Source organism: Arvicola amphibius, chromosome 11, assembly GCF_903992535.2.
Source record: "Arvicola amphibius chromosome 11, mArvAmp1.2, whole genome shotgun sequence".
NCBI lineage: Eukaryota > Metazoa > Chordata > Mammalia > Rodentia > Cricetidae > Arvicola > Arvicola amphibius.
In genome coordinates, this window is record NC_052057.2 from 36,206,946 (window position 1) to 36,495,303 (window position 288,358).

Here is a 288,358-nt window from a genome sequence, read left to right on the forward strand (position 1 = left end):
GAGCAGATGGATCCATCATCCTTAAGAATTAGCTTTTATTGACTGAGTGAATGAACGCTAGCTTTGAACCTCTCTTGCTTGCCACTCTTAACATAAAGTACCTCCTTAACAGAATCGAAAATCTCAAAGCTGGCTTTCTGCTTCCTTCACTTAGAAAATACCAAAGAGCATTTTAAAATATTTTTTTGCTGTAAAGTAAGTTTATTATTCGATAAGGGAAAAATAATAACCTACAAAGCAAGTATGGTTCTAAGTGGCATATACCGTCTCACACCACGGCTTGTGGTAATCTGTTCGAGCCACATACAGGCTCATTGTTGCTGGGTTGTGTGTAAAAAGGGCACTTGAAACTCAGCAGTGGGGTAGAATAGGGGATTAGGGGAGGCCGCCTTTATTTTCAAAGACAGTGATGCTGACTTATTTCCATTCTCAAGTAGAAGCCAACACTCTCTCATGCGCATATTCTTGTTCTTTAGAAATGCTGGAGATGGGGGAATGCAGATATTATCTAAATACATTGTGTTCCTATATGAAATAACCAAAGAATAAATAAAATTTTAAAGTGCATTGTTATGAATAGATATATCATAAAATATAAAATGAAAAAAGAAGAAATGATTTCTAGGTACTGGAGCCAGGCCCCCTCAAGAGTTTGCATTAAAATTGTTTTAATCCCAATAAATAAATGAATAAAGTAAAATTGAAAATCGCATGTACGCCAAGCACAGGCTGCAGTGTATGGCTGTGTCTGGGTCTGTGGAACTACCCATCAAGATCTGAGTTAGTATCCTTGGCTCCTGATACCACTGAAGGTCACGTGTCATCAATACCAAATTCCATCAAATACCCAGGGTCTGGGTCCACACCTGAGACCAGGTAGGGATCTGAGGGCCATGCTGGAGACAGGATCATACAGATCTGAGTGGTCTGCCACAAGGTGCCATGGTAACATCCAGCTAAGTTTGCAGCTGAGGGCCATGTCTGGGTCCACGGCTCTACTGCAGCCAGAGTCTGTGTTGATGTTTATGGATGCTGATACAGTCAAAGGCCTTGCCAGTTTCAGGGGTCTGGGCCACCACATGGGGCCATGTTTGTGTCTGAGGGCCACTCTAATTGCTGGAACCATGCTGATATGAGCGACTTACACTGCCACCTGGGGCCAAGGTAATAACTGGTCAGTCCCTTGGGTGAGGATGCTGATGAGAACATATCTGTGATCCTGCCACAGTCAGAGTCTGTGTTGTTGCCTATGATCCATGGTGCCACCAAAGACCACAAGATGCCCAGGGTCTAGACTAGGTCTAGGTCATCTTGTTGCCCAGAGGCCACACCACCTCTGGGGCCACACAGTTCTAAATGACCTATGTTAGAGCCCCTCAGACTCTGAAGACATTTTATCAATCACTGTTTCCTGGGCATTCAGAAGACAGAGAAGAGTCCTTCTTCTGCTCAGGTCACCTGATAACACTACTAAATGCTTGAAGAGATTTTTTTCCAATGGCTGTTATAACAGATATAACTTTAATATTTACAGAGAATGAGGAAGACTTTGAACCCCTAGCTTCCTTGGTACTCATGTGGCATCAGACAAACACACATACACACACACACACACACACACACACACACACACACACACAAGCATGCACCATCCAGATGCATAGCACAGTCCCAGTCAAAGAGCTGTAGAAGTCATCCTGACTGAATCCAAGTGGTTCTATAAATCAAGAGCCGCCTTATGTCAATGAGGAATGGTCTCCTAAAATACAACATCTAGTGTGGTGATGCTATCTCTGGCTTACTGACTGTGTCATGTTCTACTTCTTGATTTGTTTGGGGTATGCTCTTTTTGTGGTATTTGGCAGATAATTTATCAGTTTACTGAGCATGCTTTTAGAAGAAGAATCAAACTCAAGACCTGGCGTCTGAGGCCATCATCACCCCCTGTATCGAATTTTGTTGACTAGAGACAAGGTTGAGTTAATGATGTGTTGAGATGAATCCTTAAATTCATGACATTTTCAGGAGCAATGGGCAGATAAAAGTGGGAAATATGAGAGAAATGATGGAGGACTGAAGATGGACAAAGACATATATATACACCTCTCATCAAGAAGAAGAAGGTAGGATCTGATTCTTTGGGCCAAAAGAGAAAAATAGAAGAGACTTAAGACATGGCTGGCGCACTCTTGTTCTGTTTAGAGGAAGCCTAAGTCTATATGCTGGTGATCACATGGTACCCCCACAGGTACCTGCACACAGCCCACCACACAGTGCTGGGGTGGTAAATGGTAGCCAGATTCAACCGGCAGTCATTGGAGAGGAGCATCCCGCTGTTCATCAGCTACCACTGTGAAGTTGTCCTATAAGGGCCACCCATCTCATCTGTTTCCAATCAAATTCATGCACCGAGAAATGATTATGAATGCTATTTTAGCCATCATGGATGGTAAAAAATATCTACCAATTAATAATTTAAAAGGAGGCATCTTTTTAATTTGAATTAGTTTCTCCAAAATTCTGAGCCAGTTGTTCTAGAATTAGCTGCATGATAATGACCTCCCTTTCCAGACACACTTGAGCCCCTGACATGCCTCTCTTCAACCTAAAGGAAAGAGTGTATTACCTAGCCAAGTGACTCTTGACTCATTCGAGGTTTATTTTCTCTTTAGAATAAAATCAGCATGCTTCTTGTACACATAAATTTTCATTTCTTATGACTGAGTTATATTTTACATCTCTGCTTTAAGTAATACAACAAAAATCTGAAAACATTGAAAGTTGCACCAAATGTCTTGATAACTTATATTTTGCATCATATTGATATGTTGATCATATTGCTAGCAGGGATTTTGAAAACAAGTAAGATCTTAGCACTATCACTTAGAAAAGAACCATGTCTATTTAAGCATCTCTAGAGTACTCCTACTTCCAAGCCAAATAGAAAATGCCAGTACAATTTTCATGGGGGAAAGAGAAAGAAAATCCAGAAGTTAATATAATTTATGTGATATTTGACACAGGTCAGTGTCTACTCATCTGTGAGGGTGAAATGTTTTCACAAGAAAAAACACACACACTAATATGCAGTATTCATTATTCTTTCAACTTGTACAGGTGCCATACCTGTGTGGGGACTCTGCACTACTAGTAAGATAGCTAGAGAGAAGCATTTGTTTTGTGTGTTAGCTCCTGATAATGTTGCCGTAACCAGTTAGGTCTAACATAGCAAAGATCTGTAACTTATATAGCTTAAACAACAGCATTGATTTCTCAGGGGTGTAGAGGCTGGGAAGTCCACAGTCAGGTTGCAGATGGATGTTTTGTGATAGGAAGCCATCTCTTGGCTTTGGATTTCCACTGTGCTGCATAATTTCTAGTTAATCTTAATAATAAAAGCTGGGCATCAGATATTAGGGGGTGAAAGCTGAAAGAGCAAAGACACGGAGCAGCCAGCCACTAGTTCTTAATTCTACAAACTCCTCGGACCGAATGGAATATCCTGTCTCTACAAGTCCTCAGACTGAACGTTTGAGCTCCTGTGTCCTCCACCTTATATTTTCCTCTCTATGCAGCCATATCCCTTCCTGTCTCCACCCTCCTAGTACTGGGATTAAAGGCATGTGACTCCCAAGTACTGGGATTAAAGGTGCGAGTCACCACCACCTGGCTATTTCTCCTTTAGACTGGATCAATCTTGGGTAGCCCAGGGTGGCCTTGAACTCACAGAGATCCACCTGCCTCTGCCTCCCCCCCCACCCGGAATGCTAGGATGAAATGTGTGTGCCACCACCATGTGGCTTCTCATTTCACTCTTAAGTGGTGCGTATTTCTGCTAATTATAGTGAATCTTACGTTTGTTCAAGAACTCTTCCCCAAATCAAAGTTCATTTAAAAAATCCTTGACAAAAGTCAGTTATATGTATAATTATGCCTATTGCATTCACAACTCAATAGAAAATGTCCTTCATAACATGTCCGTAATGAATATGGTAGGCATGGTGCTGCTGCTGGTGACTGTTTAGTTATGGCTTCTCATCTTTCCTTTGCTGTTAGAAATAGGTTTAATAACGATTCTTCCAAAGACAAGCACATTCTGGTCTGGGCTAGACCCCAGTGAGCAGACAGGCTCTGCCCTTTACTTCCCTTCTGGATGCTTAAGATAATGAAGTCTGCACATGAAGAACAGAATGAGTGTTTGGGAGGAAAGAGGTTTGACACGCTAGGAACTCAGGACAGGAAATCAGAGCCCTGGGGCTAGATAATCAATTGGCAGGAAAGAAAGGGCTGTTTCTGTGACCATCTAAAGTGAGATTTGAATAGCTTGGTAATGTGTTCACAGACAGCTTCTCTTTCTCAGTCCTGGTTTCACGGGTAAATCGGAGACAGTGTGTAGAAGCAGCTTGACTTTCCTATCTCATTGCAATAACCTGCAGACCTGTGGAACGGTACCCAGAATCTTACTACACACAAACAGCAGTCACAAACAAACACCAACAAAAGTCCCTAATTTTATTATATAATTTTACATGCTGGCATTATAATTATATTCAAATTGTCAAAGATGCTTTTCTCTGAAATATCTAAGTTGCATTAAAAGTAGCCACTTCATGGACTGAAGTGAGCAATCTACTTCCAAAGGAAACAGTCAAGGTTTCATATTCTCTTCATAAGTAGGTAGGGATCTACCTCATTGGATGCTTTTGTTGAAGAACTGTCAAGTTTTATCAAGCTTTAAAATGCATGTGTTTTTAATTATGTTCTGAGAGATCATGCAGTTGGAAACAGTTGCTCTCACCGTGCGCTGTGAATCGGCAGGCCTTGATTGCTTACCCAGTAGGACGCCTTTGAATTGGTTAAATCAAATAACTGTCATGTTGGACAATCCAGAGGGGACTAATGAAGTAGATGGAAGCTGGAGAGAAGCCAAAGCTGCTCCGAAACGGGAGGGAGATGACCGGGAAAATGACACAGCGTTCCACTCCCAGGCAAACATACATCTGTCCCCATTATGCTGCAAGCATTCATCATTGAAGTGTACATGGCAAAGAAAGACTATCAGACAGATAAGCATGTAGCTTAGCTTCTAATAAACACCAACGATAAGGGATAAACAGTGTAATCTTCTAGAAACCATCTGCACTTGACTACACTGGAAAATTCCGTTTTAAAAGATACACGCATAAGCTGCACGATAATTTGTCATTTTTAATACCTACCAGTGCCACAAATGTTTATTTTATGTGAAATACTAGATACCAGTAATAAATCTCAATTAAATCAAAAGTTATTAAGTATCTGCAACATCACACAATTTTTACAAATATTAATACTAGGTAATATGAATTAATAGAAAATGTAATATTTTAAAGGGGTATCCACTTTTTGGTGAGAGAATAAGACATATGGATTAAATTAGTAAACTTATTAATTTAATTTCTCAAAAATCAAACTACCACTTTGATTATGTTGACTACCCCATATATTGATAGCATGATTTTACTTTTGTCTTTTAGATTCACAGTGAACTTCAGTGAACTTTTTTTTATATGATCCCTAGGTTCTCTGGTGCTGCTATTTCTGGGACCTTATGGCCTTAAATGACACACACACTACTTCCCATACTCCTGTGCCATTAACACACGATTTCTAGAACTTTGACTGCCAAAAGGAAACATTTTTTCTTTCTTCCCTTATCTAAATTTTGTTGGTCTCGGTCATCATTTCTTTCCAGGTAACATTTCAGGGAATGTTTGTGCTTTAAATACTGTTGTCAACCAACTGCCAATACTACTGAACACTAGGGCAGCACTCTTCCTTGCTTATAGTCATGGCATTCCCCTCCCCCAGTGCCTAGAGAAATCATACATTTCTAAGAAATGAACCCCTCAGAAAGATTTACCATCATATCAGGAAGACAGAGCCAACAACTTGTAGTCGTACATTAAAATTCCTTACATTAAACTTGTCCTCTTACATGACTGAATATCTTTTCTATTTCTTTCTTCTCTGAACAAACCCTGTGTTCTTAGGTATTATATGGCCCCACGGTATCTTACACAACCTCTTGATTCTTGCAGCTACATTTTCACTGGAATCCTGAAAAAGCACCTCCATCAACAGTAGAGGCATTTCCAAACACTGTTGTCAAAGCTCCATAATTTTATAGGGTTTTAGTAATATTATCTAATCGTGTATTCATATTACAGCTGTCCTCAGAATTTTTTTACCAGTTAAGGAACGTAATTTATTAAGGATAGATTACAGTTGTAGGGATGGCTCAGTGGGTGAGAACGCAAGCTGCTCTTGCCAAGGCCCTGACTCCAGTTCCCAGCACCCAGGTCCGGCTGATCACAGTAGATTGTAACTTTGATGCTCTCTGTGGACACTGCCCTCACATACACACAACCACACACACAAACACATACATGACTGAAAAAAATCACTATTTAAAAATAAAGAACAGATGTGAGCTAATATAATTAAAGTACGACTTGTAATTTCACAACATCGTCCTAGGCAGCTTACAGATGGGAACGCACTCATTGAGCTCAGCGGTTACAGTCACACGGGGGAGCAAGGCGAGATGAGGGAAATAAAGAATGTGCTGAAATTCACAGAAGCAGAGCACGACATTGGGACCCTAAGCCAGCAATGAACTGCCGGGAAACAGGACCATTCATGCAACTGCAATCCTTCACTGCTAGTGTACATCAAATGCTTTTAAAATAGTAAACTAAAAGATAGCTTCTGTTCCTTTATGCTTAGTAAAATCCCTTTCTTATCTCCTTCCAACAAAACTCCCAGGACTTTTAGCTATTTTCCAAATGTCTGCAAATCTCTTTCTCTCTCTCTGTCTCTCTGTCTATCTCTGTCTCTCTCTCCTCTCTCTCTCCTCTCTCTCTCTCTCTCTCTCTCTCTCTCTCTCTCTCTCTCTCTCTCTCTCTGTGTGTGTGTGTGTGTGTGTGTGTGTGTGTACATTTTCTCCCATTTAAAATTCATATTTCTATTTCCCAAACTAAAAGTAGTACATTTATTTAATAGCAAAGAATATGTTGTGCACTTTCTGATTTATTCTCTGAAGTCAGGCCCATGTTCATTAACTATTAATTATGTTAGCAAATAAATATGCAGAATTTATAATGTGTCACAAGTTACTCTGATGGTGGAAAGGCCACAAAGAGTTGAGTGCAATATATTTAATGTAAGAATAGAAGTTGTTGGTATTTGATGGAATCTAAACTGAATTTAGACGTGAGATAAAGAAAGAAACAAACTAAGCAAATTCACTGTGTCCCAGGCAGAGAGGAAGATACAAAGAAGGAAGTTTCCCTTTCGGTCTTGGTTGCCCGAGAGGACAGCCAAGAATCTGGGCTAATGTTCTGAAGGGTATGAGAGAGAGAGAGAGTCATGTAGATCTCAGAGGATGATTTCAAACAGATAAAGGAGTTACAACCATAAACAGAGGGGAAGGGGGACAAGAGGAGAAGAAGACAAGAGCAGAAGACAGACAAGGGGGAAGGGATGGCTCAGCTTGAGCTCTCGGTGAAAGACCCCCGTGATGATGGATCATAACCACAGAACTGACAGCAACCCGTGTGTCTTCGTAGCTTCTCCCTTTCTTCCTGTCCCAGGCAGAAAAAACCAAGGCAGCAATGAAGAAAGACGAGAGAACTGTACAAATTTGTTAAATTGATGTAAGCAAAAATAATGGAAGGCTCAACTCAGGGGACCTCAGGGAGGTAAACAGAAGACTGTGACAAAACGTAGAACAGTGTAGTGCCCTGATGCTAAGGGGAGCCGTGCAGGAGAAAAGCGGGTCTTCCACGACCGCTGACCTCAACAACTAAAGAGTGGACTTGTCGTTCCCCAAGAGGAGACTGAAGCTTACCGAGGCAATGCAGGAGCTCAGTTTGGGACACGGAAGTAGAACACTGAAATTCTAACAGTGTCCAACTGCGACATCCCACACCTTCCTCCAGGAACCCTCTCGTTCAGGCCAACATCACCTCTCCGTGCATTATTGGAACAATTCCTGGCTAACCTTCCTTCCCTTGCCTCCTACGTGAATTCTCTCCGCTCCCTGCGGTAATCGCTGTGAAAACTATACCGAGTGAGTCAGACCGCCTCGCTCCTACAGTTTAAACCCTCCTAATTTGAAGTAAGCCGGAGGTTATCATGGCCTCTTTCTTGGCAAGCAACACCTCTCCAATCTCAGAATCTCATCCTAAACCAGTGTGTCAGACCCTCCGAGTTGTGCCAACATGTGGTTTTATCATCAGTGGAGGGACTTGGCTCCTTTGGTTTTTTTAAGTCGAGGAATCTGCCAAGTTTTGGGTGGGACTGGCTCGGGTCTGCAGTTAGGCACAGCTCTCCCCAGCAGGGCTGGGAATGCATCTCAATGGCAGCGAACCCACACTACATGTACTAAGCCCGTCTGGCCTCAATTTAGTTCCTCAGAAAGAAAAAAAAATTAAAACAACAAAATAGCAGCGGGAACAATGGAAAATGAAAGGCTTAGAAAATGTAGAGTGAAATATGATACAGAAAATAAAATAAAAGATTCAAACCAAACAAAGATGAGAGAATTAGGGACGGCACGAGCAACAACGGAAAATGAAGGGTGAGGAGAGGCAGAATAAAATGCAAGGAAAGCAGGAAGCAGAAAATTATGACAAAAGGAGAAAAGACAGAAAAATAAAAAAATTCAAAGAAGAGCAGAAGAGGGGAAATTATAAAAAGGAAATTGGAAATTCATGAGGACAAAACTTGAATGCAATCAGTTTAGGGTATATTGGGGGCTTGAGTGTGATTTCTAAAATGACTAAGTTTCTAGAATGTATCTTGCAAGAATGTATCACTCTTGGAGCAGGCCAAAATGACTAAGATAGGGGATAATTCGATCACCCCAAAAGAACAGCCTGATACACTGAACTCAATATTTTACACATTGGGCCTCTGAAGAAATAAAGAGGGTACAACAGTGGGCTAAGGAGAGGGGCAATGTGTCTGCCACACACAAGGCTCGTGGGAACAGAGAACAAGGAGCACTGGACACAAGACAGAGCATCCTGCACAGAGTGAGCAGAACGTCTGGGCAGAGATGGGGGTCCATGGGATGACGGGGAGGTCTGTGCTCTGCCCATGCTGGATGTCATGGCACAGTGGCCCTCCTTCGGACAGTCGCCTTGATCAAGGCCCTCTGAGGGAAGCAGCAACCTTGGCTCTGTAATTGTTTTCTGCACCATTAACCTAGCTCACATAATCATTCAAGATGTCTTAACATCAAAATTATTTATAATGAAGTAAGAAAGGTATTACCAAAGAGATCCTTTACCAGGTGGTGGGGGAGAGCAGCCATGGAGAGTGGATTCTTGAGATTTTCCAAAAGAAGAAATGGGGTCACATAATGACAAGACAGCAGACCCAGAAAGGAAGGAAGGAGACATTAGAGAAAGCGGTGTGTTGTAAATGGGGCCTGCCGGATGAGCAGCCAAGGGGGGAGGTGAGGCCAAGGGAAGAGAGCCTTTGGATTTTACAGGCCATGGGTTGATGGCTACACAATATTTCCTAGAAATATTAAGCTATCCCTATGTGTTGGTAGAACACAGATATATATATATATATATATATATATATATATATATATATATATATATATATATATATATATGCTAATTGTACACAGACAAATTTTGTAAGTCTACACTTCTTTTCCAAATTCCAAAGCAGATGTGCCATACACACTGGGTCCAAGAGAGGCAAAAGAAACATTACCAATCCAGCTTGCAACGCAGGTCTTATCGATAATCAAGTTTCTTTACAGTACAAATGAAAAGAGCCCATAAAAAGAGGAAAGCTGATTCTTCTGGGAAGCAATCGAGTTTAATTAGCTCTTTATAAGTGGTGTGATAATTGGCAGCATTCAAACTGCTGACAGCTATGCTTTCGCCGTTCTTTTTTTTAATTCCCCTTTTCCCCATGCTTCTTTTAAAGGAAGATCAAAGCTTTTATAGCGAGTGAATGCTAATGGCGCATACATTTATGTGAGACACTTTAAAGTCCTTGAAAAGCTGTCCATGAGAACGCTCTTTAGTCCCAAATGTCTGCCTGTTAGTATATTTGACACTATTAGCAGGAATTATCTCTATTCCCCTTCTCCTTTTAAAAAGAAAACAAGTCTACTTTAACATTTTGAAATGTTGTTTAAAATGGGAGTTGAGCGACCTTTTTGCATCTCGCACGGTCTTTACTCTGAGCCGCAAATCACCACGAAGTTAATGAGGCTCTTTGCCCCTGCGCATGCGCCTTTGCCTACATCGGATGTTGGCAAGGAGGACCTGAGCCTGCCACCCAAGCTTGGGAAAGTGATTAGTCGCTCTTGTGGAATATCTGTAGCTCTGACAGGTGGGAGGTGTTGCTCTTGCGGTTTGTCAAGACCCAGTGGAGGATTTTCAGTTGGGCAAAAACATTTCCCAGATTCTTACATGAACAGTTTTCTTGAAATAATAAGATTTACTCAGGGCAGCGTTTGCAGGACTCCGTGTTCTTGCAGAGAGCAGAAATGGATAAAGATGAGGACTGAGGAGCGTGCTTGGGAGGAATTAACTTCCTGCAGTGTTGGCTGGAGCTTCCAGTGTGTGGTCTTCAGGCTCCACTCTTTAGTGCGGATTATAGCATGTTTCTAAGTGTTTATTCTTAGAATAAACCCACATCTCAAGGGTTTGCTGTGTATATTTGACCACTCTGCCAGAGACGTAGACATCACATGGCTATTAGCTGATGCTCTTATTACTTTTGTTGAAGATATATAAGAATAAAGAAAATATAAGTCACAAAATGCTGATGGGGCTTAAATGTGTTAAAGTTTTACTAATTCTCTCCAATAATATCTCACATTCTCCTCTCATAAAAGAAAAAAACAAATATTGCATTCCATTAAACGATACTCGCCAAACTAGGAGAATGTAAACAAAAGTTAGTGCGACCAAACAGAACATTCCAATAGGGGGAAAACCCGACTTACAAATATCTGGCCTTGTCCTGTGTACGAAGAGATACCTCCCACCAGGTCAAGCACAGGCAGGAGTGAAAAGAGAAACACCTCACCTAAGGCTCAGATACCAGAGCCTCAATGATCTACCAATCCTGAGAGGCTCACGAACACAGGCACAGAGAGCACAGAGGGAGTAGGCCACCTGCCTTGTATTCTGGGCTCTGAACCCAGTTCACCTTTGAGACTCCTGGGGGCCAAAAATATTGCCGATTTGGAAAGGAAGCAGACAAACTTACTCTTGACTATGTTCCCGCCTGTCTGCAATACACACAGAAAAGGCGGCGAGAACTGCCTCTAAAGGACTCTGGGCTATTATTTTGCAATGCTGGCTATACTAACATAATAAAAACATGCCATAAATTGAGACTAGTTGAGGATGAAATCGCAGAAGTCTGTTTTGTTCAGAGTAGCCAGAAAAATCTGTTGATTATACCCACCAAGGAAGGCAAGGATTATCTCCGTAGAACATAATATTCAAGGGCAATCCGCAGAGTACAGACAGAAGACATTGCTAAGAATGGCCCACACACCCTACTGATTCAGTACCCTGGTAATTCTGTACTTCAAGGATCAACTTTGGTTTGATGGTGGCATTTGTAGAAGCCATTCTGTGTTCCACCTTCTGCCTACTGTTTGCTCAAACTAGATGTATTTCTGAAACATAAACAGGAGAGCGTTGTCCTCAATTCTCTTCTGGCTGAGCAATGTGATGATTGTTATTCAATATATGAATATCTCCCTGGGTCTCTATGGTAACAAAGACATGTTTTGGCAGCAATTACAGTGGGTCCTGTGATTGAAAGTGTGATAAGAATTATTATTATTATTTTTAAATCCCAGGCCTTTTGCCAGCATTTTAGAAAGCCATCGTTCTTTAAGCCTGTGATTTTATTGAACTAAAAAATGTTTAAAGGAAGAAGTCCTGTAATGAGGAAGACTTTCTATTACAAATTATTCTAGAACATCTTGCATTGTGTTGATAAAGAAGGCGTGTTAAGTGGGGTCCTTTTCAAAGTTAAATTGGGAACTTATTTGTAAAATGTGTAATGACAGCCTGTAGTAATCCACCATGAGGAAATTTCTGAGCTCAGCTGTGGATTAGTTCCTGGTACACAACCCCATTAGAGAAATGAGGGCCCTAGTATGTGGGTTGTTATGGAGACTTCGCAAGGTCACTCAGAATCAGTTTAACCTGACTGGTAAACCAACACTCTCCATCACTTTGCTGTACTATTCAATTTTCAGTTATTCCAATACAGCCTGGCTAGAGCAGCAAGAAATTCTAGCGCCAAGGTTCTTGCTCTGAAATTATATTGTGTTATACGCATTTAGAAATTTTCACAGATCTTATAGCGTTCTATGTACCGAACGTCATTCTTTCTATCAAGAGATAGATCTTAAAGCAGTCTGCATATCTAATGTCTATCAAGAGATGACTCTTCCAGCATTATATGGATCAAATATCATTCTTTCCATCAAGGGACTTGGGATTACTTTTCATCTGTGTGAGCTCGCCCCCAGGGGAGGAGCCACCTCAACGCCTGATGCCTAAACATGGCATTGCTCATTTATAGAAGGAAGGATAGAGCACAAGGACGGCCAACTGTAAGGTTGCACACCATACACTTAAGTGCCCTTTGCTGACTGTTCTTTGCTGATGTATGGTACATACATAGTCTGAGCTCATTTTACTTTTGTCTTGGGAGGGATCTCAACCAAACTTCTGAGGGCATGTGGCACCTATATGGATGTGGCAATCCCAAGATAAACTTGCGGAATCTGATGCTTGGTTTCAGGCACCTCCTCTTTCTCTGAGAGGACAGTAGACAGGTGGATACAGACCCTTTTTGATGGCCAACCCAAAAATATGAGCCCCTGTGCGTCCTTCCAGGCCTATAACTGTCTTTCTGAGCAACTTTGAATGAATGAGAACAAAGTCACCATCCTTGAGGGAAAGAAATGACCTTTAAAGAATGGACTCTGGGAGGGGCACAGGTCAGGTCTGTCACCAGGGTAGGCCCTTGTGCCCCGATGACCTTGAAGAGGCACATGTCACATCCCTGGACCTCTTCAGAGTCCTGTACCTAAAGTAGCTATGGAAACTAGAGACTTGTGCCCTGGGCATGTAACAGTTATAGTTTGACAGAGTGAAGAAAATCCCTGAGCAGAAATGAGACCATGCCTGTTGGAAGTAACAGCAGAGGAAAGGAAGTAAACTCATGAGTTCACTCCTTTCTTCTTCTGTCCTGCTTGAACACAGCAGGGGCTTCTGGTAGGTCACTGTTTTCCTCCAGCTGGAACTTCCTAGAGTGGCCAGTCCTAATCCTTAGGCTCTGTCTCAGGCCAGACAGAGGAGAAACCCTAACAGATAGCCATACTCTACAGTGAGCTATGCTGAGAGTCATGGTGCCCTTTGATCATCCCTGGAGCTGGCACTTGGAATCATGTTAAAGCTGTGCAGTCTTCCAACCTTCTGCCTTAATCTACAGGACTCAAATTATGTGCACTATAAATGGTCCATTTTATTACCTTTAAACTCTTCACTATTGAACATACTTCAAATCAATGATCTCTCCTTGAGCCTGTGGCTGGATCCACATGTTGCTAAACCTATGTTGCTTTTCTCACTGCCATGACAAGAGCCAATGTAAAGCAAGAGGGGCTTACTTTGTTCCACAGTTTGGTGGAGCAGTCCATCACAATGGGGATGGGGACCATGTGGTAGTGGGCGTGGCTCCCAGGTATGTGTTAGAATCACCTTTAGTTGGTCACATCTGAATGGGTCTGGATGCTGAGACAGTTCAGTCAGAAGCTGGAAGGGCTGTCCCCTTCAAGGTCCATATCCCAAGAAGCCACTTCTTAGAGCTAAAATCTGCTCTTCAAAGGCCCACAATTTTCAAAATTAGCATCACCAGCCTACAAAATTAGCATCATTCAGGCCTACAAAGCATGATCCTTATACAGGTTGTTTTACATCCAAACCAGCTAGACAATTAAACAATGAGGTATAGACATTACCAACTCTTTTTCAGAAAGCTCTTACCGAATAACTGCAAACAAACTTTACTCAGGTGCAGAAAAGCTTTTTACAAAAAAAAAAAAAAAAGAAAGAAAGAAAGAAAAGAGAAAAAGAAGAATTCCTGAAGAAATAATTCAGCTTGGGATAGCCCCCTCTTAAAACCTTTTTAGCTACAATAATTGCCAAAAGTAAGTCTTAGCACCAAATCAGCATTTCGTGTTGTGAGTGAGCTTGTTTAATAATTCACAAATGCTCCATCTGCAGAAAATAGAGTGGTGCCAATAACAGCGGCATTGCAGGGGCGCAGTGCTATCTAGTGTACTGGCAAACCACACTTAACAGAACAAATATTTTTGGCTGTAGAGGGGGAGGCTCTCCAAACACAAATTAATCTCCTTAATGCGTTTTCCTTACCTTCATGAGAAATCCATTACAGGCTCTTAAGTCACACTCCGCACATTGTTAGAGCTTTATATGATGTGGGGTTGGCACAGGGCTGGTTTTCCTTTCACACTGTGGGTATAAAAACAATGAGCTGGGTGGTTTGGAGCCAGACTCCTTAACCACTAGGTGAGAACTGGCTATCCAGAGAGGCTGTGTGTTCCTAACACACGAGATCTCAAATTCGGTCGAGAGACTCAAAAGTCAGTCTCTTCACATGTGCAGACTTCTCCCGGTATTCAGAGGACTGTCAGCTTGAAGCACCCTGATCCTGTAAATTGACGAAAAGGAAAAGTGCCCTGACTCGAGGCTGATGGCTTCCATCAGTGCTCAGCTCCTTGTCGTCGGAGTATGCCATGTCGTGGAGAGGCCTTGGGACAGGAGCCATGGCAGCCTGTGGCTGTCAGAGCCACATCATTAATTGTATTACACACGATTACACAGTGTCTAGCCTTCATTGTCCATGCATGTGTTTATAGTGTGCCTAAGCTGATGGTCATTTGTTCAGGGCTGGATGACCTTATCAGCCAGGTCCAAGCATAGTGTACACCACCTCTCATACGCTAGGATGTACAAAGGTCTGGTGTGTCCTGGTGCCGTTTCATGGGACACGAAGTCAATTATAAGAGTGCAAGGAACCTTCATGTGGCAGAGGCACATCTGCATACAGCTTGTATGTATGATCTGCATACAGTTTGGTGACCGAACCCTCTTCATCTTTCTTCAATGGCCTCAGTTCGGGCAATGAAAAACTATTCAGAAACCACCCCAGGTTCTATTTTCTTTAAAATTGAAATCAACTCTCAGCCTTCAGCACAGGCTGGAATAGAAACTCTGTCTGAGCAGTGAGCACATCTTCTGTGAGCTGCCCCCTGGAGGCAGATCACAGGGAAGCCTTGGCACCACTCGGGGACCTTCCTGTTGGAATGGCAGGCTGTATAAGTAAGCATCTTCAGCATACAGTACTCCCTCGAGTCTTCCTATGGCCCAGCAAAAGTGCAGCTGGAATCAAGAGTGTGGAAGCCACTAAAGTCACACACAGACTCCATCACATCCTTCAGCTGGAGGCCAAGTGTTTCCAGACACGTTGCATTGATACATCACAGGGCCTAGACGTTCAGAGTTGCCAACCTACGTCCTCAGCCATGGCCAGTTCACCGTAATAGCAAGTCTTGGAGCTTCAAGTGGGTATTTCCACACTCTGTGACCATTCTGCAAATAAAGTAATCAGAGAGCCATCAATACTAAAATTCAGAGCAGTCAAGAAGTGCTGTAATCATGGCCTCAGAGCCCCTGAATTAGTCATGTCAGGTCACATAATGCTGGAATTGCTTTTTGTCAATTAACTATCTCCAGCAGTCTTTCTGTTAGTCATGTTAGTCCTGAGCTCTAAGCCCAGGAAAAATCTAGTGTGTGCTCTGACTCTGGTTTCCCAAACACAGCAGTTAATGAGTTTTCTAGCCGAGTGGCTAAAAGTCAATGTTCTTTTTACAGTAAACCTAGTAAAAGAAAGTATTTTATCTCTGAAGCATCAGCTTAATCATTGCTTATTTCGTTTAAGGAGCACTTTCTATTCCAACTGAACAGATGAAAATATAGAAAACAAGCAAGTCTTTCTTTGGACTCTATGGCCACTCCAGCTGACACAAATTAGGTCATGTAAATTTCTTGCTTAAATTTAAACCAAACAAACAAAAAAAATTTTTTTTGAGTGTTCCTAGTTGCATTAATGTGATTCTAGCTATTTCTCCCTGTCACCAACAGCTTAAATCACTGGTGTCTGCCACCTTGCTCCTCTCCGTTTGTAGTGTTGTTTATCCTCTCCCCTCACAGTTACCAGGGTTTGAGAGCTCAGGCCTGCTGCTTGCATGGTAAGTACTTTACGCACTGGACCGTCTCGTCCGTCCGCCCATAAGTACGCTACAAGTCAGGAAGCATCGAAAGTGCGATTACGGATCGTGAGATAGGAGACTAGCTTGGATTTTCCAACTGGGGTCAGTGGAAGCATATAGATGGTTACATGGGAGGCAGAAGCTTCAGAGTCCGAGAAAGAAGATGTAGGGATGAAAGCAGAGGTCAGAGAGGAGAGAGATGCTCCTGGCTATAAAGACAGAGTGAAGGGGTACTAGAAAGCTCAGCGGGTAAAAGCATTGGCTGCTCTGCCGAGAGGACCCAAGTCCAGTTCCCAGCACCCACATGGAGGCTCATGACAATCCGCAGGTCGGAGATCCAAGGGCTCCCACTCCTTCTTCTGACCTCCGCAGGAAACAGGAACATGTGTGGTAAAAATGATACACACCCATTCAGTTAAAGCAGCTGAACACAAAAACATAATAAGAATAAATAAACGTTTATAAAGAAGATGAAGTCAGAGGCTATGAGGGAAGAATCACGAGATGCCTCTGGAAACTGAGAAAGACAGTAATGCAGACTCCCCTCCAGCCTCCAGGCTGAAGGTCATCTTAACCCATCCAAATCCATTTATAACTTCTGGCCTCCTGTTTGTAGGGTGATGAACATATCTTGTTTTAAGTCTCTGCTCTGACATCACCCTGCTACAGGACATATCAAGCCAATAACTCCTTCACTTCTCAGCATACACTAGCCCCCCTCCGATGAGGGAGTTTCTCTCTATATTTTGGACATAGGAAAGAAGGCCTTTTCTAAGATTGCATTTCTCTTTGCCCCTAGACTCCTGGACCAGCCAGGAACTTAGTAAACAGTTAATGGACAGATGAGTTAGATTAGAACTGAGGAAGATAAACAGATTCATTTGGAAAAGTGATTTACTAGGACAACCTCCTTATTCCAAAGAAAAGCTAATTAATTTCAAGGCTATGTCTGCCAGGCATTCTAAGTGTGTCATTGCTGTGAGCTTTTTAATCCTTACCCACCCTGTCCTATGATACAGAATTGTCTTCAGAAAGATATAAATAAAGAAGAGCTGGGGGAAAAGATGTGTGAAGCCTCCCCTACCCCATCTCAAAAGTGTTAATAAGTGACCAACCACCACAAACACAAGCAACCTACACATCTGACTGCCCAGAGCCTCCCACCTGTCTGGATTTCAGGATTTGCAAGATCTCCATATCTTAAATGGATAGAAATGCACAGGAGAATCAATACCAGGAATCTTTAGAAAATTGGAATTGACAGAGTTGGGTTTAGACCTGTGAGAATCAGTGATCCTCACTTCATAATAAGAGCCCTGGCCACTAAGAGCAGTGCAAATGAAGTAAACTACTTCAAAACCTTACAAAGTCTGACCCTGGATTAGAGAAAAGGCAAAAATAGCTAGCACCAATTTGGTTTAAAGGACTGATTATTATAGTCCCTCATTTCAATAACCCACCCCTCAATTTTTCATTGGCTGAGTTCTTCAGGAAGGTATAGTCTTCCTGGTGGGAGTTCATTTTTCCCTCCCTGCCTAGATTCTCCATCCTATGGGCTTAGTATGAAAAGCCTCACCTGATATATAGCCTACTCTCCTGAATCCCTCCTTTTCAGAGAATAGGCTTAGGCACACTGTAGATGACCTGTAAGTCTCCAACCCAGGATTAACTAAGTGTGCCTAGCGGAGCAGACACCGAGAGCTGGGGAAGACAGGGGCCTAGTGCCTCCTGCTTCTCTGTATTCTCTGGTGAGCTCTAAATGTACTTCTTACTAGCAACAGGTCATAGTGATTAGGTTCTCGCAGGACTAACTGGCTAACTCCTACCAACAATCTTTTTTTATACCTAGACCCAAATAGCCATCAAACTAATTGCTCTGATTCCATAACAGCCTACAGTCCAGTGAACTCTTTCATTCATGGTTTATTCTGAATCCTTCATCAGACAGTTGCTGACATAGGCCATCTGTCATTAGAGAGAATTTGAACTTGTTTTACAGACTCTGTAAACACATATAATAGCCTGTATAGAACGTTTCTCTTCATGCAATATACTGGGAAGAACTGTGCTTCTGGGGAGTTCCTATCTCTTATCAAATGTCAAGTGTGGGGGTGGGGGGTGGCAGTCATACATGTGTGTGCACATGGGTGTGGGCACCAGTGCAGGATGTCAGGAGATTTCTTCCATACATCTCTACTGCCTTAAAACAGGGTTTCTCAATGAACTGGAAACCAGGCTATCTGGCCAGTGCTTAGGATTGCCTAACCCCCTCACACCCTTTAAAATGCTGGAATGTACTACATTCACAGTCCTGGACCATGAATGTTCTGCCTCTGGGCCACATCACCAGTTACCTCACATGGACATTTTCTCCTATGCTACTGGAGCCTAAAGCCACGGTCTCAGAGCTACTCATTGGGCTGCATAATGCTCTAAATTGGTAGCCCTATCCCCATATATTCATGTCTCCATAAGACCTCTCTCTCTCTCTCTTTCTCTCTCTCTCTCTCTCTCTCTCTCTCTCTCTCTCTCTCTCTCTCTCTCTCTCTCTCTCTCTCTCTCTGTGTCTGTCTGTCTCTCTCTGTCTCTCTCTCACACACATACACACCCTGTAAATCCCGACTTTCTCGACTTTTTCACTTCAAAGAGAACTCTAATGATAAAGTAAGTCAAATGATGTTTCCTTTGAATATTTTAATGAAAGTCCCAGGAACACAGAGCTATTTTACTGCCAGAGCAAAAACACTCATCCCAAGGAGCTCAAAATGGAAAAACTTTGCCTAGCATCCAAGGCTCCTAGCTGCCGTCCCCTGGGATGCAGGGAGCTTAATGGAACTTCAGCTCTGTTCTATAACAGTCTTCTGTGCTGTCAGGATTGTGGAAAACGTCAGGCTTCCCTCAGCTTTCTTTGCCTGGAAAAGCTAGATCTTTGTCAAGTATTTAGAGTCAGAAAGCGTTACATCTTCTTCCAACGGGAGTGGTTTAGCAGCGACTGTTCGAATCCAAAGGCCTCGGCAAAGATGTCAAATCCATAGCACACGTTTCTAGCTACCTGGCCTGCTACCAGACTCCCCTGCTTAGCGGACTGAAATTTCTCAAAAGGACTAAATCGAACAGCTTAAACCGCGACTTTGGAGACCCACGCTGTTATCTATTTATGAAAATATGATAGTCTTTTACCAAAACCACACCTTTCAAAAAATTCTTTGAAATTTTGAAATGTGTGATAGACTGGAAGCTTGGCTCAGCAGTTGGAAGCCCCAGCTGCTCTTGCTGAGGACCCAGGTTCCGTTCCCAGCACCCACCGGGAAACTCACAAAATCTGCAACTCCAGCTACAGGGAATCCAAAGCCCACTTTCTTACACTGCACACATTAGTGTACAGGTATAAATGCAAGCAAAACCCTCATACAAATAAAATGTGAAGTAAATAATAAAATTTTAATTAGTATGCAAAAATTTTTAAGTAATATTTTGAAGGCATTCTTTTGGAGAGTTTGAATTTAGAGCCTTTTAATCTGACTTGCTAATGCCAATGAGTTTTGAAATAACACATGAATTGGCTTACTTAATTTCTGTGATATTAAAAGTGCGGTCTCCACTAGTTGCTGATTGTTCTTTTTTTTTGTGACAGTCACTGGAGAAATCTCCACCTCAGCAAAAGAAATTCTAAGGTTTTGATTCTTTCCTGATAAAAACCAAGCATTATAACAGTCAGGAGAGAACTCAGGAGTCTACATGGGCCCACAAGTCACTCGGTTCTTGTGAATTACTTGCTAAGTTCACAAAACCAGTTTTGTTCCGCACCGACCTGAGCACATTTAATAAATCTGAAGAGGCTTCCAGTGTTATTACTGCATATAAAACATGGATAGCTAATTAGCCTCTGTTGAATATTTAATGTGCTCCTCTGTAATACCATTTTTAATGATACAAAGTAAATCAAGGAGATATTACAGGAAGCACAACCTGGAAGCTGATGCCTCTCAACTGCCGCCAGAGGAAACTAACAACCACCACGGGCTGTAGGAGCCATCAATAATTCAGTCAACAGATGGCACCACGTGCCACCAGAGATGATTCTGCTTTGCACTCATTTGTCTGGAGATGTAAGTGGGATTATGGATTTTTATGTTAATCTATGTATATTGCTTAGACACCGAGACATTTCAGTAAAACTGCCCTGAGTAGTGAGAAAATAGAAAGGGTCAGTCTGTGATTTCAAAGCCTCAGGATGTTTCTATTTGAGTTATACCAAGATCATCTGTAGTTATTAAACTCAAAAGTCAGTTTTACTCAGCTCTTCGTTTCATTCACTTTTGCATTAAGAGTGACCTGTCACTGGATGGCCTGGCTGGCTCCCCTCGGGGGTTTGTTTCTCACACTCTGGTCCTTCCTTTCCATGTCATTTACAGCTTGATTTTGAGTCTTTGTGGTAAAAGAAAATGACAAGTGCCTACAGAGGACCCTTTGAAACACCCTGTTACAAAGTTCCATGCCACACTTCCAGGTATGGTTAGCAGGGCAAAGATTTTTACTTGGCCAATCCTGTTGTCAGTGAACTAAGACACTACACTGTGCTGTAGTTACAGTCTTTGCAGAGACTTGGAAATATATAGCCAGAGCTGTGGGCACAGTGTGTGTGTGTGTGTGTGTGTGTGTGTGTGTAAATATTCATGAGTATGTGATCTTTATGTGCATGCATGCATGTGTCTGTGCATGTGAGCATTATGGGTGTATGCATGTCTGTATGTGCACCTGTGTATGTTTGTGTGCATGAATATGTACATGTCTACGTGTGTGCTTGTGAGACCATGTGAAGTATGTAAAGGCCAGATGACTACCTATGTGCTAGCCCTCGGGTGTCCGCCACCTTGATTTGGAGACAGGGTATTTCTTTTTATTTGTTTATTTATGTTGGTTTCTCTGTACCTTTGGAGCTTGTCCTGGAACTAGCTCTTGTAGACCAGGCTGGCCTCAATCTCGCAGAGATCTGCCTGCCTCTGCCTCCCAAGTGCTAGGATTTAAGGTGTGCACCAGAGACAGGGTATTTCACCCTCCTGGAGCTGACTGGCCAGTGAGCCTAGACTGGCCACCTCTCTCCACATCGCAGCACAGAGAATAAATTTTGGTCCTCATCATTATGAGGCAAGCACTCTGGCAGCTGTGTGTCCCCCAGCCACCTAAAGTCATTCTAAAGTCAACTTATCCAAGTTGCCCTGATTCCAAAACTAAGTTCCTGAATGCTTGCAAGAACATTAAATGGATGTAACATAAAAATGAGGGGATATTGCTGAATTATAATTATAAAAATAACACTGACCCATATTGTCATGTCTCTACAACAGGCTGAAAGCCTCAACAAAATTATACATCAGATACCATAAAAGGCAATGGGAGGGTAGATATTTTATTGGATTATTAGTCAGAGTTATGAGTTTAGCTACATTATGACACAGTAGGAAATAGCTCGTTTTCTATTGTGTTTTTTTTTTAACTTGGGTACACAGATAAACTGATGCTAAAATATTACTGCAATATTATGTACAAATTTTTGAAAGGTAAAATGATAACATTAGTCAATACTGCAAATAAAGGAGCATGAAAACTAAAACCCTTTGTATCAGGCATGTCTTAATTCCAAGCATACACTCCTTGGGAGTCACTGTACTACTTTAAGAACATTGAACTGTTTACCAAATACCATGGCAATGTCAGAGCAGAAAGATATTGCTCCAAGTATGAAGTCATCTGTCAGCCTACAGAGCTATCATCATAAATAAGGAACCAATATCGAAGCCCCAGAAGTGGAGCTGGCACTGGGTTGGCACCAGAACCAGCAGGAGGCACCAGGAGCTCCTCCTGAGGCCTGAGCAAAGCAGTTTCTGGAGCTATGAAATCATGTGACAAAGCACAAAATGTGTGTGTTCATGACTGTAATTTCTCATAGCACAAAACTAACATTCTGAGAGAGCTGGTGTTCTCTGTATCATGCCCCCTCTGAGGGAATTGGCTCTAATCATTGATATTGCTCGGGAAAGCCAGCAAACAAACAAACATAACCCAATAAAGTCATTTTGCTTTAAAACCCTTCTCTGTGTTGGCACAATGACAGGGGAGGATATTAATGGCGATACTGGTTATGCAACTCTGATGCCCCGAGTTCTATTCTAGAGACCTACATGATGCAAGAATAGAACTGGGGATCAAAAACTGTCTTCTAGCCTCCACACACACGTGGTGGCATGGTACATACAATGTACCCCCAAGTGTACATACAATAAGAACTTAAAATTTTAAATGCTTTTTTTTTCTTCTTGTATTTTGTCTCTTGAATGGGGTTTCCTCAAGTATCTCACCATCTATCCTTACACACATGACAAAAAACTCCAAAAGGAAAATATAAAGAATGACATTCAAGGGAATTCCAATTCAATCTCATAAATATTCCCTCTTCATCTAGGACATGTTGTATCCAGGCTTCAAAAAGTTTTAGGATTAAATATCTGTAATGTGATGTTTTAGTCTTTTGGCTTTTGAGGAGCCCACCACCCAGCTCCCTAATAAATCACAAACAGAGGCTTATTTCCAGTTATGAATACCAGCCTTAGCTTAGCTTGGTTCTTGCCAGCTTTTTTTCACTTAAATTATCCCAACTACCTTTTACCTCTGGGCTTTTATCTTTCTCTATTTCTGTATACCTTTCTTTACTTCTTTCTCCATGACTTGCTGTGTAGCTGGGTGACTGGCCTCTGACGTCCTCCTCTCCTTGTTCTCTGTTTGCTCCTCTTGTTCCTCAGTTCTTCTATTTATTCTCTCTGCCTGCCAGCCCCTCCTATCCTTGCTCCTGCCTTGCTATTGGCCATTCATCTCTTTATTGGGACCATCAGGTGTTTTAGAGAAGCACAGTAACACAGCTTCACAGAGCTAAGCAAACGCAGTGTAAACAGAAATCACACACCTGAAAATAATATTCCCAAGCAAATGTCCACACATTAGATGGTTGTACTGAAGCAGAAGCGCCTGGGAGACAGCCCAGCTGTAGCTGTGATCTCCTCTTCTCTCTACATGTGTGCCCACTCAGTCTTTTTAATCCGGTGTCTCCATCTCCTGAGGACTGAAGACACAGCCATTCAGAAAGCCCAAACGGCCTTGATGAGAGAAGTGTAGCTAGTGAGACAGAAGCTCGGGCTGGGCATTTGCTTTATAAAATTAATCCCAAGAGTTTGCAGAAAGCATGGAAAGGCTGAGTGGGCACTGTCATGGCCCAGTGACCCCCTCACCCACTCATAGAGCATCAGGAGCAGATACATGGACATTCTTTGCAAATGTATCCTATGTGTTGTGTTCTGCTCTCAGAGGCCAGGCCAGGCCTTGTCCTTTTCATTTCCTGTTGTTGGTTTTCCTTAGGTGTGGTTCTAACTACCCTGGGATGTTAACTTCCTCAGCTGCTGAGAAGTAAAGGAGAGCAAAGGGGGAAACTCAACAGCTTCACGAATAAACAAAAGACAGAAGGGCAAATTCCAGCAGAGACCCCTCGTCCTTAGGAGTCTTTACAGTGGATAGAGCTGGCTTGTGTTTGGAAACCACTGCATTCCTGATGTTAATATAAGATAACTTTTCAAATGAGTTGACCTGGGGTCCTTGGAGGCCTGAGCTTTGATGGCAATGTAGGTGCTCTAAAGAAACCAGACTCCAGATACCTCCCGTGACTCACAGTAGAAGCTGATGAGCAATAATCATTCCTGTGTTCTCACAGCTGCTCTCATAGGGGCCATGGTTCTCCCAGAGACTGCAAGATGATTTATCAATCTGGCTCTTAAGAATGATAGTGAACTGGCTACCCTAGAGTCCTACGTCACCTTCTTCCCTTCTACGTCTTCCTGGAGGACAACCATTCTGCTTACAAACAACAAAAAAAAAGCAACCTCAGGTCAGCATTAGAGTAACTTTAGCTACAGAATGGACCACCAAGGTTTTCAGCAAAGAGTATTTTTAATAAGAAATAGTTGGATCTGAAACTACAACATGGATTCCAATATGGAAGAAATATGGATACGTATGTATGACTTGAAAGTAGAAAAGTTACTCTAAGAGAGGAAGAAGATGTCTAAAGGGATGGAAGATGTCTAAAGAGAAAAAGAGAGGCTAATGGGCTGGAAATGACTTGAAATCAGAAGGGGGACTACCAATTTCAGGGAAGAAAGAGACCAACAAGAAGGAAACAGGGATAAAGGAAAACAGTTGAGAAGAGAACAAGGAAGATTAAACTCCAGTGGTATATATGCATCAGAATGCCACAGTAGAATTCATTTCTTCACCAAAGAGATTATGAAAAATGTGAGATCTACTCTTGACTGATCAGTATCACAAAGGCAACAGGGGACTCAGATTAGATAAATCAGCCAAAACCTGGGAGATCAAAAGTGGAGAGGAGCCCTTGGGTAGGAGTTTATAGGGAGTGAGCTGGGAATTCCACCCTGTGGCAACATCAGAGGATTAAAAACCACTTCTGTCCTCCTAGAACAGAAAAACAGTATCAAATAACATGGTTGTTTCGGTCTTTGTTCTCAAAGGATCGTGTCCCATCAATCAATGTATAAGACCAGGATATGGATTAACCATTTTCTCATAAGTCTACCAAACCAACCCAAACCAATACACAGGAAAAACAAAACCAACAGAAATCATTTGGGTAAAAGAGCAGTTAACACACTACAAAATTTCAGTCACTGTCCCTCCCTGATTTTAATAAGACCCTTGTCTTAAACAGAGAAATTCTTTGGAACAGAATAAAAATAGAGAGTGCACAAGTTCTGTGTCCAAGATGATTTAACCTTTTAATATATCTGCTAGGAAAGAAGATATGCTCCACAGAACATGATTTCATTTCATCAGAGAAACGTAGAAAATATGGACAGTGTGCACCGCTCAACTGTCAGGAGTCAGAAGGGAGTGTGTGGCTCCTAGCAGCTCAGCCAAGCATCAAATATTGGCTTCACCATGGACTTCAGGAAATGAGAAGAGCTGCAGGGGCAGCCTGGCTTGAAGAAGAAAGCCATCGGTTCCCTGCTTTCAACTACAGATGCTGCAGGACACTGAATGCAAAGGGCGGGGTCACAGGAGAGAGTACCAATGGTACATGACAGCCGAAGACCAATGGCTCCCAGTTGTGCATCCAGCAGGAATCTTACCATAAGTCATAGGATGTCCCTTACCTATTTTGTAGCTACCACGTTAGACCATCTGTTGCAACTGCTGAGAGGTGATTTCTTTCATCTTCGTTGAAAGGCAACCAAGTTACAGAACCAAAATGGGCAATTAAATATAATTTTATGGATATATTTGAATTTCATGCCTCTTAGAGTGTTTGCGACGGGGGCCATGTGTTGGGTGAAGATTTCTTACTTGAGCGGACAGTTTGATGGTGCTGTGGTTTACGCAAATTAAGTGCTTCATGAATATTCAGTGAGTGAGAGACCGAAGGGTACCCACAGAAGGGAGGCTAATGTTTGTTCTTGAGAGTAGATAACCTCACTGCAGGTGTCTTGGGTTTTGGAAGCAAAATGCCAGGAGACCGTCATTAATCCTTATGCATATCTTCTTTTAAAAATTAATGCCTCTGAGCGATTAAAACGTGATTGAGAATTTTCCTAAAGAAAATTCCAGGTGGTTTGTAAAATCCAAGTCAGCACCTTTTAACCCAGCCTGTGAATCTGGGTGCTGTGAGTCCCTTGTCCTCGTTTACAGTGGCTTTCTTGTTTGCACACCTTCTCAGGCTATGGAAAATGCCATTGGTCCCACTGTGATTCTCCATTCTCCTCCCTCCTGGGGCATGAGACTTCTCTCTCTGCTCTGCGCCTGGCAGCTCCTTCCCTTTGAAATCTCTCCTTTAGTATTCAGTCCGCAAAGGCTGAGCCCCCTTGTCAGCTGCCTCCTCCAGCTTCCTCACTCCTGCCAAGTCTCAGCTGCGTCGCTTCAGAACCAAGTGAGCATCAGTGGGCGTGGCTGACTCTGGATCCACTCTCTTTAAATCTTCAAAGAATATTTTCTTGTCTCAGCCTCGTCACATTGTCAAACATGCACAAGCTGCCATTTTAAAAGTGATGCCGTGTTTCTGTTTAGATAGGCGTCTACATAGAACATCACTGTTGCCTTCGCAGGACCTAACTCTGAACTATTTGCTGCTATTTCCCCTTCCTTTATTAGCAATTCTATCAATATGTCGACACTATTCAAAATTTATTCTATTATATTTGTTTATCTTGGCGTATGGTTGTGAGCGTGTGCACACGTACCACAGTGCTGATTTGGAGCTCAAAGAACAACTTACAGGAGCCAGTTCTCTTCTCCCACCGTGCGGATTCCAGGAATCGAACTCAGGTCATCGGGCTTGGCAGCAAGCACCTTCACCCGCTGAGCCATCTCACCAGCCCTGTGTAATGATATTCTCAAAACAAGCTTCATTTTAGAAAAATACTGAAATCGTCTTATCTTGCTAGAACACAAATTTAATTTTTACTTGCCCATGCAATCATCTTCCAAATACTTAATTACTCCTAAACTTGAGATATATTGCCGGAAACTACATCTCTAAGCACATACGATTTTTCCCAGGTCTGATATGACATCCAGCCGACCTGCTTTCTCCTTCTAAACCCGTTCACTATTTCGTGTTGCCTTGGTTTCAGTATTTTTTTTTACAAAATTATGAGCTATTTACCTTGCTACTAGAATTATTTACTTATTAAACAAAATATAACTGAGCTAGTGTACCCCCAAAATCAAGTCAAGTTTTCTAAGAGCATCAAACATGCAACCAAGAATTACTTTTTAAAAAGTCACTTTTCAAATTCAGTCTCTACTTTTCCTGTTGCTAGGATAGAATGCCATGACAAAAGAAATATTAAGGGGAAAGATTCGTTTTAGCTACCAGTTTGAGGTTACAGTTCATCCCAGTGACAAATAGAGGATAGCTGGAGCCTGAAGTGGCTGATCACGTCATATCAAAGGTCAGAGAACAATGGACTCCAGCATGCTACTCTTCAGCTCAGTCTCTCCATTTATATAGTCCAGAATCAAAGAATATCTATGACTGGCTCTTCTAAAACTATCCAAAAAAAGACACTGAAGGAGCATTCCCCAATTCCTTCTATGATGCCAGTATGACTCTAATACCAAAACCAGATAAAGACAAAATAAGAAAACTGCAGAGCAATATCTTGGAATTAAAAAATCTCAATAAAATGCTTGCAAACAATATAGTCATACATCAAAAATGTATCCACCATGGCCAAGTTGGCTTTATCCCTGAAATGCAGGGCCGGCTCAACATATGCAAGTCAATAAGTGTAATAAACCACAAAAATGGACTTAAAGGCAAAAGTATCATCATCTGAATAGATACAGAAAAAGCCTGTGACAAAATCCAACATGCCTTTATGAAGAAAAGTCCTAGAGAATGTATGACCAGATGGGACATACTTCAACATAATAAAAACTGTATGTGAAACCCACAACCAACATAGCCCTAAATGAGAAAAGGCTTGAAGAAATGCCACTTAAGTCAGGATTGAGACAAGGATGTTCACTATACCCATTCACTTTCAATATTTTGCTCAAAATACTAGCTATACCAATAAGGCAACAGAAAGAAATTAAAAGGATACAAACAGGAAAAGCAGTCCAACTATTCCAATTTACTGATGACATAACACAATGTATTAGAGATCCCAAAAATTCTACTTGAAAACTTCTAGAAATGGCAAGCTGTTTCAGCAATTTGCAGGATAGAGAATCAACTTCCAAAAATCAATAAATTTTCCATACAGCAACAGTAAACACACAGAGGAAGGAATCATGGCTGAATTCCCAGTCACAGTAGCTTCAAAGAAGTATAGGTAAACCTGAACAAGGACTGAAGGGCTTGAGCTGGATCTAAACAAAAATTCTCCTCCAGAAGGACAAGCTTTCATAGCTCTTACCAGATGAGGTGATTCCAAAAAAAGAAATCAATAAGTGTCCTTACCATATCTATGACATCTAAGAACCATAGCAATAGCAAGCATGGCACAATGACCTCATGGGTACAGCAGCAGCATGGATACCTTGGTGGTAACCAGCAGCTCTCTAATTGGACTTAATGCCTGCTCAACGAAAGGGAAAACATGCCTGGTACTGGAAACCTAAGCAATACCTGGAGCTAATGAAGTGATGGATCTTAGAGGAGAACCTACAGCTACCACTTTACTAAACCAGCATAATCCCTAGCAACATTCTAAAGATTTATCTGTATATCCACAGACAAGGGAGGTCCTCAGGCACTCAAAGAAAACTCAAAGAAACAGAACACTTCTTTTTGCAACAGATAGAAACCACTACAGAAAACCACAAGCAGTTAATGGAGGATACATTTGCAACGTTAAGTCCTGCACCTAAGGCTCAGGGAACATTGAGGAAAAGAGGGGTGGAAAGATAAAGTCAGAGGGATAGGAAGTTAGGTACTCAGATATTGTGTTTCTTAAGAATGTTAGAAGATAGTATAACCTCGCACAAGCATGCCTACCCAAATGTGAACTGAACAAAGAAACACTAAGGCATGTTATCGTGGACAAGAAAATCCGAGACCTCAACCTTATACAAAGAACACAAACAACTAAGGAATGGTGAGGTAAGAGGACAGTCTTCTTCAAGGATTAGTACACAGATTGGTTATCCAGTAACAATTGACCATCCCTGATAAAATACATACAAGTAACATTATATGGCCAGAGTGAGTTATCTTTATGTATTTAGGAATATACATACATACACACACACACATATATGTATTATATACATACATTTCTTTCAGCAATGAAAGAAAAAGAGGCCATGAATTTGAATAAAAGAGCAAGGGGTACATGAGAAGAGTAGGAGGAGGAAAGGGGAAGGGCAAAAATGATGTGATTATAATCTAAAAAATTAGAATTATTATAACAGAAATAAAAGTAAAACCAAATATTGTTAATATGAAAACTTTAAACAGTGAATAAAAGAATAAAGCCCTTTTAAATGAAAATGCAATTATGTGATGTGGGATTCTCCTCTGCATGCTGTGAATATCATTGGTTAATAAAGGAATTGCTTTGGGCCTATAGCATAGCTATAGGGGGCAGAGATAGGTAGGTAAAACTAAACTGAATGCTGGGAAAAAGGAGGTTGAGTCATGGAGAAGCCATGGAGCAGCCACGGAGCCACCACCAGAGACAGATGTGCTAAAATTCTGCTGGTAGGCCACGACCTCGTGGTGATGCACAGATTAATGGAGATAGGTTATATTACGATATAAGAGTTAGCCAATAAGAAGCTAGAGCTAATGGGCCACATGGTAATTTAAATAATACAGTTTCTGTGTGATTATTTCAGGCCTAAGTGGCTGAAAATTAACTAGTGGCCTGCTACTACAAATTGGCACCAACATGGTGGACTTAATCCATATAAAACCTGAAAGGGCTTAGAAAGGAATTCTAGACACTAAAAAAAAAAAGTTTAGCCTCATTTTTTTTCCAAATGGGTTTTGCTTGCTAGCAGCATGCTGCGGCTGCTTTAAGAGAGTTTTTCCTGACTCAGCGGTAACAAAAAAAAAAAAAAGCCACAGACATTTTGAAAAGCCAGTTTTCTGGGCCGCGCTGCCAGCACAACCTCTGGCTCTTTCAGGAGACCAAGCATTTAAATGAGGTTTGTGAACAACATGCAACATGGACTGGCTGTGTGCCTAGAGAAGGGGCATTGGGCAGTGGCGACCAGCTCCACCATGCTGGACTGGACGGGGCAAGCATGAAATGCTTCATTTCCTCTAGCAAAGGCTCAGCTTAAGCTTTTAAAAAGACCTTGGCATTTTAAGTGCTCCTAGATGGTAAAGAATTACAGACACAATAGAACAGATTCAGACATGAAAGGCCTCTAAATGGGTAACAGTGTTGGCTAAAGGTATGTAGGCTTGGGAGAGAAAAGAAATAGAGAGTCAGAAAAGGAAATAAATGGATTATAAAAAAATAAAACAAAGTCTTTAAAGAGACAGAGTACAGACAGTCATAGATTAAAGAAGTAAAGATAATAAAATAAATATTAAAAAGTAATAGAGTAAAAAAGCCACATAAAGATGGAATATGCAAAGAGAGTCTGGATTATGTATATTATTGTTTTCTTTGAATATTTTGACTGTAAAGGAGCTAAATACAGAGAGATATTTCTTTCTTTGGGCTGCTAAGCTAAATAAGCATATATATTTTAAAGGTATCTTAATTTCAAAATTTGCATCCAAGGATATGTTGCTTTGGAAAAGGGGTTCTTCTTTTGTTTCCACAGAGGATGAGAACCTGTGGATTGTTTCCAGACTAATGTGGTTTGATAGATCAAGACTTTCTGAAAGGTTACCATGAACATCCCCCCAAAATTACTTCACTTAACTACTAAGATGAACCTAGCACACAGGATATACAATGAAAGACCTAATTAATATAGAGCCCCCAATCAGCAGAAGTAGTCTAGAAAACTACGCCCATATTCCCAAATATTGTTTATAAATGTTTGTTTATATTTTAAGGGGGATATGCTATAGAAGTGGATACTTTGCATTGGTATGGATATTGGCTTATTGATACAAATCTAAGGTCAATTCTGCTATATGTATATTTCTGCTCTTGATTAAGGTATTGTGTTTGTGCAGTTCATTTAAAAATGTAATGTATAATTAAGAAATATAGGTTAATAGATAATCATCCATGATAGTCAATCTTGTAGTCATGTTAGTTAGGTTTTCTAGATGTACGGAGATGTATTTCAGATGAATAAGTATTCAAATATTTCAGAGCCCTTTAAAAACATTTTAAGAAGTTAGGACTTTTCATGACAGTGAGATACATCTGCTCCTGGCAGCACCAATAACTTCAAGAGGAATATGAGCATCGAAGAGGTTCTTTATAAAGTTTGTTAGCCATTTGGGCAAGAAGCTTCTCTTGCCTGGACTACTTCATGGTATGCTATAAACACTGGACATACAGGACCTACAGAGAAATGACTGCTGAACTTGCATAAAGAAGGTGAGACCGTCCTTCATGGTTTCTGTTTCATGAAATAGTCCACCAGACATTCTGCAGGACGCAAAAGAAAATGACTGACAGACTGCCAATATAGGCAGAACTGTCTTTCCTACTTCATGGGAAAAAGTCTGTTGGATACTATGGGCCTGTAGGCTGAAGATGAATGCCCTGATAGTACAGAAGAACTTTGGGTGACTGTCCCAGCAGCGAGATGTCTCTGTCAATTCTGGAGTTTTGGAAGTTGTTTACAATTTACTTTTTGTTTACTTAGATAATATTATATATCCTTCTGGAGTCTTTGATGGAGTTGAACAATTTATAGTTATAGTTTTTCTTAGTTATGATAAGAGATAAAGTAGATATAACTGTTGTAACTATAATTCTTCCTTGGTAACTGTTTTGTTATAAGTAATTTTACTATGTTAAAACCTTCCTTTTTATTTAAACAGAAAAGGGGAGGTGATGTGGGATTCTCCTCTTTATGCTGTGAATATCATTAGTTAATAAAGGAACTGGTTTGGGCCTATAGCAGAGCTATAGGGAAACAGAGCTAGGCAGGGAAATCTAAACTGAATGCTGGGAGAAAGGAGGCAGAGTCAGGGAGAAACCATGAAGCCACCACCAGAGACAGACATGCTAAAACTTTGCTGGTAGGCCACGACTTCGTGATGATGCACAGATTAATGGAAATTGGTTAAATTAAAATATAAGAGTTAGCCAATAAGAACTAGAGCTAAAGGACCAAGCAGAAATTTAAATAATATAGTTTCTGTGTGATTATTTTGGGGCTAAACGGCCAGAAAGTAACTATGACCTCCTTACTACAATTATGTCAAATTTGACAGAGGAAATTTACTGCAAAGCAAGGATATATAGGGAGATATTATTCAGCTTCAGCAGAATAATCAGAACAATGTATGACTAGAGAAACACATGTCAGAAAATACTTGAGTCGTGTGGTCACTCATCTTGTCTCTTCATTTTGAATGTCTTCTTTCCACAGACTGTAGCCACAAAGGGTCCTGTGTCAGCTCAAGAAGCCCAGGGAAATTAAAATGGAAAATCAACAGCATTGCGACTGCAAAGCTGGAGGAACTTTGAGACAGGGGGACAGATGTCAGAAGTAATTACTCAGTATTTCAGGACTTTTAACCAATTTAGACAGCAGCCTTGTTTACCACAAACTCAGCAAAACATGATCAGTCTGGGAAAATGGGCATATTTTTTCCCCTGGAGATGACACCCAATCTGTAACAGTATTCGCCTAAAATCAAAGGAACCCTTCAGCATGGCTGCGCAATGACAGCTGCAGCCTTGAGGGTTGGCTCATGGCGATAGCATTTAAATACCAGGATTTTAATGCAGACTTAGCTAATTAAGACAACAGAAGACTACTGAAAACATCATAAACTGGGCTGTTTTTTAAAGCTCACAACACATCTTAATTATCTTTGCAAGTGAATTTGAGGAAGACAGTTAAGAAACAATTGAAACAGCTTGATTGCCCTAGATATTAAATGTGGGGGTGAATTACTGGTTATCAAAGTTGGGAGTCCCCAAGTTGCATTAAGGTACTCATCCTCCCTAAGGATATAAGAAAAGCCTAGTTAATAGTGGAAAGGAGAGAAGGAAATTTATTCTATGTGGCCACATTGTGGGGAGGGACAAAGTAATACAGAGAAACCCCCAAGTCCACCTCTGAGTCCTGAAGTGACATGAAAGTTTAAATAGTGGGCAGGGATGGCCCACCAAAGCAAGCAGTCCTGGTCAAGGTGTGATCCTGCTATTGACCCATCAGTTGACAATGTCAAGACATCCTGCAAGATGGTTGGCAAGTTGTGAGAGCTGTGTGACATCTCTTTCTAGGGTACAGGCTCACCCTCTGGTTAAGGGAAATTTTCTACTCCCAGCATAAGTTTCCTGGGGAAATCTTCATTTCTTTAGGACCCATGTTTTCAACAGTCTGAGAGTGGGATTGAGATATATAAGTGTCTCCTTAGAAAATCATTATTTCTTCCAGGCCTTTACATAAGCATAGTTTTCTTTGGAAATATTTCAATAATTCTAGGGACACAGGGCTTTGAGGGCTTTAAATTTGACCAGATTTGACAAAGAACAGCCTAGTCACACAAAACTACAAGTCCTCTCTTGTCAGAGTCAACTTTTATTTTCATAGTTCTCTATGTTGGCTGGCAGCTAAAGACTCCTGTCAAGAAAGTTAGAGAAAGATCTGTTACCCAGACTCATAGGCAGAGTTATTCTTTCCTTGATAAAACACAAAGACCAGTTCAAAAGTGGCCATTGAATGCAGGATGGCCATGTGTTCTAGTTTCATGTGTTTAGGGAGATAAAATATCCTGATAAAAACAATTTAGGAGAGAAAAAGGTTGTATTGGTTTGAATAGGAGTGGCCCCCATAGATTCCTGTGTTTGAAGGCTTGGCCCATAGTGAGTGGCACTATTAGGAGTATAGCCTGGTTAAGGTAAATGTGTCACTGTGGAGGCAGGTTGTGAGGTCTCATATGCTCAAGCTATGCCCAGTGTGGCACACAGTGTCTCCTTCTGCTGCCTATGAATCAAGATGTAGAACTCTCAGCCCCTTCTCCAGTACCATGTCTGCCTGCTCCATGTCAGCCATGATAATGGACTGAACTTCTAAAACTGTAAATCACCCCGGTTAAATATTTTCCTTTATAAGAGTTGCCATGGTCATGGTGTCTCTTCACAGAAACAGAAACTTTAACTAAGACAGGCTGTTTTTTCACTTTATTTTTTGGGTTACAATCCTTTGTTGTGGGAAGTCAAAACAAGACCTTTAAACAGCTGGCCACATCATATCCACAGCCTGGAGTAGACGGCATTGGTTCAATAGAGGCTTACTAGCTGACTTGCTTGCTTGTCCAATCTCTAAAATAGTTCAGGACCTTCTGCCTAGGGATTGGTGCAGCTCACAGTGGATTGGGTTGTCTCCTGTCAATTAATGAAGATGATCTCGTAAGGGCATACCCACAGGTCAACCCAAAGTAGATAATTGCCCATTGAGAAGCTCTTCTCTGACCATTCCAGTTTGTGAAGAGTGGACAGTTAAAGCTGACCATCACGCCTGAGATAGCCTTGTATTAGTATGGAAGGGGACTTGTCCCTTACAACTGTCTCTGGTGCTTTATGATCTGCTGAGTATTCCACTAACTCAGTTTTTCAAGGTGCATCATGACAGCGCAAGCCTTCCTCCTTCTTAAAGAAGCTCTCAATCCTCTTCTCTCTGAGCTTACGGAATCAAACTGTGTGACTCCAACAATCCCCCCACCCCCGCATCCATGCAGCATTCTGCAGTAGATATTATTCTGAGCCTGGTGCCTAGATTACATGAAGGATTCAAATGGCCTTCTCAAATGATGGCCATGATTGTCAGTTCACATTTCTTTCTTTCTCATTAGTTCTTTGAAAATTTCACACACTGTTCTATATCATATCCACCCCTCTCCCAGCTCCTCTGAGATCTCCTCTTTCCTGACCCATCCAGCTTTCTGTCTCCTCTCCTTTGTTCTTTAAACCATTTACCCTAATGTGTGGCTGCCCATCAACTCAAGGTTCTCCAGCATGGGTCTGCCAAAGCAATGGAGAACAAACTTTTTACCTTCTTTTTAAGCTATTCCTACAGCTTACCAGTGTCTTATGAGAAACCAACCATGTGACCTGACTTTGAACGGCAGTATGCTTTAATTCCTCAGATTAGCAGCTGTAAAATAATTAACACATGTTTGCGATAGACCTAAAGTTTGTATTATACCATTTCTTGAAAGAAACCTTTCCCTGGCACATTTTATTTTTCAAATTCAGTCAAACATCAGCTGCGAGGGCACATTCTAGGCCAGGACTGGCAGACAGGGGACAGGAAGGACGGCTTGGGCACAAAGACTGCTGAGGCGAAATGGAATCTTCTGTTGATCAACATCTGCGCCACATGAAATGTGGTTTCAATTTGAAATTAGGGATCGATGACACTGCCAGGGAACTTGGTCCATAGTTGGTTATTTTCTCTGGGCTAGAACAGCATGCAGATTGCCATCCCAGCTTCTCACCAGAGTACAATCCTGATGTTGCACCTCAGAAGCTGATTTGGGAGCTGAGTAAACAGAGTCGTAAACTAGTAAAATTACATCTGAATGGGTCACCTGAAAGCTCTGCCTTGAAGGAGCATACTTTTGTAAATTCTGTGGCTATTCCCTCAGACAAGGCGACTGTAGGGTAAAGGGGCCAACTAAAGCGGGAAATCAACCAATCCTTGAGCACCCTGACTCTGAACCCAGAACCAGTGAAAGAAACACACCCTAGATCTGAGACCTGAGGCAGGGAAAGAAATGTCTTTATCCCTGAACCCAGAACCAAAGAAACACACCCTGACCCTGAAACCAGTGCCAAAGAAACACTCTTTGTGTCATAGAATCAGAGCCAGTGAAAGAAATATGCCCTGGCCCTAAGATGAGAGTCAACTGGAGATACCTACGCTCATTTCAAATGAAGAAAGATTAGTAAAGATGCTATCTGAGGACTGCATGTGGTGGTAGTAACCTATGATCCCAATACTTTGGAGACTGAGGCAGGAGGATTATGAGTGCGAGGACAGCCTGAGCTACATATCAAGATGGCGTCTGAAAGGGTAAACAATAACAGAGTAAAACCTAACGCTTCTGGTGAAGTTCTTCATCGTCTTGAGCTTGAGCAGAGATGAGCGACTATGACTGATACTTCTTCCGCACCATTCCCTCCAGAAAATGCGTCTACTGTATTCACTTTGGAAAGTATTTTTATTGCCACTGATCATTTCTTGAGCACAATTTCTAAAATGAAATCTTTTCCAAGTTGCTCATCGGGGTGGGGGGGGGGAGGTGTTGTGCATACACACAAGCCTTGGTGACAGCGAAATGGATACCTTTGCCATCAGCTCTCTGAAGATACTTCTCATTAGTTTGATTTTCCTCCAGGCTTGGGATGGTTAAAGGGACAGACTGGAAGAGACACAGTCCCCAGAGGAACTCCCCACAGCTGCAGCTGTCTGGTTTGTCTTCTGAGCCTCAGGTGGACGTAACTGCAGAGGACATGCACAAGAATGGTGTGAAGTCCTTCTGTAACTTTCCTTGCTCAGACCTGTCAGTCACACAGATACCATACCTGTGATGGTAAGGAATGAGCTGCTGGGACTAACTCGTCTGCTCCAGAAGAAGTAGACCGCAATGCCTACATATCACCCAGACAGTATATTTCTGCCACTTTGTGACTTTGGGCAGTTGAGTATTGGTTTAGATTCTGTGTGAGACTTGACTACACAAAGAAAACTGCTGAACTGATACAAACACCTTGCTAAGCCTCTTGGACAAATGGACCCTGCCAATACCTGGCTGCCCAACTGTGTGACTGGTGTGCCCTTGCCATTCCCTGGACACCAGGTAAACACTGGCAGCAGAGCCTTGCTACGAACCGAGAGGCTTGACACCAAAAGGCCCGGTAAGGTGTTAGAGCACACACCATTCCTGAATGCACTTCTCCCACAGCGAAGCCTTTTCAGGTTTGAAAAACTACTTCTTTTAAAATTGGGTTCACAAAATAAAACAGTGAAGGAAACCATGTTCTGTTCAATTGATTCAAAACTGTTAAAAATAAAAACAAAACAAACAAACAAAAACATTCTCACTTCTTGAAGATTTATGTTTGCCATAACATTACACTTGAGTAAAATAAAATGCATGCCTGTGTGTGATGTCAGCGATTTGTTCTTAGATGGAATGTCTGGATGGAATAAAGTTGCTTTGTGATGTATTTTTTTTTCTTATAAATAAAATATTTATGAAGTACACGACTTTCAATAGTGTGAGGACTCTGTTTCCCATTAGCCTTCTTGTTTGGAAGCATTTCCCTAACAACACATAGCTGGGGAACTGCCCTCCAGGCTCTTCTCATTTGCCATTTAAAAAAAATGGTTTTAATTTATCTTAATGAGCTATCGATGAATCAGCTAACTTAGAAAATTCTAGAAACAACCTTGAAAGCCACAGGGATTTTCTCCTGGGGACAGAGACCTGGGAGCTGTTTGCTTTTCCTGTGACTCTGTTCCTGGCTGGTAGTACAAACCTCTCCCCCACTCCCTCATTTTAGCTCTTCCTCCTTCTTATTGTCCCTCCCTTTTCCTGTGCTCCTCCCCCTCTCCTCTGGGCTAGATTAAGGTTCTTCTTGAAAGTAAGTCAAAATAGTTGACTGAGAGACACAGGAGAGCTGAAGGAGCAGATATTTCAGGAAACCCAAAGAGCCTTTCATGGTTTTTATAAAACTCGAAGGCTGTGAGCTGCTTATTTTGTTGGGATTATTACCTTGTCAAATTGCTCATCATACCCCCCCCCAGGCAGTATATTTCTGCCACTTTGTGACTTTGGGCAGTTGAGTATTGATTTAGATTCTGTGTGAGACTTGACTTGACTACACATAGATCTGATTTTCCTTGCAGCAAACACTGCCCTTGCTTCAGAGGAGAAACTCAGAAACTAAGAAAACTAAGAGGAGAAAACACTGAGAATTTTCTTATAGGACTGCCATTTGCCCTAATCCAGGACCAGTAGAGAGGGCAATAAGAATTCAAACTCCAGAGAGTTCTTCACACCCAGCTCTCTGCCCTTAACCCTTATTTGTGATCTTGTTGGTTTACTGTCAGCTCTGTTCTGAATTAGGGACTTTGTGTCCTTGAGGTCGCTTAGATGATTTAGAATTTCCTCAGATGGGAAAGAGTTTTCTGTTCTGAGTTATACAAAAGGCATGAAGATTTCCCCATATTTGGGTGGATAAACTTGAAACACTAAGACTCACAGGGAAATATTAGACAGTATGGTCCATCACAGGTGAACCAAAAAGACAAAATCAGATTAGCATCTGATACTATGGTTTCAATCACATTAAATAACTATCATGATTTAGATTCTAATCCACATTTTACTTCTTATCCTGAAACAAAATTAATAATCACAATCTTTTTAAATGCCAGAAAGCAATTCAGGATACAATTTCATAATTTGGCTGTTTTAATTTAAGATTTCATTTATATTGTAAAATTCTACAGCTGTGGGCTGATGGCTGGTGTTGAAGAATCCTCTCAACAAATCAAAGTTTGCAGAATATAATTAATTCAAAAACAGTCTGGTGGTTGGAGCAAGGTCATTTAAAAATGTTCTGTGGTTCTTTATAAACAATCCTGTCATGTGCCACTCTTTGGAGTCACTTTTCTTCAATTTAAGTTTCTTCAATTTAGAAACTGGAGGTCAGGCTTGACTACGGCGTACTGTGTAGACATGCCACGTGAGAGTGGAGAGTAAGTTAGAGATGGTTCTGTGGAGGAGACCTTCCCTGCTGTTTCTCTTACCTGCCTTGGAGTTAGAAAAAAATATGGAGCTGAACGCTTGAAGAAAGCAGGGGTTGGAGATATTTCACAACTGGCTTTAGGTCATGGCTGCCTCTCTAGCTGGAAGCCCTGTCTTAAGCTGCCTCTCATTGAACAGACTCTGCTGGGAACTTCTAACTAGTAAATGTGCTTAAACAGGGCTCACGATGTTGGTCTCCCTGGACCCAACTAGGCTAGACTCAGCATACCATAAAGAAGTCCCAGGACTCTGTAAGCCAGAATGCGCTGGGTGGCCATAAGATGTCTTTGCTGGCTGTTATCCACAGCTTTGATTTTTGACACTATATATTGATGGAGGAGAGTTATCTGTTATGTTTCTTTCATTGGTTAATTAATAAAGAAAACTGCCTTGGCCCTTTAAGAGACAGAAAATTAGGTAGGCGGAGTAGACAGAACAGAATGGTGGGAACAAGGAAGCAGAGTTGGGGAGACGCTTCAGGCAGTCGCCATAGTGAGTCGCCATGTTTCTCCTCTCCGAGATGGACGCAGGTTAAGATCTCTCCTGGTAAGCCACACCTCGTGGTGCTATATAAATTACTAAATATGGGTTAAAGGAAGATGTGAGAATTAGCCAATAAGAGGCTGAAACTATGGGCCAGGCAGTGTTTTAAAAGAATACAGTTTCCGTGTAATTATTTTGGGTAAAGCTAGCTGGGTGGCGGGACATAGCCCACCGCTTCATTCAACAATATATTGTAGCCCATGGAAGTTCAACTGGCTATTGCTATATGTCTTGTTGACAGAAAGAAAATACTCTCAATCGCCCACATGAAAGCAGAGAAAAGATAGAAACTGATATTCACCCTAGGACACAATATTTTAAATAAATATTTTAATTCTATTGTTGGCATTTACAGGTAGAAAGCATACAGTATGTTACAGATATCAAACTGTGAAAATATGAATGTTACATAAGTAACAAATGTAAAAAAAATGCATTTTCTTACCTTCCCTGAAAGCAAGAAACGTTTCCGGCTTAGGAAAATATCAGTATCAAAAACATAGCTCAGGTGTAAAAAAAAAAAAAAGTTTTACACAGTATTAAAAAATGATCTACAAAACGACAGAAAGTAAGAAACGTTGCAATCTGACTTTATATAAATTATAAAAACGGGTACTTGGGGTAAAGGTTGAATGGCTGAAAAATAAAACCAATTAGGGCCTGCTTAGGTCAATTTGTTACATGTTAAAAGCATAGAACTTTCTTTTATTCAATAAATAACTTTTAAAAAAATGTCTCTTAGAAGTGCGCTGAGAACTTTACTCCAGAAAAGGAAGGTGGCAGTGTTCTGGGGACAGTATGCGGTCATCTTGTTCTTTGTGGAAGCCTGAGGTAAGTCAGGAGACCATGACTGTTCACACAGAGACACACGAGTCAACCCAGTTTCTAAGCAAGCTTTAAAGTGCTGAACAAAATGACTTAATCTTAGTACCCACCGTCATGTAAAACAAGCGCTTGGCATGTCTGAGCAACGTCACATATGAACCTATACGTCTGAAGAGAGCTAATGTGCGGTCCTTCATCGGAGGATGGGACCCGTTTCTTCCTGCACCTTGCGCGGACTGGTTCAACTGAAGCGACCTTGCCATGTAAAACGCAACCATAACACTACTATGGAAACAAGCACCCCCCCACTGTGAAAGCGCAGCTCATGTCTGCAGCTGTAATGGCAGTAACTGTAAAATCCACAAACCAAACACAAAGCAAAACTTCCCAATGAATGTTGCATGCCCCTCGAACTCATCACAAAACACAATGCATGCAGGAGGACCGTTCCACCAAGCACATTTAAATTAAAGAGTCGTTTTGGAGTCTATGTGAGCAGCTTTGTGGTTAATATTAAACGTGTCCTACGGCCACCGGTCCGGTCTATTACTGGCCTGTTTTACAAGGGTGACCCACGCGAGTGGGCAGCCGCAGATTGCTTTGAGTGTTTCTTGCCCACACCTCACACATACTGTTCGGCCTCCCCATCTTTGGGGGATGGTTTAGCTGCCCCACTTTTACCTTCTTCGCCACCAGCTGCTTTTTCCGGGAGAGAGGCCAAATCTTTAAAGACATCCACATAGTGGCCAAAGCCTGGGCCCCAGTTCAAAAGGTTGTCCCAGTTAAAGTTGCCCGCCTGCTGCCCTAGCTTCAGGGTGCTGTCTGCCGCCCCAGATGTTGCTGCAGGGGTGCCCACTGGTCCGCCCTCAGCCCTGCGTCCGTGGTACCTTCTGGGTTTCAGTCTAGCTCCATAATTATCTTCATCATCTGCATCAGATTCGTTGACTTGAGATAACTTGGGCATCCTGGAGGTGTAGACCATGGGCTTCTCCCTATCGTATTCCATTTCTGAGCACGTGAAGGAATCATGGGAGTCACTATCGGAAGAGGATTCTGGGGCAGGGATACCATCTGCTGGGTTCCTGGTTCTGGACAGGGGCCGTCTGCAGTCATCCTCAGAAGAGGATCGCCCATGGTCTGCGCTGCAGATGCTGGGGTTTCTAGGGCGAGGGGTGTTGAGCCTCTCTACCTCCTCGATGGAGAGTCCCACGGGAGGAGAAGATTCTAGAGGGATCTGTGCTATGGGTTGCTTGAGGCGACTTCCAGGTCTTGAGCCATGTGACGCCATGGCCTGGGGGCTTTTACTTCTCCTCCCCAGCCTGGTGGCGTAGTTGAACATGCCAGGTTGGCAGGGGTCCCCATGCATTTCCAGCGTACCCCCATCCCGCAGTGGAAGGTGCAGTTCCCTGGCTGGGCTGTTTCTGTAGAAAGCAGATGGTTTGGAGAAAGGAGCTGGGCTATGCCTGGACAGGGGGTTGGGAGTGGGGCAGGCCGAGTGACTGAGAGAGCTGGTTCTTAACGCCTGGCCGTATGAAGAAGGCTGGTAGGTCAGACTGCTTGCTCCCAGGGGCATGGGGGACTGCCTGGCGAAGCCCAGGGGGCTGTGCCTCTGGATGGAAAACTTCGGGGTGTGGCTTCGGAATTGTTTGTAGTGTTGAATGATGTCTGCGTCTGATGGCGCGATGCTGCTAGCGTTATCGATGTCATAGTGTTCAATCTCCTGCTCCGGCGAAGCCAGCGGGGCACTAGGGATGGTCTCTGAGTTGTGGGGGATGTCGGTCTCATCAAAGATTAGGTAGGGGTTCTCTCTCTCTATGATGTCAGGCTTGGGGTTCCCCTCGGGTTGCTTCCTGACTGCTAGATCATCCCCATAGGGTGGGATGTTGTCGGGGTCGTCAAAGGCTACATTCTCACTGCCCTTTTTCTTCTTCTCTTTTGGCTTTTTCTCCTCTTTGGGGTTCTTCGGCATCTTGCCCCTGCACTGGTTGCATAGAATCAAGCTGAGGACAAGCAAGGCCAGGGCTGTGGCACAGCTTCCCACGATGGCAGGCACAGCCCACAGTGGTAAGGAGATCTCATCTGGGCCCTGAGTCTGGACACACACGTGTCCCCCGGGACTTCCAGCCTTGCACACCTTCCCCTGAGGACAGAGGACACCAAGGCAGGCCACCACCGTCTCACAGGTCCTCCCGGTATGTGACTCCGGGCAGCTGCATGTGTAGCCAGACAGCAGCCCTGGCTCACAGCTGCCTCCGTTCTGGCAGGGGTGGGAGGCACAGTCACCAGGAGGGACACATTTGTAGGCATACCACTGGTTGATACACAGAAGGTCTCCCCAGCAAGGGTTGCTGGCACAGATGTTGGGACCCCGACAGCCAATCTTTACTGAAGGGTCAGTTTTGGAAATAGAGGCCAAGCTGTGCTTCCCACTGAAGGGGAGGCTCTCTCCACCATAGAGCACCGAGGCAATGCAGCCATTGAAACCTGTGGGGGAGATACAGTAAAAGTCGCTTTAGAGAAAAGCAACCATTTCCCTTCTGAATGCATGTCCTCTGACATGAACTCCCAAACCACAGAGTGAGGTAACACATGGGGAGAACTGAAAAGTTTGGAAGGTCTCCGCATCCAGACTGTGCTGATCTCTCTCTCTCTCCCTCTCCCTCTCCCTCTCCCTCTCCCTCTCCCTTCCCCCCCCCTCTCTTCACCTATTTAACAGTTCATCAGTTTGATTTTTACAGGCCATTGACCAAGAGTTACTTAGAGATAAATCTTATTTTATAAACAACAGGAATAGTAAAATGAAGGCCAGTTGCTTCAACCCCAAGACCAGGGACTGTGTAATCACAGACCGTATGCCCATCAAAGATACTGGTACGGGCCCTTGTGGATCAAAAGAAAAACACTGACCACTCCAGGGTTGGAGGGTATCTGGGATGGGAAGAGCTAACTGTGGCACCCACATTATAAATGGTCAGGATGACGTAGACAGAAGAATCCCAAGGGGTTTGTCAGTAGTGACTGGTAATGACGAAAGCAGTTAAGAGATCCTTCCCTGATTTGAACGCGCTGATGTAAGGAAGCACAGACATGAAGGCACGGGAGTTGACTTTGCCTACCAGGCCAGCAGAATCTACACCATCTTGATCTCTTACAAAATCCCAAATAGCGCATTTTCTAAAATAAGGACTTACAACCCAGAATTTTTATGCACTGATCACATCATCTGTGACACATTCTGTGTTTTCCTCTATTTTGACATACCTTCCTACCCAAGTGACATCTGTCAGGGTGACTTATTCTTCCCAGAATTTCCTAGGCTATTGAACCTTGATTCCATAGCCCCTGACTCTGCCTTCCTTTCTTCTTCGTTTTGCCACATCTTATGTTCTTTGGAAGTTCCACACATTTATACCGACTCACTCTTCTTTACACAGCCCTCTCCTTCTGGAGTCACACAAGGCTTCCTACACAATCTCACACCCACCCACGTTCCCCTTACTCGGCACTGACATCTCTAGCCGGGGTCTACCCTGAGTGCAGATCATTCACTCAATGTCCTTTCCGAGGTGCTTCAAACCCATGTGTTCCACAGCAAACTCCATGCTTCCGAGATCTGCCTCACTCTTCCTCGGCGTTCCCTTGATTGGGGGCACTATTGTTTGAGATGAAAGCTCAGAATTCTCCCTCATCTTTGCCAAAAATGACCTCCAGAACAAGCCAGGTTCATCTACTTTGACTTCACTCCTTGGACCATTCCATTAAAATGCCAACTGTATCTTCTACTGCAGTGCCTCCTGGATCCTAGCTGCTAACACCCGGGTCCTGGAACTCTTCCTCCTCTTCATCCTCAGAATCAGCCTGAAATATCTTCAATACTACTGCATGTTTAAAATTAAACTTTTAATTACTCCTTATCTTCTGCAAGTAGAATAAGCACATCCAGACTTTCCAACTGGAACACCCATTTTCTTCCCCAGTTTCATTGTCTGCCTTACCCTAGCTGCCCATGAGCTGTTCCTGGCCTTGGCCTCCTTTGTCAACATTTTCCATCAAATGAACCTTCCAACAGTCTCACCTTCCTCCTAGTCTACAAACACACGAATTTCTCCATTTTCCTTTGTATCACTGATCTAAAATAACATCTACATCCTGTGAGGATCTGACTGACATTTATTACCCCAGTCTCCTCCATTCCTTGGGGAGACCAACTTTGATGCACACAGGACTGAAGAGACAAAGACCTTGAGGACAAGCCAAGCATTGGAGCAACCCATACTTCAACCACATCTCAACAGTACAGACGAAAGCAGTTAATGTCACAATCTCTCTCAAGACAGTAATGTTGATTAGAAGATTCATAATTACCAGTATCAGAAATCCAGCTACTCTTGTAAAAACTACACTGGGATAAAATTACTCTGTGGAAGAAAGTCATATGCAATCAATTGGACTTTAACCACCACTCCCTGTTAGCCACCAAAATCACCTACATCAAGAGGAGCGGATTTTCCTGAGGCATTTACCTGTCTGAGTGTCTCGATGGGCTTGGTTGGGGGGGATTCCTCCCAGAGAGATGGTAAGCACCTCGAGGCCACCGAAGTCCTGCGTGAGGTGGACGATGTCTCTGTTGTATATTTTGTCTACCGACAGCACGGTGGTGCTGCCGTTCTTTGAGATCCGGAAGGTGTGCCAGTGGCCGTCCGCAACGTACGCTTCCGGGATGCTTCTCTCCACTTTCCCAGCAACACCTGCATCTGATGTAAAGTGCACTTTGCCGTTCTTAACCTGTAAGAGGCATTGAAAGCAATGCACATATCAGACGTGATATCCTTGAATAAAAATACTTTGTTTAAAGTATTGAGCAATCTGAAGGAACTGGAACGGATGAGGAGTCTAAAGTAATACAATACATTCACCGATCTCATCCCTGCAAGTTCAGACAGCCTGATTGCTTGTTTGCAAATTCTAGCAGGTTTTCATCTTACATGAAACTACTTGAGGGGCATCTAACTTTTCCGCACAAAACTAAAACTAGGTAGCCTAAATAATTGACACTAATTGTAATTACTTGTATTTCAAGGGCAGAAGGAAGTATGTTAAATAACTAAGTTTAGTCAAAAGGCTAAAATAGTTAAAAGACAAATAACAAAAAAAAAAAAAAGCAAAACCAAAAAGTGAAGGGGAAGCTACAAAGGCAGAGTAGGTGGAAAGACAATGACGGAAGTAGCTTTCCCTTCCTATACCACAACACTGGAGTCTTAGACAAAAAAAAAAAAAAAAAAAAAAAAAATGGGGCTATTCATTTCCAGGACAAAATACCATAAAGTCAAAGGGAGATTTGGCCAAGACTTCACTACAGCTGTCTCTTCAATTTATCTAGAGGAATTTGATTTCTTTCAGCAGAACACTGGGTAACAGGACACTCCAGTTTCCAGCTTGCAAGTTTCCAGTGTGATGGGCTGACCCTTCAGAAAATGAATAATTTGTAAGGCAAGATGAGCCCCTGGGTCAGAGAACACATTCCCATCTCTGTTGCCAGATAGGACTGCTGCCCAGGGCCCAGAGATGAAGTATCCTAGGAGCCACAGAAGGGAAAGCAGGGGTCAGTTGTGTGTGTCACTCAGCTCAGACTCCATGTCTGTATGCAAGAAACACTTCTGGAAGAACTGAAAGTCAGTTCGTGTGTGCTTTGTGGAAAAGTCGCGTAACAAAGTTACATACAGCAATCATATCGGAGTGCTTTAATACGGTATTTCCCAATTAAAAATATTTTTCAAAGGCTGGGTGATGGCTCAGTGCTTCTTCTGTAAGCATTAAGCCCTGAATTCAAAACCCCAACATCAACATCAAAGTTGGGTATAGCATTGTGCCCCTGCAATGCCAGCAATGAAGAGCAGAGATGGAGACCATGGGAGCTTTCTGGCTGGACAGCTTAGCAATATGTGAGTCCAGTCCAGTGAGAGACCTACCCAAGGCAATAGGGCAGTGAACAGCAGAAGACAGAAGATGTGCATATACCACACACTCACACACTGCATACATATGTGATAAATATATGTAAATAAAATGATCAGAGCAAAGTTGTTCTAGGATTCTCCCTTCAATTCTTCTAGCTATCTCCCGATACACTCAAATTACCCATGATCTCCTTCACCCAACAACTTTGCTCATTTTCCCTATCATGGGTGCATGTATATGAGAGGAAGAGAGAAAAGGAGGGCGGGAGAGAGGGTCAGAAGGAGGAGAGAGAAGAGGAGGGAGAGAGGAAAGAAGAGATGGAATAAGGGTGACAGAGAGGGAGGAAGAGAGAAGAGAAGCAGGAGGAGGGAGGGAGGGCATGAGAGGTGGGGGAAGGAGGGGGAAAGAAGGGAGAGAGAGAGAGAGAGAGTGAGTGTTCACCAAATAGAGAGTGAAGGAAAAAATGGTAAGAAGGTGGGCCAAGAGAAACCATGGTTCCTGGACGGTCGGCAGCTGATACTAAGAATATCTTCTGCCCACGTCTTCCTCAACCACACTCCGGCAGACCCAGTCACCTCCTGCCCAGCACAGTTACTTCTTGAGTTCCTTTTGCTCTTTTTGACTGGGTGCTTTTTCCTCTTCTACTCCTTTTATCTGCCAAGGTCTTTGCTTTTGAAAATCTGCTGCTCACAATTTTCTCGCTAAATGCCATGACTATTAATAACTGGTCATTTTGCCTAATTTTCTGTTTAGCTCTGTGGCACCATGTTGAGGCGGTGCCAGCAAGCATCCTGCTGAGCTTCATAGTGAGAACGACAGACCCTATCATTCAGTCACTTCCTAATGGAGGCTTTCACTCTTCATATGTATTAGCATGTTGACCGAACTGCTTGGTTGAAGGAGAAGGCAAACAGCAGTGTGTCCTATGTTATTTAAATGGCATGTGGACTTGGAGACAGCTTAAAAAATAATCTCATGCAAAGACTGAAGTGTGGCCTCTCAGAATGGAGGAACTCTGAGCAGAAGCCACTCAGGTTCCCCTCTCAGGAGGGAATGGTGTTCTGGGCAGATGAATCCACTGTAATTACATCATAGCCTCTCTAATTGCTTGCTTCTAATTTGCTTTTCAGTGGAAATGACCAACAGCATATTTGACTACATTTTAAGTAGTTCTCTGTTTCATGAGTTATATTGACTGGGGAAACAAGATATTTGTCTAAGTAATGAATGTAAAGTGAACACGTGAAGATGTCCCTGTAGGAAACCAGAGCTCTGTCGCAAATGCAGCACTGACTGAGATTTTTGAGCATATGGTTCTCTGTTGGGGGTACTGTATATATTATAGGAAGCTCAGCTCTGGTCTCCAGCAACTACATGGTGGCATCACCCTCATCACTCCAAGAAAAATATCTCCAAACACTGTCAAACGACCGTAGGAAGTAAAAAGCATCTTCATCTAGAAACAAATAAGATAAGGAAGATACAAGCAGACCACCAGGAAAAGGAATGGGATTTTTTGTGTGACTTACTGAAAATAAACACCTAAGATAACAGGGAGAGTCAGTTGCACAAAGAAACCTGGAAAACCAAAACCTACAATTTAGGATTGACCACCCCAATGTTATTTTTAATATCATTTGTGAATTAAATCAAGTAATTGCTAATACTTTTCTATTTGTCTCAAAATATTGATAAGAAAAGTAAGTCATTAATCATGGTTTTGTGTTCTTAAGAATTTACTAAAATGAGTACAAAAATATCAATAGACTGATAAGACACAGAATGAGCTTATGAAACATTGATGAAACTAAACACAAGATCTCCTGGAAAAATTGGGGCTAATGTCTGTCTATGAAAGAAGGCGGTTCTCATTTCATACTCTCAGAAGGTCACAGGAGGTAGGCAAAGAATGACTCATGGGTCATGAGTGATTGACTTGGACTTCTACCTACAGAGGGGGGAAATGAAGTAAAATCCCAGAGACAACTCTGTCCTTCTTATTGACTATAAATTTTTTAAAAAATAAATTTTTGATATTATTTAAAGAGAGCAGGGGGATGGCTCAGTGGGTAGATTGTTAGATGTACAGGTGTGAGGACCTGAGTTTGGATTCCCAACACCCATGTCCATAGCTGCAAAGGAGTCAAGCAAACCCCAGCACCCATGTCAGTGACTGCAAAGGAGTCGAGAAGATCCCAGAAGTACACTGATCAGCCTATGCTTGAAAGCAGATCTGAGAACTCCAGACAAAAAGAGAAACCCTGCTTAAAAGGAATAAGGCAGAGGAAAGCCACCCCATGTCCCCTTCTAATCTCCATAGGATTGAGGATACATTTCTCTCCTTACTCATTAAAATTTACTTGAAGAAATGAAAAGAAATTTTACTTACAATAAATGCCAAAACCATTAAACTTTGTGGATTTGACCTAGGTAATGAATAGAATGCCATTTCAGAATGAAGCCAGATATTTTCTACATAGTCTAATCTTAGAATTTAACCTATATTATAAGTTTTGAAAATAATTCTTGGTGAAAATAATCCTCCATAATCGAGGCACATACTTTTCATGCTTTATTTTGCTTATGATAGAAGGCAAAGCAACACAGATTCTTATCAGGGAAAGCAGACTTGACTACCTTTTCTGTGATGACCTGCCTGACCGTGGTTTTTGCCATAAAAACAACACAGAGGTGTTTAGAAACTGGCCCTCTCAAATCTTTGTTACTCTGGCTCAGGCCCTGGAAACGTTAAGAGTGGATGGTACTGGATCACTGCCAAACTTTGGTCAGAACTCTAAGCCTGGAAAGGAAAGGACAAATGTGGGGGAAGCGACTGCTGCCCCGGAGCAGGCAGGGTCATCAGATAGGTCAGCGCAAGCTCCTCTCACCTTCACAGTGGTATAATTGCTGCTTTCCTGGATGTGGATCAAAATACCATTCTCACTCCGCGTCCTGAATTTTACTTCCAGACTATTGACACCGAAAGGCTCCAACATGGCATCCCGTATGCTCTGGGTCAGCAAATACTCCCGCTTCTCACTCTGACTCATGTGGTAGTCCAGGCGTCCTTTGCCTTCTAGTGATAAGGCAGTGTCTGGGGTGACAGCTGAAAGCCCAGAAGAAAGAGACTTTTTTTTAGAGCATTCTTCAGAGGGGCACAAGGTATTAAAAATGACAAAAGTTCAAGATTCTGAAATTACTCTTCCTGGTCCTACTCTGAGAAAACAATTTCCATTTGTGAATAATTATGTTAGTGTATTGCCAATGGTTGAGTCCTTTTGGATCTGGGAAACATAAAATCCTTGATGGCAATCATTAATCACTTGGGGGACTTGTCATCCAATCTCTGTGCTATGGGACCGAAAAGCCTGGACACGGACGACACAGCCAAGTGCTAAAATGCACAACTCAAAACTTGAACCAATTTCAATGCATTCCTGAAATTATTAAGCAAGTATGTTTTTATAGTTGGAAACCTTTGGCTCTTTAGTCTTTAGTCCCTCTAGTCTCTAATTTTTTTAGAAATATGAACCCAAAAAATTGTCTAGTCAAAGATTGCTGGCTGTAGTTCTACCTGGAGCCATTGCCGTGGCAATGATATTTAAAAACTCCCAGTCCGGAAGGAAGATGTTTGCATCTATACAACCAGAAGCATAGCTCAGGAAGGGAACATGGGGAAATGGAATCAGGGGTAACTCTGTCCTGGGTCATACACTCTAAACAGATAAACAGAATAACACGTGCAGAATTATGTTTCACATGAGAAAAATGAGTCTCCGGGCAGCTCATTAAAGAACTACTACGTGTCAACTCATTTTTTTCTTTTTCTTTGATAGCCAAGCTACTATGATACATCTAGTTTGACCGCCTCTAAGGTCTTTTGGATTATATTGTATTCCAATGTTATCGCTCATTTCTCTTTATTTTCCTATTACAGTAGCAACGAATGTTTCCTTAAAATGTCACCAGGCACTAGTGGCCGAATTAAGTAGTAATCATTCATTTCAAAATAAAGCAGTTCTCATAAAGGTGGGCCCAAGGCACAGGGTAGAACAGAATACACAGCATCCAATGAGAGAGCAAATCTTTACTGATGGCTTGAGTATCACTGATGTTGTGATGATCATAAGGCTGGGGTTTAAGTTAATGAGAAAACTGAAACAATGCTGCTCAAAAACAACTTAAAATAAACTATTAGTTTTATTTTAATACACTGACTACCACACAATATTTGGAGCTGTGTGTAATCCAGTAATACTGTAAATTTTATCTGACAAATATAAAAATCTGACCAGAGAAATACCCCTCAAGAGCAGACACTATTTATCTGCAAACTGAGTATAGTTGCTGACTTTAAATTTCCTAACTACCCAATAAGTGACATAAAATAACCCAGTGGTCCATTTATAAGGTGAAACGGACATTTAGTTAAGATAAAATTCTTTGAGAGAATGCTACTCCTCTTCATGTTATAAAGCCGATTTACAATTGTATCTTCCCCCATTTGGCACACGTAAAATTTGCCATGTTAGAGTCAAAATGCAGTAACTTGCTTATGTGCACCTATTTATACTTTCTGGGGCTGTGACAACATCCCATGAATGTGACAGTGGTGACCTACATTTCTCACAGTACTTTCCAGTGAGGCCCTCCATGCACTGGCACTGCTGCCATGACCAAAAGTCCACACAGGTGCCACCGTGTTGGCAAGGGTTGCGAGCGCACGTGCCTTCTAGTCTAGGACACCTGCAAGAGAGTCACAGAAAAGATGGCTAAAACACCAACCCGGAAGAACAACATTTGACAAGAGGCAGGCATAGACTGGTCAATGTGCTTAATTATAGGTTTACAGTATAGGAAGGGTCTTGCCCCAGCTACCCTGAAGCAATTAATGACACAGAAATCTCATTAACATGGTCTATCTCATGCCAAAAGAGAAAGCTAAATTAAAATATCTTCTACAATGATAACCAGTGATGTCATCTTCTGAAGGACCATAGTGGTCCAGGAATCCCTTATTAGCATGGTCCAGGGCCACATATTTACTCTAGGTCCATGTGCACCCCATAAAGAACTCTTAATGATGGCCCACTTACAAACTGGGTATGACACCAGGCATAGACATAAGGGAATGAATGAATCCATATGGTAAAGAGGCTTTGTTTTCCTGTGTGAATGACAGACAATAAAGGGAAAAGATGAATATGCTGCTTGATAGACAGAGATCCTCTGCACAGACTGAAGAGTGTATGACCTTAGCAGGTTTCTGTATCTCTACATTGAGGGTAAGGGGAGGACATTTGTATTTAGATCCCAAGAAAAGATGATTTCAGGATGAGGAAAAAGTGGTGGGAAGTTCTACTGTGAACTAGGAACCCAGGATGTGGGAAACAACAGGGACAGAGTGACCAGAAAGAGGGTATGGACAAGACACAGCCCAGGCCACATCATGGAAGCTCTGTCAGTCAGATAAGGTAAGGCCTCAATCTGGAGGCTTAGGATGATAAGTAATTGGATTTCCATTTTTTAATGATAAGAAAATCTTGCTCGGTGTGGTGGCACACACCTTTAATCCCAGCACTTGGGAGGTAGAGAGAGGAAGATCTCTGAGAGTTTGAGGCCAGCCTGATCTACAGAGTGAGTTCCTGGACAGCCAGGGCTACACAGAGAAACCCTGTCTTTTAAAACCACCAATAGGTAGGTAGATAGGTAGATAGATAAATGATAGATAGATAGATAGATAGATAGATAGATAGATAGATAGGTAGATAGATAGGTAATAGATAGATATAGACAGACAGACAGACAGACAGACAGAGATAGATAGATAGATAGATAGATAGATAGATAGATAGATAGATAGTTGAGAGAGAGGAAACAAAAAAGAGAGAGAAAGGAAGGAAGGGAGAGAGAGAGAGAGAGAGAGAGAGAGAGAGAGAGAGAGAGAGAGAGAGAGAGAGAGAGAGAGAGAGAGAGAAAGTCTTACTGGTCAAGGATGCCTTGCGCTGCCAGAGCCTGGCTGGGCTCCAGGGGTCGCCCATTGACGGCGAACTCCATTACACACCCCACAAAGTCATGGCTCTCCACCTGCCCCTTCCTCTGAAGGATTGGCTCTAAGGACCTGATTCCTCCAACGGTGACTCGGTTTGGCTGAACATCAAGAGTCCTATGAGAATGCGAAAGGGTAAAAATCTCAAAAACAACACAAGATATTTTGGTCCATTACTTCACTTTCCCAGAACGAGCATCCTGGCCCACACCCAGCCTAAAGCAGGTGTTTTCATGATTGCTTGGGTTTTACATTACAAAGACAATGAAGCTTATGAAATTAAAATTTCAACTATCCACACTGGATGCACACAGCAATGCTGTCAGCAAAAATGAGCAATCTAGAAAAGACCAAATGCACAGATGCCAAGACTGTTAGTTCTACAGGCTGCAAAGTTCTTTAAGAACACAGCAAGCCCTCCAGCATGTCGATAAAGACAGTGGGTAGGGGGTCACTGTACATCTCCACTTCTCATTCCTTACAAAATCCCTTCTGCCTTGGATTGGCCAGCACTGCAATTCAGCTTGAAGCTCTATTAAAAAAAAAAAAAAAAAAAACATGTCTCAATTATCCCACAAACGTGAAGAGAATGTGTCTGAATGAATGGCGGCCATGCTGGACATGCTCACAGAACTCAGGAAGCATGAAAGCCTTTCATGAAGGGAAATCTAAGCAGTCTTGCCTACAGTAGACACTGTTTCCTTTGCTTTTATCCCTGACTCATCACTTTGTGACTTTTCAACCCAGCATTAAAATAATGTTTCACTGGCAGTAGTTACTTTATAGTATGAATATCTCTTTGAGGGCGTATACAACCATTTAGCGTGGAGAATAATTCTTTAAAGTTCTTGTAAATCATCATTTCATTAATGATAAGAATGGAGTTATGATTTTACTTACCAGTCATCAGAAACCGCTGCATTGCTGACAGTGCAGTAGCCTGGCTCCTGATTCTCGGAGCAGGAGTCCACAGTTAGAGATGCTGCCTGAAATAAGTGAGGGGACAGTCAGCAGAGGCCTTCCAGTGACATCAGCCTCCCCAGTAGACACCGCCAGCACTGCTCTCAGGTGGGGATAATTGAAATTATTAGTACTATGATTTTCTTGATTTAATGTATGCATAACATATCCTGTAATTTGCTTCACATTTTAAGTTATGGAAACAGGTCCCCTTGGTATCTTGAATTCTAATTATCTTTACACATCAGAGTGACGAGCCACCTTTGAAATAGTCATCTCTTTGTGCCTCATTAAATAAGAGAGAATTAAGAAGCCAGTAGTCTTCCTGGAAAACCTCAACTCTATAAGATTATAATTTCAATAAAAATATTTTTTTTGGTTTTTCGAGACAGGGTTTCCCTGTAGTTTCTAGAGCCTGTCCTGGAACTAGCTCTTGTAGACCAGGCTGGCCTCAAACTCAGAGATCCACCTGCCTCTGCCTCCTGAGTGCTGGGATTAAAGGCGCCACCACCGCCCGGCTCAATAAAAATATTTATTCTACTATTCAGTATCCTAATCTTTCAAAATTTTTTCAAAAGACTTATTCTATCTTCCATATTTGCAGAATGATTATGAAAGTATGTCATATATATTAAAATACATGGAAATTTATGTTTTAAACATTTTTCTTTTTAATTGAAGAAACTTCCAGTTGAAGAGTGGGAAGAGTGAGAATATGAGCAAAGAGGTCAAGACCTCTTTGTAGGTACACCCTGCTGGACAGGGAAGGAACCAGCATAAGACCAAACAAGACCCTTTGAATGTGGTGACAGTTGTATGACTGGAGCAGACTGCGGGGCTACTAGCAGTAGCACGAGGATTTATCTGTACTGTTTGTACTGGCTATTGTGAACCCATCCTCTTTGGATGGATACCTTGCTCAGACTAGATATAGTAGAGAGGGCTTTGTACTTTCCTCAAAGCAATGACTTACCCTCTCTAAGGAGTGGATGGGGGCTTGGGTGGGAGGAAGGTAGAGGGAATGGGAGGAGGGGAGGGAGTGTGAACTGGGATTGGTAAGTAAAATAAAAAAAAGTTTGTTTTCTTTTTAAGAAAAAATAAAATAAAGAAAAAAGAAAAAAAAACGTATTTCATAATCTATTCTGATTATGGTTTCCCCTCCCTCATCTCCTTGTAGAAATGTACAAACATCAGGTAAGTGTCCTCATCAATGTTAAGACTTATTATTTCAAATAACAGTAGCACACACCTGTGTCAACAGAATGCATTGCTGCATGGTCAAAACTTCTCAAGTATATCAGTCACAATGGACAGCCATTGTCAGACAAGTTGAGGGATCACAGACCTCTAGAGCTTCCTGTGTACTTGGGTATATGAATATACCTCTGATCAATAAAAAAGCCACCTCTGTGTTCACAAGACCCATGAACAGGTAGAAGCCAAGGTCTTCCCTCTGGGCAATGGCCGGGGAGACCACTGTTGGCAGAGACAACACTGAATTTCCACATTATTCTCTTCTCCACAGAGAAGCTGGATGGCCAGCATTGTGAGTGTGAGGTTCAGAATGTGGTGGTGTAGCACTGACCAGATAGCCTCTTTAAGGGAAAGAGAGGCTTTGTTCCTCTCCTGGGACAACGAAAGGAGTCTTCCTAAGCGTGTTCTAATGCCATGACACATGGATCTGAGGGCAGTATAAACATGGCACTGCTTTGTGCTTCCCACACATGACTGTGGGTCATGGGCTAAATTTTAAGAAACACTGGAAACAACACAAGGGCAGAAACAAGCTCAGCAATGCATCTCACTTGCATGTAAACATGGTAGACAAGAGGTTTCCTGCCTTATAGTAAGGCCATATTCATGGTGGAAACAAATGACTTCATTTTGTGAACACTGCTCATGAATTTAGGGGGCTGTCCATAAACACAGCTATTTAAAGATCAGATTTAGAAAAGGTTATCGTAGACTTCTCATATCTCAGAAACTATTAATAGAGTCCATTTATCGCTATTATCCACTGAATAGTAAAATACTAATTTTAAAATAACAGTTTATTTGCTTTTAGTATACCTAGCAGCTACTAGAATCTCCACAAACTCTTGTGAGAGACATGAATATTTTTCTCAATTTCCTCTCAAGTAAACTATAATAAATGTTATCATTTAGGGGTAAATCTACTCTTCTGATCACATGTCTGGTGTAGGAAATCTTTCTGTATATGTGTTACTTTTATTGGTTAATGAATAAAACAGCTTTCGGCCAATGGCTTAACAGAGTATAGCCAGGCAGGAAATCCAAACAAATGTAGAGAGCGAGTAGGCAGAGTCAGGGAGAAGTCATGTAGCTGCCTTGTGGTGATGCACAGATTAATGGAGATGGGTTAATTTAAGATATAAGAGCTTGCTAGAAATACACTTAAGCTATTGGCCAAACAGTATTGCAAATAATATAGTGTCTGTGTGATTATTCCAGGTCTGAGCAGCCGGGTATGAACTAGCACTCTCCAATTACACATGTGAAGCTGTTCGTGCCCCATGTTGTTTCCTCCTTGGCCTGTTATCTTAAAAATGAAGGGACACTGATCTCAAAGGCAACATTGCATTTGAGAGACTCACTTCCTGGATTTCTGTGAATACCCACCTACATAGCCACTATGCAAAATATTAACATTAGAGACCCTAAACCCTTTTACAAAATATACAGTGTTTATGCAGCAGCCAGAGAATGCCTGGTGAGTTCTGGCTAGCACGTGTGTTGGCCATTGTCAAGCTGTAAATATATTTTCCTTTTTTTGTAAAAGCTTGGTAATTTAAAACAAAAATCAAAGAATATCTGAAGGCCTTAGCCACTCTTATGGTATTATCTTTGGAATTCTTTAAAGAATTATTGTAGACACAACTGTATATAATATATATATATATATATATATATATATATATTCTTGCTAGGTGGTGGTGGCACATGCCTTCAGTTCCAGCACTCAGGAGGCAGAGGCAGGTGTATCTCTGTGAGTTTGAGGCCAGCCTGGTCTACAAGAGCTAGTTCCAGGACAGGCTCCAAAGCTACAAAGAAACCCTGTCTCACACATACACATACACACATACACACACACACACACACACACACACACACACACACACACTGAAGTAAGGATACATTTTCCCTCTGTGGCCAAATTAATAATCATAGAAATATTCTTTTCACATTTAGTATTATTCACAACTTAATGACCATGGTTCAGCTCTCAGTGCAGCCATAGGTAGATGGCTTCAACTGGTAACTGTGTTTGTGTCTTATAATGAGGTAGAAGACCAAGAAAGAATTGGTTTACACTGGGTTCTTCAGTTAGGGTAACGAAACTCTAGCTAGAAGAGCAGTAATTTTAAATAAAAGTCTAGATTGTCTTTAAACCCTTGGAGACGTGTGGGCTGCTAATGCTTTCGGCTGTTTGCTTCTTTTTCTTGGGACAACAGCGCAGTTGTCACCCAATAAACACATGCCCTGCCCTTTGATCGTAACGCTCTATCTATGCAGGCTTCCCAGGAGGAATGACTGACGGCTGCAGAGCACCAACAGCAAGCTGAGGGAAGAGGGGGCCTCACCATTCCTGCCCGCCGTGCAATCACTGTGTGGAACTGTCCATCCGACACTTTCTTCATAGTGGTCAGTTTGTACGTCCCACTGCCCAGATTATAGGAGAAGCGGAGTCTTTCTTCGGCTATTTCCAGCGCCAGGAACTCTGCCCGTTCTCCTGTCTGGTTGTCGTAGTTATAAAGCAATAGAGCATGACTTTTGATGGTTGCAAACTTGACATAAATGTAGTTGTTGTTGGGGTCCAGGCTGGGAAACTCCATATATGACAGTTCCTCAAATCCATAACTGTTCAGTTCACAGTGTTTCCCAAAGACACCTGCAGGGGAGAGAGAGACAGACACTGAAGTCTAGCTATGTTTCCTTCAGTTATTCTTAACAAACCATTTTCAGTTATAATAATGAATCGTGCAGGTAAAAATTACATTATCATCACCCCTTCCTCAAGTGTTACCCTAAATTGCCACTCTTGTAACTAAAAGAAGCTCCACGGTCATGCGTGGCATGAAGCAGACCTTGCTCACAGAATTGCAAAAAGAAGACACAGAAAACTATATGGCTTATGAGAGAAATGAGATTCCAATGTTGTTTTCTAAGTTAGGAATTTACCTATGCATTCCACAATTTCAAAAATTAAAGGTAATAGGAAGGAGTATGTTTGAGGAGAGTTCTCTCCCCAAATACTTTGAAAATTAGTTTGGTGATGTTTGCAAAATATACTATGCTATAATAGTCAACTGTAATATATAATTGTATTCTATTTTACTTTATTTTACTCTATTTTATGGATACATGGTTTCAGTATAGCCCAGGCTGGCCTGAATCTCATAGAGATCCTTCTGCCTTTGCCTCCTAAGAGCTGGGATTAAAAGCGTGCACCACTACCAAGGCCACGACACATCATTATAATTCTTAAAAACCATATTAATTCAATTAAGGACAGTAGATTCATTTGTTTTTGACTGAACAAAACATCCAGTCCCCCACTCAGCGGTATTTTCCAAGGCCACAGAATGAGGAAAAGATATGTTGCCTCCAGCACAGAAGTCAGCGTTTTAAGATCTGCTTATTAGTCATGTTCTTTAATTTTATGCAAATGGATCTATGCCTGCCTTTGTGTCTGTGCACGACTTTTACGCCTGGTACCCACCAAGGCCAAACGAGAGCATCGGGTGCCCTGGAACTGGAACTGCAGATGGCTGGGAGCCACCATGTGGGTGCTAGGAATGGAACCTGGATCCTCTGGAAGAGCTGTCAGTGCCCTTAACCACTGAACACTCCCTCCTTGGGATGAATCACAGGGGGCTCCTTTGGAGTCATTTTGCTTAGCGTTTCCATTTGTTTGCACAGCCTGTTCCCATCTTGACTGTGAGTTTTGCTGATGCTGCTGCCCTCAGCCAAGTCCTTCTCCCCACACACTGGTCGATGTGGCTGACGATTGGAAAGTAACCCACAACGGCAGGCAGGGTTTATATCCAGCTTTGAAAAGGTTTCATTCTTTAGTTGGGATTTCATGTCTATAGTAAATGCATTGAGTTAGAGTCTGGGAATGGTTGAGCTCAAAGGAATAAACGCCACTATTTCAGAGTACTTATAACTGAACCTCAGTCATAGAATCATGGGAAATGGAAGAAAACATCAAAGATAAAATAGCCTGGAAGCTTTTGCAAAGTATACATAGATTAACTTGTCATTTTCTGTCCAGGCAGAGATAAAAGTCAATATACTGACTAGAAAATATGTACAGTTTATTACTTTAAATCTTAAACCAAAGTTAAAAAGTAAAAAATTATAAGAATGATACATATGTAATATAATGTCAACGTAGGCTTCGTATGTCATTGCTTTACATCTACATACATTATTTAAATATTATGCATTTATCACTTATCATTTATCTACTTTTATCTATCTATCTGTCTATCTGTCTGTCTGTCTATCTATTATCTATCTATCTACCTACATGCCCATAGGGCCATATTATACAGGCCCATATCTCTACATTGAATGGCGGCCAGACTTCCAGGCCATAGTTTGCACCTGGCCTCATAGAAGACGGTCACCTAGCCTTTACAGACAAAGGGTCAGGATATGCTATTATAGTTCTGCTCCTTCTTTGTAATTTGGGGGACTCCTGGGATAGAGATGTTAATTCGGCCTATGTGACAGAGCTGGCATACAGAGCAGGAAGATAGGAAGACGTGACAAAATGGGAATAGAAAGGTGTAGACATGGTGTGGACATGATTAAAGCCATTCACCTGGTTACCTAGGAAAGAGAATGATAATGAATTTCCCCCTCAGTTTACATTTTGATATAAAAGCTGTTTGGAGAATAAAGGCGGGTAGAATTTTCAGGATGTGAACTCGGGATTTCATGAGGGATCACTGAGAATCTCCCTTCTGATAAAGCCATATGAGTTGTGTCTTTAATCCCATGCCTCCCCTCTGGTCTGGAGAAATAATTTATGGTCTGGGAAGGCACTGGACCCCGACACATGCCTGTCATCTACTTAACTGTCTAAACCTACATACCTATACATCTACGAATATATAAATGAATCAAAATCTAAAGAACAAGCCTTTGGCTGATGTGACTATAAAGGGAACAATTTTTTTCTAACCTCAAAACTCCAAGGAAGGTAGTGTTCGGGGTCTATGTGTCACTACCCTGTGTGTCACCACCCCGAGTCTTTGAGGCATTTCCATCTGCTGCTTCTTGTGTGTGTGTGTGTGTCACCCACATTCAATTTGAGCAGGCAAATTACTTTTCCTTCTAATTCGGGCTATGCAGCTTGGAACGACGTATTGGACGGATGATGAATTCCAAGGCTTTTTATTTTGTTTTTCTTTCTAAATGCTTCCCTGGTCATCTGACAAGGTCCACATTTCGGCAGTGCCTTGGGGTTTTGCCTTTGGAAGGAATTAGCTGGGACCTGGACTGCCAGCCTCATGTCTACTGTAATTTATAGTACGATTCCTCTTCCCGCAGGGATGGCTGCAGGGTGAGAAAAGGTGCATTTGGGTCCCTAGGTATGACCCCTGACCGTCCCCTCATACAGTGGGTTTTATATCAGCACCGTATGGAAAACGACCTTAGTGTTTGGCACTAGTTGTTCTCAATACGCACACTTGCTCGTGAAACGGCAAGGAACGCTAACTCTATAAACACTCTGTCAGTCACTTGAAAATTATTTTCCACTTTCCACTCCAATTTATTTTTTTTTCTTTCCAAAACACAAGTTAAATCATGAAGCCTGACTGTGGGAGCTCAAAGACCTGGCCTTGTAGGAGACCCGAGGAAATGGTTGTTTTCATATGGACAGACTCCCACTGCTTTGTGGGCACTCTGATAAGACCCTAAAAATGTAATATTGGCATGAAACCAGCAACGGGCACCTGTTCTCCAGTCGCAGCCTCATGATGCGATTCCTTGCCAGTTTTCCTGACTTTGAATAAATCGCTTAATTTCTGAGCCTTAGAAACATTGGTAAAAATTGATTTTACCTAACTATATTTTATTATTCTCATTGTTATAATAATTATTAGTGCTTCATTTATGTGATGTGGGGACATCTGAGTCATAGCACGCACGTGGAGATCAGAGGGAAGGCTTACAGACATGTCTCTGGTCACTAGAAACTCCATCTCTCTCTACAGACACTAAAACTGCAGATCCCAGGCCCATCCAGCAGTGGGAACACAGAAGGAAAGGCAAGAGAACCAGCTTTATCCTCCCTAGAGACAGACATGTCCCCAGAGATGTAATCTGCTTCTGATGAGAGGTAAGGAAATCTTAAATAGACGGATTAGTCACAGTTGCTTGCTGACCTATTTCTGGGTAATATTTGCAGGTGCCTTGAAGACATCAGTAGATGCCACAAGAAGGTCTGATAATGTCCATCAAGAGAACACAGTGGTAGAGTTTTTATTAGCTGTTGAGAATTATCCGCAACAACCCCAATGTGCATTTAGTTCCCAGACTCATCTAGTAGAAATGGTTGAATTCATGTAAAAAGGAAACAAACAAGAATACAGAGTTGAAAGTGTTTGGAGCATATTTTAAGTATTAAGTTAACGTTACAAGAAGGCGTCCATAAGGCTATTGTTATTTTGAGTTTTTTTCTGACAAGAGTTAAAGTGATGTACTTGGTAACATTGCCATAATTGACTTTAAAATAGTTAGCATTAAATATTTCATTTTACTTGTGTGCCTTTTGCAAAATGATTAGTAGTCTCTTAATCATACATTGCCATAGTAGACTGCTCACCTATTTACAAATATATATATTATATTCACAAATATATTTTATATTCATATATGTATATATATGATTTATAGGAACAGGGTCTCTTGTAGTACATGCTAGTCTTGAACTCTCTATGCTTCTAAGGATGACTTTGAACATCTGGTCCTCCTGCCTCCTCTCCTGAACACTGGGATTATAAGAGTGCACCACCATGAGGTGATGACTTAAACCTAAGGCTCAAGGCAGGCAAGCCACCTACCAACTGAGCCACATCCCTAGAGCCAGTCTCTAGATCAGTATAACAATGGATACATTCTACTCACCGAATGGACAATGGCAGTAATACGATTCCACACCACTCTGACAGGAGCCACCGTTGAAGCAGGGATTGCATTCACAGTAATTGACAGAAGATTCACACATTTTCCCTAAAATGTATCAAACTTGTTAAGAAGACTTAGCAATAAATATACTAACCACATCAACTATAACTATATGAAAAACTACATCCTTCAGGAACAAATCCCATAGAGACACAGAAGCCAGAAGCCCCTCTGCTCCCCAACAGGACACTGGGATCATCTCTCAGAGTTTCATATGCTATCCAGGTGCGCTGTTATAAAGATCTACACAATTTGTACATTTTGTGTAGCCATTTTGGAGAGAGGCCTGTTTTCAAGGGAATTTCATGGTGAAAACATTCGAATTATTCCCCTGACTTTGATCCTCCTGTTGAGGTTGCGCATTCACATTCAACACTGGGAGTGAAGTTCAAACTTTTACAATTCCATTATAGGAATTTCATTGAGTCAGGCTTCTGAAGGGAAGAATTGGTGTGACTGAGCTTGCCAAGCTACATCTTTACCACTCAAAAATAAATAAATAAATGAAAGAAGGAAAGAAAGACAGGAGAAAAAGAAGTGTCCCCGAACTTATCCCATGCCTTGTGTAAAGAAGAATAGGAAACAAGAAAACCCATCAGTCACATTTTCAAATTCTTTCACTCCTTCTCTAACACAGACGACACACTTATTCTTAGATAACTGTGTATGCTGTAGATTTACAGCATAGAAGTGTTGTTCTTGTGGATCTTGTTAAATCCGATCCATTAATACTGGGCTGGGCAGAGAGTAGATGGAGAAATAGCCATTAAAAAGGCAAGAACTGCCTGAAGACGGCATTTTCTTTGGCACTGGAAAGAAAGCTACTCATGCCACAGAGGAAGCCTTAGAAGTTGGAGGTTAGCACTGTCAGTCTGGCAGCACATTGAGTCACCGAGGAGACAAGCGAGTCACCGAGTCACCGAGTCACCGAGGGGGTTTGCAGATCCTGTCACTGGGGTGGGAATGTGCATCTGAAGTGTGGTGCCCTTCAGTGGACTGGAGCCCAGGGCTAAAGCAGAAGGGGAACGGAGCGCCAGAGTCCATCTCTCTGCCTTGCTGTGGATGCCATGTGACCAGCAGCAGCCTGCTCCTGCTGACATGATGTCCCGAACTACGAGCCAAAGTAAACCCTTCCCTCGCTAAGCTGCTATTTTTGGCCCTTTTGACACAGACACAAGAAAAGTGACTAATATGGAAGCCTGTTTCCTGCAAGAGAGGTGACAGACAATGGCACTGACCGAGCAAGTTCCCTGCTTCTGTGCTCAGCTCGAACTGGGCCGGGAGAGCATTTGCTCTCTTGGCAGCCAAAGTGCACTGTCTAAATCCTGTCTTCTTTTGTTGCTTCCTTCTATGTACACATGAATAACTGTTAAAGTGCTATTTCAATAGATCTATTTGAGAATTACTAGTTTCCTGATTCTAATAGTGAGAGAGTGTACTTTCTAGTTAATTTCCATTTATTGAGATTTAGACTCTTATTGTTATAGTCATCTTCAACAAATCTGTTTCCATGTGTGTGTATGTATGTGTATGGGTGTGTGTGCCCACAATATATTGGTGTGTGTGTGTGTGTGTGTGTGTGTGTGTGTGAGAGAGAGAGAGAGAGAGAGAGAGAGAGAGAGTATGTGTGTACAAGCACATGGAGGCCATGTGTCTATGCCAGGAGTCTTCCTCAGTGGTTATCTACTTTAGTTTTTGGCCTGCTGTTTCACTGAACTCAGAGTTCATTGGCTTAGTGAAGCTGGCTGGCTAGTCAGCTCCAGGAATCCCTCTGTCTCACCTTCTCCAACTTTGGAATTACAGGCACATCATCACACCAAGCTTTTAAAGCAAGCCTTATGGATCTGAACGTGGGCCCCCTCAGAAGTGGCAGCCAGCATTTTTCCATTTGTGCCAATTCCCCAGCCCTCAATTGCTTTCTCAGTACTAGGGCCTGGTCTTAGAGGTGGCTGTAAGCTGGGCAAGCACTCTGCAGAGCTGTCTCTACTGCACTGGTGAGCCCTTTGTGTGTCTTGCAATGCATATGTTTTGTCCCCACAGTTAGAGAAGGCTGACCACAGACAAATGCCTTACATCACAGCAACTTTGCTCTAAACACATCGTAAGCTTTTGTTTAACTCATTTTTGTTTTCGCGGCTTGATTCTGAAAGCCACAGTGGTTTGAGTCTGACTTTATAAATCTGAGTCAGGCAGGCCTCGTGGCACGGCTGAGCCATTTCTGAGCATCCCAGACTCACACGTTCAGTATTTTCCTTTATAAACAGCATCGGCTGCCCCCTGACACGGCAGAACACGGAGCACATTTTCAGAACGCTCCTGGACTCTAAGGGGAAAACAACGGGACAAACCAGTGACACACTTAGACGCACCAAAAATAAGTCTGTAGTGTGGTAGGAGTGAGACATGGGCTAGACTGTGTTATTGCAAGCTTGTGCTGAACTTCACACCGTTGATGATGGCTAGAAACACATCCCCCTCCATCTAGCAACTCATTTTCCTACTGGATAAGGCATACACCTTTTTAGAAGTATGCTTTTTTTCCTTATTAAGATGCCATCATTATCCATTACAGATTTAAAGAAGTCCTACTAACTGAACTCTTATTTTCCTACAAGAAAGTCATACACCACATCCTTCTTTTACTGCAAAAGAATATGTGATTTTCACATAGACTAACAGTGTTAAGTACTGTTGGATTTCTCTACTCTCTTCCTTATCTCATTTTTTTTCTTTTAGAGTCATGCTAAAAGTGACATATATATGTGAGCCTATATATCTTACAGGCAGTGAATGTAAGACATAGATCATGGGACCATATTAGTGGGCTATAAAATGAAAGCTTCATTTCCGAAAGACAAGAGACAGGGATGCAAGGACAGAGAAACCTTGGCTGGATCATCAGGAACATGGTCTCGCATGCTTTGTAAGAAACAGCAGGAGTTTTAAACCCAGGTAGCTAACCTTTTAAACTTCTACTCTGGTGACTGGAGAGATGGCTCAGTAGTCAAGGGAAAATCCCACTTTTCCAAAGGACTGGTGTTGGGTTCCTGGCACCCACCTTAGGTAGCTCATAAGTATCTGTAACTTCAGCTCCAAGGGACTTAGCGCCCTCTTCTGACCTCTATAGGCATTGGACTCTGGTACACATACCACCACACAGACAAACACATACACTGAGTTAAAAATAAAATAAATCATTAAGAAACTAACTCCAATTTGAGTTCAATCCTTTTGTAAATATCATCTTTTAATTTTTCCATTTAATAATAAAATAAATTCAGATATCCTTTTTGTGCACTTTTAATATGAATTTCTTGTCATTCACAAATGATAACTTTCATGTAAACATCTAAGTTTAATTTAAATATTCACTAAAGGTTATTTCAGATAGCTCAAAGAGAAGTGTAAAAACACCCTAGAATAAATATAAGCTTTGATAATGCATTTCAAAATATACAGCAAATAAAGTCATGGCTTCTAGAGAATAGGAAATATTCTGAGAATGATTGTCTTCACAGCTAACAGGTATTTTCAGGAGGAAAAAAGCAAACTATCCTTTTGTTAATTATTTCAATTTAAAGAAGTCTTATTCTCAGAATTTTTTAGAAAATAATAATCAAATATATATAAATAACTTCATGGGGGAGTTAGTTTTGTCAGAATATATGAGTTATTCACCATTTAAAGGCATATTTCTCAGTTCTCCTTTAGTGGATAAAAATTATTTGTATTGAAAGAGTTGGTCGAGCTAGATATTTATATTCAAAGACACACCGTGAAAGAGTAAAAATTTGATTTAAATTTCAGAATCTAAAAGAGCCACCAAATGTCTTCTCAGGTGTTTAAAGTTCAGACTCAAAGTCCCAGATGGGAACCAACAGTCAATCCTGAATTGTTCTGTGTGGGTGGGTGTCCCTGCAAAGCGCTTCTGTTAAGGGTGTAAGGTCAGGTAGAGACGGCAGATTCCAATCACTACAGCATCTCCTGGTCTGATACTCCTTGTGCTGCAGCAGTGTGGAACCCATTTTTGGCTCTTTAACTTAATTAATGTTCTGAGTCGATCAGCAGTCCCTACCAAAGGCTTGTCCCTTGCATGCTCTCTGGAAGAGGCACTGAGCAGATCTGTGCTCTTTTGTGATATTTTGATTGTGTTCTGACAAATAATGCTTGCTTGGAGTCAGGGGGCGGAGACAGCCACTAGCCGACCAAAAATAACCATAGAGGTTTGGAGGATTGTAGACAGAGAGGAGACAGAAAGTAGTAAGTGGGACTGAGAGAGGATCTTAGCCCTTTTGGAGGGAGGAAGAGAAGAGGTAGGAGGTGACAGGTGGCTGCTCCCTGCTTCTCTGATCTTTTGGATTCTCACCATGATATTTGACTCCCATTTTTTTATTATATTAATTTTTAATTATATTAATGCTTCACTACGTGACCATCATGTGAATTGCCACAGGTAGTAAATGCATCTGCACAGAGGACTATACGCATGCATTTACTACCCTCGTGGGTGTTTTAAAGAATGACTTGCTCTTGCTGCTTTGACAGCAGGCCATTAACTGTGCTGATAATCACTACGTATCATAGACAAATGGAGAATTGCTCCGGGTTGTGAAGTTTCTGATCACATGGAAAATGGGAACTTGCGAGGGTGAAAATGCATGTGTAATCTTTACGTGGGGTGTCCACACAACTCCTGGGTGTACAATTTAAGCTTACGTGCAGTGCTTAGTCAAAGATGCATGATCTTCAGCAGAAAAGGGGAGGTAAATTGAACTCAGACTGAAGACGGAAGAACCTGTTCAACAGAGATTGAATACTGTGGCTTTGCTGAACACAGGCTGAAGATGGAAGTGTTTGGTGAATGCAGACTGTCCCTGTTGGGAGCACCTGCAATGCATTTATTAAGGAAAAATATTCAAGGTTTATTTGTTCCACACCATATATTTTTTGATAATTAGAGAGGAACTAAGCTGCCTATTAGCTGTTAAACAGAACCATGCTGTGTAGATAAGGATTTTTTTTTTTTTTTGAGATCCTATAGTTGATGGGACTTTCTGCTTTCCCGGACACAACTATGCTTTGCCACCACAAACACTGTTACATCTCTTGAGTTTATACACAGAGGAGAAACGGAACATAGAAACTATTGCAATACATTTTGTATGCAAATAACTCTATTAAAATATTTTATTGCTAATATTTAGGTATGTGTTATTCATTCTGAGGAGGCATGCTTGGAATACTTTTTAAAATATTTGTTATTTTTTGTGTGGGGGGTGTTTTTCCTGCTTGTTATATCTGTCCACTAAGTGCATGCAGTTTCTGTGGAGGCCAGAAAAGGGTGTCAGAGCCCCTGGAACCAGAGTTACAAAGGTTATGATCTGCCATGTGAATGCTGGGAGCTAAACCCTTGCCCTCTGCAAGAGCAGAAAATGCTCTTAGCTGCTGTCAGCTCTCCAACCCCTCAGAAACTTTTAAAGTTAATTTAGTACCAAGTAGTTATTTCTGCACACTGTGTAAGCTGTTTTCATCCCTTTTTCCAGGAACAGGTACCCCCAAGGAATTTAGTTCATCAAAGTGTTTTCCTCAAAGTATTTCTTCTGTAGAAAGGTGTGCCGTGCCTACTCACAGAGTTTTTTTTGTTTTGTACCACACATCTCTGTCACCACAACTTGTCACGACACTCACATATAACTTGGGATTCTCTTTTCCCTATCTCGTCCTCTGTCCTTTCTGTGAAATCATATGTTTGGCAAACTCCTTAGGTAAAATTGCTATGTACAGCCTGCATATAACTTTTCTCTGTCTGGAAAAAATGTATACTATAAATTGAAACAAAAGTGATGAATGGACAAATTTTAACTCCCCCCAAAAATAACAAGACATGCCTTGAAGCCCAGGGAAACATCACATGGTAACAAGCCCAAGGCATACTTGCTAAAGCCACACTGACTTGTACCCCTATGTGTGGCAAAACCTACAATATATGTTCAGGTGTTCCATAGTGAAATAAACTCACTATTCTCTTCTACTCTACTTAGAAATCTTCTCTGTAATATGAAATTTAAATTGTAGGAAAGTGTACTTAAACAATAAGACTACTCACTTTAATACTGAATGTAAACATGCTGGGATTTAGAGTCGCCTAGGAGACACAGCTCCTGGTGTGTCTGTGGGCGTGTTTCCAGCAAAGTTTAACTGAGGTTCATGAATGTAGGTGGCTCAACCCTTGACCTGGAGTCCTGAGCTGAATAAAATGGTGAAAGTGCCGGGGGCAACAGTGCTCATTTCCCTCTGCTTCCTGACTGGGGCAGGAATGTTCCCACCCACCCTCCATCCCTTCTCCCATGCTTTCTATGTCACGATAGCCCGTACCCTCAAACTGAGCCAAAGTGAATCCTCATCCCCGGAGGTGACTCCGCTGGGCATTTTATCATAGCAATGAGAGAAGGAACAAATACAGAAACATAAAGAGAGTGGGTGGATGTCACAGACTCTCTGTTTGCATTTTCTTTTGTTTTATTTCTGGTAACTAAGGATTTGGAACCTAAGTTATACAAAAAGCCAGGATCAATGTCTTTAAATCATACATTCATACAACACTGTCACAGGTTTATTATGTGTAGAGTTCTATGCTTACTCTGGAAAATAAAATTCAATAAATATAAAACTGGGCGATAAAACAATGATAATGTTGTAATCATCGTATGCCCCCTTCCTGTCTCCATGACATGATTATCATTTTTATGCTTACAGCTTTATTGGGAGTTTTCAGGCACCCAGACACTCCTCACACAAAGCTGCTAGGAGCACATCAGTCACAATCTCTCACTCTTCTAAATGTGAGCAGAGCTTCTCATGCTGAAAAGAAATACAGCAATGCTTCCCCTGCTCCCTCTCCCTCTCTGTGGGTGTTTCTCTGCATGTCTGTCTTTCTGTCTCTGCCTCTCTTCCCCTCTGATCTGTCTATCTGCATGGTTATGATGTATAAGACATGAGGATCACTGAACAGTAATAGTTTGTAATGTTGTAGGCTTTAAAATGTAGATAAAACACAAGAGAAGATCTACAACATTAAATGGCGTCTGAGAAAAATACATGAGGTGAAACAGTTCTGTCGGAATCATATGGATATGAGTTTCTGTGGTTACCCAAGCATGGGTATAACAGGGCACTGCCATAAGTTGACATCTACCAAAGAGGTTTGCACCTGTGGTCCAACCCCACTCTCCCTACCTCTCCTCCCCTGCCTCCTTAGCCTCTGATATTGGCTGCCATAATTTTCTTAATAACCTTGGAAACCATTTATTTCCATAAAATGGTAACACAAACTGAAAACTCGTTTAGAAATCAATATAGTCCTGTGTGAATATTCTTGACAGACTTGAGACAAGTAAACCACAGACATTAGAAAAACATGTCAAGAAATAGCTAAGGTAGGGACCTGTTACAAATGACTCCAGTAGCCTAAGCAACAAAACTAAGAATCCACAAATAAAGTTGCATAATATTAGAAAGCTTGTGCACAGTGAAGGAGAGAATTGAGTAGGGGAAAAAGACAGAATGGGAGAAGATCTTTGCTGACTATTCATCGATGAAGAACTAAATATTTGAACCACATAAAGAATTTGAAACACTAAATACTAAGAGACTAAGTGACCCCACCAATGGAGTGTTCAGTGTAACAACTAGTTCTCAAAGAAGGAGCCACAAATTGTCAGTAAACATGGGAGAATTTTTTTGACATCCTGAGCTAACAGGAAAATGAAAACTAAACCAGCCTTTCTTCCCATCCCAACAAGAATGGTTGGTCACCATTAAGCAAACAGATAATTCAAAATGCTATGAGGATTAAGAGAAGAGCAAGTCCTGTGCCCCGGAGGAATGAGAACTCACCCAGTTCACCAACAAATGACCCAGCTCTATCACAGCCAGACATATGTCCAAAATGCTTCCTATCCAACCATGGAGATGAGTGTCCACTTATGCTGCACTTGTCAAAAGCCAGGGAATGGAAGCAACCCAGGGGTGTATCACCGGATGAGTGGACAAAGAACACAGGAGTGACAGGTGGATGTGAGCCACCATGTGGGAGCTGAGAACTGAACCTGGATCCTCTGCAAGAGCAGCTTGTCCTCTTACCTACTGAGCCATCTCCCCAGCCCCAAGATCCTAGATTTTATATAGATATATAAAATCATATATGTCTCTGTGTGTGAAAACCGTATGTATGCATGTATTCATATATATGTACATATGACAGAAAAGGAGACATGCAACTGTCCTGTGAATGAACGGGATTATAATAACAGGAGAAGAGAACGTAGAGAGGAGGATAATGAATGATCAATATACACAACATGCTTGTAAAATGTGTTTAGGGGCCATCATTGTGCAATGAGTATGAGCCAAGAAAAAGAAAACTATGGATTCTAAAGGAATTAGTGAACACTTATAAAATAAAAAATGCTTTAAGATGTGTATGATCAATTCACATGTGAAGAAAATAAAAGGTACAATGTATGTTTTGATTTAGTTCTGTATGTCCTTCTGTGCCTGACTTTTTCAGGTAACATAATTTCTTCTGGTACTCCATAAGTACACACAATGATTAGGTGTTGCTTATCAGGTGATAGAAAAGCTACATAAAAATAAAGAATCTAAAAGAATAGAATTATAAAATAAAAGGCCATCATATGTAGCTAGTGAAAGCATTGTTGTAAATTCTGCCGTAGAAGCACATGTACACACATGTAGGTATATGGGGTTTGTAGTGTGGCCTGTTAGATTTGACGTAACCCTATCAAACCAGACATGAGGGCGACAGAGACAGCTCAGGGCTTAAGAGTAATTGTTGCTTTGGGAGAGAATCCTGATTCTGTTTCCACTACCCACGTGGTGGCCCACCACCATCTATAATTCTAGTTCCAGGAGACCTGACACCCTCCTCTGATTTCTATGGGCACCAGGCACACCCATGGTACACATGCATACACGCAGGTAAAACATTCACACACATAAAACAAAATAAATCCAAAAATAAAAAAATAGAAATGATTATTAACCCTCCCATATAAGGCTCAGGGAACATGATGGAAGAGGAGGCGGGAAGACCATAAGAGCCAGAGGACCAGGGTGCCTGGCATGAGATACTGTCTCCAAAACACGGCAAGGATGCCATACTCCTGAAATCTCAACAGCATAGTTGCCTAAATGAAACCTGTATAATGATCATGCCAGCTGCTATACCAATGTGGAGGCTGGAAATTCCACAGGGCCCCACCCCAATAAATGTGCATATAAACAATAATAAGTGGACTTGATAGACTATATTTGTATATGTACAGATATGTAACAATAGTAACTATAGAAGAGATAATGAACTTAAGAGGGAATGGGGAGGGACATGGAAAGAGTCAGAGGTGTAAAAAAGAGTGGTGGGAATGGTATAAATATAGTATCCATGTATTAAATTCTCAAATACTTTATACACACACACACACACACACATACACACACACACATATAACGTTCATACTAAGGCTAAAGTCTTCGGGAAAAAAAACAGTGGCAAGCACAGCAAGCAACACGCCATCATACCTGTGTATCCAGTTTTGCACACGCAGTTGAATCCCCCAGGGAAATTCTGACAGACAGCCCCATGCTTGCAGGGGCTGGGCAGGCATTCATTGATATCTCTCTCACAGGCTCTCCCAGTGAAGCCATCTGGGCAGCTGCATGAAAACCCTCCCACTAAGTTGTGGCAGGTTCCCCCGTTGTGGCACGGGGCCGGCAGGCATTCGTCAATATCCACTTCACACCAGCTTCCAGCGTAGCCTGGCACACACTTGCACTGGAAAGGCTGCAGAGGCTCATTGGCCACGATGATGACCGGCAGGCTCTCCTGGATCTTCAGTGCGGAGCCCACGGCAAACCTCCGCAGGCAGCTGCCTCCGTTCTGACACGGGCCGTGAACGCAGGGGTCATGATCCACAGACTCCACCCTTACTCCACTCTGACGAAACAGGATCTCTTTGATGCTTTCAAAGAAGGTGGCTACACCACTGGGATTCACATACTGGTTATGATTTCGCTTCACAGCTGCTAAAAGGAACGTCCTGTTGTTCTCCTCGTAGGCAGCGTACAGCTGCACCGCCGTGCCCAAGCCTGTCAGCTGGGAACTAGCGATGCGCTGGAAATGAAGGTAGTGGTTAGTCAGGAAGTCCTTCACTGTGGGAACGCCAACGCGGAGCAAGATGCTGTTATCTATCGTGGCATTGGAGAATCCCACAAAGAAAACCCGGATATTGTTGGAGACTGCACTGTGGACTCCATCGCTGCTGACGACTGTCAGATCGAAGGTGCCATCTGTGGACCTGGGCTGGGAGGTCAGGTCACAGCTGCCTGCTGGGATACTGAAGAGGCTTGTGACTCCCGAAGTGAGGGAGCAGTGAAAACTGTCTAACACATCCGGATCCTGCGGCTTCACAGAGCCCAGGGTCCCGCCAGGAAATAAGTTACCGTAATAATTAACAAATATCTCCACTGTGCGGGACTGTGAGGGGTTGTCATTTTGATCTAGAACGGTGATGTGCACGGTTCCCGTGGATGACATCTGAGGTGCCCCAGAATCCCTGGTGACCACAGACAGATAGAAGTCTGCGATCTGCTCCCTGTCGATCTCCCGGGTTGTGCTCAGAACTCCGGCGGTGTTGAGACTGAAGTAATTAGTGGCTGGGCCTGTGCTCAGCAGGTAATAGTTGAAGGGGCCTTGATTTGGAGGGAGGTCAGGATCTGTGGACTGCAGGGTCATCACTAGAGTTCCTGGGCGCTTGTTTTCGAGAACTTCCCCTTCGCTGACAGACAACACGGGTCCGTTATCATTAATGTCTTCCAGGGTAACTAACAAGGATGCACTTCCTGTGGCTGAGGGGGTCCCTGAGTCCACAGCCAAGACCGTGAGATTGTAAACAGGCAGGGTTTCCCGGTCCAGCCCTGAGGTGACGGTGATCTGCCCTGTCTGGGGGTTAATGGAAAAGGCACCGTTTTCATTCCCTGATCCAATGAAGTATGAGAACCTGCTCCAGCTCGGGATGGAGTCTGAGTCAAAGGCACTCACAAAAGTCACGTGGGTCCCAATGGGGACTCCTTCACTGATCTGGACCCTGTATGTGTTTAGACTAAACACTGGTGGGTCGTTAGCATCGAGCACAGTGATGTTCACAATGACCTCATCGATGTCCGCCCCCCGAATGCTGCCGAAGTTCTTGGCCAACACCTTCAAAGAAACCCTTTCTTCTTTTTCCCTATCAAGAAGCCCAGACACATAGATCTGCCCCGTGGTCTTGTGGATCTGGAAGCCCTTCTTCCGGCTATTTCCAAAGATCAAATAGTGGACCTCCCCATCAGCCCCCATGTCTCTGTCACTGGCGAACACTTCCCCAACAGCCGTGCCCCTAGGAGCCGCCTCCGAGACCTCAAAGTAGTAGAGCTTAGAAACAAAGCGAGGCACGTACTCATTGGTCCCCTGCAACTGGATGTCCACAGTGGCAAAGCTGCACTTTTCCTCATCCGGGACATTGAAGGCTTTCACAGTGAGGTGGTAGCTCTGCTTGGTTTCAAAATCCAAGAAGCCTTGCGTGGTGATGACGCCTGTGTTGGGGTCAATGACAAACAGGTCACTGTCGGATGATTGCACCGTGTAGGCAATCACAGCATTGACCCCCGAGTCAGCGTCCGTTGCGTTTAGGTGAATGACTGTGGTTCCACTCGGGGCGTTTTCCATGACCGTTGGGAAAAATCTGTCGGGCACAAATACTGGGGAATTGTCATTCACGTCGGCCACATTCACAGTCAGGCTGCAGTAGCCAGTTCTTGCTACCCATCCTCCATCTGTGGCAGTAATGGTCATCTCATGCTTTGAGCACAGCTCGTAGTCCAGGGCTTTGGCGAGCGTTAGCACACCTGTGGAAGAATTGATGGCAAAGATGCCCTCTTCGTTCCCAGAAGAAATGTCATACCTGATCAAACCGTTCATGGCTGTGTCCCGGTCTCTGGCAGAGACTGTCCTGACCACAGCCCCGACACTGTGACTCTCGGGGATGGTGGCGCTTATGTGGCTCTGTGAGAATTCAGGCGTGTGGTAGTTCTCTTCGGTGACCGTGATGTGAACAATTGCTTGGGACGAGAGTGGAGGGTTCCCTTTGTCCTTTGCAGTGACTGTGACCAAGAAGTTCTGATTGAGGTCGGAAACCAAGGGAGCGGCTATTGAAAGCCATCCAGTATGATTGTCCAATTTAAATTTCCCTAAGTGGTTACCATTAGATATGAAATATTCCACCTCAGAGTTTACTCCAAAGTCCTTGTCATCCTTAGCGGCCACTTTGATTAGCTTAGTACCAACTTTAACAGTTTTCGTAACTGGCGTAAAGTATTTACTTTTGAGAAACTGAGGTGGGTTATCGTTGCTGTCCACTGTGTTGATGGTAACCGTGGTCTCGCTGAGTAAAGAAGGGTTGCCTCGGTCGGAAGCTGTCACAATGAAACTGTGCCTATTGATGTTCACATTACTGAAGCCGCTGACGTTTTGGTATCTTAACGCCTGCTTATTGAAAATCTCTCCAGTGGTGGCATTGATTCTGAAATACTCTGACTGAGACTTTATGAAATAAAACACTTGTCCATTTGACCCCTCATCGGGATCTGTGGCTGATACTTGAGTAACTTTGGAGCCAACCTCGGTAAGTTCGGGGCAATCCAAGTAATAAGAGGGTTTGCTAAACCTGGGCGTGTTGTCATTGACGTCTGTCACGAATATGGTGACGTCAGTACTTACAGTCCACCCAGAATCGTGCGCAGATACTCGGATCCTGTATCTGTCTCTATCTTCTCTGTTTAAAGGTCGGCTAATGACAATGTCACCTGTGTTGGGGTTGATCGTAAATGGAAGACTTGTATCCACTATGGAATATCTACTGATTGCGTTTATGCCAATGTCTTCATCAGAAGTCGTGACACGGGTAACCGTATAGCCCAAGGGGGAGTTTTCAGAGACATAGGTGCTGAATATCTGTGAAAACCTGGGCGCATTATCATTTTCATCTAAGATATTGATGATGACCCTGACTGAGGTGCTCTGGGAAGGGGACCCTTTGTCTGAGGATTTCACAGTGAGCTCGTAATGAGATGTCTTTTCTCTGTCTAGTGGCCGAATGCTTCTGATTTCACCCGTAGCGTGATTAATCGTGAAACTGTTCTCCTTGTTGCCGTCCACAATCTCATAACCTAGCTGTCCATTGGGCCCGCTGTCCTTGTCTGTTGCCGAGACTGTAAGGATTTTGCGAGGTGATAGGTTTTCCAGGATCTCTGACACGAATGGGTCCTCTTCAAAAGCTGGAGCATTGTCGTTGATGTCTAACACCGTGATGTCAAGCTTCTCGTAAGAGGAGAAAGGGGGGAAGCCCCCGTCTCTCGCTTCAATCCAAACAACATATTTCTGTATCTGCTCAAAGTCCAAAGGCCGATTGATGGACACCTGTCCTGATAATGGATCGATTTGGAAAGTATTGCCCAGGTTCCCACTTGCAATGTAGTAGGACAGAGTTTCTCCTCTCAAAGAGGACCCCGTGATGGTGGTGACCAGTGTGCCCACTGGCTGGTTTTCCGGGAACATGAATGTTTGTTCTTTGGCTCTGACTTTAGGGAAATCGGCCTTGTTGGCAAACCTGACAGTCACTGTAGTAGAATCTGTCTTTGGAAATGAGCTGCCATCTTTCACGTGGACGGAGAAGGTCACCTCAGAAGCGCCGCCTAGAGGCCCCGTTGCCATGATTGCCCCCCTCAGGGGGTCGATGAGGAATTTTTCAGAGTTTCGACCTGAGAGTGAGTAATGAAGTTCAGAATTGGATCCGATGTCCTCGTCGGTGACCGTGACGGCAAAGACAAAGGAACCTGCAATAGAGGAGGTACTTGGTTAAAACTGCAGGGGATTCTGTGGGTCCTGTGGGTGGTCCCTTGATAAATATGAGGCTGGGCTGCCGCTGGGTTCAACCTTTCCACCACTTCTGGAAAGAACAGCATCAACTTTATTGTCTCTCAAGTCTCGAGGTCAAACCTGACTAATGACTTCAGAAATGAACCTTTAATTTTCTCAGTGAGTCCCACAAAAGGTGCTAGACTTAGTTATTATTTTCTGTTGAGAGAACCATGGCAAGCACTGGCTGATTGTCTGGAATCAGAGCCCCCGGGCACAGATCCTCTCTACCCACAGTCCTCCAAGAGACACTGCAGTCTCAACTGTGCCAGGAGCCACCCTCTGCTCAGTGAAAAGTGCCTAGCACTCACAGCATCTGGATACACTGCTGGGTTGCTCTCCATGAAAGCCTGTCAACAAATTTGCTCCATCCTCAAACCCTGATTTTGGGTCACTACACCCTTTATGTCCTGGCAAAATTCTTTCTTCTCTGAGCTACTACCAAATAGAGATAACGTATGTGTGTACACACATATGTGTAATGAATTTAAATAAGTGTAAGGTCATAAAAATAAGAAATGAATTCATGGACTCAATTTGGATTTCAAGAACCAGTCCCTGGCAAGATGCCCTTGAAACAGACTGGAGTGGAAATATGCAGAGAAGCTTCCAGAGAAATGGCTTCTGAGGATCAGTATCTCATTCAGAAATCTTTCCCCATATCGCCACAGAAGTATCTGTGACAGAAGTGAGAAGCCGGAATTTCATCAAGAGGCAATGAGTTTTGTTAAATATATGAATATGAATATATGAATAAAGGCGATCATGGTCAACACCTCATCGTGCCCAGAGGATCCTCCCCTGTACAGCACACACTGCGTGGGCCAGAATCATCCAGTCAGCATCATGCCAACACTGCATGGACCAGAATCATGCAGTCAGCATCATGCCAGCTGGATTTCTCAAAAGGGATTCATGAATTCCTATTTGCATTTCTTTTTGGTGGAAATCTGGCATGTCCATTTATAGATTTTATTCATTCAACTGGTATCAGACATTCTGGAGTTAGTAGGAGATCAAAGAACATGAAGAGAAATTCTGGATCCACTCATTTATTCTTCTAATAAAATATTTTCAAGGAAAGAAGATGGTATTGCTTCTATTTGTATATTTTACTGCATATAATTTCATCAAAATTATAAATGGCAGCATACCTACTTAGTTTCTGAAAGAATACACCGCTGCTTACTACATGATAAACTATTTCTTTTCAATGCAGGAAGATAAGTTCATGTTGCTACCAAGATGGCAACTCACAATGGGCTCATAAGATTGACAGCAGAAGTAGGAGTGGAGTGGAAAAATGCAATATTTAGAATTACTGATTCATTCAACTTTTTGAAACTATATCTATGAAGAACTGAAGTTGAATATTTATTTTCTTCAACAATGAGGGAATTGGTATGAAGAATAAATACATGCCTCCCCTCTTAGGAACTTACACACAAATGAAATGTCACAACAGCACCATCATTGAGGATGGAGAACTTATCTATTTTGCTCACTTAAAGTGTTGAAGAGACATTTTAAGAATTAAAACCAGGTAGCCACGAGAATTGTGAAGTCCTATACACAGCTAATCTGGATAAAAGAAAATAATCTACAAAGCAAGAATTAGAATTCTTCAGTTTCATCGGACCTAAAATTCACACCCTAAATTTCAGAGAGTTTTCCAAATTAGACTGTATCATATGTCTCTTAGCACTGTTCACAGAATGCGTCGGATCAGCTACACACACCTGGGTGACCTTACTATTGAATTACCTGGAAGAGTAGGAGATGGGATGTGTGTGACATACGGGTGATGTTGGAACCGGGGTGGGTTGTCATTGACATCAGTCACTGTCACAAGCACACTAGTAGAACTGGAGAGAGACTCTGGAGACCCAGCATCACTGGCAACCACGACCAAAGTGTAATTATCTTTGGTTTCTCTGTCCAGCAGTGCACTGGTGATGATCTGTCCCGTGGATGGGTTGATGGTGAACTGTGAGTTTCCGCCGATGAGGCTATAACTGAGGCAAAGAGCAAGGAGAGGTTGGGTCACACTCAGCTATGATGCCATGGCAACCTGCTTTCTATGAATAAGTTAAAAAACAGACAAAAATGTAGAGATTTCACAAAAAAAGTTTAAACACACAGCAATGAGAAATTCCAGACAGAAAATAGTTACTTGGAATTAGTTTACTGTCACGTAAACAATCATTATTCTAAAATGTTCAATGACCACAAGAGCCCTTTAAGGTCCTTAGGAGTCTCTGAACCCTCAGATCAGATCAACGCAAGACCAGAAAATAAGCCTAGAACACAGTTGCCATTCAAACAGATACACTAGGAACTGGCAACCTCTGCCTTGTTGTAATACTGGGGTTGGTGGCCAGAATCACCAGTGGAGATTTTTAAACACCTTTAAAAGCATTTCTATTCTCTATCTGTAGTACTTGGGGAGATTATTCTTTAAAGACAAAACACTAGATGTGTAACGTGTTGGCTACACAGCACAGCAGAGGGCTGTTTTCCCGTAGAGACATTGATGCCTCCATGTTGCCTCGTTCCTCAGATGACCTCACTGCGTCCCTGTCAGGGAAGGATGATATTTTCCTGAACAGTTTGCTGCTCATTCTGGACGGATCAGCTACTTCCCTGGAGTTTTCACTGAGCGCAGCTTCTCCATTTTCTCTGAAGAGGAGACTGGCTCTCTGTGTCTGTTCATGATTTTGTGTCTGACGTGGAGTCCAGAATGACAGTCAGAGAAGCAGTCTGACTTGAAGGTCCCCAGCACAAGGTGAACACATAGGCTACAGATCAGAAGTAGACGTCTTCAAAAGGCTTTCTTCTTTATACAAGATACCCATCTTGGAGTCAGATGTGTGCCTTGGTTTGACCATGTGAGCAACGCAATAGATGATGCCTTACTAGAAACTGCAGAGCAAGAATTGCTCACACCACAACAGCAAGGTGCATAGTCTATAACATGCCCACAGCCGAAAGCAAAGGCCAGCGTTTCTATACTATTTTATGGATATGATGTACTTCAGAGTTCATATTTACAAATATAGAGAGGTGCTATATAAAAATATAGAGGTGCTATACAACAGAATGGGAAATATAATAGAGAGGTGTTTGGTTGAGAAATAACTTAAGGATGAAAAAAGTAATTGATATTGTTCAAGGCTTTCAACATTTTTGGCATACATATATGCCTGAACTAAGCCTAAATCAGAATAAAAATAAATTCTATTTCTTAGGGTTGAAGAACCTAGTAGTAAAGTACAGTGATACCACCCCCTTTATAGTTAACAACTTTTTTCTTTAAGTAAAAATGAGGTTTATAGACAAAATTCTAAGTTATCAAGCCAAGGCTTGTGAAATACTCAAATGAACTTGCCTTTCTGAGATTCTCTGGGGAACTGGATCCTAGAAGCAAGTGATGCCTACTCTGAAAACTATCAGTGGTTATAGACATTTCCAGTAATTAATAGGAAAATAAGTGATTGGTTCTGCTATGAACATTCTTCAACAGTTTGACAGCAATAAGGATCAAGATTCAACCAACTATTTCCTCCCATAAAATCCATTAAAAAGTATGAGCAACAAAAATGAAAGACACTGAATTTTGATGTTTTCTACATGGTGAAGAATAAGAAGCAAAGGTTGAAAGGCAGATAATGTCCCAGCTGCTGCGAGTTTAACTAAAGGATAAAGGAAGCATCTATTTTAAGACATAGGTTACTTATTCCATGCCATCAAACATAGTATTGCCTGTAGAACTGTTTAAAAATAGTTAATATACTCTTAGCTGGGGTCATACTTGTGGATTCCTGAAAATTTTCCTAGTGCCATGCTTCTCTCTTGTTCCTTAATTGCTCCCTCAATCAAGACATCTCTTGACTTTCTCTCCCTTGCCATCCTTCCCCCTTCTAGAGCATCCTGGTCCCTCATGTTCTCCTCCTCCCTCCCCTTCTCCCCTCTCCCTCCCCTTCCACCCTTTGTTCCCTCCGACACACACACAAACTCCCAGTATTCTCAAGAGGTCTTATATGTTTCCCCTTCCCAGTGGGTTCCATGTATATCTCTCTTAGGGATCTCCTTGCTGTCCAGCCTCTCAGGGATCCTGGACTATAAGGCTGGTTGTCCTTTGCTTTATATCTAATAGCCACTTAGGAGTGAGTACATACCATGTTTGTCTATCTGGGTCTGGGCTACCTCACTCAGGATAATTTTTTTCTAGTTCCACCCATTTCATGAATGTAGGGGACAGTTGTGAGACTTGGGCAGTCTGTGGGGATCACTGGCAGTGGGATCAGGATTTATCCCTGGTGTTTGAACTGGCAACTTGATGCACATTTTCTTTGGAGGGATAGCTTTCCCAGCCTAAATATAGGGGGAGGGCCTTGGTCTTGTAAGAAGTGAAGTGTCAGAATTTGTGACTCCCCATGGGAAACCTTACCCTCTCTGAGGATGCAATGGCATGGGTGGGGTGGATGGAAACGTGGAGTGGGAGGAGGGAAGGGAGTGGGAACAGGATAGTTATGTAAAATGAAAAAAGATTGTATGAAAAAATCCTTAATTAAAAATTAAGTAAATAAATAAAAAGTCTCTTCTGTGCTCAGTGAGTTGACCATGTGACTCATCTATCCTTGAGTCTATTTATGTAATTTATAACACTTGATGATTTATGCATGTTGAACTTTCAGTGAATTTGTAAGATAAAACCAACTTGATCATTGTTAAAAAATAGGCAATATGTTTAAATTTTTAATAAAAATTTACGATATTAATATGATTCCTGTTGAGAGCTTTATTAAATTCTGAAATGCATGAAAAGTTTATTTTAAAGATGTAGTATGGTGTAACACCCATTACTTGCTAATTTATGCATCCAAGCTGGGAAGAGGGAGAAGCAGCACCAGCCTGTCTATAAAAAGACTGCCGTGGAAAGCCTGGGCCAGGATTTTCACGCCTCTCTTCTTCGAGGCTCAGTTGGGTTCTCAACACCACACATACTCTTGGGCTTCTGGGCCCCTCAGAGACAGTTGTACATTCATGATGTCATTGAACCGTTTACTGGTGTTCTTTTAATAGCTGAATGTCTATGCTGTTCCTTAAACATTTCCAACATGTTATCAACATCTTACTGTGTTATATGCTTGAAGAAATTTCCATATTTTTTCCTTGAAATGTGAAATAATTCTAAGCATTTAGTTTTAGCCTTAGACTTTTTATAGATGAAGCAACTAAAACTATGGGAAAATCTATGTACAAAGAAGTTCTCGAGCTACAAATAGATGATCTAGATGAGAGCTATGACCTTGGTAGTTTTAACATGCTCTATGCCCATCATATCATGATATTAAGATGGAAAAACTCAAGTGAGGTTATAGAGTGAAAGTTAAGAAATGCCATACCTGGGGCTAGGCAAGGTGGTGCATGCCTTAGATTCAAGTTCTTGGAGGTAGAGCCAGATGGATATATCTGTGAGCTTGAGGAAAGTCTGAAGTATATATCAAGTTTCAGTCTTGCTAGAATTGCCTAGTGAGACCATATCAGAAAGAGAGAAAAAGAGAAGACAAGAAAGAAGAAAGGAGGGGAGGAAGGGAGGGAGGGAGGGAGTGAGGAAGAAAGAGAGGGAGAGAAGAAGGAAGAAAAGAAGGAAAGAAAGGGAAAGGGGGAGAGAGAGGTGGAGGGAGCAGGGAGGGAGGAAGGAAGGAAGGAAGGAAGGAAGGAAGGGAGAGAGAGAGGGAGGAAAGGAGGGAGGGAGGAAAGGAGAGAGAAAAGAAGGAGGCAGGCAGGGAGGGAGGGAGGGAGGAAGGGAGGGAGGGAGGGAGGGAGGGAGGAAGGAAGGAAGGAAGGAAGGAAGGAAGGAAGGAAGGAAGGAAGGAAGGAAGGAAGGACTGTATCTGGTTCCTAAAGCCAAAACAAATTATTGGCCAGGGTTTACCACTGTTGTATTTGGCTCATCATGGATCTAGTTTAATACAGAACAAGAAATCTGGATATCTGTTTTCTGATTTGTGAATAAGAAATCGTGATTTTCAATCATCTACACAACCTGAAACCATTCTCATTTAAAATCTGACCCCAATGGATTCTTCTGGCAGTCCTTGCCTCTCCCTGGGATATACTGGGGTCGTAAGACCCTAAGCTGAGTCTATGTGAACACAATTATTGTTAGAATCTAAAACACAGTTCACTTGGGCAAATTATAACACTAATATCATTTAAAGCTCTTTTGCCTTCTCACATTTTCTCTTCGTCTGTAAGACTAGGTGTGTGGAGGAGACGGAACACTGCTGATGGCAGTGAGGAAGAGCAAGCCTCCTCAAAAAGTTCTATATTGACTGATAACAGAATATTGCTGTCAAAAGGAGAAAGAAAGAGAGAGTGTCAGGCAACCCTTTCCATGAAGATTCTGGCTCCGTTTTTCAATACCGTTGACTACAAGATTTCTGTTGGGACTTGTATAAGACACAACAGAGAGGGTGTTTCCTGATGAGCGTGATTGGGTTCAGAGGTCAGGCTACAAAAGCAATAGTGAGCCAGATTTGGTCTTTGGGCGACAGTGTGCTCAGCTTTGGCATGAGCCACAGTGGGATGGGAGCGTGGCTCTGTGGCTTGGGAAAGTCCTGATCCTCTCCCTTGGGGCAGAAAATGATGTGATCTTTGGGGATTAGCACAATAAACCTGGGAGATGCCGAGGCCATTTACTGGGTGCTTAGAATCTCGAGACTGGGCAATAGCGATAGCAAACAGCAAGCTGAGAGATGGTGGGAAAGGAGTTGTCTTTGATGCAGCTGAGCCAACAGATGCCTAAACTTCATTTCTGGCAACAGTCCATTTCATCTCTGACTGAGCTTCTATCTCCTTGGAATTGCTTCCTACAGTAGAATAGAATTGTCCCAATTGTCGTGAGGCATGCTGTGGCCCTCAAACTTCTCTTGTTTTGTTTTGGTTTATTGATTTTGATTTGTTGCTTTTGTTCTCTTTTGCTTGCTTCTCTAGAAGCAGAAAGTTTTAACTTCTTCTGAAGTTTTCCAAGACCCATTCACAGACCCCCTAATCTTTCTTCCCCAGAAGCCCAATTTTTATCTCCTGCACGGCTTTGGTACTAATCCCTGTCTTTGCCTGGAATGTCTTCCTTCATTTGTGCAGACTAGACTGGTGCATCTATGCGGAGATGGTGAATAATTTGACGTTTTGGTTGACCTCTGGGCTGTAGATCTAGGCTGCCCACCACATCCCACACTGAGCAAGAAGACGTATGGCTAGACTGTCTGCATGCCTTACTGTCGAACAGAGAACTCGTACATAGGCATAGTTCTCAACGCATCATGCATATTATAGTGTAGTATGTATAACAGATCAGAACCAGGAATCAGGGAAGACGATGTTTATTGCAGTAGTCAGGTATGATGTAACTGTAGTCTAAAGTGGAGCTTTAAAGCAGAGTCACAGGAAGCAGTAACATGAGAAAGTACCCACAGATTGGGTAAGGATGAGCAGCGGCCTTAGACTCAGGGTGTGGATGAGTAGAGCAGAGAAACATCACGTGTTTTTTTTTTTTTTTAAATCACAAAGCCAAGAAGCAACACAAGAAAGGTGAGGAACACCTAGAACACTGAGGCCTGAATGGGAACATTAACACAAGGTGGAGCATGCTCATCAGGGAGTCATGGACACAGAGGAGCTGGAGTCACAGAGTCGCACCAACAGTTCAAACATAGCGCAGTATAATCAACACAAACATGGCACCGCCAAAGAAATGAATACTGCATATCTCTCTATAGATAGATAGATAGATATAGATTAGATAGAAAGATGGGTATAGATATGTAGATGGATAGATAGATATAGATTAGAAAGATGGATATAGATATGTAGATAGATATAGATTAGATAGATAGAGACAGATATAGATATACTCTTAGATTACCTTAAATGTTTTGCCCCTCCTCTCCAGCCTCTTCAGTCTGACCCTGGCATGGCGTCCTTCTTAGATGTATCAAGTTCATAGCCCTCTGCCTGATCCTTCTAACATAAGGACACCACCCGACAGAGGCCATCTGCTGAGTTTCTGGTGAGGCCTCTGATGTCCACAAGGACTTGGGGCCATGTTCATTTGCATCTTCTCTCCCCTTCCACGGTGATGCAGCATCATCCCCCTCCACGGGGTGCAGCAGCAGGAGTCATCAGAGCCACCCTCCCCTCCTGACTGCGGCCTGGCTAACATCATGATCCTGTCCTTCCCAGCATTGACCATTGCATGTGCTATACCAAAGCAAGGCCCCCTGCCTTTGAAATAGTTTCTTATAGCTTTAACCCAGTGGTGGTTAATGGTGTGATCTGATTGGACATGGAGACCGGAGGCTGGGAAAGGATACCTCTGGAGGAGTCTGCACGGGGCGTCTTCAGAGATCAAGAAGGCTCTGACTTAAGCATAAGGTGTGAACCGAATGCTGGGGGTTGAAGCTCTAGGCAAGGGGCCTGCTGGGAAGAAGTGAGTCACTAGGGTGTGCATTGGAAGGGTGTCTCTTGGCCCTGGCTTTTTCCCTTTCCTGGCTACCATGGAGTGAGCAGCTGTCTTTATCCCACATTCTCACAGCTGTGTGATCTCCTTCATCCCAGGCCCCGGGATCCCAGGCGACAGTCTCTGCCTCTGTGGCCAGAATCAACCCTTCCTTCTTGTAAAGACCTTCGAGTAGGTATCTGTCATAGTAAAAAACAGGGACTAAGACGGCCACCATTACAGGGTCCAACTCTTAACTTTTAGAGTATACCCATCATATGCCCTAATTGGGTCTTTTTTTGAATTCAGGTGACTTCATATATGAGACAATCTTATTGTGTTGCACTTCACCGACTACCTGGAAAAAGTCACAGTTCAATGAAAGCAGAGGTCTTGCCTTAGCTGACACATGCTCAGACCAGCAACTCAGTGTTTATGAAGTGGAACTGAATCCGGAGCTTCTCACACCTTATCCCTCCAGCAGGAAGAGAACAGTGTCCCAAGAGGCCCTTGTTCATGGGAAATCAGTGATGAAAGTAAATCACTAATGAAGCCATCGCCATATTAATATGTATGTGATCCTTTTATAACAACTGTCAGCCCCCCCCCCCGGATTCTGTCTTCTGACCCACAGTGTTTTTATCCACCTAATCACACAGTCCACACGGAATTACAAAACCTTGTCTTCAAGGGTTAGCTCTGGAAATAGGGAAATTGTGTCCTTATCCATTTAGAGCAGGCTGGGAAAAAGAGAAGAGGGCTATGCTAGCCAAATGCTGCACATCACCACCGCTTTATCTCCTTGAACTTTATCTCCATGCTGCTGTTCTCTATGTCTCCAGGATTTACATAAAGGAACTTTTAAATGAAGAAAATATGAATATTAATGCAAGGGATACTGCTTGGTTATCAATGGCCCAAGGCTTCAAAGTTCATCCCTTCAGGCCTGGGGTATATTCATCCTATTAGTGAAGCTGCTTTGATTATAGAACATTCTGGAAGTGATAAGTGACACTTTTAGGCCTAACCTTAACTACAGTCAGTACATCTCATCTGAAGCTCTTGAAACTCAGAGTCCCTATATCAAAAGTCAGCTACCCTGTTAAGGAGCACGGTGACAAGCCATGGGTCTGTGAGAGGAGAAAGGGAAGAACTGAGCCTAACTGGAACCATTCGCATCAAGCCCCTGCATGTGATGCCACATTCATGCCAGCTTAACATCACTGGGTATCCCCAGGCAGCTGCATTGTGCAGAACCTCCCACCACCACGCTGAACACAGAACATAAGACAGGGAGTCAGCAACAAACAGCAGAAGGAACCTCAGCGGTATCATCGCTGGGTACGGCAAATGATAAACCAGAGATTAATATGCTCAGCTTTAGAGGAAGCAATCACGTTACTGTCTAATTCTCAGTTCCAGGATAGTGGCTTGGCAATAGGCCACAGGAAGAGTATTGGGTATTAATATGGAATTCCTTATGAAATTAGATATCATTTTGTGTTAGTTTGAAGACCAGATCTGGTGCAAAACTACTTGACACAGTTCCAAGCGCATACCTGATGACGGCGTTTGCCGCAGCATCTGCATCCGAGGCATTTACCAGCAGGACATCTGTCCCTGTTGGGGCATCCTCGGGAATCGCAGTGAAGTGCATGTTGCTGGCAAACGTGGGGACATTGTCATTGATATCATCTACGAGAACATTGATTGTCCCTGTTCCCGTCAAGGCTGGGGATCCTGGGAAGAAGCAAAAACAAAGTCTTAGTGTTTGCAGATGGCTGCACCCATAGATTTAACTGCTCCTATCTGTAGACAGACTTGTGGGAGATAAATCATAAAACATAAAAGCGAAATTTCTAAACATGTAAGTAAGACATGTGATTTGACCTCAGGTCTGAACTGTCTCCTCCTGACTCCACAAAAACACACTGGCACGCTTTTGTTCCATTTCAAAAGTACAAGCAAATCAATACAGGGAGCACCCTAGAAGAGACACTGCCCATAACACATCTGAGATTACGTTAAAATAGTGCAAACCAGACTTGAAACAGCCTGCCGTAACAGAAGAGTCAGCCGCTGACTGCGTAGGTCCACAAACTACGTGATGACTCTGACCATCACTACTACTACCCTAACACCCAGTAAGCCTCTTCAAGTATTTAGTACCTTTCCTGTATAATCAATACTTGTTTAAAAGAGGAGAAAAATCTTCAGATTATATTCCAGCATAATCTTTATAATTCATTCTACATATCCTTTCTGTTTAATATAAGCTTGAGATAAGTTCTAATTTTGCTTCAGCTGTTGTCATCATTGAACCCTTAATCAAAGCTCCACGTGGCGAGTCTGTGCTGCTCAGATTCGGCAGACTCATCTTACGGAGAATGTTAGGATGCTGTGGGGTTGCCCTCATAACTGATGAGAAAGCCATCTCCTTTTGTTGCGCTTTCAAAACCATTTTCCAAATAAAAACAAAGGAGATGCCATTCACAGCCAAGGCCAGACTCTCTCCTTTTCTCTTTGTGAGGTTACTTGTTGCTTCTACAGCGTCTTCCTCTATAGAATGCTCATATGGTCTTCATCTTTACCCCGCCGTCGTGTTCTGAGATGAAAGCCACACTTTCGGTTGCTGGTCTAAGCTTTATGGAGTAACTTTGTTGCCACAGAGTAACGCTGAGGTTCACTGCCTTCCTGTGTTATTTTCCTCTAGTCGCCTTGTGATTTGCTGATACTTATTTTTATTTTGACACAATTTAAATGTCTTTCAGATGGAAGTTTGTGGCTGCTCAAGACTCAGGACCAAACAGCTGTACGGTCAGGCGTGTAGGAACCACACTGAGCAGACGACAGAATCACATGATGATCCTGGGGAGCTGATACATGTGTCCTGTACAGGAAGCTAAACTACATGTCACAGGCAGAAAAGGTAGACAGTGGAGAGAAGCAGGGCTCCGCCCACACACTTACCGCACTGAGTTTGGGCTGCTTGTTGAGAACTGATGTGATAAACTGAACATGTGCTTATGTCCTTCTAGATAAAATATTTTATATTACATTGGGCACTTCATGTATACTAACGTGTGTTAAAATTCGTGATCACAGAAACACTACCTGTCAGAGACCAGAGCAGAAAATGAGCCCCATTATATTCTACCTATGATCCGGTGCAATCTTTAAAACTATACCATGTATTATGAATAGTTGCTTAGTGTAAATGGGAGAAGAAAGGTTGTGTTATGCAAGTCCCCCACACAAAAATAGTTGTGAAGGCACCCGAGGAAGCATCTCTCAGTGTAGTAGGAGCGGCGGGCTGCGTCCCGCAAGCATGGCATTAAATTCTCATGAACACACCGACATCTGAAACAGACCACTTCTACTGGGACCTTTGGTGTGTATGCAGGTGTTTACAAAGCTGACATCATAAGCCCGGCGGTGGTGGCGCACGCCTTTAATCCCAGCACTCGGGAGGCAGAGGCAGGCGGATCTCTGTGAGTTCGAGGCCAGCCTGGTCTACAAGAGCTAGTTCCAGGACAGGCTCTAAAAAAGCTGCAGAGAAACCCTATCTCAAAAAACCAAAAAAAAAAAAAAAAGCTGACATCATGATTGTCCCTGATCCTATGAAAAGATACGACTGGCAACTCTTTTTTACATGTGAGCAAAACAGAGGTTGAAAAGCTCAAGAGACTTTTGCAAAGCTAAAGTCTTAGGTCCTAGAGAGGAGCAGAGTCAAGCTGGGAAACACGGGTCTGTGCCCCTGACTGGAAGTCTGCCCAGAACTCAGCCAAAGGTGGAGCCAGCAGCTGGAAGGGCCACAAGGCTTGATAATCTGTGAAAGCTGCCAGTGCTCTCCCCAAGCTCAGGGAACAAACTCAGGAGATGCTAAGGCAGCTCCAGCTCATGAGGCGTGTTGACTCAACAGTGTTGGCTCAGGTGGAAAATTCTCACAAGGAAGGTATTAAAGCTAAAATATTTTTGAGGAGCACTGTCTGTGACCAATGTCTGGACCGCATTTCTTGGCTACTTCATTGTATTCAGTTTAACGACATGGAAGTGGACAGTCCCACTCATGTCCAAGATTCTCTGCTTGACTTCATTAAAAAGTAGTCCACTAGAACGTATCCATGCTTCTGTGTGAACATAAAAACTGATCAGGGTCCCCGCAGCAGCAGACGGGGATATGCAGGAAGGCCCAACTCCTTTTACTACTCCTTTACTCTGTTGGCTAAGTGGAGAATAAAAACAGAACTTACTCTAAAAGGGCAGTAAACAATACAAAGGATTAAATGTATTCCTTGTTACTCATTGTTCTTCTTATCCTTCAGACTTATTTCTTATTTTTATTTTATGCTCATGGGTGTTTGCTCACCTTTATGTATGTGCCCCATGTGTGTGCAGAGAAAAGGTCACGGTGTCTCTGAGAAATGACCTGGAGAATCCACACACGACCGTTACATCTTTAAGCCTATCAAGATCCTGACGGTTCACAGCATGGAAACCTACCACAGTGGTGACTCACAGTCACCACCCAGTGCAAGTGGGGTCTTCCTTTGTCTACAGCTGCTGCTGCTGCTTTCTGAGTTAGTCAAGAACAGAAAGAATGGAAACTCTGCACATTCATTGCCGCTGTCCTCATAACCCAAACTCTCTTCTTTTACCAGACGGTTTTCAAAGAGACATCAAGCAGAGTTGATGATGACAGTCCTGGCTTGAGAAGTGGTCCCACAGATGATTCCAAAGCTATGTGGGGCCCTGTACCAAGCCAAGGGCTCCTCTTAGAGTGATTAAAAAAAACCACTATATAACCAGGTGTGTATTTCCACCCTCTCAACCTTTGTTCACTCAGTAACAGATGAGAGAAAAGCAGGGATTGTTTAAGGTTTTTAATTTGTGTGTGTGTGTGTGTGTGTGTGTGTGTAGTGACTGTCTTATCTAGTATCTCTGTGTGTATATGTGTGATGTTTATGACTATGTGCCTGCATGTTTATGATGTGTGTGTGTAGTGACTTTCTTATGCAGTATATATGTGATGTGTATGACTATGTGCCTGCATGTTTATGATGTGTGTGTGTGTGTATCTATGCGCCGGTATACCTGGGTATTAACTTTGTGGAGTGTGTGTGTGGGTGGGTGTGTGTATGCGTGTGTGCACAGAGGACAGAATGGACATCAGATTCTCCTGAGCCAGAGTTGCAAGCGTTATGAGCCTCCTGACTTGGGTGCTGGGAATGCAAATTAGCCCCCCCCCCCGGAAAAGCAGTACACCACGGAGTCACCCTCCACCCCAATACTACAGTTCCGAATTCTTACCAGCTAACCCAGCTCTCCGGCCCCAATATTATTATTGAAACTGTAATATCAGATCTATGATTATTTAATGTGGGCAAGCCTCATTTAAATGCATATTGCACGAATCAGATGCTGTTTTCAATTTTACTGATTCTCTGAATTGTAGAGAATTAGGCTTTTTTAAAGAACAAAAATTCAGCCTACAGACAACAAAAGGGGGTTATGGATTCGTTCAACTGTCTTTTCCCCCATTCATCAGCCTGAGGTCAAGCCATGGCACCCCACGGCTCGTATTTGCCCTCCACTCTCACCCCCAGCAGCATTCCCACAACGTGGAAGCTGAGTGGGGGCAAAAGAAACTTTTCCTTGTCTTTATAAAAGTCCACAATGACAGCCCATGTTCTGTCTGTTTAATTTCTTTCATTTTACATGGGGAAGTCAACGTTGCAGACTGACCTTGCGGATGGAGGCTCAGTGAGCTGAACTCCTCAGCAGCAATGGTTTGTAAGGTGGGCTATACCCTAAGGTCGAGGTCAGAGAGCAAGGCTGGGGACAAAGGTCAAAGGCTGAGAGATTTCCAACTGCATATGCACAGAAGGCCTAATGGAGTCTGCATCCCAGGAAAAGTGTAGCCTCAACAACCCGATAATGGTGCTGTAACAAAGCCAGATGCTCCCGTCCCATCTGGACTCATTTATCAGAAACAGGCGCAGTCGGGGTGGGGGGAAAGGCGGATAGAGAGACACACCCAGCGGAGTGTGACCTGATGAAAGGGACCCAATATACAAACCAAACAGAAGTCAAGATCTCAGAAGCCAGTAATTATGAGAGCTAGGACACTTGAATTAGAAGTTAGAACACCAATTATAATCCAAAAGTCCAGTTGCAATCAGTAATCAGAAGATAAACGAATTTCAGAGTTCAATTTGTAAAATTATATGTATTATATAAAAATATGCATGTATTTATCTATATATGCATATGCACATAAACTTACACTTGTAGGTAAACTTACAAAAGACTTCCTAGATTTTGACAACATGTAGCCAAAGCTCACCACACCTGGCATCTGATTCACATTTTCTGTTCTTGAATTTGAGAATGTATTAAATTTGTGCCGTCATTATGACTGGAGGCACCGGAGGCTCAGGCACATCGAAATCAAGTTTAAGTGAGTTTAAAGGACGGTTTTCAAAAGACAATGCTTCACACAAGGGTCCATCAAGAAAACATACAGAAGTATAATACATGAGACCGTATCCCTGGCGTCTACACGGCACACAAACTGAACTTTTGAGTAAGCCCCTCGCCGTTACACACCTTCTTCCCCAGTGGGAAAGGCCAGGGCAGAGCAAAATTTTGCTCTGTCCTGTTGCTTCTCAGAGAAGCTGCTCTCGTTCCTGACAGCCATCACGCAATGTGCTGACCTCCGTGAGCTGAGCCCTGAGATGACATGTGTGTCGGATGCCATAAGTCTAGATGTTGCATCTGTCCCTGGAGACTGGCTTATTGGTCTCACAGCTATCGAATCGCCCCGGAAAATGGCCTTAAGTTCATCGCATCATGATGCCTCCAATGGTTTGCAGGTTATAGTTACACTTGGATCCAGAAAGCATAGCAAATGGAATTCGCTTTAAAGATGACCAACAACTTTCCATTATTTTAGTTTTGTAAAACACTGTGTTATGACCAGTTACTCATTCTGTGAGCCTGCATTGGCAAACCAAATATATACAGGTGGCTATTACTTAACATGTGTTCATGTTTTAAAATTGTCAGTGCAAGCTGCATTCTACAGAGACAAAGGGAACAGAAAGAAATAGCAATGTTTTGCAAATGGCTACACGTGCATCAGTAGCCTGTGCAGTCAAAGTAGTCAAAATCTTACCGCATGTGCGTTGTACAAGGAATATAAAAATTTATAAATTTAAACAGCATCAGGTCAAACTGATGTCCACCTGCTCTACGACTCAATGGAAACAAGGTACAGACTCACAGAGTCCATCAGTCAAGCCACTATCTGCTGTGTGTGTTTACCTGTGAGTTTTGTTTGACATTGGCAACAGTCTTTTCTCTTCTCAGACCCTTGTGTCCCCAGCTTCAAAGCTCAGAGAAGAGTGAAATGAAGGATGCTTTGCTACGTTTTAATCTTATGGCATGAAATGGAAATCCTAGGTCTGACTCAGTCCTTTTTTTAAAGTTAAATTTTTGTCAGTTTTAAATCTCCGGAAAATAAAATTCTCTGCAGTAAGAATTTTTAATATTAAAGACTAGGTGATATAAAGAGAAAATTAAATATATTAATTGTTATATTTATGTTACTAATAGACATGATGCAAATCCTCATTAGAAATGAAAGGAAATGAATTTTTAAATAAACATTCCAATGTATTAATTAAAATATCAATTATTAAACTCCTAGCTAAATCCAAACTTGTGTTTTAGAAATAAAAATATTATTTGGACGTAAACAAAGTGACGTCAGACTCAAATGTACAAGGAAGCTTTATGAAATTGATTTCTGATAAGTAAAGGAAACTCTACCAGGGAGAGTTGTGTCAACAAAACACAGCCTTTCTGAAATAGTAAAACCCTCCTCAGATGGGTAAGTTTGTACAAACCACCTAGCCTTGTTACCGAAGAGTCATTTGTGAGCCAATGACCTGCCCTTCCACTAAGCAATGTGGTGAACATTGCTAAATGGAAATGTCACCATGTCTTCACCAGGAAGGTGGCAGAAGGTGTTTGATTCTTTGAGTTGTTCACGTGTTTTGCAAACTCATGTTGTCCTCCATTAAGACACAATCCCCACCGTCTCAGGATGCAGCCCATTCCATCTTTCAGCCAGATGATGAATGTCCTTAATTAGAAACGCTGATAGCTACACTTGTCCCCACAGACCTGTTAATTACCCAAGTCACAGACACTCTGAAGTGGAACTTTCTGGCCAAAGCTACAGTTGAACTATTATGCTGTCTTAGTCTCCCTGTTTGGGGATCAGGGATGAGGCATTTTATTTATGTTCAGATAAACGTCATCTCCTTATTAAATGCAAAGCCACAACCTAACTGTCTACACATATGTGCAAAAAAGCACATCACACATGCCATGTCATGTTAGTAGAATATAAACATACTAGGTACCGTGTGGAAACCTTGAACGTACATTTCCTGATATGATGTGGGTGGTAAATGGGAGACTCTAATTTACAAATAAACTCCCACAGGAGTGCTTTGAATGATGTAGAGCCATAAATACTTTTTAATTCCTAAGGCGGTGTTTTTACTAAATAAAAATGTCAATCCCCAAAGAAGAAACTCATAAATACTCCGTAGAAGGGAATGTGGTGGGCAAAGGTGGAAACAGTTAATCTCGGGGAGGAACTGGTCCTTGATGTCATTAGAAGTGCCCAAAGTGTGCAGCTAGGACAGTCCCCACCCAAGGACTTGGTTCTAATAATCAGCCAGGGGTTTGGGCTTTTGTTTTGAAACCATCAACTTTGAAAATTATACGTACCTAACTAGCTGTGAGCATATAAGATGGTGGAATATGTCTTCTTCTTAGGAGCACCAGGTGTGCACAGAGTCCGCGCCTACACTATCATCATCCCCTAAGGGGTACCCACCAGAATAGCTTCTCTGATAAATAAGTGTCTATCTATATCCAGCATCTACTTGACTTCTTGAACTGGGTTTCTCATTATATCACAAATAAAACATGTCTAAAAGTAATTCTGGGTAATCTGCCCTAAAATATTTGTTTCGTAATTTTTAAAATAATATTTTATTGACTATCTGAGGATTTCGTACAAGGTATTTCAATTATATTTACTCCTCTCCCTCAACTCCTTCCACATCCACCCCACCCCCCTTCCCACTCAACTTTGCCTTTGGTTTTGGTGTTGGCTCAGTGGTTTGTTTGTTTGTTTGTTTGTTTGTTTTATCGATACAGTGCAGTTTATGGCACCCAACCGCTTCTAGGTGTGAGGCTTGCCATGGAGTGTGGCAAACTACCACACGTCAAAGAAACCTAATAACAGCCATCGATGGTCAACAGCTTCTAATGCCTTTCATGCCCAGACCCCACTTCTAGGCTGGGATTTTGCCAGGCTTGAGCTTGCACCGGCCTTGTACAAGCCGTCATGGTTGATGTGCAGCTGCCCTATAAGGTCCAGAGAACATAGCTTCCTTGAGGTCACGCACCATCTCTAACTCTTCTGCTCTTGCCATCTGCTATGAAACCCCCTGAGCCTGGAGAGAAGGGCTGTGATAGAGATGTCCCATTTAGGGTCGAGCACTGCAGTCTCTTATTCTCTGCACACCGATCAGTTAAGGGTATCTGTGCTAATTGCTAAGAAGCTTCTCTGGTGAGGTTTGAGCATCTCACTGATTTGTGGGTCTAGCAAGAAGTCAGAAGTTATTTTAGGACTCTGTCCATCCAGCAGAATTGTAGTAGGTAGGTTCCCTTCTGGGGCTTATGATCTGTCCAGTCACAGACTCTTGGTCAAAGTAACAATGCCAGGTATGGGTTCTGCCTCACAGAACAGGCCCTAAATCCAGTCTGAAGTGATTGGTGACTTTCATAACATTCATGCCACTATTCCCCATGGGTTGTTACTTGTCCATCCGATCATTATTGTAACTCACAAGATTCATAGCTGGGTGACATTGGGATTATTTTTTTCCTCCTTCCCGCTCTACGAAGCTAGCCAGTAGGAATGACACTTCTAAATGTTGACCAGCTTGACTTCCCCATGTTCTATGACCTGCGTATGTGGTGTCTTCAGCAAAAGAATCTTATCTCAAGTCCTGAAGGGAAACCAAGAGCATTATCTGCCCTAAAATCTTTACTCTTCACATTTAACATTTGGTCAGACCAATGGTCTACGTATGAAACATGTTTTGTTTATTTGGTTTCTTAACTTTCTTTACCTCCCCATCCATGTTCACATCCAGAGGATTCTATCTTCAAAATGGATACAATCATTAACTATTTTGCCTGAATGGGATTCAGAATGTACAGTATCTCAGCATATTGAATATTTTTATACAATGAAATTTGGGAGGTGGTGAATCAAAAAAAAAATGGGAATAGCCTACAAAACCTTTGGTGGGAGAGGCATTGACCCTGCCCCTCTATTCAGACTTGGCTCAAGAAGGATTTTAAAGCACTTAAAACAATCTGTTTCCTCTGTGGGTCCTTAGTACCCTGTCATCATCTCGCACAGCACAGCCTGAGCCTTAAGCACTCCCGCTGCATTTCAAGACAGAGATGAGTTTGAATAACTAAGACCAAGCAGACAGCCCTGGAAGCCCAGCCATGGGTTACTAAACTCTGCACTTTTCCTTACAGAAGGCTTTTTCACAAATATGCTACTGATCAAATGTAATGGGACTTTAAATACACGTATGATAAACAAACATGAATGGCAGGATGGCAGATGTGACGTGGTCTGACTGAAGCCTCTGTTACTCCACTGATGGCTGACTGAATGGTGTCCCCGTCTTCCCTTACTGTTCCATGTGCGTCCTTCCAGCATCTTTGCACTCAGTTGACGAGGACACTCTTTTGCAGGAGTGTGAGACCTTTCTTGGGCCAAGGTACACCTGTAGCTGCTTAATCCAGCTAGAATCCCTAAACCAACTCTCACAATAGCAGGCTAATGCGTAATTGATAAGCAATTTTTAGCATTTCCACTCATCTAGTTAGGCACCCATTTGTTTCTGGGGATTCTGTTTGAGCAGACAGAGGAACCCGACTTTCTCTCAGAAGGGTGAAATGGTTGAAGAGGAACACAAGTAAAACACGCAGGTGTGTTACGTCCCATATAAGCATATGATTCTAGACGACAATCAGTATTAGAAAGAAACTGTTCAGTGTAGGAAGAATAAGACCCTGGCTGATGGGGAAGAGAAACGTGAGTGTAGCACCAGGGAGGTCCCATCTGAATAGCTGACATTTTGCCTAAATCTAGTAACAGAATAACCAGGAAATAAATGTTCCCCTAACATCAGTTGTAAGCCTGTGGGTCATGATCTCCGAAGACCATCAGGAAGCATAGATATACACATTAGGATTATAACAGGAGCAAACTGACAGCTTTGAAGTCGCAACAATAAAAGTATATGGCTGCGGGGTCATTGAAAAATGAGGAAGTGTATTAAGGATTGCAGCATTGGAAGGCTGAGAACCACTGCGCCAACACAACAGAAACTAATCAAAAGGAAACTCAGCACAGATGAGCGCCCAATTCAAACAGAGCCCAAGTGCAAAGGCCCAGAGAAGCAGAAAGGCTGTGGGCTCCCTAGCAAGCCTGGCATCAGCAGCGGGCAGTCACCCTAGTATCTGATCCTGAGATGCAAAGAACTCAAATCCTATACAGCAGCCAGGTTCTGTGCTGTGAGTACATGTTGGCTGGCTTCAAACTAGCAAGCTGGGGCTGCGATGCAGCTAAGTGCAAGACAATGACCTGGAATGCACTAAGCCGTGGCTTCAGTCTCCAGCACCTCATAAACTAAGCCTTATGCTGTAAATCTGTAATTCCAGAACTAGGAATCAGAAGGCAAAAGTCACCATGGGAATTTAGCAAGTTCCAGGCCTGTCTAGGCTATATGAGACTCTATCTAAAAACTGAAACTAATAACATTATTGCATAGAATGAAACGGTGGGAGGAAACAGTGGAAGCTGGTGCCCCTGTGCCATGATTACTTGGGGTGAAGGTGACAGAAAGTGTTTGGGAGAGATCACGCAGGCAGAAAGAGCCTGTGAAGTCTGTCATGCTCTAAACCTCCGGAGGAATTTTGGAAACCATTGGAGGATTTTTACGGCAGCAGTGAAGTACAATGATCCAATTTATGATCTCGAAGGCTCATCTGCTGCCTTTAGAATAACACAGCATGCAGGAGAAAGGTAGCCATTGAGGGGGCTGTCTTCCCTGCCTTCACATGGCCTGGGGAGTCACGGTGGAGAGGACAATCATGAGATCCACTTGATAGTTTTAGACCTTGTTGGATCTGAGCCCACTTGTTAATTAACTTAACCCATAGAGGAAGCTGGACAAAGAATGGTAAGAATTTTCCTTCACTACCTGTGTAACAAAGAGGGGTGGGGAGGAGTCACATTTAATGTGTGTCTACTAAGTTTGAGAAACGTCTATCAGGTTTGAGGCCTGATACCAATAGCTAATAACCCAGACTCTTACCTGTTTGTACACTAGAAATCATATGCCAGCATTAATATTGTAAATAAGTTACAGACAATGTGTCCAAAGCATTGGAACTAGAATATGGAAGAAGTCTCTAATCCTAGGCTGAACACTAGGGTCTGTGTATTTAACTCCAAGGCTGGCTTTTCATTTTATAAATTAGCATTCCATACTAAACTTTTAAGTATACTGTGCTGGCTTCTCTGTTCAGGCTGTTTATTATACCTTAGACGTCTTATGTACTGTACTGTGAGAACATGGTTGGCAAACCCTTGCAAGGCAGGTTACTTAGAAACAGGGCATGTAACCCTATGAAGGACATTAGCTGTGTCGACACGCTCTCCTCAGCCGGGAGAGCCAGGATGGCTTTCATTCCTCTATAAGGAGACACCATAGGCTTGGAAGGCCTCTACTCTGCTATACCACATACTCAAGAAGACATCAAAGAAAGCAACACATAGCACAAATGCCAACAGTAAACACATAAAGCAGACAAAATGCCCATATCTGTGGCTGGAGACAAGCCAAATATCCCGTTTAATTCAGGTGAAGCACCGTCAATATTATAATGGTATAAGCTGAGCTGGAATTTTTATTCAGCCTGTTCTGTTGTGGCTTTTCAATGAGGTAGATTCGGTCTCTCCCAAGTTGGAAAGGCCGAGCAGTGCTTCCCAGGAACACGGGACAGAGAGCTTTTCCATGCACCGCCTTGCGGACATTCAGTCAGAAAATGGAGGACAAAGTCGAGGGTTTAGAGTCCTGCCTAGCTATACACTGTGGCGTCAATTCCTAGCATATGGCCACAGCTGGCCGCCCCTAGGCTGTCAACAAGTTAGAGTTTCAGGAGAGAAAAATAGGCAATTTGCAAGATACGGAAAGAAACTGTTGGGCTTTTTCTCTTACGAGCATTCTGACTTTTTTTTCTGATCTTCAAACACACCAAATTTGACAAGATGTCATCTGAGATCTCACTCCTTCGTCTCTTTCTGAATTTTTTTATGTCACCTACTGTTCTGGCTGGTAAATCTTAGCAACAAGCGTGCATTTCAGTCCCTTGTCATAGGTCTCAAGCCTAGAACATAGGAGTGAGCTGTGGTTTATGAGACCTGATACCACCATCTTTTTTTATATTTCCTTGAAAGTGGGGTTGCTCATCCAGTCAAATGTGTTGGGGGTTTTGCTTTCAACCCTGAGGCAATAGGAAAAGCTTGTATTGTTTTGGGTGTCCCTTGGATTTTCCTTACCAACAACTCTACATGAGCATTCCCATGCCTCCCACTGGGGTTTGGTTAGTCTATGACTCTTATTATCATCCTAAGTGGTTTAATTTAATTTCCTTTAATTATTTAAACAAGACCTTTCCACTGCCACCAGTTAATTGTGCAACATGGGTGGGGGATGTCTCACAGGGCGCCTCCCTTAGATGAAGAGCTACAGAAGGTGAATGGCTACTGAGAGAGGGAGACTCAGCCTTCTGCAAGGACCAGTCCCTGATAGCTTATCCAATACAAGAGTGGTCAGCCCTAAACACTTATACATAGGAGCAATGCTAACTGGATTCAGTGGGTTATATTCAAACATCTGTGTGGTGGTGATAATATTGAAAGAAGAGGTTGTGTACTTGAGAATGAGTCGGGGGAACACAGGAGGCATTAGAAGGGGAGAGGTCGGGCTAAATACAATACTCAAGTATAAAATTCTCAAAAGTGTAAAATTAAATTAAGTAAGTAAGTAAGTATATATGGGGTCATCAAGGCTGTAACTGTCATTGGCTTGGAAACATTCTAGTGAACTCTTTACGCTTGCTTTGTGTTGTCCAGATAAACAACATGGCCAGAAGCAACGTGAAGGAGGAGAGGGTTTTGTTCAGCTTCTACTGTCAGATAACAGTCTGTGACTGAGGGGAGTTAGGGCAGAAACTCAGCACAGGAACCTGGAGGCAGGAACTGAAGCAGAGGCCACAAAGGAACGCTGCTTCGTGGCTTGCTCTTCACAGCTGTTCATTCTGTTTTCTTATACCGTCCAGGACCATGTGCCTAGGATTTTCTGTGTACTGCGCCTTGCCTATCACAGATCCCCCCAAAGTGCACTTCTGAACCCGATTTCCCTCCCACACACCAGAATGTCCACCACCTTCCCAGTACAGCAAGTGTCACGGAGACAGATGCCTTGAGGGGAGAGGTTCCTCCGTCCAGTTTCTGCTCCTGCCACTTCCTTTCCACAAACTGTTTGTGTGTGTGCTAGGGAGTGCCTGGGGTTGACCACACGCTTCCGGCTCCAGTGAGTGAAGAGAGCTGAGGCTGGAATAGTTTAGCAATGAATCCTTGGTTCTAAAACCCAACTCCCGACTAGTTTCCACTGAGCTCAGTCTCTCTCCTCGGAGGGCTGATTGGCACAGCCACTTTCCATTGGATTTATGGGAGGATGCTCACACCAAGAGCCTGAGGACTGTGAAGGATGCAGAACATGGATGTCACAAACAGGTCTCAGATTAACTTGGATTAAGTTGCATGTGGCTAACACACTGTTTTCTATCCCCCATTCCCTGGGATTCGAAGCTTTGATATAATGTAACAAGGTAATTCATACACACTAAAAATAGAAGGGATAATATGAGAGAGAGAGAGAGAGAGAGAGAGAGAGAGAGAGAGAGAGAGAGAGAGAGAGAGAGAGAGAGAGAGCGCTAAAGGGAAAGCAGGAGTGGGAAGGGAAGAGTAGCACTCACTTAAAAATGAGTGACATTGTTTTTGGATTATGTCACTAAGTGTAATTCCTAAATCCTCCACTGGTTTTTGAGTGGGTCCATAAAACAGTACACTGACTGCATGGAACTGATTATATTCAACAGGAATTTCGGCATAATATATCAATATAAAAATTTTATAGTAAAAAAAGCCCATTTGAGTCTTTCAATGTTCCATAAAGACACTCTTCAATCTATAGCACATGAAAAGCATATACATATCTTCATATGCTAATATATGCACTTGTGGTTATATACACGTATCATTTCAGTTATTGGAGGTCATAGTAAGTCTGCCTTAAGCATTTCAACAAATATTTTCCTTAAATGCATCAACATAATTAAAACATTGGATACAAGGCAGTCATTCTCAGGGAAGAATTTTATACAAGTCATCCTTGTATAAAATTAATTAATTCACTGTCTTTGGAAAACTCAAACTCTTAGTCATACATTCACTCAACAAATATTTAAGCAACTCTAACTCCACCCGTGAAGGCGTTCAGATTCTCTAGGGATGTTTAGCTGCTTCCGTTTTAGTCTGAAGTGTTCTGTATGTTCACAAACACAGTCTATCTAGCAAAACAAAGCAGTGTAGAGAATAACATTGCTTGTAAAACTCAGGTATTTTGTTGCTACATGACAAACAATTTATGTCACTGCCATTTCCCAAAACTGAAGGCTAGATAGTACTATTTTTATTAGGTTTATTCTATGGAAGTTTATCAGGGCAGAGGCTCCTGGACACTCCGGGACTCAGCAAACACACCGGAGAATGATGATGCTGAGAAACCACAGGTTGAGTGAACTAGAAATCGGGACACTTTTTCATCTCCAGAATCTTCTAGAGCTATCTAGATGCTTTCAAAGCTGAAACACTTCAAATTCCTCCTCACTCAGTGTGTGGGAGTAGAAGGCCACACTCATAGGTGATCAGGTAGCTGACACAGGGAGGAACTTCTCCTGCACAGTATCCGCCCTCACTGGTGATGGGGGGATTCTCCCGCCATTTCACACTGAAATCTCATTAGCTATATTCCATGTATTTAGGAACTATTGCAAGCATTAGGAAATGTCACTGAACAGGATTCGGTTACAAATAAAGCTAAATTCATTTGCTCCCGAGGCTCTGACTCACAACCGTGCAAGCTAGTCAGTACGCACCTGCATCAGTAGCTGTGACAACCAGGACGAAGTGATCCCTTGCTTCCCGGTCCAGACTCTGGGTCACCAGAAGCTCTCCACTGGCCGTGAGGGCAAAAGCATTGTCTTCATTTCCACCAAGCAGAACATAGGAGAGCTGGCTATTCGGTCCTTGATCATCATCTCTTGCCACCACCTACAGGGGAGAGTAGTCACATAGCTCCATGAATCACCTAACATGTGAAACAAATGAACCACTGCAGGATAACTCAGAGGGGTGAGGGTGTGGCGGTGCTGCAAGGCTGTGCTTCCGAAATAGAGGACTGGAGAGCCGGCTCAGTGGTCAGGAGCATTTGTTCCTCTTACATAGGACCCAGGTTCGGTTCCCAGCACCCACACAGCGGCTCACAACTATGAGTAATTCCAATTTTAAGGGATCCAATGCTCTCTTCTGACCTCCTTGAGCACTAAGCATGCATATGACACACATACAACATGCAAATATATGCATGAGTGTTAACCATTCATGCATGTAAAATAAAGTTTAAAGATTTTGTAATTAAAGTTGTAAATTATAACATGTACTATATATATGTGCGTGTATGTATGTATATATATACATATATATATATTCATAAAGTCAATGAGTAGGGTTTGAGGAATGTTTCCCATAAATGTAAAGATTTTTCTTTCTTGCAAAGAAGGAAGATAAAACAATGGTTTTGACTAACTTTTCCAAATTTTGACATCATCTTATGTGTGAATATTGTTCTCATAGTAAAACACAATTTAAAAATGTTCCCCAAATAATCAAATCGGGGTAAAATGAGTATACAAAGGAAATTACAAAATCTCAGGCCCAATGTTCCTAAGCATCGATTTTGAAGATCTTCTGCATCTATCTCCCAAACAGTGAGAGGGTGGAGGAGGTTCTGAACACAGTCTAAGAAGAAACCCTTTTGCTTTGATGTCTAATGACAGTATAAGTTGTGTTTAAACCTACTGACCTGAAGAATGGTTCTGGGCAGGGTCCCTAAATTCTCAGGGACATTCACGGAATACGGAGACAGCTCAAATACAGGGACGAAATCATTCATGTCGAGTAGACTGACGGAGACAGTGCAGGCATCTGTTCTGGGGCTACTGCCCCGATCCGTAGCCTGAACGGTTAAAGTGTAAGCAGGGGTCGTCTCTCTGTCCAAAGACTTAGCCACTGTGATGGCCCCCGTCACTGAGTCGATCCTGAACTCCTGATGTGTGTTTCCAGCCACGATGCTGTAGCGAACCTGCCCGTTGGTGCCTTCGTCACCGTCTGCTGCAGATACCTGGGTTATATCTGTGCCGGTGAGGGTGCTCTCCTTAATCTGCACTCTATACACAGACTGAGCAAAAACTGGGTTGTTATCGTTGATGTCCAGGACCATAACCACAACTTCTGTAGAGGAGGACAGGGGTGGTTGCCCTTTGTCTGTGGCCACCACTGTCAGGCTGTAATTGGAAACTTCCTCTCTGTCCAGTTCTCCAGTGAGACGGAGCTCCCCATCTATGGTCCCAATGCTGAACTTGTTTCCCAAAGGATTCAGGAGAGTGTACTCAATGTAGCTGTTGGGGCCACTGTCTGGGTCTGTCGCTTGAGCCTTGAAGACAACAGTATCAATAGGGGTGTTTTCTGGAACGTATGTCAACTTGGGGGAAAGAAACATGGGTGGGTTGTCATTGACATCCAACAAGATGATGGAGACGTGGGCTGTGCTTGTGAACCTGGAGGCAGGAGGCTGGGGCGAGTCATGGACCTGAATGACCAGGTTGTAGAAGGACTGGCTTTCCCGGTCCAAAGCCTTGAGGGTTTTGAGGACTCCGTGCTTATCCACTGCAAACTGCCCAAGGCTGTCACCTGAAGCGATGCTGTAGGACAGCTGAGAGTTGACACCTAGAAGGGAGAGAGGCAAAGTTAAGCTTATTGAACAGGTGATGGTTGTAGCCTAAGCCACACCAAAGGTTCTGACATGTACTAGAGCATTTCTGACCGCGTTAACCACCATAAATGATTTTCTGAGTGATTCCACATGAACTCAAAGTGAGTGTGAATGATTTACCTATAGCTAAATACACTTCACAAATACCGCTGCATGCATGACTCTTTTCCTTTGAGCTTTTGATCTGAAAGACATTTACAACCTGGCATACAAATGATCGATATGGGGTGTGTTGCTTACAGCAATGTTGAAATGCTAAATTACCAAAGTGAAGAGGAGGAAAAGGTTCCAGAGAGCAGATACCCTTCTAAACATTTCTTTGTTTCTATCACGTAACTCCCTGGGGCCCAGCACTACAAACGCCACTTTCTATATTATTAGCTAAACGTCCGTAACTTTGATAATTTATTGAGGGCAACAGCGGTTTTCAGAGAAGGGTAAATAAAATGTTCTGATGTTGGACATTAGTCATGGATGCTTAAAGTCTCCTTTTACATTTCTTGTCAGAACTAATAAATACTTTTTAATTCCTTCGAAGCATCTGGCCAAGCAACGTCCTTTAAGAAAATAACCCCTCTCAAGGTTTATGTACATTCAAACATTTGAAAGAGTATTCCTTAAAGGAACCGTTAGCAGTAAAGTCACAGATGAAAGACTTTGGGTAGGAGCTTCCTGCTGTCGCTGGCCCATGTTTAGATACCATCATTTTTGTTCTTGATATATATAACACTTGTTCATTTGAAAGCTATATACTCGTTTTTAAAAGTTGCAGAAATGATTGTAGCAAAGGAGGTGAGGAGAGCCTATCAGCCATTATGTTTTAAAAAAGTCATTGAAAGGCAGGCTCTGGATATGCATCAAAAACAGAGAGCGATGGGATTTCTGCCTCAGAAATTGCAGCATTATCCCGACTAGCTCACAATGCCACATGGGCTCTCCCATCTCATCTGAGGGAAATTCCAGCTCTTTAGCACTCTGGGTCCTCCCTACCAGAAACAATGTCTATTCCTTGCCAAGAGCCTCCTAGAGCAGTTGCCTAGCTCTTGTGAACGATTCTCCTCAGTGGTGTGTGAACCCTTGAATAGACATTTGCTTTCACTTCCTTTCGCTCTCTGGTTCCCTTCCAGGCAAATTCCTGAAGTGAAAAAAATTCCTTCTCCTCCAGTGTGGTCCTGTTACTCTGGCCCTGTGACCCAAGGGTCTCTCTTTAGCATCCTTTCCCCCTGTGCCAAACAAGGAGCCACATTAGACGACGAAGTCAGCACTGAGGTACTGATCTAATGTTTCTTGGGTGAACTTTGACGCACAGGGCTCTGGAGACATAGACTGTACTGTGTGGCCATTCATCTGTAAGGTTTACTGCAGACTCTTCCAGATAAATGGAGCAGAGGTGATAAGCTTAGGAGCCGGAACAACAGGCAAAATACGAACAAATAAAACTCAGGGGCCACACATCAACTCACCTGCAGGAAAGGAAGGATGGAAAATCCAGACCAGACAGGTCTGCTGAATGCTTTAGCATGTCTTACATCTGTCCAGGTTTGGAAAGGTTCCACCTGATATCATGTGTGGCTGAATATGTAAAGGGTGCTTTAACATAAAGTATATTTTGTAAGTACATTTTTAGGGTTTCCTAACACAAAGGCCAGAATCAAATGTGGAATCCTTGTTCTTGAGATCACAGTCATGAAAACTCAGGAGTCAAAACAATACCAAAGAACCTCCATGGGAAAGCTTAGTTCTGCATAGACATACAAAATGGCTCCCAGTCAACATCAATGGCAATTAGAAACACTAATGACATTCTACATGACTTCAGTGGAGATCTATGAGAGCCACACAAATCAGCCATTACAGCAAGGATCTGAGAAGCCTTGTTCCCAATGGGTGTTCATTCAAGTAAATGTTAAACTGTGGAGAGGAAACAGAGCGGGCCAGAGGCTCACGGCCTCACAGAGAGCAGAAAGGTCCCATCTATAAAGGAAAGGGTTGACAGGAAGGGTCAGCCAGCAGCCAGGGAGCTAATAAATGTGAACCTTTAACTATCACTGAGAACAAAAACATTTATATTTAATTTATAATCACAAATAAATTAAGGAATGCCACTTAAAATAAGCAGATATTACTATGATCTTTGAAACCAATAGTAACTCTTCTTGCATCAGACAGTGTAAGGTGAGAATGGGTCTTATCTCAGAACTGGAATCAGAACTGAACAGTGTAAAATACCAAGCTGCACTTTAAGAAGGGCTGTTTCCCTCTGAAGGGCCAAATTCATCAAGTAACCTAGGCCTTGAAATCTATGCTAGGAAATGCACATGGCCCCAGAGGATCTCAGAGCCACCTCAACACTGGCCCTGTCAAGAAATTTCAAGATCTCACCATGCCCCCCACTCTTTGCATCAAGTGTCTGACCAGTGAGAAGGCAAATACATACTTTGTCTTAGTTTTGAGTAAAATGATGAGATTTGTATTTAGGGGCTTTGACAATCCAGCCGATAACTACACCGGTCATGGGTTGTTTCTCCAAGCGCTCAAGTTCAGCCTGCTGGCAGTCACGTGATTCCATGAATATTCTTGAGAATTTGGTTGGTGTGAGTGCCGTGCAGCTGCCAAAGGTGTGTAGGTGTGTCTGTGTCACAGGGAGCTATGCATAGGTACAGATGAGCACATGTGCATATTCGATTATGGACATACGATATTGGTATTTGTTGTATATTTTATTCTCAAGAACTGTAGAGTCTTTTTTTTTTTTTTTTTTTTTTTTGGTTTTTCGAGACAGGGTTTCCCTGTAGTTTCTAGAGCCTGTCCTGGAACTAGCTCTTGTAGACCAGGCTGGCCTCGAACTCAGAGATCCACCTGCCTCTGCCTCCTGAGTGCTGGGATTAAAGGCGTGCTCCACCACCGCCTGGTTTAAGCACTGTAGAGTCTTATATAAATACATAAAATATAAGTAACGAAACACATTTTGAAACTATAAACTTAGCTGGATTATGAATGTGTGCACTCAGCCGCAATCTATAAATTTTGTCTTCTATATGTGAGGGGCTAATATTTGCTTGCCTGTGACATGGTAAAGACCCACAGTACGGACAGGGCTACCACACAACTTCACAGAGCACTTTGAACAAGGTCATCAGGGAACTAGACTATGCAGTTGGGCCCTCGTTCAGTCGTGCACCAAAGATAAATGGGCGCAACCATCCCCAAAAAGGTGACATTTGTGTCACTATCTGAACGCCCCCTAATGACCACGATGCCTCAGGTGTGTGGGTCTCCAGAATGGTAAGACAACAGTAATTTGACATACTGTCATAATATTTTAAGCTATAACCTTTGTCCCATATAAAACTTGCCAACTAGATTCATAGACACATTGATATTAATAGAACGGTGGCTTGTGCCTTATTGAAGAGATTACGTAACCGAAAGGGTTAAAGTTTAAATGCTGACTGTGTACACAGGCGACATAAATTGCTGAAGTCCCTCTCCTAGAACATTGATTTCTGTCGAAGATGGCAGTGTTCCCGCTCGGGAACTTTCTGAGCAGAGGCCAAGTGGAACCTGCTCAATTGAGCGCCCCCCCCTCCCCCAAGAGTGCTCACAGACACACAGGAAGCGCTCCCTGTGAGTGTGCCGGGTTCTTACAAACAAAGTCTCCCTTATCGCCAGCCTCTGAATCCAGAAGGAGTAGGAACTCTGTCCTCTATTTTAAGTCAAGGTCCAGGAAATGACTCCGATAAAAGCATTCAGGCTGAACAATGGCTAAAAGGGGCTCGAAACCTTCACAGTTTCAAGCAGCACAATTAAACGGGGAAACACCCTTAAAAAGAGAGATGGGGGGGAGGAATGATTTGTGACTGCACAGGCAGGAGTCATTTTGAAACTTTTTGAAAAATTAAGTACACCAGTATCTTTTCATTGTTTTCACATGTCTTTCTACTTAATGTTTTGAGGGTAAATCAAATTTATTCCATAGGATATACTGGGTCTCTATAGACCATAACCCACATAGGCGCCAGGCAGAAAATTGTTCAGCATGGAAAGCTGACCCCAAGATCGCGGGTATGACTCTGGCAGTAAGCTGCTTGCCTTGCAAGCCTGAAGCTCTGTATTTGATCCCCAGAACTAACATAAGAGTGACTGGCATGGTGGTACACACTTCTGTGTCCCATGCTGGGCACCCAGAGACAGATGCAATCTGGGACTCCACGGCCAGACAGACAAGTCAAGTTTAAAGCCAGCGAGAGATTCTGTTTCGCATAAACAAGGTGCACAGCACCTGCCAGAGGTTAAGCGCTGTCCTCCATGTTCACAAACACGGATAGACCTGCACCCACACGAACACATGCACACATACACATGCACACATACACACATATACCCTGAACATATCCACAAGAAAACTTCTCTCAAGAATGTGTCCATGATGTAGCAAATACTCCATATTCATGTTCTTGTACGGGTAGAATAAATAAAAGTGATGTAATCTTTGCAAATGACTTGACAACAGATTCTAGCTCTCATCTCAGGCAGCCCACAAATTCCTGCGGGATCCAGTGCCTCTGCCGACACTTGCATGCTTGTGCAACACCCACACGTGCAACACTCGCACACTTGTGCAACAACAACACATACACACAAAGTAAAAGAATCTCTTTTAAAATGCTTAACTTCTTTATATACTGTAAGGTAAACAAGCCTTTCCAGTCAATGAAAGCACGGATACTTGCCAAAATATTATTAGGCTTTTAATCTAATAATATGTAATTTAATTATTCACTTGAAAATATTTTTCTTTAAGACTTTTTTTTTTGCTCTTTTTCCTTTGCAATTTTACTTTTTCACGTCTAAGCAACATATGGGCCGGCAAGATGGCTGAACAGGGTAAGCTGTGTAGCACGAATAGTAAAAACCCAGAGACAGGTAATAGGGTTTAAACTGAAGACCAGAAAAAGCAAAGCAGCCAGGTCACCGGAGAAGTCTTACATCTACCAAGGCCAGGCAACTGCAGCCTGAGCCCTGAGCTTCTGTGTCCTTCTGTCCTCCATTCCCCTTGAGTGCTATTTGACAAGTTCAGAACACTGCTTCCTGTGAGGACTGGTGACCCTAGTCCCTCACCCACAGGGGAAGAAGAGACCCATCTTCTGCAAGCTGTCTTCTGACCTCCACACACACGCACACCATGCCACATGCATCCACACATCCAGACCCACACGAAACAAATCAATAACTGTAAAACTTCAATTTAAAAGTTTGAGTAATACATTTGCATGCACACATACACACACATATATCTGTTTATCTGACACAATCTCTGACCACTAAGTTACTGAACTGATATGCTGCTAAAACACTTAGGGCAAAAATCTAAAGATACAATTTATTAACTATATAAACTTATAATCAATCATGTGATAGTTATGAAAAACTATATTACAAATTGCTTGACTTTTTAAAAATCCTCCAGTTAAATCAAAACTCAAATAGCTACCTTTATATGTATATTTATAGATTATCATTGATGAACAAATATGAATAAATAAAACAGTTGATAAGATAATATTAGCATTGAATTCACTCAGATACACCCTGTATTTTAGTGGAATCTGTAAGCACACAACAGAAACGGCATACCGTCATCTGCGTCACTGACGTTAAACACAAGGACAGTGGATCCGAGGGGCAGATTTTCCATTAGGGACGTGCTGTAGGTGCTCATGCTGAAGACAGGGGGATTGTCATTGACATCAAGGATGTTGAAGTAAGCTCTGATGGTGCTGAACTGTCCCCCGCCGTCCTCAGCACGGACCGTCAGGATGTAATACTGCTGCATCTCGTAATCCAGGGCTCGGGTCAAGTTGAAGACACCAGTCACCGGGTTCAGGAAGAACACACCATCCCCATCATCTTCGTCCACCACATACGTGATCTCCCCATTCACGCCAGAGTCGTCATCCGTTGCTAAAATAGCTGCCACCAGAGAACCTGCCGGAATGTCAAAGCATGTCTAAGTTACTGGAACAAGGGGTATTGCATTATTTCGAAAAGTGTGGAACAAGGGGTATTATGTTATTTCCAAAAGTTTAGACTGATCAAGAATGTGTTTTTATAGTCAAGTGTTTTAAATACATGGCTGCTGTAAGACAGGGAGTTTGGTATTCTGCTGATTTCTAGGTTGACACACCCATTCCCTTAAACCACAACTCAGGGACCATGGAAGACACCCCATGAAGCTCAGGCTGTAGCAATAGGGTTATCAGAAAGGTAATCTTACTTCTCACATTGTTTCCACCCAGTGCTACCATGTGATGCGTTTATCCATAAGTCAATGTATAATTATTGGAGCCCATAGATAATGTGGGGGACTGGAATTTCAAACAACATCATGTGTGTGTCCTGGAGCTGGCAGCCTATGGAGCCAGTGATTACTGCTGTAATTAACACAGGAAATAAATGTGCTGAGAAATTCATTAAGGACTGGGTATATCATCTTAGGAAATGAAGGGGGAACTATCAGGGAGAGGGATTACCAGGGGGTCACTTCTATCCAATTTTCTGTGTAGCCCTGGCTGTCCTGAAACTCTCTGTGTAGACCAGGTTAGCCTCACATTCAGAGGTTGCCCCTGCTTCTGCCTCCCTCTGCCTATGCCTCTGTCTCTGCCTTTGTCTTTGTCCCTGCTTCTGAAGTGATGGCATTAAAGGTATGTACCACCATACCTAGCTGAATTTTGATTTTTGAAGACAGCAGCACAATGTAGTCAAGGCTGGCCTCTAATTCCCAACCTTCTCCCTGCCTCACTTCCTGAGTGCTAGGATTGCAGGTGTGAGCCATCACACCCAGCTTCGCGTTTATCTTCTTAATTAGCATTTTGATGATTCTAACAATTATTGTTTCCATTTTACACAGGAAAGGGATGCCAAGAGAAATGAGCTAAGTCTGCTGGTCACACAGCCAGCTAATAACAGCCTTTCTCACACTGTTTTTGGTTGTACCCATTTTTAAAACAGAAAGAGAACGGAGCTGGCTGCTGTGAACGCTGATGAGCTGGGCAAAGGACATTCAGAAACAGAAATGTCTGCTGTTATTAATCACACACTGACCTCGCCTCATTTGCTCTAACTTATTGGGAATTTTCTTGGGACTTACACAAAAGATGTTAGGCAAAAGATCACAAAATGGGATGCATATATTTGGTAACCGGAGGTAAACATGTACTAAACACTACCCACTACTTAAAGCAACCAGAGGAGTTTATCCGTACTGTTAAAGGTGGTTCCTGCAAAACGCCTCTCAGAGCATGTCACCTACCAGGGGTTGTATCTTCCAGGATGTCAAAAGAGTACACCGGCCTGGAGAACTTGGGGGTGTGGTCATTCACATCGCTGATGGTGATATTGATCCTCATGTCGGAGGACTGAAGGCCGTCATCAGCTCGAACCAGCAATGAATACTTGGACCTGTGCTCTCGGTCCAGCCTCTTGGTGGCTATGAGATCTCCAGACTCTGGGTCAATCCGGAAGCTGTCGTCAGCTCCACTGATGAGCGCATACGTGACCAGAGCATTTGCACCCTGGGGGAAAAGACCAGGCACGTGAACTGCTGGACTCAAGAGCATTTGTTTCTCACTGTTCTCAGTGAGCATGACTTTGGCAAAGAAAGACTTTGTGTGTAACACATGACATGGATTTGCATGTCACAGTGTACATACAGTTTTAGAAGGTGGGGAAGATGAACCTAACCAAGAAGGGGAGGACTTGTGCCCTGAAAAGTCGAAATCGTCAATAAAATAAAGACCAAAACTCATTTGAGGTTGTGCATGGAACGCCCAATATTGCTACCAGATTCAGACAGTCCACAATAATTTATGGTGGACACAATCTCTTTCAAAACCCTCAAGATAATTTTCTTATAGAAACAGAAAAGAACACAGAGGACTGGAGAGAAGGCTCATCAGTTAAGAGCGCTGACTGCTCTTGCAGAGAACCCAGGTTCCAGTCCTGTACCCACATGGAGGCACATTCTGGACTGTCCCATTTCACAAGGAATTCTGCCTCACTAGTGGAGCCACAGCCACAGGATAACAGCTACCCTCCATCTGAACCATCCAGATGACACAGACTAGGACGCTAAGAGAACTGGAAGAAACGGGAGCGTTTTGAAATTCCATATTTAGAAAAGCCTGATCTGCAAAATGACTCAGGCTAGTAAACAATGGTACACCCGTCTCCCTGAGGGAAGTGAAGACCACGTCCATACCGCCATCCTTCAAAACCGGCTGGTGCTAGTTCTGCATCAACAACTGAACTGTCTGCTGGTGGGAGCTCTACAAAGTCTGTTTGTTTAACATCCCAGTCCTGTCAAGTGGAGACACACTGTCAAAGCACTGAGCGGCCAGAAGCAGGGCCAACAGGAGGATCCCGGAGTAAATGACAATAGTGTACAATTAATTTTTCCAACCTGAGGCGTTGTTTTCAAAAACCAACTTTAGAATGTCCTGAGCTGTCCTTAGCACACAGAACCGGTAGCTGGAGAATGTGGCCTTCTTACACTGATTGATTTACTCGGTGTCCTATGGGTTCTCTAAGACATGAATATCTCCATACTGTACATAGTATTTTATACTATATATAATATGGATTATATAATATATAGTGTGTGGTATATGATATATGACATGTGCTATATATTATATGCAGTATATAATATATGATATGCATTGTATTATACTTTATATAATAGAGTATAGTATTCTATGTTATATATTATATACTATATGTGATATCATATGATATTATACACTATATGTAATATGATATATGAGATATGTGTGTTATAGTATATGATAACATATTACACATAGAATAATGTGTGATATAACATATTATATATGTTATACATAAATATTCCACAATATATAACAGATATACTAACTAAAGAAAAGTGTATGGATTATAAGACAATAAGCTGATAGAAATTTCCAGTAACATCTACACGCTCAGTGTCTTAAGGATGCCCAATTCTTCTCAGACAGTAGTAGAGCAACTTCTTGTGTCGCCACAGAGTGAAAGAGCCACCTTGCATTCCATCACTGTTGCCACAGAGCAGATGAAGAGAGAAAAGGGCAGCCAGGACTTCAGACGACAGGAAGCATTCTATCTATGGAGCTGTTTCCATTCTAACCAAGAGGGAGCTGAAATACTCAAGTACTGTGGGAAACTCCCCTTATAAAGAAAAGGGTGTTAAAGGAAGAAAGGATCCCAAAGGGCTTCATCTTTTAAGAACAAATAATAGTACTAATGGATGCTTCAGATTCCTGGTAGACCTGCTAATTTAATCTCTCTGACACCAAGCATTTCAACAACCCCACACACAGCCCTTAGAGTCTGTGGCACCCCAGGCTTCTCCCGCAAGGTTTTCCCTCTCCTGCCTTGACCAGCTGACAAGTGCCCCCCTCTATATTCCTGCTTTACCACTTGCACCTCCACCCTGCCTGACTCTGAACAAGTTGCTTCCTTCTACATCTTTATACGTCTATGTAAAGTGAACGGTCTCCATGACCACATCTGCACGCTTACTTAAAATACTAAATCTAAAACAACCTCTCGATAGAGAGAAAGCAAGGTACATGAAAACAAATTTGGGCGTAAAAACCTAAAGACATAAGGAATCTCCCACTTGTCTTCAAATGTCTCTGTGAGTACACTTTCAAGAGGAGCGTGAAGGAGTTGAGAGTGAACCACAGACAGTCTGCAGTCTCAGGCACAGCGAGGGCACAAGCGGAGAATGCCATACGTACAGCATGGGACTCAGGCTGTGCTCTAGAAGGGGAAGTGTCAGTATGATCATCTCAAAACAGCAGTTAGCAATGGTTCTCATAGTCCCAGGGGGGCGGTTCTCAGGAGAGTCGGATGCTGATGAAAGCAAACAAACTTCCACATACAATTTATTCGTAATCCACTATAATTTAGGTAGAGCAATCCCACATCAATCATAATATCCCACAGAGTCAGCCTTCGTACCGCTAAAATATTTATTAAAATTAGCATAGCTCTTGCTTAATTTTTCTGAGGTGGCTGGAACAAAACATTTCAAACAAATGAGCTTTTATTTCTCTTCCCCAATTGCAATTACAGTCAATCAGGACTGATTATCCTACATCAACTACTTGATATTCATATTGATATTATACTCAAATTGGAGTTCATGAAATTTCATAAATGATACAACTGAATATATTGTATCAGTGACGAGCTTTAAGAAAGGGAAAGATTTGCTAACTAATGTCAGATGTTGCATAGAATCAAGAGTACAGGGGTTCAGCTGTCAGGGACCACTGACCCAGGAATCAGTATTAACCTTTCTCTGTGCAGAATGAAATAGCAGACACTAACAGAAACATCAAATGTCTTCTAGATGAAAACTGCAGCTTTCTAAAATTTTGTTTTGTTCTTTTCCCTTTTACTAAATCTTGTGAAATTAATCATGACTAGGCTATTATATTTCTAAATTGATTGTTAGAACTACCTAATACGTTATTTACTTGTTCATTTACCTTTTTCTTTATTTTTGAAACACGGTCTCACTGCATAATCCTGGATTCTCTAGGTAGACCAGGCTGACCTCCAACCCAGAAAGATTTACCTGCCTCTGCCTCCAGGTTAAAGCTGTGCACCATCAAATGCAGTCTTGTTCTACTTACTTATTGACAATGTTAAAGAAAAATCTATAAGCTATTTAATCACAGTTTTTAAAAAAATTCCTAGGGTTGAGGGAGGAAAGCCTGTTCTGGGTGGGGCTGAAGAATGATGGAAAGATGTGTGGTGTTTGGGAAGGCTTTCCACTCAATATCAGAGCAGTTAATTGAACCTTTAGCTCTGAAGAAAGGAGAAAACAAGCAAGGGGTTTTTATGTAGTAAAAGCTAAATTAATTATATAACCTCCCAGGCCATTTGCAGCATGACTATTGTGTGACTGCACAGAAAATATAGAGGATGATAATCTATATTGTGTCTAATTTAACATTTGCCAGGACTAGAGAGATAGTTCAGGGGCTAAGAGCACTGACTGCTCTTCCAGAGGACACAGGTTCAACTCCCAGCACCCACATGGCAGCTCACAACTGTCTATATTCCAGTTCCAAAAAATGTGGCACCCTCACACAGACATGCAGACAAAACACCAATGCAACACAATAAAAATAAGTTTAAAAAAATTAACATTTGCCAGTAGGTATAAAATTTGTTTATTACAATAAATTGAAAAACTATTAGTTTTACTACATGACAAATAGATATTACAAATTTTTAATTTATGTATGCATAAATAAATGCAAAATATATAATAAAAAAGGAAGGTTTTTTTTTGGTTTTTTCGAGACAGGGTTTAAAAAAGGAAGTTTTTAAGGTCACTTTAAATATTGTTAGTTTTAAATTATTTGTGTTTTCCAATCACAAATAAAATAAAAATAGATCCTTGGTGCTTTGAAAGCAAAAAGATATAAAGACCCAATTTCAAAGTCTTTATTTTTTTAAAAAGTGATTTGGACAAGAAATCTAAAATGCTAAGGAAAAACAACTGAGCTGTCAATTGCCGATTAGAAAAGAGTGTGTGTCAGTGTTTCTCGGGGGGGGGGTGCCTAACTTTAAATTTTTAATTCTCTCTCTCTCTCTCTCTCTCTCTCTCTCTCTCTCTCTCACACACACACACACACACACACACACACACTCATTCTCTCTGGTGTGTTGTGTGTGTGTATGTGTGACTGCAGTGTCCATGCTGATCAAATGAGTATGTTAGGGTCCCTCAAGTTGGGTTACAGGTAGCTGTGAGCTGCCCAAGGTGAGTTCTGGGAACTGAATCCACGTCTCCTACAAGATTAGCCAGTGCTCTTGACTGCAGGGCCATCTCTGCAATCCCAAAGTCTCTCATTGAGACCTGTGACCCACGAAATAGTCTAGACGGGCTGGATAGCCTGCCCCAAAGGTGCTCTTGTCTCAGCTTCTCCAGTGCTGAGTTTAGAGCTAGCACCATTGAAACAGCTCTTTTATGAGATTGAACGTGGGTCTTCGTGTGTGTCAAACATAGTTTCCCAACTAAGCACATCCCATTCCTACATCATAGTTAGAACAACAGAAGCTCTCTGGGAAAGAACACAGAATTCGTAACCCTTATCTTTGCACACTAGAGCTCCCAGCATGCACTTGAGTTCCCGTAAGTCACTGTAATTACAGATTCTAAAGACATGAGCTACCTCATCAGCATCCATGGCTGTCAGCTGCATAATCTTAGAGCCATCTCCGATGTTCTCCTCCACGGTGAGATCCAGAGTGTCTGTTGGAAACACTGGAGGGTTGTCATTGATATCTTGAAGTGTTATTTCTACCTACAAAGAAAAAGGAAATAAAACAAGACATGAGGGCTTTACCCCAAATGCAGACTAGGAGTCCACGCAACTATCCTTCCCAAAAGGAATCAAAAACACCCAAAAAGCAAGACTCCTTGAAATAAGGGTATAAAATATTCATCGGAACAAATAAGGACAATCAAATAGCATCTAACTTGTTGATGGTAAATGACTTTAAATGGTCCCGATGAAATCCAGACTGGAAAATGTACCCTGAGCATTGTCACTGACACCCTCCTAAGGTCTTCCGAAACTAGGGACCATCTATCTTGCAACCTTGGTGCCAGTTGACATTGGTGAGGTGCTCAAAACAGCTTTTGCCAGAAATGATTGCACAGTCGCAATCTGTGGCAAGGAAGGATATTCGCCCATTGTTTAAAGAAACACTCGAGATTTCTCCATGTAATGGCAACCCTCTATTCTGGGGACACACAAGCTACACACTGGACCATCTTGACTCCTATTTGCAGTGACCAACCTCCCCTTCAAAAGCCACGTTCCATAGATCACAAGGATGAACTTCCTCTTTGAAACGTCTTAGTCTGAATAAGTTTCCCTGCCTAAGAAACGTTTTCTGAAGTAAGGATCTACAAAGCCTGAACAGCAACTTCAGACCCTGCGTTCCTTAGCTGAGTTGGGGGTGTGAGACTCACAGGCTCTGAGAAGGGGGCAGACAGCTGTGAGGGCAGTGAAGGCTGCCTTGGAGAAGGTCACAAACTATGTCAGGGAGGAAAACTCATCCATCCAACCAGCAAGAACGCACTTCTCAAAGTCGGGATTCTGTGAGAAGCCATTGTTCATAGCTATCCTGCGAAGACCCTTATCAGATCCAGTGACTAAAATGAGGGCTGAGAAGACAAGGATCAAGCCGACAGTACGGTTTTTTCTCAAGAGACACAAGAGAGGGGAAGAGAGCAAAAGGTGGCACAAGGTCACTTTCTGACCCAAAATGTTGGGGAAAATCCAGACAAATTAGACAAATGAGTGGGTGAATAATTGATAAGGCAGAAATATATTTAATTTAATACTTAATAATTGCTATGAGTCTCTCTCCACCTTTAGTGGAAGAGATTTGCTCACCAGGAAGCAGTTCAACCTCACCAGGGCAAAGGCAAGAGAGGCCGGCAGTAAGCTGCATCTTCTCTGTCCACTAGAGAGGGCTCTCTACACCCTCCCTCTGAGCAGCACTCCATGACAGCTTTAGAGGCAACCAGGCATCTGAAGGCTTTCAAATGCCATGGGTTTACAAACAAATGAGACTGCCCCTCACCCGACTGAACCTGAACACTTCGTTTCTCTTGGCTTTCATCCCTCATCTCAGAATCATGTCTATGTAGGAAAGCTCCGAAACACACACACACACACACACACACACACACACACCATGTCCATAAACATTCTCTGGTAGCTGAAATTTTCAGGTGTTGATCCTGACCATGTTTGAGACAGGGTCTCTTGCTGCAGACTCCAGGCTTGCTAGCTCTCCTGGGGGTCCCCCATCTCCACTTCCCATCTAGCTGTGGGGAATCCAGGATGACAGACGTGCTACAGTGTTCCACTTTACTTCTGGAGACTAGGACTTGTGTCCTCACACTGGCACACCAGGTCCTGTACCCACTGACACATCTCCTCAGACCCCGGAACAACTAGTGCACAATTAGCTGCCAGCAAGCAACAGATCCACAGGGGCTCTCCGTTTGTCTTTGAAGGGGAAATACAGAAAGTACTTTCAACACGCACCCTCTTCTTTCTGGAATCCTGATAAACCACTTATAATTATTGTTTCGTCTTTTAAAAAAAAAAAAGATCAGAGTCATAAAGAAAGAGGTCTTCAAAATTTTAAAATTAAAGTGTTAATTGTGCTTTTGGGTATATTTGCAAAACCTTCAATGTTTAATTTCTGTCTTTTATATGATGGTTCAAACAGTGCCGTGCCCTATTTTCTCCTGTGATGTTCATGGCTGACACAGACCCAGCACTCGACAGAATCCCAGATGCTGGATGATACATGTTGGAGTGAGTGAGCATATCACAGGCAAAGCGGTCCAGATTCCAGAAGAGAATAAAATTTGTGCATGTGTGAAAATGTATTTATAGTGTGGATCTATTTTTCAAATAACACTCATTGCATTTGTTGGATACACGCAGGTTTTCATAGTAACACACTGTTCTGCACAACTTGCATTGACAGGCACTGTAGTTCTGGGTCATTACTAAGCCTGGGGCCTTCACAACCTCATACCTGACTCCCGTGAAGGCTGTGCATGCATGTACCCAAGAGCGCATGCACGCATGCAGGTGCACACATGCACACACACACACACACACACACACACAGAGAGCCTAAAACAATGTGTGGCATATGTACTCATTTGCTACAACTACTAAAATACACAAGCCCGTTAGCTAATTTATGCACTTAAAACATCATGAAGCCTGTTTCAAAGTTTTTTTTTTTTTTTTTTTTGCAAAATGTTCTCACTGTGTGTGTTGGGGGCATATTTTGTGCTTCTAGGATGTGTAGAACACTGAAAGCTCAGAAAGCCATTCATCTACAAAATGTACGAATATTTAAGAAATCTGGAGGAGCATCGTGTTCACTTCCTTTATTTTACAGAGGGTGTGAGCCAAGGCATTGAAACGTCAAGTGGTTTATCTAAGGAAAACAAGGAGAGGCCACAAAGCCAGGGTCCATTGAATTTTCCTCAACCAAGTGCAAAGCCTGAAATGCTGAGCTGGCTCAATGGTGTGCCCAAGGCCACTAGCCTCCGCCCTTGGTGTTAAGGCAGAAACCTGTCACACAAAGCACGTCCTTTGTGAAACTATGTTTGGGGAAGTTAAGGTATGAAGAGATACATGAAGAGATAATTTGTTAAGAAAGCAAAAGAGAGAGAAAAAGAGAAAGAAGAGAGAAGGAGGGAGGAGAGCAGGAAAGAAGAGGAGAGGAGAGGAGAGAAGAGGAGGAGAGAGGAGCAGAGAGGAGGAGAGAGGAGGAGAGGGGAGGAGCGGAGAAGTAAGGAGAGGAGAGGATTTTATCCACAGTTTTTCCATCTTTAGGATATTTCATCTGAGACTTGTGGGAAGATATTCAGACAGATTTTCTTTGGGTTGCATCAAGTTCAATTACTCACTCAGAAGAAATTGCAAGGTGGGCATTTTGAATGAAGTTGTAGTATAGATACACGTATAATTGATTGGTTTTAAAAAATCAGAAGCGTATGCTTTCTTCCGAAATGTTGATCTCCTTCTAAACACTTCAGAAATTGCTAACAGCTAAATGGTTGGTGGGTTAGCAAGTACACAAACTATAAAATAGCAAGCCACACTCTGTCAGGGCAGTAAAAGCAGTTACTGAGTGGCAAGCAAAAGATAAAGCATCCCTGCCAATTTATCTTTGTGGAACTGACACGTTAATTAAATCCCACATTTATTAGTAGACACTTGGATTGTGTAAATTATGAAAAGCATTGCATCAAAAATAAAAGCTAGAGTTTACATTTACCAGCTCTATAGATATTGAGGGATTACATCAAGATTATATAAAAGTACATTTTTAAAGTTTTTTAATTGTGTGTGTGTGTGTGCGTGTGTGTGCATACTCATGTGCGTGCACACATACATACAGTACCTGCAGAGCTAGGGATGGAGTTACAGGCAGTTGTGAGTCACTCAGCATGGGTGCTGGTAGCTGAACTCAGGCCCTTCTAAAAGAGGAGTATATGCCCTTAACCTCCGAGCTGACTCAACAGCCCTAAAGGTACAACTTTTAATGAATAGTTTTTGCTCAAATATATCTCAATAATATAAGGTTATATCTCTTAACTCATAACCACACACTCCTAAAGTTGATAGAGACTGAGCAAGGCTTATTCTAAAGGCTTGGGGTCAATGCTTTCCTAGTCGGCAGCTGCTTCTAGATTTGGGGATATCTGTAAGGCAAAATTGACATATTTGGAGCAAGAAACTCAAGTCTAAATGCCACACTCACTTCGTTTCATATGTACCCTCTACACATACACTTTATGACATATTTTCAGTTCGCCTGTGTCTTGACTGCTTCCCAGAGGCAAGTGAGGAATTTTCCATTTGTGGCAACATTTCCATGCTCCAAGCACCGTGTTTTGAAGTATTTTAGACTGTTAGAGTAGAGACACTTAGCCTGTCACTAGGACTCTCCAGTTCCCCAAACCGTTAGTAACACTCCAAATAGTGACTTCTAGATTCTGAGATTTGGAGAGGACAAATCTGTCTTGTTCATATTTACAGCCCAGTCATCCCTAACAGCATCCTTCTTTCAAAGATGCGTGGTTAAAGCGAACCCATTTGTATCTTTCTGCAACAGCGACTTCTTGCTGGAGCCCAAGGGATATATACAGATCAAAGCTGTCTTCTCTATGGTGATGGCTAGAATAGCCCCAGTCCTGCTGCATTCCTAGCTTGTCGGCATCGTTCTGGCCATCAAGTATCTTCTCGATGCCATTAAATACACTGTGACAATGTACTGACACCGTGCTCGTAAGAATGACTAAAACAGTCACATCGCGGTGACTAGTGCAGAAGGGGTCCATTTGCGAGAGCGTGTGGAATCCGAGCGGACCAGCACCACGGCAGAGACTGCCAAGCTAAGTAACACAGGACTCCTCCAGTAAGCATGGCCCATGACACTTCGCCAAACGGTACCTAGGTCGTAGACATGTAGACGGGGTGCGCTCTGAGGAAAAAATTCTAATCTGACTCTGAAAACAGTTTTTATTTCATTGGGGTTAAGTAGGTGCTGGAAATCTCCCACTCCCTCTTCTGTATGATGACCGCACTCCCTGTTTTATATGGAGGTCCTCCCCATCCCCTCTTCTGTGTGGAGGCCCCACCCCCTCTTCTATATGAAGGTCCCACTCCCTCTTCTGTGTAGAGGCCCCACCCCCTCTTCTATATGAAGGTCTCACTCCCTCTTCTATGTAGAGGACCCACCCCCTCTTCTGTGTGGAGGCTCCACCCCCTCTTCTGTGTGGAGGCCCCACCCCTCTTCTGTGTGGAGGCCCCACCCCTCTTCTGTGTGGAGGTCCCACCCCCTCTTCTATTAGGAGGCCCCACCCCCTCTTCTATTAGGAGGCCCCACCCCCTCTTCTATTAGGAGGCCCCACCTCCTCTTCCATATCAAGTTCCCACCCATCTTTCGTCTTCAGGCCCACTTGAAACCCACCCCAGGATCTGTCCAGTCCTCATGTCTGATGGGTCACTTCCTTTGGCCCTGCAGAGGAAAACACCACCTTTCCTGCCTGACCTGAGATGTCATGCGGATTTTACAAAAATGTCTGTGCTCAGCTGTGCAGAAAGCCCAGGACTGCTGGGACAATGGAGCTGACTATCTAACCAGAAAGCTAGAGAGCCGGGTTTATTCCGCAGACAGCAGGGTGACTCGTTAGAACCATTGCTCTGGGTAGATAATTGAATTTAGATTTAAATGTGTTCATATGTAGTCTAACTAGAACGAGATCCTATGTGATTTATTTTGTTCGAAGTGATTGGCTCATTGATTATGCTCTGGGAGTCCCCTGGGAGCAAATCTTTATTTATTAAATTTATATGAAAGTCTACATTTGCTGGAAAACCCCACTCCCACCCCCTAGGTGCTAATTATCAGCCAGAATTCTGCCATTCCTCTTTAGTTGTGTTTTGGTTTTTGATTATAGATGAACTAACCAGATAGCTTCATCAGTAGAACCCACGTCTGACTCCAGTTTAACATAGAGACAAATCTGGTCAGAGTATAACAGAAGTCCATCCCGTTTACACTGCTAACGTGTGGCTTTGGGCTCTGCGTACTTTCGTTTCTTAAAACGAAAAATGATGCAGCTGTGCAGGCTGGTGCCCAGGTCTGCCTGGCTGATTTGATTTTGTTCTTCGGTCCTCTCCCTATATGGGGTGATCACTGGGAATTCTGTTGCCGTGAGCCTGGGTGAAGCCTTCCCTGTGTTCTGAACGGTTCGCCGTGCTGCAGAGTCAACATCCATCCCAGTTGGTGAGTGACTCACATTTTAGTTATGAGGAGGTCTTAACGAGGAACAGCTTACATTTAAATGCCCAAATGTCAGGCCCGTGGTGTTTGGACTGTGGAGGCGCACAGGGTCATGTTCAGCCTATGAGCAATACTTTCAGGTATTTATTTATTTATCGTGTAGAACCGACCTAATTCCACTGTCTGCGGTGATAAGAGTTTGTGTCTCAGTTAGATGACGGACTAGAACCAAGGCACTGGAATTCTGACGGGAGGAATCAGATGCTGGAGGAAAGACTTCTCATCCCGCCACGCAAGAGCCTGGCAGGGGCTGTGTGTGAGCTGTGAGGAAAGCCAAGGGGACCTGAAAAGTATATTCTGCCTTGTGAACCCCACACTTTCGAGATCTGAAACCTGCTACAGGACCTGAAGTTGTCGAAGCCTCACAAGACACCAAAGAGTAAATCTACATATTTAGGCATCTTGTTTCTTAAGACTTATTTAGTTTGCTTTTATTTTTAAGTGTATGAGTGCTACCCGTATGTATGTACGGGCATCTTGTGCATGCAAGGAGGTCAGAAGAGGGTGTTAGATCCCCTGGGACAGGACTTCAAACCAGTTTAAAGCTGCCATGCGGTTGCTGAGAACGAAATCCAGGTTGTCTGTAAGAATAGCCTAACTGCTCGTTCCAGCCCCGAGATAACTTTTCCCATTTTAGAAATAAAAAAGCCAGGTGTGGCTGTTCCGAACCACGATTCCCACATTTGGGAGGCCCAGGCAAGTCGCTGCTCAGAAAGTGGATCAAGCCAGGCTAGAGAGCCAGACCCATCTTAAACCACACCGCTGGAGGAAACGCCTGTAAGATTGTGGAGATGGCTGGGTTGCTGGCATTCTTTTCATAAGCAGAAAGACCTGACATCAATCCAGGGCCTACGTGAAAAACCTGGGCATGGTGGTGGGCAAATGTAACTCTGGGTGTGGGGAGATGGAGACAGCCGGCTCCCTGTGATTACCTGGTTAGCCAGCCTTGACTTTGCACAAAGTCCCAGCCAAGAGTGGCTCACTTCAGAGGCCCAACACCCAAAGTTGTCTGACATGTACACACATGGGCAGGCACACACACATACCTGTTCACACACAAACATACCCACACATGCACACATGTGCACACACACTTTCACACAACACACATATGCATATACAAAATGAAAATGACATAAGGCTTTTCCTAGAAAATGGGTAGTTAGCTGTGCATCTATACACCGCTTTACAGGAAGCACTGTAGTGAGAAGAAATATAATTTAGAAGGTATAATACTTGCTAAAAATTAATTTAGTAGTTAGTTACTGTGGGGATACTGGGCTACAAAGCATTTGGGCGTCTGACCCTTGGTCCAGCATCAGTGAAATTACAGTGGATGCAGGCACTTGCCTGCAATTCCACACAAAGATGCATCGCTCCAGTCTGGCTGTTCCAGAGCATTAGGAAACGAGGAAGCATGTGCATTTTCGATTCTTTAGTTTCAGTTTTAAAAGCAAATTGAGAGTCGCATAAAGAGCTTCAAGACACAGCTTGTTACTCATATACCCAACACGGATGTGAGCATGCCCAATTAAATTTCTCAAACCAAAGCCATTATGCTAATCGCGCGCCACTAAAGCTCTCCCAGCAGTCAGGAGCATATGTTAGTGGAATTTTGATCCATTTCTCATAGGAAAGAAATACTTGTGAGTAACAGGCAGACTTGGAGGGTTGCCAGTGGTGAGGAGGGTGGCCAGGAGTTGCAGGCACAAAGCAATTAAGGCCATTCTGCAGGCAGTGTGCTTTCCATAGCTCACTAAGTGTGTGGTGACATAAGAAGAAGCTGGAGCTGCGGTGCTCTCAGTACCGTTCAAGGCAGAACCATATAAGGAGTTCTAAGGCCACCGTACGTAACCACGTCAGCGTCTCCTGAAATCAAAACTGCATAATTTCTACTTTTGCCCGGCTTCTTACACATGCCATAAAATGCATACAGAGTAAACGGAGGAATTACAAAATGTGTGGTTTTCATGTGGCTCTTAAGTAAAGTTTTATGTTTCTTCAAAACAAGCACCCTACAAAGGCATTCCAGAATGTTCTCAGTAGACATTGACCTGAGTGAGGGTGACACATATCAGAGGAAAACTTTAATAAAAAGTGAACAAATGACAAAGTTCTGTCAAGATTCGTGAACCGCTTTTGCCTTGCTTAGTGGGCATTAGACATTATAAAGCAGAGATGGCGTCTACTCAGACTACTGAAGGGGCTGAAAGACAACTCAGCCTATGAAGGGCTTGCTTTGCAAGCAAGACCCTGGCTTCTGGCCCTAGAAACCTTGCAAAGGAAAGCCAGGTGTCCTGGAGCTTGCTTGTTATGCTAGAGCTTGGGAAGGAAAGACAGAGCCCCTGGGACTTGCTGGCCAGCTAGGCTAACCTGTGTGATGCACTCCAGCCAGAGAGAGACTGACCAAACAAATGGCAAAGGGTGGATGATACATTGGCAAGAAAGAACAGCCAATGTTGATCTCTAGCCTTACACACACCACACACACACACACACACACACACACACACACACACACACACTGCACACAGCTACACATGTGTGTGTACACTACTGAAATCTGGAAATGTCATGCTTGTATTCAAGGCAGAAGTAGTGGTGACTGACTGTGGGTTGACTGGCCTCAGGTCTTCATCATTCTCCATAAATAACTGTGTATCCCTCCCACTAACCTTGTTTCTCCCAATGCCTGCTGACTAGGAGTTCACTTATGACACTCAGTTTGAACAGCAGGGTAGTCACAAATGGAGGAGCTTGAAATGTCCTAGCGCTCTTAGTCTCCTGGTACCAGGAAAAGGATGGGGTATTTTCCATGGAGCTGTCAGAGATGAGAAATCTGTAGCCCATACCAGGGCTCCCTGCCTGAATGATAACCTAGAGCAGCCATACTGACAGCTACACAGAGACACAGGAAGAAGGGCATTCCTGCCACCCCATGAGGTACAGGGGTTCTTCATCTCATGGAACAATGCTGAGGCAAAGGTGAACAGGTACACGGAGGAACAGAAGGGATCTGCTCCCTGAATTGCATCCATAAGTCTAATGTTCTGAGTAATGGTTGAGGAGACACAATGAAGAGAAAAGAGCCGGTGGCTCATGGCCAGAGGCATGCGTGGTACTCAAGATAATCTTGTTGCTCTGAGCGTGTTAATAAACTGTACTGCTGTATGTAGTGTGCCAGTCTGCCCTCCACTGTCTGTGGTGGGGACGAGGGGTGGCAGCAGTGAGCACACAGTGCCCCCTGTGCAAGGCAGCCAGACGAAAGCTCTGAGATCGCTGAGCAAGCATCATGGACATTTACCATGATAACAATTAAAATGTAAGTTTCTACAAAGGACGGGTGACTCAAAGGTGATAAACATGAACTGGAAATGACAGCCTTTCCAATGAGTGGTGGCGGGAAACCTGGACATCCACGTAGAGAGAAATGAAACTAGAATCCCCACCCCCCACCCTAGACAAAAACTAACTCCAAATGGAACAAAGACCCTGATCTTAAATCTAAAACTTTGGGTATCAATCAGGTAATGGATTCCATTCACAACAGCCTCAAAGAAAGAAGATTAAAAATTACAATGAAATAAACTTAACTAAGGAAGTGAAAGACCTGTATACTAAAGGCTATAAAACACTGAACAAAGAAACTGAAGAAAACTGAAAGACCTCTCACGCTCATGGATGGGAGAAGTCAAAATCCCGAAAGTTGCTACTCCCAAAAAACAATCAGCAGATTCCATGCAATTCCCTTCACGTTGTCAGTGACATTCTTCATGGAAATAGGAAAAAAATCTTGAAAATTCTAAGAAAACACAAGAGAGCCCAGATAAGGAATCAATTGTAAGCAGAAGGGACATCATGGGGATGTCACCACACCTGATCACAACTTAGGCTGCAGAGCCATCAGAATAAAAGCAGATGGTGCCGGCACAAAACAGAAGAGAAGGGCAAAGTAGAGAACCTGGATACAAGACCACACAACCATGTCCACCCCATTTTTTAGATACAAGACAAAAATACGCAGTGGAAAAAGACAGCATCTTCAACAAATGCTGCTTGGAATTCTGGGTACCTACTACACCATGAAACTAGATTCTCATTTCTCACCCTGCTTGAGCACAAACCCCAGGTGGATCCCCTCAGCAAAGATCCGAAAACCTGAAACTGCTCGAGGAAGCAGAGGGAGTGCAAGTCACACTACAGGCAAGGTAAGGATGTACTAACAAGGATTCCAACAACTCAGGAGATACGAGCAAGAAGCAACAGGCAGAGCCTCACCAAACTACACAGGGTTTGCACGGAAAACGAAACCATCGATCAAGTGTAGAAACAACCTACAAAATAGGGAAACAACACAATCTCCAAAAACTGGGCCACGGGACTGAGCAGAGATAGCATCGAGTAAACAACTGGCAGTAAAGGGCTGTCCAGGATGTGGGGAAAGGAGACTGCTGATCTAGTGGTGGTAGGAGATAAATTGACGCAGCCACTATGGAAGTGAGTGTAGGGGTCCGCCACAAAACCAGAAATAGAGCTATACGAGTCAGCTCTTCTGCTCTATTCCCTATTCATTGTGGTTCTAGTCTCAATAGTTCAAAAATGCAAACAGCCTAGATGTCCACCAACTGTTGAAACTGAACTCCATACATGCACTGGGATTGTCTTCAGCCGTAAGGAGGTGTGCCTTCCACCAACGCACACTTTGTTAGGCTAGACACTCTTACGGAGGTGCAGAGAGAGAGAGAATGAGGGTCCATCTGAAGCCCCCGGATGTTAGCTGCACATGACTTGAAGCCATAAGGTAACTCAGATCTTACCAGTACTGCGGCGGTTTCATAAGGCTTCGGTACTAGAGAGACAACACCCTATCTGCCACTGAGACTTCAGGGCCGCAGAGAAGCCCCGAGTACTGTATATACTTTAGAAACTAAAGCATGCTGGGAACCTCAGCCTGGAAGAGCCCAGACTGCTTGGGTGTCTGTTCTCTTTCATGGCCACAGTTGCTCATGCTTACTCTTCACTCCATGGCACACTTTCTCATACAGCCAGCTAGGCTAGGCGACATGACCAGGCTCACGGATCGTTCTTGGACTCCAGCACCTGCCAGCACTAAGTGGTGAGTGAGAACAAACCTGTCTGTTGTTCAGGGCTGAACAGATTCTTATACTATTTTGACCTGAAGACCGCTTTGTTGCAATAACCTCCCAAACAAAAACACCACACAATAGATCAAGGCCACCTCTCACTCATGTGCATCCCAGTAAACTCTGTGCAGTTAGAGCAGAACCTCCGAAGCCATAAAGCTTCAATTAGGGTTTTACACTTTCATTGCCAGTTACACTTCTATGCATTCCCTCTCAAATCAGGAACCTGACAAGGATACCCACTCCCCCTGCTCTTACACAGTATAGAGGTTCAAAGTCTCGGGTTACATCAGTTAGACTGGAGAAAGATATAAAAAGAATAGGAAAGGGGGACTCAAACAGTCCCTCTCTACATGAGCCCTGGTTCTATCCATCAAAGCCCTATAGAGTCTACTATATACACAGTCTTATTGCAGAATGCAAATAATTATACATAAAAAAGCCTTCATTTGCACCAACCATGTTTCCTTAGAGCAAGAAATTAAGAAAATAACCCATTAGTAAAAACCTCCAAAAAAATTTCAATACACTTGACCAAAAAAAGAAAAAGTCAGAACAGTAAGGATTTCAGGACACTGGAAAGGGAGTCACAGAAGGAGCTGGATGTTGGGAAGGCCTTCCTGCTTCTGAATGGCAGAATCAATATTGTGAAGATGGCCTTACTACCAGGACAAATGTTCAGATTTAATAGGCAGTTTATTTATGTGACCATTTTGCTTTGCGTTCCCATGGTCTTCTCATATGAATGCAGTAGGAAAAGACATGGAAGCATCTAGAATGCAGTGAGTTAGGGAAGTGTTCGACAGCGAGGAAAGACAATCCATATCACAAAGAACCAACAGCACTGTCATGCTTGTCAATCTAGTATGGTCCTAACACCTCAACCTTGCGTTGTTTGAGGGTCATGGGTCTCAAATCTCAAGGGTCACAACAGCAAAAGAAGACAGGACCCTGAGTGTCCATTCTGGCTTACAATAGGTGTTGTGCATATTATATTAATATAGTACATATCACTCAGCTTTAAAGAGAAGCCAAACTGATGCTTGCTGTGATATGCACCAAACAGAAATTATCCAAGTGACACAATTCAGAGACTAACCTGGTACAACACGACCCTCCTTGGGCCTGTCACCAGATCAGTCAAACTCCCGAAATGCAACTTATCAGTGGAGGTTGTTGCCCAGTGGGTGTGGGGCTTCATGTCAGAAGCCAAAATCACAGAGGCGGCACAGAGCAATGTCTGCTACAGAGCCCTAGGCAGGTCCTGAATGCCACCGAACAATATATTTAAAATTGGTTAGGATGAAAAATGTTAGGCTATGTGTATTTTATCAGAATTTTTTTTAAAAAGTGCTGCAGTACATCCCTATCATTTTTGTTGAAGAATGAAAGAATAAAAGAATGAAGTGTACATGGAGATTGTGGCAGGAAAGTTGGGAACCTTTGTTCCCCGTGAGCCACTGCTGACTGATGTTGCTCTTTCATTTTTAGCCAGCTGTGCTCACACAACTTTGAACAGCAACCATTGTAGTGGTGCTGTCCACCAACCCGAGCCCTTGGAAATGGGAGGCTGAAAGGTTCAAGACTATCCAGAGCTGCATAGCAAGTTTGAGACATGGGTTCATCCAAAAGAAAAGATTTTATAGTTGAATTGGGATTCGGCCACTGCCGGTTTACCTGAAATCTCATCTCACTTGGGCCTTCCAACCATAACACACCTGTATCAAGTGCCTGACATGTGTTCAAGTTTAGTGGGAAAGCAAAAGCATGATCTGAGTTTGTCTAATACAAAGAGATGTACTCATCAAACATAAAGAAATCTAGCTAAAGCTGCAGAAAATACCTCTTTCTTGGAGCGCTCATTTGGAAAGAAATTGGAGGCTGTACAGGGCCAAGCACAACATTTTCCTTCTGTCACCTTGCCAAAGGGAAATCTGACCAGTGAAGTCTAAAGGATGAACAAGTCACAAATAAACGGGGCTCTCAACCCACTCCAGTAATACTTGGGGCCACAAAAGCATGGAGAATATGATTTCCTTAAAAACTAAAGCTTCCAGAAATTCTCCTAAGAATTCCTCAACAGGCATTTGGCTATGACCCAACTCTTCCTTTAGAAAGAAGAAAAGGTTTTGGATATCTTCCTATCTTGACTTTCTGGAGAGATGTGAGGTCTTGCCAAAAGTCAAGAGGGTGTGTGATATATTTGTGATCAAGCTTTAAACATGCTTAATTTGCACTTGGTTTTGAGTTTCAAAATCAAGAAAGTCTCAAATTCACCTTCAGTGGAAAGAGTTAATTTTCATCCAGTGGGGTGTGTGTGTGTGTGTGTGTGTGTGTGTGTGTGTGTGTGTACACTAGGGAAATATCACAGACTCCCTGGCTTCCCTCCAAAGACTCCACCGAGTCTGTCTCGTTGGCTCTGTTCCAATTCTGTTATAAAATATCTTTCCAGTATGTATTTCTTTTGTCTTTTCCATATTTTAACAGTATAGATGGTTTACTAGCAATGTTGTAGGGCCTCCCTCTTAACCACTGACATTTAAATAATTGCAAAATGGAACTGGTGTGAATAGCCTTTAGAATCACATCCTTGGGCCCCTAAAACTTGCATAGTTCCCCCGACACACACACACACACACACACACACACACACACAGAAAGAGAGAGAGAACTCTACTAGACTAATCCTACCTCCCAGACCTGCACCACCCCATCCCACCCTCTTAACCCCCACATGACAAGATCTTCTACGAGATTAAGGCCACCTCAGAATCCTTCCATTCTTTGCCAAAGTGTCTACCTATAAACGCTTAGCACTTTTAACCCTGCCCCCAGAAAGCTAATAAACTGAATGACCTACTAGTAAAGTCCTATGAAACAGTAGCAAACAGAGCACAAGCCTGGCAGGGCTACATCATTCCACACCACCAGGTAAGAAACTGCTTTTCTACCCTTGTCCATAATATCTGTCTACCTAAGATGGATAGATACACACACACACACACACACACACACACAACACATGCACAAATATTATACACACACCTGCAAACCACACATACATACATTCATACCACACATATACATTCTCTGATTTAAAAGGATAAATAAGTTGTTATCAAGACTTTTTAACCGTGTGTGTATGTGTGTGTGTGTGTATGTGTGTGTGTATCGAAATATCCTATCACTAACCCCATATCTCAATAAAGAGAAACATGAAATGTGCTGAATGCTAAATTTCTAGGTAGGAATTTCCATCCCATCCACACTGTGAGGTTAAAGAGGAAGAGAGAAATCAGGAGTGACCCGCACAACTCAGCACCTAGAGGGGAACAAGGAGAGTAACTGCTGAGCTACCTCTTCTCCCTGTCTGCATTTCTCTTTAAGTTACTCAGCAGATGTTGAGCGAGCCTACCAGGTGCTTCCTACATTCCCACAGACAGCATCTTTTCTAACCGCACAATGATCTTCTATTTCTCCAGCCTCACCTGGCTCTGCTTGAAGCAGCAATCTGGCTGGACCGTTCAGGGCTGACCTGCCCATGCCATTCCTCCGAAGAAGGTGCCAACCCATTCCTTTCCTTTCCCTGTGCTTCATTTTTCTTTGGTCCCACAGCCCTGAACAGCTTCGTGTGTAGAACTTCCCTAGAGGCATGGCTAAGGGTGGGCAGAAATCCCAAAGGCTAGAGATAAGTTCACCATGCTTGAACACCTGAAAGACAAGGGCTAACTGAAGTGCCCATGCCCTAGGCGCCATGCAAACAGTCCAGATGCCTAGTGATGAATCCTTCTTGTTCATCTTCCCATACATGATTGGGAGCTCCCGGAGAACAGGTGCTATCTCTTAGGTCCTCGGACACAAGTCTGATTAAATTGCTCCTCAGTTCGTTACTTAGGTGAGAAATGATGACGACGTCAAGGTGTGTTGTACTGAGGAAGAACAGTTAAGAGACAATCTGTACTCCACATTCCTTGATAAGACACTGAGATCCCTACATGGCTTTACGTCTCTCCCATCCATATTTTGAAGTGGAAGTGGAAGCTCAGAAGTAGTTGATTGACATACTGAAGTCATGGAAAGAACGGATTATGGAAGGTAGAAGGTGAACCAGACATGGTGACTCGGGACAGGGGAAGGAGGTAAGAATTCCCCGGGGAAGTGTGAGAGCTGGAGCCAGAGACTGGCAGGAGAGGATTATGACAAAGCGGTGAACACTCTGGACACTTGGGGACCAAGGTAATAACAAGATGAAAGGGAGACAGTGGGACCTCGGCACAGCAGCCCTGAGGTGATGAGAGAAACAGTTCTCGAGTGGAAAGAGAGCAACGCTCCCAGGGGAGCTGATAGAGCACTAGAATGGAAAGCCGGCTCTCCACCCCAGGGAGCATGGTGCTTGAGAAGGAGAGAGAAGGGTCTGATCTTGGAACTACTCCTGGGAGCTCCGGGTTTGAACCCAGAAGCAAAAGAAGATAGGCAGGCTGGGAGCCCCGTAAAGTCTTTGTTGTCGACACATGAGGACCTGATCTTGGTCCCTAGCACCATGTGAAAGCCAGTGCTGGGAGTGTGGAGAGAGGGGGATGCTTGGAGCCCTATGATCAGCAAGACTAGCCTATCGGGGATTTCCGGGTCAGAGAGAGAACCCATCTCACAAAGGAATATAGAGGGAGACTGAGGAGCCACGGGATAACAATCTACGGTTTCCACACACACGCGTTCAAGGAAGATAAATGGTTAAGGAAATGAAACAAGCAGAAACATACAAACAGAGAAACACACAGCGCCCTCTTTCCCTGAATGCTGATGTCACGTTCCATTGTGACTTTCAATGGAGCCTGATTTTCTGCGCCTATCTTCCCATTTTTCCTGTGAAGAATCTTTTTTTGAGGCTGTCTTCATGCCAAAGGAAGTCTCATGATTTTCATTTGTAAGAAAATGTAAAGGACTGAAGATACACACAGTGACAGAATGCTTGCTTGGCAAGAAAAGACTCTGTTTGATTCTCAACTCCACCAAAAAAAAAAAAAGGAGAACAATCAAACATTGATAAAATTAGCTTTACAGTGGGATATGGCAATACTTGATCGCTGTCCAATATTTTAAAGTGTTTTTATGTGTATGAGTGATTGGTCTTGTGTATGTATGTATACTCTGTGCATGCCTGGTATTAGATTCAGAGATCAGAAGAGGGCATCAGATTGTTTGGAGTTACAGACAATAGTGAGTAGTCAGGTGGGTGCTGGGAATTGAACTCAGGTCCTCTGGAAAAATAGTGATTTTAAGTGCTGATCCATCTCTCCCACTCAGTAGTAAGTGAGCTATACTCTTAAGTGTTAGAGAACTTATGTTACCTACCCACCTGTCTGGTAGACTGTTCGCATTTGTAGATTTACATCTAAAGTGTATGTGTATACATGCATGTATGCATGTGTGTGTACATATAAAAGTTCCTTTAGCAGAGATGTTTGCTTACCTGCCTTCTGCATACATGGCCGACTTAGAATTCTGTTAACAGGTAACTCATGTATCAGGAAGGATTGAGGAGAGATCAGTAAGTAACCTGAGTGAGAGTTTTCACACTTGGCCTCAGGAACACTGGGTGAATTTCCTCCACCTGCTTTCACTCACTTCTCTTTAGGGAATGGGGAGAACAGAAGTCCCCTGAGCACAGTGCACACCATGTGAGGAACAGAAAACCTAAGTGCACAAAGCACACTGTGTGAAGAACAGAAATCCTAGGAACACAGAGCACACTGTCTGCAGGATAGAAGTCTCAGGAGCACAGAACACACTGTGTGCAGAAGTCTCAGGAGCGCAGAGCATGCTGTGTGCAGAACAGAAATCCCAGGAGCACAGAGCACACTGTGTGCAGAACAGAAATCCCAGGAGCACGGAACACACTGAGTGCAGAACAAAAGTCCCGGTAGCATGGAGCACACTGTGTGCAGGACAGAAGTCCCATGAGCATGTGAGCCCAACTCTGATAGTAATATTAATAGGAGCCAATCTGCAATAGGGACCCATCTCTGACACTTCTGTTTCCAAATACAACAGGGGTGAGACTTAGTCATCTTCGTCCATTGGACACTTGGTTTTTGATGCTTGGAACATGGCTTTTGGAAAACAGAATCAGCTTTTCCCCCAAGAGTACTTTTTCTTCTCCTTTCCAAAGAATGGGAGTATTGACTCCCAAGCCTGTAACTCACACCCGAAAGAGAAGAGTGTGGGAGTTTACAGAAGCTGACACCTCTCACAACATAAAAGGCAACATGCCTCAGTTATTGATAAGGACCGAGCTCAAACTAAACACAAATTTCCTCTTTATAAGCAGTGAATACAGTCGGCGTGAAGGGCTGTGCCTTTTCTTAGACACACACTGTCATGGCAGGGCTTCCCCTACACCTAGCTCCTTTAACTCATAAGAATGGCTGGTTATATTTACGTAAATGTTCAGTGATGGCAAAAGAAGCTTGAACAGGGGTCAAGGGAATCTTCATGAGTGCTAAGAAAGAGTGAGGCTTTGCCCTCAGAAGTGGCCATTTCATCATTCATCTACAATAAGCGGGGACGATGCAACCTGAGTGGCTCAGCACAGTGACCAGGATCCTCTAAAGTCAGTGACAACCCCTAGGAGGAGGGGCTGAGCCTTTGCACAAAGCCATGCCACAAGGGCTTTAAATCTGAGCTACGGTAAGGAAAGAAATTGCTTTCTCTCCCTTTAGGAAAAGGAGTAAAATTCTTACTGAAGATTGATCCAGATGGCATCTCCAACATCTATGCTGGAGAGAGCAGAACTGTTAGAACAGCTGAGGTAGGGTGCAGGTTTCATTTAGCTAATACTATAAATACATTAGGAAAAAAACCATCATCCAAATGCTGCTCCATTCTCTTGGTTTTGCTATTGGTACTGTTAGGGCCAAATCATCTACGTGTTTTCTGGGTTACGACACATCTTCTCTAGGCTGTGCTGAGTAAATCCTTTGCTCCTATGAATCTTATCGATGTGAGGTAACAAATGACAACTTTGCCTCTGGATCAAGAGGTTGAGTCCCTGCCTAGACTCATCACAAAATGAGAAGAGCTTATTCAGACATTTTCATCCTGTGGAAACAATTTTTGGCACTTTAGTCTATGATCTTGTGGCATATAAGATGATCTTAATGATTACTTTTTGGTTACACATGTCCAGAGACACAGTTATTTGTAGTTGAACATAAGTAAGCTCGATCTTGTTTATTTTTTTTTTTAAAAATGTACATTGGTGTTTATAAACATCATGGGATATATTCAGATCTTATTTATTTTGAAGAGGCATCTATGGTGAATATAAAATAGAAGAAACACACAAGCATAGTAATGGCCACAGAAACTCTAATTCCACAGTCAGATTTGTGAACGTTCACCACAGAACTCCTGTACGAACAAGGTAATGTCGCCATCTATCACGTTATGTTTGTTATCTACTGATTGGTAAATGTCTGCGCTGCTGCTGTCATGGTATCCATCAGGCCATTGGGATGCATTATAGGATTGCTACATTTTTATGGCTCTATGGTGTCAATAGAAGAAATTGATACATGTGTATTCCTGTTTACCCAAATAATATTAATCTAATATGCAATTATTAGATTAGACTATTCCATGAATTATTATTGGAATTACTAGACTATTATTAGAATTTTAGAATTATTAGAATATTCCATGACTCAGTTATATCCTACTTTTCTATAGTATCAATCTAGTCACCTGTGCTACAAAAACATGTGTGTGACTACACATATATATGTCACTACATGCCTGCAGGCACCTGCAGAGGCCAGAAGAGGCAGTATGATCCCCTACAACTGGAGTTACAGGTAGTTGTGAGCCCCTGTGTGGTACTGGGAACTAAGCACAGGTCATCTTCAAGAGCAGTGAGTGCCCTTGATCAGGGAGCCCTCCCTCCCTTGGCCCTCCAAATCACTTTTTCTCTTGACTTGTATAGGATCCATTGAAATGCATGTTTTCTTCACACCCCATGAATGGCAGGGAGAAACAAGCAGACTTAGACCTCTCTCCAAACAGAGCAGCCCCTCTGCTTGAGTGGGGCTCTTCTCTACCTCCGTAGCAAGTCAAACCACACGAAGAAATTTCAGGCTACTTCTGTAAATGCCAATGCTATATATGATTAGTTCAAGTAACTGTGTAAAATAAATATTGGCTCAGACATGTCATAAATCTGCATAGTGCCTATCTAGCCTGCCTTTGAAGACAGAATCCCTAGGGAAATGGGGATGTCATTCCCTCCATTGCAGATCCAGCTTGAAGACACGCTGAGATTTTGAGGCTGTAGGGCTGCTGGGTGACTTTGCTCTCTGAGCAGGGGAATGCAAGCCAGGAGACACTGTAATACGATGAGACCACCCGTGTGGCCCTTGTGAACAAGATCAGCGTTTCTTCTGTGTGCTTTGAAGTTTCATTGCTTTGCTCAGATTTCCACTCAGGGGTGGTTGTGGCCACTGAGGGAAAACACTCTGCTGACAGAAAACAAAACATAGTCCTAGCAGCAGGGTGCTCCTCTGAGATGTAATAATGCCAATCAAGGAGCAAGGCTACCTTAGGGAAAGGCCCTGGTGCTGTCTAGTCTAGGGGAGGCAGAAGCTATCGGGGAAGACCCTGGGGCTGTCTAGTCTAGGGGAGGCAGATGCCATAAAGGAAGGCCCTGGGGCTGTCTAGTCTAAGGGAGGCAGATGCCATAGGGGAAGGTCCTGGGGCTGTCTAGTCTAAGGGAGGCAGATGCCATAGGGGAAGGCCCTGGGGCTGTCTAGTCTAAGGGAGGCAGATGCCATAAAGGAAGGCCCTGGGGCTGTCTAGTCTAAGGGAGGCAGATGCCATAAAGGAAGGCCCTGGGGCTGTCTCGCCTAGGGGAGGCAGATGTTCTGCTTCTGTGGATTGTATCCAAGCTGATCCTGCAGAAGACAATGCTTTGTAAACTCACTGGAAGACACCTTTGCTGCCCTCACTATTGCTGTCATGTGCTTTTCTCTTCCACAAGGCACCCCTGGCTCTTTTCCTGTTGAGTTCATTGATTAGCTGAGAAAGGAGAAAGTCGATTTGAAGCACTGTCTCCACATCATGGAATAGATGAGATAAATGTGAGATATTTTCCCTGTGTCATGAAAGGTGTATGCAACACACTGGCCATGTCAAACCATGAACATGGGAACATGGGTGTTTCCCACATGCAGATAAATTTTTTTTTTGAAAATCACAACAAACAAGAGAATTAAACCAAGTCTGTAAAATCAATCCACCCAATTGGCACAAGCCCACTTGCTTTCCAATGTCTGAACACATTTAGGGTCTCATCTGAAATGTGCTCTATGAAAAAGGGCAAAAAAACCGTGCACTTTAAAAAAAATAGAGAATATTTCTATGCTAAGTGTACCCTCCAAGTCTACTGCTATGGTTGGGCAGTAGTGGTACATTTCTCAGAAAATCTCATTTTTCCTGTAGAGAAGCAAGCAACTTTAAGAGTAATAATTTATAATTTATAAGCTATTTGCTTGGAAATTATTATTTCTTCAAAATTTCTTTAATTTTCCTTCCTAGTATAGATGATATGCCGTAAGCTAGCTAGATAGATGTATTGAATCAATGAGCTCTAGTTTCAAGTGAGTGTCTCCACCTCAATACATAAGGTGAGCAGCAATGACAGGAGACAGTTAAAGCTGACCTCCGGCCTCTGTATGAAGGCAAAAGCACATAAGTGCTCACACATATGCAAACATGTATATACCACATGGCCACACATACATAGATTTGTTGGCCTAGAAGGACCTTTAGGTATTGAGCTATCGGCTGTACTGTCCACTAGGTGAGAAAGAACAGGAATTCTCTCACAGCCTATCATCAAGGAGATAATCTGGCCCAGCTTCAGCCAACCACATTTAAAAAGTCATGAAAATCATGAAGGTTAACTTCTTTTTCAAAGACAGCCTAGAGAACCCTAAATATTCCTTTCTTCAAAAAGAAAACAAAAGTCCTGGAGCCAATAAGTATGAAATCAGTATCCACAAACAAAAATGTCCATTATTCACAAATACCTTAAAACAAAACGCAGTTAATTTTGACCTCAGTTGACGAGAGAAAACTGGTTACATCCCATTTATCACAAATTTTATAAAACCTCTTAGTAATAACATTCTGGGATTTTTTTCTAACCTTTATCTTATAAGCATAGCCTCTTTCGAGGACTTCCTTGTTTATCATATGAATTTTACTCATTTTGGGAAGTTTTAGCAAGATTGCAGATATGCAGATTAAGTGTCAATCAATCCTGGGGAACAATGCTTTATTATGAGATATTTATGAGCCGGTTGGGTAAATAAATGTTGTGGGAGATCCTTTCGCTCCTTCAGCCAATAGCTGCTGAGATACCAGCCCAAGAGGCGTGGTCTCTCATTCTTTAAAAAAGCAGCAACTGCCCTCCCCTCGCTCTCTGGCTTCCGGCTCCGCTTCTAGTGACTAGGCTCCCTTCCTGATTGCTCAGAGGGCTGTTGTCTGGGACGGTGATCTGTAAGTTTTTCCCCTTTAAATAAACAGCCATTCTATTAATCATAATTCCAAACTGGTGTGGGATTGTTTGTGATTTACGCCTTTAAATAAAGTCTATAATGATGACTTTGTAAATTTTCAAACACCAAGGTCCAACCGATGCATAGTCTGTTTCATCCTAATTTTGAATTTTGGGACCATACAGATCACTCTAAATGGTAAAGCAGATGCTTATTTTTAATAGAGTAAAGCTGGATTAAACACGCAATAGAATCAACAGCCTCATTTATGACCATAACAGACCTGAGACTCTGCACAATTCTGAGATCTGAGAGCACTGATCTACTATAAAATGCCAATTTCAGTCTTAAACCTGGTGCCAAGCCATACATGAACCAAGACGGACAAAGGACGGTAAATATATCTGAAAAGGATTTGCTCTGAAGCCTAATTATCTAACTGCTGAGACAATTCCAATCCGGGACACAGTTGTAAGCTGAAGGGGAAATAAAGAAATGTTTTAATGTATAACAACATATTTGTAAACAACATCAAGCCAGGCAGAACAACAGGGGACAGATGTGGGGTGATGCCTACGGGGTAGGGACAGCATCTTCATGTTGAAGCTGAGTTGGTGGCGCTTCTGTAGACGGCTGTCCCGAGACACCACTGGGCTTCATTTCTGAACTGCTGCAAAACTGCTTGAAGAAAAAAAATGTCATTCTGACTGAATGCCAAACTTTCTATGGAACTAGACATTTCTTGAGAAATAGAATCTGGTTTGCTTCATTTGAAATCTTTATTACTCGTTAAGAATTCACCCTTGAGTCCTTCTAAAATCTTAGAAGGATTGGAAAGCATCTTCAAATTAGAGTGGACTCATATTTTAACAACACAGTCCTGAAGACGGTGAACTGGAATTAAAAACACATCTTCAGCTGTATGCAGGGCACTCTGCTGGGCCAGAGCAATGTGGAAAAGCAACTTTCCTCTAATTCAGCTACATCAACCTAAACTTTCATGTTGTCATATTGCCTAGTTCTTGGAGCTGACATTATGGCTTTCTGTGCCACGGTTGAGGGTATAGGAGGCAGGGAACCCCAATTTCATTTCGGAAAATGACTTGTGGTGGTTTGAATGGGAATGACCCCCAAAGGCTGATTTGCTTGAAAACTTTGTCCCTGCTTGGTAGAAACTATTTGGTAAGACTTAGGGATTGGCCTTGTTAGAGGAGGTATGCCACTGGGGGTAGGCGTTGAATTTTCTAAAGACTCACCATTTCCACCATTTTGGTTAACTTTCTCTGCTGCCTGCTTGTGTATGGGATGTGAACGCTCAGATATTGCTCCAGCACCAGGTCTGTCTGCCTGCGCCCATGCTCCTCACCATGATGGTGAGGGACTCTATCCCTCTGGAACTGTAAGCCCCCAAATACATTCTTCATTTATTACAAGGCAGAAGAGTTAGAGTGTAGCAAACCTAAAAGCTGACACACCTGTTGCTTGTGGAAATACCACGGTAAAATGTTACATATGGACTGTCTCCTTTTCTGAATCAGAGAAATTGCGATATTATTTCTGATCCGTAAAGTCCAGATTCCTTAAAACCAAGTTCAACCCAAGTTGGGAAAGGCCAGACTTCTGTAACAAATGGAGAAATTCTGAAGAAGCTAACTTAGAAGAGAGAACATGTAATGACTGAAAAAACATTTCGACTTGTATTAACAAAAATCGCAAAGTCACCACAGAATCCTGCCTTCTTCCCCAATATCCCTTTATCCCCCAAGTTCATGTGCACTCCTGCTGGATAGACCCAGCCGAGGAATCGGTACTACCTGAAAAGCTTGCACCCAGAAAGCTTGCACTCTGAGCAACGCTCTTGAACACCCGCTAAGATCAAATTTATCTTCATAAAGAAAATGGAAAGGTAGATTCCCAGTGTAGCAGATGCACTGGAGCAAACTCCGTGGGGAGGAGACAGGCAAAGAGACGGACAAAGGAAACACACTGTGTCGCTTGTGGTTCCAAGGCATATCGGGCTTTGTCTGCTGCTCCATGAACAATAGAGACTTTTGGAACCAACCGCTGTGTCAGTAAATGTAGCAAAGCACACTGACCAAACCACATCAAAATGAAACTTGTGACCCTCTTCAGAGTGAGCCCTGGTGTACCGTTAAGGGACAGTCGGTTCTTGGATTTAATATGTGCATTCACTCTAAATCAGTGGCATGAAATTTACAATCTTGCAGATTTTGAATCTACACTTCAGACAGTCATAATATCCAGCGCCTTTAAATGTAAGTCCGTTGTATAAAGACGAAATGGGACAGAATTTAGCAAACCAGAGATGAGGTTTTGGGCAACCTAAGCAGCCACACAGTTTAAGTTCTTGAGAGGATCTAGACACTACTGCTTGATGTTCCTCTAGGGACACTGTATTGCCTTTAATTCAGCAGCCATGATAACGTGGGATCCTTTCCTTCTTTAATGTCCACAGGGAATGTAACAGGACAGCAGCCTTGGAGTTTGGGCATTCAGCAAAGGCAATGGGTGATGTGACTGGCAAGGGGCTGAAGGGACCTTTCTACTCAGCGCCCCTCCCTAGTAACACTAAATGGCTCTCTGCAGGGCCAGGGACTTTCAAGGAAAGCAGCGGGAGATCTGTAAGGCTGTTTTCCTGTGGACGGCAGCCAGGACCCAGTCTCCCAGCTTGTGAGGGTCCAAGCCTTCCTGGAGGCCAGCGCTGGACAAAGGTGTTGCTCTAAAGCTCATTAGAGATAGGACCATTCGTCCTGAATGAGAAACACAGTAAACAAAGCGAAAACTCCTGACTGGAAATGCTGGCTGCACAAGGCACACTTCCTTCCTTCGCTTTCACACTCACAAAGCTCAAACTGCATTCTTCCTGCTGGACACAAGAAACCAAGTCAAGAAGACGCGCTCTGGGTAAATCAGTGTTAAAGGACAGGACTTAGAATGGGCGCCAAACAATGGACAATGGAGTGTGGGTTTTTTATATTTGGGAAACAAAGCCAAAACGACATCAGCAAAGTCAGGTCCAACCTTATGACTTTCCCGTATTTTATTAATTGGCCTGGCCCGCTCAGAGATAAAATTCCAAGGTCTCATCATACTGAGGTTAAAGAAAGAAAACACTGACTGACCAAAGAGAAACATATCCAAGGTACACGTGCATTTAATGGGCTGTAAAGTACCAGAAACTGCTAGAATCCAGATTTATGATCCTTTCTGTTTCTGCAAGAAGCTGCTCTCTTCTTCTCCCCCAAAAACCATAAAGAAAATTTTACTCACTATGTGAAATGTACGTTTTTTTTTTTCCTTAAACACCAAGTAACCAAGCTTCACTGGTTAGAAGTCTCTGCATTCACATTTAACTGAAATTAATCAATCTACACACACGCGCATGTGAATCGAATACAGTTTTATCAACATCAGCAAGTTTAAATGTCAGATGTGTGGTCTGTTTCACATTGAGCTCATGTCCTGAACCGTGTGAAGTCAGACTGGAGTTGGTGGTGAACGCACTCAGGCACTTAATAAAACTTAATAAAAGCTGCATTTGGAGAACAACCCTAGGCATCCTTATAATGTTTAAATCCAGCCAATGTGATGTGAATAGCAAACAAAATCATAATCTAAATGTATTCATTGTTGAGTTCCAGAAAGCAGTCACCGATATATGCCCCAGAGGGGACATGCATGCATGCAAGCACACACACACACACACAAATACACATATATGGAACATATGGAGCATGCTATGGATATAATATATAATTCCATTATGCTGTTTGCCCGTGTAAATCGCTGTAATTCTACAGAAGCACGGACTTCAATGCTGGGGCAGAAGAACTGCAGATTTCATAAGGCATTTGCTTCAGTGTTCTCCTTCTAGTGGTGGAAACATGCTATCATTTTAGACGGCTGTCCAAACCGCTCACTGCTAAGTTAAACCTCCCGTAAACTGAGATCTTCAACACATTTCACCTCGAGTGACGGAGACATAAATGTGCTACCACATCCATTGCAAGTGACAAGATGTAGCCATTGCGTACAATTTGCTCATTATTTCAGTAACATAAGGCAATATTTAAAGAACCTTCAGTGTCCATCCTATTTCCAGCTCAAGAATCCAAATTTTGATTTGTCCTATTTTATTTCTATTTATCATTATTGTTAATGTGTTTTTGTTAGTGTGGTCACACACATGCTGTGCCACACACATGCGGAGGTCTTAGGACAACTTTCAGGAGTTGGCTCCCTCCTTTTGCGTAGAAAGACAGAGCTCTAACTTCAATCACCAAGCTCAATGCCGATTGCCTTTTGTTCCCATTGCCTAGAGTCCTTACTGTTATTTGATCTATTTGGTGTCTAATCTTTCTGCTTGGGTTGGATGTTGGGAAAGTAACCATTCCCTTCAGAGAATTGCCTACACTCAACTCCTACACTACTCAAGCCTCCTTGGCATCAGAAAGTAGCCCCTTCAGTTTCCTTTTAGAGGTGAAAAAGTGGGTGTCAGCTTCTCTGAGCTTTACCCAACTCAACCACCACTATTAATATCATCATGGAGATGATTATCCACACAGACAGAATATTATAACACAAGTTGAACTGTTGCCTAGGTTGGCTGTAAATCTTTACACACATACACAACATATACATATACATATATACACACATGTACACATGACACACACACACACACAGAGAAGGCCTTTTAAACTGCAAACTTTATTACAAAAACAATTTTCTCATCCTCCTTCCACTCCACTCTAGGCCAAGGAGGTACTTCATTGTCTTAACAAATCCTTCTAGACCGCTCCATGTATTAGGGATGGGCTCAGCCCCAGGATCATGACAAGTTGCAGGAGAATCCAGAACTCCACTCTATGGAGAACACATTACACATAGAGCCTCATTCCATGGCTGAGGAGTTCTCTAGACTTGGAGATGCTGAGCTAACGTTATTTTACATACCAGAAGCATATCGTCACTTAAATATGAAGTTTATATGGAAATTCCCTGATTGGGTGTTTGGGGTAGTTAACTAATAATAATTAGAAATAGAACTAAATAGAACAAACAGCAGCATCTTTGTTTTATGGATATAGAACTTAAGATTCAAAAATATTTAGCAACTTTCCAAATATCATTGATCCAGTTCAGAGAGTCTGTGATGTGAAGTGTGAACTCAGACCCTCTGAGCCCCAGACCCAGGGTTTTCATCGTTCCTGGGTCTCCCAAATGGTGGATAGATAAGTTACTAAATATCAGTGTGAGTACTGAAAAACCCACAGTGCAGCCGTGAACGAGTGAATGAGTCTGTCCGTGCCCCACATCCAAACGTCAAAATTTTCAATCATATGACCTTGAAGCAAGCTTATGAAGCCCTGGTCTTATTAAAGGTCAAAATTTTAGGAAATGTGTTCTCAGCTCCACAGTGATTTCAGAAGACTGATTCTTATGCCATTCTAGTGAACAATGGCTTTCCTCAACAGGAACTCAACATAATTACAAGTTACAGCGTGCTGTGTTGATATCTGTATCCATGGATTGTACTTAGTCTCGGCATTTATATATAAAATCCAAATTATATATGGCAAATGCATACAAATTACATGTTGTTGTTTCTAAAATGACCATCATTGCTTTAGTATTTACAACTATTGTCTGTAAATGCCAAAAACCTATAGAATTACTGACCTTCCCCCCCCCCGCAAAAAAAAAGCTGTGTAAGACTATCTTTCCACTAGACATTCTTTTGGCATTTGCTTAATTATTTAATTGCAATTTTAATTTATTTTGTAGGAGGTTGGCACTCCTGCGATAGTGTTTATGTAGAGTTTGCAGAAATCAGTTCTCTCCTAACAGGTGGGTCCTGGGGATCAAACTCAGATTGTCAGGCTTAGTAGCCAACTCCTTCACCTGCTCAGCCATCTTGCTGACCCCTTGATATCTGTTTCTAAAGCAACCTCTGGGTGTTACAATTTTATTTTTTCTTTTCTTTTTTTTTGCTTGTCATCATATCATTTTTCAGTAGCATCCATTGTATCTCTATGTCTCTCTATAAATTTTCTTAGATTTGTTTTAATATTGAAGGATATATAGAAATAAAATATATGCAATACTATTGTGGGGGTTTGAATGAAAATGGCCCCATTGGCCCATAGGGAGTGGCACTATTAGTAGGTGTGGCTTTGTTGGAGTAGGTGTGGCCTTGTCACAGGAAGTGCGTCAGTGGGGCTGGGCTCTGAGGTGTTAAGTGCTCAAGCCAGGCCCAGTGGCTCTTCCTGCTGCCTGTTGATATAAATATAGAACTCTCAGTTACCTCCATGCCTTCTTGCCTGCATGCCACCATGTTTCCCGCCATGACGATAATGGACTAAACCTCTGAATTGAAAGCCAGTGCTTCCTGAATGTTGTAATTATAGGTAAAAGTCAATATACTTGCCTTACATTATTAATTTTTAAGATTTATTATTAGGTATAGCTGTATAAAAATTTCATTTTTTCTTTCCACCATTTTAATGATCAACCAATGTTGGTATATATTGTCAACAATATTGCATAAACTCTTTATTATCATAATATATAGTATCTCTTCACAGCAATAAAAACCTGAACTATGACAACTACATATTAAGGAAGCTGAGACAGAAGTATTGCATTGAGTTTGAGTCCATACAAACAAAAAAATATAAATTTAATATTGATTGAAAAAAGTGGTAAAGGTTTAAGGGGCTAGGGTTACCAAGTACCCTGAGTATATCATAAACCAGTAACTCAAATACCAAAATACCCCACTGTGCTTCATGAATCTGTACAAATATTATCTGGTGCAAAAAGCAAAAATTTTAAAAATTCAAAGAAAGCATTTTTATTTAGCTTCTAGAAAGCTATTAATTACAAATACTCATTTCCATCTTTGCCCAATATCTATTATCTATTGAAAATACAGCACAGCTCCCAAGAGTCACTCTCCCCACCATTGCCTCATCGCAATTCACTGACATTCCCTCAAGGAAGCAAAGGCACCAGATCCCCAGTGATTCCACTAAGATTGCTGCCAAGATCCTGCCTATGATAACATTGATTTTATTTCTATTAAATTAATCTATAAAAAATATCCAGAGATTAACAAAGTCCATATAAAGGAACAGAGTTTTCTAAAACTAATGAAGGCAATAACTAAATGTTGACTTGTCCTTTGTGTATGATTAGATGCAGAAATTAACTAAGAGTTAGAAAAAGATAACATGTTCAAGGTCCCCTATTCATATGGTTAGATCTATTATCTTCTGTCTTTGCCCGGCTACGAGCCACCCTCTAGGGCTCACGTGCTGCGATTACATTTGTAGCTCACAGCTTCCAACTTATTTCTTCCTTGTGTAATGTCTGCCTCTACCCTGGCAGGTCACTGGGTTATATCTTAAATATTCCTCTTACTACAGTGTGGCCTTATTTAGAGAAAGCGGGCCACTTGCATGGAACAGCACTGAGGAAAAGTCGGTCAGCTGCAAGACACAGGCTTACTGTTCCTATTCAGGCCTTTGTTTTAAATCTTGCCTTGTTTCTTCTCAACAAACCCTGGCACAATGCTGCCTCCTGCTCCCTCCCAAACTCAATCCAGGTTGCTGGGTCCCTGAATATGCGAGCTGGGCAGAGCCGGGCTTCCCATGAAAATCAAGTCAATGACCTGCCTCGCTGGCTTCTTGGGAACTAAAAAGCAACCATAATTTTTCATCCGTTCCGTTCTCAAGTGTTGTCAATGTTCACTCAGGTTGCAATGCAATACAAAACGCGTCAGTTCCCCCCAAAGCCAGTTCACCATGCATGATTTAATTACAGCCATTGGACAAACTCTCTTTACCTCTTCGACCAAAAATTCATTGACCTGACTCCGAGAAATATTTCCTTCAATAGCATGCATTACCAGGATTATCCAATCGAGGGGAAGAAAATGAGGTGGTGTCAACATTGGTTTGGGAAGAAAACCTCAAGTGTGACCATAAAAGTCTTTATCAGCAGACTGCTGATCCCGAAAGACCCAAATTCAGCCAACTGACAGCAAATTGACAGGCTCTCTAGTTCCCAGCCCACTGCACCCCAACTGCAAAAACAACAAAGGCAGGAGGCACTGCAGCAACATTTATTCAAATCCCTCACACTCTACACTTGGTGTGGAAGTCAGATATACAAAATTATGCATGGTTCTGCAAAATTTGCATGTAAAAGATTGCACACAGGCTTCAATGCAGGTCGCTTTGCTGTGACCATAGAAACATCAGAAAAGTTAGAAAATTCAGTCCACTGAACTTCAAATGACTTTATTAAAGTGTCACTAATCAGAGTTAAAAGACAGAAGGTTTTAGTGTCTGAGCCAACAAAGTGAGTAACTCCCCAAGGCTAATGACCAACTAAGAAAGCATTACTTAAAATATAAGAAAAGGGGGTGAGGGGAGCTCGCTGGAAGCAAATTAAATAAGAAAACCTCCCTTGCCTTCCTCCAAAGGCTGATCTCTTTGAGCAAGGCCAGTCCACTCACTCGTGATAGAGCAGAGGATGCTTGCACCCTGCCCCCCACCCCCAGCTGAGAAAAATCTACCTGGTTAACATCAGAGGTCTATAGAGATTTGCTCAGCACACGCAGGGCAGACTGGAGAGAAAACCACAGAAGCACAGCAAATATGATCAGGTCTACACGCCATCAGAGCTGCATCAGAGGCCGAACAAACTCCAGCATACAAATGTGAAGGCCAGTTCATAAATAATGCAGGGAGGGAGGAGGTGCACAGACAGGAGAAGCTGAGAGGTGCCACCAGGAGTAATGAGAAAAATTGCCTTTGGGGAAGGCTCTGAATCCCAGAAGAAAAGAAAATTAAGAGAAAACAATTTACTGAAAAGAAAAGAATCCACATCACTACCGTGTTTCTCCCTCCTTTCCAGTCATTTGCAAGTCCTCCTTGCATGTTTCTCTCCCGCCTAAAATTGTGGTCAGCTGGGGAAGAAACTTAAAACGGTCAGTCGCAAGCTCAGACAGGGCAAGCTCAGCACCTGACATGCCCGGTATTTTTTCCTCTCTGAAATTTTCACTCTTCGCCGCCTTCCAACGCAGCCAGGCAGAGGATCATCGCTACATCTGATGTTCCCTCCAGGACGTTTTCTCAGCTCGGCAACTGTCAGTGCTTACCGGCCACCTGTAATATGTCAGCCAAGTGCCTGCTACGCCTGGACTACAGCGTGGTGTCTGCCGCCGTGAGCAGTCTGCCCTGTGGCCAAACTGTATGAAAGACTGCACAAGGCTGAATAAAAGGAAGACATGCCTAGCCACACATGTATGAGCCGTAGGTCTCCTACAGGCGACAGAGGGACAGCAAGGCCCGTGCACATGCACACAGTTGACTTCATTGTGTTTGTCTCTTTGCATCTTCTTGGCAGTCAGTTCTGAAGATGTGAAGGACCCAGGGATGGAGAAAGAACACCAGGTCAAAGAGACCACTGTCGGGAAGGAGGGCGGTGGTGGTATAGACAGATAGGTGTAATTCACAACATTTGCGGTGCTAAAAAAAATGATTTGAATTAAGGAGATTTGAATGGAGGGGCAAACTGATTCTAAACCAAGGATCCTTTCCCCCAAAGCAGCACCCTTAATGTACACAAAGAACTAGGGGAAGGAATCTTCCAGATAGGAAAGGTAATGAGATTTGCCATCATGAGCAAGGGAAAAATAAATATTACACATGAGGCATCTGTTTGGGGGTGCTCTGGGATTTTCTAGAGGATGAAAACTTGGGGTCTACTGGCCAGCCTCCCTCAGCGAGCTCACAAGAGAAGGGGTTAGACTGGGGTTAGACGGCAAGAGGCTCCTCTTACTGACCTGTGGGTGTCTGGCTGAGTGATTAATGAAAGTCGTTTGCCTAACAGATTCTCACCTACATTTTCCTCCAAATGGCTCAGAAATCCATTCAGCACAAGAAATAGAAGCAAGATATGTATGTATACCTACAATACAGTGAAATTTGGATAAACGTCCAAAGCAGAATGACCTACTCAAGGTTCATGTGCCACATCTTTGGGGCATGTTCTGCCCAAAGTTATAACACTGCTAGGTAGTCACCAGAAAATTCTGCATTATAGCAGTTGAGCTAGAAGTTTCCAGAACTGTAAAACTTGAGTTGATCAGTTTTGCAAGGAAACCCACCCAAACCCACCCTCTTCTGGCACTCCCAATTCACATAACAAACTAAATCTTTGCCAGTTCTCTCACACGATGTGACAGGAGGACCAACTCTGTTTCTGGTGGCTGGTTTGTTTTTGTTTTTGTTTTGTTTTGTTTTGTTTTGCCTTGTCTGCTTTTGCTTTATTTTGCATTGTTTTTGATTATCTTTAAAGATGCCCCATATTTTTACTTTCTCTCTTTTCATGACTTTGATATTACCACTAGACAAACTTCTCTGTAGGAGACTTTCTAATGAAGATACTTAAGACTTTGTCAAACTTGTTCTTCATATATCCACTAATTGGCCTAGATCACATGTACTACATACATCTTTCTGTACTGTAGCTTCTCACAGGTCCTCTCCACATATGTGACATTCAACTTCTAGCACAGAACACTAAAGTGCCTCTAGCATTCTAGCAGACAACAAACTCAGATTTTAATCCTTCAGGTCAACCCCACCAGGGACGTACCTCAAAAAGGTTCTGCAATCTTGCAAATTCACAGCAACATTAGCTGGTGAAGAACCTTAAGGGACCATTTCAAATTTTGTGTTTACTCAAAAAGTGTGTGTGTGTGTGTGTTCACAAGTTTTTAAACTGAAAGATTTATGTGATGTGTGTCTGTATACATGTACACAATTGCTATCTTCTACACAGCTGCAGGCAAACAATTCTCCTAACAGTCTAGGGCACTGCTCTTGCTGTTGGAGCAGCAGCCTAAGTCCCATGTCTTAGGAAAAGAAATATTTTTGCAAGTATAATGAGGTGTTTTATCATGCTGAACAGAATATGTTGTCTAATAGAGGATGCAGAATATCAAACCAGGTAATGCGGCCTCCTTCCCACCCAGTGAGGACATTTCAAATGCCAACAGAGAAATGACCTGTAGCATCCCAAACTAGGGGGACACTTAGAAGGCACGGGCCCCGACATTTGACTCCAATATGAAGAAAATCACAGAGAAACATTTAATACATTGAGAACAGAGTGCCATGGAGCACTTAAGACCACAGATCTGAGTATCTACAGCACACCTCAGGCCCAATTAGACACATGCCTATCGCAACCACCAGTATATTATAAAGAAAATACATCATGTGCCATGTTCTCAGTTACATAAATACTACTTCCAAACCATGCTTTTACAATTCACTTGTTCCAGTAAGAATGACTAAAAATTATGCATTTTTGGTTACTTCCAAAAATAATTTTTACTGCTCTATCAAATCCATTTGCTTATGATACAACTTAAAGAAAGAGTTTTAAAAGTCTCCTAGTGTTGTTTTTAAATTCTAGATAACAAAACGATTAACTATAAATTCTAATATAGATGAAATTATTGATTCGGATTACTTTAAGGTTGGTCATTGAGAGTAATGAAGGAAAACAATAACAAACAATCATTTGAAAGACCTAACTCGGTGAATTCAGTCACCCTGAAGTGAGTTTTCTGAAGATTAGTGGTCTTTAAATTATTCTTCCCATTTTTTTTTCTGGTGAAGATCTTATCTTATATAGATAGTGCCATAAGAAGCCACATCAATTTAAATATGATGTTTTTAAAAAGAAACAACAAAATCATATTTCTCTAATGGCCACACAAAAATTTAAATAGTAGTAGACCACTGTAGAAGTGCCCAGGTTTCCAGCTTGACTTAAGTAAAACATGTAAATAATACATTTATAATTTCTGCAATAAAACATGCAAATTAAAATAATGCTCAATAATTAAAGTACCAAAGGGTAGTACAATCAGACCTCTAAGTAATCATATTTTATATTATAAAATTTAGTTTAGAATCATTGGAAATGTGATTCAGAATCATTCTAGCCTAAAAAAATTTTTACTCATGAAATATCTTAAATGGATTCATTCACATAATTGTGTCAAACTCTGTCTTAAATTCTTCAATTCCAGGTACCATTATGAAATTGTTGAAGTTCATAGACTAATCATTAGATTTACTGGAAGTTTTGTCTTGAAACACACAAAAAATGAAATTTATCTTATAAACTTAGTATAATACTGATATAATCATAAATCTATTTATTCATTATTTGGCCAACATTCATAATAACCAGGTTTTGGGGTTTGAGGTTTTTTGTTTGTTTTTGTATTTGTGTTTTTTTTCCTAGAGAAAAACTTACATTTTACACCATGTGGTGAATGATGGAGCAAAATACTTTGGAGATTTGCTGTCACTTTGGTTTACATACTCTCAAAGATTTCTTTTTCTTAACTGTATTGAACATTTTATAAAATGAATGAAAGGGCATTTAGAAAGTCATTAATCTTTCATGTATGATGGAAAGCCATGCATCGTCTCAATAAATCAATGTTCTTGAAAGACACAAAAGAACCCAGCTTTAATTCCAAATCCTCTACTTAAAATACCAAATGTCTTTGTATGGCTCTGAGCGCCCAGATGGCTAACTACGTTTCAATTATGCTGAATGCGGCTTCTTCTCAAGGGTTCCTTTCCTAGGTCCGTGCAGACTTTACATTAAAAGCTACTGCTTGTGCATTGACGGTTGCAGGCTACTCTATCCTATTATCTATGTAAGCGTGGATAGTCTTTAGATGGGAGAGAATATAAGGGAATCCCAAAGCACATTGGTACAAACTTTAAAACTCATCTGAGGATATGATCGATTCTGGTAAGTTCTTTTTCATGCTCCACCCCATCACCAACCAACTTCCTTTTGAACGGACCTTACCGTCTTCTCACGGTTTTGCTAGCTGAGGACTGGGAGAGTTTGGGACTCTACAGCAATCTTCATTTCACAGTCACAGACAGTACAGTCCTCCGTGTCCCATGTCCGTTTCAAATTGTAATCTTCGAAAAATTCCAGATAGTGACTTTTTAAGGGCACCTAGTGTGCTTTAAAAACAACTTGTACATCCCACACAGTGAAACCATTTGCATACATTAGCTCATTCCAAAAGGACTTAAAGTGGCATTTTTAATGAGCGCAAGGAAAGCTTTGATTTCAGTCCATTTTACATGCTCTCCTCGGGCGGCTTACAGGGCCTTCCTTGTTTCCTGTACTGGGGACAAGGTACTTTTCTCACCTCCTCCTCTCCCCTTTCCTCAGCTTAGCTCCCCTTATACATCAGAAACAACTATGACAACAGACCCCTGCAATAACTGGTCAACTCAGGCAGAAATCCTGCAGGAGTTTGGGACGGCATTTACATCAGAAAAAGCAGCTCTCCGCTGATATCTTCCTGCTCAAGCTCTTTATGCTCCTGCCTTGGTTAAGCTCCCCGCCTGGCGCCCCGTGAAAGCTTCTGCAGCCACTGCTCCCCTGGCCGCGTGTTTCTGCCTCAGCTTTCCTTCATAATACACGCTAGAGCACCTGCTGGAACTGCGGCTGCTGCTGCTGTATCCATAAAGCCACTACAACTGCTCCTTCTGCAGCAGCTCCAAGCGTCATTACTGCTCCCGCACCACTCTACTTCCTCCCCCACACCGCTGGTGCAGCTGTTATTGCTGCCCCCACACAACGGGTGCAGCTGTTATTGACACCCCCGAACCTGGCTACAGCTTGCTTCCAGTTCGCTGTCACTCCTGTCAGTGCTGATGCTGGTCTTTCAGAGCCAGGCTGGCTGCCCTAAGAGCTACCCTTTGGCATTGGCAAATGCGCTATGCTCTCTGTAAGAGGATCTTTGCTAAGGTGCCCCATGTGCTATTTCCATCTCATCGGCACCTCTTGAGGTCTGATTCACATTTTCTACCCCAAGGATTTTCCTTAACTTTCGAGAATAATTTACATTACAAATGAGTGTCCGCGTAAGGAATTCTCATGAATAGTAACATTTGAGAATGAATCAAATTAAAACATTTGCATAGAAGAGTCAAATATTTTTCTAAACTTTAAATTTTGCTTTATTTATATTGAATATATTAACGAGCATGTAAAATAAAGGCTAAGAGACCTGATTTTTTAAAAAAATGGAAAAAAGTATTTTGTTACGTTCCAGTACTTTTATAAATCAGGATTTTCTTGACTGTTTCCCACATTCCCCTGACTGAAAGCAGACTTCTGCATTTCAATCGTTTTTGTTTATTGCTCATTCTAAAATAACTTAAAGTGATATTTCTAACCTATGTTACAGACACATACAAAGAAAAACAATACCAATGTATGCCAATTACAATAAAAATACCCAGCTAAGCATGTTTCTGACATAGTTATAAGAAACTACAGTCAGAATGTACAGCTGTCTAGAGAGACAGCTCAAACCTAGTCCTGGTCCAGCCCTAGTACCTGTGCAGCTACTTTATCCTTCCTGTGTTCCCGTTCCGCCATCTGTAAGACAGTGCCAACAACAGAACTTCTTTCTAAGCATCATTTTAAGTTTGAATGAAAGAGCATAAGCAGCCATCTGTTCTTATTGAATGCTAGTATATATTGTCTTAGGGATAGTAGCTTATTATTGCTCATTGATCATATTCAATAAGTGCATAGTAATTGCTTAGGACCTGCTAGTATAACTAGAAATGATATAAAAAAATTAGTTTGTAATTGCATTTCCTGAGTGAGCTCCACAAATATGGTATCTAAAGAGTCCAATGACCAAGAACTCTGGAAGAAGGGTTTCTGGAGAGCAGAGATTATAGTAGCACAGGGTGGATCTTGGTTCAAACAGGAAGGAGAGGAAGGGGGCAGCAAATACAACAGCCCAGGGTGGGCCTGGACTCAAGCAAGAAGGGAAGACAGGCATTAGAAGGGACAACAGCCTAGACCTGGGTGTGGGAGAAAGCCTCTTGAATGAAGCCGGTGCCCACTTAATTACATAATGAGGTTTCATATTAAATTATTTTAAACGCAGAACAAAGATATTCATCTTCTAACAGATGCTACATTATAGAGACAAAGAAGTCAATTTCATTTCGCACAGGGCAAATAATTCAGGAAATCCCTATGTAAATCTAACACGGCCCTAGTTTGCTTTCTGCTTCTGTGATTCGGACTAAAAGCAACTTGGGGAGGAAGGGTTTATTTGGTTTAAACATGCAGGAACAGCTCAACCCTGAGGTAGGTCAAAAGTGCCTGAAGCAGACAGCTTGTAGGAAAAATGTTTCTGGCTTGTTCCCTCCTGCTTGTTCAGCTGAATACAGGCCAGGAATGCCTGACAAGGGGGTAGCACTGCCCACAGTGGGCTGGGCCCTTCTACATCAGTTAGCAATTAAGAAAATGAGCCACAGATATGCCCAAGGGCCAGGCAGATGAAGTAATTCCTCAGGAAAGGCCTCACTTGGGTCAAGTTGACAACCAAAATTAACCACCACTAACACTAAAAGCTTATGTGGGATTAACAATAATGAGTCAATGAAATCAACTGGAGACACCACCCAATGTGGCAGTCTTCTAGGTTTTCCGACAATAGACTAGGGTTTTACAATAGACTTCCTGCATGTTGCAGGTGTGGATTTGAAGTGAGGCTGCTTGATGCCATAGCACTCAACAGTATTCTGGAGAATAAAAAGAGGTGAAGTGGAGAACCAGGGGGGTCACAGCCAGCTATTCACAATAAAACTGAGATTAAGGCTCAACTACAACCCCTTTGGTTCTGAAGTCTCTGGTTATTGCTTTCAGACAAGTAGATTCTAACCCAAAGCCAGGGTCAGGAGTATGGCCAGCATCCTCCTGTCTCTGTCTTCCACCTCACTACAAAACTGGAAATCCTAAGTGGTTTTCACTCTCAGCCAAAACAACCCTGGAAAACTCTCTACATTGGTTCTGTCTGAAGGCTGGGATGAGGAAATCTGTTTCAGGTGACACTCCTGGTTATGCTCATCTTGTTCCTCAAACCAGCAATAAACTTCTAAAAGGAGCCAACCACTAAGTTACAGACTGCAGAGAGGCAGCTACACTAACATTTCCTTCTCTCTTTACTCCGCGTCACCTCAGACAGCCTGTATTTCTCCTCTAAATATGCTAGGTCTGTAGTCTACAGTCCAACTCCTGGCCCTTAGCTTGAGGATATGGGAAAGCAGAGGAAAGAATAAGAACTTAGGCCCAGTAGGGGGTCTCAGGTATTGACTGAGTGTCCTAAGAGAATGTGAGAAAGTGGCCCTCCTCTTACCTCTCTGTTCTCTGGTCTTCCTTCTTTTCATTTCCTGGTCACTATGAGGTGAGCGTTCCATGGCACTGAGTGCTTCCTGTGGTTATGTCTACCACACATGCCTAAAAGCTACTAGCCAATCATCCACGGGCTGGAATCTCTACACCTGTGTGTTGGGCTGTACCTGCACAACTTCTGGGTTCATTGCCTTAGGCCTTTTCTGGTGTCACGGATGTGTCTTCTGCCACGTGTCTGCATGATACGAATCCCATTTACAGTTAGACTCCTTATTATCTCCTCCACCACTAATAAGTCTGTGTTCATTAACAGATAGCCTGCTGAAGTTAAACTATCCTTCTCTCACAACCACTGCTAGAAAGCAAAACCCAACTCATCCATGTCTGAGCGTTTAATTAGGAGACACGCTTAGTTATAGCCATGGCAGAATCCCCTTCAAAGTCAGCTTAACATCCAAATTCAATTCGGCTAACTATAAACACTACCCAGAGAAAATACAAAATTTCTGTTTTCTAAGTATGGCCTTCCTCTTCTCTCTTTGTTTTGCGTTTTGGCCACAGTCCCCCTTTGAAGCCCAGGCAAGCCTTGAGCTTGTCATACTCCCTCATTGTGTTGATTTATACGTTATACATCCCTTTACAACTAATTAATGCTTCATTTCATGTGATATAGTCATGCTCTCTGAAAGTGAGCATTATTAACTCCTTCACAGAAATGTTGATTGAACATATTTTCTGATTTAAAAACCAGGGAGTCTTCACTAAACTACAAACAAAACCGGACATGGGCCAGCCCAGTGCTGTCAATCATTGTCTACATATTCCTTGAGGCTTCATCTTTCATGGCATTGTCATGTAATAATTTATGATGATGTGTAGCAATCAAGATCACAGAAGTATATTAGAGAGAACAAAAGTTTTGGAAACAAATGAACTTAAATCGAAGTCTATCCAAAACAATGGGCTCCCGTGGTCGCGGCTGCTCATAACTTCTGTATGAAATGGAATGCATTAGTCCATTTTTTATCGGTGTGATAAAACACAATAAACAAAAGAAACAATGAAAGGGAGGGGTTTATGCAGCTTACATTTCCAGGTACCAGTCCATCACTGAGTGAAGTCAGAGCATGAACTCAAAGAGAAACTATGCAGGAAAGGTACTTACTGCTTTGCTTCCTGGCTCCTGCTCAACTCGCTGGCTTTCTTATACAGTGCAAGACCTTCTGCCTAGGGATGGTGCCACCCACAGTGTGCTGGGCCCTCCCAAATCAGTTATCAACCATAGGCCTGTCTCATAGGTTCTTTAGTAAAGGTGCCCTCTTCCCAGTAACTCTGTGTTGTGTCAAGTTAGCAATGAAGTCTGTTCGGTATAGTAGGTGTCCAGCCTGCCTTCAGGGTCACTGCACATTGGACTTTCTTTTCCTAGGGAAGTTGTTTTGACAACAAAAATAAACAAACAAAGAAGAAGACTCTTGCTTCATTTCTTCCACAACAGCACCAAAGAAAAAGGGCACCAGAGTGAGAAAACTGGAAACAGGGTGAACAATTTTCCACCATAATTTTTCATAGAAACAGAACGTAGAGATTGCAGTGTGCAGCCAACAGATGAAAGTGTTTGAAGATTTACTGTTAGGAAATATTCCTATAAAAGAGCACACTAAAACAAAGGTCTTGAGAGCCTGAACATGGCCTGAAGTTCCTTCATGACACAGTCCCTGAAAATTCAAGGTCCCTTTCAATATTTTATAGCAACCCCTAGATGGAGTGAACCTCAAAAGGGCTTTGGCACCAAACAGGTATCCAGAAAGCCTATAAACTAAAGAATGCTCATCTGGGTTTGCGACATAAAAAGTACAAAACAGATTTTGTTCGTTACCTAAAGTAAATGTCTGCAAAACCCAATCGTTTCAAAACAGGATTCACTTCCATCTCTTAGCTAAAATCCTTTCTGTTTTGAGCTTTGCCCTCTTGCTCACTTGACACTCAGTGTCTTATTTTTAAATGTTATTTTTGTGCTGCATGTCAAGTAATGAAGAAAATTACCATAGGGATGCTTTAATGTGCATCCTTACTAAATCCCTGAAATTTAAATGCTTGGCTTCTCCCCATCCACACGGTGTCCTTGGATGTGTTGCCACCATCCCTGCGTGAACAGTAGCTATTTCCCTGACCAGTGGTTGTTTAGAATTTTGTGAAATCATTGCCTTCTGGACCACACAAGGAGTAAATGGTGAAATACAGGAACCTCAGCGGTGAGCCAAGCAACCTTCAGGAACAAGGCATACTACTGTGCGATACATTGCCTCCCAAGGCTTAGTGAAAGGTTGCATTTTCTTCTCCCTAGGAGACAAAGGCACAAGGCTGGAAGAGGCTAAGGTTCCCACTACAGGTAAGACTTTGACCAAGTTACTCCCCTTTTTAAGTTCTGTTGACCAGGGGCCTGGAGAGATAGCTCGTTAGGAGCACTGGTTGCTCCTCTAGAAGTTACGAGTTCAAATCAAAGAAACCCTGTGGCCACTCAGAGCCATCTATAATGGGATCCAATGCCCTCTTGAGAAATGTAGATGTATGTTAAGACAGAGAACTCATATATATGAGTTTTATATATATATATATATGAGTTTTATATATATATGTATATATATACAGTTATATATGTGAGTTTATATATATATAATACATAGAGAAATAAATCTCAAATTCTGTTGACTGTAAAATTTCAAAAAATGCAGTGTGTCTCCATACATAATATCAAAAACAAAAGAGGTTCTGCCAAAATTGAAATGCATATCAAATATGTTAATGGAGGATGGAAAAAATGACTTTAGGAAATACCATACTTCCAAAGATAAAATTTAAACTGTGGTTTCATTTCCCCAGTTATTCACACTTTGTCTCATGTTCTAGCGACCAATAGAACATGTTTAGGTCACGTTTAAAAAAATTTTTTTATTATGTGTGTATGTGTGTGTGTGTGTGAGAGAGAGAGAGACAGACGAGAGAGAGAGAGAGAGAGAGAGAGAGAGAGAGAGAGAGAGAGAGACCATTCAAATTTAAGAGCCATGGAGGTCAGAGGTCAATGTCAGCTTTGTTTCTCAGGTGCTATCCATATTGGGTTTTGAGACAGACTTTCATACTTAGGCTGGAGTTAGGAGGCTGGGAAGCCTGGCCATTGACTCCCAGGGGTCTGCTTGGGTGTCTCCTTCGAACAGTCTCTAAGACAGGAGGATGAGATGAACTAAAAAGTTAAGAGCATAACATGATGAAGTTAACACTCAGCAAGCGTGCCAAACTTCTGTCCCACACAATCACCCTTCTCCTGTGTTGCTACAGCTCACCCACAGCACCACCTCCCAACCCAGCATCTACCGCCATGTTTAAACTAAGGTGATTCATTTAGTGTATCTGCTCTTGGATGCTGAATGACAAACATTTTTCATAACTATAAAGGCATTGATGAACTCCACAGATACACCAAGAAGAGATTACAGAGGTGGTCACCTCCATCACATCAGCCATCTGGACTTATTCACAGAGAAGAGGATACAGGGATGGCCGCCTCTACTGTATCCATCCATTTGTGCTCCTACACAAAGAAGATACAGGGATGGCCGCCTCTACTGTATCCAACCATCTGCACTTATACACAGAGAAGAGGATACAGGGATGGCCACCTCTACTGTATCCATCCATTTGTGCTCCTACACACAGAAGAGGATACAGGGATGGATACCTATACCTCATTCACTGTCTGCACTTAGACATAGAAAAGAGGATACAGAGAAGGCTGCCTCTACCACATCATCTGTCTGTGCTTATACACAGAGAAGAGGATACAGGGATGGCCGCCTCTATCACACCAGCTGTCTGCACTGGTTCAACCCAAGTTTTAGGAAAGCTAGAATAACCCTCGTGCCCCAAGCCATCTTATCCCATGAAGAAAAACTGCTCTCCCACATCCTTCATTTCTCAATAAGCCAGGGGTCAAGTGGCGCTCTCAGTTTGCCAGGCCCTGGGCTCAGGACACTAAAGATTCATTACTTACTTCCAACTAATTACGACCTCAACGGAAAGATAATTTCTGTATTTTATTATGCAGGGTAATAAAACAGGAAGCTGGCTTTGCAACACAGGCGGCCCTGGCCCACTTGGACACAAACATGAATGGCTATTTTAATGGGTTGAGCGGGTGATTTAATACACTATCTTAAAAAGAAGACAATGAGTCAACTTTTGTAGCACTAGCAGGATTTTGATTGGCTCCCACTGCTCTGCCAGGGGCACAGAAGCAGTTCGGCAACGTCCAGTGGCAATTATGGTTCAAAGCTCCATTATTATACACACATCTCACATAATCACACTTAAAACTATCATTAAAGCGAAGGATAAACTGTGGGCCTCATTTTATACACTACTTCTAGTAAAAATGTCACAAATCGGAAAATTGCTATAAATTTAAAATAAGCAGGACAATATTTAATATACTTCTAAATTTAAAGACATGCAGCTTCTTCAGAACACGAAATGCAGTAAATACCTGAGGATTCTACGGAAAATTCAGAGATGACATGTACAAAGGTTACTTCCATTTTTCTTGAGTGTAAATGATGCCTTGGAAGCAGTTGGGACAGTGACAGTTTCATGGAAGGGGAGAGGAGCGAGAAGTATTGTCTGTGAACCACATTTTCACAGTCAAATTTTTTGCTTCAAGTTCAACTCAGCATTCGTTTGAGAAGGCTTTGTGGGGCTCGTAGGCCTGCTGGAGTCTCAGGCTGTAGCTCGGAGGTTGTCTTGAGCGCAGGCTGGAAGGGGGTCATTCCCACTCTGTGACACCTCTGCCACTCACATCTGTCATATGAGGAGACTGCCAATCATTGCCAACCTGGCTATCATTTCCAACTGAGGCGGCAAAGCCCTCATAGCCCTCGAAGCCTGGGCCTCTCTCCCATCTTCACTCCCTCTCTCCAGCTAGCCTGTCACTCTGCCCCAGTAGGTCAGACATCCTCCAGGGGATGAGTGGATGCAGCAGTCACCCTGAATCATTTGTCACGTTTGAAACCATGTCCCATCTTTGAAACAGCGTCGTGCGCCTTCGGTGGTTCTGCTAGCTTACAGCGTTGGCTTTAGCGGTTTCTACTTCTTAATGAGTAGATACAAGCTGGGCTGCAGATGGCTAGAGACAATATCAAGTATTTTAACCACTGCCTGATGCTTTACAAAAAAAAAAAAAAGTAGAGTGAAAATCCTTAAAACAATGGAAAGGTTTTACACAGTTCAAATCGTGTATCTGCAAGAATGAGAAAGAATATGTAATTCTTAAAGTTGGGGGATGAGCGCCTTTGGGAACAAATTCATAGGCTGCGGTCACTCCACTGCCCTACGCGTTTCTAAGTGGCTCCTGATCTCTCCTTAAACTGGAAACTTCTTTAGTTTTACTCAGTGTGTTTCTTAAATGCATGAAGAAGACCTAGAGCCAGATCTTGACCATATATAAATTATCTACCAATTGGATCCCTGTTTATCATCACGGCTTCATTATCTAATTCTGTCATGGGGGGAGGGAGGGATCCCATGCTTTGTACAATAGGAGCATATGGCTAATAGGTCATTACATATGTATTATCATAGTTATTATTGCAATAATTATTAGTGGGGGGCAGGTGTGCCACAGTGTGTGTGTGTGTGTGTGTGTGTGTGTGTGTGTATGTGTGTATGGAAGTCAGAGACAACCCTGGAGCTGGTTCCCTCTGCCCTCTTTGGGATCTAACTCAAGTAATAGGGTAAGAAGAAGACACTTCAACCTACTGAGTCATTCTTCTATCTCATCTGAGAATATTCGCAGCCCCGCTGCTTCCTTCTACAGGAGATTTATGTAATAATTCTTCCCACGTTCATTTTCTATATTCCACTCTCCTTCCATGGGCCACTCTTACACAGACTACTGAAAGTCTGCCATTATAAAATATCATCATGGGCCATGGTAGTGCACACCTTTAATCCCAGTACTCAGGAGGCAGAGGCAGGCAGATCTCAGTAAGTTTGAGGCCAGTGTGGTCTATAGAGTGAGTTTTAGAACAATCAGAGCTACACAGAGAAACCCTGCCTCGAAACTTCCCCCCACCCCACCCAAAGAAATGGAAATATCATCATATTCTATTTTGGGGCTATTTTGAGGAACATTCAGATCTACATTGGCCCCTACCATTTGCCAGTTATTCCTCTCCTGAAGAAGAAGTCTGCATCTGTCAATCACTAAAATTCTGAAACGCCAGACTGTTCCCACCTCTGCCATTAATACTCATCTCGGGTGCTTTAGTTCTTCGTAATCAGGCCCAGGTCTAGCATGTTGAGACATCTCATCTAACACGAGCCAACTCTAATTCTAAACTGCCTGGAATAAAATCAGTTCTTAACTTACTGTCCAGCACCCAGCATCCCCATCTTCTCTTCGTCATCAATATGGCTTCAGTATGAAAATTAATAGATTATCCAACTGCTAAAGCTCATTCTAGTCTTCACTAAACACAGTCCATGCATGTACATAGGGGTTGGGCTGGTATATAGGTATTTATCTGGATATGTTCACCTGGATGAGGTCAGAGGTCAGCATCAGGGTCGCACCAGTGCTCACGGTAGACCTGGATGCCTGTTTCACCAAAACGCGAAAAGTGTTCTTTAGAATACAGCACAATTATCGGTTGCAGTAAATGAAGATTCCGGCCTCCATGCCGCCTTATGAGTGTTCTCTGTTACACGGGATGACACGGGATGACGTGCACACAGAGGATCAGTGCTCTGCACCCCGCTGAGGACTGACTGAGGTTGTATAAAATAAGGCTGCTGGGAGGCCACTGTCTGGGGAAGCGCATTTCCACTACAAAGAGCCCCCAAGAGAAACTACTCACTCACGGTTAGCACGAACGAAGGGAACCTGACACCTCAAGCAAAATAACTGACAACGTTGGGGTAAATTTTGAGCTAACAAGTAAAATTTTGAATTATGAATAATTTCTAACCATCCCCAGGCGGGTTGGGAGACGATACATGTAACGAGTTTTCTGAAAGCCAAACTGCGTGTGTCACCATAAAAACAGAGGCCCATATCACTGGACGAGGACAGCAAGCGCAGAGGCAAGGTCACACACTGCTGATGGGCTGACCTGCAAAGACAAATGGCTGCAAGAACAGCTCGTGGAGAAGGACAGGGTTGTCCCTGGAGGGTGCTGGGGAAGAGCCTTACTGCTTGCAGTGCGAACCAAGCTAGGCCTTCGCTCCTCATCATGTGGAAATGGACTAAAGATGAAAGACTAAAAATGAAAGGACAGACCTCATTATGAACAACAAAATAAAACACTTTCCCCAGTGTACTGCCTTCCAAAATAGTGATCATGCATCCTTTTATTAAAAGCTCAAAAGTACAGATGATTAAAAAAAAAATAAAATAAATATTCACATACAAACCAAACTAAAAAGCTTCAGGGTGACAGAAACAACCAACACCGTGAGAGATAAATCCCTAGATGGAAAAACAGCCACAAAGGATGAATCTGAGAGGGGTTAGCTGTGGAAATAATTGAGAAACTGAAATGTGTCATCAGTATCAAAATGAAGAACAGAGTTAAATCGTGGGTAGAAGACCCAACAGTTCCAGAAGAAGACAAATGAAGAGATGGCCAACAGGCCTGTAAAGAATGTTCGACGTCAAAGAGCCTCAGGCAAACATGACCCTCCGTGCCACTCTCCACACCAGTGACACCCACCCCCTTTAGAACTATCGCCACCCAAGACAGGCTAGTGTTACAAAGGCTGCAAGAATTTACTCACATGCACCCATGCATGGTGAGTTGATCATCTTCCCATGACTATAACAAAATCCCTCGGATGATCAGTTTTTAAGGATAAAGGGTTTATTGTGGACTACAGTTTTGGAGGCTGTGGTTCATGACCCATTGGCATCCTCGATTGGGCCAGTGGTAAAGCAACAGACAGGGTTAGAAGGGCATGGTGGAGTGAACTGGCTGCATCATGAGGCAGAGAAAAAGGAGGAAGAGGAAGGGATCGCAGGCACTAGCCTCCTTTAAAGATGTCCTGAATATCCTAAATGCCCCCTGCTATGCTGCAGCTCTCCAGGGTTCCACCAGACCTCAGTAGGGACACCAGAGGGACCAAGTCAACGAAATTTAAACTGTAGCAGCGGAATGCAAACTGGTGGCTCCGTCACAGAAAACATTAGAAAGTTTATGAACAAACATTAAAGAGAGAAGTGTCACATACAGTAACCCATCACTGAATGTGTCCAGACAGGAAGAAATGCAGGACTTGGAGAGACAAATGTACATCCATGTTGACTGAGCACTGTATGGCAGCGAGAATATCAAACCAGCCAACCCATGTGAGCATCAGTGGATGGCAAGGTAAAGAACACGTGATGCATGTGCAGTGAAACAGTGAGGCCTGAGATCTGCATGCGTGTGCATGAGACTGGCAGGGGAGGGGCTGAGTGAAATCACCACACACACACTGATGCAACTTGGTCTCTGTGCCGCACTCAGATGCGTAAGAGGAGAATACAGTGGAGTTCATGGAGTCTGGAGTATTTGGAGGGGAAATGGTCAGATATGGGTCACAGCTACACCACTGCCATTAAAAGGAACGTATTTCAAGAGACTTAATACAAAGCAAGGCCATCACAATTGATGATGATACAATGTATTTATGAACATGTAAAGGACGTGTGTGTTAAGGACTATCATCACGAAAATAACTGTGATATGTAATAAACTGACAGAGTAGCAAGGCTTGACTACATCACAATAAACACACAAGCACACATACATGCATACATATGTATGAAGACATACATATATCCATATACACATGCACATACCTGCACACATATATATACATACATCATACTATCACACATATCACACTTAAGCACATACACATACATTCACACACATAAACACACACATGCACACACATAACACGCTCATGCACACATAAATATGTTCTTTAGAACATTCATCTATCCATCCTTTAAAACAAGTATATTTGAAATTCATAAAATAACCTATCATAAAGATCCTTTCTGACAAAGTCTCCATCACTTACATCAGTTTTTTTTTCTGAGTTGCATATAGCTGATAGATACATCTTAAATAGGCAAAGATCCACTTGTAAGGTAGCAGAGAGCATAGACTTTCATGTAACTACACAGGTAAATCTGCTGACTGATTTCCTGATGTCTTGCCAATAAGTCCCAGTGCAATGTCTTTCTGGATGGTAAAATCAATGATTACCTGAACAGGGGACCAAACCAAAATACTTTTCCATTACCCTACGTAAAACCTACCTGTTTGAGAATTGGAATAATGTCAGATATTTTAACTGGAAAACAAACTAACAAACAAAAGAAAACAAAACAAAAAGCTTGAGACTTCTACTGTATTCTGTAAGTCATGGCCAAAGAGAATTTTGAAATGTGAGATATTACTTCAAATTTTCAAGTTTGAACATGTAACATCTTTAAACAAAAAGAACATTATGTTTCATGTAATGTTAATAAATCAGCAACCTTTTTTTGCTTCATTAAAACGAGTGCCTCAGTTACTTTTCTGTGGCTGAGATAGAACACCAGGACTGAAAGAAACTTACAAACAAAAGCATTAACCTTGGCTTATGGTTCTAGAGGGATAAAAGTCCATCATGATGGATAGGCAGGGCAGCAAACCAAGGAGTAGGAAGCTGAGAGATCACATCTCAACCACAAACAGGAAGCTGAGACACAAACTTTTAATAGATCGAGGCCATAAGCTCTCAAAGCCTTTTCCAGTATTCATCTAGCAAAGCTCCACCCCCTAAAAGCTAGAAAATACTGGAGCCCATGGGGGACATTTCTTATTCAAGCCACCACAACTAATAAAGAAAGATGGTTAAGACATACCCTTAACCAGAAGGCCCTTAGGGAGTTTCAGAGGAGCATAAGGGGGTCCAAAGGCCAATGGCCTGGAAAGTGGCCTATGTGGCCCTGGTCAACTGCAGCCCCTCTTCCACTCACACAGTAACCCTATGCCAGACCACCCTTTATTCCCTCTGATCTTTTGAATTTCTGACAATCCTCATTTTGTCTGTAGAACAGAGGTAACTCCTATTCTCTGCCCTTGTTCAACTGACAGGTCAAGTTGACCCACAGCTTTTCATGGACTCACTTCCCAAAGGAGCTGTGTTTTGACCTTGGTTCTTCCCATGGTACTCAGCAGTAACAAGCTTGCAGCACCTACCACATGCTGGGTAATAAATGAGACTCTGAAATAAAAAGGATCAATATAGCAAAGTCCTTGGTCATCATGGCGTCTAGCGGAGACCCAATGCTGCAAGTCTGTAAATAAAACAGTCTTCTAAATTTTAATGAATTCTAATTAAAATTAATTAATTTATTGACTATTACAGTAGACAGCTTTTGGAGGTATTCCTGACTTAGCTAAAACATTCAAGCTTTAGCTTTGACAGGTGGCTTGAGAGAAGGGGTGTGTCCCTTGTCAAGCGTCCAAAGCGAACAATACCAAAGGTTTGTCTCCTGTGCCCACAGACCGCAGGCCAATCTCCCATCTTCTCCCCTGAATGTGTGACACTGGCCTGAGTCCCGAGCAAGCAGCCCAGATCCCTATCAGGTCAGACAAATGCATGTTTTCAAATACATTAAAAAGCAGCTGAGAAGGAACAGTACACAAGTCACCTCTGCCATCCACAGTTTATGGCTTCTCGTTGCAGCATCATAGCTAGCCAACTGAGCAAGTGAAAAAGAAAACCAGCTTACTCTATATGTTGGGGAAACACAATCAAGAATAACATGATATTTTACCTCCAAACTACTGCTTTCAGTGCTCTCTGGGCATAACAAATAAAACATTTGGTTTAAGTTTCAGGAGTGGCTGTAACTTGGGAACTCAATGTTGGTTTATAGTTTCAGCACTTTTAGTGTACCGAGGGTATCCTGATGCATGGGTGCACACGCTTGTGTGTGTGTGTGTGTGTGTGTGCGTGCGTGTGTGTACAAGAGAGAAAGAGAGAAATGAACATTCATACAGTTACACACATGCATGCACACACACGTGTGCGTGTGCACACACACACACACACATACCAGTCCTCAGATCAATTCTCCTTTGGTTTGTCAATGCAGAGGACATGGGAAGTCTGAAAGAGTAATTTTTATACTTATGTCAACTGAGGTTAAAGACGCAGTGGGCATGCTGTCCCCATTCCTAACAAAAGTTATTTGTAATTATTTTTAGTCTTCGTGCCTATTCCAGAGACATCACTATCTGGCACACTTGTGGCAAGTCTGTCTTCCCCTATGGAATGGGTGAGTCACAGGCATGATGGGTGTTCTAGTGGCACCCAGGAGCATTCCTTCCCATGCTCTGCTCTCCTCCAATAAAGCAGTTGAGTGAAATAAACACCTAAGTACGTCATCTGTTTAACGAATGCAGCCATTATCCAGAGAGACTTAATTGCCAGCCTTCAGTAAATATTTTGGTGTTTAAACTAATCGAGGCTGTTCATCTCAGAAGTAACTACAGAGAAGAAAGTGACAGACAGAATACGCACAATTCCAATAATGATTTATGCATAAATCATGACCTGATCCAAACCAAAGACCACTGATGTTAAGATCTTTAGAGAAGTAAGTAGATGGAAGGAGACAATTTGTCCCTGAAGCCTCTCAGGCAAAGGCCGTGCAAGGAAAAATTGAAATTCATTTACAATTACATCACCATTGGGAATTATATTTCTAATGAGCACTAATACCCTCTGATCTCATCAATAGGATGCAAAGAGCTAGTGATCAAACACACACACACATATCACAGGGGATTCCAGAAGATAATAATAAAAACAAGCACTCAAAATGAAAGCATCCTTGGTCTCCCCCAAGGAGAAAGCAAGTAAATAAACACAACAGCCCCAATTTCACCACCATGTTGTGTTTGCATCCCTGCCAGGCATCAGAAACCACATTTGATATTTTGAGTTTTTGCCTGAGGGGCAGATGCTAGGACATCTCTGAGGAGAGTGGGAAGCAGGGGGAGGGGGACTCAGAAAACATCAATCAAGCGTTCTAGAAGGTAGCTGTATCCATTCTTGGCAATTCTCACACAGCCCTGGAACAAAGGAGCTTAACTGAGAAGATGCCGATCAATGATAGTAGGTTGGGTGGAGGTGACAGTTCAGCCTGTGCCTCTGGAGGATGGCCGGGACTGACTCGTACACTGGACAGCCTTCCCCACCTGGAGACAGGACCAGTGCCTGCACCAGCGCATCTAACAGCAGCGCACGTGTATCCCAAGACTCATAGTGGAACTTTGGATCTAACTGTTCACAGCTACCCGAGTTAGCTGAGGAAGAAAAAGCAGCATTTCCTCCGTGCCAGGAGGTCATTTGCAAGCCCCTCGGGCAGAAGAAATCAGGAATCTCCACAAACTTGGCTCACCACATTGAGATTACTCACTGCCTATGATCTGCCAAGCTCGCTGAGGATGGGGAAGTCGGTGCTGTCCTAATGTAAACTGCCACGCAGGCTCCAGAAAAACCCAACTCAGAAACCTAACCCACTCAGAGTTCTAGCAAAACCCTTCACCTTGGAACCGGGATTTAACTCCGAGACTGCCCATCCCCCAGCTGATTTCTTTACTGAGAGAAATCTAGGTTAGTCCATACAAATGGGCTTTCATCACTCCTGCAAATGGCAAATGCTTTGTCCAGTAGCCTTATAATCATGATTGCAGGTAAGGGATATTGAAGTTTTAAAAAGTTCATTATTTATCGTAGCCTTGATGATAGATGCATTTTTCTGAAACTGTTAGTAGGTGACAACATTTTTCAAGTTGTCCCTGTTTATAAAAGCAGCCACAAAAACACAGTTAGATCATAGAGAGTAAACACAATAGCAAAGACATGTATGTGTGTATATATATGTGTGTGTGTATATCTATGTATATCTATGTATATATATATATATGTACACACACACACACACACACACACACACACACACACACACACACATATATATATATATATATATATATATATATATATATATATATCCCACCCAGAGCAAATAATAAAGGAACCCAAGCTCTCACCTCTGCTCTTTGTGTCCTGGGAAAGGCAGATGACTTCTCAATGGCATAAACATCCACCAGGTAGAGACATGCTCCCTGCTCCCGGTCCAAAATGGCTGCAGTTTGAATGATACCAGTCTGCCGTCCAATGGTAAAGAGACGTCCAACAGTCTTTTCTTCACAGTGAACAGAAACAATGTAATACTCCACCGGAGCTTCTGACCCTCTGGGGCTAGCTGCTTCTATGGATATGACATTGGTGCCAATGGGCTCCCCTTCCTTCAAGATGGTTATGTATTTGTTCTGTGTGAACACAGGCCCATCAAGGCCCTGGAGGATGACCGTCAGTTCCGTAGTTGACTTCCTCCTCTCGGGGCCCAGGTCTGTGGCTGATACTATGAGGTTGTAGATGAGCTGCGAAGGCACCAAGGCGGAAGCCACACGAAGGTCTCCGCTGTAGCGGTCCACAGTGAAGGTGTCTGTGTCCCCGTTCACTATCTCATATTCTACCTCGCCATTGGCACCTTCATCGGGGTCTGCAGCCATGATGGTAGTCAAGACAGAACCGATCATGGCTGAGGGGTCTGCAGCCAGGGCATTTTGGGATATAAACATTGGGACATTGTCATTGAGGTCTGTCACCAAAATGGTCACATTTTTCAAAGCGTACCTCCTGGTTTCTATCGGCACTGCCTGGTCGTTGGCTTTCACCGTTAGCTCAAAGAGATTGGCAAACTCGCGGTCGATCTCAGCACTGGTGTAGATGGTGCCTTTGACTTCGTCTATGCTGAAGTGGTTGCCGCGGGGCATCTGTTGAATGATGGCGTAAGACAGCTGCCCATTGATGTCCGCATCTGGGTCGTGTGCTGTCACAGAAATGACAGATGTACCAAGAGGGATGTTCTCCACTATAGACTTAAAAATGTCTCCCGGTGGAAAGCTCGGCGGGTTGTCATTGAAGTCCCTCACGTGGATCACCACCGACATCGTGGATGACCGAGGAGGCCGCCCTTGGTCTTTCGCTGTTATATTCAATTTATATAAAGACTGTGTCTCAAAGTCCAACTTCTTGGCAAGGAAGATACTCCCAGTGTTTGGACTAATGCTGAAAGTTCCATGGTTGTTTGATCCTGTGATAGTGTAGTGTAAGTCTGCATTGGCACCCGAGTCAGAATCCGTGGCGGTAACAGAGGACACAAGTTCACCAATCCTCATGTTTTCCAAGACATCCACAAAGAGTGTTGACTTTGGAAAAGAGGGGGTATTGTCATTTTCATCCAAAATATCAATGCTGAGTGTGCAGGTTGAGTTGAGGGAGATGGCCCCCGAATCCACTGCCTGGATGAGGAGGGAATAGGCCGGGGTCGCTTCATAGTCTAACTTGCCTATGAGAGTCACCTGACCAGAGAACCTGTCTATAGCAAACTGTCTTTCTTCATTTCCTTTGAGGATAGAGTAGTGGATGAGGCCATTACTGCCTTCATCCACGTCTGAGGCAGACACCCGTAAGACCTGGGTCAGATTGGTCGCCGTCTCCGATACTGTAGCTTGGTAAAAGTCTTTTAGAAACTTGGGGGCATTGTCATTGATGTCCTTCATGTAGACATGCACGGTGGCCTGGTCCTTGAGAGGCTGAGGGAGGCCCTGATCTGTGGCTATCACTGTGAAGCTGAACACTGCTGTGCCCCGTCTCCTCATGAGTGACTCCCTGTCGAACTTGTGAGTGCTGGTGATTTCCCCAGTGACGGCATGCAGCTCAAAATCAGGCTGGGCGACCTCGAAAGTGTACCTTACTTCCCCATTCGGCCCGAAGTCTTTGTCCACAGCACTGACTTTGCCTACAAATGACCCGGCTCTCTGCTCCTCTTCAAAGTAAAATGTGTAATTGGTACTATTAAACAAAGGCCTATTGTCATTCACATCTTCTAGAATGACAGTGACATTGACAGTAGCACTTAGGGGCTCCACTGCCCGGTCAGAGGCAATGACCACTAACACATATCTCTCCTGAAGTTCACGGTCCAATTCACTTTTTATGTACAACTGGCCATCTGGAAATATGCCAAAGGCATCGCCAGTGTTCCCATCTGAGATCGTATACGCTATTTCCCCATTTGCCCCAGAATCTTTGTCGGAAGCTTGCACTTTAAAAAACCGAGAATTCACAGGCTCTGACTCAGAAAGGGTGACCTCATAGGAAATCTGGTCAAACACTGGTGGGTTGTCATTTACATCATGGACGTAAACTGTCAAAATGATGCTGGAGGAGAGCTGGGGGACACCCATATCGGAGGCCAAGATTTCTACCTGGTAGGAGCCCGTGTGAACATCCAGGGCGCCCAGCAGACCGATGCTACCGTTCTGCTCATCGATAGCGAATAGGTTCTTGGGGTTCTGCTTCAGACTATAGAGCACCCTGCCGTTGACACCTTCATCGGGGTCCACAGCTTTGGCCTGGAAGATGCTGTGTCCTGCCTGCCAGTTCTCCACTGCGTTTATGCTCTCCACTGCCTGGAGGAAGTGGGGGGCGTTATCATTCAAGTCTTTCACGGTGATGTTAACCACGGTGTCTCCCGCTACTGCGCCCCCACTGGCCACTACTCTCAGCTGATAGAAGGACTGTTCTTCCCTGTCGATCACACTGGCTGTGGTCAGCTGCCCTGTGACGGGATTCACAGCGAACGTACCTCTCTGGTCCCCAGTAGTGATGAGATAACTGATGTTGGCATTGAGGTCCATGGTGGTGGCAGAAACACTGCCCACGTGGTACCCTAGAGCCACGTTCTCAAAGACCACGAAGCTGTAAGCAGCCTGGCTGAACACGGGTGGGTTGTCTTGTGTATCTAGCACCGTGACTGTGACTATGGCTTGGTTCGGGGACTGTAGATTGCCCCCATCAGTAGCCACTATCTGCAGCTGGTAGGCTGTCTTCTCTTCTCTATCTAGGGCCATCCTTGTAGAAATAACCCCACTCTTAGCATTAATCTGAAACCTCGACCTGTCCCCGGCTGAAATACTGTACTGAACAGTCCCATTGGGACCCAGGTCTGGGTCGGTAGCAGACACTGTGGTGACATAGCTCCCTCCAGGCTCATTCTCCTGAATATGAGCAAAGTACTGGACTGGGTAGAACATGGGGCTGTTGTCATTGATATCCAGAAGGCTGACGTTCACCTGAGCTGTGGACGACTGGGGAGGCGAGCCCAGGTCTGTGGCTAGAATCAACAGACAGTAGAAGGCTTGCTCCTCTCTGTCTAGGGAGGAAGTAGTAGTCAGTCTCCCAGATACAGGATCCAGGCGGAAGAGCCTTTGGTCACCGTCGGCCTCTTGCAGGGAGAAGCGCACCGTCCCGTTGTCGCTCAGATCCCCATCGGTTGCCCCTATAACCAACAACTCTGTCCCAGCTGGAGCATTCTCAACCACGGATACCTCATAGCCTCCAGGCTGGCTAAACACCGGCTTTTCATCATTGACGTCCAAGATGGTTACCACAAGCTGGGCATAGGACACCTTGGGGTGTACCCCCTGGTCTCGGGCACTGATATTCAGTACAATCTGGGAGGCAAGTTCACGGTCAAGGCCTCCTGCAGCACTGGTGGTGACCAGACCACTGTGCTCACTAATGTGGAACCAGCCCAACCCATTTCCAGAGACGATGCTGTAACGCAGGTTCGCGTTGAGACCAGAGTCACCGTCAGTGGCGGACACCCCACTCACATAGCTCCCCGGAGGCGCCTCCTCGCTCAGGTTCACCCTGTACACTTGCTGGGCAAAGACCGGAGGGTGATCATTGATGTCATTGACGAAAATGACCAAGCTGGCCACGGAGGAGCGCGCCTGAACCTCGGCGGTAGGGGGCGCCCCAGAGTTATCCGAGACAGAGACTGTGAGGTTGTAGGAAGGGATTCGCTCGCGGTCCAGGGCGCTGGCCACCTTGATGAGACTCAGGTTGGGCACCTTGCTCCTCTGTACCTCAAAGTGGCGTTGCTCGTTGCCCCCGAGAATCTGCACTGAGATGTTTCCGTTGGCTGCCGGGGAGTCCGCGTCCGTCACGGTGAGCAGAGCAACCACGGTACCCACCTGCGCATTCTCATCCACCGAAGCGTAGCGCGAGGTGGCGGGGAAGTAGCGAAACTTCACTACAGGGTCGTTGTCGTTGACATCCAGCAGCTGGATGAGCGCTTCAGCACGCCCGGTGAGCGAGGGCACACCGCGGTCCGTGGCCTGCACTGTCAGCGAATACTGTCTCCGGGCCTCGAAATCTAGCGGCTCTCGGACGGTGATGAGCCCCGTCTCCGGGTCCATCTGGAAGGGGGTTCCCTCGTCCTGAAGTCGGTAACGGATGTCCGCATTAGTGCCCTCGTCTGCGTCCGCCGCCGCCACCTGCAGGACACTCGAGCCCACAGCCGCGTCCTCGGGCACCCCCGCCTGGTAATGGGAACTGCCAAACACCGGGGGATTGTCGTTAATGTCCTGTACAGTCACATTGACCTGAAGGTAACCCCGCCGCTTTGGCTCACCCTTGTCCTCCACCTCCACCAGGAGCTGGTACTGCGGTGTGACCTCGCGGTCCAGCCCACCCTTGGACACCAGGTGCAGGAACGCACCCTCGCCACTGGGGTTCAAGGTAATGTCCAGGCGAAAGCGACCCGCCTCGTTGCCGCGGACGATGCGGTAAGAGCGGTGATCCACGCCGTTGGAGCCGATGTCAGAGTCCGTGGCGGTGTCCAGAATGACCTGACGCCCGCTGCCACTGTCCTCCTTGAAGGTGACCACGATCGAGGGATCCGGGAAGACTGGGGCATTGTCGTTGAGGTCACGCACCAACACCCGCACCTCGGTAGGGTAGGTGGGAGCGCTGGAAAGGACCACCAGGTTGACTACGTCGCTGGGCAGGCTCTCGCGGTCGATGGTGGCGGTGGTGTACAGCGCTCCGGTGCTGCTGTTAATAGCGAACAGGGCGTGGCTTTCGCTGAGCCGGTAGGTGAAGCCCGGGCGCGTTGGGATTGTGCCCACCAGAGTTCCTGGAGGCTGCTCTTCCATCACCTGGAACACCTGACGCTGTTCGGCTGCTTGGACTCGGGCTGGGCCGGGGAGCAGAGACAACAACCCCCAGACTCGCAGTAGCTGGCACAGGGATGGAGAGAGTAGAGGGAGCCGCCTGCGGCCGGGAGCCGGGTCTGCGGCCAAGTTCATGGTCCTGGTTTCCAGGAACCGCGAGAGGAAGAGAAGCAAGGTGAAGGAAACGGGATGGTCCGGAGGGCTTCTGAGTGGCGCCAGTCAAAAGCCAGTTTGGCCGGAGATCTCTGAAGTTCAGAAGAGTGAGCCGGGGCAGACGCTCAAGAGAAGACTCCCGGTGGCCGGTGAGACGCGCAGCGCAGGGGAGGATGAGGCGACAGGCGGCGGGGCATCCCTGGACTCTCCCGAGAAAGTTTCAAGGCCTCCAGACACTTGGATTGGAAATCTGAGTCTGAGCGTCCAGACCGCGGAGAGGAGCTGCGAGATGAGGCCTGGATTTTGGGGGACCTGAGGAGTCACTCACTGCATGCACGTCTCTCCAAAAACTTTAGAACTTACCCGGAGCTTGATGCCAAACAGGACAGAGCTAAGAGGTGCAGAGCCTCTGCACCCGGAGACTGAGCAGGGAAGCCGGACGAACGCGAAACTGGCAGTGCAGACTCCTCTAGGGTTTCACTCCAGGGAGCTGGGAAGGTTGTCTCTGGATCGGGCTCCTTCCCTTTGCAGCGGAGGCACCCCGGACACCGCGTGCCCACCGAGTCTCCAGCAGCCCTCAACTCTGTCCTCTTGCTGGTAACCCGGGATGTCTTTGCGCCCACCGCAGCTCGGAGCCCGAGGTCCAGCCCAGGCTGCCGCAGGCGCCTTTCGGCATCCTTCACCTCCGCGCCGGCATCATTTGTACATCCACAGAGCACGGGTTCCCCTTCCTCTTCGGCGTCGCGGGGGTCGGCCAGCAGAAGCAGCAGCAGCAGCAGCAGCAGCAGCAACAGTGCTGGTTCCCCGAGTCCCCTCCCCTCACCATGCCAGGGGTTCTTCCCCGGGCGTCAGCGGGCACAAGCGCCCTCGAAAGAGCCTCGCCCTTGTCCTGGTATCTCTATTTTTATTGTCCCGGGTCAGTTTCACTTTGTAATCCGCTAGGCTTTGTGTTTGGGGAGGGGTGGGTCCCTTCGTCGCGGTCTCCGCCGAGGATGGGGACGCGGAGGTGCGGTGCAGCTGCACGGGGCACCGGGTGGGCGCGCTCCTTCGCAGCCAGGGCTCGGAGGTGGCACCGCCACGGATCTGGAGCCGGGCGAGTCCCCCGCTGCCTCTCCGGGTCCCTCGTACTCTCCCCGCCCCTTCCCCGCTGCGCGCACACACGCACTCACACACACGCGCACACACGGAGGGGGAGGGCTGTCCGCGATCGCGAGCAAGACTGAGAAACTTTGCTCGCCCCTCGATGCTCCGGGACTCCAGTGGCCGCCACTCCCCTGTTCTGGTCCTGTCACCCGCGGGCCCTGCCCCGCTACAGCCCATTGGCCACAGCCCCGCCCGGAGTCCCCGCCGCCCTCGCCTCCTGCCGCCACTGGCTGGGGCGACGCTCGTCACCGCGGCCTCCGAGGCTGTGGGCGGGCGGTGGGCGAGCCCCGCGGCGGAGGCGCAAAGAAGGGGCGACCACCCCCCAACTCCTTTCTATTTATTTATTTTCCCTTTTGGTCAAATCTTGGCCGGCGTCGGTGCAATCACAGCAAGAGGCAGCCGCGGAATAGATGGGGGTGGGGTCAGGTTTGGAAATAAATAAGTTTAGTGGCCGGAGCTGGGGGTGCCATTAGGCTGTTAGGCTGGTAATAATTCGGTGGAGGGGGTCGAGGGAAATGAAAGAAAGGCTGGGGGCGAGGGTCTGTTAACGCGGGAGGAAGGATTAGGCAAAGCCTGTCTGGGAATGCGCGCCGCTGCTGTGCTTTAACCATTTCATGCCCTCGCCAGGGCAGTGCCGGAGCGAGCTGCTGCCCACGGGACCTCGCAGATCCCCAGCTCTTCCCCACTCGTGAACTTGCGCCGCAAGCCGCTATCCCTCGGGTCCAGAGGACACCGAGGCCTCGTTGCCAGCAGTCCTCCAACTTCTCAAAGGAAGAGAGGGGCACTCGGATACCCGCAGCTTGGTTAGTCTCACAGCTGGAATCCAGTTCACAGACCAGCCCCGGGCGGGCTTCGACTGAGACAATGGCAGTTTCTGCGGGGACAGTTTCCTCTTACAATCCCAGTCTGGAATTTTGACCACCGGTGGGGCTCCCCCCTCCCCGACATTTTCTGGCCAAAGAAAATCTAATAACGTTTGGTTTCGGTTTTGATTTGGGGGCGCGGGAGGGGGGCGGAATAGCTGTAAGAAAATAGAAACAAATAAAATGAAGTTTAAATTTAATTTTTAAGTGTCACACATCACCAACTGCACTCTGATGATTCCCCTGCCTCGGCATATTTGTGTGGTGGCGCGCGAGGTTTCTTTAAAAGAAAAAAAAATAAAAACGTGACTAGGAATCGGGTCAATAATTTTCCCCTTTAAGGGAACCAACTTGCAAAATGTGAATTGAAGCCAAACAATGCAAATATAGGGCATATGTCATACAGTTTTGCCACAGGAATCCCTCCAAACCTCAAACTTTCGGCGCCCCGAGATGGTTCAAGAGCGAGTCAACATTGCCCCCTGCTGGTTATAAGAAGACTTGCAGCTACAGTGGCTGGTTTCGTGCTTTAAATTAAATGCAGACAGGATCTGGCTACAGAGCTAATTCCTCCTTCTTGCCAAGGGATGGGAGCAAAGAAAAGGCTCTGGAAGGTTCTCCTACTGCCTTTCCTTGTGTGAGGTCAGAAAACAATCAAAAGCAATAGAGAAGACAATACAGGATGCAAGCCGCCTGTAATCTAAACGGAGGAGGATGGAGCCTGATTCTAAAACCATCCCGAATTCCTTTGTTTAGTTAGAATATTCGCTCCTGCCCCTTCCCCAGCTATAGCGTGAGGCGGGAACGGGACGCAGACCAGAGAGAGTTAGGCGTCTCTATTGCTGCATTGTTCAGACTACATAACTATCGAATGCCTATCATTAACTTACCCCTCCCCTTAAAAAACAAAAGCAACTACAGGAGGGGGGGGCGCTTTTAAGCCCCGTCAAAAAAAATTTATCGCTGCCAACCACTTACCGTTTAATGCCATTATTTTGCTGTAATTCAGCCAAAAGAGATTTCTAGATTAAAAGTTGGATCTACAAGTTACTACAAGTCGTGGCTGTGAGTGTCCGAAGACTGAAGGAGAATTCCTTTTTGTTTGCTGATCCTGCGCCGTGTAATACTCAGATACATAAGAATGGAGAGAAATAACTCGGATATATTTAGGGAAGATGGTGGGGTTCTTGCTGGTTTGCCTGGCTTCTGTTGGAGAACATGTGAAAAGCCTTCACAGCTCAACAGGATGGAATTAACATCTCTTGCCAGTGAATTTAATTTGGCAAAACAGATAATTTAATTCATTCTGTGAAGTGAAGTGTTTAATCTGCGAAATAAGTGTATAGTCTTCATTTTATCTAAATAAAGCAATACAAAAAATGGGTCATAATCAGTCCAAAAAGTATCTGTTTGAAAAATTCCAAGGGAGGCTTGCCCACAAATTATTTATGGTATGGTGAGTTGAACTACTATTTTTCCATAATGATGTAATCTACTCATTCGTAGATAATTCTAAACAAAACTACAATTTTGTATGCATAGTATGTAATTTTAAAAGAAATCTAGGGTGTTTTATATAAAACATGAGATGAAGCTTTTGTTATATTTTATTTTCATTGTCTCCCTTGGATTTCTAGAGCCGTGTTAGAATTGTACCCTATCATTAATATATATGTATAATTTGTCTTCTCCTGGTGGGGAGATGGCTCACTGTGTAAAGACTTTTACCAGGGACTCTTGACCACCACGATTCTATTCAGAACCAACTTAAAGCCAGAGAGAATAGCACAATTGTCCGTATCCCTGGCGACCCCTGGCGGTAGACAGGAAGCATAGACGGGGAATCCCTGGAAACCAGGTCAAGCCACCTGATGGAGACAGAGTTGAAAAGAAGCAGGCTGGAAGCAGGTGGGAAGAGTGTACAGGCACGCCAGGAAGTTTCTGCATCCATGCACAAACACACACAAGCACATTTCTCTAACATACATACAAAAAATCATTATTATTCTTGTAAAAGTGAAAGACATGAGGTCATTGTATACATAAAATATATTTTAAAGCTACAAAACGCAAGCCGGGCAGTGGTAGCGCACGCCTTTAATCCCAGCACTCGGGAGGCAGAGGCAGGCGGATCTCTGAGTTCGAGGCCAGCCTGGTCTACAAGAGCTAGTTCCAGGACAGGCTCTAGAAACTACAGGGAAACCCTGTCTCGAAAAACCAAAAAAAAAAAAAAAAAAAAAAGCTACGAAACGCACAAATAAGTAGGTGTCATATGTAGAGCAGCAGCGGATGTAAGATATAAAAAAAAAAAACATTTCTAACCTTACGTTTTCTCTCGTCTTCCAGTAAACCAGAACAAAGGTAGTTTTTTCCCTACCCATATCTTCACTCCTTATGAAAATGATTGTTAAAGTCAGAGTAGCAAAAATGGAATTAGTAGCCAATTAGAAACCATGCTGGTTGGTTTTTGTCCATTGGACACAAGGTAGAGTCGTGGAAGAGAGAACTTGATCTGAGGAATTGCCTCCTTTAGATTGGCCTGTGCCCTGCCTTTGGGTCATCTTCTTGATTAATATTTGATGCATGAGTTGAGCCACCCCTGGGCAGGTGGTCCTGGGCTGTAGAAGCAAGCATACTGAGCAAGCCATGGGAGCCAGCCAGGAAGCAGCCTTTCCCATTGATTCCTGTCTTGGCTTCTGTTTGTGCTCCTGTCCTGACTTCATCAGCAATGGACTGTGATGGGAAGGTGTAAACCAAATAAACACTTTCCTCCCCAATTCAGTTTTGGTTGGAATACGTAACTAGAACATATGGTTCTCAGGAACGATAGGGAATAAGGACACACATGTGTGCCCACGCATGAGAGGAGCCAGAGAATACACGTCATTGGAACTTCACATCCGTGTGCCGCAGTTGGCTTTGTGATGCTGTGCACATTCTTGCAATATTTAATTCAATATCCAAAATTTTTTTCTATGCTTTTTGGCCAGAAATGAGAACTATTAACTGAACCACACTCCTAGGTTCCTAGGGCCTCTGCAAGCAGGGGCTGAATCTCTTACTGCCTTCCTGTAATTGTCTTTATCTTCCTCTCAGTTCTTCCTTTCTGAAGCCAGTCTTCAGCAGGTGAAGACTGCTAACTTGACAGGTCCTAGACTCCCAGCTGAGAGAAACCTCTGAGCACATCTGTGAGGGATTTCTGGATTGGTTTAACAGAGGTGGGGAAACCCACCCTGAGCATGTTGATGTGGGAGAGTCTTCTGTTTGTGTTCATTTCATTGGTTAATAAAGAAACTGCCTTGGCCAATTTGATAGGCCAGCCCTTAGGTGGGTGGAGTAGACAGAACAGGATGCTGGGAGTGAGGCAGATGCCTCGGGCAATCACCATGCCTCTCCTCTCTGAGACAGTCGCCATGAAGCCAGCCACCAGGTCAGACATGCTGAATCTTTCCCAGTAAGCCACCACCTTGTGGTGCTACACAGATGACTAAATATGGGTTAAAGCAAGAGAGAGTTAGCCAGTAAGAGGCTAGAGCTAATGGGCCAGGCAGTGTTTAAATGAATACAATTTGTGTGTTGTTATTTCGGGTGTAAAGCTAGCCATGCGGGAGATGGGCGGGACAAAAAGCAGGCCTGCCCGCAGCTCCACACTACAGCGTGTGATCACGGTCCCACAAGTCGGGCTTCTGGACTGAATAGAAAGGAGGAGAACGAGAGCGGAGCACCAGCCCTCACTGTGTGGATGTGGATTTGTCTGTCTGTGTGTGGATGTGGATATGTCTGTGTGTGGATGTGTCTGTGTGTGGATGTGTTTATCTGTGTGTGGATGTGTCTATCTGTGTGGATGTGTCTGTCTGTGTGTGGATGAGGATGTGTGTGTGTGTGGATGTGTCTGTCTGTGTGTGGATGTGTTTGTGTGTGTGTGTGTGTGTGTGTGTGTGTATGGATGTGGTGTGACCTGCTGCCTACTACTCCTATCGCTGTGATGAGCTGGCTCCTCAAACTGGGAGGCAAATTAAACTCTCCCTGGAAATTTTGCCACAGCAACAAGACAAGTGCCCAGCATGAAGCCCCAGACACACACCTCGCCTTGCCATCGTTTCCTCTTTCGTTCTTGTCTGATTTCTGCTCTTCTTGTCTATTCTGTGTAAACGTCTAATGTGCCACACAAGCCCAAGCCTTTGAGCACTTGGTCTTCCCACTGTTTGAGAAAGATGTGGAAATTTAGCAAGTGGGGTCTTGAAGGATGAGCTGGATCACTAGGGGCAACGCAGGCGGCTTTCTAGCTCCCTACACCCCATCCCTCTCTGCCTCCAGCTGCTATCGTCATGCGTTCGCACCTTCACAGAACAATCCCCTTAGGTTGCCCCTTGTCGGGCATTTGGTCATGGCAACACGAAAGATAACCAACCAAAGCCCTGCCCTTCCACTCCCAACCTCCAGGCCCACTGTACCCTCCGTCCCCTTCCCTCCCTACGGGCCGCGCCATTCTCTGCTCACTGGCTCTGCACTACTCCTTAGCACCCTCCAGGCCCCCCACACCACACTCCCCAGAGGCGGCCCTCCCAGTCTGAGGCAGCTCCTGAGTGGGCTTGCAAAGGTGCCCTTGAGCAACCAAGGCACGTGACCGTGTGTTCTGTCTGCTGGGCCACGCCCCCCACGTTTCTATTCACCCTTTCACTGCTGCTCTAACTTTGGCATTTTGCTCTGTCCATACCTACAGTGGCCAGGCCACCGCATCATGAAGCCAGCTTACCTCTAGGTCCCTGGCATCATGGAGAACTCTGCATTCCTTTCGTCTTGGTTTGTTCATTTCCCTTTTGATGTGTGCTGAATGTTTAGTTCAGTTTGTCATTATATTTTTTTTTTTTACATTTTCTCATAGGCGTATTGAAAGCCATTAATTTCCCGCAAGGCGCTGCATTGACCTCCTCTTATAATTAGAAGCGCACTTTAGGCAAATGAGAGAGACCAAAGAAACTAACACAGCTGAAGACAAAACTTATGTCCACCTGCGTAGATACGACTAGGAACCAACTGTTAAAAGAGTTTTAATATCGTCTAAATCAAAGCTGACCTCAATTTCTACTAGGTCCAGATCTATAGAACTTAAATTCCCCAGTTAGAAGTTAGCAAAGTTACCCCTACTTCTGAAAGGGTCTCCCCCCAAAATCTTGTTTCCCACTGGCACAGTTTCTGCCTAGCAAGCCTCTTGCGCAGCTGTGAGGGGCCCCCTCCTATTCTGCAGAGATGGCCCCATCCACTTCCATATCCGGCTTATGTAAACATACAAAGCCCTTTGCTGCTTAAGACTCTCTTGGTCCCAAATGGTGTGCGTGTCCTGGAAATCACACGAAGTCACCACTTTTGGCTCCACCACTGTGGAGGAGCCTTCCTCTGTCTCTCCTCCCGTCCCCGTTTCTGCATGCTGACACTTTAAGAATCTCTTTGGCATGGTGCTATCATTTGGCCTTGTTTAATTTTTCAACTGTTTAAAAATAATACCTTACCTAGAACATTCGGTCAGTTCCTATCTAACATGGTCAGTTATGTTTGTTTTTGATGTGTGTGAGTTTCTCTCTGCTGCTACGATCAAGGCAACCTAAGAAAGAGTTTCTTTGGCCTTGCCGCTTCTGAGAGTCTATAACGTCAGGGAGGCGTGGCATCAGAAGCAGGCAGCCAGCTGGTCACTTTTTTTAACCACACCCAGGAAGCCGAGAACAGGAAGTGGAACCAGTTATAAACTCTCAAAGCCCACCTAACGTGACATACTTCCTCCAGCAAAGCCACACCTCCTAATGACTCCACAACCTCATCAAACTACACCATGAGCTGGGACCAAGTTTTCAAATACATGAGCCTATGAGTATATTTTCCTTCAAACCACCATGCGTCCTACATGGTTCTAGTTCTTCTGTTTTGTTTTATTTTGTTTTAGATGTTTTACATTGGGGTTGACAAAGTGGAAGTGGTAGAGCACTGGCTACCACCCCTCACAACTTGAGTTGGATCCACAAAGGGCTCACATGTTAGAAGATCACCGACTCCTAAGAGTTGTCCTCTGACATGCACACAAGAGCTAGAGCATGTGAGAGTACATACACATACACACACACACCACATATACCACACATACACACACACTGCAACCACACACCACATACACCACACACACACTGCAACCACACACCACATACACCACACACACACTGCAACCAGACACCACATACACCACACACACACCACATATACCACACATACACACACAGTGCTACCACACACCACATACACCACACATACACACACACTGCAACCACATACCACATACACCACACACACACCACATATACCACACATACACACACACTGCAACCACACACCACATACACCACACACACACTGCAACCACACACCACATACACCACACACACACACCACATATACCACACATACACCACAGTGCTACCACACACCACATACACCACACATACACACACACTGCAACCACATACCACATACACCACACACACACCACATATACCACACATACACACACACTGCAACCACACACCACATACACCACACACACACTGTAGCCACACAAACATACAATGGTTTACTTTTAAAAGTCATATGTATCATGATGTTCATGTTTCTATGTCTTGAGGTATTATCTTAATAATTTCAATTTTATTTTTCCTCTGCTTAATTTGGAATACTTTTGATTCATCTTCCAGTTGACAAGGCCTCTCTTCAGCTGTGTCTAACATGTTTCTAACATGTTCATCTGGTTTGGAGCTAAACTGGTAACTGCTGACATGTGAAAACTCTCTGCTCTTTCATGGATGCCAGGGCTCTGACCACACTGGCAGGACTGTTTTCTACTTTTTTGAACAAACTAAACATAGTTTTGATGTTCTGTTAAAGTTGTGTCTGACATTTTCAATATCACAAACATTTACCTTTTTCTGCTTTATCAATACTATTGTACAGCAGGTTATTTGGTTATGTTGTCAGTCTTTCTGGGACAGAGATGTTCATTTTGATTAAAAACCTTTAGTGGCTGATTTTTGAGTCCTAGACTATCCTTGCGTTTGTAAAGAAAATCTGATGATTCTTTGGTCAAAAGTCAATGGTTGTCTTAGCTTTGTTTTCTGTTTTTGTGATTTAAAAAATACCCTGACAAAAGCAAAGGCTTTGTTTTAGCTTGAGTTTCAAGTTATAGCCCATCACCACAGAGTAGTGAAGGTAGCAGGAACCGGAAGCAGCTGGCCACACCACAATCGCAGCCAAGAAGAGACAGAACAACTATAGCAGGAACCGGAAGCAGCTGGCCACACCACAGCCATAGCCAGGAAGAGACAGAACAACTGTGGCAAGAACCAGAAGCAGCTGGCCACACCACAATCGTAGCCAAGAACACAGAACAAAAGTCTGCTTGCCTTCTCCACTCAGACAGTTGAGGATCTGCTGCCTAGGGAACTGTGTCGCCCACAGTAGGTGGGTTTTCCAACCTCAATGAACAACATTCCCACAGGCTACCTGGTCTAGACAATTCCCCCCTGAGACTCTCTTTCCAGGTGATTTTTTTCAGGGTGTATCAAGTTGACAATTAGATATAACCACCCTGCTGCGTTATCATTTTATCTGAAACCAGTTTTTTTTTTTTTTTCGTGGAACTAAGATATTCACCATGATCAAACAGGATTTTATGAAATGCTATATTAATTACACATAAACTACAAACATGCTTATTCTCATGTTGACATTGTGGTGAACCCCCCACCCAACCCCAGCACTTGGAAGTTGAGACAGGATAATCGAGAGTACAAAACCATCCTCAGCCACAAGAGGCCCTGAAAAAAAAAAAAGTACAAGCAGAAATATCAGGAGTTTATAGCCATCGTGGGCTACATAAGACACTGGAGAGCGGACAGGAGCAAAACCTAATTCTCCATTTAAATATTACTTTAAAACCTTTTTACTGTCATTTCAATTGGTGTTATTCTTATTTATTTACAGAAAGAAAACTGTAAACAAGGCAAACTTGGCAAGTTAATTCCATTTTCTTAGCCTAAACCAGCCAGCCGGCTTCCTGCCTTTCCGTACCACAGTGACACTGTTTATCAGACCGCTATTTTCTGTGGTTATTGAGTCAGAAGGGCCACGTGACCTCGAGCAGATACAATATATATCCTGACAGTAAACATTGTTGGCAAGATGAAGTTTTAAAAAAATGAGCCTTTACCATAAAGTGATTTTTACTTAATTTTTTTTAAAAAAAAAAATCAGGAAACATGATCATTTGTGACTTGAAACTGCTTTTATTTCTACCATACCATCCTTGTAATGTGATCTTCAGAGCCATTTGTGGCTTCGCTGCTCACCGCTGGGTTCCCCCAGCCTCCCAGCCTAGTCCTGGCGTGACCATTCTGTTTCCTTCCCGTGGACAAGGAAGGGCGAGTAAGTGGGTGCATCTAGTTAGGGCTGGACTGTGATATAAAGAGGTCTTTCCTTTCCTACGAGGGTGCATTCCTGTGGGGAGTTCTTCACTCTCACACCCAAGGGCACCTTGAAGGGAGGGCCAGGATTGCCAGTTGAACAGAAAGCACCCCTGTAGGGCTGCTTTGGAATTGAACTTACCTCTCTGTGGCCTTATTCCTTCCCGAACTTCACAAGGTAAATCCTGGTATGAAGCCAGCTCTTGAATGTTTTAATTTAAAAAGACTATATGAAGCCATCATTTTCTGTAAATAAATATAAAACTACATGATGGAAACTAGAATCTTATTTTCTAATGTCACACTTATGGGAAAAGCTAAATGAAGGGTTTGCTTCCAAATGCTTCATAGTATCATATGCGTGACTGCGTGAGCAAACCCGCTGGAATGGAAATTGCTTACACTGAATGTGAACCTCCTTCTCTGAGTGTTGTGGCACTCGCCACAAGCTGGTAATTACTGCCCAGAATTTGGAGAAACTTCTTAGTTCAACAACTGTTTGGAACAATCTATCGTTTTGTTGAAACATCAGGAGCTGGTCATATTTTTGTCTTTATTATCTAGAAGCCTTCTACCTAATTTAGTCTGAAGTAATTAATGCATGGGATGGTTAAAGAGCCTTTGTCTCCTAGCAAAAACATTAAGATGAACAGTGTGGTGGGCCTCTTACTGGGCTAGCGGACAAAAGACATATAAGCGTGTAATTAATTCAGTGTGCACGTTTGTGATAACAGGTAAGTGATGAGGGGATCCGTTGAATTTGTGGAAATGTCCGAAATATAGAACAATCTTACTGTAACTTTATCAGTAGGAGAATGGAAAACTGGGAGAATCCAGTAGGAGAGTTCACCTGAGAGGGCGAAGGACCCTTGCCCACCACCGAGAGTCCATCTGAGAGGGCAGACAGCCCTTGCCCACCACCGAGAGTCTACATGAGAGGGCAGAGAGCCCTTGCCCAATGACCACAGCTGACATCCATTTTAAATGAAGATGATGAAATGGGAGCAGCTGTGAGAAGAGCCACTTGGTGTTTTCACTGAACTAAGACTCCTGGCTGTAACAACAGTTCGGCATACTTCCCCACTGAGTGGTATCTAGTTATGTGAAAGGACCAGAAATCATAACTTGTTCCTTTTATGCTCGTTAAAGAAATTTCTAGATTCTCTTGTTGCTGCCAAGGATGCTGAGGCATCCTCATTCATGCTCTCGAGACTGGTGCTCCAATGTCACTACGTGTTTGAAAAAGACAGGACAAGCAGAGAAGAAAAAACAGACTGCTTCTGGGTTTGTTTTGCCAAACTAAAGAAGTTTCTTTTAAAGAATGCATATACTAAAATCATTCAATTATTTAAAAAAGAAAGCAAAAAAGAAAACCTGAAATCACTCAATGATTGAAATAAATTCCAACTTATTACCACTTGCTTAGCTGTTTCGTAAAATAATACATATCCTACCACAGAAACTGAAGTGTGTCAGGCTCCCTCAGAAAGAGAACCAAGTGCACTAGTGGGTAGCTTGTCTTAACTCCTCGGTCATCTGAAGAGACAGAAGAGGTGGCTTCATGGTTATGTTATTTATATTTTATTCTTTTGTGAATTTTTTGTGGTATTCACCAAATGGAAACAATTGGGGGGGTTCCTCAAAGATACATTCTTGGTTATTTTGCTACTGCTGTTAAATCTATGTGTTAAATATACATTTCTTTTAAGTTTGTAATTTAGTTCTCTACCCAGAGGCTGAAGGAGGACACAGAAAATTATAATTATAGGTTGTTGGTTTGTTTTTGTTTGGTTGGTTTTTTTTTTCCTCCTTGTCTTAAATGAGTGTCACTAGTTGGCCCCATACCACAGAAGCCAGGGGAAGAGACAATTCTGTGTTTTTCCATATCTAACATGACACATGGCATTTAGAGGGTACCGAGTAAAAGTCTTCCCCTCCTCTCAGGATGGCTAAAGTTTTACAATGCCTGGCTAGAAAAGATAGCCAAAACCAAGACTTCAGCCCACCAATCCCTGAGCAGTGGTGGCCGCCAGCCTTCTCGAAAGACACTGCTTAGGGATGCTTCCAGAAGATTCCAGTGGGGGCTTCTGGACAGAACTCCCAAGTCAGAAAGTTGGTTTGCAAGTTCAAAGCGCTGTGGTTGGTTACTGTGGCTTGACATTTGCCGTCTGTTCACGTCTTGTGTTTCTAGACATTGTTTGCCGACACTCTCATACCCGTGCCTCTTTGTGAACCGTCCTACTTATGGGCACACACGTGGATTGTCTGAGGACGCCATAAGCCATCTTCCTCTGCCATGCGGCAGAGCTGTGGATGCTGGACCGCCCTGCTCAGGGCCCAGCGTGTGTCTTTGTCAGTGACCCTGGTGCCCGTGCATCACAGCGACTTTCTCGCTCCTGGAAGAACTTCATCCTCATCTGGATGAGTCGTGTTCACAGCACCTGATAAAGGGGAATTTCTGTGTCTGTCCCCTCCTGACATGTTAAGGTTACGAAGAGGACTTTTACAGATACAATTGGCATTTAAGAAGAATTCTGTTTTTATTTCTTTTGGGAGAAGAATACTCTGCCCCATTAGCAGAACCTTCTGTGTTCTCTATAGTACTATATCTTCCTGACTAGAAAGAGGTCTGAGGGTACTGCATAACAAACATAATTAACGATCTTTAGCAAATAATAATATCTTGTATGCATTAAAGTATTTAGTGCATGCAACACACTGAAATTAAAATAAGCCCAGAGCTTGGCATGTTGCAAGACAGGCCATTACTAAGGCTGAACAGTTTCTGATAACTCATGGTGTTCAGACTCTTTGTATATGAAAGAATGCATTATCTGAAGGACTTCTCCAGAACCGTCCAGAGGGCTCTTGTCTTACTAAACCTATCCCATCTTAATTCTTTGTTTATCTGAAATGCTTCTTGGCCCTTACTTCTTTTCATTGCATCCCTAATCACTGAGTCCATGATTAAAAATGGCAAACATGTGTTTTGAGAAGAAAATGAGCTGTGATTTTGGTTGGAAGCAGTAATTGCTCAGTGAAAGTGCATATTAATCCTTTCTTAGGGAAGAAACTTGCAAGAAATTCCAATCCAAGTCTGCTATGTGTCCCACATTGTGGGGCGCCAAGGGCATTGCCTTCTCAGTCATGGCATCAGGGAGCTGCTGTCTGAGGGGAAGACATGGCCATCCCCAACTTGACTGGTGCCGGTGAGAGGCCTCACAGCAGGAACTTTTGTGGATCAGAGTCAAGCACCTCTTCATTCCTGGACAGGAAGGGACACCACAGTGCCTGCTGCTGCCATGCCCCGGAATATACGGAGAAGGGCATTCCACTCTGCAGCTCCTTGACAGGCAGGCTGGATGCTACAGTCCAGGCTCTGCTAGAGGTCTCCTGCACAGTCAGTGCCATTGAGCAGCAAAAGAGAAAACGGATGCTGATCACTTACAGGCTTTCTGCCAGCATCCCCTCCACACATTCCCTGACTGTTAGGCAGGCTGTGAGACCTCAGAAAGGGTTAATATCCAGCAAATGTTTCTCCATGTGCTGCCCACATCACTGACTGCTCAGAGGGCCAGTGCTTCGGCTTTCTACTGCTACTGGGGCCAACAATGCTAGAGGTCTTGGCTTGTTAATGGCAGAGTGAGAACCGCAGTCCTAGAAAAGTTTGCACCAGGCAATTGACACAGCAATTCTTGCTGCAGGCAGTGGATAACACTCAAAAAACAATGGCTGGGTCACGGTGCATACCATACCCAAAGACATTGATTAGATCCTGCAGGGAAACTGCACCATGGTGTCCAATGGGAAACAACACCAACATTACATAGCAAGCCAGCACCCTAAAACCTGTCTTAAAGAAAGAGTTGCTTGTTAGGACGGCCCATCAATGGAAGTGGCAGATATGAGACCCAACAAGTGTGCAAATCTCATGTGGAGACTCTGAAAAGAAAATAGTAACCGGGTGCTCACACACACAGGGACTATAGGATGAGTCCAGAGAAAGTTGAAGCCAATGGGATGCCTGATAGAAAGTCTAAGGAAACTCAAATACCTGTGATGTTCCAAGGGACACATGAGTAACTCAAGGCAGTTCTGAAGACAACTCAAGATATGGATAAAAATTCAGCAGGAGGGGGTGAGAGAGAGAAGAGGAGGAAGAGGAGAGAGAAGAGAGAGAGGAAAGAGAGAAAAGAGGAGAGAGATTGATATTTTGGTAAAGAACCAAATGGAAATCCTAGAAATGAAGATCTCAATGAATCAAACTAAAACAAAAACTGGTGGTTGGCCTCAGCCCATTGAAGAGTAAAAAAGAAGAAAAAGTAGAAAGGAAGGAAGAAAGAAAGGAAGGAAGGAAGGAAGGAAGGAAGGAAGAGAAAAGAAGGAAGGAAGGAAGAGAAAGGAAGAAAGGAAGGAAGGAAGGAAGGAAGGAAGAAGAAAAATAAAGGAGAAAAGAAGTATAATTTAAAAAACTGATCTTGAAGAGACTATCTAAGGGTATAAGGACATAATCCTCAACAAGCATAAGAAATAGTGGAAAGCTTGAAAGGGCAAACGTTGGGAGGAAAGGCCATGTAATGTGTTCAACTTTATAGCAAGGTCTTTCTTTTATTTCTTTGACTTTTTAGATTTTGTAATATTTTATTTTATTTTATAGGCCCATATTTCTACATGGTGTGACAGCCATGGCTGGTATAGGGAACAGTCCTGTGCCCTTCCAAACAGGCCATCGCTACCCTAACAAAAACTCAGGATATGTTGCTCCTTTTCTTTTGTAGTTATGTAGATCGCCTGAGAAGAGGTGTGAATTCCAAGCTAGTGAGGAGCTGCTGACTCCTGCTACCCCTAGAAACAGAATGTTCATGAACTTCCACCTTAGTTTACCCTGGAGATAAAGATGTTTGAATAATAAACATGAGTGATCTTCAGGATAGGAATGAACCCTGAGACTCTCTTCCGATATTGCTGTGTGAACTGTGTCTCAACTATTCCCGCACCTCCATACTGGTCCAGAGAGAGAAAAATGGTTTATGTTGGGGCATTGGACTCCGACATATTTTATTTATTTATTTTGGTTTTTCGAGACAGGGTTTCTCTGTAGCTTTGGAGCCTGTCCTAGAACTAGCTCTTGTAGACCAGGCTGGCCTTAAACTCATAGAGATCCACCTGACTCTGCCTCCCAAGTGCTGGGATTAAAAGCATGTGCCACCATGGCCCGGATTTTATTTTTTCAATAGAAGGAAACTAACTTTTTTCATTTTACATACCAAATCCAGCTCCCACTGCATCCACTCCTCCCTTTCTCTCCTCCTCCCCTCCTCCCTCTATCCACTCCTCAGAGAGGGTAAGGCACATTGCTTTGGGGAAGGCCCAAGGCCCTCCCCACTATATCTAGGCCAAGCAAGGTATCCATCAAAAGAGAATGGGTTCCCAAAAGTCATTACAAGCAGTAGGGATAAACCCTGGTGCCACTGCCAGTGGCCCTTCAGTCTGCCCCAGCCATACAACTGTCACCTACTTTCAGAGGGTCTAATTTGGTCCTATGCTAGAGTTGGTGAGTTCCCATTAGAGCCGGTGTCCCCATCATGGCCTTGACCTTTTTGCTCATAGTCTCACTCCTCCCATCCTTCAACTGGACTTTGGGAGCTCAGTCCACTGCTCCACCGCAGGTCTCTGCCTCTGTTTCCATCAATTGCTGGATGAAGGTTCTATGGTGACAGTTAAGATATTCATCAGTCTGACCACAGGGCAAGGCCAGTTTGGGCACCCTCTCCTCTATTGGTTAGGGTCTTAGCTGGGGTCATCCTTGTGGATTTCTGGGAATTTCTCTAGTATCAGGTGTTTTTCTAGCCCCATAATGACTCTCTCAATCAAAATATCTCTTGCCTTGCTCTTATCTCTGTCCTTCCTCCACCTCAACTATTTCGTTCCCTCAAGTTCTCCATCATCCCTTCTCCCCCACCCCCACTCTCTTAATTTTGTCAGGTGATATTGTCTATTCCTTTTTCAAGGTGGATCTATGTATGTTTTTCTTAGGGTTCACCTTGTTACTTAGCTTCTCTAGGATCATGGACTATAGACCATTATCCTTTACTTTACAGCTAGTATCCACTTATGAGTGAGTACACAACATGTTCATCTTTCTGGACCTGGATTACCTCACTCAGGATCAATTTTTCTAGTTCCAATTATTTGCATGCAAATTTCAAGATGTCATTTTTTTAACCACTGAGTAGTAAGTACTCCATTGTTTAAATATATCACATTTTTTTATCCATTCTTCAGTTGAAGGTCATCTAGGTTGTTTACAGGTTCTGGCTATTACAAATAACGCTGCTATAAACATAACTGAACAAATGTCTTTGTAGTATGATTGAACATCCTTTAGGTATAGGCCCAAGAGTGGTATTGCTGGATCCTGAGGTAGGTTGATTCCCAATTTTCTGAGAAAGCACCACACTGATTTCCAAAGTGGCTGTGCAAGTTTGCACTCCCACCATCAATGGAGGAGTGGTCCCCTTACTCCACATCCTCTCCAGCATAAGCTATTATTGGTGATTTGATCTTAGCCATTCTGACTGCTGTAAGATGGTATCTCAGAGCCATTTCCCTGATGTCTAAGGATGTTGAACATTTCTTTAAGTGTCTTTCGACCATTTGAGATTCTTCTGTTGAGAGTTCTCTGTTTAGTTCTATACCCCATTTTTAAATGGATTACTTGGAATTTTGGTGTTTAATTTCTTAAGTTCTTTATATATTTTGGAAATCTGTCTTCTGTCTGATGTGGGGTTGGTAAAAATCTTTTCCTATTCAGTATGCTGTCTTTTTGTCTTATTGACTGTATCCTTTGCTTTACAGAAGTTTCTCAGTTTCAGGAGGTCCCATTTATTTATTGTTACTCTCAGTGACTGTGCTACTGGTGTTATATTTAGAAAGTGGTCTCCTGTGCCCACACATTGATGGCTACTTCCCACTTTCTCTTCTATCAGGTTCAGTGTGGTTGGATATATATTGAGGTCTTTAATCCACAAGGACTTGAGTTTTGTTCATGGGGATAGATATGGATCTATTTATCAAGGTTTTTTCTAAGTCAGGTAAAGATGATGTCAAGCCATGAACATGCAAAAGAGAACGAATCCTGAGAGCTTTGTGAGAAATTACTAAACTCCATTAAAACAAAACAAAAAAACAAACCCCTTATGAAAAATAAGAACAGAAGGAAATGTAGGCCATTAAACAAGATTGAAAATTAACCTTCATGGGAGTCTATATACAGAAGTTAGAGACGGGGAACCAGTGTAATGAAAGCATGAATTCCACTATGAGGGCATCTACATAGGGAAGACATTGTTGGGGAAAAAAGATAGCTTAGTGTGGTAGCTTGAATGAGAATGGCCTCTATGGGCTCATATATTTGAATGCTTAGTCACCAGAGAGTAAAATTGTTTGGAAAGGATAAAGAGGTGTGGCTTTGTAGGAGGAACTAAGTCACTAGGGGTGGGCATTGAGCTTTCAGAAACCAACACCAGGCCCAAGGCCCAATGTCCCGGTCTCTTATCTCTTTCTCTGCCACGCCCCTCCCCACCTGCTGCCTGCTCATCAGGATGTAAAGCTCCCAGCTATTGTTTCAAAGCCCTGCCTGTCTGCTTCTTGACATGGTGATCATGGGCTAACCCTCTAAACCTGTAAGCAAGCCCCCAATTAATTACTTTCCTTGATAAGAGGTGCCTTGGTAGTGGTGTCTTTCCACATAATAGAACATTAACAAAACATAGTAAGCCATTACATATAAAGGAATACAAAAGAAGAGGAAAAAAAACAAAGAAAAATCAGGAAGAAAATCAATAGATGATAGGAGTAAGCCTTAACCTGTCCATAACAAAATTCGGAATAAATTCAATAAATCCTCCAAGTAAACAGTACAGATTGTATCAGCACTGCCTCCTAATACGCTGAGATTCCCACCTCATCCCTAAAGATGCACACAGCCTGGAAACAAAGGGTGGATATCAGGTTTTGAGTGACAGGAGCCTCAAGGTATTGCTATAATCACAAGGACAAAGGGAAAACAAAACTGCAAGAGAGAGATTTCCTCTAGAAGCCAAGGTGTCAGTTAAACATGAAGATACGAATGGAGCATCTATGGCTCAGCGGTATAGAAATTTTACAGAACAAACACTATTAGGCTAAAGAGAGGAATGGACAAGAACACCATCATTGTGTGCTTTTCATTACCCACTTTCAATACTGGGCAGATCATCCAGCTAAAAAGTAAAGAGGAAACATCACTATCAGACTACCACAGACATACAGGACAATCTGTGCACCAGTTGAGAGACACTTCTCTAGAGTTGTATGTTAGGCCGCAGATCTTAACAAATTTTAAAACTTAAAATCATGCCCTGTATCTTTTCTGACTGCAATAAAATAAAAGGAGACGTCAACAATAAAAGACATTTTATGAGCCACATGAATATCAGGACCAAGATGACGGACACACTGTGAATAAGAAGCGCTCCCAAGAAGTCAGGGGAAATTTAAATGTTCTCAGAACAGCAAGAGGAAAAGGGAAACCAAATTTACCAAAGCTGCGAGTTCAGAAACAGTGGTACTGAGGGACCATCTCCTGTTGTCTACAGAGAAGAAGGAGGAACTCACCAAGTGAGTGTCTTGCCAATTCATTTCAAGGAACTAGAAAACACAAGAACCAAATCCAAAATCAGCAGAAGGGAAGAGATGGGACAGACCAAACAGGACAGATCGAAACAGAGCCTTTCAACGTGTTTGAAAGGAGTAAAGGAATAAAGTCATTTTTTTTTGAAAAGATGAAGAAAATGGATAAGCTTTTAGCTAGACTAACAAAGACTGAATGGAAAATGGGGATGGAGAGCCTGTCTTAGAAACACAAATAATGTGGTTGTCATCACGACATTTACGTGCTAACAAAGGAGGAAAACCAAGCTGAGGAAGATGGGTCGGTGTGAAGACATTGCCACACTGATGTGAGTTTGGGCCTTAGACCTGTCACAGGTGGTGTGTGTGTATAATCAATCCACGTGAGTTCAGTCCTTAGACCTGTCACAGGTGGTGTGTGTTTATAATCCACGTAAGTTCAGGCCTTAGCCCTGTCACAGCTGATGAGCATGTATAATCCACGTGAGTTTAGTCCTTAGACCTGCCCTGGGTGGTGTGCATGTATAATCCACGTGTGTTCGGTCCTTAGACCTGCCCTGGGTGACATGTGTTTGTAATCCAGCTCTGGGTAGGTGGAAACAAGCAGATCCCTGGGGCTCACTGACCGTACAGCCCAGCCCCTTGCTTCAGCCTAGGCCAGTGACATGCTGTGTTCAAAATTAACTATTTCAAAGGTGGATATTATGTAAGGAATGGTACCTAAGTTTCTCTGATTTCTATGCATAAACACATGTGAACACACCGACAAATGTTCATCCACACACGCACACCTGCACGTGTGCGCACACACACAAATTAGTAACTCTGAAAAAACATAATAAATTTTGGGACATGTATGGCCTACCAAAATGATCACCAGGACACAAAGACTTGAACAGATCAGTTACGGGTAAAGAAATTGAACAAATAGTGAAAAGTCTCCCTAGAAAAGACAGCGTCCAGGAGACTCCACAGGTGAAAGACACCAAACTCTTAAAGAGTTAATGATAGTTTTCCTAACGCTAAATCACAGAACTGACAGTAAAGAAAATTCATTACAAACATTCTGTGGTGCCCATATTACCCTGACCAAGTCCCAAGGACACATAGTGTGAAAACCTCCAGGGCCGGGTTCCCAATGGACTCAGATGCAAATGTTCTCCGTGAAAGACTAACAAACAGCAGGCCTAATGGCAACACCTTTAAGCCCAGAGCTTAGGAGGCAGAGCTCTTTAAGTTCAAGGCCAGCCTGAGCTACAAAGAGAGCTCCTGTCCAGCCAGAGCTACCCAGCGAAAGCCTGCCTACAAAACAAAACAACAAACAGAAAACCAAGAGGGTTGGAGAGATAGCTCCATGGTTAACAGTGCTTGTTGCTCTTGCAGGGGAATCAGGCTTCAACTCCCAGTAGCCACATGGAAGCTACAACTAACTCCAGCGCTATGAGAATCAAGGCTCACCCCTGGCTGCTTTGGGCACCGGGCATGCACATGGTGCACACACATACATGTAGGCAAACAGTCAAACAAACATGTGCAATAAAAAAATGAACCTTTAAAACATCAATGAACGAGATCAGACAACAGCAACAATGACAATAAAGTTTAACAAACAGAACCTAGTGTGCTTTTGCTGCTGCTTGCCTGTCCCCATATGCTGCTCCTACTTAGTCTTAGATCTTTGTGTCTCATAGCATTTCAACTGAGCACCTGTGTGCTTCCATCTTCTCTCCTTGCATGTGTTCTGTGTTTTATTCTAGGGTTTACAATATTCACTCTAAATAATGAGAATTTGCTTTCAAATAGCACCATAATGCTTTCTTGGCAGCATAATTCTTTACATAAAAATCTTCCTTGTTCTTTCACTTTCTAATGTCAGCCATTTCCCTTAGCAATTCTAATTCCACACATAGGTGCATATGAATGCATATTTACATAGATAAAAATGTCATTCCTCTTCTTATTGTGCATGAACATGTATCATAGATAAGAATAAAATGACAAGTACTTATCTTACCTCCATGAAATCTACATTTCTGTCCCACGCATGTGTACATGCGTGTAGTGCTGAGGAGGCCAGAGAACATCAGATCCCCCGAGGCTGAGCTCACAGAGGCTGTGAGCCACCATGTGGATGTTTGGGTCCAAACTCCAGTCCTCACCAAGAGCAAGTTGTGCTCTTAAACATGAAGCCGTCTTTATAGTCCAACATCTGCATTTCTGACCTACATCCCTCTTGCTCTCTCTAAAAAAAAATTTAATGAAGGTTAAAATTTTATTCTTGGAACATTTCATGCACACACATAGTATATCTTAATTTCTCCTTTCATAATGAATTCCTTTCATTTCTCCCCTTCAATTCCCAACCCTCTCTCAGAACCAACAAACTGTCTCGTAAATTGCATGTCTTCTTTTTATGCTTGATCTATTAAATTTTATGTTTAATATATTAATAGCCTCTGTGGTAGTTTGAATAAAATGGTCCCCAGAGGCCCATAGGGAGTGGCACTGTTAAGAGGCGTGGCCTTGTTGGAGCAGGCATGATCTTGGTGTAGGAAGTGTGTCACTGGGGGTGGGCTTTGAGGTTTCAGAAACTCAAGCCAGGCCTAGTGACCCACTCTCTTTTTATGTTGTTTGCCAATCCAGATATAGAACTGTAGGCTGAGTTTTCCTGTCCCAATCGCCGGTTCCCAAATACCCAGCAGTCATTTCCCAAATAATTGACTCAAAGGTTTAACGTAATTATAAATGTTTGGCCAATAGCTCAGGCTTGTTACTAGCTAACTCTTGCATTTTAAATTAACCCATTTTTCTTTTCTATCCTCTACCATGTGGCTCACAGCTTTACCTGTCCTACAGCATGTCCTGCTCCCTCTGCAGTTCTTGGTGACCCCTTATGACTTCCCGCTTCCTTCTTTCTGTATCCTCAGTTTGATCACCCCACCTATATGATTTGCCTGGCTATTGGCCAATCAGCTTTTATTAGACAATGAGAGTAATACATATTCATAGTGTACCAAAGGATTGTTCCACGGCATAGACCTCGCCACTCCTTTCCCAGTGAAAGACCCCCGTCTCAGCCTGTCACAATGAGAGACCCCGGCCACAGCCTGTAGCAGGGTTTAAATCAGGTCACCTACGTAAGCTTAGAAAAACAAACTTTAAAGAACTAAGTGGGGCTCAGCTGAACGGGATATCTATGGTTACCTAGCTCTGTAGAGACTGGGCCAACAGGAAGACAGCAAACCACTGCGACAGTCTATCAAAACCCAGAGTGCTGAACTTAGCCTTATCTAGATCTTATGATTTTTCTTATGAACCTGCAGACGGACAAACAGCCCTGTCCTAAGCTCGACCAATAAAATGCTTGTTGCTATGCAGCCTATTATGTAACTCCTGAACCCCCTATAAATCCCTAGCCCGGCATGCTCATTCAGCTAGCTGTTCACCCAGCTGGGCTGTTTTGCAACATCCGCAGGCACCTGTGTATACAATAAACTGCCTCTTGCTTTTGCATCCAGTGGACTGGTCTCAGTTCTTGGGTAGGGGGATCCCCAGAGGTGAGACACCCATCTTTGGGGTCTTTCACCAGTACCATGTCTTCCTGAGATGATGACAATGGATTAAACCTCTGAACTCTAAGCCAGCCCTAATCAAATGCTTTCCTTTGTAAGAGTTGCCACCTATGGTCATGGTGTCTCTTTAGGGCAATGGAAGTCCTAATTAAGACAGCCTGCCAGGATTACTCAGTGATGAGCATATGGGCTTGGGCTTGGGCCATCCATGGTGGGGAGGGGACAAGGAGAACTGGTGGAAAACCGATTCGCCCTCCCTGGGCTGCCATCACCTGCTGAGAACTCCAGAGCTAGGGATGGCTCTCTAAATAATTTAATTATCACTTCTTGCGTGCCAGGTTATTGAACTTTCAGGGTTGGTTTTTGTTGTTGTTCTTTTCATTTGCTTGCTTCAGGTCTGAGAAAGGCCTACCTTTCCATTCGGAAGGACACTCTGGTGGGTGCTTTTGCTCATGTTGCATGCCCGCGGTTCATTCTTCCGCGTTTGTAAGGAGATCTTGGAGAAAATCCTTTTCCTTGCTTTTTCGTATGTGAGGCATTCTTGTTTCATCAGGCTTACTGCTGGATGCTTTTCTTTTATCTTTCAATTTCTAAAATGAGTTTTTTTTTTCTTATGATTTGCCTAGGATTTTTCTTCACTTCTCCAATCGGCACCACGCTCTCAGCTTCCAGGACCCGTGGTTTCACCACCCTCTCGGCTTCCATGAACTGTGGCTTCGCCACCCTCTCTGCTTCCAGGACCTATAGCTTCACCACCCTCTCAGCTTCCAGGACCCGTGGCTTCACCAACCTCTCAGCTTCCAGGACCCGTGGCTTCACCACCCTCTCAGCTTCCAGGACCCGTGGCTTCACCACCCTCTTGGCTTCCTGGACCCGTGCTTTGGTGCCTGAAGTAAGCTGGCTTTATATATCCTTCCATTCCTTTGGGTTCTTTCTTCTCTTGTGATGCTCCTGTTATGTGAACACCGCACACTTTTCGGTTACCCACAGTTCCAGGGTATTCTTCTCCCTTTCATGATGACCACTTCCAGTTCTACTTTGGTGTAGAGTTGTCTATTTTCTCAGCTTCAGTGGCTTTCCTCCTCTCGTCATATCCACCAAGGAGTGCATCAGATGCATTCACGGTTGGAAAAGTGCCTTTGACGTCTAATGCTTCCCTCTGGTTCTTAGGATTTCTATCGCTGTTTACTTCACTCTACATTTACCATTCATCCATGGGCTCTGTCACGGGCCTTAGCATCTGCACCTGCCCCATGTGGTTGATCATTTTTGGACAAACAGACTCTCTCTCTCTCTCTCTCTCTCTCTCTCTCTCTCTCTCTCTCTCTCTCTCTCACACACACACACTCACATACTCACAGATACATGCTCACACACATGATCACACACACTCACATGCTCACACACATACACACACATGCTTACACACACATGCTCTCTCTCACATGCACATCACAGCAAATAGATGGGTGCACAGAACGCTATATATTGTTGTGCTTCCAAGACAAGTCAGTGAGGAAATCAACACCACTGATCACACCTCACTTCCAGGAGACTGCACCACCCCACCGTGGCACCATGTGTGTTCCTTGCTTGGTTGTTTGATGGTTGTCACCACAGAAGACAACACTCCGAGAAGACGTGGCAGCAGAAGCCCACATTAAGTACTGAAGGACCCAAAAGAACACCGTGTCTGACCCGGCTCTTACAAAGGACTCTCTCCTGGCTCTGCTGACACCTGCTGTCTTCCTGTGTCCTCTTGATCTTTGCCTGTACTTGATATTTGCAAACTGAGGGAGGCAAGGAGGAGAGAAGAAAGAAGAGAAGAGAGGGCAAGAGAGAAATGGAGACAGGTAGAAAAAGAAAGACAGAGACAGAGAGGGAGACGAGAGACTGAGAGAAAGAAATATGTGATTCAGTCCAAGGCTGCGACTTCACATGACCCTAATTATCTTCTGAAAGTCACATCTCCAAAGTTTAGGATTCGGCATGTGATCTTCTAGTTAAGTAACTAATTAATTCAGATCCTGGGGATGGGATCTAAACTTTGCCTGTGATAGAATACCCCTTTACCACTGAGCTTCAGCCCATGCCCTCTTCATTGTTACTCTCCATGGAGACCAGGCTGTCCTGGAACTCACAATCCTCCTGTCTCTGTCTTCTATAGGCTAGAGTCCCAGGTGTGCAATTGCTTCTGGTGAGACATGATTTTTTGAGGGATCACAGGTCAGCCTACAAATGCCAGCCAGAGTGCACTACAGTATTATTCCAGTCCATTCACAGGAATTCAACATATCATCACATGCCAGGATTGCTTAGTCTACATATTTCTCATGTTTTAACTCCACGCTACAAAATTTAAACATTATTCTCTAGTGTCTTTGTATATCTGGCACCCACTGGCCACCACTTTTTAATTTGTGGCAGGCATTGAGCTAAATTATCTTATGTAATCCTTTAAAGTTGATGGACTCCAGATGCCCACCTCATTTTCTTGGCAAAGCTGTTCACACTCAGAAAGAGACCTCAAGTCCTGTGTGCTCCCCATAGCTCCAGGGGAGCTATGTACCTCTGCAATGGGTGGATGCCCTTTGTGACTCTCGACTGTGCTCTGGTGACCTCTCCCCAGATAGCAAAGTCAAGGACCATGCTGTGCACTGTTTATCGATAAGAGAGTCAACACATCCCATTGCGGTGAGAATTAGCTGTGGGATGCAGTTCTCCAGATACATGGCTGCTTCCTGAGAGGACGAACGACAGAGACAAAAGAAAGTGAGAACGTTTTTCTTGGCTTTCCGTGGAAAACCCATATAAAGAAGGATGTGTTTTTCTCCTTTTTGAGTATAAATTATAACACATTCTTAACATTCATAAACATATACGTAAATATTCATTAAGGCAAAGACAAACATCTTTTTTTTTGAACCAGACTGTTTGGTTCTCTACTTCTAACTTGGTTAAGGCTTCCAAAATGAATCAACAGAAATACAACGTAATAGCGTAAATGACACAATAACCCTGAAATCTCATGCTGTGGGTCCTCCACTCTGTTGGTCTGGAATACCAAGCAGGCTTTTTTAAGTGTAATTTTCTCCATAGCCACAGGGTGGCAGGCTTGTCACACACCATTTGTTCAAGTCTTTCTTTGCATGACTAATAGAAGCTGGAAGTCACTGGGAATGGCATCTTGCTCTTCCTCTCCGTGCTTGGGTCCCCTGGTGACAATGTTCACTAGTTCCTGGTGACAATGTTCACTAGTTCCTTTCTGAGCAGCAAGTCCTCAGGTGAGGGCCCACGGCTTCCTGTGTGCTGCACCTGATCCTTCAGGAGACAGGGGAAATTTGACCTGCCTCCCTTTCCTGGTAGGAGGGACCAATCTCAGGGCTTCCCGAGGCTTGTGGCTCCCGCCCTGTGACCTTGTTAACTCATGGGCTCTTCGGAACGAAATCTCTATGGATGCTCAAGCCACAGAGATCAGCCTGACATCTGTCTTCTCTCTTCATGCTCCCTATTTGTGCTGATAATCCTTAAATTCCTGACCTTCTACTTACCCGATAGGGGATCAACATTTATCTAACCCTCCCAGGCCAACTTTCTCCCAGGACAGCTGGGAAAGGTCCCATCCCCATCGCTCATAGTCACTGCAGCAAGTACCCATTTGCTACTGGTGGCTACTTTCTTCTTCTTAATACTATCCAGAGACACCTTGAAAATAAACCTCTGGGCTATCCGTGAGAAATCTTCTAGATTAATAGCTTAATTAAATGGAGAAACCCATCCTAAATGTAGGTAGTACCTACCCATGAGCTAGGATCCCTGGCTGAACAAAAGGAGAGGAGATGGAGTGCATGCATTTACGTCTCTCTGCATCCTGCCTGCGGGTGTCATGTGACCAGCTAGCTGTTATGGCTTCACTGCCATGACAGACCATACCCTTTGCACTAGAAGCCGGAATAAATCTGCCCCCTTCATTTGCATTTTGTAAAGTATTTATCACAAATCAAGCAGAACGGTCGTGACTGTGCAGTAGTTGATGTTCTTGACTTCTTAGATAAATGCAACGATGCCCCACAAATGGAGAGCAATCTGTGTCCAAATTCTACCAAGAATTTATATTTGCATGTTAGGAAGCAAAGTCTAGGATCCCCTTGGCTGAATTTATCTGGGCTCGTTTTCTTCTCTAGCGAACACACACAAAGTATCTTAGCACTAGCACGTACAATTTTCTTTAAAATTAATTTAATGTTAGTTGTTGAGTTTCCTACAGTGAACTGGCTTGTACTGACTCCTAGGTCTGAGCAGAGGTCTATGTCATTCTGTGACCTTGGGGTCAGGCTAGGCACTTAAAAATCAGCTGAGACCGTCTTTACACCACAGCAAGGGGCAGGCACACAAGCCTGATGCCATTTGTTGTGTCCCTAGTGACTTCCATTGAGGCAAACTTGGGGGTGACAAGCTTATTACATTAAAAAAAACCTAAGTCTCTGTTTAATGTAGCTTATTATAAGACTATGCAGCTCAGATTGAAACGTATGTCATACTGAGTCTTACATAATTTGGATAATGTTATGAAATTCTGAGTAAAATATATATTAATACTAAATATTAAATTAAGAATTTGATGCAAATTTATTCCATCTGTCTCCTGAGACATTTCTTATTAGATTTTCTTGAAGATTAAACTTAATTAGGTTTATAATGTAAGGCTAGTATGTAACTCCCTCCTTGCTTGTGCCCACTACCTCTTAATACAACTTTTCCAAAAACCTCTGCATGCAGAGCTGAAGGTACAGACTTAAATAAGACAAGATTTAAAAAAAAAAAACAAAAAATAAAAAAAAAAAAACACAATGCAGTGACCGGCATGTTTCCAGTGATCTCTATCTTTGTTTCAGTATTGCAGCTATGACCTCTACACCTGAACACAGGCATGCATGCATTTGTTTCACAAGGAAGTATGTCCTATGCTTCCTTAAAAGCTGTTGAGTTTACTATGCCATGGTGGTTTTTCCAGACTAGTGTATGCCCTAGTTCAGTTTCCTTTTGCTATGGTAAACACTGACCGAAACCAGCTTAGGGAGAGCAGAGTGTATTGGGTTCACAGGTTACAGTGGGTCATCAAAGGAAGCCAGGGCAGGACAATGGAGGCAGAAACCATGGAGGGATGCTGCTAAGGGGCTTACCCCAAAGTTCAAGGTCAGCTAACTTCCTTACATATCCCAGTACCGCAAAACAAACCTAGGGGTGTTGTGTAGCCTGCACCAGGCTCGGTCTTCTTGGATCGATTAGTAATTAAATAAGTGCCTACAGACTGTAATCTGGGGGTAATTCCTCAGTAGTTACTTTCTCTTCCCAGGTATGTCAAATTGACATAAGACTAGCCATCGCAGTATAGAACCTGTCCTAAGTCCCTTTTTTTTTTTTTTTTTTTTTTTGCTAAAAGCCCTTGGGAGTACATGTATTTAAAAATCAAGATTGGGGCAGCGTAGTCCAAAGTGCCATGGCGGATATTATTATAGCATTTCCAACCGAGTCTTGGGGAGCACATGCTGATATAATTGTTTAACATTTCTCTAGGGACCTGAAGGAAGACGCACTAAACAGAAAGTAAAAGATTATGACTGGCCATGTCTGGGATGCTGGCATTATCTGCAAACAAATCTGTGGTAAGTCTCTGGTGGGGTTGGGTGTCGTTATAATTCCTTGCCGTTCTTTGGTGCAAAGCGCTGGGCTGGAAATCAAGGGAAATTGAGCTGAAGGGGCAAGGACTTCTGGGACCTTGGTGGTGTCCAAGGCAGGCAAAGGTCTGTGGAATGGTGGTCTCATACCCTCTGGTGACTGAGTTACAAGCCTGACCTAAAGCTGCATTCGGCTTTGTGATTAAACCCTAACATGGAGGCACCACATCTCAAGCAGCCGTCCTGTACTGCAGGGAGAACCTTACAGACACATTGAAAGATGTACTGTGCCATCTGAAGAAGGCCAGAATGTGAATTCTCTGCCAGACCAGGGGAGAAGCAGAGGGACTATCTGGCAGGGTGTGCTGCAGCGCCCCAGCCTGTAGAAGAAAAGCCTAGAGATACGGACTGCGCATGTGCCTTTCAGGGCTGTGGTGGGACAAGAAGATTCTGCCTCTTAGGATAGATTCCCATTCTCTGAACGACTTTGAAAAATCGGGTGTGATTCATACATACTGGTCACGAGAAGGTAGGGTTTATTTGCAATATCATGCTGTATGCAATGAAATACATTTTATTTTTTTAAATATTATTTATTAATTTATTTTGTATGCATATGCACATACGTTTTTCATGCTTGTAGAAGTCAGAGGACAACTTGCAGAAATCGGTTCACTCCTTTGACTATCTGGGTTCCTAAGGCTCAAACTCAGGTCATCAGACTTGGTGGCAAGCCTCTCTGCTAAGCCATCTAAGACAAGATGTTCTTTTAGAAACAATTTTATCTCATTACTCTCATCAAATATCAGACAGGCAAAGAACACCAAAGGCCACACAGACTGTATCCCAGGACAGGGGCATGGCTTTTGATTTTTGATTCCCTATATACATGGTTACCGGAAAGCAGAGCCTTGAATGTTTCCAATGTGTAGATACAGTTATCTATGTATCTGTTACATAAAGAGACGTCAAATGAACATTCTGGAGGTTTTGGCCCCTCGTCCCTCTTAGCGACTTTGGCTGTTACTGTGATAAAGTACACCCATGAAGGAATAAAGGGCTGCTGTGACTCACGGTTGGAGAGGACAATTGATCACCGTGGAGAAAGCAGGAGTTTCTAGCTTGCAGCAGCTTGCCATGTTACACCCTCAAGTGCTAAGGCAAAGATGATGAACGTCCATGCTAGGAGAGCTTTCCTCCCCAGACAGTCCAGGATCTCAGCCCGGGCAAGTCCTCCACACCTAGGGTGGGCCTTCCTTTCAGTTAACAGAGTCTAGACTACCCCACGGGCCTGCCAGAGGCTTGCCTCACTGGTGAGTCTATGTACTGTCAAGTAGACAACCTGTACAAACATCACATCCCTAAACTAGCTATTGTAATGCATTGGGATGCTCTTACATTTTTATAGTTTATTCAACAACAACAAAACCCTAGGTGCTTTATAAAAACGGGTAAATGACAACATTACTCTAAAACCCATATAAGATGAAATAGAGACTCATTTGAAACCAGAAATTGGAGTTTATTCCAGGTTTTTCCACAGCTGAATCTTAAGCTCATCTTAAAATTGATCCATTTTGGGGACAGTCTCCTGTTCCTCTCAGAACTGCTGGAACTTTTGTTTTATTTTGTGTGGTGTTTCGGGAAATGATTTCCAGAACACTGGGTGACGACTGTGTCGCGTTGATAACATTTCTCCGTTATTTCCGAGTCTTTCAAGTGGTAAGCTTGCGATTCCATAGGGAACACAGGATGGCCCTGCAGCTGTAGGTCTGTACCAGTGATGCCATTTCCACCCTCCTCTTCTGACCCCACCCTTATCTTCAAAGAGTGGTTTCTCAAAGAAAAGGCAAGGGAACCCTGGGAAAGAGAATCCAGGTCATGGCTCTTCTGTACAGAACTGGGGTTTCCTGTCTCACCTTGTAAAAGCCAGTCTTTCACTGGCTGTCAAGTCTCTACCAGACGGGGCTTGCCTCTGTTTCCCCACCCTCCTGTCCCGAAGCTCCCATGGCTCCAGTATCGCTGGCCTCCTCATCCTTGGCCAGGTGACTCAGAGTGTTTCCCATAGCCTCGGCCTGGAAAACCCCTGCACGTATTCACACCCCTGGGTTCTCATACCCTCAAAGGATGTGTTTGGCTGCCACCTTCCTGGTGAAGCTTTCCAGGCATGCCATTAAAGATGTCAAATGACACCCATAACACTCTTTATCCTCCACCTCTATTTCAATTTTGATTTTGCTTATTGCCTGAGTCTGCCTTCTTGTATATAAGCCCGGGGAAGTCAGACATTTTTGGCCAAATCATAGTTTCAGTGCAGATCAGAATGCATGCATTTAGGAGGGGCACCACAGCTCAAGTATTTGTTAAATGAGAACAAGACAGAGAGTAGGATCTAAGTTGAACAAAGTCTGTGCTTGAAAGAAATAAAAAGAGATAAAAAGGAAAAGGAAACATGACTGTTTCAGGTAAGGTGAGGAGCAAGCTTATTGTAGATGTGTGGGAGAGGTAGCCAGAGGCTAGAACATTGGGGAGTGGCAGACATGACCAGACTGAGGTGATGGGGGAGGGAAGAAGAAAGGGGAAGTAGGTGCAGCAATCAGAAAGCCCAAATGAACCCACAGTAACAACCAAAATGGTTGGATTAGGGAAGGGTAGCTAGGGGAAGGGCAGTTTAGCCCCTGGACTGGAGACCGATAGGGTAGGGGACCGGGTATGCCAGCCAGGTAGGGCCTGAGGGATGCAGGGAGAACCAGGTGGCCAGGTCTATTTGGATATGTTAAAAGGTACCTCTGCTGTTTGTCCCAGATTTGTGATCTAGCAATACTGAGCAGCACAAAGGAGTTAGTTGACTTTAAGTGGTGTGGGAAAGACCGGATACCATGTTTGAGAATGCTGTTTGCTGTCTGTGTGGGAAAGATCGGGTACCATGTTTGAGAATGCTGTTTGCTGTCTGTGTGGGAAAGACCGGATACCATGTTTGAGAAAGCTGTTTGCTGTCTGTGTGGCAATACTGAGGAATCTGTCACACTTGCACATTGTAGGGAATCTCGAGGAGATGTTCCTGCGTCGTTGGTTGATTTAGGACTCATTGTTGTATTAAGAAAGGGTGAGATCAGCAAGGGCTAAGAAGAGATTACAAAGATCCCTTGGACTAGACATGGCCCTGTGAACACCATGAGAGGGCTGGGGAGGCACGTTACTAGGTGAAGAAGAGAATTAAACTAACAAATGAGGCTGAAGGAAGTTCACTGGTTACATCCCAGGAGCCAAGAAAGACTTTCACAAAGAATGCAGTGAATGGCCATGCCAACTGCAGGTTAGTGGCCAAGGATTTGGACACATTTTTCTGACATTTATTGGTCATGTATACTCATTTAAGAACAGTCTTTTCAATTAGTTTGTCTTTGGGTGCTTCTTTTCTGGTTTTAAATTGTTTCAACACCTTGTATATTTTTTGTTAAGCTCCTTGGGAAAGGTTCCATTCTACTTCCCGGGTTCTCCTTCTTTGCTGTGCAATCATGTTTGGTAATTTCATGGAATACCATTTATCAGGTCTTGTTGTCTCCCGGATCTGAGAGCCTTCATCTGATGTGTGCATCCTCAAGGGTCTTCCTGTGCTCTGCTGTGGTTGACTCACACCTTTGAGTCTTGCCTTAAGGCTGTTGATCCATTGAGAATTAACCAAGTGATCCATTGTGCAGAGTGAGCTGAGAGGATCTGGGATGGTCCTGTATGTGCAAATAGCCAATTCCCCTTCCCCATTGGATCGGCACTTGCTTAAGAAGCTTCTCTCTCTCTATCTCTCTCTCTCTCTCTCTCTCTCTCTCTCTCTCTCTCTCTCTCTCTCTCTCTCTTTCTCCTCTCTGTCTCTCTTTCTGTTTCTCTCTCTCTCTCACACACACACACACAATATGTCATCTTGGTGTATTATTATTTTCTTTATTAACATTTAGTCAAGATAGAAGTTTATTGTAAATCTATAGTTGCGCAATCAAGAGGGATGGGGAGCAAAAGAGACCAAAGCTCCTGCATGTATGTACCATCCAGCCGCTGGTCTGGGGCTTTGTAGCAGGCCTATGGTAGGAACTGAGGTGAGGTACTAGGAAGTGATGTGTTGGTCAGTACAGTTGGCCCAGCCAGGTTTCCAGGTGTCTCCCATTAGTTTCAGTCACAGGTTATTGCCAGCCTCCACCAAGGGCATTCTGGGATTGCTATGTCAAGGTCCCGCCCTTCCAGAGACATTCATCTCTTCATTTCATCACAGTGGTCTTTCTAACTCCTGTGCCTACTTATAAACTCACTAGCCTTGCTGTGCTCTGGCTCTGGAGTGTTTTCTGTCAGGTGGTTGAAGGTGTATCTTTCCCTTACTGGAGGTTTCCCTCAGGGGACATCTCAGGTGGTGAATTGTTGCCTCCCTTGCTGCTTTAGGTCAGTTAAGAACAGGAACAGTAAACACGTTGACTTCTTTCTCATAGATTCCTTCCGCCATCCTTGTCCTCTCTGGTAATTTCCACACTGTTTTGACAGTTGCGCCCCTCTTTCCTTCCCTGCTTGGCTTCTTCACAGTGCTTCTTCACAGTGCCTGTTTGTAGCTTCTAGACACCTAAGGTCTTTTCCTCCATCCATTTATTTCCAAGATTTCCTCCAGCACCTTTGGGTTTTGGTAGCTGAAGATGGTACCCATTTTTGTGTGTGTTTATCTGGCCTGATCCTTGAGCATCCCATGCCCAAGGTTAGGTTTTTTGCCAGGAACTGGAAAGCTGCAGGCATTGTGATCACAAATACTTCTGATCCTTTCTTTTCCCCTGGCTTTTTACCTACCTGTGTGTGATTCTTCAGTAATGATATGATGCCACAACACTTCTCTTTCCCACTCTTTCTCTGGGGGTGTGTCAGTGGACATACCTTCAGGGTCTCTGATCACGGCACTGCCTGAATCTAGCACGCTAATAAGACTATACCAGAGGTGTTTTATATTCTATGTTGCCCTACAGCCCTCACCCATGAGTCTTAGAGTGTCCGTCATTCCTCTGGTGTCCACTTAGTCTTGAGCTGTTCTTGATTTTCCAGTAGGTCTTCTGTGAGGTCATCAGTTTGACCTTCCCTGCCTCTGTGCTTTTGAGACCATGTGTTGTCGTGAGGAAAAGAGGGAATCAAAGTTTGAACAGAAGCATGGAGAGCTCAGATACATAGTGCGAAGTGCTGCCCTGCAGATGTGTTCAAACTTAGAACAGGCACAGGAAGAAAAATGTTGACAGATGGCCTACAGACAAGAACAATGGCATGTAAACATTCAAAGAGAGAAGTTTAGCTCTGAGTTGTGATGATCAATAAGGAAACCATGCCTCAACTTCAACTTGACACAAGAACTCACTGAGCCTGCCAGCCAGACCCTACAGGGGAAGAGAGAAAGGTTGAGACGAGCAGAACTCCATTTAAGAAGCAAAGTCAGACCGGTGTGTGCTGGCACACGCTTTTGATTCCAGCACTCCAGAAGAGAAGACCTATGGATCTCTGTGAGTTCAAGGCCAGCCTGGTCTATGTATCAAGTTCCAGGTGAGCCAGGGTTACACAGTGAGACCCTGTCTCAAAGTGAAGCAAAGAAAAAGAAAACAAAACAGGAACAGCGTGTGCTTCGGGAATAGGATACAATAGTGCCTTCTGCAGACATTTGGTTTTGAGAGAAATATCTGACATGAGTCCTTCAGACCTTTAAGTAAAAAATATGATAGAACCAGGTGGCTTGTCTATTTCTCACTATCCACCTCCATTACAGGTGGATGTTTAGAGGAACTTCTGAATCTCAGGACAATATTAAAATTTATATGAAAGTCTTGATTTGTTCACAATTAAATTCCATTGAACAGTGATTTACTATTCTTGTGACTATGTGTACATTCACAGTTCTTCGGAAACTATAGAATTACACATGCTAGTTCCTACCTGGGTCAAACACCGTGAGTGTTGGTTTAACTCTGTAAAAATCAGTCTGGAAGGAAGGGGCTCTTTAAACGATGCACAGGTGCCCATCCTCTTCTGACCACTGGGGGTCACTGCTGCGTTGTAAATATATTTCATAAGTCCTGGGTGAAAGTAATCAATTTCACAATTAGCAAGAAGACATTACAATCTATACATCCTGATTACTCAAAAATAAGGAAGTTATTTCCAAGTAATTTTACTCAAAAATTTGAATAAGGAAATGTGAGGAGGGTTTTTTCTTAAAGTATTATGAAATTCATATTTAAATGTAAATATTAGTCTACAAAATGGAATTTTTATTATCTAAGCCTGTACCAGATGGCTCTTAAAGGATAAAGAAAATCAGTAAGAAGTGGAATTGGAAATCAATAAGAAACGGAATATGTTATCGAAACTAGTGGCAAACGCTGTTCTCATGCAGCCAATAGTTTTATAAGCACTCTGACTCCTCCAGCAACGATACTCTCAGAGTCAAGGCAAGGAGAGGCAGCCAGGGGAAGTTAGGTAAACAACACATGCTTAGCATACTCTTACCAGGCAGCTGAAACGTGCCTGCAAGAGTGTGCGTGCACACTACATATGTAGAATTACATGCATGCACACACAGCATGGACCTAACTTTCAGCAGCGACTCCCTGTTCAGAATTTTGTGGAATCTTGGGTTCACCCGATTGGAAAGTTAGAAATTTCCTGTTTCATATCCAACACTGAACACCTGGGGCAGAGGTGAAGGCCTTCCCTGTTTAGGAGAGCTTTAGGCAGGAGGACAGGTGGGGGAGCTCAGCTGTTCAAAGTTTACTTCCCCGGGCTATAGTTGACTGTTTCTGTAACCTAGGGGAAGGGCCTTATGAATCTTCTAGATTTTATTTCCAGGATGTGTGGTGTGAGAAGAGAGTTTCCCCTCTTCTTCTAGAGTGAATATTTCAACTCCAAGTAAATGGCTAGGCTACACCCACATTAGACCATTTGCATGCCTCTTCCCCCCCCCCCCCCCAGCGGTTGTATGTAACACCCTCAGTTTGTGCATGAGGCCCAGCAGGGAAATGCTTCCCATCTTTCTCTGCCTTGCTGCAGCTCACTCCTGTCTCTACTTTCCTGTCACGTGCCTATACTCTGTTACCCAGAAGCCCATACTAGCGCCAGAGTGAAACCTAAGAAACGGGTGTGGAGAAGGCCATGGCAGAGGGGTCCATGGTACTCAGATGGCTGACTTAATCACAAAAGGACAAGGACAGAAAACAGTGAGAAAGGCCGCCTCCTGCCCCAAGAGCTGAGGCCGTGGACGGAACAGAGGAAAAAGCTGTGTGTGTACAGAACAGCCCACAGAGCAGGGTTGGGGTGTTCGATACCCACGCTTGTGCTTTTAACCTTGAAAAAGTTCAATGTTTTAAAGGATAGTGATTGCTTTAAGCACGTTTCCAGACTCACATGGATGTGCCTTTTGTATGACACATGGGGCAGACAGCTGGGCAAAGATGAGTGGATTCCCCGAGTGTCCCTGACACCTCAAAAGCTACTGGCATTCTGGATTCTCAACATTTGTGTGGCTACTACGATTTTCTCATAGAAATTTTAGTTTTTTTGGTACTTGAACAAATTCTCAGAGAGGTATGTAGAAGATGCAATTAAAATACAAAATGTAAAAACTCATTTGCTGACTCACACTCTTGCTTTGTGTTCAGGCCATTGGAGTTGGCCCCAACAAGTCATCTGTCCTTTAAAACACAATCGAGAGAGAGAGAGAGAGAGAGAGAGAGAGGAACAGAAAAAAAGAGATTTGTAGAAATATTGAGGAAAGGAAAGGTGAGGTCTGAGTGTGAACGGAGGGGAAGAGGTGCAGGGCTAAGCCATCCTGGTCAAGGTGCTCCATCCTCACTGTCCTGAAATTTCTTTCCAGTGACAAGCTCCCTTTGACTGGCACGGTGCTTCTACCTTTTCTTTCTCTCATAATAGGAGTCCAAGGGAAATTCCTTTGGAAGATCTCCACGGCAGGACGGCGGCTCTGAGCCCTCTGCGTCCACGCCCAGCACTAGTGAACTTAGTCCAGCATAGTCTTGATTGTGCTCGCATATACACATCACTTTTCTCACCAAGAGGGTGTGTATGGGTTTCGGGGCTGTTGTGGGTCGTTCGTTGTTGGCTTCCAACGAGTCTCTTAATAATAACAAGAAAACAATAACAAAAAGCCCATAAGCTCTGCCGCATCTTCACCCTGATTCCACTAGATGCTATCAAGCAGCATGTACAGACAGCAGTCTGGCGGGCTCCAGGAAACCTTATAGCCCCACTGGGCCCTGCAGCCCTTGGACTTGAATCTTTGTGCCCCTGAGATCCATTCAGTAACTTCTGGGTTTCATAGTGAGATCGCCTCTCCACAGAATCGATGCACAGCAGCTGTGAATATCAGATTTTGCTTGAGCTTCTGAAAACAAAAGAAGCCATTGTAGTCCGGGCTGTTAGAACCCCAGAGTCAGCCAGTGGGCGTTTCCCACCACACTCGGAGCTCTCTTAGGTCACAGCGATAAGGTTTGTTTGCTGAACCAGCAGCTACTAGCATTCCACTCTTAAGAGGACAGGGACTCACAATGGCGCAGCTGTCACCTGGGTGGTGATGCGATGTAAGACACTGGGCTGCTGCAGAGAGGAAGCATGAAGATGCTGGATGCTGGTTGTAATTATAAGTGCTTAAAATTCGTCTGTCAAACCAACTGAATCAAGATGCTTCTTCAGTATTGAAGATGTTGCATCCTTTGCCAATTAACGAAGAAGTCATGTAGCTGGAGAATGGTTCTGGGATATGGGATGTTTGTTCTGTGGTCCAGTAGCCCTCCTGAGGCTGATCAGGGAACTGTAGATCAGACTACAGTTTCCTCAGGTCTCATGACTTACTCTTGGTCCTGCCACTGTGACTCTGACTAGGAGATGGAGCCTTGATCCTCAGCCACTACATCTCTCTCCTCATCCCTTCTCTCCTCACCCTGGCATAAAACCCAATGGCTCCTATAAGAGGCAGAAAGTGGAGCCCCAAGTTAACAGTTCCCAGCTGAAATGAAAACCTGGCATGTATCAAAGAAACAGTGGCTGGGGACTTTAGCCTATCGGGCACAGCCAGCCTGGGGTACACTGCAGCTTCCCGCGAGGACCACCAGTCTCAGTGCAGAGTCCTCGGAAGTGTTTTAGGCACTCGGATGGCAGTCCCACTTCCTGCGAAAATCCTAAGCTCAAGTTTTACCTATTGCAGAATCTTATATTTAAAAAGTCAATTTGATCCCTTAAAAACAATGCAAACTATTTCTCCGTTTAACTGAATTTGAGCTATAGAAGGAGGGAAACTGGCATGCTGCAGGTTGGAGTCACAGGAGACGGAGACATGGACGAAGAAAGGGATTTCTACTGTTCCGCTGGAATTCAAACAGCACAGAATCGTTCTACGGGGGGGGGGGGGGCAGAAATCTTCAGGTGTCTTGTAAGGCTCTGTTCTCACTGCTGTCACAGGAGTAAATTAAAGGAGAAAGAGTTCATTTCGCCTCAGTGTTTGAGGGTGCTGCCTATCATGGCAGGGAAGCCACAGATTGGGGCTCCAGACAGATGGTCATGTGACCATCCACATGGGTCACATTGCCATCCATAGTCAGGAAGCAAGGAGAGGTGAGCGCTGGGGTGATGCCAGCCCATCTGGTCCAGGATCTCAGCCCATGGGATAATGCCTCCCACTGCTGGGGATGGGGTCCTACCACCTCCATAAACGCAATTTAGAAACTCCCTCACAGATACAGGCCGAGAGGCCTGTTTCCATGATGATTCTTAACCCAGTCAAGCTGTCAATGTAGATTAACCACCACAAGGCTCCACGTCTTTTTTAGCCTTCTGTGGTAATTTTAGTTGTATCTCCAACTAAACTGCCCTGTGGATGACCCAGCAGGCTCTGAACTACGTACATGCTTTTTGCCCCACGATGAAGGGAGAAGATAGTTTTGCCAGCTCATCTCTGTTCAGGTTCTTTCATGGCCCTCAGCTTTTCAGGTCTGCTTGAGAGAAGCCAGAAGTACACTTCTGAGGGTTTATGGTAATTCCCGCTGAGCCATCTGCCTGCATGTGATCTTCATCCGTTGTTCTCTGTTGCACAAGCTGCGTGACATGTTTGACATGTCAAGGCACAAGCTGTGTGACATGTCAAGTCATCGCAGTGTCAGATTTCATGTGTGTGTGTCATTCCTGCGTGGACATTTTCCCAAAGAGAAACCCAATAATACTTACACATTCTATATTAATTTCCTATGCAGATATGGTCAAATATCATAGTTAGCGAAGTTCAGAATCCCCAGCTTTAATTTTCTTAAATGTAAATTTGAAGTTTTATCAGTGACGTCAATAAATACCACTCTCTTCTGGGAAATATTTAAACTAAGGTGGGGGGTCATTAAATAGGACATTATATGTGAAAGTCAGTTACAAGGCACAAAGATGGAACCAAAGTTGACAGTTGACTTGGGTTATTGGGTTATAGGCACTGCTATTTGGGCAGTTGGCAGAGCAAATCTGCAGCTTTCCTGACCACCCTAACTCATGTCCCTTTATCTGTCTACTTGTCTGGTCCACCTTCTCTTCCTTCCCTAAACATGGGTTAGCTACAGAAACATGAGAAATACAGGATAGTCCCAATAAGTACCATTAGGTGTTAGGGACTAGATCAGAGGAGAGAAGAGTGAGATTATGTCAATGGGGATAAAGTCAGTGGAGAGGAAAGGAAAGGCTGCTGGGAGAGCTTATTGGGCAGCCTGCACCTTATGTCAGGTTGTGATGGGCAGACTGCAGAGCTATGGGGAACACTCAGGAGTTCTCCTTGAAGCCATTAACATGTGTTGTTAATTGTTTTGCTTGTTCTTCTGATCTCTTTTGTATTATCTTATAGTAATTATTCTACACTGTGGCGTATTTCCCAGACAGCTTATGATCTGCCTTCAATTATCATTTTTTTAAACCACATTCTGAAATGGGAAAGAATTAAAATATAATTTGTCTTCTAGTGTTCTTGCTGTTGCTTTTTTTGGTTTCTCTTTTGTTTTGTTTTCTTTTGTTTTGAGATTGGTGTGGTGTGCAACCCAAGCTCCCTTTGATCCCTTAATCCTCCTGCCTCAGCTTCCCTACCTCTGGGATAATAATTGTTACTCACAGCTCTCAAAATGTTTTTATTTCACACATATCTTTGCTTCCTTAATTTGAGACCATACTCTTTTGTGCTGTGGTGTGTGTGTGTGTGTGTGTGTGTGTGTGTGTGTGTGTGTGGTGAATCACCTGAAAAGAGGGTCACAATTAACGGCCGTCTGGAGGAATATCTACGGAAGCTAGGCTTAACTGAATTAATTCATGTGAGAGGAATCAGCACACTGTGCGTGGTCCAATTCCCCATGCAGGAGATACTGAACTCTGTAATTGGAGAAATGGAGCTGAGCACAAGCAAACTCTGGACTGTGGAGACCAGCTCTCTCAAGCTCTGCCATTGTGACTTCCCAGCAGTGACAAACTACAGCCAGAAATTATGAGATAAACCCCGAAAGTGAACCGTTTACCCCCAAGTTACCTTTTGTTGGTGTGTTTTATCACAACAATAGTAATGAGAATAGAACAGGAGCTTTGTGTTTTGTGTTTTGTTTTTCCTTAACACATTTTAAAACCCCACTGGTCTTCCAGCTTCTCACGTAGGAGCAGACACTGTGGACAGAGATGGGGCGTTTCAGAAGCGAATGAACAATGCACAGGTTGAATTTTAAAGGTTGTTGCCGAATTTTCAGCCTCAGTCCCCTAAGGGATGCCCCAGAACAACAGGCAGGATTTCTTCCTAGAGTCTGGCTGGAGTTAATGTCAGAATGAGAGAAGCCTGTTAGGAAACAATGCTCTATTGTTGCCATTAGTTATTCAGAACTAACAATAGTTCAGGCTCTGCTGCTTCCAAAATAACTCAGATAAGCAAGCATGCCCAAATATTAACGTTAATGAACATAGACAAATCAATCAACCAATAAACAACATGTGTACGCTTGTATGTGCACACATGCGCACACACACATGCACGCATGCACACACAACCACTTCCAGCTGTGGATCCTGGGGCGAATAGTAGCAAACTGCTTCTGCCTATCTCAACCTCAGGCAGAGCTCTGTGTTGCAGTAATAAGTGGAGAAGTGAAGGGGCTGCCTGTACTTTCACAATCCACCCCGGGGTTATCAGGGAAGAAACAGCTCTCCTCTGTTAAAGCCGTGGGGGCGTGGAATCAGAAGCCATTAAGAGTGTCCTTGGCTCTGCTTTATTCTTACTCAGTCATCCTAAAAATGCCCCTTCCCACAGCGTCTGGCTTGGGTTTCCCTTCTCGGCTATTAGGAAGGCTTTGTGTCCACAGCTATTCTTGCAAGAATCTGTCTTTTTGCCGTCTCAATTCTAGGGAAAGCTGCTCTTGCAACAAAAGCAGACAAGATAATGGGGATCCTCACCCATCGTCAGATGCTCTTTTATATATTTGCCATGGGGTGGGGGTGGGGTTGATTCCATGCCTGTGTGTTTGAATGCATGTACAGGCCAGAGAACAACTCCCAGTACCATCCAATAGGCGCCAGTGCTGTCCAGTTTATTGGGTTTTGTTGTTGTTGTTATTGTTGTTGCTACTGTTGGCACTGTTTTTTTTGTTTGTTTGTTTTGTTTTTGACAAGGTCTGTGGCTTAGTTTCTTTACTATTTCTGTGAAGAGACACCATGAGCAAAGCAACTTAAGAAAGAAATAATTTAACTGGGGGCTTTCTTACAGTTTCAGACAGTAAGAGCCCGTGATCATTATGACAGAGAGCATGGCGGCAGGCAGGCAGGCAGGCATGCTGCTGGGGCAGTTAGCTGAGAGCTGACTTGTTAAGGCAACATTCTTGAGGCAGAGAGAACTAACTGGGAATGGTGGGGGCTTTGGACCCTAAAAGCCTACCCCAAGTAACACCCCACCTCCACAAGGCACCACCTCCTAATCCTTCCAAAACAGTTCCACCAACTGGGAACCAAGAGTTCAGATATGGGGCCCATGGGAATCATTCATATTCAAGCCACCATAGTCTCTCATCAGCCTAGAGTTGACCCAGTAGGTTGACAGGCCAGCGAGCCCCAGAGACCTGTCTGTCCCTGCCTCCCAGTTCTTATGACACCTTTAAAATAAAGGGCACAAACTCAGGCCCTCATGCTTGCAAAGCCAGGACTTTATCAACTGAGCCATTTTCCATCCCCAGTCCTCAGATTGCCTTGACTCTATTCAGGGCCCTGTGCAAAGCTGTTATGTGAGCAACCAAAGCCGGTGTCTTCTGCTGGTTAGCATGGCAGGAAGCCTCTTCAGCCCCATTTAACCCTGCTCACCCTGTTGTGTGTGGACATGATTGTTATGATCTTCACAGTTCCCTCAGAATCCATTCTGCTAGGATCAGTCTCACACAAGCTCAGGGAAGGCACCTAAAGAGCTACCACCTGGCATGACCTTTGGTAGCACCTATGATGAGCCCTTCTAGCCATGGGAGGTTTTAATCAGCAAGGTATTCCTTTAGAAATGTTCTATAATTGGGAAGAAAACTCAATGGTTGTGCAAGCAGAGAGACCTAAGGCCCAAGGAATTTTCCCAATTGTACATAAAAACAAACCAGAAGCCTGCAACCTTAGTGCTGGGAATGACGTACTCCTAGAGCACATTAGCCAGTCAGGGATCCAGGTCTCCAGAAACCAAGGTGAATGTCTACTAAGGAATAATATTCCCAGCTGACATCTCTGACCTCTGACCTCTAACCTCTGTCACGCATACACACATATATACGCATACACATACACCTGCACATATATGAATATCCACCCCCCACACACATAGGCAGCATAATATTTTCACAGTAGTGTTGAAGTCCCAGAGTCCCCCAAAGAGATGGGAATCTCTGACCTGGATGCTGGACACAGTCACAGAATCAGGGTCCCTTGCTGCTGTCTGTGTCAGGGTGTACACACACACTATGCATAAGATTTCGATACCACTCCACATCTGGAAACAGTTGTTACTAAAAAATCATCACTAGAAACCGATGTTCAAAGATGGTCCTGAAGTGGTAAATGAAACCACTTGAGTTCTCAGAAAATGCTAGGGGCTCATCATCCCGTGGTTTGGGTTCTGATACCAACACTGTGTGTGAGGAAGCCATGGTCCTCTCAGAATCTAGTACAAATCAATGCTGGACATCAATGGAAACAATAGTACTAACAAGTACCAGTATGATTTTCTCCCCCTTTTTATGAGAGTAAATACTCTGACTTGGGGCTTTTTACTCAGTGGGGAAATTAATTACGGTCTTTTTTGGTTCCTTACAAAGAGACATTTCAATGTTTCCTGAAGCAAACAAAATAACAATCCAGGGGATAAATATGAAATGTTTTATAACAGTTCCCCAAAGCAACCTGCATGTCCCAGAGAAGGGCTTCAGTGTTGGACAGTGGGCAGAAAACAACAGAATATACCTAAGGTCACTTGAGGTACAATTAGTTAGGCATTGTTCTCAGCAGGACAATCCTGTCCGCCTCCGAATTTGAGCATCTCTTTTAACACTACATTTTTGGAAACTTGTTTTGATAGTTAGGTCTTTGATGGTAATATTCTTTGTTCTGAAAGACAAGCTTTAATGGTCACTCCTTCCAAACTCTCTGTGGCACAGGAGAGTTCTGGTGTAGAGTCTAGAAAGACACTAATCTGTGCATCTTGTCCAGAATGTTCTAAAGAAACACTATGTCCTTTCCACCCACTATAAAAGTAGCAGGACAATGGACTTCAAGAAACTAGACTTTTCCTTGGGAACTGGCAAAGGCTGAATAAAGGCTGGAGTCAGCCAGAGGGAGAGAGAGGGAGAGGTTGTCTACTTAGAGAATATCCACACAGATCACATTAGCTCAGGAGACTGAGGCACAGACAGTGATGGCAGACAGGACCACAGCTTGATGGGTTAGCTGTGTACATCTCCTCTTTAAGCCTAAGCCTTGCAACAGGATCCTAGGGAGACACTAGAGAGTTCCTGGACTTTGTTTCCCTTCCCTGTGTGGTCACCTTGAATACCTTTCTTTCTTTCTTTCTTTCTTTCTTTCTTTCTTTCTTTCTTTCTTTCTTTCTTTCTGTCTGTCTGTCTGTCTGTCTGTCTGTCTGTCTGTCTGGCCGGCTGGCTTTCTTTCCTCTCTCTCTCTCTCTCTCTCTCTCTCTCTCTCTCTCTCTCTCTCTCTCTCTCTCTCTCTCTCTCTCTCTCCTTTGCACTCCACTACTGTATAAAGGGTGACTGGGGGACTTATCTGCCCTGTGGGGCTGCCGGGTCCAGACTCACCTGGCCCTGACCTGGCCCTGACCTGGGTAGTACCCTGTCTCCTTTTGTATGTGTCATCACACACCGGCCATTAGTGTCAACTGCCTCTGGAGAATTGGTATATCCTTAAAAAGAAGCCCCAGCCATGAGCAACACACATAGGCTGAGTTTTGTCGTGTGCTTGTTTAGTTTTGCTATAATTATTGAAGTGATAGGGAGAGAGAAAGAAAGGAGGAAGGAAGAGAAAGAGAGGAAGGAAGAAGGGAGGTCTCGATGTTGGAAGAGAGACTGGGTCCAGAGCTCTGTGGTCCCTTGTCAATTTTGAGGTGGAGGCTGACATTATAGTATAATAGATGGAGAATAATATTGGCTATAAGAAAACGTCTGAGTTCACATTCCCACTCAGCCCTTACTAGAACCCCGGGTTGTTCATTTGTAAGCAGTAATGACCGTGGTTCACAAGAAGGGTAATAGTAGGTACTAAATGAGATAATAATTCCAAAGTATAAACAGATGTGGTTAGAATAAAAAGATGCAGGAACTTAGAAGTTCTGGCCTCTGCTTCTAAAGACATCACAGACAAGTAGGGTAGACAAGTTACTTCGAACTAACAAACGAGTACACAACATCCCCCAGGCGCCTGAATATCAACAGAAAAGGTCTCTGTATGCTTATATTGCTGGTTGGCGCTAGCATTAACAATAACACAGTGTAATTGGCTTTTCTCTTTCACCATGTAACTGTTTCTGGAGGCTGGATTTATTTTACATCAACATCCAAATAACCATGTGTCAGCAGAATAGAAAGATCCTACCGAAAATTAAGTGTGCACTGTTGTGTAGAGATTGCTTCTGTATTCTGGGGAAACTTGTAATAACTGAGAGGGCATGTTTATTATTTTTGTCATCTATATGAAACTGATCTTCTAAAATTCCAAGTCAAAGTAGAGTTTGATAGAAAACAGCAGTTGAAAAAAACCATTCTGAGATTTTTCCATCCCAGAGTTCCTTGTTTTGATTTTCAGAGATATTATCATTTTGATCCTTGTGGCCAGCAGATTTGGAGTGTGCTGTAGTTTTGAATCATTTTCCCTCACCAGCATTCAGAACCAAAAAAAAAGAGAGAGAATATGCTTGAATAAAACATAAAAGACTGTACATTCTGAATAACCAGCAAAGGGTAGCCATAGCTGTATCTGCCCTGCAACATCAACCATGCCAAGCATTTAATGAAGACACAACTCATAAGTTCCATGCTGTTAATCATTAGTTTTATTTATTTGTTTGTTTGTTTATTTATTATGTATACGGTGTTCTGCCTGAATGTATGCCCGCAGGCCAGAAGAGGGCACCAGATCTCATTACAGATGGTTGTGGGACACCATGTGGTTGCTGGGAATCGAACTCAGGACCTCTGGAAGAGCAGCCAGTGCTCTTAACTGCTGAGCCATCTCTCCAGCCCTAATTTGATCTTTTTTAACTTAAAAAATTAAGTGTGTAATACACTTGCATGCAGTGCCCTCATAGGCCAGAAGAGAACACTGGATTTCCTGTGGCTGGAATTACAGGCAGTTGTGAGGCGCCTGACATGGGTGCTGGGAACTGATTTCGGGTCCTCTGGAGAAACAGCAAGTTCTCTTAACAGGTGAGTCATCTTTCCAACCCCATCAGTTTTATTTCAAGCTGTGGGAACTTATATTCACACAGTTATTTCTCAATGTGCACTTTGAACTTTGCTCCTTGTCGACATGACAAGGATGCATGTCCTTTTAAATACCATCTTCCTCTGATACATGAACTAAGCAATTGCTATCCGTCCTGCCCATCTCAGATGAGCCTGCTGCCGATTCCCTGTTCTCTGCCCAAGCTGCCTCCTGAATCTCAGATTTCGGCCACCACTGTCTTTTCAGAAAACCCTTCAGGTGCTGCGGCACCTTTTGGGTCACATCCATGTGTCCTACTGGCTTCTCCACGTCAGAATATCGTGTTTCTGCTTATGGTGGAGGGCCCTTTATGTGGTCACAAGCAGGAACTAGAGCAGGTAGAGCATTGGTAGAGTGAGGTAGGCTGCGTGGAGGCAGCTGCCCTGGCCGTGCTCAATGCTGAAGCTTCTCTGTTGCCTTCCATGCAACAGCACAGCTTGGGCAATCCACTGGGCAAACATACCCAACATACCAAATACAGCTTCTATTCTCCATCAGCCCATTAACTCCAAGACCCAGGAGCTGCCAGGAGCTTTGGAAAGGTTTCTAAGCTGTGCGCGATAGCTCTGTTCTGTAGCTCCAGGCCTCTGGAAATTAAGACTGGACACTGATGCAAGTTCGAGTTTAGGCTACATAGGGAGAGCATCTCAAGAGAAGAGCAGATGTCAAAACACAAAGCCTCGGCCTCCACACATTGTCCGGGCCCTCCAGCAATCACACTGGTGACTGCTCGAATTCTGATGGGGTGGTGACCAACATCATATGTGAATCTTTCCCTAGTGATGACGCCCCCAACATCGCAGAGTCAGACCACAGGACCAACACAACCCTGCACACTGCAGAAAGATGACACACACCCAGGTGGTGTAGGAGGTTTTTCGGTCTTTATGTTGCTTTCATTGGTTAATAAAGAAACTGCTTTGGCCTAGTAGATAGGGCAGAACTTAGGTAGGCGGGGAAGACAGAACTGAATGCTGGGAGGAAGAAAGGCAGAGTAAAAGAGAGCCACCATGGAGCCGCCAGAGTCAGACACGCTGCATCTTTCCCAGTAAGCCACTGCCACGTGGCGATATACAGATGAATAGAAATGGTTAAATCAAGATGTGAGAGTTGGCCAATAAGAGGCTAGAGCTAATGGGCTAAGCAGTAATTTAATACAGTTTCTGTGTGTGGTTATTTTTGGGCTAAGCAAGCTGGGCAGCTGGGACAAACAAGAAGACCCTCATCCTTACAACACCCAGGATTCTGTCAGAGCCTACCACTGTTATCCTGGAAAACAACCAGAACACCAGATAGAAAATGTACCCCTTTTGAGGTTAAAGAGAAAGGGTTAGTTGGAATCCCTACTTCAACTTGGTAGGGACTACAGGATAACAATTTTCTTTTGCTTTGGAATGACTATTGTAGCTCCAGCAAGAGGCCTCAGCCAGTAGAAGTAGAAGACCTAGCTACAAAGCCTGACCCCCTGAGTTCCATCCCAGGATCAACATGATAGAAAAAGAGTGCTATGATATTAACATGTGTGAGCAAACACACACACACATGCAAGTATGCACGCATGTGCGCACACACACACACACCATAAATAAATGCAATTTTTTTAAAATAAGGAAAGAAAATCTGATGAGCTCCTGGTCCTTAATATGTTCCAGAAGCTACAGAAGGCTCTGCTCTCTGTAGGGCACATGACTTACCATTGCTGACCCTGCTCCAGCTGCTTCTTCACCAGGCCCTATATACCCAATAACAACTGAAATGTGGGCCATTGTGATTCCCTTGGGAAGCTGAGAGAAGTCTTCCCTTCTGTGTGCATTTTGTCAGGATGCAGAAGGAAAATTTATACCTTCCTCTCTTTTCTTGTGGGTTGGTAAAACTGTTTCTGATATTGTGTACTAGATAATATAGAGAAGAAAGAATGCCCCATCCCTGGAGTGTATCTACCCTCTCCCTGCTGAGACATTGGCCTTGCAAGTTGCCTTTAAGCTCACCACCTAGTTTACTCTGCACCAACTGAAAGCCTTCTCTAGGCATTTTTTTTATCAGTTCAGGGGTCATCGGCATACATTAAACAAAGGTGCATCGATGTCTACCAGCCCTGCATCTTAAACCTTTAAGGTAACACAAAGCTCCTCGCCAGCTCTAGGTGTGGTGTCAGTTTGTGCTTACAGTTTTAGAGAGGGTGGTTGGTAGTTTTTCAGGCCTCAATTGGAAGTTTGCACCAATTACCGAAGATGTCGGTTTCAATTATTCACTTACACAGGGAAGTGGCCACTGAATCTGTGCACAGCAGGCTCTCTGTCAATCAGATTCTGGCTAAGAATTCTGTGTTATTTGGCTGCCCATGTTTCATACGATACATCAGCCTTAATAGCAGTATCAATTCCGATACTGAAACAAGCAGGCATCCCTCTTCCCTTTGCCAGTGACGGAGCAGTCAACCACCAGTGCCTGTCGTGGTCAACAGGCATGAACAGGGTGCCATCCCTTTCATCCCCATTCATGCTACTCATTGCTGGTTTAAATTACGGAATTGCTTGCCTATGCCTCTGTCTCTTTCCTTTAGGACACCAGAGGTGCCTGAAGTCAGGGCTCAGGCAGGTCAAAAGAGCTCACAGGACCAGACGTGCTTAGTGCGACATGAAGTTAAATGCATCTGTTCAAGAACTATCATGCATTTCAGAAGGGATCATCAACTCTGCATGGATGCTTCTGAGCACAGGTCTGCTGTGAGCTTTCTCTGTATGCCTTGGGGCCGGCCAGCAGCAGAACTTATATTGTTTATGCTGGATGACCACATGCACTATTAATACCAACCGTGGCTCAAAACCACAAGAATCGTTGTTCTCCAAACCCCTTCAGATTCCTTACCAGAGTCCCATGAAGAGATGAAGCCACTCTCAGACCTTTCTGGTAAGACAGTTTCAGAAAGATATTTGACAGACAAATGCTTTCTCGTCTTGTGGCTTACAGATATGTTGGGACACATGCCAGTTTAAATGCAGCAAATGATTCTCATTTTATTTATTGATTTAATTTTGAAACATGGTCACAGCATAAGGATTATGAACATGAGCCTCCACAATGGGCCAGTGACCAATGCTGAAGTTTCAGTTTCCCAGGCTAGATGCCCTCTTCTGGCCCTTGTAGGCACTACATTCACTTAACTCATGTACAGATGTGCATATAACCATAATTTTAAAATAAAAAAGAAAACTGTCTTTATTTTTTATTTTCATTTTTGAATTTGGTTTTAGGATTTTGAGATTTGTTTTTGTTATTGTTGTTGTTGGTGTTGGTGTATGTGTGTGTGCATTTTATTTTATCTTTTGTTTTTGGTATACAGTCTCATGTAGCTCAGATTGGCCTCCGACTTATTGTGTAACTAAGGCTGGTCTTGAACTCATGACCCTCCTGCCTCAACTGCACAAGCACTTGGATTACAGGTATGAAACACCATGCCTGGCTTAAACACATGAAAACAATTAAATGCAACCCTGCATTCCTGTTGTCTATCTGTAGCCTTAATAATGTCATTCAAATATTTTAATATTAGATAATGTTTTTGTAAAAAAGTTAAGTAATAGAGGGCCTGGGGAAATGGCTCAGAGGTTAAAAGCACTTTCTATTCTTGCAGAGGACCAGAGTTCAGTTGCCAGCACCCACTTCCTGGTTGATGTGGGATTCCCCTCTGTATGCTGTGAATACCATTGGTGAATAAAGAATCTGCCTTGGCCTGTTGATAGGGCAGAACTTAGATAGGTGGAGGAAACTAAACTGAATGCTGGGAGAAAGAAAGAGGAGTTAGGGAGAAGTCTTGGAGCCACTGCCAGAGATAGATGTGCTGAAACTTTGCTGGTAGGCCATGACCTCATGGTGATGCACAGATGAATGGAGATGGGTCAAATTAAGATGTAAGAGTTAGCAAATAAGAAGCTAGAGCTAGTGGGCCAAGCATTTATTTAAATAATATAGTTTCTGTGTGGTTATTTCAGGGCCGAGCAGTCAGGAACAAATAAATGGCTCTTATTACAACACCTGGTGGTGGTCAGGCGGTGGTGGCGCACGCCTTTAATCCCAGCACTCGGGAGGCAGAGGGAGATGGATCTCTGTGAGTTCGAGGCCAGCCTGGTCTACAAGAGCTAGTTCCAGGACAGGCTCCAAAGCCACAGAGAAACTCTGTGGTCACACACACAGTCAGACACACATACACACGAATAAAAACTAAATATTAAAAAAGAATGGTAGCTTTGTAATAGGTTGAAGCAATTATGCAGCTTTAAACTAAAATATACAATTAGTATTTGATTATTAAACAATGTCCTTAGATTTCAAGTTAAATAATTTTATGTATAAGAACTTAATTACAGTAACAAAGATATGAAAAAGGAAAGGACTGTGATGCTTATTATTGCTTTACTGTGGGGCTGAGCCATGTACTTCCCACTTGAATTACAAGTTCATTTCAGTTTTACAGGATATCCCTTACTGGCTACCCATTTTACAGATGATGGAAGAAAACTTTTGATGTATAGTTGAGTACATGGATGTTGAACCCTCCTGGCGCATGGCTTCAGGTGGTCTTGTTTGATCAAACACATTAGCCAGTAAGGAATTTACAGCTTTCTATCCTCTGTGGAAACAAAAGCAGAACCTCTTTTCCAAAGTAACATTTCCTTAGACTTAAATTTTAAAGTCACGATACCTTTAAAATATATATGTTGGTTTAGCTTAGCAGCTTGTACAATGAAATGTCTCTCTGTTATTAGCTAAGCCACAGCCTCAGCTTGGCTCCCCACTGAGACCGTGTGTCCCCCAAACCTTGCTTATCCACCTGTACTCGTGCAGCTTAGCTCCCTGCTGCAACCAAGTTGTCCCCCTGCCCCATCCATCCACTATGCTCATGTGGCTTGGCTTGGCTCAGCTCCCCATCATGACCATGCATGCCCCCCAACTCATAACTCAGTCAGTAGAGCATGAGACTCTTAATCTAAGAGTCATGCCCCATGTTGGGTGCCAGAATCTTGCATAATTAAAGGAAGGTCTATGAGAACCTGTAATAAAAAAATAACAAATGTCTATTGGGGAACACTCACAATAAGAGAACAGATGTGTTCCTCTACTCTGTGGGCTCTGGGAGCTGCAAACTGAGCTCTGACCACCAACAAAGTGAAAGGAAGAGGGGGCTGAGATTGCTTCCTGTCTTTGCTTATAGTACTTCAGACCATACCCTAAATGATCTGGTATCTAAAAGACTATTAACTGAATAAATTCCCACAATAAACAAGTCAGCTGATATTTTCATCTCAAGCCACAGAGTACTTCCAAATGCATCGACACCACTGAGGACCTCTTTTCACTGCAAAACCCATCTTATGTCCCCCAAGAAGTAAGCAGGAATGGGTAATATGTGACTGGGTCTCCCTGAATGATCCCATCAGGGTCCTGTTCAGGGGACATAAAAAAGATTACAAGGAGTGAGGATGGTGGGAACTTTCTAGAAGTTACAAGTTCTATGCCTTCAAGAAGTATCAGTTCAATTCTACCAATTGTGTAGCAATCATCAACATTGTGCAATGAAGAGTGGATACACAAAACCCCTCTGACTCTCTTCTTCAGCAATGTGCTAGTAAAGCCTCTGAGTGGACCATGGATAACTGAACCTGTTATAAAATCTTCCATGGATTGTTCTAGACCAGGTACTCAGGAATGCACTGTCCCTCAGAACTGGTTTCAAGTGTCTGAGACTCTGACTAGAATAAGAGGTAAATTTACATTGTTAATTGGAATAAAGTTCCCATTAATTTAAAATTATAATCACTGGGCTTCTGGTGTCTGTTTGCCCTTAAGTTTGTGCTCCCATTTCTCATGGATGGTCCCCCTACCTTAACACTGTCATCCTCTGATTACTCCTTAGAGTAAATGGTCTCTCACAAAACTGAGAACTAGGCCAGCAGCTATCAGTATCAGGCTCTAGCAATGCCCCTGCCCCTGCCCCACAGCACTGTGGTTGCAGGGCAACCATGGCCACATATGGCTTTTTATGTGTGTGCTGGGGTCCAAACTCAGATCATCAAGCTAAGCCACAAGTGCTATTAATCCCTGAGCCTTTACCCTGCCCCAGAAGGGTTTGATACCATTGTATCTATGCATAGCTATGTGTGACATATAAGGCTTGGTATTTTATATAATAGTTAAAAACTTTTAGAAATTAGAAACTCACAGAGTTCTTAAACCATTTGTTATATTCAATAGGAAGCTAGAATCTTTGCTTTTGTTTTTTGTGTGTGTTTATTATTCTTTTTCCTTTTTCCTTTTCTTCTTGTTATTAGGAGAAGAGAACACACATTCTGTTCAACAGCCCATGTTTTACATGGTAAACTTGATACTCTGAGGGAGAGCTCCAAGCTAAGGTGGAAGAGTCTTGAGTCTCTCTGTACCACAGGGTCTTTGCTAAATGACTTTTTAACATTTTACATATTTAAGCTCTGGGAATATTAATTTCCATGTCTCTTAAAGTTTTATAGAGATAAATGTGAAATGATGAGGAAAATCCAGTAAGTGCTCACAAATTATTAAAAAGGATATGATCAGGCCAAAGGCAAACTCCAGTCTGGAAAAAGGCACCATGAAAACTACAGCCCTGGAGATGCTATGAGAAACCTTGCCTCCCTAATTCTATAACACTATTTCATCATTTGCTGCTTCTGTGCTCTTTAGGGAGCTGAAATCTGGGTTGTAAAACTTTTTCTACTTAGGTAGAGCATCAACAGCAGACCCAAGTCATAACTCCAGTAAGGGCCAACGTGGAAACCATCAGGTTAATTGATGTTTTCTCTCCAAGAGCACATGTAGGGGTGGCTCACAGAAGAACAGACAACTCAAAGGTAGCTGACACTGCAACACCCACACTGGTGCACTTGAACTCATGGAAGCATCCCCAGAGCTCTCTACACAAATTGCCTGCAGCTCCATGGGTTAGGACGTCAACTCTCTGTTTATATAACCTTGTCCAGGAACCTTGTAAGTCTTCTCAGTTTAGGGAACTTCTTGAGACGTGATTTTTTGCTTCCTGAATCTCATGAGCTCTATGCTTTCTTCCTGTGAACAAAGTTTCAATCCATAGAAATCTGTGGTTTAACATTGGGCAGCTGCAAGATTTGATGGAAGAAATGAGAACCAAAGGGTGTTATGTTTCTAGAAGATACTTCCTATGAGTAAAAACAGAGGCTGTGATTGATCTGTCAACTCAGGCATCACTAAGTGCTTTTCTAGCCTCATCTGTGTGCACAAGTGACAGTTGATTTTCACTAGATCTCAAGGCAAAATGGGGAATATTTGTTCTTAAAGGTTTTTGCAAATTTTTTTTGGTTTGGTTTAGTTTGGTTTGGTTTGGTTTTAGGAGACAGGGTGTCTCTGTAGCTTTGGAGCCTGTCCTGGAACTAGCTCTTGTAGACCATGCTGGCCTCGAACTCACAGAGATCCATCTGCCAATTCTTCCCAAGTGCTGAAATTAAAGGCTTGCCCCACCACTGCCTGGCAACTTAAACTTTTTTTATTTGTTTCTTTCATGCATATAAGTGTGCTACCTTGTGCCTGCAGTGTGACTACTGAGGCCAGAAGAGAGCATCAGAGACCCTAGGAGTGGAGTTACTGATGTCCGTGTGCCTTGTTGCCACTGAGAACTGAATCTGGAACCTCTGCAAGAGTAGCAGTTACTTTTAACTATTGAGTCTTCTTTCCCTAAAATGTTGAAATGTGTTTTCGAGTGAAGATTTTTGATCATGGAAGTTCAGAGATAATTTTAAAAAAAAATCAAAGTAGAAATGTGAAGATCAATAATGTTTACAATTTGATTTATGTCCCCAATTGAATTCACTACCATTTTCCTTTGTGTGTGTGTGTGTGTGTGTGTGTGTGTGTGTGTGTGTGTGTGTGTGCTTTTGTTTGTTTGTTTTCATGGAACAAACACAGAGGTGTATCTTGCATATTCCCTTTTAATGGAGCCCCTTGTCCCAGGTGACAGGCCTCTGTAGGTGAGCTAACTCGTGCCACTCTCTCCCATAGCTGACAGCCAACTGGAGGTCTCGTTCCATTGACCTTCGTTCTCTCTTCTGGAAGAAGAAAATAAAATTTGCCAAGGTGAAGTCATATGGAAAGTGCACAGGATGGATGCACATGTAAAACCTACTCCATTTGAGTCTCGAGTCCTCCGCTAAGTATCGGAGTGACAGTGGCTTCCTGCACCTTCATGCATGTTCTTCACTGTGGACTGAATTCAGGTGACCCTGTGGGTGGAGACCTACAATCTCTGGTTTTCAGGGTGATGACTTTAAGTTCCCCCTCTACCTCAGGACCCCCTAAAACACTATACTACAGTTGGAGGCAAGCCCTTAGAACCTGAGGTCCCTATCAGGCATACTCTGGCGCTCAATCCCAGGATTCCTTAGTGTGCTGATCTCCCTGCAGAGCGTTAACACAGCTTCCCCTGAGAGAAGCTGGAGCCCAAAGTCTAATTACCCTCACATCCTGTCCAGACTGTAGGTGCTAAGAGCACAGCCTTGTGTCCTCCATCCTTCCCTATGTGAGTTTGACTCAGAGCCTGTGTGGTACTTGTCCATGGGTTTGCAAAACATGGTGGGTTTAGGAAACAAGCCTTTGTAATATGTACTAGATATACCTGGGCCTCAGATAGGTTCCCAATGCCGGCTTTTAGGGCAGTAATGAAACATTAACACCCGTAGCTCCTTAGCCCCTCTATCTCTTTCCACTTCAAGACTGTGTGGAGTGGATAAATGGATTTTTCAGTAGCTTTCTGAAGCTCTCTTTCCTTCCTCTAACTCTGGAGGGTCAAATGGCAAAAGGAGTGAAGAGAAAAGAAATGAACTCACTGCAGGGAAAATTCTAGATTCCCCTCTCAAAGAGTTGAGGAGATGTTCGTTCCAGGGAGTCGAATCCAAACCAAGGCACAGCGGTCACGAAGGGTGTGCCACATTCCTAGTGCTTCTGTACCTTAGCTAAAAGATGCTCTCTGGGAAAGAAGCCAGCTCAATTTATTTCCTTGACTAGGCAGCAGTGAGGACATATAAGGACACTATTTGAAGTCCCTCCTCTGAAGGCATGGCATTCTTAAAGATTGTGATTGAAGAGGCAACAGTCTCAGGCTTACAGTCATGTCAGTCAGTCAGAACCCCTTGCTGTCTCCCAGAGCTAGCCCGCCAGCAGGATGGAAGTTCACAGAGAATACACTTAATTCCACCCCTCTGGTCTCCTCTGACTCTAACAATGGGAAGCTAGACCTCCTACATGGAAAAGAATGTCTAGTTACAAAAACAACAGCACAAAAGCCAAGCAAATAACAAAGACTTAGTTCCAGGAGAACAATCATCAGAGTTTGTAAATATCATCCAAGGATGATTTAACAGAGGGCTTGTCCACGGAATTAATTGCTGTAAAAAGCAAGGCAGCTTTCAAAAGGAATTGCTGGAAGCCAGATTCCCAGAAGGGACTGTGGCCCAGCGAGCTCTCTGCAGCTTCACAGCGAAGTCTCCACACTGCTTAGGAGAGCTCGTGGCCTGGAAATCTACTGCACTTTAACCTGACTTTATTTCATGTCTTGCTTCTGACTTGGGCTACAAGAAAGTGGCTCGCTAGTAATCAAACATGTTTCCAGGAGTGAGCGCCTGCCTCACTTCCTACTGCATAGCACAGGGTGGTCGCTTGGGTTACTGGAGATCTGAAGGCTCAAGCCTGAACTTTGGCACCTCCACAAGTTATGTGGACACCAGTCCCTTCTACTCAATTGAAAGATACAAAGTGAAGAGGAATAAAGAGGTGCAGTGACCCCCAAATCTGTCATCAGGGTAACTGAGCAGGCCTGGTCAAAGTGTGACATCATGACCGTCTAGGCCTCAGTTTCTCCTGTGACAGGGTCTGGCAAGTTGTAAGGTCTGTGTGATGTCTCTTGCTGGAAGACACGCTTTCCTTCTGACGGGCTTCACTTTTCCTTCTCCCAGGGTCAGGTGGGAGAAATCTGGGTTCGCTGGGGACCCTTGGTTCAATGGTGTGAGGACCTGGTGGTGGCAAGGGAGTGATTCTCGGGTTTTCTCGCGGAATCCCTCTCAGCCAGGAAAGCTACAGTAGAACGTACACAGTCTACCTGAAACTACTGAAGATGTAAGAAGGGGAGGGCTTACCTGGAAATGCGAGTAAGGGATGGGAGGGAGGGAAGGAGTGGGGGATAAGGAAAGAATTATTACTGAGGCATATTGACTTCCAGCTTATTTAATTCACTTAAAAGGAATATGAAGGGCCTTGAGAGATGGTTCAGTGGTTTGGAACACTGGTTTTTCTTGTAGAGGATCCAGGTTCAGTTCCCAGCACCCACACAGTGGCTCACAAACATTATAATACCAGACCTTGGGATCCAATGCCCTCATTTGCCTCTTTGGGCCTTACACACACAGTACACAGACAGACATGAAGGCATTCATACACATAAAAGGAAAATAAATATGTATTTTTAGAAAAAGAATACTGAGAAGAAAGAATGGTAATAAAATGTGGAAATCATCTTAGAGATAAAAAAGAAAATTATTTATCTCAAAGGACTCTTCTGCGCATGCAAGTTGAAGGGGAGGGAAGAGTTACTTCTGCAAATGAGATAAAGATAAGCACGCCTCCACTGAGGCCTCATTTGCTCCCAGAGTCTATCATCTTCAGAGAAAGAGGCAAGAGATCGTCTCCTGATACCATTGTTCCAGGATAATGCTCTTGACAACATAATGCAGCTGATTTGTGAAACATGTCACGACGCTCATTGCTGACAGAGCCTCCCAGGGCCTCCCATCTTTTCCTTAAACGCACTCCTCACAAATGACAGGGGAGGACACCTGCGTGCACACCACAGCAATCACTGTTTGCCAGCAGACTGCGCTGGCTGCAGCAACTGCTCTTGGATGCTTCCGATGACATGAGAGTCACACAGTTAAGGTTCTCGCTGTTTATAAGATGAACATGGTCAGGCAGGTGTGTGTGTGTGTGTGTGTGTGTGTGTGTGTGTGTGTGTGTGTGCCATTTGTGTATGGGTGCCTGCAGAATCCAGAAGAGTCATGGAACCTTCAGTGACAGGTGCTGTGAGCTGCCTGCGACAGGAGCTGGGAACCAAACCCAGGTCCTCAAGTCATCTCTCCAGACCCTTAAATTTCGTATCTAGAAATTTTGTATAATTTCCTACTGGGTTCTTTTATTACCTGTGTTAGCAAAGAAAGTATGCATACATAGATATGCATACATGCATGCATTAAATCTAATTAGATGTATAGAATTAATTTAATTATTGTCTAATTAAAGGTTAATTATTAGTTGAACATGAACTACAAGCAGGATTTAAATTTGGAATCATTCCAAATGATCTTTTGTCATCTAAACAAGACATGCCAATGTTCCCTGCACAGGAAAAGTCTGAAGCCACACGATGGGCTCAATTAAAATGAACTTTGTCCCCAACTCTTTTTGCATAATTAATGTATAATACAAAGTATTGAATAGTGACACACTATTAGTGAAAATACAGTCCTTTAAGAAATGCCACAAGGAATGCGTTGAAAACTATTCTAATTTAAGGCAGATATAGTAAAAAATTCTGGTACATGACTGAATGTTTTTAAATAAATGATGCCTTTAATGATGAAGCTGGATTCCAGAAAGCTGCACAATGCATGGGAATGATAAAGAGGACACAGCGTGGTGGAGAGTGACCTTGCGGACAGGCAGGTGTCATGTTTGCCTCCCCAGGAAGTTGACTGTTGTGTTTGCTCCTGGCCCAGGCTCTGACAGGACCAAGAGCTGAGAAAACGGCACCATGGGTGATGGCTTTATGTTCTGTGGTCCACTGATCTGGGCTACTTCTAGCCTCGCATGCTCATTTATCATTTTTATTTAAAACAGACTTAGGATGCCAAGTTCGAGTGTCTTTAAAACATGTTTTAACCTTTTGTTCATTTCCTCCTATTTAAAATTTTTCTAGACCTTTTTTGTTTTTGTGTTTTAATTTTTAAAGACTTATTTGTTTTATTTTGTGTGTGTGGTTTACTTGCATGTCTGTCTGTGCACCACATGTGTGCAGTGCCTGTAGCAGCCAGAAATGGGCATCAGACATCCAGCCTTCTGCAACTGGAGTTACATATGGTTGTGACCTACCATGTCGGTTCTGGGAATGGAATCCAGGCAGAAAGTACTCAATCATTTCTCTACTTTCCCAGCTTCATAGGCCTAATTCTTAATGCTTTGCATTGTAATTAGACACTTTTAGAGAATTCTAAGGTCTTCTTACAGGGACATTGGGGCAGTATATTTCCTTGGCTCTCTATGCAAGTCAACTAGAACAATACTTTTGTTGAACTTCTGTTTCTGTTGTGATTGATGCCATTTTGCATAGGTTTTGTTTCTGGCTAAGTCTTTGCTTGTGTGTGTGTGTGTGTGTGTGTGTGTGTGTTGCCTGCACATGTACAGGCTGGAAGGAGCCTGAGATGTCACAAAAAGCATTCCTGTGGCCATCAATGGGCGGTGATGCTGGTGCAAAGCCTAGATTCCTGAGGTGCACCTGAACTCACATCTGCCTGCACACGCATGTATGTCTGTGGGCAGCTGTGCCTCCAAGAGAGTGAGCAGAGGTGTGGGTGCTGTTTTAACTCCGGCACAGTGGCTGCACACTACTCTAATGCTATTTCAGCCAGCAATCACCAGTCCACAGTTAAGGGTCTGTTTCTCTTGTTTCTGTAGGCACTGACCCCGTTGCTGCCACTAAAGATAGCTTTAACTAAATCTCTATTGTGCTATTTATAAATAAGACTTGAGATTCAAAGACAGGGGTGAAAACCTGCTAGCTCAGAGAGGTTGGTGCATGACTGCAAATTGCAAATAGTAAATAGCTAACCTCCTCTCCTTGCTGGCATCTCCCAAAGAGAGCATCTCCCTGCTCTGCCAGACAATAAAAAAAGCCACTCCACTTAAAACCCCTCCCTACTCCTTCCGGTGTCTCTCTCTCTCTCTCTCTCTCTCTCTCTCTCTCTCTCTCTCTCTCTCTCTCTCTCCCAGATGCCCTCTGATGTCTTAGGGTTACTTTCTGTCAACTAGTTGCTAACTCAGCCTCCTGACCCAAGTTTAATTTTATTTAATTAACATAAATGCAAACTCGGGGTTCACAGTGTAATTGAATGTCCCCCAACACTCAGGGAAATCTGATATGCACTTTCCTTTCCTGTGTATCTGACGGGTTTCTTTCTCCCCTACTCTGAGTTATTTCCTTCTTTCTCTGCAATGCCTTCCGTTCTGTGAGTTAAGAATCCCATTCTTAACAAAGGCTCTTTCTCCTTTCACTAAAATTCAGGGACTCTTCAGCATGGCTGTGGTTATTCCTACCATAGCCATCTCACATTCTCTTTTTCATATTTTCCATGTTGCTGCCTGTGTGGCCAGTACACATGTGTGCATATGTGCACACGTGCACGCACGCGCGCGCGCGCGCGCACACACACACACACACACACACACTGCATTACCCATTCTGAGACCCCCACCCCCAGGAGAGTGTGTCATGGAAAAGAGCTCCAAAAAGGGTGCCTGCAGGAGCAGGAGTGGTACCCAAGGATGCTGAGCGGCTTTACAGATGGCCAGGCTGGCACTGGCTGGTGTGTGAATAGAAGAGGGTGGCTGGCCCCTCCAGTCTCACCATGATGCTAAGTTTCCCCCAGTGTTTCCACTATATGGTTGAGTTTTCTGGCTATTTAATACAGAGGAAAATCTTTGGGCAAGTTTTGTGGCTTACCTCAGGCCTGGGGAGAGTCAGGTGACTTCCAGTTTGACTACTATTACTCCTTAAGGAAATCAGACTTCGGATCCAGGAACATTTGCATAAAAGTCTAATTGCCCATAAGCTCAGCTCCTTGGAGAAAGCATGTCTTTTCAGAACCTGTTTCCTCACTATGAGACAGGAATGGAAGCTGTTAGGGATGCCAGGATGCTTGGTGCACCGTCTGTGTAGTGTGCCAAAGATTAAAGGTAGTTATAATCCTTTGCATACATCAGATATGGTTTCTGACCCCTAAGGGTTCTGCTGGAGCTGAGCCCCCACTGGGGCATTAAGAGGATGGAACCAGCTGTGTTCAAAGGTCGTGGAGCCTGAGGTCCTTAGGGGCAGATAAGGTCATCGGCGCCACCCCATAGAGTAGTCCTGGAGGCTAAGAAGGAAGCCAGTCACCAAATGCGGTCTCTCAAGGCTGTACTTCCTGAATGAATATCCAACACAAATCTTTTTTTTTTTAATCAAAGCCTATCCAGTCTGTATAACTGTTGAAAGGCAAATCCCGTTGCTCCATCTCAGAGTACAGATTGTGTAACTACAGTTCTCCCACAAAAAGCAAATTTGAGCCAATGAGCAAGGGGAAACATTTGACAGTCCCTTAAGCAAGTCAGTTTATTTATTTATTTAAGTATTCATTTAGGGGGAAGGAAGAGGGTGCATGCTGCTGTTCCCTGTATGGAAGCCAGAGGAAGCAGGAATCTGTTCTCCCTTTTCCTCCATGTGGGTCCCAGGATTCCAGCTCCAGGTCCCCAGGTTTGAGGGGTGCTCCTGCCCCTCTGAGCTACCCACTGAACTTTGCTTTTGTTGCTGTCACACTGAAAAGACTGTGCTGTGTCACCACTGGCTGAGGCCATATCTCTCTTAGACTTACATAATGCATCCACTTTCTAAAATAACAATTCCAGGTCCCCAGCATCAGGATGTCCAGGGGAAGGGTCTCCAAACCTTATTAAATAGAAAAGGTCATTTCATGGGCACTTCTCTCTTTCTGCTTCTGAGCTGGAAGCTGCAGGCCCTAGACACCCAACCAGGCATCAGTTCTTACCCATGGTGGAATTTTCTCCAGGTCCTATAGGTCCCATGTACTTAAATCACCCTCAAGCATGAACTACTGCTTCCAGAGTCAAGGGTCAAGGGTCAGCTTTCACTCCCCGTTTCCAGCTCCTCACTTCTTAGACTCTTTCCCTGGAGCTGAAACCAGTTGAGTCTCAGGGGAATCAGGGGAAGAGATTAAGGGGTCAACAGAAAGGAATTTAAATGTTCTGTCGGCTTCCAGTTCAGGAAAGATAGGAAGGGCTTGGGAGGAACTAGAAAGTGCACCTACCTCAACATAAAATGCTGTTTTCTTTCAAACAAAATAGGCACCGGCTTGTTTGAAAATGGGTGCCAGGTTAGCAGCTTTGTTATGAGAAGGAGGCAGTAGCTGCAGTTTGGATTAGTCCTTGAGCTGAGTCACGAGCAGCTCTTTTCTTTTTCCCGTGAGTCTGCTGTCATTTTGCTCAAACCACATTTATCAGGAGAGTCATGGCCAGACTTCTGAGAGTCTGTGTCCTGGCCTCAGCTCTGACCTGAAGCGGTGACTCCTCCCAGCCTACGACCTACAGGTGACTCCTCCAGGCCTGCGACTTCCGCAGTGACTCCTTTTGGCCCGCAAGCTCATCTCCTGTCACTGCAGAAGCCACAGAAAAGAACCTTCCAGGACGTGCTTTGTGCTTCTGCCTTTCAACTTTTTGTTCAGCTTTTTCTTCAGCCATGGATCCTGTATGCTACGCACTCAGGAGCAGCATGGGAGCATGGGAGCATGGGAGCTGGGACAGTAGCCGGCCAACATTCTCGTTTCTCCCTAGCAAGCCTCCTTGCCAGACAAAATCTAATTTCCGTCTATGTATGAGATGTCATTGCCTTTGCTGAAATTGGGAAGTTACTAAGTGTCCTGCTTTTGAAGGGAGAAGGGGTTTCCTTGGCTCACAATTGCAGGCCACAGTCCATCACTGTGAGATAATCTATTTCTATAATCATGTAAATAGAAACATGAAGTTCATTAAAGAATAAAGAAAACAGAAAAAAAATATTCTGAAATTGAAAAAAAATATATGGATCATGGTTTGCAGAATAAACTTTCACTTTATGACATACTGACTGAGGCCATGTGAGGCCACGTTTGCGTGGGAAGCTCAGGTTGGGTCACATCTTGGTTAGGCTCGGGACTACGGGGCAATCATTCTGGTGACAACGCACTGGGACAAGAGGCACCTCACCTGCCAGGGCCAGAGCACCAGCATGATGTTAGGGCTGTTCTTTTCTATTTTTAGTCCTGGGGTGACCTCCCTTGGCTTAGATTTAGGTATACTGGGGACACTGGGTGTCTACAGCCAAATGAACTATAGCTTCTTCCTGATTACATGTATGTCCTCAGATGATCTTGGGGCACATTGTCTAATGAAATCTAATAGTCCTGACTTCAGCATTCGGCACAAGTCGGGTTTAGCAGTTTGATTGTGAGTCAGTCTACTCAATATTTAACAAGCATCATGAATTCTGGACTCTGGGATTTATAAATAAAATAGTCTTCCATCTAACAGTAAAAAACCAGTTTGCTAATTCTTACCAAAGGAAGAACCAAGATGGTGTGGTGAACAGAAGAAAGACTAAGCCTTCTGGGTCCTAGCAATCAGGCTATTATATCTGTGATAACATGGAGAATTCCATGCACAGTTCCAAAGCCTTTGAAAATTAGTCCTGTTTTGGCAGTCTTTTTAATTTTTAATTTATTTTTGTTTTATCTTCTAAGTGTTTTGCCTTCACATATGTGCCTGCTTCCCATTGGAAGACAAAAGAGAGAATCAAATACCATAGACTTGCAGCTTCAGACCACTGCTGCGAACCACCAAGTCAGTGCTGGTTCTGAACTGAGGTTCTCTGTTAGAGCCGCACATGCTCTAACCATTGAGCCATCTCGCCAGCCTCCTAGAATAAGTCTTATTATGGAAAGAGGGAGTACTGCCTTATTGAGCAACAGCCTTGTTCATTTTTAAGAAATTAGAAACTCCAATTTAGCATAAGCCATGCCTAATTTCTAGACGCTGCATCGTATGGTCATAAAGACAAGTAATTTTCACTTGTCAATAAATTTTACTAAAGTTAAGGAGGAAAGTAAAGCTTGGAACATACTATAATCCAAATCTGCTCAAATAACATCTTCTCATTCTCAGGATTTGGTGTACATAGTAAGAACCTCGGAAGCAGCACGCTGCACTCAGCTTGGTAGGAAGACCTTGGTAGGTACAGGTGAAGGATTGAAAGAACTAGGGCATAAATCAAGCAAATGGCTGTGAGCTCAGCTCAGAACAAAGAGTAGGAAGCAGAGGTGAGCTGAGCAGGGAACAAACCAAGGGTCATGATGTCATGAGAGTGGTCGACAGCCCATTCCTCCATCAGAAAATGGAGAGAATGTGAACTTGAGATACCAGGAATCATAGCATAAGACAAACCAAGTCTTCCGAGCTGGTAACAGATTTCCAAGCCCAACACAAACCCACACAGTGCTCATACTCAGGTAGACACTGCTTAAAATGAGAATTTCCAAATACTTGCCAAAGAGAGATCAAATCATCAGGGAAAATTTTATTTAATAATGCCTTTCTTCTGGCTTCAGTTATATTAAATTTAAAAGATTTTTTTTTTAATACAATGCCCTGCGTGACTTGCTCTGGTTGTAGCCTATTTTGACCTAAATTCTACAGTGAGTAGTGAAGGTTGGGAGTGTGAAATAACCTAAGTGCTGCTGATTTCCAGTAGGAATGTCTCTCTTTGTCACTGATTGGAATAGACTGTGGCAGCAGACCCTCTAGATCTCCCCATAGCTTCTTATGAACATATGCACTAAATACTGGATTCTTTCCTATAGATAAAGAAACGCAAGGCTGGAGAGATGGCTCAGCGGTTAAGAATGCTGCTCTTGAGAGGAGCCCACTTCAGTTCTCAGCGCCCATATTGAGTGGCACCAGCCACCAGAAGTGCCAGTGCCAAGAGATCTGATACCCTCTTCTGGCCTCTAAGGTCACCTGAATGCACATGCCTCACACACATGCGTACACACACACACACACACACACACACACAATCATCATCACAACCACCACCACCATCATCACCATCAATAGATATTTTAAACACACACACACAAAATTGGCTTTGAATGAAGCTACAGGTTTAAAATAGTTACAAAGCCCTGCCCTGTTCATTGCTCTACAACAGACATGGGGAATGGCAGTCTGTTAGAGGGGACAGCAGACACTCTGGGTCTGCTTGGTTGGTGTGCATTCATGGAATCTTCTCCAGCTTTGTTTTTGCCAGTTTCCATTCTTAACAGAGAAAACACATTTTTGAAAAATGATGAAAAAAACATTTCAACTAGGTGGAGGAATAGCATAAAAGATGTTGTGGTGACTATCCTTAGCAACAATAGACTGTATCCTTGGAAAGTTGCTAAGAACATAGTTCTTAAAAGTTCGTAAATGTTTCTCTGTGTTGTGAAAACACTCTGATACATTAATTAAGTGTATATATACAAACATGTTCACATATGTCAAAGCAACATTCTCCTCCCGGTTTTTACCTTTCTTCCTGAGGCAGTGATTGAGAGCCCCCTGTTAGTGGAAAACTGCTTGTCCATTTCTGGCCTCCCCTGCTCCTGAAATAATCACATAGAAACTACATTATTTGCAATACTGTTGGGCCAATAGCTTAAGTGTATTGCTAGCAAGCTCTTATGTCTTTGGCTAACCCATTTTTATTATTTTATATTTTACAAGGATCGTGGCCTACTGTCAAGATTCTTGCTGGCAGTTTGCTCCTTTCTCCTCTGGCAGCTCCATGGCTTCTCACTGACTCCACCTTCTTTCTCCCAGCATTCAGTTCCGTTTTCCCGCCTAGCACTACTATGCCAAGCCATTGGCCCAAAGCAGCTTCTTCATTCATTAACCAATAAAAACAACACACATACAGAAGGACTTCCCACACCAGCATCCTACTGATTCTTGTCATTTCTTGGGCGGAGCCTGGTGGGATCTAGCCATGTGACCTGTTTGTTTAATGAATGGTTTACTGCAGAGGCAGCCTCAGCAGGGTTTATATCTTCTGTTAGGCCATATATATATATATCAACAATCACTTTTCATTATGACATTTCTATGAAATTGTAACCCCATGCAATATTTTTAGAATTCTTGTTAAATTTTTAATTGTAAATGTGTGTAGGCATGTATGTATATGTGTATATCTATGTATCTGTGTATATATAATATGTGCATGTGTATCTTTCTGTGTATGTGTGTGTGTAGTCTCATGCGCAAGAAGCCATATGTGCGGAGGTCAGAGAACAACTATAGGAAGTGGGTTCTACCTTGTTGAGGCAGGGTGGCTTTTGCTCGCATAGCTGACCATCAAACCCCACGCTCTCTGACGCACAAGCTTCCTATCAACTCTCCTGTCTTTCCATCTCACTGCAGGGAAGCCAGAATTACAGATGTAATTCTGTAATGCATCTGCCTTTTTATTTTTAAAACACAGATGTTGGAGATCAAATTCAGGTTTCTAGGCTTGCTTTTAGAATCTTTAGAACTCAAATTTATTCCATCAGTACGACTTTGGATGGCCTATATACTTTCTCAAACCATGGTGATTTTACATGTTTGGAGATTATATATGTGAATGTATATGCACACATATGTAAATTTAATTATTGTTGCTATTAGTTTTGGGACAAGGTCTTGCTATGTAAACCTGGTTGACATAGAATATTCCACAGACTAGTTTGATCCAACACCCCTGGTAATTGTTCTGCCTTTCATTCCTGGATAACAATACATTTGAAATCCTAAGTGTACTGTTTCACTGACGATACAGGTTGTGGCGTTGGTCATCTTGATGGGGGTGTGATTTCTCCTAGTAAGACAGGAAGATTAGCATAATGGAAGTAATATAATTTTGCAAATACTCAGTGATATTAACATTCATCATCCGAATAACCACCACATTACAGCTTTAATGCTTTTACGCAGAAGGAGTTCTTTACGATCATTTTGGCAAATGTGCCACAAGACTCATGTTTCAGCATACTGCTTCTGATATATATATAATTTTTTATTGTTCTCATTAGAACTCAATTTGTTGTGTTTATTTAGCTGTTCTATCACCAGAAGAAACAAAAATATGAAATCAAACAGAATATAACAAAATTAACCACTAACAATAGGTTTGGTGTGGAATTTAAAATTTTAACTCTTGCTTTTTCCTAAGTACAGCAAGCACTTAGGGCCGTAGAGAACTGGAATGGAGAATCTTAGAGACGTTTCTACTTTGCTGAGAGTTCGTCGCTGCTGAAATACTTTGTGCTCTGTTATTCTTAGGAGAGTGTATTTGCTGCTTGTGTTTGTGAGGTCTCCCTCGTCCCTGGTTTGCCTCCAGCATCCCATGTAGCTAAGGATGGCCTTGGACTTCAGATCCTCCTGCCTCCATCTTCCAAGTGTTCAGATGACAGTAGTGGGCACCATGCTCAGCAATTTACCTTCTATGGAATAATTGCCTCCTACCATCACATACCAGCGATTTGCTTAACATCAAATTCACTTGCACGGTGGCAGTATGGGATGCAGGGGTTTTGAGAGTAAACACTGAGTGAACTCTGGTGGTGAGACAACTGTTCAGAAAGCTGGGGGCTTCACAACCTGGAGACTTCAGTCTCCCACAGAGGCGAAGGAGATGCTGCTGGTCTTTTAATCAGCTCGGCAGAACTCAGAGTTTCTATGTTGGTGCCTGAATTGTTCGAAATTAATATGACTCAGCTGAGTGGTCAGAAATGAACAGTGTTATCTCTAATTAGTGATTAGCGATGTTTTCGTTTGCAGCTACAAGAACAGGCTTCTCATGAGGTCACATATGATGTGTACAGTGACTATCAAGTAAAGCGCTTCCTGGATATGTTAGATGCACGAGGGTTCTATGCTGAAATCTATAACGGAAATGGCATCTTCACTCAGGCTTAAAAACTCAGCTTGTAGCCGGGCGGTGGTGGCGCACGCCTTTAATCCCAGCACTTGGGAGGCAGAGGCAGGCGGATCTCTGAGTTCGAGGCCAGCCTGGTCTACTAGAGCTAGTTCCAGGACAGGCTCTAGAAACTACAGGGAAACCCTGTCTCAAAAAAAAAAAAAAAAAAAAAAAAAAAAAAAAAAAAAAAAAAAAACTCAGCTTGTAAATATTGTATCCATAATTAATGATAATCACTAATTTGGTACCTTTAAATGTTACCTCTATTAAAAAAACAACAAGAGCTTTCCTTCACATTTGAGGCAAAAAGTACCAAAAGCGTATATGTGTATACATAAATACATCTGTATGAATGCCCCAGTGAAATCAAGAAGTTAAAATTCTGACTTGGAATTCTTTTCCCTAAAATGTGTGATTTACAAAGTTTCTAAAACCGATAAACATACTTTATTATTCTGTCTCGCCTATGGTCACATGCTCTAAACTAACCTGACATCCGCTGGTGTGAATTGTGCTCCAGTCCCTCCAGAGGAATCGTGAAAATCCTCTGAAGTTACTTGGTGCTAAAGCGTAAGAACGGCGTCTCAGAGGAAATCAGCTCAGCTACTTGGTCCATAAAATATACTTGACAAGAAAAATGATGGTTTACCAAACAAAGCTACTTTTCAATGATGCTCCAAAAGTTAGGAAAATTATAACTGGGGCTTATTTATTTAGATAGGATTTTAAGCTATCTACATTAATAAAGTGTTTCTGCTATCCTCCACCAAAATGGTTTTAGTGCGCACAATATTAATTCTACATCTATCACCAAGTTATTGTTCTGTTTATGTCTTTTATGAGAAATATTTATAAGAAAAAAATATTGGACATATATTTTAAAGAAGTGCCCTGCACTTTCCTCGAGGTTATAATTTCAGAGGGATTTGAAATTAGTGCAGATTACTTGCTTTCTAAGATACGTATGTGTAAGTCATAATTCAGAGCCATTTGGAAGATTTTGCCACAGAGTTTTGAAAGACTCAGCAATGAAACAGTTCAGCTTGAAGAAATTAATAGAACCTTCAAGCAGAGCACCAGCTGGGACTGTATCATAGCATGTCGCAAGGCAGCACATCCATCAGAATGATGCTCTCACACACATGGGATGACAGCGTCCATCTCCTGCTAATCACGACCTCAGCAGCAAGCTCAGTTCTCGTGTTCCCAAAGAAGAACTCACCCGGGCATGGGCAAAGTGGGCACACAATCCGGGTTTACTTTGCCAAGTCAGACTGCCATCTCCAAAGCTGCTGCAAAGACCTGCCTCTAGCATCTGGATTTTAGTCCTGGCCAACTCTTCCTCCTGTCCTTGATCACTCTAGGGTTATCTGGGATAAACAAAGGTTTCCCTGGAGACCAACTGTGGTGGTTTGAAAGAAAATGGCCCCCAAAGGGAGTGGCACTATTAGGGGGTGTGGCCTTATTGGAGTAGGTGTGCTCTTGTGGGAGGAAGTATGTCACTGATGAGGTGGGCTTTGAGGGCTCCTATATTCCTAAGCCACGCCCAGTAAGACTGTTTTCTGTTGCCTGCAAGTTAAGATATAGGAATCTCAGCTCTGTCTCCAGCACCATGTCTGCCTGTACACTACCATGTCATACTGTGATGATAATGGCCTAAACCTCAGGACTGTAAGCAACCCACCCCGATTAAACGTCTTCCTTTGTAAGAGTTGCTGTGATCATGATGTTTCTTCACAGCAACAGAAACCTTACCCACAATTAAGTCTGCTATATTAAACGCAAAACATATGATGGTATAACTGCTCATGAAGTTAAAACAATAGGTAAGAGGGCAATGCGCCCTGTGTATGTTTCTTGGGTGGGTTTTGTGGGAGCCAGTCCGAGCCCGGGGAGACCAGTGGCCTTTGTGATATTCTCAGAGCCTGACATTCCTCTTTTCTGGTTGGCTTGGCGATCACACAGGCAGTTGCAAGCTCTCTTACAGAACTTCCTTGGGGCTCCCAAGCTCCACATTTGATCCCTAACATTCACCTAACCCTAGTACTTGCTTTCACAATTGCAGTATGCATGGCGTGCGTTTATAAATTATTAATGTAATGTTTATTTTCATAAATACACATGCACGTGTAAAACCCACAACATACAATTGCTTCTCTTTCAAATCTCTTTCTTTACCTTTCTCTAGCACCTTTTCTTGAACAAGCTTTCCCATTTCTCCAGTGTGACAGTTACAGCACATACAATTCATCTCTGGTCTTTCTTTTTGATTCCACTGGCATTTCTTCCTTACATGGCTATTCTCAACTCCTATAAATTCAAATTTCACTACACATGCATACAAGTACACACACACACATAAAATTCCTTTTCTGGTGGACTGTGTTGCTTGCATCTCTCAGCCCCATGTAGAAACCTTAAGAACATTTTAGGTTTCTTCAAAATGATGAGTGTACATAGTATACTACAAATGTCTTTTCATATCCTTAAATATTTTATTTTTTATGTTTATAGATATTGTATCTGCTTTAGGAAGGTGCACCGCATGTACATCCTGTGCCCTGTGCCCAGAGAATGCAGAAGGATCCTGTGCCCTGTGCCCACAGAAGGCAGAAGGACATAAAGGGTTCACTGCTTTGCTTGCTGCTGAGATCAGAGAGCTGAAGAGAAGCAGCCTTCAGGAGGAAGAGTTTGTTCTGGCTTATAGTTCAAGGGGGGCACAGTCATGACGGTGGAGAAGACCTGGTGGCAGGAGCCTACACAGAAATCACATCTGCAGTCCAGAAACAAGGAAAATGGTTGGAGTGCTCACCTGGCTTTGCCTTCTTTATTCAGGACCAGACCCCAGGTCCTGGGGCAGTTCCTTCCGCACTTATGATGGATTCTCCCACAACTAACCTAATCTCCCTTACAGACGGGACTCTAGAGCTTCTCAGGTGGGTGATCAGCACACGAGCATGTCATTAGTGCCTCAGTTTCTCATGTAGCCAGGATAGTACTTGACTTTTCATGGATATTTAACCACAAAGGGATATCCTGCTCACTAGGACAGCTGCTGACTGCATATAGCCCTGGTTCGCTGGGTCACTCAGAGCTACCTCCTTCTTGAGTCAGTTTGAAAGACCCCCCCCCCCCCCCGAAGAGGACCTTTCCTCAGGAGGAGACTCCGGGACCCAAGGATCAAGCCGAGACCAGGGATGCAAACTGCAAGAGGTTTATTAGGTAGTCACAGGTACCTGCGGGCGGCAAAGTCACTCGAGAGACTTGCGCGCCGCTAGGCAAGGTGACCCCCCTTTTTATAGGGTAGGGGAAGCAAAAGCGCACGTACAGAAGCAGATGCCTGGTTACAGGGTTGTCATTGGTGGATTCAAATAGGGTGGTGAGTTCACCTTGGAGACATGCAGGGGACTCAGATAATAGCTGACTTGGCCCTATCTAGGGTGTGGAACGGGTCCCAGGGACTTTCTATTCCCCGTTTGGGGCCAGATGGCTGACCACAGATATCTTTTTGGCGCCTAAGGGCCCTAACCTTTCATCTGCCCTGTTTGTGCAAGCCCTGCGAAATGGCGTTACTGCTGCTAGCTTATTGTCTTTGGGTAGAGGTCTCAGGGGTCTTTCAAGTTCAAGGTCCTACTGTTGATCTTGTGACTGTTGGTTCAGATATTCTGCTACTCCAGGGTTGATAAATTTGTTATTTGGGGGATCGGAGCAGATAAATGCCTCAGTGGGTAAAGATGCTCGCTGTCAAGCCTGACCACCCAAGTTCTAGCCCCAGAGCTAACGCGGTAGAAGGGGAGAACCAACTCTTCACACTTTGGCCTCTGACCTTCACCTGCCACTGACACAAACGCACATGTGCGAAACAAATATATAATAAAATAAAAGTTAAGCTTTGTTATTTTAACATTTAGGAGTTATCATGCAGGTGAGGGAGAGTTCTACAATAATTTGCCAGGCTGTACAAAGAGGAGTAGGGTTTGGGCTGACTTCTGAGAGTCTCTTCTCCAGTTCTCTCACAGATGCCCATCTTTTGGTGAGCAATCCGGAAGTTTTGAGCAGCACAGAGAAATGCCAGGGTTTCTATAGTTTGGCACAAAAATCTAAAGCTCTTTCATCATTCTGACAAAATCAATATTAATTTTTCTTCTGGAGAGTCTGAGCATTTACAATACAGCAGGGTTGATGCTGGTCAGAGAAGAGAAGGCGTTTCTAAGCTGTGTGCCTCCTGTACACACTCCCAGCCATCGCTACACTAAGTAGGGCTGCTAAACTCAAACTCGCTAACCTAATACTAGAAAACGTTCTTTTTAATTTTAAACCTCGGTATTAAAGTCCACGTACAAGTAACGATGATCCTATCATAAAGCAAGAGGGTAAGAGCTCCCATTGAGCAGAGCTTCCAGGGGATGGCCTACCACCTCAGTGACTCATGGAAAGTATGGGAAGAGAAATTGAATTGCTCAGTGAAATGTGGTAGGGATTAGAGAAGCAAATTGCTTAAATAATCTAGCCTGTTCAAGGATTTCAGGGAGAGACACTACAATGTGATCTGTCCTCCCTGAAGGAAGTGCAAATGAGGCTGCATTTCCATGACAACCGGGCTTGAGGGTGGGGGGCCGTTTTGGAACCTGCTTTCTTGTTTTAGTTCTGTTATGCTGCTCATTTGTATGTGCAGACAGTACCGTGCATGAACGGGAAAATATCCTGTCTTAACCGGTCAGTGTGTGTGTGTGTGTGTGTGTGTGTGTGTGTGTGTGTGTGTGTGTTGGTGGTGGTGGTAACATCTTACTTTAGGCTGTCCCTTTAGTTCCCGGATGCTCAGTAACTGCCACGGAGCACCGTAAAAGTGCCTCCTAGAGGTGATGACCACCTGGCCCAGTCAGGGCACGCCGCCACACACATTGCAAGGGATCCTTCTGCATTGCAAATTAGCCAATCTTGAAAAAAGCCCAACAGAAAAGGGATAACTTGCCAGGGCAAAATGCACACATCAAAAGACAAATGGTTACCTTGAGGCTTTTAAATTGATCACCAGGAAAGCCTCATCACCAAGCATCCTGGAAAGTGACGCCATTTTTCCCACAACCTGTATCAGTTCATGGGTTCTAAGACTTGCCATGCAGGAAACATGGCAAGAACGGATGCTGAGCAGAGAAGGAAAGGGATTTGAAGCTGTGAGTTGTGCGCCCCTCTGGAAGATTACCAGTGCTCTCTCTACCCTGTTCTTTCTAATTCGTGTGAGAGAAGATGAGGAAATTTGATCACAGCTTGAAATTACTTGTCAGAAAAGAAAAGAAAACAAACATCATAAGACCTCAGAAAACTACGTACATTCGATCTCTGCCTTTTCCCCACTAGCGTGCATAAAAAGAATGGCCAAAAGTAGTCTGTTTCTTAGAGGTTAGCTTTTCTTTTTCTTTTCATTTTCCTAACTAACGGGTTTGGCCATGACAAGCAGAATAAGCTTTGTTTCTCATCTGTAGCTCCGCACTAAAGGGCACTTCACATTGAATCAGTAGTAGCTGCTAAGTAACTTTATAAGACACCCCACTTTTTTAAAAGGGAGTGTCTGGATTGGATAAGAAGTTTGGATAAGCCGGGATTCTCTACTGCGGTTGTAACCATTGCAATATGTTTTTCTTCAAAGGGCTTGTGAGGCATTTAAGATTAAATGTCATCTAATTAGATGTATTCTAGATGATAACCAGACATCGTTATCGTAACTGCATAGATTTATATGCAAGTAATGCCACTGGCTATTTAATTAGCCAGAAAGTTCTCAATTTCTCACAGGCCACTGAAACGCTCTTCTCTAAAAATCCTGGAAATGACTTTAAAATAGCATGACATGTCGGGACTTGCTGGCCCTCTGTAGACACGGACCTTAGTTTAGGTCCTCGTTCTGCCCCTTAAATTGCAAGTGGCTGCTTAAATTCCTGGGCTAAACTTTCTATAAATGAACAAAGTACAATGATGTCAGCTAAAGACGATCATCACAGTTGGAGATAATATATGTTCTTCACAATGTATCATCTGCCGTTGCCTGGACACCAACGCTGGCTACAGATTCACAGACGTTTTCTAAATAAGAGGACTGGATATCTTTTTAAAAACAAATAGAAACACATCACTTTCCCTATCCTTGCTTTCCTCTAGCCCCTCCCACGGCCCCCCACTCTCAGATGATAGCCTCCTTTGCTTTACAATTCTTCTCTGTATTCCTGTGTATGTATGTATATGCACAGATATATAAATGCAACCCCTTGAGTCTGTTTTTGTGCATATGGATTCGGGGCTGACCACTCTGCACTAGATGACCAGCAAGGGGGCTTAGCCCTGGGGGAGGCTAACTCTCCCTTCCAGCACAAGAGACTGAATACTTAAAGAACGCTCTCTGTTTGTCCATTTAACTCTGAACCTCCTGACATTGAACATGGTGTACTGGTTAGCTCTCTTGTTGTGATAAAAGCACCTGGGATGTGGAGCGGGGAGAGAGAACTTAAAAGAGGGAGGGTTTAATTTAGCCACATTTGGGGAATTGTTCATCAAGGGAATGGAACCAGCTCTTACATTGCCTCTAGAGTCGGGGTGCAGAGATGAGACTGGAAGGAACTGGAACCCTGTTATAATACCTTAAGGCCCAGCTCATAGCCCATGTCCCTGGCCTCAAGCAAGCCTCTACCATGGTAGGTTCCCACATACTGCTCTCAGTTGGGTACCAGAGACATTCACATCCAAACCACAGTACATCACACTTTTGTTTCTTATAGTTTGCTCTTCTTATTCTCCATCTCTCTCCCCTAGTATAACCCATTCAGATATTTTTTTTTCCTTGCAGGTTCTATCAAACACAGGGCCATGTGTCAGAGTTTATAGAGTCCTGGGCAATGGCTGGTGCTGACTAGAAGTCACAGACAGCAAGTGTCATGAGGCCTTGAGCTCTCACTGACTTGCGGAAGGGTTTGACGGGCAAGACCCTCAGGGTCCCCTAGACAGTGCTTTGAAAGGGGACCTTCCTCCATGGCTTCCCCTCTAGTGGGCTTGGAGCAGGGGATATAGGAAAACAAAAACAAAAAAAGCAAAACAAAACTGAATTTTCATGCCAACACTCAAGAAGACAGGAAAAGACCAGTTTTCTGTGGGTGTGGACTATTTATTGTTCTCCAGCCCCAAGAGACGCAGAGCTGATGAGGCACTGGCCTCCATGAGAGCAGAGAATTCTCCTGGAGGAGGCCTCTCAGTTTCCTCATTCCCAGCCCCAGTAATGCACTTCCTCAGAAAGGTTCCCGCTCCTAAAGGTGTTCCATTACGGTCCCAAACAGCGTCACCAGCTGGGGACAAGTATTCAAACACATGCACCCATGTAGAACATTTTACATCCAACCCCATCTCCCCTCTCCTCTCTGCCTATCTTTCATTCCATTTTCCGTCTTTCCCTAAAACATCACAGTTTAAAGCTCAAAGAACCTTTCGTGAACAGAGTTTCCTGGTGGACTAGTGAGGTGTACTGTGACCTATGAGAATAAGGGGTGGGGTGCTGACACCCAGGACCGCACGCACATCACTATGGCCCTGAGTAAGCACACTTCATTTGTTTAGTACTTAGCACTGTGACTGAGGTGTCTGCAGGAAAATGCATGTGCGCTGTCCCCAGAAGTCACTTTGTCTTCACAGATGATTCTGAAATTCCCTGATACTATCAGCAAGAAAGGCAAGCCAGATCCTTGGAGGAGGGGCTTCTTTTCCTTCTACAGCTCTTTAATTTCCTTCCTCTCTACCCTACCTCTTGTTCTCATCCCATCACAGGGCCATCTTACCAATGGTTCTGTTCTACTGTGTATTTATTTTGGTTTTACAAGACAGGGTTTAGCTGTAGCGTTGGAGGTGTCCTGGAACTAGCTCTTATAGACCAGGCTGGCCTCGAACTCATAGAGATCCGCCTGCCTCAGCCTCCCAGTGCTGGGATTAAAGGCATGCGCCACCATCACAAGGCTGGGAACTGTGGTTTTTGTTTGTTTGTTTGTTTTGTTTGCTGTTTCTGAAGTACTCCAAGGCTGCCACAGTGTCCTTAGCCTGTACCAATCCATCTATCCAGCCATTCTCACATCTAACTTAGTCATAGATGGTCCCCTTGTGAAACCATAGGTACAAGCTCAGGCAGAGTAGCCCCATAAAATGGTGTGGTCACCTGTGCCCTGTGCCCAACTCAGGCGATTGGACTGGATTGACAATGTATTACTTCTATCCTGTAAATAGATTCTAGAATATGTATTTTAGTATGTGTGTGCCATCTTCAAAGTCTGAAGACGAGGAGCTGAAGAGCTGGCTTGGTGGCTCAGGGGTTAAGAGCACACACTGTGCTGGCAGAGTCCCGAGTTCAGTGCCCAGCATCCACATCCAGTGGCTGACTATACTACCTGAAACGTTAGCTCAAGGGGGTCCAGTGCCCACTTCTGACTCCCCGGACATCTGTACTCACATGTGCAGAGATACACCTATACACACGGACAGGTCCACCTTAGAAAGTATAAAAAGGGCTTCTGAGCCCTGTGTTTATCATAGTCATGGGGAGCGGGTTTGCAAAGTGCCTTGATTTGTCCTTGATCCTGCCTAGCAGGACCTAATCTGGTGCTTACAAACAATACTTGTGTGACACACCCTCGGGCTATTTTCTGATGTACCTTCCCTGCTGTGGCACATGGTCATCAGGACACTCGGGATTCTTGCTAGTCACCTTTCCTGGGGCCAAGCCTTCACGGCTCTCCCAACCCGTAGATCACTGCAGTGTGAAGATGATCAAAGTCCCTTCCAACATCACTGTGAGCAATGTCACGTAAGTCACCATGTGGCACACCTGCAGATATAGGTCACCTTGTAGAGAAATCCGGCCTTTTCTTCTGAGCATAATATAATCATCTCGCTCCATTGTTGAGCAGAGATAACCTTGGCCCAGTAGCCATGGCAGCAAAGTAAGCAGAACAATACAGTGACAGCTGCTCCGATGGTGAGGATAAGGGAGCTCCTAACTGCCCCTAGAAGGAGGAGGGGAGAAGGCCAGAGGACCATCACCTGGGCTTCCGGTCCATACTCCCTCCACCTGATTCTGTAGAGACTCGGCCAATGCAGCTCTAACAATGGCCTCCTCGCATTACATCCACATTCCATATTGTAACAGTACCGTGGATGGCTCTACGTTGTGTTGGGATCACAGGTAGGCATCATGGCCTTGATCATTATGGAATTAATGTCCCCCCCTTCCACCCTCATTACCAGTCGGGGAAGCTTCTAATGTTAGCTGGCTGTAGAAACTTTAGCTATACACTTCAGTTTTCATAGAGCATACACATTTCTCCTTACAGTAGGAAAAGCCTGAATATGATCCCAACTCAGCAAGAGATGGGGGCAGGGAGATGGAGTCTTAGACGGGGGGGGGGGGGGGGAGAGGGGGTGATGATTATCTGAGGTACCTTCCCCACAGGAGGCGTCTTCACAGTCTCCAGACACGGGTACTTCCCCTGAGCGGGCCTCTCCTCAGAGTGCAGGACACAGGTCAAGCATCCCCCACCCCCCACCCCGGCCATTCTTGAGCTAGGTTGAAGATGGCAGGACGTCTGTATCTGCCTGTTTAGCAATGTGGCTTCCCGGAACTGAAAACAAACACAAAGCACAGCAGATCAAGTGAGCAGAAACTGCGGTGGTGCTTGTCGTGACCTGACTCTGGGCTTTGTTCAGCCCGCTAGATGCACGGAGACAGTCTGAGGAGAGGCAGGTCTATGGCGCCTACATGCGGAACAGCTGGCCTTCATTGTTCTGCTCTAAATTGGTCCTTGACCAACTGGGCCTGTGGTTTCTTTTCCTTACTGCATTATTAGCACGCAATGAGATCCAACCAACCCCACCCACCTTGAAATCGCATTGTAAATGATATGATCCAGTGTTAGAAAGATGAATGACTGACATATGTTCCGTTACCTGTGTCCAACCCCAGACACATTTGCTGTCTTCTGCTTCAGTTTCATCAAAGTGAGAACCAGTCGTTACTGGTAGTAGTGGAAATAGTTGAGGTCTCTCACTCCCATCCCGCCAACAGGAACGGGTACCTTGGTGTTTGACTAGGATGATGGTCAGGAACTCTTCCTTGTGGCATTGACTACATTTGTCACGGCTCCCGTTGTGATCACCAGATATGCTAGCTAAAACACACAAGCAAACAATTCCATATTATTATCTCATCCACAAAGAAAATCTGGAATCAGGAGACGCTTAGCTTTGGCCATTGTCTCGGAGCCACTTTCTTAGCTGCTGGTGGCTTTCATGTGTGTTCACTTTCTCTTTTTGCTGCCTGAGAGCTTACGTGTCTCCAGGTGTCATGCAGAGACTGCTAAGAAACTGCAGACTACATCTGTCTTGAGTGAACCCCTGCTCTTTTTCTGAACATGTGTACATGTATGTGAACTGTGTCCATGCATGTGTGTGAGCTGGATGTGTGTGCACATGTGTGCGTTTACTGCTGGTACATATATAGAGGCCTACGGTTTTCTTTAAGAATTTTACTATATGACTTTCCACCTTCTTGACTGGTCAGGGTCTGTCATTTGAAGCCAGAGATTTTTGATTTTGATAGTCTAGCCAGCCAGCTTGTCCTGGGGATTCCTGCATCCATATTTAGAGTCTGGAATGATGGGGGTACCTGGTGCATAAGTGGGTCCTATGGGACTGGACTTGGAGTCTCACATTTGCATGGCACGTACTTTGTCTCCTGAGTCACCTCGACATCCTGAGTCTTTGTTTTGATAATGAAAACAAAACGACAAACCTCCTTAAAATATTTTTTTTTAGTTTGGTTTCCATTTCTTCGGTGTTGGAATTACATCATCTGCTTGTGCAGAAGTCAATGCCAAGGCCTTCTAAGGACAGATCTCCAGGAGGGCCTCTTATTTCTGCATAGGCTAAAAGCAGAGATACCCACTGTGCCTCTTCCCAAGCGTTTTTGCATAACAAAACTTGTGAAAGATATACATAATTTTTCAAAAATGAACAAGTAAATCAATAGTTTCTTGCCCTAGAGCAAAGGACAGTTTTATTCATACTCACGAGAGGCAGAGTTGACATTTCAGAAGAAAGGGCTGATCTACCAACCGACATGAGAGACAGAGGCAGCTTCAGCGTTGGGGTGCTCTTCTGTCAATCCCAATCTCTGTGCCTCGCTCTGGGAGAGGAAAGCTTACAGATCAGAAGCAGGGTGGCTGTTACTATGGCCTCTGCCAGTATGGTGTGCCCTGGACTGGCCTCATGCCTTCCTCAGTAGTCATTCACCTTCAGTAGAAATCTATGGAATTGTGGCTACTGAAGTGTTGGGTAGGAAGAAAGGGAAAGCCTTAAAGGACCCCTCAGGTCACATTGGGGAGAGTGGAGATTCATATCACCCCTCTAAGGGAAATTCAACACAATCAACAACGTGGTCCAACATGCCTCTGTATTGTTGCTGTTGAGACCTTGTCCCGAAGATATCATTGTTGATATGGTTGCTTCATTTTCCTCCATTAGAATCTCTGTTACTACTCAGTTGCTAACAGCAAACAATTAGAAATAATACCAGATACTCAATAACAGAAGACATTAATTAAACAATGCATTTATTAGCAACAGACCAACCCTGTCCCATCAGATCACCGTCTTTTGGACAAGCCCAGCCAAAACCAGAAAGGACTGCCAGGAAGTTTCCCTTTAGTGCCAGGAAAGTGGTGGAATGATTTATGTTTACTTAAGATAAACGGATTTACTTCAGGAAGATTTGGTGTAGCTTGTAAGATGGACACTGTGGTGTTAACTACCAACAACACACACAACGAAGCAGTCCTGCTCATCAGAAGCCGCAGAGAAGCTTCATATAAAAAGTGTAAATAAAAAAAGTAAAGCAACTCAAAGATGATCTCGCCACCACCATTAATAAGAATGCATGCTTCATTAGGATCCAGAGGCATGCAAATTAAAATGATAAATTATGCATCTATCAGATTAGCATGATTGTAAGTCTGCCAGTATCGTATATCATCAGAAAGTTTCCAAGCAATGGATGCTCTCCTATTGGTTGCAAATGTGAATATAGGTATAATGTTAGAAAAGTGTCACATTTGTGTTTTCTAATAGCGTCAAAATCCACATACCCCATAAGAAATTTTAATTCTAAGTCTAAAACTCAAAGAAATCAATACATAAGTTTCAGAAAGCACATAGAATTATCTCCAAAGCATCTCTGTGTAAAATTAAAACATCAAAATTTATCCAGTGCCTATACTGGATAGTATACTGGATTAATACATATGGTAAATCTATTCACTAGAATATTAACAGAGCTGTGGAAATGGCTAAACTGTAGACCATGAGTCATGATAAAAACGTCTTGCAAGTAAAATGGTGAATTGAAACACTAGTCACAGAAAAATAAAAATGTGCACATTAATTTACATGCAATTTTAAATATGAAAATATACTAAAGGGTTGATACCAGATGTAGGAGTGATAAAGAGAAACTCAACCTTCTCGAAAGTCAAGACCATGGCAATGGATCAGAAGATGCTGCGTGGTGCACACACAAAGCAGTTATTGCAATGGTCTCACCTTAAGTCTTGCATGATCTGCAGACAATTGAAAAGAAAGAGTAAGGTGGGCAGTGTCCTTTTAATGGTGGAGCTGTGGGGAAAATTATCAGGGAAGAGACAAAGCAGTTGTAGCTCCTTTATAACATGTAGAGTACCGATTCCTCTCTCTGCATCATGTACACATATAAATGGACATCATATGTTCTGTAACTCTGCTGCTACAGGGGAAGTTTTCCCACAGGAATGTCCTTACTGATCCTTCACCTCTTCTGTATTCTTAAGCTCAAGTATATGTATGTGTGCTGCCTCTTAACTAAAAAGGCAGTCAAGAAAAAAAGGACGTTGATGAATAACTGCGAGTTTCAGTCATTTCATAGAGTCCTCTAGACATTCTAAATTCTAAATGTTTGCTGCACACATAAATGAGGTTTGGAAGTGAGCAACGCAGGCTTCAGACGTTCATCCTGAAAGCTTATGAGCAAGGAAGGCAGCCCGACCTGGGGTTTCCCTTGTGCTCAGGGAGTGAGGCCAGAGCATGGGTACTCCTGAGCCACAAGGACTCACAAGGACTTGAGTGGCTTGGACTCCTTTATCCTGCAGAGAAGATGAGCGCCTAGCTTCCTCACCCACTGGAGCAGGGATGGGTGACAAAGGGAAGAAGAATGAATGGGCTCACAAGTTGTCAGAGTCAGAAGTAAGAGTTCAGCCATCATGGTATCAAAGTCTCATCAAGAAGAAAACACAGATTCCTGATGTGTGATGTGACAACATCCCTTCCACAGACATCCAAATTCCCCAGGACTTGGGGGGCTGATGGGAAAATCTATAATCAGGTTTCCACAGAACTATGAATAAGGACGGGGATTCCAGACAAATGAATAGGAAAACTATGATAACACGAAGGAAAAATGGCTGAAAACCATGCACGGATATCACAAAAGACGAAAGGAAAATGGCTGACTATACATGAAAAATGAGTGTGTTCAATGAAATCAAAGAACTATCAATAGGTAGAAGAGAGAGATAGATAAAAGATAGATAGATAGATAGATAGATAGATAGATAGATAGATAGATAGATGATAGACAGACAGGTAGGTAGATAGATTATATACAGGTAGATCTATGAATGATAGATAGTTTACGTAGATAGATAGACAGAAAGATATATTAGATATTAAAGGCTTTATAGATACACACACATACACACACACACACACACACACATACACAAGCCACGTACACAGACAAGTAAGCAGTGAAAAACTAAATGCCTTTTCCTTTAGTTAATAGTCACCATTTTGTATAAAACAAATAGAAAAATGGCATGAATACATTAAAACCCTGGAATATAACTTATTCCACCACATTAAAATCATGAATATTGATGTAACTGAAATGTGCTCCATCCCACAGCACTTTGAATTGTCGCAACCAGAGGACATAATGATTGCATGCGTTGGCTTACAGTGGTCTCTGGGATTTAATGTTCAAGAATGGCTATGTGTGGAAAAGCGGCTGACTGCTTCCAGGTCCCAAGGCCCAGATCTGCCCTGTAAAGAGGGACTAGCAACTGCAGTTGCTTCTGGCTTCTGCTCTTGTGAGCTAAACCGGAAATGCTGATGTCATCAATTGACAATCTGTATTTATTTGTTTAAAAAACTAACAACTGATTCTTTATGAAAAGTGGAATGCCACCGGAGGGCTGTGGGGGGAGTCAAAATGCTTTCATTCTGCCGTTAGGCTTTTTTCTTGGACCTTGAAATTGGGCATCTTACTTTTAACCCTGCATACTTTCCAGCATCCACGGATAAAAATAAGGCGAATGTGGAAAAATTAAAGGAACAAAGCCAGGTTCATGCCTGGGAAAGTCTTCAACAGAGTCCTTAATGGCTGATGGCTGCCAACTTCCTTGATTCCATGTGTGATTCCATTGATTGTTCAAACTGATGAGCTACTAATTTTTTCAGAAGTACAAATGGCACTCTGAAAAACAACAAATGTAAAAGTGACTCATTTTCCGTATTTACTAGTGATTTGAGATATGGAGACGTTTAGAAATAATCCATCCAATCTACTGATGTATGTGTGAGGATTTCTGAGCTAAAACCCAGATTTTTCTGATTTTTGAATTAAATATCTGAATGCTCAAAATTTGAGAATAAAATGAAAACAAAATAATGCATTAAAATATGGGTTTTTATCTTTATAAAACTTCTATTTACAAAATTACCTTACATTTTTGGTTATCAAGTCTCCTTGTGTCTCAATTGCATATTTGTTGATTTGGCTGAATCATTGGATCAAATCCTATTCATGCTGAGTCATGCAGAATGAAAGATTAATAAAATTAATAGTGGATATAGCAGAAGAGAGAACAGAAAATGCATCTGAGCAGGATTGTGCATGCATGTGGAGACTCAGTAGAGCACAGTTCAGAGGGCTGGAGGAGGGAGAGGACACCTTTCCTTTACTGCTCAAACTATGAACTATGGAACCTTCAATGTCTTCTGGGAGTTCACTCAGTGTTTAAAGAAATAGGCTTGGGTTATTGGAATCCAAGGGCATTTCTTTCCAGAATATGCACACATCCTGAATTAGTGAACTAAATAAATGCTGAAAGTAGAGATGGTTAGAAGAGAGAGACAGACAGACAGACAGACAGAGAGACAGAGATGATAGATAGATGGTAGACAGATAGATAGATAGATAGATAGATAGATAGATAGATAGATAGATGATAGATAGATAGATAGATAGATAGATGATAGAGAGATAGATAGATAGATAGATAGATGATAGCTAGATAGATGATAGATAGATAGATGATAGATAGATAGATGATAGATAGATAGATAGATAGATAGATAGATAGATAGATAGATAGATAGACAGACAGATGAAGGACAAGCAAATTATGATGAAAAGATGACACCCTTTGCCGCCTACATTAGGAAGCCCCTCGTGATGAAGCAGAACTGAGTGTGACAGTCAAGTCTCAAAGAATTAAGCTGAAATTAACACATATATTTGTTTAATAATTGTTCAAGTATAAAATGAGCACATACATCAGCAAATGAGTCTTTTAATTATATCAATGCGGGAGGTCCCATAGCTGAAGCCAAGCTACTTGGTCTAGAAATGGTTTTACTACAGACTTTAGCATCTCAGCTGTAGCCGCCCATCTGTCCATGTGTTCCCATTCTTGGTCAATGGGCATAAGTTCAATTAAAACAAACAAACAAGCAATAAAAACTATGTTTTCTCATTACACAACTAGATATTTTGAGAGCATTCTATTCCCACTTCTTCCCCATTGTTAAAAAGAAAGCTATTTGTCAATTAACAGACAAAATTAATCATAAAGAATAAAAACTGAACATTCCCAGCCAACTCTGGTGACCTAACACTGTAAGAATCACAAAGAAAAATATGTATGGAATTATCTTACCCCTGGGGAGACATTCCTCATAAAGACTGGGATGTACTTTATTTTACTCTAGAAATTGTTGATGACTTTAATTCAAAGCAAAGCAATATTCGGTTGCTTATGAGCCACAGAATTCACACTGCAGGAGGGAGGAAAAAACAGGACATCTGTCCCCAGTCCCTGTGGTACCCACTGCAGCAGTCTCTGTGGCATCTTCTGAGTGTTGGAACTATTCAGTTCTAACTAGACACAGTTTGGGTTTTTACTAAGAACTAGGGATAGGTGGCTGAGATAGAAAGATTGCTTAGAACCAGAGGGTAGAGGCTAGCCTGGGAAAAATACTGGGATCCTTATACTTTTAAAAAGAACAAAATGGCCTTTAATTTTAATTTTAACAAGCTAACTTTTGGTAATTCCAAACTTTCATCTATGATGGAATCAAACAATTCTGCATTCGGCTGGAAAGATAGTTGTTAAGAAAAGCAAAACTCGGGGGCTGGAGAAATGGCTCAACAGTTAAGAGAACTCACTGCTCTTGCAGAGGACCAGAGTTTAGGTCCAAGAACCCATGTTCTCTACGGGATCTGATGCCCTATTCTGGCATCTCTCAGCTTATACATGTGGGCGGGCACATACGCACACGCACACACATTCACATAAAAATAATAAATCTTTGAAAAGACATAAGCTTTCAACATATGGCTACATACAGAGCAGCCTGAATGTATATCACTATCAAGAGACGCCAGTGTGGGAAGGCTACACACTGAATTAACTTCAACTCCATGACATTCTGGAAAAGCTACGACCATGGAGGAAATGAAAGATTGGTGGCCAGAGTTTGTGGAGCAAGGAAAGATAAGCTAGAACACAAGAGTATTTTTTGTCAAAGCAAAATGAATCCTTTTTATAAGATCGTGGTAAAGACAGGTACATTTTAAATGTGCTCAGATGCTTAGATCACACGGCACTTGGGAGTGTTGACAGAAAGTACAAACATTCGTGTTCTTGTAGTTTTATTGGTTGAACTCAAATGGGCCACTCTGGTTAGGAATGTAGCAGTTGGTAGCTGGGGAGAAGGTGGGTTCTTGCCCACAGAGAGGATCTAGGAAATCTCTGGACTTTGCATTCCATTCTGCTGTGAACTTAAAATTGTTCTAAAAAAATGAAGTGCATTTTTTAAAAATGTGGGCCAATGTTAAAAAAATGCAACAGATTCAGTATTTTTCAGGTGGGTTAAATCAAATCAAGACCCAATGAATAAGAATTTTAGCAAATTTGAGGTTATTTCAAAACTGTTCAGACAAGAGAGAAGAGATAATAAGAAAAAAGCAAAAAGAAAGTGAATCACAGGGGAAATAATCTAAGATATATGGATGTGCTTTCTGAAGACAATTAGCAATTACTCAAAAATGCCTGAGCTTAGGAAATCTGACATTTTCTCTCTCATTCTCTCTTTCTCTCTCTATATATAGACAGATAGATAGATGATAGATAGATGATAGATAGATAGATGATAGATAGATAGATGATAGATAGATAGATAGATAGATAGATAGATAGATACCCGTGCATTTTAGCCTTCTTCATTCAACTGACCCTTTTTTATACAGGACAGAATCCCCTCTGACATATTCTCACCTTCCAGAGCTGTCCACAACATGAGCATCTGTGAGGACCATGCCAGAGCAGTTGATCAGAGCCCTGCCTGGCGGAGAGTACTGAAACACCAACCCACGGAGAAGGGACTGCCAGCAAGGAGAGCTGAGGAGCCCTCTGTCTTTGTAGAGAATGGAATTCACAATAACCATTTCCAAAAGGAACCCTGGCTCCCCTGGTGAGGAATTCCACAGCCGTGGTAACCGTGAGATAGACCACAATTTCTTAGCGAGCAGCACTTCGGCCTGTGCCTGTAATCCTAGAGAATTGCAAGTTCACCATCTTCTAAGTAGCTCATAGTCTTCTGATCTTTATCACGTGTGGCTGGAGTCAGAAGAGCTCATTTTCCCCTCTGTAGGACTCCACCCAGACAGCTCGGGTAGCTGCTGTGTGAAGATAGCTACTGTAGGAGCAGCCATCCAATCTCCAAAAAGTTGTTTTGATAGAATAATATTTCCACAATAAAACTTAAAAAAAAATAAAAGAAAAAAAGCAACAAAAGAGGGACGGAAGGAGGGACAGAAAAAGGCTCCTTATCACTTCCCCCTTTTGTGTTCATGCAGCAATGTCCCCTTAAAAAGTAAAAATTGAAAACCAAGGCCAAGATAAGGAAAGGACAAACCCAGAAGCACAGATGGAGTGTGATGTGTAGGAAACCTCGTGGTTGGTTTTGAGTAGAACTGCTGCTTTGCCCTGAGTGTGGGAAGCACGCTCTTACCTCTCACCGGCAAAGCTTCTGTCCGTGGTAGGCAAAGCTATTGTAGAGGTCAAAGTTTGGTTTTCTGTCCTGGGGCCTCCCAAAAGGAGGCGGATCCCGCACTGACCACCATCAGCACCCCAGCTGGGATGCTGGCTCGACTCGGATGCTCCTGAGAATAGCTGTACACATCTGAAGAACATTATTCTAACCGAAAAGCCTTCTGAAACTTAGATGGCTGCTCCTGCGGAAACCAAACATCACAACCACTTGCGCCATAAGAATTGAGCGCTGCAAAGCACAAGAGAAACAGGAGCTCTTTTTGAGTCAAGCCGGTGTGGTGGAAATCAGAGTCTTGAGGTCTTTAGTCTCAGTCTTTTCTTGTTATCAAAGTAGTTGTTGAAGCCTGACAGTTAAAGGCCCCAATCTAAAACAGATGTAAGCTCGCTAGCTCTTCACATGGAAGGCCGTGTGTTAGAAATGAAGCTGCTTTTGCTCTGTGGTACAACTCAGGCCTTGCCCACGCTAGGCAAGCAGTCTTCCACTAAGCTGGACTCCCATCCTGTCTTAGAACTTTTCAATAAGTACTTCCATTTCATGTAATAGCCAAGAACACCCAAGAAAAGCCTGCATCTGTATTTTATCTAGAAAGGCAGTTTCCTGTGAAGAGCATCCCAAGGGTCAACTATGTGGGGTAGTTTTAATTAGTTTGTTTCCAAAAACACATTTTGTATTTGATTACCCATAGCCACTATGTGAGTTGTTTAATCAGAATATTTTCTTTATGCAGATGTTTTCCATCCCAAGGAGTTTACTATGAGTTATAAACTTTTAATTCAGTTTTAAATTGGTTTCCAAGTTCTATACATTATAGTTAAATAAGAGTCAGTAGCTGTTTCCTAGACTCCTGGAGGCGGAGTACGCACTAACACTGTAGGGAGGACTGGCTTTTGAGACTCACTCCTAGGAGACTGTATACATCTGGGGACACCTGACAAAGAGCTATCTGAGAAATCAACCTTTCCGTGGCAGCTCACGGCACAGTAAATGCTTCCATGTGCAATAAAAGCACAGGCTCTTGCCAGTCTTGCCCCCAGCTGATTAAGAAAATCAAATCTTTCTCATGAAATTCAGGCAGAGAGCAAGAAGGCATAGGCAGTCCCGACAGTCCATGCTGAAAAGTGAGAGAAGGCAAAGAGGGTTAAGTTACTTGAAGATCTTGAATCCAATTAATTCACAAACTGAAATGGCATCTCACACATATGCACACACAAACACACAATCACACACATATGCACACATGCATGCACACACACACGCATTCACACACATGTATACACACTCACATGCACACACAATAACACACATGCACAAACACGCCTCAGAAGCCATATGGTGGCAGGCTCCAGCTGTGAGACCATGGATCAAATGGGATAGGAAGGACAGCAGATGAGTTTGCTGTACATGTCTAGTGCAGATCTAAGCTTTGAATTTAGAAAAAGACTAGATAATGAAGTTGAATTGATTTAGAATCTTATTTGCTATGAGGTCTCTCTCCTCCTAGACTTAGGTCCCGGCAAAACCTGGGCAACCACTTTCTGTGTTTTGGGTATTGAATCTTCAAAACCTGAAGTCAAATTTCTGTGCATGAGCTGAGTTACTGGCAGACCTGGTTGTGGATGAAGCACTGAATCCAGGGTAAGTAGAGAGAACGATGCAAAGACAGAAGAGAAAGGAAGGTAAAGAGCTAGGGAGTGAGCGAGGGCAGGAGCCAGGGCGTGAGGGCTTGAGTCTGTGCCGAAAGATTATAAAACAAGTGATTACTGCAGCTCCAAACAAAACATTCAAGTCTTCTGTTTAACCTTCAAATTCAATAATAAAGAAAGCAAAAGGTAATTCAGAATGCACCATGTTTAAGATTATCAGCTACATAAACTAATACAGAGTAAAAAAACACACCATTGAAAAATAGAAATGCAGGTGGTATTTATATCCCAAATTCCTGCTTAATGGATTGAGCGTTCCTGCTCACAGGGAGGGCATTGCTTAACATGCGCAAGGCCTTGGGTTCATTCCATGGTGCATGTAATACGCATACAAAAATCTCATGTAAAGTATCTTCTAAAACAATAGTCACCAAATGTCAAAAAGTCTCAAAATGGAATTAACTCCAGTGCTCAACAGCGGTTGGACAGGATACATTGCGAAAGAGACAAAAGGATGAGAACACAGAAGTCAATACACACATAAAAAACTAGAAAACTGAAATGCCGGTGGAAGCAGGAAAGAAAAGCCGGCGCCTAGAGATGATGTAACTGGAAGTTCAGAACCTTCATCAGCTTCAGAACGAGGTGTTCATGGAGCTTACGGTATAGAATTCTGTCGGTGTATCTGCCCAAGTGGCTTCCAGTAATGGCGAAGCTAGGCAGACACCCTTTGCCTCTTGCCCAGCCGGATGCACAGAATAACAGCGACAGGCAGCATCGTTTGCAAACAAGAAAACCAGATTGAGGTTTTGCTGACCCCCAGGTGTGGGGCATAGCCGTCCGTCCGAGCACAGACCTTGCTTGTTAGGTCACGACTCTGGAAACCCGCAGGGAACCTTCCCCTACTCTGCAGTCACTATGCTTTCTCAGCAAAAACGACACCGTTTTTGGTTTGTTGTGATTTGGTTTTGGTTTTGGTTTGGTTGGTTTTTTGTTTGCTTGCTTGCTTCCTTCCTTGCTTGCTTGCATGCCGCCTTCTTTGCACGACTATTTAAAGAGCTGATAGTCCACCCTCATTCCGGTAGTTTCAATGTCTCTCCATGCAGTTTGATAGTGTTTCTGCTGATGTGTTTTCTCACGAAGCTTCGTGTCTTACAGAGCTTTGCGGGCCTCCTGTAAACTTCTCTGCAGCACGCAGGTCCCTTGATTGCTGAACATACCAAGTTCAGCACCCAAGGGCTGTGCTTCAACCTCTCATACCAAAGTGTGTGTGCTTCAACCTCTCATACAGGAAGACCCATGTGAGCAGTACAACTGGGTATGCTGGGCGTCTGTGGGGGGGATTATCTGGATTACTACTTGAGATGGAAAATTTTGCTCATGGTGGGTGGCACCATTACCTAGGCAGGGATCCTGAGCACTGCCATGCATACACTAATCCATTTATCTCTTCTCTTGACCGTGGATGCATGTGACCAGCTGGCTCAGGTTCTTGTTGCTGTGACCTCCCCACAATGAGGAACCATAACCTTAAATAGTGAGCCAAATAAATATTTTCTGCCTTAAGTGGTTTTGTCAGAATAATACATTTTATTCACAAAATTGGGAAAATAAACTAAAATCACAACTGCGTTAAAAGTTTAGACCTAACTTTTAAGAATATATAATTAGACATATTTAAACACAAAATTTAAAGATAGCTGCTAAGAATTTGAAATTACAACCAGTATAGAAATACAGGAATAGAGGTCAGTATGCATCCTTTCAAGAGACAAAAGATATGTGTTATTAGGGGTTGTCCAAAGGAACAGAATTGATAGGTGTGTGTGTGTGTGTGTGTGTGTGTGTGTGTGTGTGTGTGATTTATTAGCTTGTTATACACTATAAGGTTCATGTAGGTCAATATAGTCCAACAATGGCTGTCTCATCCTGAGGGGCCAAGATTTTGTTAGTTCTCAGTCCATATGATGTCTCTGCAGTCCCAGTCTGGGCCAAAGGCCCATATGATTCCCAGAGAGCTGTTGGATTTCAGTCTGCCCTGGAATCCTGAGAAAGTTGGTTCTAACATTGGTGAAGGGCTGCCTCAGCAACAGGATAGATGAATTTGCTAGCAAGAGTTCAGGCTAGCAGGCAAACAGCAAAGCTTCCTTCTTCTATCTGGGCTGCCACAGACGGTGCCACCCACATTTAGGGTGGGCCGTCCTACGTCAAAGGACCTGATAAGAAAGTCCCGCACAGGAGTATCCAGAAGTTTGGGCATTAGTTGATTCCAGACACAACTGTGCGGACAATCCAGATTAGCCATCATGGGAGAAACTGGACAATAAAAAGTAAGAGGTTTAGAGACAATATTAATAAAGCAGTAGTAATAATTCCCTCAAATAGCATTACTTCAAATGGAAGCAGGTTTGTAGAAACTCGGTGTCATAAAGATACAAATATCTGATATTTATTTATCGCTTCCCTTTTCAAAGCCCTCTCTGAGGGGTTACACAACCTAATACCCCCTCCTTTTTTTTTAAGACAGAGTTTCTTTGTGTAATCTTGGCTGTCCTGAAACTTTGTGTAGATCAGGCTGGCCTTGAATTCATAGAGCTCCACCTACCTCTGCCTCCCAAGTGCTGGGATCAAAGACCTGCACCACCACTGCTGGCCTACGATGCCATTAGTTTACATTCAAAACTGTGAAGTGCAAGGTAACACAGCAGGTAAACAGAGAGCTAAGGTCAAGCGCAGGGATCCCCCTTTAGCACAGATTTATCTTCTTATGAAAACATAGTCTTAAAAACGAACTAATTGGGGCTGTCTGCTTAGTGGTAGAATATATATTCATATCTGAAAACTACAACCACCATTTATTTCCAGTTTGTTTGTAATTTGAAGCAATACTTGGTCTTTTTTACTGGAGTACAAGAAACTGGCCATTAAAAGAAAATGAAGTTTCCAGAGGTCAGCAAAGGACTGAATGGATAAATGAAATCCCATGCACCCCTGGGCATCAAACCAATGCAGCCTTTTTGAAATTAAGTGTTGCGATCTGAAATAATTTTAAAGGTCCACAGCAACACTCTTGCAAGTTTTCACAAACCTCTATTTATGTCTTTCTTACGTGTATGTTTCTTGGTAACATAGTTCTTATTTCTACTATGTTCTTAGATAGCAAAATTTAGAAGATTATGGTTATAGAAGATTTTGGAGAGTGGCCCCGTGAGTCTATGATGTGATCCTTGAAATTGAAATAATTTTTGCATTTGAGCAACTATGAAGCTGCTGGGGGGTCACTCTTTGTAGCAAGACATGAGTCAGGACAATCACTTTCTGGTGGTGGCAGCCCAGTTTACAAGGAGGAGGACACATTTTGATAATAAATTCATGAAGCCTTGCACATCTGCGACCCTGAATCCACGGCCTGTCTTATCTGTCCCATCCCAGCTCATTACCGCCACAACAAAGGCAGCTGTCTGCTCCAGTTCGATCCTAGCTGCCCTTTGAAGGTGAGGACACATAAAAGGAACGAGTTGATAGGAATTTTTCTTCTGTAAGTGGCTAGGAAGAGCTTTGTTAGTCTAGTGAATTTGGGGAGAATGTGTACACTTTCTTTGTCAGCAAGGGGCTCGGTGTATTATGTATCTAGAGGGAAGATGGAGAGGTGAATGATTCCGTCTTCAGCTTTTTGTCTTTTCAGGAAAGCATCTGTGGTGGGCAAAGTCTCATTAGCATGCAGAAGCCTTCCAGTGTTGGCATGCCTGACCCAGGAGTGTGCTCTGAGTCCTGGTGAGAGGTTGACAGCATCAAGGCTAAATGTCCTAGGGCTTCTGAAGAAGCCTTCAGTGAAAGGAGACAGAAGACCGATTCCCAGTTACACATAGCACAGCAGACAGTGTCCACAGGGTTCCTGGGCCCTGGGCACCTGCCGAATTGCATTTCCACATAGGTTGAAGGGTTAGTCAGCCCCGGGATCTGCCATGTACAGAGAAGCTAGTGGCCTGGGCTTTTGGGGGAAATCAGATGAACACGGGGATTCATGGCAGTGCATTCATGCACTCATGAGAGTGGGGAGATAGAAGAACATGATTACGTACCTGGGACAGAAAGAGAAAATGGGGGGAGGGGTGGGAGAACAAAGATTCTGGTGGGTACCTGAGATGCCGAAAGTGGAGAAAAAGTTAAGAATCCGTAAATCACTGGATGGTCATTTACTTGGAGTTGGCGGAACAGAGGAGCATAGAAGCAAAGAAAAGTGGATCCCACATGTGACTCAGGACTCGGACACAAGTAGCAATGTGGGAGGCAGCAGAGGGCTTAACCCTGGTGTGGGTAATGCCCAATGTATTCCTTTACTGCCTTGCAAGCCTGCTGCGCCTGCGCTCTCACCTGGACTGCCTTGTGTTTTCTCTACCTATTTGTTTTTGTTTCTTCAGACGCTCTGAACTCATAGAGGGAGAGTTCAGCAGCAAGTGAGCGTTAACTGGGGAACCAAAAAGTGTTGGGACAAGGTCTCATATAGTCCAAGCTGGCCTAAAACTTTCTGTGTAGCCAAGAATGACCTGGAGTGTCTAGTCCTCTTTCCTCTACCTCCCAGTGCTGAGATTACAGGTGTGTGGCACTGTGTCCTGATTTGTGTGCTGCTAGGGACTGAACCCAGAATTTGGTGAGCTATGAGATATTTATACAGTACGTGAAGGTTCATTGCTGTGGTTTGTGTAATAAAAAGTTGAATGACAAATAGCTAGGCAGGAGGTGTAGGAGGGACTTCCGGGCAGGGAGAATGGAAGAGGAGGAAGAATCAAATCATTGAGATACAAAAGGAGTCAAACATACAAAACGGGAGAGAGGTAAAAGACACGTGATAGAAGCAGATTAATTAAAATATGCATTAGTTTAAGCTATAAGAGCTAGTGGGACAAACCGAAGCTAAGGCTGAGCTTTTGTAATTAATAGTAAGTCTCCGTGTAATTAGTTGTGCGCTGGCGGTCCATTGAGAAACTACTGTGACATTGGTACCTACTGGGGAAGGAAGCACAATGCCAGCTGAGTTACATTCCTCGCTTGCAAACATTTCTTTTTAAAATCTCTTTAAATCCTGTACCTTCTTAAAGATTTGTTTTATTTATTGATTATATGTGTGTGCATATGTGTGCATGCATGTGCATGCATGTGTATGTGCATGCACATGTGTGTGTGTGTATTCGTATGACATATGAAGGCAGGTGCAGGTGCTTGGGAGGACAGAAGTGTCGGGTCCCTGCAGCTGGAGTTAGAGCCACCCAATATGGGTGCTGGGAATTGAACTTGGGTTCTCTGCAAGAGCAGAACAGGCTCATAAGTGCTGAGCCATTTCTCTAGATGGTCAACATTGTATCTTATAGCTCTTTTTCTTTTGATATTACAGTTCTTTGAATTTCTGCTATGGTACAGTCAGTGGAGTATGACTACCTTGACCTCCATTGTTATACATAAAGTTTTAAAAAATTAAGACTAAAGCAGCAAACCCATATTTATATCTGTCTAATAACAACAAAGTGACAGCCTCCCACTGTCAATCATCAGTTTCCGCCCAACCATCAGTTTCATCTCTTCCTTACCTTGCCTGAGGGGAAGGCATCTGCTGGCTTATTTAATCAAATAGCCAATATATGGCTTAGCAACTAATGACAGGAAGAGAAGCCATTAATTTGATTGCATAAATTTTCATAATGATGAATTCACATCTAACTGAATGACCCAGTGAGATTTACACTGCAACTAGCTAAGGCAATGTGTCATGTGTATCCTGCTATAAATTGCTAAGCCATGCTTTAATCCTGTCTTTAAACTCCACCCTGGACTCAGATGAGCGGGGAACAATGCTGTCAAGAAGAGCCAATGGATGCAGGTGCTGCCTCTGTGCGGATTATATGATGGCATCTGTCATTAGCGCTTGGGCTGGATGGTGTCACAGCAGAAGTGAGGGTTTTTTGATATTTGTGCTGTTCTTTGAGGGTCTGAAGTCATGCTCACTGTCTGGGGATGATGCTTTCTGCATAAAACAGTTTTTACATGACTAAATTTGTCTCTGGTAAAAATGAAGTCAAAAGAATATACACACATATATTTCTCTTCAGGGTTAACTGACCTATAACACAGTCTTGTGTTATTCCCATTAAAAACCATAAACAATCAGTGGATAAGGGCACAAAGAATTGAGAAAATGACTGGGTTTGAGCCTTCAGATTTGCTTTGGTAATGTTTCTTGTTTCTGTGGCAAAATTCCAGGCAAAAGTTGTCTTAAGGGAGGAAGGGTTTTTTCTGGGCTCACAGTTTGAAGGGACATGGTCCACCATGGGAGAAAGGCATGGCAGTGATGAGCGCATGGGGAGCTGTCACACTGGATCCATGATCAGGGAACAGAAAAAAGGGAGCAGTGGTACGAGGCTTGTGTTCTTCTTTCATTTGGTCCAGGAGCCTTTGGGATGGTGCCATCCACATTGTGTATGGAACTTTCCTTCTCATTTCCATTTCTTTAGAAACACCTTGCAGGAACTCAAAGGGGGGTACCCATGTGGGAAGTCTGGCATTCCCAGTAGACTCTCTACTCACACATTCTTGAGCTCACAACTATCATTGTGCCAATGGCTTTCTTCACCTTCTCCATATAAACTTCCTCTTTTCATTGTTAATTCTTTACTCTGTTATAACACATTATCTGGTTCCCTGTGTGTGTTTCCATTTCTTCTTCCTTTCTCATCATCAATCACCAGGCCCTGTAAGTTTTTTGTTGATACAAACATCTCTACTCTCTAGCCACACTGCTATCAATGTTGCTCGAGACAGTGTCTGCTCTCGGCGTCAAGATCCTAATATTTCTTTTAATCAATTTTGCTCATTTGCATCCATTTCTTTACTGTGAAACCACCAGACCCTATCTCAAGGGTTGTACCCAAGGAAAAACAGGAAACAGCCTTGTTTACACCCACAGGAATTTTTTTTTATTTGAGAAGTTATAATCTGATCATTTCTCATTCAAAATAAGTTTCAAATCACATTTAAGGGAGAAATAAGCAAATGTTGAGGGTATTTAATAGTCGTTTGAAAAGCACACACAAAGAATAATTGTCATACAGCCTTGGGCATGTCCTTCTTTGGCAGAAATGACACCCTGTGTCATTGACCTTGAGGATGCTGCAGTCTGCCTGTGTGGAAGAGGAAGGCAGTGTCCTGATAATTCCCACCCTGTGTGTGCTAAAGGGAGTGTGGACACTTCCGTTCTTAACAACGGCGACAAAAAGATTAAAATCTACAAATATACTGAAAAAAATATAAACAGAAAAAATGTTTACAAAACAAAGACATAAAAGACAGTATTTCTGCAATCCTTTCTCCCCCATCTTCTGCAGGATTCCCTGAGCTCTGTCTAATGTTTGGCTGGGGGTCTGCATCTTTCTCCATCAGTTTCAGGTTGAAGTCTCTTGATGACAACTGGGCTAGGTACCAATCTGATGTAGGATGTTCTTCTGTATATGTGTTGCATTTATTGGTTGATGTTTTGACCAGTGGCCTAGCAGAGTAAAGACAAGTAGGAAATCCAAGCAGATATAGACAGACAGAGAAAGACAGAGAGAGGGAGGGGGGCGGGGTCAAGGAGGATGCCATGTAACTGCTGAAGGAGAAAGAACACCAGAACCTTACCGTAAGCCACAGCCTCGTGGCAATACACAGATTAATAGAAATGGGCTAATTTAAAATATAAAGTCTAGCTAGGAATATGCCTGAACCGTTGGCCAGTGTTGTAATTAATATAGTTTCTGAGTGATTATTCGGGTCTAGGTGGCCTGGAAATGAAAGCACAGTCTCTATTTACATCAATCTATGAATAAAGCAGAATACTGTTAGGCATTATTACATTGACAATTTTTTCCTTCCAGTCATGCTTGGTTCTGTCAGGTCTCTGGTGTTCCAGGCCTTGTCAGGTGTGAGCTTACTTTCCTGGCATGGGTTTTAGACTAGAGCAGTCATTGGTTGGCAACTCCCTCAACCTCTAGTTCACCCTTACCCCAGCATATCCTGTAGGCGGGACAGATTATAATAGGTCAAAGGCTATATGGCTGGGTTGTTTTCCCACTCCTTCCACTTGAAGTTTTGTGTGCTCACACGAGATGGCCAGTTCAGGCTATATATCTGCTATTGCTAGTAATCTTAGAGGTGGTCATCCTTATAGATTCCTGGGAGATTCTCTAGCACCAGGATTTTACCTGATCCCCAAATATTCTGCCTTTCCAGTAGTCTCTTTCAGAACTCTCCCCTTCCACCCCCGCAACCTGATCACTCATCAAGGGCACCACAAAAAAATAAAATCAGAGAATCAGCTAACCTGGGCTCATAGAATCTCACGGAGACTGAACAGAAAACCAGTGAGCCTCCATGGGTCTTCTTGTGGATCTCCTAATAGTAGGAACAAGGGGCTGTCTATTACTCTCCTACTGGCTTTTGGTACACTACTGCCCATACTGGGTCTCCATGCCCAGTTTTAATGCATGGAGAGATGCTTAATCTTACTGCAACTTGATAGGCTATGTTTTGTTGATGTCCATGGGTGTACCAGTCTAACAAGGTTTTCAATCATAGCACAAGTAATTCTTATGGATGCACTGAATGAAGCAAGGAAAGAAAGGAGAAATATTTTTTTAAACAGCATAATGAGAAAGAAGAAAAGAGCTTTTAAAAAAATGAACAACAGAACCAGCAGGAGCTAAAGAAAAAGTTGCTTCAATTCCCAATTCCAGGTTCCTGCATGACTTCCCTCACTGGACCAAACTGATAAGCCAATAAACTCATTCCTCCTTAATTTGCCTTTGGTTGGAGAGTTTATTGAACAGAAAAGCAAATTAAGACATGCCCTGTTCTCTCTCCCCCTTCCCCCATTTCTCTGTCTGTCTGTCTCATAAGGTAGATTTCATAGCTATATGGAAATAATGGGGTTTTCTTTTAAGGAAGGTTTGCTGAATGAATATAAATGAGTTCTGAATATAAACTGAATAAACTGAATATACACTGAAGAGGAGTGAAACAAAAGCGACCGTAAAGACGAGAGAGCAGCAAACCTGTGTGAGACAGTTGGCTTTCCTAGGTGATTCGTTGAATACATTTTTTTCATATGTTTGCAGGCAAGATATTCATTAGAAAGACTGTTACAACCCTGGACATTAGCAACTGGAAACATGGAAGTAGGGTTTTTTGGCAATTCAGTGGCCATGTACAATGAGCTTCAAGACAGCTGTAAGGCCTTTATTCCATCTGAGAGAATGTGGTTCTCTATGTCCGATTGATAGTAACCAAATTGGAAAGAATGATCTGTTTCAAACAGATAATAATAACAATGATCTTTGGCACTGCTCTTCAAAAGGGAAATCACAGACAAGTATCAAGTTTTTAGAGTTTGTGCGTACAAAGATGCTGCCTAATTTACTGCTTCTAAATCTTCCTCTGTGTGTGATACATCTAATATGTAGCTTTGTTTGAAGAGTCAGAGCCTTGATGTAATTCATACTCCATCAGTGGTTCTTCTGGTCTTATGTAAGGCGTGCAATGCTTTGGTAATCATGCATTTAGCATTGCGGCAACTTTCTTCAGATTCATCTCCTTAAGAGGAAAAAAGCAACTGCCTGCACATGCTAAGTCAGTTTTGGGCTCTTCTCAAGTGTTGACAGAGTAAAAAGTATGTTGATTGATCATTGTCGACATCAACAAAGCCATTCACATCAACTCCTGCAAGCAAAGTTGGACCGACTCTTTTGGATAATTTCAGTTTTACTGGCTGATGAAAATGTATCTTCTAGTTTTAAGACTATATACAGCTGTACGAATAACTTCTGTGGTAGGGGTTAAGCCGTTGTAATTTAGGTTCTGTCACCAGCTGTATGAGCTTTGTCCAAGTCTCCTCTGTTTATCTAATCTGTTCTATGGGCTTTCTAGTTGGCTTCACTTGTCCCATCTGATTTCAACATTCAAATCTCCTTTTTATCCCTAGTAGATTTTTTTTAATATTGTTGTGATTTCCAGTAGCTAATTAAAAGGCAGCTGTGTTTTTTTGGTTTTTTTGTTGGATCTTTTCCTTCAGAAGCTATTTCCCAGACAATATTAAAATAATTCTAACCATTGAGCCATCTCTCCAGCCTCCTGAAACATGTTTTCATATAGCATATAGAGGCATTAACCTTTTCTGCTAAATCTAATACTCCTATATCTTTCTTGTATAGAATTCATTTTTATAGTTACAGAGAGGAAAAGAAATTCAGCTGTCCTGTAGGAGTTGCTTCCCTGTGTGACATGGGCATGAGACAGGCTTTATGCAGGAAAAATGACTTCACTAAACATTACTATGTAGTTGGAAACAGGTATGCTTTGACAAATTGGATTTCTGTTATTAAAACTCGCATCATTTTAGTTTGTACTAATTATGCAAATTAATTGTGTTCTCTGTGATATTTTTCTGTATTCCTATATTGCATGTTGATTATATCTGCCCACCTTCCTATACCTGCCCTATTCACTCACCTGCTCTGAGAACTCTTCTGGGCTGGTTGGGGAAACTGATTCACACAGGAAAGTCCAGCACCATGGCAGAGGAAACAGAACCTTCTGTTGGACCTGGGGGTCTCTTCTGCCTTACCTCTGTGCTTTGGTTTCTGTCTGGACCTCTTTTGTTAGTTACTGCTATGTTCCTATCCCTCGCCCTCTCTTGACCATAGAAATGCTCATGAGTGGGTCCATTTTCCTCTTTCTGTTAAATGCACAGGAAAAAAACCATCATGGATTACATTTACAAATGCAACACCCATAAATACATGTATTTCAGGTTGGTATTTGAACGTACAGTATGTGAGTATAATTTTGGTTCTTCCTCCTCCAAAACATAGGCTATTTATTAAACGTTATGTGGAGCATACTTGTTTTCTCGATTTGGAGTGATGTTGAGTGGGTGACAGGAACACACTCTTGCTAACAAACCTTGTCACCCAGTACAAGTCCAATCAAGTGTACTTTCCAAGCAGGGTTATCCCTGCCCTTTGCAGAGCTCACAATCCCACCCTTAACTCCACTTTCACCTTTGTTTAAGTGTCTCGCTGCAGCCCAAGCGTTTCAAAGCTTCCCTGTGTATTTTTCTTCCATTTGCATGTGTAAAGAAGACCTCATTGCTCCAAGCATATTATTAATATTGTTCGTGCTCATATTTATGAATCCCTACAAGGCCCTAGTCACCTAAGAGCAGAGAGAACACTGTGTCCCGAGTCAGGGACATTTGTGAGATGGCTGGGAGAAATCCTGCCATTTGATTTCTAGCTCACCAGATTTCGGATGACGGTCACTGTGGAGAGGAACGCAGAGTACGTTTCTATACAGAGAGTGCAGAATTTCCGACCGGCAGCTCTGCCTCTGTGCTCGGTGAATTCAGACCCCTCTCTTTGAGCCAAAAAAGCGTGTGTATTTTATGTGGGTCTATGACTGAATCTTGCCTATGTGAAGGATGTTCACAGGGGGATGATCGCTGTGTGGACGGGTCTTCTCTTTGTAATCACCCTTCCTGAGAGCTTAAATTCCCCCCAGCTGCATGCTGCCGTAGAAGTGTAATTAAATTTAATAGTCACTGCCCTTAATTTATGACCACAGCAGGAAATAATCATATCTAAAGTAAGAGCCACAGCTTTTAAAGGGAGATGTGTGTTGTTAGAGCATGTCCCCAGCAAAGGCAGGCCTTCGCCAGAACCACACTGAAGGTGTTTTTATTTTCACTCCTGTCCATTCCTATATTTATTGGAAGTCTCACTGAACTCTGACTAGTTAGTAGGGTGGCTTCCTGTTTAGTCACGGCTTTGTCGAGCCTAACCATGACATTTTTAAACCTTTTATCTTTTGCGTTGACATTGCTGTCTGACATGAAAGCAAGCTCTTGAGAGAGGCATTCATTTCCTCTTTAGAATCTGATGAGATATTGATTTTCATCAGACCTTGAATCTCTATGCCTCATACTTAAAATCAAGGCCCAGGTGTGTACAGGAACTGGCTATCTATGAAGTACCAGGGCACTCTGGGGGGGTTACCAATATGTCTGATTTGGATTGTATATAATTTTCCTTACAGGAGACCTAAATGGTATCCAATTTACCTCTTAAAAACTCAAGCTGATTTTGTATCCAAAAAGTAAAAATAAAATTGTATCTTCACAGAAAGGAAGCTTTTCTAGAAAGGAGACCGTGAAGAGGAGAAAGAGGTTCTGAGGTAGAAGGGATGCAAACAAAATACGAGATGGAGGCAGAAACGAGGGCCATGGGTGTGCAAAGTACAAGAGGTCAGGGGGTTTGATCCCAGCACCCATACTCAGCTCACAACTGTCCATAACTCCAATTTCAAAGAAATTTCTTTGGGAAAAGGGAACTATTTTACGTGGGGAGGAATATTTACTTGTATGGTGGCATTGAAGCGCTGGATAACATCCGTAGCAGTGGTTCTCAACCGTTCTAATGTTGTGACGCTTCAATACAGTTCTTCATGTTGAGGTGACCCCCAACTATAAGATAATTTTATCGCTATTTCGTAACTGTAATTTGCTACTGTTATTAATTGTAAATATCTGTATGCGGAATAGCAGATATGTGACCCCCAAAGGCGTTGCGCCCCACAGGTTGAGAACTGCTGGTCTAGAACATAGTCTTTCTTGTCAACATTCCTGACTTCTCAGTAGATCTTCTCACCTCTTCCTGGTGTCAGTACACATTCTATTATTCCATGTTTTATGTCTGCAAAAACATATGCTTTTCTGGGGAATAACTGATTTCTAATTTATAATCATGAGAACCCCACAGATGTCTCTCATAAACATATGAGCAACATGAAATCTGTAAGTTAGAAATTGTAAGTGTGGGGGTGATAAGCTAATTTTTGGCACATAGTTACAAGAAATTGAGAATTATCTAAATTACTGTGTATAATTTCTTAAGGTTCTCTATAATGAGAAACACTTCCATTTTATATATACAACTGTGATAATTTTAACACTGATAAATTTTGTATGGATCCTCTTTAATTCAGAATATATATCAAATCACTAGCAGTTAGGGACAAACATCCTCCCTGCTTTCCTTCAGAAAGCTGGCAATCCCTTGGACAGATGAGCGTCATATAAAAATATTATTGTGTAAGCTAGCGCTGGGTCCCAATCCTTTGCATACACAAACTCCTGCTTAGTCGAAGCAGAAATATTTACTCATACCCATAGCATGTTGCCATCATATTGCACAGGAGGACAAGTCAATATTTATCAGCCAAAGTTGCACAAAGTGAGTGTCTTTTAAATAGGAATTTAGGGATCAAGGCCAGTGCTCTGTGTGGAGCTAATCGGAAGGATACAGAAGGTGAGAACACCCACGACAGACCCATCCAAGCAAGGGGCCATGAATTGAAAGCCTTGTGTCATTACTAAACACACTTTGAACAGAGCAGTGCAGGCTGCTGTTGAGATAGACTGTTTTGAGTCTAGACAGAGTGACACACAAACCTGCCCAGCCTAGAATCCTAACACTGTTGCATGCACGAACATTCTGGATGCAGGTCTCAAAGCAACCTGTTTCTCACGGGAAGGCACCTGGCGGATCTTCACTTCAGACTTCTGTATTTGATTTATGATAGACTAGTCTGGGTTCAGTACTGCCCTGAACCTCAAGTGACGCTTTTACTATGGGGTGTTGTTCAGATGCTTTCATTGGTTGTTGGGGTTTGCTGTTGTTTTGTTTGTTGCTTTTGAGTCAGGGTCTTATATCTCTCAGGCTTGCTGCCAATTTATAAACCTTGAACTTGATCTTGGTAACTCTACCCGCTACCACCAGGGCTGGCATATGGAAGCAAGCCATGAGAACTGATTCTTAAGGCTGGGGATGGAGAGTTTCACACACCCTACCAACTTCGCTTCAGCTTCAGTTATTCTTTTCTTAAGATTGATTTTAGCATCAGTGTGTGTGTGTGTGTGTGTGTGTGTGTGTGTGTGTGTGTGTGTGTATGTGTGTGTGTGTGTATGTGTATGTGTGTGTGTGTGTGTGCGCGCGCCCATGCATGTGAGAACAGGTATGTGTAGAGGGTGTTAGACCAACTGCTCTTAACCATTGAGCCGTCTATCCAGCCTACATTCCCAGATTCCCTCTGTGTAGCCCTGGCTGTCCCGGAACTTGCCTTAGTTGGCCCCAGACTCGCTGAGATCTGCCTGTCTCTGCCTCCTGAGTGCTGGAATTAAAGGCAGGGCTACCAGGCTTATTCTTACAGCCGCAATCTTCTGTGTTCTCGGCCCCAGCTTCACTGTTCACCGAGGATGTCCCTTACACTCACTCTTCTGAAAATCCACGTTTCACCCACAGCTCCTCGGCTTTTCACTGACTGTCCTGGTTGGAGTCCTTGAGACCACTCCGAGTGTGCCCATTCAGGAGTAGAGCAGTGGCCCTGAGAAAGAAACCTCTGAGTCTGCTCACCCTGGGAAAGGCCCACAACCCCTTTCAGTCATACCGAACACATTTTCTTCATCCTGTTTTCAGAGAACCATTAATCCTTATTAAAAGCTAATTTGTGAGTGCCAAAATTAAATATTATCTGTAAGTAAATTTTAAAATAAATGTGTAAACTGCCTGAAATTGGAATGCATTTCACTGAAGGTGTCCTTGAATTGTAGTAAAACATAAACACGTATAATGCTAGCTTATCACAGCAAATTAGCTTAAAAGGGGCCAATATTATGTGATTCTTTGAGTTTGTTCCACAGAGAGCGTGCGTGGATCATTGTACTTGTGAGCAAGCTTTTTCCAGTTTGTTTCCCGGTTTGAAAGGATTCATGCCGAGAAATACTAGTGTCCTTACTAGAGTGTTTACTGAATTTGTAATTAACTGACACCCTCTGGTTTTATAGGCACATGTTTCGAGTCATAAGTAGAGTGTCACTTTCCATTCAGCTGTGGACTTTTTATTGTATTTTGTAATTATTTGGTATCATTATATTGCATTCTGCTTTCTTCCTTCTTAGGACCCTGTCTAATACTTCCAGCACTGTGAGTTTACGCTGCCCTCAAAAAGGACCTGAGCTCTGTTCTGAAGGCTCACAACCTCCTGTAAATCTAGATCCAAGGGATCTGATGTCCTCTTCTGGCCTCCACAGCTATCTGTGCTCATGCACACATGCCTATGCTGAATACACAGAATTAAAAAATAAACATAGATTTACAAATTTAAAAAAAATAAACAGTATTTTCTGTCACTAAAAACAAACAAAAAAAAACCTAAATTAAGAAAAATTATCTTATTTTCCTAGTACTGTGGTTAAATTTGAAGCAAAAACTACATAAATATGGTCAAAACATTGTAACTCAATTATTTTTCCTCCCCCCAATCTGGCAATATGGTGAACTACCTTTGTTTGCTGTGTTCTTGTCTGTCTGCCTGAGGCAGGGTCTTGCTATGCCCACCTTGGCCTTGCAATATTGCTGCCTCAGCTTCCCTACCCCGCCACCATACCTGGCTCCACTGAGTTACAGTGTAGATTTCTAGCAGTGAATCTTGCTCATTAATATGGGCGGCCTGCTTGGTTATCAGTAAACCGTGAATCCTCTAATCTGGCTCTCCCTGGGAAGAACCCTGTCATACACGTTCCGAGTGTGTTACAGTCCACGTCAGTCAAACGACATGTGAATTTGTTTCCAGCTGTCATTCTCACCATAATCGTTTGTTTTGTTGAGAATTTGGCCCACAGGTTGCAGAAGTACAACCATAGATACGTACAAACTCAGCTCGTGCCACGCTGTTTTTCTAATTGCAATGGCGTGTCCCTGTTTCAGAATTAAGAACTGGAGTCAAGTCAGCACTAAAGTGATGCTTTTAGCACATGAAGGAAGAGGGAAACTGGGCCACCAGAAGAAAAAAAAATATGTAGAAAGAACCAGAATGAAAATAAACATACTTTCAAAACTGGATCTTCGATTGGGCTTTAAAGTTGGATTGTAAGTTTGGTTTTAAGACTTGTTGGCAATGGGAGTCCAAAGATAAACAAGATTTATGTTGCTCTTTTCACATAAGAGAAGAACGTGTCCTGCGTTTGATGAGAGGCAGGATTTTTTCCTGGCAATGAATCCTGGCTAACGTTCTTTCTGGTAGGAAAGTTCATATATGGTCTAAGGAAGGTGCCAATTAAGTTCTTAATTATGGTGACATTATCTGATGTTTACCACAGCTGCAGGAAGCAGTGTGGAAAGTGCCAGAGGCCTCTTATTTGACCTTCGTGTCAGCAATTTAAATGAGAAAAAAGCAAATACAGAGGACATACCATTCACACATATAATAGCATCAGGCCAAGCCTCTTCCTGGCTCCACACCATACATTCCAGAACATTCTTGCTAGTCTGCCCTGGCTCTGTCTGCTTTCAGTGTGCATCAAACACACACTGAGCTGGGCAGCTGCTGTAGCTCTGTCCTGTGGACGATTACAGATTACACTGCAGAGATGTGATACCTAAGCCCTCCAGCTTGTCGCTTTCCTTGCTTGGGACCCACCGAGACCTAGTTAGCTATGTCTTGTGAGACTCTCAGGGCATATCTAAGTTTTAATCATAAATGTATGCATTAGTAACAATGTCCCAAACAATGCATTATTAACAAATAACCCTCTCAAAATAATATTTTTCAAAAAACGTTAAGTCCTAACTTCTGCTGGAGACTAAAATTCAAAGTTCTTTGCTAGGAATGTGGGGTCTGCCATAGCTGAGGGTCAATCTAGTTTATTTCTTTTGCAGTTCACTGCAACAGTTGTTGCTGATGCTGTGCACTCATCTTGAGTAAGACAACTCCATGTTGTGGCATTCCAAAACTATTAGTGTTTGGCTACTCTATCTAGGGCCGGCTAGAGCTGGTGAAGAGACCGGTCCTGTGGAACAATACCTGCAAGATCTCAAGACTAGTGACTGCCACAGGATATCCCAGAGGAGTTCCAGTTAGGATCCAGTGATGATGGTGTACCAGAAACCAGAGGCCTTGAGCCATACAGTGACTCATGGCAATGAATATTTTGCCAGTAAAACTGATGAGACAAGAGGTATTCTTTAGGGTACACCAGAACCTCCATTGCCACCAGGATGGATGAAGAGATGTTGGAGAAGGAGGAAAGAAGGGAGAAGCAAGAGATTTCTTCTGTTGGTTGTTTTTTGTTGTGTTTTTTTGTTGTTTTGTTTTTATTTTATTTGCTTTTGCTTTTGGTTTTCTTGATTGCTTGCTTTAATTTGGTGGTCCTTATGGAGGGAGGCATGGCAGGGATGAGGGCAAAACAGGGAGGACCAGGAAATGAGTGGAATTGGGGGAGCATGATGTGAAACTCCCAAAAATCATAAATAAGTTATTTAACAAAAATATACTTGTGTCTAGAAACTACAGGGAAACCCGTCTCGAAAAACCAAAAAAATATACTTGTGTTTATTATTTTCTCTTGTAGCTAAGATAAAATATCTGACCAATGCAACTAATTGGGAAAAGTTTACTCCAGCTTACAGTTAAGAGGCTCATTGCATTATGGTGCCAAAGTTTGATGGTGGGTGTGGGAGGTAGGTGCTGTTTGTCTGCAGTGAGAAAGCAAGAAACAGTGGATCCTAGTGTCAGCTCCTTCTGCCCTTTTTTCCTCAGCTAAGGACACAAGCCTGGGGAATGGAGCTGCCCACATTTTGAATGGGTCTTCCCATCTTGCTAGCCTCATTTACAAAATTACTCAAATGCCAAGAGATCTGCTTCCATGGTGATGCTACCATCAAGTTGACCGTCTCGATTCACCATCACACTGTTCAGTGGAAAGCAAATGCAGAGACTCTCCATTTCAAATGGCCAGGGTTAAAGGGAGCTTAATGTTAGCTTTGAAAGGCCTTACTTTAGTTGTGGGTAGAAAACCCACTTGTCTCCACACTGGCTACTCCAAGCCAACGGGCAGCAAATCTTTGCCTAGAATATCATCAAGTCAACAATGTCTTTCAACAGCAGTACAATAAAATTCATATAATGCATTAGATCCCAGAGGATATTCTCCCATGAGGCCATGCCCGCTGTAGACATCTTTTCAGTCCCAGCATTTCTCTCCTTTTGCCTTGCTTCCCAGTTGACTTTAGAATCTTGCTTTGCTAAGTTGGTTTATCTCTCTCTCTCTTCTACTCATCTGTACTTTACATTGGGAGCATAGAAAAATTAAGACCTGTCAACTCCTCCCCAACAATAGGGATCCCAGTTCTCAGTGCTACAATACCCCTGCCAGGATGTTATTCTGAGATATTCCAAAAGAAAACAGACTATGGTAAAATTGCCCTGATATTTACATTTATTCAATCAAAGACCAACTCAAATTAAGGGCATTTCACTAGGAAAACCTATGAGATCATTTATTTTCTGTGTTTAGTTTTATGAGTATTCAGTTTTTGAACAGATTTAGAAACTATACTAATTAATGATAAGTGAAGGCTTTGATCTGTTTAAGTGTCTGATGTTAAAATCTAGTAGCTAACTTGCTATTTTTTGGGAGATAAATGTTATCAATATTCTTTCTGTTAGTCTAAGAAACTCCATTATTCTGTATGTGGAGAACACAGATGCAATTATCACCACAGTCTGAAGTACCAAATGCCCTGCACATGTATTTCCTGTCCTCAACCCTGGATAAGATGGAAGCCATCTATGCATCCCTGACCTCCTTGAGATGCCCATGATGTAGGGATCTGAGCCTTCTCCACATACAAGTATCAAGACAGAAGAGATGTTTCATTTTTAAGTGGGATCTTTTCCTTTTAAAAAAATGTTTAGAGGTGAGAAGTGCCATGGCACTCATGTGGAGGTCAAAGAAAAACTTCTTCTGTGAGCCCTAGGGATTGAACTTGGGTCCCCAGGCTTAGCAGGAAGCCACATTACACACTCGCAAACACAGAAGACAGCTTTTAATTTAAGACCTTGACTCGGACCACAAACCCACTCTCTGATTTTGGATAAAGAGACAGATAAACACAGAGGAACCATTTTCACTGATGGGCAAACAGCCATGTTAGAATGAAGACTCCTAATAATTTCTATCTACATAAGTGCAGTTCCAGCTCTTCTTCCCCTGGATTTCGCATGTGCACTGATGTAAACTCAAACAGAGTAGAGAGGAGTGGTAGACTGTACGTCCAATGAATAAGGACCTTCTTGGCTTGATTCCTGCCCCCCCCAAGAATCACACAAAAATGATAATAAACATAGACAGGTCATAGATAAATACGCAGGGCTATATTTTGTTTTGTTTTATTTTTTAGAATTTCATACGTGAGTATAGTATTTATATTATTTCTACTCTTCTTTCTTCTTACTTTAATTCCTCTCATGTCCCTCCTATTACCTCTCAGGTTAATGACCTCTTCTTTAACTATTGTTGCTACAGATATACATATGTGTGAATCCATTTAGTGTTGTTTATATGTACATGCATTTAGGTCTGACCATTTAGAATTGGATAGCCAATCAGGGGACCCCCCTGAAGAAGGCTGATTCTCCCTCTCTCAACAGTCTTGAACAGCCATTGATTGCCTGTAGATCTTCATATAGGGGTGAAGCCTTGTGAGATTCCCCCATCCATGTTGAAACGTCAGCTGGTGTCAACATTGTGCAGGGTCTTGTTTAGGTTGACCATATTGTTTCAGATTCCATGGGTACAGCTTCCCTGGATGTCTAAGAGATACTATCACACAGCAGATATCCTGCTGTTCCTGGTGGTTTGTTGCGATAGAATATTCATGTAACTATGTAAAGATGTGTTTGCACACTTGTTTGTGTTGCAGAATAATGTTTAACTATGTAAAGAAGTTGTTGCATTTGTTTATGCTGCATTGTTTAACTATGTCAAACAAGGTGAAAGGCGTGTTGCTCTTTCACCTTGCCTACCTAAGGCACCTGATTGGTTTAATAAAAAGCCAAATGCCAATAGCTAGGCAGAGGAAAGATAGGTGGGACTGGCAGGCAGAGAGAAAAGGGGAGCCAATCATCTAGTTAAAGGCCCAGCCGCTGGACCTAGCCAGCCAGACATGGAGAAAGCAATGACAATACATAGCCAAGACAAGCAGAAAAACAGGATGGACAATACAAACCTTGGGGCAGCACATAAATTAATAGAAATGAGCTAATTTAAGTTGTTTTTTTTAAAGGCTAGCTAGAATCAAGCCTAAGCTAAGGCCAAGCACTCATAATTAATAATAAGTCTCTGTGTCATGGATTTGGTGCTGAAATCTCGGTGGAGACCTCCAATTGCCGCGCACCGCGCCCCCGTGTCTGCGTTCGATGCACTTTTACCCAGTTACCGAGCTTCGGGCAAGGGGGCTGGAGGTTAAAATACACAGACACACACACACAGAGACAGCGACACGGGTCATCCTTGAATTCCCCAAGAATGCCCCCTGTATTGTGTTCGGGGCAGATTATATAGAGATAGCCATGCCCCAGCCAAACCCACCAGAAACCACTCTCCTGCCATCAGGAACTCCTGAAGGTCTCGTGCTCAGAGCAGCTGTAGGCACTCAGATCAGGGGATTACAAGAAATTCAGGATCTGGGGTCTCGCTGATCCCAACAATTTGGGGGGCTGGTGGTCCAAGAGAAAGCCAGGTATGCTCGCCCTTATAATTCCACCCCTTTCTGAGATGTCCCCTGAACTTTAGGTGCGGGGGTTGCATTGCGGATGCATCAGTTGTGGATGGGCACCCTACTATCAATGATCTCTGCATTTTGGTCAGCCGTAGACCTCTGTCTGGTCTCCATCTGTTGCCGAAAGAAGCTTCTCTGATGAGGGGTGAGAGCTGTGCTTACACAGGCTGCTAACAGCAACCTGCTGCTAACATCTAACCAGAACTGCAGAGGCCTAGATAGCAGACCCGACCAGAGTCTATGTAAGGACAACACTGGAGCCTCTAGACTGCTGGCTTCAAGATTTTACCTCAAGAAAGCGCTCTCCACCAACACAGAGTGATAGATAAATGAAACCGGACCGGGGGTCCAGAAGTAGAAGCCGCTTGTGCATCACCTTTGGGCCAAGTGATGAGAAGAAAAATGACGGATTTCACTTTAGTACATAACCCGTGCCACAATCCAATATTCAATTCAAACTAGATCATAGATATACATAGAAGAGAAAAATTATAAATGTAGAACAAAAATATTGTTAACCTTGAGAGAAGCAAGCATTTTTAATTGGATTAGTGGATTTAGGAGATGGCAGTAGAAACTGGCTGGCACCCTAGTCTCTTGTGCTGGGATCAAGAGTGCAGTGTGAACACTCTGTAAAGCAGCGTGACATAGAAAATATGCCCTAGAATTAAATGTCCCTTCACCTGAGATCTGGAAAACGCACTCCCGAGTGGTGAACCAACAGAAAGCACAGCAGAAATCCACACAAAGGCTTGCGCTTAAATGTTCTCAGCAGATTTACTCATACTAAATAGAGATGGGACACAATCTAAATATCCACTGTCTGAATAAATGTGACATAGTAACACAGCAGAACTTCACCTAGCAATAGTGAGGTGGAGCGAACTCCTGACCTCCATAACCGGGGGTGAATTTCAGAAACTACCTAGTAGAGGAATATTCTGGGGGCAACATTCCAGCTGAGAACTTGATTAACAAAGAGTTCTGGAGCATGCAAAACTACCCTCCAGTGGTAAATGCGACCATTCTCCCACCGAGTTACACACACAGGCACAGAGAAGAGCTAAACTGGATTCCATGCCAAACGCAAACTTAGTATGAGGATTGAAGCACAAAGGGAGGGACACGCTGAAAAGCGAGCTCGCAGAAAGCAACATGAGAACAGACCCCATAAATATTTCCTCAGCAAGATGTAAAAAACACCAGTATAAGGGAAACATTGACAAAATGACTTTCTATTGAAATCCAGAACCTTCCATAAAAGTCACACTTTCATAAACGCTTTTAGAACCACCGAAGCTAATCCACACATATGCGCGCAGTTGGCAGGATGGCACGCTGACAATGATGGCAACCAGAGCAGAGCACATTCCCTAAAACAGATTGATAATAAAAAGGAAAAAGAAACCAAAGAACCTGGAGATCACGTATGGGATTCCTTGTTTGACAATGTGGCCAGCCCTGATTTAGTCATTCAGAATATGCAAATGAAGACCACCTGCATCTGTCCACACCTGGCTGATAGTCACAGTTGGAAGTCACCTCTGTCACGTTCACTCTCCTGGGGACGAATTCTGAAGGGGGACTCTGTTCTGGGGCTCAGACAGTCTTCTGCTTGGAGTCGATCGAGGTAAAGTCAACTTCTTCAGGCCCCCATGACACCCATAAAAACAGCCCACACATAGCTCAAGAAATCTGACCCTTGTACTGCACACGAAGGCTACAAAAGTTAAAATCAAAACAAATTCTGCAAAAGAGCTACTCTTTAAAGAAGGAATAAATTGATGCTAGGAAAAGTAAAATAAGGCCTGGAGGCATGGCTCAGAGTTAAGAGGTTTGCTGCTCTTGCAGGGGAAACTGAGTACAGCACCTATTATTGGGATAGTTCGCAACTGCCTCTAACTCCAGCTCCAGGGAATCCAACATTCTTTTCTGGCTTCCATGGGAACCTACACAAACCCTCACATAGACGCAAACATATGCACAAAATTAAAAGAGAATCTTTTTAAAGGTAAAACAAGACTGGTAGTACCCACTATACAGAAAGACTGTTAATGCCCACTGTACGGAAAGACTGGTAATGCTCACTACAAGGAAAGACTGGTAATGCCCACTCTTTGGAAAGACTGGTAATGCCCACTGTATGGAATGACTGGTAATGCCCACTGTACGGAAAGACTGGTAATGCCCACTAAACAGAAAGACTGGTAATGCCCACTATAAGGAAAGACTGGTAATGCCCACTATACAGAAAGACTGGTAATGCCCACTATAAGGAAAGACTGGTAATGCCCACTGTACGGAAAGACTGGTAATGCCCACTTTATGGAAAGACTTGTAGTGCCCACTATATGGAAGAAGGGCTGAGTGACTGTTCCCTTGGACAATGTTTATTTTAAACTAATAGAACCACCAAAGGAATTGTTTGATAATGTTTATCAAAGTTTGTTCTGCATGCACGTGTCTTCTGCTCCAACAGTCTCTCTCCGAGATCTGTCCTACAGAGACAAGTGCACAGGAAACACAGCTTGACTAGCTTTTGTGGAGAAATACACAAAATGACAAAAATCTGTGAATTAAATCCCCCTCAGATAACTATAATTATATAATAGAATACTATATGGCAACAATAACAAGCTGTCTCTAGGCATAATGTCAGGATTTAATGAATGCTGCGTTGGGGAATCTAAGGCAGGCATGTCAGGGGAAACTGCTAGTTTCCATTTATATTCAGGAAAATCAATGATAATAGGGCTCTAGGAAGTCCCTTGAGGGGACATGGCTAGAGGGGCACAAAGAAGGTTTCTTTGGGGCCAGCGCATTTACTGGAATGGGGGTTATGAGAGGGCATGATGCGGTTATGTATAAAACACTTTGGGCATTTAATAACTCCAGTTCTCTTCCTATGTGCCAATATTCTGATGAAAATTTTCCTTAAAGCATAACAGACATTTGTGCAGCTTTGGAGTTGTTACAGGATTAAGAAATTAACCCACTTTCTAAGAGATAGGAGCTGAGAGAAGACTCAGATGTGACTCTTACAGAAGGTCCAGGTTCAGTTTGCAGCATCCTCCTGATGGCTGTAACTCCAGTTCCAAGGCCTCTGGCACCTTCTTCTGGCCTCCCCAGTGCTCCTCGAATGTGGTCCATGGGCATACAAGTAGACAAACCACTCATACATATTCATCTGGACTGTTTACAAAAACTATTGCAAATATTGATGAGAGAAATGTTTAATTTATGCTAACAGATTTTCTTTAATCTCTCAAGAGTTCCATCTTGATTGTTAAATACGCTTGTGGGTCTGGAATTCACTGGCAAGACGGACCTAAGAAAATTTGAGGGCTTCTGTTTCCCATTAGAAAGAATGAAGTAATATTTCCGACTGGCAAAATATGAGCAACGCTTCATTAAGATTTAAATGAGTTATTTATATGAAAATGAACTTGATTTGGGCTTGTTACATGGCTCAATTGGTAAAGCACTTGCCAAGAGGAACTGAGTTCAATACCTACAACCCAGGCACAAAGTTAGACATGGCCACATATGCTTACAAGCCCAGCATTGGGGAGGCAGAGACAGGTGGGTCCCTGGAGCACACTGGCTAGCCAAATTAGCTGCTTGGCAAAGCATAGGTCCCAACGAGAGAATCTGTCTCGAAAAACAAGGTGCACCATGCTGGAGAAATGATATCCAAATTTTTTTTTCTGCCCTTAACATACAAGTGCACCCATATGCAAGTGTATGGGCAAACATATAAGTATGAATGAATGCACATATTTGTGTGAGCACATATGCACACACACACACACACACACACACACACACACACACACTGCAAGGTTTGATTCAAACTTTCCCAAGGTAACTAGCAGCCAATATTTTGCATTACTGTTCATTTCACTAGGTTCTTTTACTAACTTATGAAATTATCCAAAAACATATTAAAGATTATTTTGTACATTTTTAACATTTAAAACAATACTTTTCTATTTTATACATGGAGGACATGATAGGAAATTTTGCTGGGAGAACACAGTACAGGATGTCAGCACTGATACACCAATTTCTAGAGGGAAATGGGCGTGGAGTGCTGTTTTTTTTTCATTGCCTTTTATAAAATAGCTGTGGACTTTGACTAATTCTCAGTGACTTTCATAATAAATCATGTATCTGCAACAAGGCATATTCTTATCCCTTGGGAAAGCCTTGTCCCTGAGGAAGGCTTTGTCCCTGGGGAAGGTTTGTCCCTGGTGGAGGCTTGTCCCTGGGAAAGCCTTGTCCCTGAAGAAGGCTTGTCCCCTGGGAAAGACTTGTCCTCTGGGAAAGGTTTGTCCCTTGGGAAAGACTTGTCCCTGAAGAAGACTTTGTCCCTGGAAAAGGCTTGTCCCTTGAGAAAGACAGAGTAAATATCTTTAAGTTTTATTTTCTCCTGTTTTTTCTGCTTCACATCTGCAGGGTCAAACTCCATTGGCAATGTTTTTCTTCTTAGTTTCTGCTAAATGATTGTTTGCTTTTTTCCACTTAGTGAATGATAAGAAAATGTCAACCCGACATCCATATTATCGGATGGTTTTTGCCACACTATGTCAAGGGTGTTGCAACAAGCTTTTATATGTATTCACTTTCTTAATATTAATGTGGAAAGGCCCATCCCACTGTGGGCAGTGTTACCCCTGGGCAGGTGGTCCTGAGCTGTAGAAGAAAACTATCTGAGCAAGCCATGAGGCACAAGCCAGTAAGCAGCATTCCTTGATGGCCTCTCCATCAGTCCCTGTCTCCAGGTTCCTCTTGGACTTCCTGCCCTGACTTCTCTTCATGGTGGACAGTGACTAGGATGGCTTACCTTAAATAAGCCCTTTCTTTCCCAAGTTAATTTGATAATGGTGTTTTAGAAAAGAAGTCCAATCAAGCTAAGACACTGAGCCTGAAAAAAGAGTTAACATCAGACTGCTTCCTCATGGTGGAGGAAAGAGAGGGTACTTAACAACCTGGCATAGCATTACACCAGTCCCATGATTAAAACAGAAAACTACAGAACATACTCCAGGCAGGATCACCAAAGGTCTAGGCCAGATGTTTGTGACTGAAGCCATCCCAGGACAATGCTTGGGAGTGGGTGAAATTGTCGTATTGCTGTGTCATAAGGTTCAACAACCCTGGCTAGACCTTTCAGAAGTTAAGGTTTGGGTTATTCCCTTGAGGGGGTTTGTTGAAAATGAAGGGAACTCAGAAGTGCAAATAGAAGGTTGTTAAAAGCACTGCTATGCCCCTGTAACCAACCACAAAAGCAAGCCACGACTGTCATGAGTATTTTGCTGTGAAGATGTTTGTGTGATGTGTTTGTCTTTGTGTGTGTCTTTGTTGTTTTTCTTTTTATTTCCTTGTCATATAAAATAAAGACATGTTGAATTGTTCCCATAAGACTGCCCCACAAAATTCATTATCATTAATTCTAGGTGATGGCAGTGACGTCATGGGAAATAAGGGAGACTGCATCACTCAGTAGCTGCCTCTTCCTTTCTGTGGGCTCAGAGCATCTTCAGGTGTCCTTGTGACCCATGTAGCACAGAAGATGGAATTATGATCTTGTTATCATCTCATGTAGACATTAGCTATGGTTTAAGATGTGTAGGGGTTGACTGGCAACAGTTAAATGTATTTAGATTCAGCCTCCTTTCTAAGAATGCCTGTGATTCTGTGTGATACTAGATTTGAATAGGTGGACGTAGTAGAGATGTTTGGCCCCTCCCTTGAAGTTAGTAGGGATATATTTGTCCATATATAATCTATGAATTCTTTCTGCCTACCACTGGTAACATGATCTTCGGTAATTACCTCAAGCTTCCAGAGCTGACAAGTCTAAGCCAGACACTGGGTACACCTAAGAAAAGATGGCATCTTAATTGTGTAGGACATTCACTTTGACATGAGAGAACAGAACAATTGGCCACCTCTAATGAGCTGCCACACAGATACCTGTGGTTTGAGGTACACTTTCCACCCTCATTGGCTTCCAGATGGCTCTCTGATTACTGGAAATGCAGTAATCAGTCCTTTGCACTACTGTATAAACATACTGAAGTCCCTAGCATTGAAACTAAATAAATCTCTCTGCTGTTTTTCCTCTGATTCCCATTGCCTGGTTCCACTCTTTCTGGCCACTTGCCAACTGTATGTGGAGAACAACCCTTCCATGTCTTCCTCCAGCTCACTCTCTGAATGGATTCTGCTTCTACCTTCTTCTCCTATTACAATGGTCCTCCTCAGCACAGCACCCAAGGCAAGACTCTTATCTAGGTCGCCCCTTGACCTTAGACATTATTTCCACTTCATGAAACACTATTGGTCATGTTAACTGTGCCATGTATTTTTTAAGAGTGTCAAGACCTTTCTTGCGTGGGCTGGATGAGTGGCGGTCCTTTGAACCCTCCTTCTGTCTTCTTCCACCCTATCTTGGCCATCAGCTGGGAGAATATTTCCACGCACACATACATTCCCTGATCAAATCCAATGCCAATCTCGTTTTCCAGATGGGGAACACAAACCCTCATTGTTACTATAGATAGAAACAGCTTCTTTTGTGTCAATACCAGGAATTAAAGGTCTAATTAGTAAGTTATGGCAAATGACCTCTTGACTTCCAAGCAGAACTGGATAATTGTTTAAACAGAAAAATTTGGATATTTTGTTGATCTTTCTCTCTATATAACATGTCAAAGAACAATGCTAAATTATAAAGTTGGGAAATTCCACTTTGGGCTAAAAGCCAATGAGTTCTTTGACGAGGAAGATAAAAATGGTTCCTATTTGTGAAGCTTATATTTTTGCATCTAAAAGATTTTTTGAAATATCATTTGTAGTACCCTGAACTTTCTCCCTCACTATCTAATCCATTTGCTCTTCATTTGACATTTTCAAACTCCCTCAACCGAAAGCACACGAAAGCTTTGCAGATAACTGGTGACAATCTTGTAGAATCCCAAACACCAAGTTTAAGAATTTACCAGTGGCAATGCTTAAGACTCTTTTGCTGAAGACACCATGTAAGCAGGCTTTGTCTGTAGGAAATGGAGAAATTAAGCTTGGACTGAATTGGAAAGTGCCACCCTCCTGACTGGTTGGTTTCATAGCGACAGAAGGAACCATGCAGGTTGACGGTGGAGAACTTCCACCAACATTCCTGCTTGGCTATGAACCCTGTGTGATAAAATACCGTCACACCAGCCAGGATGTGTCTACTTGTACAACAGTGGTTCAGCCATCACTGCTGAGACCCTCAGCCCTCTAACTGGGTTTAAAGCTGTCTCACTTGAGGGGGGTGTGTCACATCTGATACCGTGAGCCAGAATCAAAACTTGTGGCTGGCCACATCATCAGTCCCCATGGGGAAGCAGCTCCTACCATTTTACTAGATGAATATGACGTACCTGTCAAGCTGACTTCTAAACAAGTGTTCATGCCCGTAGATCACCATTGTTTTTAGCCTCAGCTCATAATCACTGGCGAGACTCCTGAGAACAGTATCTGTTGCTGTGGCACCATTACCTAATTCTTAGCCATTGGTAGACATTCTAGTCACCCCTTCTAAGGCTTGGGTAACTACCATTGTCACCTAAGGAGTGGTTTGCATAGAAGCATCAAGTCTCCTCCCAGGCATATGGTAACCCTCTTGCTGTGTATAAAGTGGACCAAGTGCCCTACCATGTGGTAAGACTACCTCAGCCAATGAGTCAACCTATTCTTCTCATTTTGCAATAGCCTTTTCTAATGCAAACAAATCCTGGGTTATTTGATGGCCTAAGTTTTTGTAGTTGACAACAGCCATTGCTGGGACTGTTCCTCTGAGCAGCTCCAGCTGTTTCCAAACCTACGCTGACTAGGAGGGGTGCAAGGAGAGGGCTGATTTGTGAGTGCAAGTGGCCCCTCCCTGCCAGACTGCCATACACAAACATCCCAGGAAATAGGGATACTAAGATAACAAAATTTTGGGGCTTGATGCATCTGCCAAATAGCTGAGCAAGGATGTAAAATGTCATCTCATGCAAACCAAACAGTTTCATCAGAGACGTGAAGGAAAGAATGTCCACCTGATGAAGTGGAGTCTGGGAGCCTGGAGACAGCTATGGTTAAGTTTGCATTTGCTCTTAAAGGGGGATCTAGAAATATATCCCATGAAAGAGCAGAGGGAACACAGTCAGACAAAACACTATTAGTCTATAACCCAAATCCGTCTAATCTTTGGTAGACCTTCTCAGGCCTTAATGGTCCATTTTTCTGCAGCTGGGTCATCACCTCTTGTGACATGCTTGATCTAGTGTTGACACCATCTACCTTGACAAGAGTGGGAGTGGTCAGAATGACAAGGTGTGATCTTTTCCAGTGGGGTCTCAGTGCCTTTTGACCTAAAATTTTAGTCTTTTGTTGAGGAGAAGGGGCAATGTTCTCTCTTCTGTAACTGCTTCTCTGTGGACATTAGGATGCTATCAGGGTCCATGAATGATAGTCAAAGGCCAAGGACTGGGGGTTCAAACATTTTGGCAGTTTCATCAGAAGCATCTGTTTCGCTGACCTAACAGGAAAGACAGGGAGCAATCACATTGGCTGACCTGGTTTATATCAGCTTTCAGAAAGGGCAGGGCTCACAGATGTCTGGAGTTTTGTAGTCCGCAGCTGATTCATGGATAGTGTCTGCCATTAGTGAGGGAAGATACACCGGGATAGATACAGACAAGGGACAGAGGTTAAAACGTAAAGACCAATCTTGCATTTAGAAGCCCACCGTACCCCCAGAAATAAGTAGTTCATGGGGACACTTAAGCCCTTGACTGACAGAAGTACGTCTCTGGAGTCCATTTGACCTGTAACAGGTGAGTCCATGTCTTGACTTCCTGAAGACTACATGAATTTAAAGGTTGCAAAAAGAGCTAATGGTTTTAGATACGTTGGTGTGACTAACAAGTCTTTGGGGTCCAATTCTAAGACTCTCTCAGGGTTCAGAATGGATGCAACAGCAAACAAAAAGGACTTTTTTCTCCAGTGTGTGTGGGGGGGGGATACACTCTCTCATAGGTGCTTTTCATAATTAGTCTCTTTGTTCTTCTGCCTCTGCTCTATCTCCTGTCCTACTTCTAGTTCCTCCTAGCTTCTTCTCCTCCAGCTTAAGAACCCTATTTCTCCCAGGGGCCTTGAAGCAATAAAGAAATTACAAGAGTTACCTCCTCTTATTGGTTAAGACCACATTCCTAGGATAAGAAAAAGGGAGCTGAGCCATTGCCATGGCAACCTAAGGTTGCAAGGTTACAGAAGTGAGATTGTGACCAGAAGGAGGGGTATAGTGCCCAGTGTGATACACTTTGAGACACAGGTCTTTTGTTGGCAGACTTGGCAAGTGAGGAACTGGCATGCTTTTCATAGGTTTTGTGTAGCAACCTGGTTGCACATATACAACTCTGACCTTGTGCACAGCTGTAAAATTTTAAACTTATAATCTGTTTACAAAAACCCGTTAGTCTAGTTTGAACTTGCTCTGAGGTAAAAGGAGCTAATTGTGTGCAGTGGTCTTAGCAAAAACAACAAGGCAGGCTTTTAAGTGTCTACAGTCCTCATGGGACAAATAGGTCTAGTTATAAAGTATGTCCTAATATATATTCTACATATCAAAATTATACAGCCAAATGAAAAGTCATCTTCCTGACCACCCACAGATATATGTGCCCATAAGACAGTGATGTAATCATGAGATTACATATACACATTACATAAAAATGAATATTAATGGGGGGATATCGTAGCTGTTATTACACAAGTGACAGCATTAGCTCAAGTTTGGCTGCCAAACCCAAAAGATTTGAGAGATTTCTCTGTGGGTTAGGAACTTGAGAGACTGGCCTACCTTGTCAAAGCCTTAGGAAGATAATCAGTTCTCCTGTCCACAGTCTTAGTAAGGTCCTGGCAGCAGGTGAGGAATGAGGGAGGTTAGCCCAGTGGTTAGCATTACCACAATCTCAGTGTAA

At 43.2% G+C, this 288,358-nt stretch overlaps 1 protein-coding gene across 1 annotated transcript; it reads right to left on the reverse strand.

Moving 5' to 3' along the window:
- Nucleotides 1–39,788: 39,788 nt before the first annotated feature.
- On the reverse strand, nt 39,789–171,969 carry Fat4 (FAT atypical cadherin 4). Its single transcript, XM_038348047.1, has 17 exons — nt 165,989–171,969; nt 114,601–114,732; nt 109,659–109,920; nt 107,984–108,334; nt 101,378–102,300; nt 100,392–100,566; nt 85,550–85,730; nt 77,249–77,499; nt 71,053–75,402; nt 61,393–61,497; nt 56,832–57,139; nt 53,170–53,255; nt 52,207–52,386; nt 50,842–50,966; nt 49,109–49,326; nt 44,786–45,047; nt 39,789–42,746 (listed from the first exon to the last, which is right to left on the reverse strand). The coding sequence occupies exons 1-17, from the start codon at nt 171,161–171,163 to the stop codon at nt 40,885–40,887; spliced, it is 14,946 nt and encodes a 4,981-aa protein (XP_038203975.1). The 5' UTR covers nt 171,164–171,969; the 3' UTR covers nt 39,789–40,884.
- Between the last annotated feature and the right edge of the window lie 116,389 nt (nt 171,970–288,358).

Excerpts from the sequence above, each read along its gene's own strand:
- Fat4 (XM_038348047.1), bottom strand. The coding sequence starts at position 171,163 with ATGAACTTGGCCGCAGACCCGGCTCCCGGCCGCAGGCGGCTCCCTCTA. Across the intron at positions 108,335-109,658 it reads CCTGGAAGATACAACCCCTG|GTTCTCTGGTGGCAGCTATT; the intron begins GTAGGTGACATG and ends ACATTCCGGCAG. Across the intron at positions 49,327-50,841 it reads TGGAAAGTACTGTGAGAAAT|CTGTCACCCCAGACACTGCC; the intron begins GTAGGTCACCAC and ends CTGGGCTTTCAG.